A 267,665-nucleotide genomic window follows, 5' to 3' on the forward strand; every position below is an offset into this window, starting at 1 on the left:
TAAATAAAATATTGAATTTATAATGAAATAAAACAACGACGAAAGTTTATTAACATAACTTGATACATACGATTAGGTTCTATAAATAAAATGTTTGTTTCGGCGTTCTTTGCATACAATTCAACTCAACTTTGGTGTATTAAAGACGGATCGACACAAATTAATAAACCGAAAACATAGCTTTGAAAAACCTAAAAGGGTCTAAATAAAGATACCTAACGCATCATCATCATCTCAATAAACATGGTGCAGAGTTAAATATTGTTTTAAAGGAGAGCCAAAATAAATTCCACTATTTCTTAACATCGTTTCTTAACTATGTAATAAATTAAAAATAACTTATTTTACATACTTTAAAAACAAAGCAACTATACCGTTGTCTAAATAGAAATACAATCAAATAGAAAAAAAAGTTTTTAATTAACATTATTTTTCATAAATTAACAAATGAAACGTCCATTTTCACTTTTCTCAAACGTGACTTTTATAACTATGTTTAATTATTAACATAACTTCCTAACGCTCACGTATCTGAAGCCAACAGAAATTTATTTTAAAATAGATTCATTATATACTTATTAAAACATATTCCGTCTTGGAGTTACACACGACTCGAAACTTAAAAATGTGCTAAACCAAGATATATGTATATATCTTGAATAAAAAAGTAAAAAAAAACTTTAGTACATACGTATTATGAAGTATATCATATTTTAAACTCAAAACGATCACTAACTGTAATAAAACTGGCAACTCTATATATTTTTTAAATTATTTATGTGCTTCATAAGAATGCATACCAAGACTTCTCATAGTGACGCCCATTTCATTTTAATATTTTCTACAAAAACCATAACTAGCTGTAATAAAACTGATAACTCAATTTTTTTTTTTTTATTATTTATGTGCTTGACGCCAACATAAGAATGCATTAAAATCGTGATCTAAGACTTCGAACAGTCACTCCTGAATACCCGAGATTTGATTTTAATCAAAATGGACCACCCTCGAATTTCTAAGTACAATATAGTCCAGTAAACAAAAATTTGCCAGCCGAATAGAGAATCTAAATCTTTAAACAAATTATACTTATATTTAAAAATTAAAAAAAAAATCAAAAAGTGTAAATTCACACTAACTAGGTACTACTAACTCACACAAGTCTCTATGTTTTTATACCTGCAGATCATAAAAGGGAAAATAAATGTAAATTTAAAACTAGTAGGTACGTATTAGCTATTTTAAGAACAAAATCTTAAATGAGCACATTTCACGCGTATTAATAATATTATATTCTATAGTAATATCAAGACAAAAAGTATAAACTCAAAATCTGTAAAAACATTTAGTATTTCAAGCAGAATGTAATCGACAATAATAAGTGTACAACACACAAATCTATACAAATCAATAAAATTGGAGTGTCTGTTTGTAATATTACAGAAACCGCTTTTTATTAAATGCATAATTATGGATGTATATACGATACATATACCAAAGTAACATTTTTTACAATTTTTGTCTGTCTGTCTGTCTGTTTGTTCCGGCTAATCTTTGAAACGGCTACTTTCTCTCTCTTACTATTTTCTCTAACTTATATATCCCTCACAACTTCTGTTCGCCTCACCCGATCACACTTTTCGTAACGCTCTCATAACGCATTCACCAACTTACTCTCCAAGTCAAACGTGCGTAAAAAAGTTTTATTTCAAAATTATTTAAAAAGAAATTCAATATGAGCAGTTAATACGTTCTAAAATATAACTATACAATACAATTATTGAAATAAACATCGTGCAATATTGGTTCATACAATTAAATTGATACAGTCGTCTCGAACACTATCATTAAGGCGCCGTGTATGATACAATTAATGATTAAAACGATCGCTATCACGATCGTAAAATCTCACGTGCGAAACAGAAGGCGGTAGTTTTTGTAAGTACGTAAAAAAATTACAGAACAAAACACTGTATAGATAAATAAAAATCTAGAGAAGATAATGATAGAAAAATATACGTTTTGTACAAATCTGTTGCTAACCTTAAGAAAAGGTAGTCTCTCTAATGTTTTCTTTACTATTATATACATTATTGCATTAAAAAAACATATAAACACATAACATAATAATAAGGTTTATGGCAAGGGTGGACTTATCTCTGAAAGAGATTTCTTCCAGTCAACCCATTATTCTTTATGTTACCTCCAAAATCCTCTCATCTATATTTTGTGAACAGATGAGAAGTATTTTTTTTTTTTTGAAGGTAAGGTACTAGTTGTCAGTGGTAATTAAATTACAAGATTGTAAATTAAATATTATTTTTTTAGCAATTTTTTAAAATCTGTTTTTCAATGTTATAGTTCAGAAATCAACAAGGACATTAAAGATACTCTGATACGGTTAAAATGTTAAGGAATTGTTTGTATGCCTTTTTTTATTTCACTACTTTTAAATCATAATAAATAAAAAAATATTTTAATTAAAGTGATGGCGCAGCGGTCACTGAAGCTGGCTGTTGCGGCTGGCCGTACAGCTTTCATGACAATTTTTAAGCCACACCTATCGCAGTTTTACGCGGCCCAGGCTTTTGTATTTGTGATTGTATGCTTCCGAACTCCAGAAACAGTGTTTGAACAAAAACACGGAAAAGTGTTAAAAGCACTCACATAATTTAAATTAAAAAGAACCTATAAAATTATAGTGGCCACGTATTATGTTATGTATAAAGATTTAAAATATAAAATATTATATTTATATGTCACGATTACAGTTGGTATAATATTATAATTAGTACAATCATAAATAAATTGTATTAAATATGTACATACAATCTTCTAGGAAAAATATTAATACTATTTGTATGCGTGTGTGTAATAATTACACAACTGGGTTTGAGTAAAGACTATGTAATATTAATATGATTAATTCATAACAACAGCAAATAAACAACTTTTTTTTTTCTTTTTTTCAAAGAAGCTCTGTTTAAAATTACTTTTTAATAAGATGTCACGGAAGTGGTCACGTTTTGATGATTTATAATTTTGTTTTATTTTTTCAATAAAGGAAAGCCTTCATCGCTCAGACCTTATAATAATTTCGCGAGGTCACGAATTAGGTAATACGTACCACGCAGGCGACCGTAACAACTAATGAATAGCCTACAAAACGATGTAAATGAACCCGCAGTATCTAACATTTACTTCGTAGATCTAAAACCGCAATACGTGATATTTAGTAAATTAAAAAAGTAAACGTCACATTTAAAATAGACAAACCTCTTTCGTTGTTGGCTGAGTTTACGTCCAATGTAAAAAATAAATTAAAAAAGTAAACAATCACAGATTATGAAACACTATTGTATCGTCACGTTCGGCACAGTTCGCGATCGATCGCGTTTTCGTTTGACGTGCGCACGCGCAGGTCGTTCCGCACTGACTGAGTTGAACGCAGGCGACGGTGAATGTAGTGACCTTCCTACCTACAGAGCTTAGCTGCAATGTCTTTCCTTATAGATAAGTTAGAAACTTTGGTATATCACATAATTATACTAAAACCTTTGAGATATAACTGTTAAGTGCATTCGTTTAATTTTCTGTTAAAAGATCGCGTTAAATCGGGATCTTTCTACTATTAGATATCAACGCGCTCTCACAATCGAGAACATAAACAGCGTTGAGGTCTAATTCATAAGTTGCGATAAAGCTATAAGACCTATAACGGTATCTAACTAAAACTATTATAATTTTTCCTTTCCACGATCTAACTCTACTTCATTCGTCCCATGTTTCTATTCGCAACATGTGAAAGATGGGGTATAGCCATTCTCTTGACTATTCAGGAGTGCAGAACTCGCAAATGAATGTTGCTTCGGCATCATTATCATCCACTCCTGCGCAGCCATAATGTAACCATTTACCACAAGAAGAATAAGCAATCCAACCTTTCTTGGAGTCGAAATATAATCCTGTAGAATGTAGGCATGGAGTGTTTTCGGTTTCAACATCACTCTTTTCAGAAGACGACTGTCTAATACGTTTCTTTGAATTATATTTCTTTGTGACTTTAGTCTTGAAATAGGTTTTGTTTCTCTTCCTTTTCTGTTTTCGCTCCTTTTTTCTCTGTCTGATTTCCTTGTTTTGCTTTTTTAACTTTTCTGTCACATTTTTTTTAAATAAATTCTTCTAACTTAACTCTTAACAACTTCTGTTTATAGGGTGAAGAGGTTATGATAGTAGTTTTACCGCGTTTTTTCGTCACTTTTAATGTCTTCTTGGTCACTGGAAGAGGCAATAGTTGCTTTGGGCTGCCTAATGCACTAAATTAGGCCAATAAGAAAATCTAGGGCAAGGACTCAAATTTAAATATGTGTTAATTTCAGTTGTACTAGTTGTGACAACTGTTGAAGTAGCAGGATCTGTAACAACAACTGCACCGCTCGTTGCTGTTGTTGTAAGAGGTGCTGCCACAGGATCTACAGTTAAAAAAAAACCTGATTTCTATGTCTAGTAAATAATCCATCAAGCTCATCCTCTTCTTCTTTTTGCGAAAATACTGGTACCCAAAGGTACCTTTACATTATTTTATAGCCTTTTTTTCCTTTCATTCCAATGTAGTTTGTGGGACTAAGAAAATTTTTGCAGCCAACATATATCCCATTTCTCGCTTCAAAACAACTTCTATCGCCTTATTCAGTGCTTCCCTTGAACGTTTTCCTCTTCCTGAGTTTCTTTTATAAACATATATGACTTTTTTTAAATATAAACCATCCTAAAACAATATATAAAAAAATATAAATAATCAAAATCGTGTCAGGCAATATGGGGTATCAGATACCCCATCTTGCCCTTTGATTCGTTTCAGAATTAATATTCAAACAAAAAAAAAATTGAATAATGTTTTATAACAAAACAAGTTATTACCTGTTACTGCAATGTACTGTAGATAGGATTAACCGAGGTGCCGCTTAAAATTCACCAAATACAAGTTTCATGCACTACGAAACGTACATATAAGAAATTTTAATACGAACAAACGAAATCTACTTTTCGACGATAACTAAAACAAATGAATAGCCGCCATGTTAGTACTCGTGTAACTAAGAGCTGTCGTGGCGGCCAGTAGCGAGATGGCAGAGCGAATGAGATTGATCAATTTAAATCACCTGAAAGGCCTGATGCCCCGTCTTGCCCACCACCCCGTCTTGCCCGGTGTTCCCCTACGGATTTTCGAGAGTTTCCCTCGATTTCTTTAGGATCCCATCATCAGATCCTGGTTTCCTTATCATGGTACCAAACTAGGGATATCTATTTTCCAACAAAAAAAAGAATTATCGAAATCGATCCACAAACGACGGATTATCCCCGAACACACATTAAAAAAAAACATAATTATATATACGGTCGAATTGAGTAACCTCCTCCTTTTTTTGAAGTCGGTTAAAAAACAGATTTTTTTTTAAATACATCTAAAATGTAACAGTGTTATACACAGATTATTTTAGATTATCATATCCTAAACTAAGGTACATTTTGATTATTATGAAACAACTTTTTCGGATTTTATCATGGCTTATATAGTTTACGGGAGGACCTCCCGTGACAAGGTTGCTGTAAAGTATCCGAAACGTCAGGCATCTAAAAAACTTAATAAACTGCGATAAAATCCGTTATTTATTATAATGAATGAAATTCACGTAAAGATTAGAAAACAGTACATTTTAATGTTTTCCGTCAAGTAAAAAAAGACGTGTTTTTTATCTGTTATAATTGTGTTTGCTGGCAAACGAAAAAAACCGACTTCAACTACATCGATAAGTAATAATATAACGTAGGTAGACGAAAAAGTAATTAGTAAATACGCATTATCAAAGATTACTCCAAAAGTTGTGATCAGATCTCGATGAAATTTAAATGTAACCACATGATAAACATCGGCTTTCGATTAAATTAAAAATCATCAAAATCGGGACACCCGGTAATAGTAGTATACAGTACGGTCGAATTGAGTAACCTCCTCCTTTTTTGTAGGCGGTTAAAAATATCTTTGACTCAAAATGAGACAAAACATGACTTCGACTCCCGTTCAAAACAGGGTTTAAATTCGACCTCAGATAAAAATTGGCAATTGTTTGATAACAGAAGTAAAACTTTTTTTTTCGTAACAGAAACCAAATTAAAACATTCCTTGCTTATGATCCTTGCTTATGATCCTGATAAAAATGATGTATCCTGGTGCCAGCTTGTAATTACTTTCAAAGCACTTTACCTGTCCCGGTCGCCTATAAAGTTCAGACGAGATATCTACTACGCCTTAGCTTCTATAATTATTTCGCTCACTTTAAATAAAATTTATTACTCACAGCCTCAATAGCTTCGGCGTTTAAGAAATAAGTACATCATACACATATGTACTTTAAATATATTTCAAAATAAAAAAAAATATCCATACTAATATCATAAAGCTAAAAATGTTGTTTGTTTGTACGCGCTTTCCTCGGGAACTACGGTTTGAATTGAAAAATTATTATTTTGTCGAATAGCTTATTTACCTAGGAAGGATATAGGCTATATAATATTTTAGTAGGTACGTTTTTTCCTCAAATTAACGGTCGGTGCAGAATTACATTGATAAAGATGTGTGGACTTAGTGACGCAAAATTTTATTAATTTTATCCTTGCCGAATCATCTCTGTAGAATCTACATTCCAAATCGATGGTAGCTGTAACTCTACTTAAAAAAAATCACCTTAAAGTTTTAATTTTTAAAAAGACGATTCGATAGTGCTTTTGAAGCCTACTTGAATAAAGTTGTCTTTTTTTTAATTTTGATCTTGAATGCAGATGAATCCGCGGGGCACAGGTAGTATTTACATCTGTAAACAGCTGGCTTTATACATTAAGGAATATATATATTTTAAGTTATTATATGGTTCATTCCTTATGTGTACTATGATCTTACTTTCGCGCACTCTATCCGATTGTCCCTAGCGACGAACAAAATAATCCATTTTCGCAAACAGAACAAAAGATAGTTTAATTTACAGTATGAACTTCGTATAACTTTAGCTGTTCAGCCGACAAAGTATAGCGTTACTGCTGAGACAATAGAACTGAAAGATTTAAATGTTTGGTTGATAGAATTCTACAATGTAATAGTTTCTGTATATAATGTATATAATCCATCCGGAGAAATCTTGCTTTAAGGTATAAGAAATAAAATACGAAAATTAAATTAATTTGGCGCAGCAGAATATAATATTATTGATATTTTTTTAATGGATTTCGATAATGGAGATATGTAACTTGAAAGTTCTATTTTAACAATTAAGTACTGTTGAATTATTAAAGTTTCGAGTGTTAACTGTACTGATTTCACTCCATAAGCTATATTCAAAAGAAAACGATTATGCTATAAAACAAATACATATACATAACAGTGATGTACAAAATTTACATGCTACCTTTGCACGATGAGTTTACACGCTAGTCTCGATTCCGTGTAATTAGGAACAATTAATTTTAGGACAAGAAGTGTGTGCGTGTGTAAGTACTGTAAGTATATATAAATATGTATCAATTATGGCCTCTGTCTATTGTAATCTACAATTAGTATAATCGCAAATGAAATGTCATGTTATATATTTTTAAATTTAGTCATTTTTGCGTGATAGTGTAACGAATATCAATCTTAACAAATTTTCACATTTATTTTATTGTAATGTTTTGCAATCGTCTTCCCTGCAGGCCTAGCATGCACGCCACGACAAAATTTTGTCTACCTCTTTTCTCGTATTATCTCTCTATGTCTACAGTAGCTAACATGCGTGCACGCGATACTCTTCTCGTTACGTCAATAGAAGAGATAATCATTAAATTTTAGTGATCTGTGATATTTATCTCTACGGAAGCTAACATGATATCGTAATTTTGTCGAATTTTGTCGTTTTAGGAAGAGAAACTTCTCGTTTTCAATATTATCGACGAGAAAGACGATAAATAAAAAATAAATAAAACCGGGTGCCTATTTTTTGTATACCATGGCGTTTCCCTATTATAATTATATAATTTCGGTATACGAAGAGCGGGAAATGCGAAAAGTCGAGTGAAGTGTGCCATATAATGACACAAAAAACGTATTTGCGCCCTGTTGCTTCTTATTCTAAATAATAATAATAATAATAATAATACTTTATTTCAGACCAAAGTATAAGTCCATATTGGGTTAGTACAACAAGACAAGACAACATTCAGAATAAAAAACAAAACAAAATTATATTAAAAAAATCAATAAGTAAAAATAAAATTAAATAGAATAAAAGTAAAATCAATAATCAAAAAAAAAAAATACAAAAATTCAAAAAATTTTAAAAATTAAAAAAAAAAAATAAATAATAACAATGCGTGATAGAATTACAATTATCTTATGTGCGACAAGATATAAAGCACAACACGAGCATATTGTTTTACATATATAATTAAATTCATTTACTTACGCCGTTTTATTTTCCATATTAGATTTTTTAAATTAGATATACACTTTTTATCTTAGCCAAAAGGCCGAGAACATTGTTAAATAAAACATGTGTCACTCGTTTGAAATTATACAAACGTTGGCTCATCCCGGTTTGGCACGATTGGTCAATAACCTTGTAAATTCAACTTTACGACATAAGAAATAAGAATGATATTCAGTTGTGATTATGGTTGATAATGTTTCTCTACTCGACAAGGCGAAGTCTTCGGAAGAGAATTTTGTCTCTCGTAGTGCGCATGTTAGGGTAATCGAGAAAATACTCGATGTAGACATTGTCTCTCTATCTCGTCAAGAGATATCTCGTTGTATGCATGCTAGGCCGGCTGGTCTGGAATTCATTTCTAACCAGCTTCAAAAAAAGGAGTACTCAATTCGACTATATTTTTATGTGTAACCTCATTACTTTTTACTGGTCTACCGATTTTGATGATTTTTTTTTTAATCGAAAGCTGATGCTTGTCATAGGATCTCATTTAAATTTGATTGAGATCTGATGAGTGCTTTTTGAATTATCCCTAATAACACATAATTAATTTAATATTTTTTGACAAACTAAATTGTATTTCTTGTAGTAGTATAACTTTTAAGAGAACAATCTTTAACGAGAAAACAACTCAAAATAGTTTTTAACTACAAATTAAGACATTAAATTCAGGCGTAAATTGATATAATGACACATTTATTTATTTTTATGAATATTGTCACCTGCATTTTTTTGTGTAAATCTTAATTTGAAATTGAGGAAAAATTGAAAGTAGACTAAAATGTCAATGTAAAATTTTAAAACAAGATTTTTTTTTACACCGCCCAACAGATGTAGGTAAGTTACTAACGATTACAATAATTAGCATGGAGCATAGATGATAATTAGACAGGAATTGATAATTGCCAATTTAATTACAACATAATATATTTTTATAAATAAACAAATAAATTCCTCTCTAAGCGATGTTAATAATCCAATATTTCACCACTTATTATGTGTGTATGTCCAATCAAACAAAACACACATGTACAATCATAAACTATATACCAGCTTAAATTAATACGAAGAAGAGTTCCTGTTTTACTCCATGTAAACAAGTATAATTAATTATTTATTTAACACATGTAATTAACATATATAATTAATTGTACCTTTTTTAATTTTTGAAAATTACATTATGCTTTTATGCGTTTTGAAGGAAAACCATACAATTCAGTGTTGCCGTTTTAGCCATTTTGTGGCTAGATCTAGCGGATTTTCAATGGTTTTAGCCAAAAAACAATCCATTTTAGCCACCAAAATAAATCTAGCTACTTCTGGCTGCTTTTTAGATTGTTACTACATACATATTTTTATTACTATAAAAAGTCTACCGACTAATACATACCACCATACGGTACCAATACGACCAAACTAAAATACATTATAGTTAATTTTAGGCAGCACCAATAATGTCCGCATTATGGCAGGAGGATTCTCAAATGAATGTTTATCTTTAAAGTAATTTAGGTTCGATCGAATGAAAATGGACCGTATTGCTATTGCTGTTGAGCCTAGTTTGTTTTGCATAACGTCAATACTACTCATGTCAAAATGTCAAACGGAGCGCAATGTTGTTATTGTTTACGCATGCGCAATACGCATTTTTTTTTAAATTAAAGCGTGTGAAACTGCGGGGCACAGCTAGTATATTATAGTTAGTAATTCCAAGTAAAGTAAAGTCGTCGTAGTTTTTTTAGGTGTATTTCAAAACTAATTCAAGTTCCAATTAAGTATCAGCACAATTTAGCATTGTGCTCCACTGAGTCACATTATGCTCTGTAATTGGAAAACGCACACTTTAGCCACTTCTAGCGGAATTTCGAAAGTGATTTATTTACAAAACTGGCAACTTTTTTCTTTGATGTAGCTACAAACTAGATTGTCCTAACGGCAACACTGCCATACATAGTTATTGCATATAGAAACATTGCTAACACTGTCAATCAATGTCAATTTTATGTCTTTATCAGTAATTATAAACAAATTATATTTTCGGTTTAGTAGTATTTTTAAATGTAATATTTAAAATATCGACTAAGAAAGCGTAAACAAATATATCCACTGTTCAAAATGCACTCCCTCCGAAGTTTTTCTTCAAACATCAGTAAGTTAGTTAGGTTATATAAATAAAGTTCGAAGATCACAATATGAATTATAAATACAACTTTTATTTCAGGAAATAGATTTATAAAAAAGCTGTCGAGACAAAGTTTTTGTAAAGAGAGAGGGAGAGCCTTGTCTACTGTGGAAAATCCACCGGGCTTTGCGTCAAATACCCAATTTAGTATACCGAAATGTATCGTTGGCCAGCCAACTTGTTACACTCATCCGCATATGATAGCAGAGGGTCACTTAACATGTGGTATAACCCAACAGGAGTATAAGGAAAGGAGAGACACTTTGGTGAACAAATTGAATGCAGAACCCGATCACGCGCATAAATCTCATGTTGTAAGTTAATTTTATTGCACATAAAATTAGTAAAACCTGTTAGTCAAAAAAACTAGTAAGAACTTTATTCAAGAAACTTCGTTTTCTAAAAAGAGTGATGTGTTTGATCTTAAATAAAATAGACAATAATGTCAACTACAGGTTAAATAAATGGATTAGAAATTATAAACTAATAAGTCTTATAATTAAGACTCAAAACAAAAATAGAAAGAAAAGAAAGTTACTATGCCAGCAACATTTAAATTGTCATTAATTTACCTATTCATTTAATCTAAATTCTATCATTCTAAATAGAATGTGAAACAATAGCCTAAGAGAAAGTACCATTAACATAATTTTATTTATTATTCCTTCATCATTACAGCCTATACAGTCCACTGCTGGACATAGGCCTCCATAAGTTTACGCCAAAAATAACGTGAACTCATGTGTTTTGCCCATAGTCACCACGCTGGGCAGGCGGGTTGGTGACCGCAGTACTGGCTTTGTCGCACCGAAGACGCTGCTGCCCGTCTTCGGCCTGTGTATTTCAAAGTCATCAGTTGGATGGTTATCCCGCCACCGGTCGGCTTTTTAAATTCTAAGGTGGTATTGGAACTGTGTTATCCCTTAGTCGCCTCTTACGATACCCACGGGAAGAGAGGGGGTGGCTATATTCTTTAGTACCGTAGCCACACAGTACTAAAGGTATTATTCCTTACTTTAGCTTAATTAAATGAAAGTAAAAAATACAATATTGAATACAGATTCTGAAACAATATTCAGTATAATATAAGTTGGTTATTAGAGTTATTTCACATTAATTTCAGGTAATAATCCCAGCAGCGTGTAAACAGTACATGTCAGACAAGATTCCCTATGTCTTCCGCCAGAACTCTGACTTCTTTTATTTAACAGGATGCTTGGAGCCTTCTGCGATTCTGGTTATGGTCAAGTCAGGACTGGCAGATGATTACTCAGTAAGTTAGTTGACAGTTATATGTTCCTATTTATTTGCTGAATATCAAAATAATGCAAAAAATTAGTTAGTTCATTAATTTGTTGCATCATTAGAAAAAAAAAGTTTAAATTAATTTAAAAATAAAAATAACTAGAAACGAAAAAAATAAAACAAGAATAATTATTTTTATTAGGCATAATAATTTTATATATTGTTACAATAAATCTTACATTAAAATGAAGATTTTTTGTTTCTTTTTTTTTTATTAATAAAAATGTTTATAAATATACATTATATTTGATATGGCTACCCTTCTCTTGTGTGACGTTTTTGACTTTTTTCAGAGTATACTTTTTGTACATGAAAAAGATAGTCATGCAGAATTATGGGAGGGACCTCGTACAGGTTGTGCAGTTGCAGCATCATTATTTGCAGTTGATGAAGCTAGGCCTATAGACAATTTCAGCAATGACATTCTTAGGTGTGTTAAAGTAGCTCAAACATTAAATTTCTCAATCTAGCTATATTAACTGTCTCCCAATTTTACGGTAAAAAAAAAGATGATTATATTTTAAAAAGTTTTAATAGCAAGAAAATTTACTAAATTTTGTCAATTTAATTTCAAATTCAGGAAGAATTTATATAAAATTTTGAATAGGTATAAGAACAATATTGTAAAGAGTAACTGTGGAATTTCTTTTCGGTTCTTCTCTGCTGAATCTACATTCCGTATCGGTGGTAGATTCACTTTTAGCCTTTATTAAATTTTAATTAAAAATTTTAATATGCTAGATGACGATTCGTAGGTGCTTTTGAAGCCTACTTGAATTTTATTGTGATTTATAATATGTTGTATACCTTTAATTTTGACGAGGCGTTGGCGTAGCGGTCAATAGCACTGGCTGGCGGTCGCGGGTTCGATTCCCGCTCACGACAGACATTTGTATCGGCCATATAGATGTTTGTCATGGTCTGGACGTTGTGCTTGTGTATTGTGTGTGTTTCCGGACCCCCAAAACAGGAGAAAATCCTACTGGGGCCATTGAGTGTGAAGCATTTATTATTAATTATTATTACCCTGCTTATTACATTCATATGAAATATGCATCATTCAGACTCAGGCTTAATACCACTTTGTTTTATTTCATGTGTTTGTTTTCCTTTTTGATTAATTTTAAAAAAGTCAAATTTTGTTGTTATCTTTTTTTACTTAGCAGTACTTGATGACATATTCATTATGTACCAAACGTTTTATATTGCTGCAGTTTAGTTTATGTTACCTTAAATACAAGTATGGTTTTACAAAAACATTTGTCTGATCATGTGCTGGTTTTATAATGTTGAAAAATTGTTTATATTCCAGAATAATCTCATCATCAAAGCCAGCAGTAGTCTGGTATCAGAACGACAGTCCACCTAATCCTGAAATACACGAGACCATCCATTCCTCTATCAGTCAAAGTCATGTCTCAACAGATAACCCTCAAAGGTTCCTGCATCAAATGCGTGTAATAAAGTCTCCAGCTGAAATAGAACTGATGAAGGAGACATGCTATATTGGATCACAGATGGTCAATCTGGCGATGGCGTGCACAAAACCTGGTGGGTATGTTACTTTTTAAACAAAATTTATATATCCTATGTGTAAATAATCGTATGTGTAAAATCTGTTATGGATTAAATAATTTTGTTGTATATTTTCAACTTATCTGTATATTTTCAAAATCGTATTGCGTAATTCGAGTAAAATAATAGACATCATCAGCCTAGCCTTAAATATATTCTGTGGTAATTTGCTGTGTATTCATGAATCCATTTTTCATACTCCTATTATAAATGCAATAGTAGCGCTGTATGTCAAGACTATACGTTTAAATGTATGAATAATAACAGTGGCGTAGCGTGGTTGTCGGCCGCCCGGGGCGGAAGAAAATTTTGCCGCCCCCTTATGTAGGTATTTCAATTTAAAGTATACTAAAACTTACTTAGCTGATTGGCTACGACATATAGAATTTAGCCACCCCCTTTCATCCCGTGGGTGTCGTAAGAGGTGACTAAGGGATAGAAAAGTTCCAATAATAATAATAATAATGATAAAGCTTTATTTAATTCCATGCAAAATCATCAATCCTTATCTCAATTTGCCCAAATCAAAATTTCAATCAATTAAATAACAATACAAAATAATTAATAGTACTTATTAGATTTTATTAGATTAGTGATCATTATTAAGACATTTCTTGTAAAATAAATAAATTAATCTAATATATAAAATTCTCGTGTCGCGGTGTTTGTAGTTAAACTCCTCCGAAAGGCTAGACCGATTCTCATGAAGTTTTGTGTGCATATTGGGTAGGTCTGAGAATCGAACAACATCTATTTTTCATCCTCCTAAATGTTAACTGTAGTCCACCCCTAGTTTTTTTATTTTTTATTTTTTTATTTTTAGATGAATTATTTATATTTTTATTTTTTTTATGATACATCATTAAAAAATACATACAACCCTAAATTTTCAACCTTCTACGATCAACCCCTATATTTTATTTGTTAATTATAAACTTTATTTTTTTGGCAGGATTTTTATATTTATTTTGTCATGACTTAGAATAAAAAAAATTATATTACTCTTAATTTTCAACCTTTCTACGATCAAGCCCTATTTTTCCATCGCAATTTTTATTTTTTATTATTTTTAATAATTTCCTTTAATTGTGATTTTTTTCTCAATTCAATTTGATCTCCTGCCTTCGCCGGTCGATAACTATCAATCGATCAGTTATCCCCGCTAGAGGTCTACATTACGTTGTCACCTCACATCACGGGGATGACAATAAAGCCGGTCTCCTGTCTTACTCACTATACTGTTTTCGGCCATTGTTTTTTTTGGTTTTATTTGTGTACCGATCGTAGTAGTGACTGTTATACGTATTATTTTAATTTTTCTGTGCACTAAATAAAGCATACTTTCATTGTTTACAACGCTTTCGTTTATAAGTAAATCCCCGCACACTTATATTATAGTGGATAGTTTATTGGCAAAATAACGTTTGCCGGGTCAGCTAGTTAATAATATGAAATAGCAAAGTTCCAATACCACTGTGGAACTAGTGAAGCCGACCGATGGCGGTATAGCCATCCTACAGCTAGCTTTTTAAATACACAACCGAAGACGAGCAGCAGCGTCTTCGGTGCGACAAAGCTAGCCCTGCGGTCACTAACCCGCCTGCCCAGCGTAGTGACTATGGGCAAAAACCCTCATGAGTTCGCGGTAGAATTTTAGGCCCTCAGTTCTCGGTAGCCCTACTATTCCCGGCTACAGCAGCGGCCGCGGTAACGGTGGGGCGGAGGGTGCTGAGGATCACCGGGATACGGGAGGCTGCCACTCAAAACTACAGGTACTACGTACCGGCTACGTATAATGGAGGCATGTTACGGCTGGACCACAACCTTACCGAACTGGAAGTAAAATCGAGTCTTAAACTTAAACATAAGTGAAGTATACTGGGGTTGTCCGAAGTTTGAAGAGAGGGCGAAGACACGATGATCCTGGACTCCGGGCACTTGTTCTGCTTCCGTGAAGGTGATGGGCTTTCCCAAGGTGGCGTCGATTTTCTGGTCCACAAGACTCTCACTAACAACGTTGTGGAAGTCAGCAATGTGTCGAACCGGGTAGCGTACCTTGTACTTAAACTCACTGACAGGTACTCCCTAGAAGTGATACAGCTCTATGCGCCGACCTCAGCACAATCTGACAATGAACTCGAAGCCTTGTATGACGATATTACTAGGGCCATGCATGGGACTACTTCGGCATTCTACAACGTTGTTATGGAGACTTCAACGCTAAAGTGGGAATACAAGACCGCGACGAATCGAGGATCGGACCACACGGGTAGGGGCACAGGAATCGCAGGAGGCAGATGCTCGTCAACTACTACGAGTCAGAGGGGCTCTTCTTGATGAATTCAATTTTTTGAGAAGAAGCCCCAAAGGCGGTGTACCTACATGGCAAAGCCCTAACACTATGATGAGGAACGAGATAGATTCATCATAGCGGATAAAAGGCATATATTCAGAGATGTCTCCTTGGTTAATTAGTTTAACACTGGCAGTAACCACCGGCTATTGCGGAGCACTTTAAATATATACCTCCGAAAAGAGCGGGCCCGCTTAGTGAAATCTACTCTCCGACGTACGCTGCCCCAATTACTATGTGGCTCCGAGCAGTTTCAATGGGAACTTCAAAACCGATTCGATTCGCTGGAAACTACTGGCAACGTGGAAGAGATGACCGACAACGTGGTGAAGACGGTGTGTACACTAGGTCGTAGGCATTTTCCGCCGACGAAGTCAACAAAGCAGTCCAACTCTCTTCCGAAGCCTTGGATCTAATGTGGCGGAGGCGCGAGTTGCTCACTGCTCAAGCAGCTTTGCCAGAACAGAGGGCTCTTTCCAAGAAGATACGAAAACTTGTACGCCAAGACCTCCACTGCTCAAATACGAGAGAGATTGCTACTCTGATTGAGCAGAATAGGGATGACGTAGTTACGACTGAGCTACTTAAAGCCGCAGGGCGACCTGCCCTAAAAGTCTTGGCGAGACTCTTTCACGCCTTTCACCCACCGAGGTAACACGCCGGAGGTGTGGTCCAGTAGTGTGTTTGGTGCTGTTCTTTAAGAGAGGCGACAAGTCTCTGTCAAAGAATTACAGACCGATCTCACTTCTGAGCCACGTCTATAAGCTGTTTTCGAGTGTTGTTACGAATCGTCTCGCCAGAAGACTCGACGAATTCCAACTACCGGAACAGCGGGGTTTCGAAATGACTACAGCACTGTAGACCACATCCATACTGTTCGGTAGATTATACAAAAGACAGAAGAATATAATCAGCCGCTGTGTATGGCATTTGTAGACTACGAAAAAGTCTTCGACTATTGCTTCTCAAAATGGAAAAACAACTTTTGGATTAATTTTTAAAATAGCCTAGCAATTAACTTTTTTTTTGTATTAATAAGTGAATTTGATGTATTTTTTTTTTTATTATTTCACTTTATACGTAGCGAAGCACGTACCGAGCCGCTAGTATTTACTAATTGTTTTTATTATTTAAGTGTTGTTCAATTTTGCCGCCCCCTAAAAAGTGCCGCCCGGGGCGGGCCGCCCCCCCCGCCCCCACTACGCTACGCCACTGAATAATAAAGATGTAGGGTGCTGTGCCATGCTTATCCAAGGACCCTAAATATGGCGTTCTAAAATTAAATATATTCTTCTTTAAAGTAAATGTATTCTTCACTTTCATCTTATGTATTTATTTATTAATTTATCGTTACAATTGATTACTCACAAGTTTATAGAGCCTTGCCCCAGTAGAAAGTCATACAAAAAATAATATATATTTAATAAATATGAACCCTGCAGTAACGAATGACGTATGTCAGGTATATCGGAGCACGCAGTTAGCACAGCGCTGGAGTACGGGGCGCGCGCGGGGGGAGCCGAGCACGGGGCCTTCCCCCCCGTAGTGGCGGGGGGGGCGCGCGCCACGCACATCCACTACGTCAGCAACAACCAGCTGCTGGCCCGGGACGACCTGTTGCTGGTGGACGCTGGCTGCCAGGTGACGTCTACCAAGACACTACGAGTTCACTAAATATTGTAACTAAGGGCCTGTTTCATCGTCTGTGGATAATTTTTTTCCTGCAAATAAGTTACCAATATACTTTAACAGTAAGAGATGGAATAGGCCATTAGGAGGCCAATCTGTGAAACAGACCCTAAGTTAAGGTTGCTTGATAACGCTAGATACATTACTTAAGTTTGTAGTATATCTAAGGTTTTTACTTGATTAATGTCTTCGCAACCTTGTATGTGTATAATTCTATAACCTTGTGGTGAAATAAATATTTTCATGTAATTTCATTTCCAGCGCTGGCTCTACAATTCGGACATCTCGCGCACGTGGCCCGTGTCCGGGAAGTTTTCCAAACATCAGAGGATTTTGTACGAGCTAGTGCTTACTGTGCAGGTGAGTGTTCAAATTTTTCAATTGAACTGCTGAGCCCTTCCATTCAATTGTCCTAATAATGATTAATTGCTGCCCTAATCTATATTAACATGATTCCTGAGATTTTGTTTCCATGTATTATTTTATGAGACCTTTTTTCCAGAAACGTCTTATAGAAATACTGGGTGAATATCGCCCTCCTCTAGACCAGCTGTTCGACCACATGTGTCGTCTACTTGGCAATCACTTGCAGCAGGAAGGTATCCTACCTCGGAACATCGACACCAACGAACTGATAGGAGTAAGTTTGATGTATTATCACTAACACAATATTTGCAGATAAAAAAACCCTCAACTTCCGTTCGCCTCGCCCTATCACACTTTTCGTAACGCTCTCGTCACGCATTTACCAGCTTACTCCCTAAGTCAAGTGTGCGTAAAGAAGTTTTATTTCAAAAAGTGTGTGTATTAGTTCCAACACGAGACGAGGCTACCGAGATATTTAAAAATATATTCATCTCTTTCTCGCAAGAGACGTTACGCGTTAAAATGTCACTCTCGATATCTGCGTTGTTGGTTTACACGATTTAGTTCCTCATATTGTTTTGCAGATAATGGGCTCTAATATAGTTTCTAAAGGAGTAAACTGCATGTGCTTACAAAGTGAATAGACTGTGTAGTACAAAAACTACAAATTAGGCCTAAACACTATTGAGTTTTTTAATACTAGCTTTTATATTAATCTAAAGCTTTGAGGTGCAGAAAACTATAAATAACGACATCGTGCAGAATAGAAACTCAATATTTCATCTAAATAAAATAAAATAATGTAATTAATTTGATGGTTCAAATAACCCAAAATTTTAAATAATTTGGAGGTTGTAATTCAATTTTGGCCTATACTGTCTCAGAACAGGCTAAGCTATTGTACAAAATTGTAAACATTGGTATGCGACGATGACTTCATTAATTTTCTTGTGTGTAGCGTGTGTAACTAAAAAACTCTTGATAAGTAAAACTCTTTGAAAAAGAAAAAAAAAAACATTTAGCCAGTAATTGAAGTAAAGTATGTGTCTGTGCCGCCAGCGAGCCTACCGCCTGTGCCCGCACCACGTGGCGCACTACCTGGGCCTGGACGTGCACGACGCGCCGCTCGTGCGCCGCCGCGTGCCCGTCGCCCGCGGCATGGTGCTCACCGTCGAGCCAGGTCACTACTCTCTCTTAAATTATTAGATAACTAATTATTAATAAATATTTAATAACTATTAAATTAACGTGTGAAATGTGAAAATAACGTGTTGAAATGTGAAAATAACGTGTGAAATGTGAAAATAACGTGCAAATGTGAAAATAACTTGTGAAACCTGAGAAATTCTTCTTCTAATCTCAAAACTTTAACCATGGATATCTCCATAACCATGGGGTTCCAAAGTGTGGCAGTGGTACCGGGGGTAGCATTCCCCTCTCTCCTTCTCCTCTTTGCCTCAAAATCCCGAAATTCGATGGTTCTTAATCTAAAGCTTTACCAAGAGCTATGTTTCAATTTAATGTCGTCAATAAGGATATATTTATCAGGAAAGTAAATGACCTAAACGTAACCAAAATTTTCCAGGTATCTACATCAGACCAGATGACACTTCAGTTCCGCAGGAGTTCCGCGGAATGGGCATCAGAATAGAGGATGACGTGCTCATCACTGACGCAGACCCGCTCATACTCACAGCCGCCTGTGTCAAGGAGGTCGACGACATCGAAAATATAGTTGGCAAACAGAGCTTGTGATCGGTGTATAAGACTAGGGAGACCACACGGAACTAATTTGCGTCGGATACATTGTATTGCAACTGTCAATTGTGTCGGATTAGTAAGATACGTTGTCAATCATTTCAAAAACTTTTATTTCGATTCGATTATTATAGTAATCTGCTAATGAATCCTTAAAAATGATTGGATTCTTTAACTGTATCTGTCAATGATAGATGTTTAGTATTAAACCTTCCTAGCATTAAACCTTTTGACAGTTCCAATTTAACCGATCGCCTCAGGAATTAAAGAGTGAGAGCATATAGTTATAAAAATCTGATTTTATTTATTTAGTATTATAATCTTAGGGCTATTTGTTCCTAAACGTGAATTATGAACGCGCGAAATTCGTACTCTGGAGGTTTCACGCGAATGCTATCCTAGCTTTTGTGTTAATAGAAAGGTTATGAGTATAATAATGACGAAAAATAATTAAGTTAGACTGTGTAGACGGCGCCGTTAAAGCGACTTTGTCTGACCGATATAATATAGACACCATATCACATGAACGCTGCAAATAGTACACAGAGTATAAAACAGGGCAATTTTGACGTTTGACAATCAACTCGCGATTACGATGCAATCAATACATAGGCGAAATGGCTGTTTTCTCCTTATCCGCCTTATAAATCGGAAATTTTGGTTTGACAGGTTTCTAATAGTGATATTATTCACATTAAGCGACTTGTATTATATCTACCGTATCATGTAGCTGTTAAAATGTTATAAGACGGATGAAAATATTTGCTTAGCCCGTTGGCGCAATTTGTAGTGGCTCTGCTGGTCGTGGGTTTAAATCCCGCCTGAATCTGGGTGTATATTTATTTGTATGTATTTTATATGTATATTTGTCAAAAAATGTATGTAACTGTCGAAGTATAATATAATAATTTTTGTTTCTTTTTTCAATAATAATAATTCTAAATCGATCATAGTCATTCATAACGTCTAGTTATTTTTGCGGAGTCATCTACACGCAGCTTTACTAATAGATTGTTTTGTATTTTTATATATTTTCTTGTCGATAAACAAATTCACAAACTGCTACACTTGAACATTTTTTCTATGTTCCCAGTTGAAACTTTTTTTTTTTGTAAGTAGAACTAAATTAAGGATAAATGTATTATTAGCGTTCGTAAGATTTAAAATTACCCTTATTGTTTTTAATTGTAAAATAAACTTATTGATAATTTGAAATTTCCTACACACCCAAAGAAATGTTTTTGTTAAAAATATCTGTAATCATAAATAATAAATCTTATGTATTGCTGTACAAATATAGATTGTTAATCCGTGACGTATGTGAAATAAATGTTCAATATTAAAAATAAATCTATTTTAATTAGCCACCTTCCCTTTTATTATGATTATCGTGTTATTTACATACATTTATGTTAACCATTTAAAAAATTTGGAGTTATTGAAGGTCATTCAACAGTTCAGTTCAATAATAAAGCAAAACCCGTTCAGTGAACAAGAATAATTGATTTAATTATTACATAAATATTAGTACATGTTTATTTTCGACTAAAATCGTATTGGGATGAAAGGAAGTCAGAAAATGTATAAATGAAAGTCAAATAAAATTCCCTATTCATTTATTAATCATGTGTTCTATAAAATTAAACATCGGAATGTACATTGGAAATACTTTATATGCTAAAAATTATATAAAACTATTAATAAACAGGAAACATTTCAGATCTAATCCTATTCGATAAGGCACAATTCGAGAACTTAAAATAAATTTTTAAACAGACAAAATTCGATGTTCAATATTATTCTGTGTTGGAACAATAACTTTAATTATCATTTTGATAAAGTTTCTTCCGTGACTTTCAACTTAACTAATTCATTTTGTTAGGATTTTTTAACATTAATCTATTGTATATAGGTTTCACTACACAATATCGTTTATAGGTATTATTCGAGTTAGTTAAAATTGGAATGGCGCTTAACATGTTATTTTGATAATGTTTTAAAAAATGTATGAAGTATAAGAATAATTGATAGCCCACATTACAATAATGCGTAAAATTTCCTATATACTCAAGATAGAGTATCCGTCGTAACCAGCACGACTAAAACGAAACTCTTTTGCTATATTCAATCTAAAAATATAGAAATATAACATAAAGAAATATGTATAAAACTATTTGAAAATGTTTGAATCACAATTTTGATTAATCAAATTTCTTTGTTTTATGATATAATATTTACTAACTATTAGAAATAGGTTTTGAAATTTTTTTGGTCAATAACACTGATTTATGTATAAAAAAAGAATATTTCCTACACTTTGTACACTGTATACATGTGTTGGGTTGATGACGACCCACAGACTAGTACACGGGTGAGTCGTGACCATGGCAATAGTGAGTTATATCCTCTTTTACATAAATCATAGTGTTAAAAAGAGGTATTAAACCTCACAATTTTCACTATATTTATTTTGATATTGGTATTTATATAACAATATCGCATTTACGACTTATGTAATCTGCTATGTTAACCATCGAGAAAGTTAATATAAAGTAAAAAAGCCTCTAATATAATTTGAAATTTAAAACTTTCAACTGGCAACTCAGTTGGCAAGGTAAAGAAAAATAAAAAAAAAACAGAGTTGCACAATAGAAAATATAAATTAATAAGTTCATAAGTCAGTGATGCCTCTAATAAAGACACGCACAGACAAGTAAAAGTAATAGGAGTGAATATGGACATAGGCATCACTAATATGAACTTCATAAACCATCATTTTTAATACTCCATTATGTGATAGTAAAATAATATCTATTACAATTGAATATTGTACAAATAATAAACATACAAAACATATTGCAACAGGCAATAGACAAATTATAAAAATTTCATTTGAAAAGAATGTATGAGATAATCATTTTATATCATATTTAATGTTATTAAATAAATTCATTACAAAACATTTGTAATAAATTTATTTAATAACATTTTGAACCCTAAAGGCTAAAGATCGCAATACAATATGTTAGTCGTAGGTTTTGTTACAGAAAGTGATTTAATATTTATTACACAATTGGAAAATATACTAGTTCAATATTCGAGTATATCATTTATTATTTTGACAACTCTTTTTTTATACTATAACTAGGTCGGCAAACATGCGTACGGCACATTTGATGGTAAGCGATTACCGTAGCTTATAGACTTCTACAATACCAGAAGCATCGCAAGCGCGTTGCTGACCTTAGCCCCAATCTCGTCCAAGAGCTCTGGTCACCTTACTCACCACGGGAATACAACACTGCTCGAAAGCTGTGTTATTAAGCTGTGATCTTCTGTAAGGTCGAGGTACTACCCCAGTCGGGCTACTCCATATTTTGAGCAGGAATTTCTCTGCTGTGCCCTACCCCAGTTAGTCAAATCACAGTATTTATTATAATAAATCATTCAGCATATAACACAAGTATTTGTATACATTATTAAAGAACATGTTATACAAAAATCTGTACTTCCAGCTACACAAAATCACAAACAACCTATAAAATATAAGGTAAGACTCAAAAATTTCTTGTTCTAAAGTTCTCAATGACCCACTCAAACCAATCGTCCTTGTGCACAATGTACCAAACAACCGTAACGAAACTGCACTTTACTCCGTACGCAATAAGGCAAATTTATTTTAATATTTAACTTTTTCCACTGACAATAATGTATTTTTATTGACATTGTAAAATCTAAATTTTAGTTATTCTATTTTGAACTATTGTATACTTATGTCAATTTCCACATTTGTAATTATTTTCTTTATTTTGATATAATTAGATTTTTTTTGTATGACTTGTGTCTGGAGCAAAGTTCTGTAAGCTTGTATGGACAAATAATAAATAAATAACTAAATTTCACCAGTCGACGTCGTCGGGCAGGCCTCCGGGGTAGTCTCCGGTGAGACAGGCGGTGCAGTGGCCTCCCACCCCGTCGCTGGGCGCCACTTTCATGTTATAGTGAACTGCACTAACCAGACCCTCCACACTCAAGTATTCGAGACTGTCCGCGCCTGGAACAACGAGCAAAGTTAATTCTCTCAAGTGTTGGAGTGCCTTTGTGAGAGTTACAAGAGTTTTTAAGTATGGGATAAAAGGGGGGGAAAGAGAGGGAGTCTGTTACTTTATATCTATTGAAAGTATAGCGAAGTGGGGAAAAATTCGAGTGACGAATTAAAAAAAAAAAAAAAACAGTAAAATATTAAGACCTTAGTCATTACGATTGTATATAAGACGATGCTAATATTTGTCATTTTTTTTATTTTCCTATTTTCTAGTTAGTTGTTGATGTACAATAAAGTACTCATATTACTGTTTCATTAATTTGTTATATTTATTTGTTTTATGTACAGAAAGATATATTACTATCATTATATTGATGATTGAGACCCACCAACATGTTCAGCGAGCTTGAAGGAGTCCATCTTGTTAGCGATGAGCTCCTCACGAGTGGGGATGTTGATGCCCATGTAGCACGGATACTTGAGTGGCGGGGACGCTATCCTGATGTGGACCTGTACATAATAAACTTATACTTTAATAAAAAATGGATGACTATACAACCTACCAATCACTACGATATTCACACTATTCCTGATTCGGTGCAATGGCCACTTACTTTGTTGAGGAGAAAGTAGAGAATTTTTTTAGTTTGTCGGCTTTAAATTTTTTTTTTTTTTAGAATAGCTCATACATGGGTTCCATCAGTTAAGTTCAAATTTTATCAACAATAAATCTCACCTCCGCAGCCCCAGCATCTCTCAGCAACTTAATAATCGGCCCGATAGTGTTCCCCCGCACGATGGAGTCATCGATAAGCACTATCCTCTTCCCGCGTACGTTCTCGGAGAGCGCTCCGAACTTCTTGGCCACGCCTAGTTGCCTCAAGCGCGTCGACGGCTGGATGAACGTTCGGCCCACGTAGCGGTTCTTGCACAGCACCTCCATGAACGGTATACCTGACTGTCGGATGGACAACAGTGTTAATTAACATATTTTTATTTGTATGTTTGTTTATGTACATTTTAGCTTTCAAGTAAAAAACAAAGATGTTTATATAAGTGAGAGTGAAAATATATATATGACTTGATGATATGTTATCTAAAGTTGGTTCTCAGTTTGATAATATGAATATTATTAAAAAATATAAGTCGTTGTAATATGCTCAGTATATGCTGCCATACTTAGGTAAAAATAAGTAACCAGTTTTCACTGGTTTTGTAAAATTTTGACACCATTAAATTTCTTTTGTAATGACAACTATGTGTTTACACCGCGGTATCAACCGCTCTGGTGTAGTGGTGCCAGTAGTCACATAATACACACAAATATTTTTCTCCGAACCGAACAAAATAACCGAACAAAAACGGCTCTCCATTTATTAGTATAGATAGATGTAATCCACCAGTGGCAACTACATCCATACATAGCAATGAATGTAAATACAAAAAGGAACTTAAAACTAAATGCGCTGCCTTTTAAAGTGAATACAGCATGCATAATAATATCGAAGGCAAAATTAACAAAAATTCAATTCAACTGAAGCCAATGTATAATTTTTATATATAATTATTGTTAGTTTTACGTTGTTTACAAAACTAAATAAGTGATAAAAAATTATTATCCCTAAAAATGTAAGCTATAAATAAAGTAACATCAGATAGCAGCAAATAAACACGAAGTTATAAACATCAACCGAACAAAACACAAAACAAAAGATTTAGTGTTGATAGAGTATCACGTCGGCGTGTACGTGCGTGCGTGTGTGCGTGCGTGCGTGTGTGTGTGCGTGCGTGCGTGTGTGCGTGCGTGCGTATGTGCGTGTGTGCGTGCGTGCGTATGTGCGTGCGTGCGTGCGTGCGTGCGTGCGTGCGTGCGTGCGTGTGTGCGTGCATGCGTGCGTGCGAGTTGCGTGCGTGCGTGCATGCGTGCGTGCGTGCGTGCGTGTGTGTTTGCGTGCGTGTGTGCGTGCATGCGTGTGCGCGTACCTGGCGGGCGTACCCGTGCGCGGCGGCGGTGCCGGACTCGGGCACGGACGACACGATGTCGGCGTCCACGGGCGACTCGCGCGCCAGCATTCGGCCGCACTGCAGCCGCGCCGAGTACACCATCTGACCTGCGGGCGCACTGGCGTTACTATACGTTACGTGAAGCCGCTACTAGAAGAGGGCATCTAGAGGTTTAGAATAGAAAGATATTTTTGAAGTAAACCTTCTTTATGCACATTTATTAAAAAAAAAAAATTATATAGCATCCAGGGTGGATACAGGAGAAAAGCAAAAGAAACGAAATAAAACACATAGCATTTATAGGCATATACAAAAAGATAGATATAATTTTAGTTTTTAATTTTACAGAAGACAAAGAATCATCTGGTCTATATATTAATCATGCGAGAACAAGCAGCGAACACTGCACTGTACTATACAATCCTGATAAGAAAATATATGGTAGGGCACAGCAGGAATTTCCTGCTCAAAATATGGAGCAGCCCGACTGGGGAATTACAACAGTACATTTTACTTCGACCTTACAGAAGATCACAGCAAAATAATACTGTTTTCAAGCAGTATTGTGTTCCTGTTGGTGAGTAAGGTGACCAGAGCTCCTGGGGGGATTGGGGATTGGGTCGGCAACGCGCTTGCGATGTTTCTGATGTTGCAGGCGTCTATAAGCTACGGTAATCGCTTACCATCAGGTGAGCCGTACGTTTGTTTACCGACCTAGTGATATAAAAAAAAATATATATATATATATATATATACATATAACTGACCCTCAAAGATGCTGTCGGCTCTAGCGAAGTACACGTACTCGAAGATGCAGAAGGCCTGGTGCTTGCCGGCCGGCCGCTCCACCACGTCCACGGTGCGCACGCCGTGCCGCGACATCTCGATGATCTCGCCCGGCAGCACCTCGCGCACGTAGCGGGCGCCTGACACACACATTACACTCATTCTGCCGATAACATCCCACTGCTGGGCCCTCTTTCTCCATTTAGGAAAAGGATTGAGCCTAATCCACCACATTGCACCACTGCGGGCTGGGCTTTGTGACTACGTTATTATACGCTAATGCCAATTGCAGAATTAAGGTGAAGGCATTCTTAAAAGAGATTTCACACTTACACAAGTATAGATAAGAACCAAGTGCTAATTTTTAAAAGATATTCTTGAACATTTTTTGAGAAAGCAATAAAAATAGGACAAAAGTATAGAGTAATTAATATCTTGTAACATTGGGTCAGGTTGTAGGATTTCGTTACCGCCTGAACTTCGTTACTACGATTTTACTCTCTGTTCAATTGTTCCTCTGTTAATATTGGCAAAACATAAATTTCATTGAAAATAAGATATATTTGACACAAATGAGAAATATAAAGTTAAATTATTATTTTTGTGTCCGATTCGCACTTGGCCAACTTTTTCATGTGTCTTTTTTCCCTACAAGCGTTTAAAAACATATAAATTGCAAAGCTTTTATTCTCTATCTCCACTCATAAAACACGTAGCAATATTAATTACTTACATGACTGTATAATCCCACATGATAGCCAAAAAATTAAGTAAAATCATTACTATCCAAAACATTGGTACGACACAATTCATATATATGTAAATCAAGATGCAAAATTACAAATCTATTACAACTTTAACTTACGGCCTGTTTCACCTCAACTAGTAAACTGTAACATTTAATTCACAAATTTTGATTATTAAAAAATAATTGAGATATCAAGTGAAATTTAATTGTGAAATATATGTAATTAAAATCTTTAAACAGCAGAATGTCTTTACAATTTAGATAGCTTTATCTGGTGAAACTGGACCTAAGAATGAGAATACTGAATTACAAAATTAATCAAAATCTCAATACTTACCAATAGAAAGGAATCCACAGGATTCAGACGAAACAACCCAACCTTCAGCCTTGTCGTCCACTCCGTTCTTCGTACAACCATTCATGAGGACTGAAATAATGTTATTTTATAAAAAAAAATGACTTAAGGATACAGAATTTATAAGGAAAAGCCAAAAAAAGAATAAAATAATAAAATGCTTCAATAATTTTCATGCAAAGCGGTGTATTGTTACAGTTATTTTGGATAAATTTTAGATATACAATAACTATGAATGTAGCCCAGCGTGGTGACTATGGGCAAAACACATGAGTTCACGTTATTTTTGGCGTAAACTTGTGGAGGCCTATGTCCATCAGTGGACTGTATAGGCTGTAATGATGAACTATGAATGTAAAACATATTTTCAATCAAAATTTAAACCAAAATACATTTGTTAGTTATTGAATACGCCTGGCCATATTCAATAAGCGATTTTTTTTTTTTTATAATGTATTTCTTTTTCTTTGCGAATGCATGACTGTTACCCTATGTTAAAAGATGATATAGGTATTACATGCTATACCCCATATCCCCTATTTTGGGTAAAAAAAGATTGCATAATATGTATGTCTCACACATTATCATATCTAAATCAAAATTCAATGATGAATACAGATCTTAAAAATACTTAAATGCACCAAGAAAATCGACAAATTTTAGTGTATTTTTTTTTTTATTAGTAATAAATAATCATGCGGTTAAAATGGCAAAATGTTTCAACACTTGAAAGCTAAAATATCAAATCCACGCTTTAAACATCAGCAATTTTAGTAAACAAATGAAAAATGAAAATGAATGGATCATGCATTACCAGCCGCATGCTTCGATGAGGAAGATTTGTAGACATCTGTAAAAGTAGAATAAATGATAGAAAATTGTGTGAATATTATATGATGCCCAATATTAATTGCCAATTAACGTTATCCACAATTGGTGAAACGGGCCCTTTGTAATTTTCTAACGATTACTTTTTTTTCACTATGTGTATAACGCTATTTGACGAATGATGTTATCCAAGAGATAAAAGTTTTGATGTATTAGTATTTTATCATCGAATTCCACTGTACTTATGAGTTATTTCTATTTGCAAAAATGAACCTAAAAGCTGTCGTTATTTATAGAGGTGAAAGAGGTCCTAATCGCCTATTCTCTATCTCCTGCTGTTGAAATCTAATCGTAACTTACTTGTAGGATAAACTTTACCCACAACACGAAACACGAACACGAAAAAGAATGGAATTAATAAGTTCATATACGAGTTTGTTCTTTTCATGTTGTCTCTTTCGTAACACAAATATTGTATTTTTCGTTTGATGCCAATTTATATTACAACTAGCTGACTCAGTAAACGTTGTCTTGTCGCTAAACGCTATTTAAAAATAGGGGTTGATCGCAGTGTTGAAAATTTAGGTTTGTATGTATTTTTTAATGTTGTATCATAAATAAATAAAAAATAATTTATCTAAAAATGAAAAAAAAAATAGGGGTGGATTACCCTTAACATTTAGGGGGATGAAAAATAGATGTTGTTCGATTCTCAGACCTATCCAAAAATGTACACAAAATTTCATGAGAATCGGTCAAGCCGTTTCGGAGGAATTTAACTACAAACACCGCGACACGAGAATTTTTTATATTAGATTTTTTAGTATACAAAGTTTGATAATTTGTTAGCTTGTAAGGGATTTAATATGTTGATACCCGAATTTTTTTTTTCTTTACGTCGCGGTAACATTGTTATTTGTTACTAGATAATTGTATGTATGATGCATGCAGTAAGTTATTAAAAAAGGAAAAATTTAGTGAGTATTGTAATTGTGTTATTAGAATTTCTATTTAGGGTAATGACAGTTTGTGCGAATTGTGGGGGCTAGTAAGGGAATGACTATTTATAAGCAAATTGGTTTTAACACGTTAACTTTTAGTAAAAAGTATCATCTGCAGCATCAAAAAATATTTATTTTTTGTTTTCCTAGGATAATTTAAGTCAAGATCAAGAGTCAATATCGCCGTGCAAAAGGGGCTCCAACGTGTTTAATAAATTCGTGTAAAACTGAATTTACTACCTGATGACATACTTATACTTTATTCACCTCAGGGCTTTAATTACATTTAAAAAAAGCATTACCCTCTACGTTTTATTACGGTTAATAAAAATCCCTAAAACATATACTTAAATTATATAAATATAGATAATCAAAATAAAGTTACGTATTCAAGTTAACAAAAAAAAACCGTAAAAACGATTACAGTATCGCTGGCAGTATTAGTAAAAAATATAAGAAATACAATTAAGATAATAATACACACGTCATGATTAAATAACAATAACTCGCAAAGGTCAAGTTATAAAAAAACACGCCGGTTCAATAACATCGCCTCCGCAAGTACGTTTCCACATGTTTGCTTCGAATTATCTTCTCATCTTAACTAATAACAGCAATAAAAATACTTCAACTGACTAAGAAGCGGGAACTTATTTACAGTCTTTAATTTTTTAATTTAGAAATTTTGTATTTATACTGATTTATTTTTGTACTACCCACACATTAGGGAATTTTAAATATTTTTTTTTTATATCGATTCGATTTTTTATATAATATAAAAGAAATGTATTATATTTGGCCGTCAATTAATGTCGTCAATCAGTGGTGTTTTAGCAGGTTCCTGGGCGTTTCTTGGATATTTTCTTCGATTTAGAAATAGAGCATAATACACATGATATCTCATTACAGTATCACGTAATTTATGATTAATGGACGATTCCTTTTGGCAACTTTAAACGATTTTAATTTTTTTTTTTAGGTAAAAAAAAGTAATATTTGAATTTAAACTAAAATTAATATGAAACCAAAATATTTTTCGAACTATTTATCTAAAATTATTAACCTTTAAACATGTAGGTTTTGACCCAGAACAGCTTAATTTGTGTGACTATTCTAACTTGAATGATACCTACTTAAAATCATTTTCGGTGTTATAATTATACCAATTACTGAGCTGGCCACGAGTACCAAGGCAATGTGTTATAAAAATAATGTAATGAATTGTTAGTAAATAAAGAATATCCCAAAATACTTACAAGATGAACCCAACGGTAATATTTTGCCCAGACACAGCGGTCTGTTGCCGTATGGATCGCGCACGGCGTATATCTTATCTTTGAGCATTATTACTAGGGAATAACTTAGAGGAGCCAGTCTGGAAGAGATACATTCAATTATTAGTTATATTTCGTCATTTCACTCGCTTTGAGATAAGAAATTATGTCTTGGTCATTTCGAATAATAGAGCTTTCCATTGGAAATGGATTGATGATTTTTTTTTTTACAATACTACACAAATACGCATAATATTGTAAAGATTTTAAATCAATTTTGGTTGTAGTTACCTCTTATAATATGAGAATAGTTAAGGACCGGTCTCCGGACCGGAGTCTCAATCATACTATCTCTTATTTTAAAAAATCCAAAATAGAGATAGATTGATTATTAAGATTTACCATACTCTTATGGTCGATCCTAATTATTATCGACTGTGAGGCATTAAAAAATAAAATTGATCTTGTAAGGCGAAATACAGTAACAGGTATATTTGTAAGTTGTATAATTAAGAGCATATTTATAAGATGTATAATTGCCGTTGGCGCGTTGGCGCAGCGGTTACAGCCATGGATTGTACCTGTTGCGCTGGCGGTTGCGGGTTCGATCCCCGCACATGACAAACATTTTTATTGGCCATACAGGTGTTTGCCGTGGTCTCCTTGTGCACTCCTTGTGGGTCTCCCCACCGTGCCTCGGAGAGCACGTTAAGCTGTCGGTCCCGGTTGTTATCATGTACACCTGATAGCGATCGTTACTCATAGTAGGGAATATATCCGCCAACCCGCATTGGAGCAGCGTGATGGACTAAGCTCTGATCCTTCTCCTACATGGGGAAAGAGGCCTATGCCCAGTAGTGGAATATTACAGACTGAAACGTATAATTGCAAGATGTATAATTAAGAGTATTGTATAATTAGAAGGTTGTATAACGAAGTGACCTCATGAGATGGTTGATGCGCGCGGGCCAGTCGGGCCCGGCGGTCTCGCCCTCCGGCGGGTTGAGGCACAGCGCCTGCGTGATCAGCTCCGAGTCCGAGTGGGTGGACAGCCCCACGCCCCGGCCCAGCACCTGCGGACGGACGCTGCGTGACAATAGGCTCGTGTTGCGGGAAGCTTTGGAGTCTTTTTATTGAGGTCGGGCACAGCAGGAATTACCCTGCTCAAATCTGGAGCAGCCCGACTGGGGAAGTTCCTCGACCTTACAGAAGGGCATAGCTAAATACTACTCTCAAGTGTGTTCCTGTGATGGGTAAGGTGGTCGTGGTAAGTGTGGTCGGCAGCACGCTTGAGATGCTTTTGGTATTGTAAGCGTCTATAAGCTACGGTAATCGCTTACCATCATATGAGCCTTGCGCTTGTTTGCCGACCTAGTTTTATAAAAGATTCTATTTTATAGTATTCGCCAAGCAAATTTAGTGCAATAATATAAACATTTATTACGATAGAACTACGGAAAGATATAAAAGATCACAGTAACATGAAGATGTTTAACCGTAAAGTTAAGGAATTTGTACAATGTAACGAATTCTAACACTGGAGGCTATATTGCTAATTTGTTATTCGTTAACTGTAATTATCTAACTCTAAATTGACTTTTTGGATTGTTAAGAAAAGACGAAGACTTTTAAACATCTGAAGTAATTTATATAGGCTACACAAATGGTTATTATGTTTCAATATTTGCGTTTGTGTTTGTATCCAAACCTAAGATTCCCATTTTATTTGGGGATCTAGTGTTAAAAGACCTTATTTTAGATAAATTTGTGTGACAAACTCCTTACCATCTTTCGTAAACTGCTACAGTTAACGAGCTCGCCATTGTGTGCAACAGCCAGGGCTCCGTGCGCTGTATGAACCACGAAAGGTTGACAGTTCACCTCTTCTGACGCCGCTGATGTCGAATATCTAAACAAAATTATATTATTTGTATTACAATATTTTGGAATAATTTAAATAATATATTATAAATTGAACCCCAATAATTAGTTGGCCTTTGGCTAAGTTAAAGTGCAAAATTCTATTGTTATTTATTATGGAATTTAAATAAAACAGCGAAATTACGGAATAGCGCTCCATTTAGTTGGTTATATATATATATATATATATATATATATATACTAGCTGGTCCCGCGACTTCATCCGCGTGGAATTTAACAAAAAAGTTATTGTTCAGTTCGCAAAGTTATAAAATAAATAAATTTCTAAAATAAAAGTAGCCAAAGTTACTCTTTTTCATATCAGCTATCGGCCAATGAGTGCACCAGTTGATATTTCAAAATCCTAATTATATATGGCATATTATGATCTATCTGACATTTTTCAAAATAAGCGAAGTTTTTTTTTTAAGTATTTTGTGAGGTTCACTAAAAGGTGATCCCAAATTGAATTTAAGGACACTAAGACGGTCCTTACCTCGTGTGGCCAATCCCGAGGTTTCCCTTTAACTTCTTCATAGCTTCATCATTAAAAATATTATTGATAAGGCCCATGCCCTTGTGTGTGTTGAAGGTACGCGCGCTTTTGCCCTCCGATGTCACGATACCCGCTGACTCTTGACCTCTGAAGGGAAAAAAATGTATCATATATCCTTTGTTTAATAGTAGCACAAATTTATTGCTAAAATGATTGAGCAGAATACAAACATATTAATATAAAAGAGCCGATACGTGTCTTTCTAGATTGTTTTCATTTACGCATAATGTATTAATAGTAAAGAGCGTTATCAGGGATTTAAATAAATAGCGACAGGGCAACGAAAACAAATATATACTATAAAAAAATCTAATTTACTATTAAGCACAAGTCACGCATAAAAATCGCGGAAAACAACAGAGCCTGTGAATTTTAAGTGTCTTTAAAGAGAGGATAAGAGGTAAAGAGGACACTCTTTTTGATAAATATTTTCTAAATCCACTCAAATATCACTGAGACAATCGTAAGATACATAAAGATATAGTCTTGATATGTAAGACACGGGAAATATTTATTGAAACTAGTATTCGCCCATTGGTCAAAATTCGACCATAATTAATTTAAATTATAAGTTTGAACATTATTAAGGTTCTTTTGTCAAAGACTATACTTCTATAATAATAAACAAGATGATATACACATGTGTGTGTCAAATATATGGTTGTGTGTGTAGTGTTTTTTTTTTTCTACATTAATGTTTTTTTTTATGTTTAATTTTAAACAAATATTAGCATTCTGCACTCCTTCTCTATATAAACTATAAGTGTGCGAAGTTTCATACTCCTTTGTCGACTTTTATAAAAAGGGCTACAAAGTTTTTGCTTGTGATATAGGCTATATTTTATTGTTATTGAACAAAAAATTCAGTGTAAATAATAGTATATTAAATGAAGTCTTAAAACTTTACTATATATTTACATCACAAAAATAATTAACGCCCAACGAAGTGGGCACAAATCGACTACTATAATATATAGATACTTTAATGACACGAAGAAGAATAAGGGCGAACCGATATTTTCATCGATCTGGATTGAACCAGCAACAAAATAATCAAAAATCGTTAACAATATAGACATCCGTTTAGTGATAACACAAACAGTATCGAAGATAATTCCAAGCTCTTGACATAATAAATAAATAAATAAATAAATATTTACACAATACACACACGGTCGTCTGTTTCTAAAGTAAGCAACTTAATGCTTGTGTTAAAGGTAACAGCCGACTGGTATATAGCTACATATATTTTTTTTTCGATAAACATACTTATAAATAATACATATATAAATATATAAATAAATATTTATATTACACCCAGACTCGGGGTGGGAATCGAACCCACAACCCTCGGAGCAGAAAGCAGGGTCACTACAAACTGCGCCAACGGGCTAGTCAAAACTAAAAAAATAAAAAATATATATATATATTCCACTAAAATACTGCAAAAAATACTTTTAAATTTGACTTAAGACTTATCTGGTGAACTTCTAATTACCATATTTTTTTAAAAAATCGTTTTTTTTTCTGTTATACATCAACAACAAAATCAAAAGAACTTTATTCAAATAGGCTTCAAAAGCATCTACGAATAGTCATTTTACATAATATATTTTCTTTAATTGATAATTTTTGTTAAAGTAAAGCTACCACCAATTTCGAATGTAGATTCTGCAGAGAACAATCCGCAAAAAAACTCGGCAGTTACTCTTTTGAAAACAATACATAAACTGTGTTTTAGTACAAAATTAGTAATATCTTGACATACAGCGTCACTTATTTTAACAGGAAATAATACAAACAAAGAAATATCCAGTTTAGTGGAATCATTCGGAAGTTAGGGCCATACATATATTTTGGCAATTCATTTTTATTTATATAGAAAGATAGATTTACGAATTGGACCAAATGTACTTTTACGTAACTTTTGGTTAGTTTTCTTTTTCTAATGCTTGCGGGGACTCGGCTCTTAGGCAATCGACCGCAATACTGCGTTGCTTTGTTAGACTATCAAGTACCAATTATATTATACTCATTGCTTTAGTATCTACTGGTTCAATTACTGTTTGCTAAATAAGTTTAGTTATTTAGTTTTTAGCGAAGTCTATGTAAGATTAACTTCCAAGAAAAACTTTCAATCAATATATCACACGAAAAAATACTGTTTTCAAGCATTGTTGTGTTCCTGTGGTGAGTAAGGTGACCAGAACTCCTGGGAGGATTGGGTAAAGGGTCGGCGCTTGCGATGCTTCTGATGTTGCAAGCGTCTATAAGCTACGGTAATCGCTTATCATCACGTCGTCGCCGTACGTTTTGGCAGACCTAGTTGTATAAAAAAATATATGTAAGACGTATGAAACAATATAAAGAAAATAGTCATACCGATGCTGTAGTGCGACAAGTCCGAGGCATATAACCTGCGCTACGTCCACTTGGGTCGGCCATTCTCCTGTGCCGATCGCACCGAAAACGCCACATTCATGTGTTAAACCTGGAAGAAACAATTACAACAATTAAGTTTTTTATCGAGCAAGCGTAAAAAGATTATTTATACTGCCACTGATTCAGATTCCTACTCATTGTTCCTTTTTAAGAGATACAAAATAATACATTGTAGCTAAATTATATGTCCAGTCAAGTAAAAAAAAAAAAGGTTCGATGAGCCTGGTCAATTTGAGTGATTACATATATCGTGGTAACATAAACATATGGCAAGTGGCAACATAACATAATGTCGCTTCAATGAAAACCCGCGATAGCCTAGCTCAACTAAAAGCTTTTTTCAGCAAACCATCCTTCTAAAAACAATAGACAGACGACATATTTGTAAATAATTGTGTTTGCTCGCAAACGAAAAAAACCAACTTCAATTAAATAGACAAGTAATACAACGCACGTAGACGAAAAGTAAAGAAGTGAGAATCGAGTAAATGTGCGTTATCAAAGATTACTCAAAAATTAAGTAGTCATCAGATCTTGATTAAATTTAAATGGAGCTACATGACAGTCATCAACTTTCGATTAAAACAAAAGTTATACAGTAGAATATAATACAATGGTAGGTCGACGAAAAAATAGTCAAGTAAATACGCATTAGTAGATATAATTCAATAAGTATTTCTAAACTACGATCGCAATTAAATTTATTTGTGATCACCGGTAAAAAAATCACAATCAGCCAAAGTTAAAATTTTGAAAACATTTTGGGAGTTAATTATATTAACGGTTAATTATTTAGCACATACATATTTTGAAATATTATTAAAATTACCATATCGTTTATTTATCAAGTGATTATAGTTCTTATTTGTTTATTTGTTATAGTACATATGCAACATCGTAACAATTTTGTTATTTCTACAGAGAATAACATAATATAACAGATTACTTAAAAATAGCCCCCGTAACGCACTATATCAGAGATATCAAGCGTGTTTACAATAATACATAAACATTACACGAAAGTTTAAATCGAATTTATCGAAATGATGAAATACCGAGGGGTCATATGAAAGAAAAACACTAATAGTTTCAAGTGATAAGTGGGGCAATCTCGAGACACGATAACGACCATTTGTTTCCATCTCTATGTTATATTTAGCCGCTCGTTTGATAAGGGACATTGTGTTTGACACAGTTTTCGACGATTTTGGCTATCTGTTAAATGTCATCAAATCTTCGAAATGATTAAACATTTAAGTAAAAATAAAACGACACGATTGAGGACAATATTGGTGATTGGAACTTTTGGATAATCATTAGGAATTTTCTCGACTTGTCTTCTATAGATGAATTATATTTTAAAACATACCTGATTCTACTGCTCCCCGGCCGTACCTCTTGCTATGTATTTTGACTTCACTCTGTATTCTATCACACTCGCAGCTGTCACTCTGGCAATTGTTACTGTCCACGCTCAACCTCTCCGTGGACTCTGTGACTTCACCTCGTCCTTTTAGTTGACATGGCGATGGTCCTGCGGGACCGTCCATGTTTGTTCTGCATGAAAAAAAAATAGAATTCAAATTTTGCTAATAATATTTCCAACTAACTGATATATGTAAAGAAAACTGCTTTACGTGCTGCAGAAAAAAAATGTGAAAAAGACAGTAAAAAAAACTAGTACATGAACACTATATATACTAATGTTAGTAAGATGAAAAAATTGTTTATTTAAACGCGCCAATATCAGGAACTACTAGTTCAAATTGAAAAATTATTTTTATGTTATCATTTACCGAGAAAGGCTATGTCTATGACGAGAGAGGCTATATTTTTTCTCAAATTACCGCGCGTAAATCCCCGCACAGGCGGCACAGCTAGCAATTTATAACTGTACAACCCATTAACAATATTTAATTTCAAATCATTGTGACATTATAAAAATGCCGATGTGGTAACACAGGTCGTTAAATACATAATAATGCAAATATCATTAAAATTACTAATTACATATAAAATTACAAAATCTTACTTGTAGTTAAAGTTATTTTAAGCTATATAAAAATTACATGAACAGTACAGTTTTAAAATAAATATGTTCACATCTCTGTTCTATTGATTTTAAGCTTTCCACTACCAATATCCGCAGAAAGAAATTCAAAAGAAAATAAAACAATTAATAATTATATTTAGAATCTAAAAGCACTATTCTATGAAGTCCTTTATTAACACTTTTATTAACTTCAGGCAAAGAAGCTGTTAACAACAACCTTTCCACAAGATTATACTAAACACAAATGAACTACGAATCAAATATCAATTATATTAAAGTGATAAAATGGGGAACTTTTATTGCTGTCTTGTGACGTATAAAAATATAACCACAATAACGATGTGAATCGTTAGTTTGATTTTAACGAAACTAACGATGTAATTACGTTGCGAAGGTCATCAAAACATTACACGAAACTAGACCACATACAGCAGTCAAGTCTTTTGATTAGAGGTCGATTCTGGTTGATTTTTACGAAGTATATGTAATAATATCTCTAGATTATTCTAACAACATTTTGTTATTACTAAACAGTTCATATATTTACTTCCGACGATCATACTCATTACTTAAAATTAGTAGAGTATAATTCAATTTTTTTATACGACCGGGCTGACTAACAAACATAAGGCCCACCACGGTAAACGGTTACCGACCCTACTTCTGACCGTATCGGGAGCTCTGGCCACCTCACTCGCCACAAAAACACAACATTATTTAAGAGCAATATCATTTACCTTTGACCTTCTGTAAGTAAGGTTCAGGTATTTCCCAGTCTGCTTCTAAGGTCAGATTTTAAGCAAGATATTAACTGCTGTGCCCTACCACAATTAAACTACTAATAGGTACTTATTATAAAAAAGCAAAAGTTTGCGTGTTTGTTAATAGAGATAAATCTTTGAACCTACATCGATTTTGAAAATTCTTTCAGCAGTGGAAGGGTACATTATTCCTGAGTTAGGCCATATATTATTTCCGTCATAATTATGTACCAGCCAAAGAAATTACGTTTGTAAAACCAGTCGGAAGAAAGTATACTCAATTTGTAGCCTCACAAGCGAAGCATGCTTCCAGTAAAGTATTGAAAGTGAGCACTTTCTACAAGTTAAAAAAATATTTCGAGACCAATTAATCGACTCGTAGCTTTAAACAATGTGGTGTACGAAGATATGATTTACGAGTTTTTGATTTATTTTCCATTAATGACATAATAAAAATAATTTATTGATCGTTATAACTTTTATCGTGGTAATGTTTTGTATTTATTGTTACAAGAAAAATAAAATTAACAATCAAGCATACATTTTACTTATCTTAACGACTGTAATTGTACCAATACAGCCTACTTACTTCATACGCTGACGTCAACATAACATTTTGATATTAAGCTTAAGGGTCTGTTTCACCGGTTATATATAATAGGGATAACGCTATTTAACAGACGACGATATCCAACGAATAACAGTTATATTATTCTTATTATTATATATTATTCTTTTTCACCATCGAATTCCACTATATTTGTGAGAAGTTTCTACTCGCAATTGTAAATCTAAAAGTTATAGTTCTGAATAGAGGCAAAAGAGGTCCTAATGGCCTCTACCTCCTGCTGTTAAAGCCTAATCGTAACTATGTGCAGAATAACCCTTATCCAGAAAGGGTGAAATGAGGACTCTGTTTTAAAGTTGACTAATCGTAAGATAGTTAGAGTATTAATATAATTCATCATCAACATCATCATTTCAGCCTATTGCAGTCCACTGCTGGACATAGGCTTCCACAAGTTCGCGCCAAAAATGGCGGGTTGGAGACCGCAGGCTTTATAATATTATGGTATATTAAATAGACTATTTAATGTAATATTATATAATTTAATATTACATATATTTTTTTATGGTATAGATAATATAATTATCTATAATTATATATACACAAGTTAACAAAAATAAGCGCAACTGGAAGTGCCATATTTTATGTTTCATTATACTATAACAAAATTAATACTCCTATTTATTTTTTATTTATTTTACATTGAAAACGTATTAATTGTTTTGCTTTATTATATGTATATAATTTTAGTAAATTTTATTTAGTATATTTTTTTTATGTTATTATTATTATCCTTTTTACTTGCCAAATTCCATAACCCGTAGTTTAGTTTCAATTTAATTACCTTCATGTAGTTTAATTTTTTAATTAGATATTTTTATGAAATTTAAATAATTATCACCATTTATTTGTCATAACTAATATCGGATTAAATATAAACCATTGTGAATAATTACTAGACCTTGCTACAGTATTTACTACATCTACATAATTGCCAGACCCGCATTTTACCTACTTACTCTCTACCTAGATAACATTTATGTCCATATCTAGTGTTACCTATCTGTACCAGAGACTTGTAAATTATAAGAATGACTTAATTTATTTTATTTATAATTATTACATAGCTGATATTTACGTAAAATATTTTTTCATTTTCATTTTCTATTCATTAAAGGCAGTTATTAAAAAGTAAAAGCCATTAATTGACGTTTTTGGACGAAGATCACTTCTACCTAACAATATTTAGTAGAAATTAGATCATATTAACGTGAATTTTGGATGTTTAACTTTGAAATAGGTTTAAATATTAATAATAAGATATAATTATTATTATGTTTATTTGTTTACATTATTATGTTTGAAATATCTTCGGGAAAACAGATGAAATATTAATAAATTTTATTCAGGTAAGTGCACATTTTATTGATGTTACACTGCATGTATGATGTTTTAGGCCGGCAAAGCACCTGCAACTTCTCTTATGTTGCAGATGTCCATGGGCGACGGTAGCCGTTTAACATCAGATGGGTTCGTCTGCTCATTTGCCCCCATTCTTATTATAAATAAAAAAAAATCTTCTTTTGGTGCGTTAGGGAAAAATGATGGGAGTAGATATTTAGGATGCGCGCGCACGCCGCGCCGGCACAAAAAACCGACATCGACACCCTGAAGTTGGCTAGTCAACGAAGAACTTAGCAACGAAAGTTAGCTAGCCAATGAAGTATAACTTCTTACGTGCTTACATAAGTACACACACTTTATTTATTATTGTCAAACTAATTTTGTAAACACTTTGACCAAACGTTATGAATGAAAATACATAACAACTATTACGCATATATCGACATTAAAGCGAAGATGAAAGGATAAAGGAAAAATAATATATTTTCACAAAAACAAATACCATAACACATTGACTATTGACTCATATCTTACAAGCGATCATGACGAAATTTTTTTAACAATAATGTACATACTACTATCACTATACAATACATATACATTATATAACGCAATAACATACACCAGTCTGTGAAGTTCTTGCAATCCTCACATGTATATCGTGTACCGCAGGGGGTCAGTTATCTCATGACATTACGAGTATATTTCCACAACAGCATCAGTATAAACAAATAACGACGAAATGACGATAAACTCTAGATTCTACGGACGTAATGACATAAATATCTTTCGTTAAGTCATTTCATCCGCAGCAATTAAGTTCATCAATTGTCACGATAAAACTTGTATACAATTTGTTTTGTTATTATCTTATTGAGATGTTTACTTCAATTTGAAGAGTTAAACATAATGGAAAAATAGTAAGCAGGAAGTTATCTTTTAGTTTTATTCCAGTAGAGTTAATATCGTTCGAGAACACGTTAAGCCGTCAGTCCCGGTCGTTATCATAAATACCTGATAGCGATCGTTACTTACAGTGGAGCAGCGTGGTGGATTAAGCTCCAACCCTTCTCCTGCATGGGGCAAGAGGCCTATACCAGCAATGGGATATAACAGGATGAAGCGTAAACAGTTAAAAATAAGCGATTTTGAAACCTGTCAAAATATCGCCTTATACTTTATTTTTTAGAAATTCCTAACTAATCTCGCTTTGTGGCTACGGTAGTAAAGAATATAGCCAATCCCTCTCTTCCCGTGCGTGTCGTAAAAGGCGACTAAGGGATAACATAGTTCCACTACCACCTTGGCACTTAAAAAGCCGACCGATGGCGGGATAACCATCCAACTGCTGGCTTTGAAATACACAGGCCGAAGACGGGCAGCAGCGTCTTCGGTGCGGTAAATCCAGCCCTGCGGTCACCAACCCGCCTGCCTAGCGTGGTGACTATGGGCAATGAACTCATGTGATTTCACGCCATTTTTGGCGTGAATTTGTGGAGGCCTATGTCCAGCAATGGATTGTGATGGATCGGAGTTCCAAGGTGGTAGTGCAACTGTGTTATCTCTTAGTCGCCTCTTACGACACCCACGGGAAGAGATAGGGTGGCTATATTCTTCATTGCCGTAACCACACAGCATTTGATCAACAAATACTTAAATAAAATTTAAGTTTCTGTTATTAATAACACTCATATTTCTAATAAAACATGTTTTCAAAGAGTTTTATTGTTGTTTTCTGATTTTTCGTTCCAACTGATATCCGAAATGGCTAGAACTTGGATGCGACTTTTGTCGACAGATGTATCTTTAGTAGCTACTTTACTTAAATTTTGAATAATTTTAATAGTAAGCACCTTTCCACAAAAACTGTCTACTTATATGATTTTAGCAGGTAAAGATTTATGCAAAAAAAATACCCCCTCAACTACTGGAAAAATATTTTTGCCATTCAATGCAGTAAACGTCATTAAGCTTCATTGTACAGACCTATTGACACGCCACGGAATATAGGCCAATAACACAGACCAGGCTAACTGATAAACACCTTATTGTTGTTTACGTACGATCTAGCACAAATTGTTTTTCATATTGCCTCATTGCATCATGTGATCCGTTAAAATGTTTATAACAATCTCTAACTATCAGATGTTCATAAATATTATTCGTTAGAGATACTCGCTATCTACTTTCCGGTCCGAATCTAGGAGGAAGCGCTTTGGGCGGACGTTTTAGACAGAGGCTGTCAAATTCTTTATTAGCCTTTAGCTTAGCACTTTTTAAGCTTAGCATCAGTAAGACAAATTCAAAAGTTAGTAGCTAATGGTTTTTTTTGTGTCTGTAGGTTTTGGCTGTAACGGCCTTAATAGCGTCACCCAGGAGGAAAGTAGGGAGTACTCAACGGTCAGTAGACCGTGCTAAGTTCGTCTCCTGGCGAGATTGCATCTCGACTAATCGTGGCTTAAGAAGTAAATACATGTAATAAAAATGTAACGGATCGCTGTCTGTACATGGAAGATATATGAGAATAAATATTACTGGGACCTTTATGAACGCACCGCAACGAAAATAGCGCCCAAAACAATGATTATAAGAATTTTAATGTTTGTCTGTGCGTTTGTAAACGCTAATTCGAGAAACGGCTTACCCGATTTAGATGTGGTTTTAACTTATATATTATGGTAAGCTTCACTTAACATTTAGTGTTTGTTTTAGGTCAATCGGTTCATAAATAAGAAAGTTATGCCAATTTAAAGAATCACGTTGAACGTGTAAATACCCAAAACGTAGACGAAGTCGTGGGCACAGCTAGTCTATACTAATATTATAAAGCGGAAAGATTTGATTGTTTGTTAGCATTAAATAGACTCCAAAACTAGTGAATCGATTTGAAAAATTCTTTCACTGTTGGGAAGCTATATTATCTGCGGGTGACATAGACTATATTATATTTTCAAAAAAATTAGGGAAAAAATTATTTTAAAATTTTTGTTAAATACCTGTGCGAAGCCGGGGCGGGATGCTAGTAAGTAATAAATTTGAATGGTTCTTATTATTCCGGAGACAAAAATATAAACCATCAGATTTTTACTACAAATGTAAGCCATAACATTCTTTTTACAATTTATTAAGCATTGAAGAAAGCGGCTGCTACTATCAAGTTTCTTCGAATAAAAATTAAATTCGGAACTGTCGATTATCCAGATAACGTCAGAAAAAGTACGCATACTAGGTAATCTATTATTTTCTACAATTTTAGAACTCGTCGTCAAAAACTGGTGGAGATTAAAAAGCTCTAAACGCTGCGAGCCACATTCGAATATAACTCGAAAAAGCGTGACATATTCTAAAGGGTATTGATTACGGGACGAAAATCTATGACCAATGTGATCAAGCGTGGTATTTTCGAAGTACCCTCCTCCCTCCCCTGAACGGATTACGTAGTATGGGTACGTTCCCTAACACAGATACGGTCATCTGGACCGCCTACCGCAAGAAAATACCTCACATTGTTTGCCTTATGTAATTTTGTTGGGTATAGTGTGACATAAAGTAATATTAATCTTATTTTTGTCCACTTTCTCTTCCTGATTATTTACGTTTAACCGGATTTTTAACTACCCCGATGACTGGAGATAGCAATTATTCCAGTTTAAGGTGGTCTTTATGGAATTAACTTTATAGCAAACAAAAATAAATATATATATTTTGTTAAAATTTTCAAAATAAGATTCTTCCTTTAAACAAAATACTTGATAGCTAAGCAGTTAGTCAAACTTTACACGTTTGCTCAAGCGTTGATAGTAAAGGCTGTATTGTTTGAAATGTTTCTTCGTGTTTGATGAAAAAAAAAAAAATTTGTCCGCGAAAGTCTGACTCATCATTTTATAAAGGCTGAAAGTTTGTCAGCACATGTTCCCAACATACGTAGAAGCAATAGCCAAATATAAAGTTTGACTCATAGTGGCTTTGACACACACCAGGTGGCAAAGGCATGCAAAATGCCAACTAGCTTTCGTCATTTCATAAGGATAATTCTATTACTGAAAGGCAAAGTGTACTGGACGACGTCTGTTCTTTTAACCCAAACATATCTGCTTATATTAATTAATGTAAAAGGTTTACCACAGTAAAAAGCCGAAAAGATCCGTATTAATTTTAGTACAATGCCCTTTAAGAAATATCTTCTCCATTGACGAAGAGACAGTCCGACAGGTGCATCGAGTTGAGCGGTTCCACTTCAAACGGTAGTGGTTAAGAAAACTCCAAAATGGACCTTCGGACAGTATTTTCGTGATTTAAATAAATAGATCATAGTATTAGAAAAGAAGAGTAAAAATCCTTAAACGTCTAGTTAGGTCCTAAATGTATCTTATAAATCGGCTAGCGACCCGCCACGGCGCCAGATGCAATGCTAATACTATCAACAACCAAAGATACGTTAGAAACCTCTAAAATTATCAGTGTTCCTCTACCATATTATGCATGTATTATACATATAAACCTTCCACTTGAATCACTGTATCTATTTAAAAAAAAAAAACCGCATTAAAATCCGTTGTCTAGTTTTAAAGATCTAAGCATAATCGTACATACGTAGGGACAGACAGCGGGAAGGGACTTTGTTTTATACTATGTTAAAAAGAATGAATTTGCTTATTCTATATGTATTACGAGTATACTACGTGCAAATAATGATTTTATATCGACTAGTGTCAATTCGCAATCACCTAGGTGATTATTTAATATGTTGTAAAATATTACCAGTTTTAAATTTGCATATGATTTGTTACTGTGTAATACCTACTTTATTATATACTTGATTGAGATAGGTGTAGGTTGAATGACCTAAATTGAATGTCGCCTACGTTTGTGTTACGTTTAATCTAATTACGCTATTTTCACGCGAAAAATTTTAGATCCCGAGATATAAAGTGTATCGCAAGTAAGTTTGAATTCATTTTAACCGACTTCCAAAAAAGGAGGAGGTTCTCAATTCGACTGTATTTCTTTTTATGTATGTGACTTTAGAACTTTTGATTGGGTGGACAGATTTCGACAAAAAAATTTTTAATCGAAAGATGGTGTGTGTCATTTGGTCCCACTTAAATTTATTTGAGATCTAACAACTACTTTTCGAGTTAGATATATCTAATAATGCGTTTTTACTTGACGCTTTTTTCGTCGACCTACGTTGTATTATACCACATAACTTTATACTGGATGTACCGATTTTGATAATTCATTTTTTTTTTTTTTTGTTAGAAAGGAGATATCCCTTGTTTGGTACCATGATAAGGAAACCAGGATTTGATGGTGGGATCCCAGAGAAATCGAGACAAACTCTCGAAAATCCGCGAAAATTAAATTTAAATATTATATAAACAAATTTAATTGGCTAAAAGCACCGACACGGTAAGTCGGAGGTGCAGGTTTGATCCCCGCTGGAACGGTCGATTTTTGATATGATATTAAAAATGTTTGGAATTTCCTAATGTGTGGGTAACACAAAAATAAATCGTACGAATTATATAATATTTAATAAAAATAAGTAGGTTGTGAATACATTTTAATATCCTTAATGGAGTAATTTTTAGAATATGAAATGTTTTATACTTCAAATGGCTAATAAGTCGTAGGATCGAAGCATATATGAATATCAACAATCTGCGAAGTGTGAAATTTCTATGAAACCGAGGGGGTGGGGGAATTGCGGCAAGTTTTTATCTATAGTCAACCAAAACCATTTAAAATCATAGCTCCGATCATTACTTGAAATATTTTAAATACATATCTTATCTATTTTAATGATTCTAATGACTAAGTCACTTAAAATAATTTAACGATGTTACTAATTAATAGCACATTTATTTCAATTTAATGCTTGGAGTAGATTGAGTTGACTGTAAGAATAACGATGTGCTTTTGTCTAAGCTCTAAATGTAAATAAATAAATAATAAGCATCCTAATCACTAATTTAGAGGAGCAGGATAAAAGTTAATTTGGTCTAGTTTAGAATGTCCAGAAATAGATGAAGGAGCACAACCGCTTAAGTGCAAGAAGTATATCGCACGGCAACAATTTTACATAAGCAAGACGTTATAGTTAATGTCAAGAAAAAAAATCCGTTGTGGTGAAGCTCAGAAAAGACAAATTTTAGAATTTTAAGTTTACGTTAAAATTTATATTGGCTATACAAATTATAGATTTCTATGATAATCCCAAACTAATTTCAGTCTCTTTTATAATTTCTTTTTTGTTTATTTTATTTTATTTTTTTTTTTTTTTTGTATAATAAAAACAACATATTTGTTTTATAATTAATCAACAAAAACACCCCACACTACCACTAGGATCACAATACACGAGCAATTCCGCCCAGACCACGCCAAATGTACAATATGTGCCATTTGCGGGGATCCAACTCGCGGTCGCCAACCAAACAATCGTAAACCATGTGTGGCCGCTGCGCCAACGCCTCGTTAATGTTTCAAAAAAAATCTAAAAATTTGTATGTGTTTGTATAGTTAAAGAGACGACGCGACAAAGTGCAAAGGATGAAAATCGTAGGTGCGTTGCTAGGTAGGACCGACACTGGATCGGATCGAGAGGCATGGACAAGAAAAAAAATTTAAGATAAATATTAGCTATATTTTTACCGAAATTAAGAGATCCAAATTAAATCTTTTTACAAAATGCGAAATGATTGTTATTAACATTGCTATTATTTAACAAAAAAAAAAAAAAAACCTAAAAAGGGTAAGAAATAAAAGAGTAATGTGATATTTTTGTTACTACTGTATATTAAATTAGAGGTGGCAAACCAAATTAGAACACAATTTAGAAAACAGATTAATTGATTCACATCTGCTATGACATCTCAGCAAGTGAATATATAAAAACAACACATTTGTTATAGTAAAATTTAAATAATTTAACACTCCTTTCAGTTCACCATTTTAATGGAAACAACTTCCATAGCTCAATTAGGTTTAAACGAATTTCCTAATAAACAAAAACACTTGTTTTTTCTTTATCATAAAGTACTCTATTGCTATACCAGAAAGAAAATACCTAGCAGTGTAAAATCATTGCAGTACGCATATCCTATTTTTTTTTTTTTTTTTTTTTTTTTTGATATTGAAGCAATGGGTCTATTAGTGCATTTGTGTAGAAAAACCGTCTTGTTTTTAACTAACCATGTTTATAAAGCAGTAATGATTATCACAACTTAGCTACTAGTCTACTTTATTTATAACTTTTCTAATGGCTTGTAGGTTTTTGTTAAATAATAAATTTAAAAAAATGCTTATTGAATTAAAAATATTCAGAAATTGTAATGATTATTTAATCAAAGACAAGACAATGTCTGTCAGGTCAGAAACTATGTAATAATATGATCTTTAAAAAAATTATCTTAAAATGTAAGCCATAGATGTACTAACATGTCAAATAAGGTTAAAGATTAATTATCTTGTTACATTTTAATATAAAATAGACAATAAAAATCATTCTTAATTGGAATATGATACTGATAATTTAAATCGAGAAATAAAATAAATATTTATTCCTTACTAATAAAAAAATTAAAAAATTATTTTCAACACGCTAATATGAAATTTGAATCGATATAATGAAAGATAATAAATATTTTATACTGATTATTGTGTTGTGTATCCATTGCATAAAAAATGATATGTGTACATACTAAGCAATAACTTAGCTGTTTTAATTTTCAAATATTTCAAAAATAAATTATTAAACATCGAACAATAAAAGAAAAACAAAGACATTCTTATAATATTTTAAGATACTTCTAAAATCACTAAGTTGAGCTATGTCAAACAACACAACTAAAGCAGAATAGATATTACTCGGTTATAGATTATTTCTGTATGTACCATCAAGTTAAAAATTTATAGACACTAAAATTGTACTTAATTAACACTGGACATAAGTTTTTATGATGTATTTGATTTCAGCTTGTTATAAAAAAAAGAAGAGCTTTGTTGTGATCTGTGGCAAATGGTGTAGGTATTTTATATTTAGATAGGTACTATGTGTGTTATGGGCACTGTAATACTGTTAATTTACCCAAATAAAGAGAAAACGAATAGCATGATGAATATATTTAAATAGAAGTATCTTTTGTCTATATATTATTATACTTATCTAAAAATAATTTAAGAGTTTCCTTAAATTCCATTAGTTTATGAATGGGCAAATAGTTAATTATGTGATTAAGATACACTTCTCGTAAGTTCAGTAAGGTATTTATAATATGAATGTACATGTTATTTTATACTTAAAAAATTATATAATATACAATAAACTATTGAATAATTTTAAAGTCAAGAATGTTAACCAAGAATTTCAGTAAAAATAATAAATAATGACTGAAAGAGCGCTAAATTGTGGGATTATATTAATAAATAAACATATTATAAGATTTATTGAACAACGCCTCAAAAGATCATTCACAAATTAATTGGTGAGTCTGCGCAGAAAAACGACCATGTGGATTTTGTAGTCAATCAACGATAGCAAACCGTAACAATAAAATACCACGCCAATATTTCTAGAGTTTATCATATAACCAAGATATCCAATTTTGGAACCTAATTATTTACCTTTTATTACTCTAACCTGTATGTAACAGCTGACTTTTAAAAGGTATAAATATAGTAAAATTAAGATTCAACGTACCTTTGTGATAAAACTATACACAATTAGAACAAACTGAGTTATTATTAAAAAAAAACACCGATCTTGACGGAGCGTATTGGAGCGACAAGTATCAAGAAATAATTGAATGTCTATACATTATTTGAATTTGAATTAAAAGTAAACTGTGCGTGCGACTGAGCAAGCGATTTGAGCGACTGAAACAGACACATACATAGTGCGATCGGAATGCTTTAAGAGTTGTATAAATTTTATTTTATTTCTTTTTTCTAACATTTATCATTATTCATTATATCTAATTTGTCGTAATAGTATATTATGGGGTCGCTTATATTAGATGTATTAGTATAATTATTATATGTATTAATAACATCATTGTTATCACTTGTCATATCCCAATAATAGCTTACGATGTTATATCTATTTATTAGAATTAAAAAATACCTTATCTTAATTACTTATCTTACACTTTGTATTAATTTTATATAATTAAATTGGTCCTAGAAACTCGTTAGTTTAGCAATAAGGCCACTACTTGTACATCTATTTTTCTGTTAATATGTAAATTGTTTTTGGTGTAGTAGTAGTTTATAAGAAAGCGTATAAATAAGTAAATTAATTTATAATTTCTTTACACAATTGTACACAATTCAAATAAATTTTAATATAATCAAAGATCAAGACTTCGCGTACTCACTAAAATATCTTGTTATCAAAAGTGGTCAGACCTCAGCCGTCAAACTAACGCGTAGACAAGCACGTGGTGTTCTTTCTGATGCTGGACAAAACTTTATAAAAGGCACGGACTGTAAAACAGACCTGACGTGCATTCTGTCTTCAACCGGCAACCCGTTTTATAATCGACCCCCGCAAGTTAATTTGAGAAAAAAATGTCTGAACCAAAAGAAGGTAAGTTTTTTTTTGTGACATTGAACCAACTATATAATCCGAGCAAATTGTGGGGACAAATGTCTTTAGACTACCTGCAAATATCGGGTTATAGTTTGTATAGTATTTTTTTTTCGAACAAGATTTGTTTATGGCCTTGTAATAAATAAATATTATCTACTTAACACATTTGTTAAAGTCTATATAGGGATAGGAACTCATTCATGATGTAATTTTGTAGTATTGTTGTTGCTGGACCTTGATCTTAAAAATATATACTTCTATTCAAAGAAATGAAAGATACTTTTGAAAAAAAGTACGTTTAAAATTTCTAACTTCGAATGAGTAGTAGGTACATATCTATTAAAAAAAAATGTATCAATTATATAAGAAACAAGTGAAAATATATATACAACACTTTTTTAAATGAAATAAAAAAATATCGTATCAGTAATTTAACTGTGTGAATATTAAGTATTCAAACACACACAATACTAATTTACGAAGGGTTCTGTATTTCTAAACACCATTTAAATTTTAAAACGCCGATAAAATTTTTCATGGCTATATTACTAGCTTTTACTGTATCTTTAAAAATTGTTGGAAAAGTTTAATTATTGGAACGAAGTTTCTTACGGCCGGCTTGACATTTGGCTGGGCGACCGAACTGAAAAAAATCCGTTCTATAGTATCCGAAGGAACTTCGTTCCTACCTGGTGTCCCATGACACCATTTTTATTCTTTTTCTTCATATAATGTTTTCGAGATATCGCCCTGTAGCTGATGTACAGCCAAACATTAGAGTTGTAGTAATAAGTTAAGACCATAATTTCATGAAAACGAAAACTTTGTTTAAAATGCGGAACGAGTAATTTCAACTTAATTTTTCCGCATCTGTCCTTGACAATCATTAATGACCTTGACAATCATTTTGGTATAGTGGTGATAAATTATATCAACGATTGCGATCACGGGTTCGATTTCTTCTCACAACGAATATTTGTATTTGTGCAAATATTTTTTTATGTGTCTGTCTGTCCCTAATCCTTATGGGTCTTCCGTACATTATACAATTCGTTATGGTCGTTACATTTGTTACAAAAATTATGGGGGAATTCATAGTGGAACACCGTGGTGAATTAGCATACACCACTTTTCCTGTATATATGAGGAGGTCTTTGACGGTTAATGGGCACTCACAGTAAATGTAGACCTACATGCATATGATCTGATGACAAAAAATTTATCATTTAGCTCTTACAGTCGCGGGTTCAACTACAACTTATGACATTAATTACGTTAGGCTTAGAATGGTATGGTAAAAGTAGTTTTAAGGTTTAGGATACATAGGATATGTTTTTACAGCAATTTTGCCTCTTTTAATGCCTATAAGAAAGCAGAAACTTTGGCATTATAAGTTATCTTAAGTAAAGTTTTTGCCTTCTACAGTTGGTGGCTACAAGCTCGGTGACATTATAATTGAGGGTAAGACAAAAAAGGTTTATGACCTCCCAGAGGTTCCCGGTCACTGCTTGCTGCTCAACAAGGACAGGATCACAGCTGGCGATGGCGTCAAGGCTCACGATATGGAAGGCAAAGCCGCCATATCGAACCAAACTAACGCTAAAGTGTTCGAAATACTTAAGGCTACTGGTAAGTTATTACATATAGCATTTAGTACGTGTAACCTAGTCGACTAGTCGAGTAAAAAATGTCATTCAAATAAATAAAAAACACATTATGAAACATGATCAACTTATTGCTTACTTATTTGTTATAAAATATATACTAGAGGTTCCCCGCGGTTTTACCCATGATAATAAATAGTTACATCTATTCGGCTATTAAGGCCCGTATTTATAAATCACTCTCAAATTTGAGATCGATCTCAATAGCGATATTGAGATACTGTTCTAATTAATAGACCGAACTTAAATACTGCCTAGAGTTCAGCGTATCAACTGAGTGACGCGCATATTAATAAATCAAACTCAGCACTTAAGAGCGCACTCAAGATCTATCTTAAGAGTTCATTTCGTAAGTGTCGTAATTCCGATACTTGAGTTAGAGATTCGTGGTACGCTGTATTGTTTTTGTAAAATAAAATGGAGTTTGAGAATATTTTAAATGAAATTAATTACTACGACGAGCTAGATCACTATGATGATATCTTTTGGCCAAACTACTATCGCATACCAAAAACCTACATAAGAGACGTGGAAAATCCTTTCGAAATGGAACCCGTTCAGTTTCAAAAAAGGTATAGATTTTACCACGAATCCGTGTTCTATATCACGTCCTTAATCAAAAGTGATGAAATAATGTACAAGAGGGGCTTTCCAATTACCCCTGAAATAGCGGTCTTACTAACCATGAGATTTTACGCTACAGCATCATTTCAGGTAAGTTTATGTTATATTGTTTGGTAATTTTAATATTGACCGTGTCTCTCAACCGACAGCCTCAATTATAATAAGAAAGGTGTCAAAATTATTAGCCCAGCTACATAGACACTTCATCAAGTTCCCCAGAGGAGAAGAGGCTACAGTAAACAGGCAGCTCTTTAAGGAATTGGGAAGATGTGGGCGTTCTCCTGGACTACCAGGTATTCATGGAGCCATTGATTGCACTGATGTGAAAATTGTATTCACACCAGGATGCCAACGTTATGAAGTGTATAGAAACAGAAAATCAGAATTCTCCATCAATGTCCAGGCTGTAGTTGGACCTAGGACAGAGATTTTAGATATTGTGGCGAAATGGGCTGGCAGCATGCATGACTCCCGGATATTCCAAGTTTCATCACTTTTTATGAAATTTACTCTGGGCATATTAACCGGCAGACTTGTAGGTGATAATGGTTACCCTACATTACCATTTGTATTGACACTTATTAGGCCACCCCCAGAAGATGCACCATCAATAAGATATAATAGAGCACATATAAAAACGAGGAACATAGTTGAAAGAACCTTTGGCATTTGGAAACGCAGGTTTCCTTGATTATCAAGAGGTCTTGCAAACAATTTAACCAATGTATCACATATTATTGTTGCTTGTGCTGTGTTACATAATATGTCATTAATTTTAAATGATGTTATGGCTTTTCCTGATGAGGAATATCAAGAGCCACACGAAGGAGATAATGAAATACCAAGCACTAGTAAAGGTTTTCTACTCAGAAATACGTTGATAGAAAATTATTACCAATAAAAACTTAATTATTAAAAGAAAATATAATAAATTGTAAATGACAAAAACAGTTTAAAAAATCACAAATCAAATAATTAAGGATCAAAGCTACAATTAAAATCAAAATTAAATTAAAATCAAAAAATAAAATCAACTTAAGAAAAACATCACGAATATCATAACATACAACAAAGATACATTAAATTAACGCATTCATCACATGCAATTTAAATTTATTGAGAGAGAGATGAAAAATGTCAATATTTATAAACAAATTATTGTACTGGGCACAACTTCTGTTAATAAACGCGTTTTTATAAAATTTTGTTCTTGTAACTGGGATGTCAAATGTAATTTTATGTCTAGAATTTAAACGTGGACACTTAAAATTTAATCTTGAAACCAAATATGACGAGTCAATTTCTTGGTTCACATAGGATAGGTTTGACCGACATAGGTTTTATCATAACATTCAAATTTTCCGAAGAGATTGCTGTTATAGTCTTTAGGTACCTGTCGTGTATACGGTCGATTTTATAAATATGACACCGATGATTAACTGAGGTAGGGCACAGCAGGAATTTCCTGCTCAAAATATGGAGCAGCCCGACTGGGGTAGTACCTCGACCTTACAGAAGATCACAGCTAAATAATACTGTTTTCAAGCAGTATTGTGTTCCTGTTGGTGAGTAAGGTGACCAGAGCTCCTGGGGGGATTGGGGATTGGGTCGGCAACGCGCTTGCGATGCTTCTGGTGTTGCAGGCGTCTATAAGCTACGGTAATCGCTTACCATCAGGTGAGCCGTACGCTTGTTTGCCGACCTAGTGACATAAAAAAAAAAAACCCGTACTGAGGACTCCAAACAGTAGAAGCATACTCTAGAATAGGTCTAACAAAAAACATTTAGTAAAAATTGCACTTCATCATTACAGCCTATACAGTCCACTGCTGGACATAGGCCTCCACAAGTTTACGCCAAAAATAACGTGAACTCATGTGTTTTGCCCATAGTCACCACGCTGGGCAGGCGGGTTGGTGACCGCAGTACTGGCTTTGTCGCACCGAAGACGCTGCCCGTCTTCGGCCTGTGTATTTCAGAGCCAACAGTTGGATGGTTATCTCGCCATCGGTCGGCTTCTTAAGTTCCAAGGTGGTTGTGGAACCTTGTTATCCCTTAGCCGCCTCTTACGACACCCACGGGAAGAGAGGGGGTGGCTAAATTGTTTAGTGCCGTAGCCACACAGCACTTGTGCCAAGCAAATTTTAACTCTCACAAAATGATGCTCAGTGGACATCAAACTCGTCTTAGGGTCGTGTTTTATAGCGTATGTTAATTCAGTATATAATACATTTCCTATTCGTAATATACGGATACGAAAACAGTTTCAGAGTTTCTCGATTGTAAGCATGCGATCTAATCGCTCTGGTGTAGTGGTGCGAGTAGTCGCCTAAAACACCGGCGGTTAGCGGGTTCAGATCCCGCTCGAAATGAATATTCGTATTTGTACCTATAAATTTTCCTTTCCGGTTTGGATGTCTGTCCTTGTGGGTTGCCCCATCGTGCCATCGCCTCATTTTCTTAAACTCCGACAGCAATATACGAAACGTAACTCTCGGTTTCTATCTTCACTAACTTATATCCCCCTTTCAACTTCAAATTTAAAATAATTGTGTTTGCTCGCAAACGAAAAAAAACCGACTTCAATTACATCGACGAGTAATACAACGTAAATCGACGAAAAAATACTCAAGTAACTGCGCGTTATCAAAGATTACTCAAAAAGTAGTTATCAATGAAATTTATATGTGACCACATGACAAACATCAGCTTTCGATTAAATTAAAAATTATTAAAATCGGTACACCCAGTAAAAAGTTATTGCGGATTTTCAAGAAGTTCCCTCGATTTCTCTGGGATCCCATTATCAGATCCTGGTTTCCTTATCATGGTACTAAACTAAGGATATCTCCTTTCCAACAAACAAAGAATTATCAAAATCGGTACATCCAGTAGAAAGTTATGCGGTATAATACAACGTAGGTCGACGAAAAAATCGTCAAGTAAAAACGCATTATTAGATATAGCTCGAAAAGTAGTTGTTAGATCTCAAATAAATTTAAATGGGACCAATTGGCACACACCACCTTTCAATTAAAAGAAAATTTGTCGAAATCGCTCTACCCAGTCAAAAGTTCTGATGTAACATACATTAAAAAAAAATACAGTCGAATTGAGAACCTCCTCCTTTTTTGGAAGTCGGTTAATAAAAAATATTCAAAATTCAAAAATAAATCATTGCTAGTATACTATAGTTACTATAACATTGTATCTGGCAGCATTAAATCCGATTTATCATTACCTCATCATTTATTTTGCTACAGTTTGATTATTTGTGACTTCCATGACCTGCGAGATGAAAATAAAACGTCATGATATTTATAAAGTTATTATGAAATATTCGAGTGGTCTTACTTCATTTAAAAATACATATTAACAATCTATGAGTCAATAGTCGTGGTCACGATATGAAAACGATAATAACCTTTGTAATTGAAATTGTTCATTACCTATCTTATTTTTCATTGCAACCTATATGATAGGGTTGTACTATATTATGACACATAAAATTAATATTCCGGTTTAGATGATTTTTTAATTATAATAAAAGTATATAAGACTGTCTAAGCTTTATTGCATAGACCTAACTTTTTATACAACTATATTTATGAATAAAAAGAAATTAAGGCACCGATCAGAATTTAATATTATAACTTATTTTAAAATAGCCTAGTTGGAAAGAAATGTTTTTGAGTCCCTACAATAGGAATTTTTATGTTTCATAATATTAATTCTTTTTATAAATTCAATGGTATACGGACGGTATAGAGTTGATATACTGTATATACCTCATGAAAAGGCGTGTTAAGATTTGATCTTATTTTTAGGCATTAAAACTGCATTCGTGAAAATTGCATCACCTACGGCTTTCATCTCCAAGAAATGCGAAATGGTGCCCATCGAATGGGTCACCCGGCGTTTGGCGACTGGTTCCTTCTTAAAACGCAATACTGGCGTACCTGAGGGATACCGGTTCACTCCACCGAAGCAGGAGACATTCTTCAAGGATGATGCTAACCACGACCCTCAGTGGTCCGAGGAACAGATCCTCGCAGCCAAATTCAAAATTAACGGACTTCTTATCGGTGAGTTTTAATAAGACATCTTTTCAAGTGTAGTTATTTTATGTATACTGAGAAAAGTGGCAGATAGTGGTCCTATTAAAAATTGCTTTTATACTACAGTGATTTCTTTTTACTTAAACACTTTATTACTCGTAAAGAAATAGAGAAAGATACATGTCATTAAAATACAGGTATATAAAGGTGTGCTTATTCCTAGAAGAGATTCTTCTAACACCCCCGAAAAAAAGGTTATTTTATAGATATAAATTAAATACTTTTTCATCAGACTAGGGCATTTTAAATAAAAAAGAGTGCATTTGTAATGGCAAGATGTATAAATAATTAGTTAATCTCTGATTTTACAGAACAAGACGAAGTCGACTACATGCGCAAAGTCACAATATTGGTTTTCGAAATTTTAGAGAAGGCTTGGGCGTTAAGGGATTGTGCTCTTATTGATATGAAGATCGAATTCGGAGTGGACTCAGACGGTATGGTACCTTATTCAATAATTGATTACAGTTTTTTCCTGAAGTAGGTACTGAAACTAACTTTTTTTAAGGTAATATACTTTTGGCTGACGTCATTGACTCCGACTCTTGGAGGTTATGGCCATCTGGCGATAAGAGGCTGATGGTTGACAAACAGGTATGTTATTATAATATTATCTAGTTTTATCATAATTTATACGCAAATTAATCGCTATGCTACACAGATACATTTACGAACAGTTTGCGCAAATTGAATGTAATAATCTTTGTTTTTGGCTGACCTCCATCGGTTCATGATAACGATCAAAGTTCAGAACGTCGCATCTTATGAATAATTTGTATTAAATTCAAATAATTTTATTTATTTATATTTGAATTCAAAAATAATTCAAAAAATATATATATTGTTATCTATTAATATACAAGACCACCTTGACAGCAAAACATATAATTTTCGTTGGTGGAGTAAAATTTTAGTCAGTTATGTTTTTGCTGAGTGGCTACGTCAGAATAGATTACAGCCACCACCTCTCTTCCCGGGGGTGTCGTAAGAGGCGACTAAAGGATTTCAAAGTTCCAACACCAACTTGAAACTGTTGAAGTCGACGGATGGTGGAATAACCGTTCAACAGCTGGCTTATAAATATACATAGCGGAGACATTCAGCAGCGCCTTGTGCAGAGTGGTGCGAAAAGCCAGCCTTGCGGTCACCAACTGGCTTGCCCAGCGTGTTGATTTTGGGCATTATCTCCCATGATTTGAACGCATGCACTTCCGCCCTCAGTTCCGGACAGTCGAACTATTCCCGGCTACGCAGCGGTTACGGTGGGACGGAGGGTGCTAAGAATGACAAGGTTTAAAGGATTCGTAATGCTTGAAGACAAAAGTCTTCGAGCAATGCGTCCTTTCGGTTTTGACATACGGTGTTAAGACGTGGACAGTGACGAAAGGGCCTAGTCCACAAGTTCAAAGTCACTCAATGTGCAAAGGAACGGGATATGCTTTGGGTCTCTCTGAAAGATAGATTCAGAAATGAGACTATCCGCGAGAGAGAAAAAGTAACCGACATCGCTTGTAGAGTAAGCAAGTTGAAGTGACAGTGGGCTGGTCACCTCTGTCGCAAGACCTATGGCCGTTGGAGCAAATGTTTCCTGCAATGGAATCGCTTGTTGGCAAACGCAGTGTGGGACGCCCTCCGACCAACTAAACCTACATCCAGCAGCGGACTGCGATAGGGTAAAGCGAATCGATGTTTTTTCCTTTTTTTTCATGCCATTTTTTCTTTAAACATTCGCTTAAAAGTAGTGATGGTGTTAACGAATACGATTTTCTCTAGAAGATATTTTTGACTATAAAAATTTTGTTTGCTTTTATCCAATACAAGTAAAAAATATTAAGTTAAGTTTCTTTAGTATTGAAAGAAATTTTTAGATAATAATAATTATAAGTTAATTTTGAATTACGGATTGGAGGTTGGACGAAAACATTTTAAACGATTTTTATCCATTCTAATGAAAAAACTCTTTCGGATTTTATCGCGGTTCAAAAAAGTTGTTGGTTTATTATTAATTTTTATCCGATAAGTAACGATCAAATGTTGTAATTTTATTACAAAATATATTTTATTTTCTTTCAGGTGTACAGAAACTTGGCTAACGTCACAGCAGCTGACCTCGACACGGTAAAACGTAACTTCGCCTGGGTGAAGGACCAGCTTGACCATTTGAAACCAAATATTCACCACAAAGTTGTCATATTCATGGGATCTCCTGCTGATCAGGAACATTGCCAGAAGATCGCCAAAGGTAAGTCTGCGTCAACTTTTATGTTCAAAAAAGTAACTCAAATATTTAAATTTTAATTTTTTTTTCATCTGTTTAATATTACTAAAAACATTTCACAGGTATTATGTGATACACTAATTGACAAAAGAACGGTGATCTTGAAAAAAAAGATTGTTTATATATCAAATCAATCAAATAAAGTCAAATTAGCAACAATTTAAAAAAAAATGAAAACCATTATATATAATAAAACTAGTTGATAAAATGTGCGTGCCGATAAAACTTAAAAAGGAGTCCCGGCACGAATAAGGGATTTATATAGTGTGATAGACCTTTATCCCCCCCTCGAACAAGAAAGTTCCCGTTTTAACCTAAAGGGCGTGTGTTTAAAGATATAAGGGTTTTTCAACCCTTCAACTTGGAAATTAAGTGTAGTGGCGCCATCTGTTGTCGAGTATTTGAACTTCATTCAGAACAACGATTATTTGGGTTGTATTTCGAAAGGCGCTGCGAGCAATTGCAGCATGTGTAGTAATTGCGCGAAATTTAAAATTCCAATTTCAATAGTCTTAAATTAAATTTGTTACAATGATAAATTTATTAAATTTTGTGTATTTAAACAGCAGTAGCTAACTTATATTTTGGAGTTAAAGTGACATAATTTCAGTTATTCAAATTAGTTCTGAAAACATTTTAAAATTTAAGTTTATAAATTTCGCTCCTTTACTACGTATGCTACAGCTGCAGAACCTATTGTTACGGCGGACGATAATGTCGAGAACATTCTAGAAGGTGTGAGATAGAAAATATTCACAAACTTTCTCGAATATCCTAGAGCCTAGCTCTCTGAATGTATGAGAGCCCGGTGTCGCCCGCCAGAGTTAGTTCGATTTGAACAGCGAAACAAGCGATTTCGAATCGAAAAGTTGTAGTGACCCTGCTTTCTGTGCCGCGGGTTGCGGGTTCGAATCCCGCCTGAGTCTGGGTGTAATATAATATTTGTATTTATATATGTACTATTTCTATGTATATTTATCAAAAAATATATATATAGTTATAACAGTCGGCTGTTAACTGTAACACAAGCATTAAGTTGCTTACCATAGGAACAGACGACTGAGTGTGTATTTCATATGATATTTATTTATTTATTATTATTATTTATATATACACAATTATTTAAACAGCTGGTCGAGAACTTGGATTGGACGTCGATCTCCGCATTACTTCTGCCCACAAGGCAACGGAAGAAACTCTTCACATTATGCAGCAGTATGAAGACACGCACGGTGCTCTGGTCTTTATTGCGGTAGCTGGAAGATCGAATGGTTTGGGACCAGTACTGTCTGGTAACACTTCATACCCAGTCATCAACTGCCCACCACCTTCGGATAAACTTGTTCAGGTTAGAAAAATTATATTATAATACTACGAGTATATTGTGTTTATTGTCCGAACTATACAAGGGTTACTTAATAATAAGTGACGTAACTAGTTGTCAATGAGTTTTGTTGCAAAATTTGTTAGAAGAACTTCACAACTGTATTTAAAGTTCAAAATTGTAATTTTTCTAAACTCATTGACTACGTTCCACTTAAGACCGACTACTCCATCTACCACGACCACTGAAATTGCCGTTAACGTAAAGGTGCCCAAACGTAAAAACGCGACTGGCGTTGTAGGCGAATTTTATAGGTGGAACGCATATTTGAGCGCTGTGTGCGCTCAATATGGTGGCAAAATTTCATAAAATTTAATATTATAATTTTTTTTTATAATTAAATGTGTAATTTCAGGATATCTGGTCGTCCCTCTCTGTGCCGTCTGGTTTGGGTTGTGCAACAGTGATCTACCCCGACAGCGCAGCACTAATGGCCGCCCAGATTATTGGACTACAAGACTACCTTGTGTGGGCCCGCCTTAGAGTCAAACAACTGGACATGGCTACCGCCCTTAGAGCAGCTGACAAGAAATTACGAAACCTTAGCGCTTAAGATGATTGCAGTACCATTACCCTGTTATCTGTCTCGAAATATCTGTATTTTTATTACGAGACAAAAGGGGTTGCTAACTTTTTAATCTCTGAATTGTTACATTTTATAAAACTCAGTGTTACACAGAGAATTTCATCGAATATTTTGAATTAAATACTTTTGTATTCTTATATTCTAAATTTTATTCCATACATTTTTCTTCTATATATTACATACAATGAGTTGCTGATCATTATTTCGATATGTTTTGACGAGTCAGTCGTTACAGCGTATTTAGTAATAAAAGGGAATCTATAAAAAATATAAAAACATGCTTATAAATGAAGATTGCTTGGAAGAAGTCATTACATGCGATGATACGCCTTTTCACCCTAATATTAATTTTAACGTACGCAAAAACTCGTAATAAAGATAAATTTAACAAACAAAAGAAATAGAGATATCCCTTTAATGTTTTAAGCGATAACCAAAATTTCTGTCTGTTACAATACAATAAACTTTACTACATTGTTTAACATATTCCCTCCATACGTAACCATCAGCCATCTGAAAATAACCAGTTAGTAGGTAATTAGGTACTATTTTTACCCACATTTAGCAGCTGATATCTAAAAACTGACTTTCATCCTAAGCTAGCAAACGTATAGAAAATAAGAAAGATCTGGGATCTTAGACCATCTGAATTTCTTAACTAGATTAAATATGATGAATGAGGTATTAATATTTACTTGATACAATCGAAACTAAAGCACTTAAAAGAGTACATTTTTTATAAGTTATAATACAGTTACATAGATCGTGTCTTAAATATTGTAGTCAGTGGCTACCGACCAATTTTTTTTAAAAGTTCATTAAATAAAATCGGGTAAGGACTCGTGCATGTGCGCTAAATAATAAAAAATGAATGTACTGGGAATATGTGATTATGCACATTTCTTAAAAACTTTAAAGTCGGTCCTTTGATTGATTGAGCTTATTGTTAGTGAAGTCTGTTCTTACATTTGATTTTTATTATTTAACATTGAAGTCAGCAGGCAGCAACACTAAAAAAATGTCACTGTCACAAATCCTTCAAAAGGGTCGTGCTATAGTGAATTGTGGTAAATTAAGTGTAAGAATATCTAGAAATAACATTCACACACATAAAATGAGTGAGAAACCAGCAGAACATGCTAATATCAATGGATTTGAGAGTAAAACTCCTTTCCTGATCGGAGTCGCGGGTGGTACGGCTAGTGGCAAGGTTAGTGATCATACGCAATTTTATTGATTTTTACGTTGAATGCTCCTCAACTTCGCTATTACGCAACTTAGTACTGCAAAATGGTATAGGTTTATTCTATAAAATTGCTCAACGATCAATTTCACGTTTAATATTTTGATGATGGAGTTATGTTTCGAAGAATGTATATAACCTATCAATTTACCTATACAATACAATTGTGAGCAAAATCAACTTCCGTTCTTATTTATATTGTGAACTATATTAAGTTTTCAGAAAACGTTTTCATTACTGTCATCATCGTACCATAATTTCATTCTTTCTCAAAGATCACTGCAAAGATCAAAGTTTACATTCCTTAGACTGTTTTCGGTATATTGTTATTATTTTACAAGTTCTTTGAAATTTTTCTTCTAAAGTATACATCAATCTTAAATTTCAAATAAGCATAACTTAACTCATAATTCTAGTTACATGGAGTGGCTCAAAATATGCAGAAGTACTTAAGTGGGTAGCATGATTATTTACTTGGAAGCACTTATTAGTTTTACAACTTGTTCATTTTAACTTGTTATCTATATAGGATAAGAGCTAATTGCTAATTCCAAGTATACAGGATAAATAAAACTCCAAAATTGTAAAATTGAAGAATCTATACTAATATTATAAAGCTGAAGACTTTGTGTATTTGTTTGAACATGCTAATCTCTGGAACTACTGATCCGATATGAAAAATTCTTTGGAAGGCTATAGGCTATAGCTATAGGTCAAGGAAGGCTATAGCGTGATGATATATATATATAAGATCAGTAGGAGCGGAGCATCAATGATGAATGTTTCAAACTTGGGGGATTTTCTTCTAGTAACTATTCCATGTGGACAAATATGCAGGAGAAGCTAGTTTTTAAATATACTACCATTTTTCCTAATTTGTTATTTACATGTTTCTTTTTCTTTGTTGTAACCATTTTGATAATTTTAAAAATCCTTTATGTAAGATGTTGCATTTCAATTTAAAAATAGAATAATATTTCTTTTTGTAATTCTATAGAACATTGGGAGTATGAAAAAACTAATTCAATAAAGAATAAGTATTCATATACACTAGTAAACCAAACATAAGGACTACAAAGATTTTTCTTACTCTAAAATTCTAAATAATTCCAGTTCAGCTGAAAATGCATTATATCATTTTGCAAACGAGCTGATAAAAGCTCTTTAAACTTCAGGATCCATTTTCACCATAGTTACGAACCACCTCTAGGAAACTTAGTTAGTTAGTGTTGTGGGTTCAGTTTTCCACATTTAGACTCAAAGATGGTCCGTTATTCGTGAAAATAGGGCTGACTAGTTCAGCCAGCCCAGCTCCTTCCAGAAGCTCAGAAGCTTCCTGGGGGGGTTCACAGGCTTCTCGGAGCGTCCTTATTTCCCTAAGGATGGTTGCCCGGCGTGGTGCCACTCCCTCGCATTCCAGGATCAGGTGGGTGACTGTTTCTTCAGCAGCCAGACATCCCCTACAAAGACGACTGTCCGTTGCAGTCATAATAAATAGTTGGTGATTGAGTGCCATGTGGCCGGTAATCGTACCAACAACTATTCTGATGTCCAGACGGTTTAGACTGAGCAGTCGGCACGATAGATGCGGTGATACTTCCGTGAGTATCATTGTGGACTGTCTACAGCCGGTTTGGTTTGCCCAAAGGGCATTGTGAATTGCAGGTATACATTGCCTTACCCACGAGCGCAATTGTCCAAATGCTAGCGGCATTAAGATGGTTGGGCCAGTGACCTTTGTATTAAACCCGTCTTGCTAGTTCATCGGCGGCATCGTTTCCGTGTGATTCGCTATGTCCTTTTATCCACTGGAGGATTACCTCATTATGTGAGGCCAATACTTCCAGGGTTTGGTGATATTCATATATAAGACTAGAGTTGATCAAATTGCTCCCTAGTGCTTTAAGTACAGCGATGCTGTCCAACAGAATCCGGATGTTGCAATCCCTAATGCCTTTTGACAGGACGGCGGTGGCTGCGTGGGTTATCGCAACACACTCGCATTGGAAGATGGAGCTGTGTTGGCTCAGCGTTAGTGATAATTTGATATTAAGGTCTTGTGAGTACACTCCGGCACCAGTGCCAGACCCCATTTTGGTACCATCTGTATAGATGCGGACTTCACGTATGCCGGACTGGTCTCTTTTAATGCGTTTTTACTTGACAATTTTTGCTCTTACCTACGCTATATTACTTGTCGAAGTCGTTTTTCTTTTGTATTCATCTATTAATTTGATAGTAGTCGTGTATACTTAAAGCAGTTAATGAGAAACTATTTTTATATCTAGTCGACAGTATGCCAAAGAATAATGGAAAAACTGGGACAACAGCAGAAGGAACAGACAGAGAGACGAGTGGTATGCATCAGCCAGGACTCGTTCTACCGCACCCTGAAGCCGTCAGAGAGGCTGAGGGCCGAACGCGGACAATTTAACTTCGATCATCCAGATGCATTTGATGATAAAAAACTCCTATCAACGCTTAAAGATATCCTAGCTGGAAAGAAAGTTGAAGTACCTGAATATGACTACATTTCAAACTCTATTAGGTAGATCTTCTGCACTTTTATATATTAATAATTTTATCCATAAGCATCATTCTATTGATTCGTCTTCTTTGATCCTTATTAAACACTGAAGCTAAAATTAAGAAATTAAAACAGACCATGTATTAATTAATTTAAACCCATTATGTCATCAATGTTCTAAAATTATTAACTTTTGTAGTTTGAACTTACATTCGCCTTGCGTTATGAAGGACAATTCAAACCTGACAATTTTTTCGAATGTAATGCCAATCGTATCTGAGCAGAAACCTTAGTTTTTCTCTTAAAAGAATGCATATGCACTGTTATCAAAGGCTGCCTTTTCTAGCTGGGATTTCATTACCAAAACTAATTTGACGATGGAAGCATCCTATGGAAAAAAATCTCATAAACCTCATAAAGACATGGACAAATGCAGACCAAAGTCTCATACTATGTAATGAGAGACTATGAGATCTATGAGAATTTAGTTTAGATATGTCCATGTTTTATGAGTTTTTTTTCCATAGGACAATGCGTTCACGCAAGCCTCTTCTTTCAACAGTCATCGCTCACACACTATTTACCCGGCGGATGTGGTTCTCATAGAGGGCATCCTGGTGTTCTATTTCCCGGAAGTGAGGGACCTGTTCCACATGAAACTGTTTGTTGACACAGATTCCGATACCAGGCTGGCTAGACGAGGTAAGGGATGAGATGGAAACTAAGGTGAAAATTTTACCTGTGTGTTGTTATGATTGTGTCTGAATAATCAATACAATTTTGTGAGTAGTGTGGTATTATTCAACTTAAACGATTAACTTACTAATAATTGTTTCTTTTTAATTATAATTAGCAGATAGAAAAATATTAAGTTTTGGAAAAGATAGGTATCCTATTAACTTTCTTCAAATGTCCAGCATAATCCATAAGTCATAGTTATAATAAATAAATAAGTCCATAATTGCAGCATCTGTATATCCTTTAAATATTTTTACCATAAGCGTAGATCGAACCTGCAATCGATAGCGCAACAGGCAATGACGCCATCGAACTGATGACCGTGAGGCTGTTGCACCATCGACCAAATTTATAAATAGAACATTTAACTTTTCGATAAAATTTAACATTGTGTATTCCAGTTCCCCGTGACATCATGGAGCGCGGTCGTGACCTGGAACAAGTGCTCAACCAATACATGAATTTCGTCAAACCTGCGTTCGAAGAGTTTTGTCTGCCGGTGAGTACCTTTTATAAAAGTTCAAGCACGATTCACACTTGCAGACTATCCTTAGCACGACTTTATAGTTAACGAGATATTATTTTACAGTTTTTAACTGAGAACGTGTTTAAAAGGCTTTTTCCTTGTATAAGTTTTATTAATACTTTGTTTATTAGATTGTATAATCTATAATATAAAAATGAGTCGCTGAATGTGTTGCTAAGCGCAAAACTCGAGAACGGTTGGACCGATTTCGCTAATTCTTTTTTTAAAATATTTCTTGAAGTACGAGGATGGTTCTTACGGAGAGAAAAATTCTAAAAAAAAATTTAAATTTCCTGAAAAAGTCTAAAAACAACACTTTTCTATACTCCCATACAAAAGATTTGTGATAATACTTAAAAGTCAATTTGAACTTTAATACCATACGATAAAGTTTGTGTTAGGCGATACGAAGTTCGCCGGGTTAGCTAGTAGTATATATATGTATCGGTATTATCTCAAAAATTTTAAGCATTGTACAAGTTAACACATTAAGGGTGAATTGAAACAGCACTGTAAGAGGAGAAACAGTCAAGCTCTAGTTTCAGGATAGCATTTGATTTTCCAATAACTTAATTAGCTTGGTTGAATATTTTTATCAATATTTTTTCATATTATTTTCTCGTTTCCACAGACGAAGAAATTCGCTGATGTCATCATTCCTCGCGGTGCAGACAATTTTGGTAAGTTCTCAAGAATTTCATCCATTCATATTTTAGCCGTAAAAACAATAAATGGGTTCATATTACAAAATAACATACATAATTCATTTCCTTTGCATTTTAATCTATTACTAACTGATTTTAATCAACATAATAAAGTAATTTTTCAAAAAAAAGTATATTTTTGGTTTCTTATACTTTCCTAACACTTCCTAAAATAAACACGCTATACGTTAAGTAATTTTTTTTTTCATATAAAATTGAAGCAAGATAAGAACTTTGAATCCGTAAAAATGTATCATTTCTATGTATATTTATCAGAAAATAGTATAGTTATAACAGTCGGCTATTACCGTGTAACACAAGCATTAGGTTGCTTACCATAGGAACAGACAACCGTGTGTGTATGTTATATGATATTTATTTATTATTATTATTATTTATGTCTAGTCATTGTTTTTTTTTAAATATATTATCTGTCATTGTCATCGCCTATGACTGTTTTTTTATTATTATTTTTATCTGTCACTGATATTACGCCCATGAAAAGTGATATGACACAAAACGTGTACAGACAAATAAACAAGGTAAGTTTAATTAAAGGTCATAGCCACTGCAATAAGCGCGTCGTCGTTCTAAAACCAAACCCCTTCTTGCAGCGGCTATGCTCTTATGTAGCTGCTAATATAATTTCGACTTTATGTTTATTTAAATTAAAGTCGATTTTCCGTTGTTGCAGTGGCTATAGACCTTATCGTGCATCATATATGGGATATAATGTATAAGAAGCGTCCGGAAGTAAACGGGTGTAACGGTCACTTGGAGGTGGACGAAGGTAGCGGGAGGAGGTTGTCCGGCAGTTCGGAGGACACATTGAGTCGATAGCTTTGATAACGTTTCACATATCGACGGTAGAAGACGCAAACCTCTTACATTTTTCTTTTTTTTTTTTTTTTTAATGTATTAGACAGAAAATTTTAAACGGCAAAAACCAGTATTTATGTTGGGAAATTATTTAATATATTTAATGAAAAATGAAAAAAAAATGCCGCAAAACAACTGTAGTTAGATATGCCTGAATATTTGACATTAATCATTTTTATTGTGTATCCTGTTAAAAAATAAAATAACCACGTACAGGTTTGCTATCTTAGCCGTCGACATTACTTGAGTATGAAGGTATTTTATATATTGTTTCAATTTCTTTAAAACTATTGTATATATATATGTTATATACATTGTTAAGGTATTCTTTCTAAGTCTTCGCTTTGATCGTTGCTTGAGTGATCATTCAGGTAGATTTGTAAAATAAAAAAAAAAATATTTTAGTTGTACCCCAAATATACCTAGTAATAATTAAGTTTGTTTTAAAAATAATTTTTAAGGGAAAAATAAAGCATAATAATATCTTTAAAAAACTGCAATATCTTTAACTCTATAATTAGAATTTTATATCATAATGCAATTGAAATACTTTATACATGGCAACCCTGTTTTTTTATGAACTGCCAAATTTGATATTCGTTAGCTTAATAATTTAAAAAAAGAATATAACGTATATTATTCTCTTACGACCATTGACCAGTGACTTTTTCACTTATAATATTACTATATTTTGAATATAATTGAAGTTACTTATACTTATTGAATTATACTTTAATAAATAAATAAATAATAAATAAAATATACTTTATTATTACTTAATGAAAACAATGTGTAATAATGTAACATTATCATAATTTTTTTTTTGTATGAAATGATTGATCCATTTGATTCCTTGTAAAACCTGTAAAAAATATTAAATGTATACTAATACCGTTGCCTTACTATATTATAGTTATTTAATATAATAAGGTATCATAACACTATACATATACAGTAATACCTAGCTTTACGCGACCCCGTTATGCTCGGTTTCATTATAACGCGAGTTTAAAATTGATTTGGAGACTTCCTTTTGGTCGCGAGAATCCCCGCTTTCTCCGGATATCAATTGAGATTTAATTGAAGAATTGGTTATTCCCCGTCCTACGACTATGTTCTATGGAAATTCTCTCGTTTGTTTCGTTTCTTCCTTTATCTCGGCTGGCAGTCGTGTAATGTTGTATAATGTGTTAATGTTTGTTGAGGATCCATACATTATTTAACGCTACGTTAAAAATGCACCTATAAAAAAAGATGGTAAAGCGTGAGTTTCGAATTGAAGATGAAATTATTAAGAAGGATGGAAAACGGAAGCAAAGCAACAATTGTTGGCATAGATTTTGGACTCCAAAATCGACTGTGAGAACGATTTTTAAAAATCGAGAAAAAATTAAAGCTTCCAGCGAAAGTTCAACACCTATAAGTGCAATTAAACTTTCTCGTTCGAAATCCTTTGTACTAGAAAGAATGGAGAAGTTACTGTCACTCTGGATCGAAGATTATAATATGAATAGGTAGGTAGGTAGATATGCACAAAAGCAAAAGCTTTGTATGAGATCCTAGACATATGATGGTGAAGAAAGTTCACAGAGAAGGTGAAAGTGTTCTTGGAATTAACGTCACGAATTCCGCTTAACGCAATTTTTTTGCCGTACACATCCCTCGCGTAAAGCGGGGTATTACTGTACAAACTTTTTAGTTATGATTTTTCGTTTTTTCTTCGTTTTTACAAGGCGCAGCGAGTTTATAATCTAATCGGATTAAAAATAAATAAATAAATGAGTTATTATAATCGGACTGATAAACATTAAGGATTAAATTGTTTGAAAATGGAAAGAAAGTGTTTTATACTAGTAAAGAACGTGCGTGTGTATATATTACATGTGTGTGTCATTATAATAATGAAACTTTAATTTGAATGTGACATTGACGCGATAGTCGTCGTGCGAGAAGCACGTTTTCTTATTTCAAAAGAATACGCCAAATATATGTATCGATAGCAATATTCTTTGTATAACTAGATAAAAAATAATATTAGCTATATTTATGAAGATTTTGTGTTATTTTGAATTTTTAAAACAGACAACAAAAACAGGTTATTTATATTAATTATTAATAAAAATGCATTTTTTAGATGAAATCCCCAATCGATTGTATTATTTGACACGCACACAATAACAAAGCTAAAAAATGATTATTATAGCACATATGTACTAGGACTTAAATAGTTTTTAAAAAATTAAAAAAAAACACACTGTACATATTATTTGACGCACCTGAATGGTCTGACTCAAGCTGTGACAAAAATGTAAGGAGGTGTTCAAGTGTTACGAATTATGGAATAGAAGTATAATGTGCTTTTATATATGTTTACTTAACTTTGTTATTGTTCGGGGGAGGGTAGGTATTATAATATTACTAAATATGTAAAAACAGTTTATTCTCATTAAAACATTCATATTAAAATTGACTCATAGTCAACTTTGTTTTTTATCCTTATTAAGAGAACTATATTATTTTATTTTTTTCGTAATATTTGAACACCATTGCAGATTGCCCCATTTTATATAATCTGTTAAATTTTGTGATTAAGTGTTGTTATCATAAAAAATATTGGTATAAACTTTAGCACTATACAAATTAACATTCAATATTCCTATCAATAAGGACGCATTTAATTTTTTCGTTATGATTTTTTTATTTACGAGTATTTATGTCTAATATGTTGTAAAGAGTCTTGATGTCCAGTTATAAAAATTTAAGCTTTTTATGTAAATATTTGCTACTTACATATCTATCAATTGTTATAATCGGTATGATTTTGCACAAACGTTTCAACACAAAGTTACTCTGAATGCCAAGGGCGGCTTACCTTTAGTGCAGGGGCAGTTTACTTATAGGCACTCCACCGGAACGCCGAGTGTTAGGGGGAGAGTGGCAAGGACGCAAAGAATCAATTTATAAATATTAAAAAAAAAAACAGCCGATAGATTTTTGTTTAAAGAATAATTACATTTTTTGAGACACTAAGCACGTTTTCGGCTTACATTTTTTCGACGGTGTGCCACGGAATAAATTGCTCCGGCTAAATGGGCTAGAGCCGCCCCTGTTGAACGCTATTATAACGACGAAAATTAATTATCAAAACTTCACACACAAATACTTAATCAAAATGTACTAAAAACACTTTAAATATCATATACAATTATTGTATTTCATAACTGAAATTTCCATTATTTTATGTTCTCTCAATGTTCGGAGTTTATTTCACAATGTATTACTTATAGTCGTTAGGATGACATAAAAGTAATTATAAGGCTGAAACAATGCTTAGAGTAAGAAAAAGGTGTTCAGTATAATTGATAATGGAATAGTTCGTATTTCAATGATAAAACTTATCCTTATTAATATTATTTCTTGCTAGAAAAATGATTTTACAGAAATTGAACTTTTTTTAAGTATAATGAGAGGTCTATAAAATACGTCACACGGAATTTAACCGTTTTTGACACCTCTCTTCTCCTTTGTCATGCTGTCACACTTTCAGCGACACCCCTAACAAATATTACGTCACTAAAGCTGGAAGGCTAGCTGTCTCTACTAGAAATTAAATTTTGTAGTCATAGGAAAATTCGAGAACTAATTAATATATATGAATGAAATGAAAAAATAACGAAGTGCGAACGTGATGTTTCCTTAAACCCTCCCAGATATGACAATGGGTCTCCCCATTGTCATATCTCATCACGCTAAACAAAGCCCACCACTCCACCTTATCGCTAACGTATTTTATTGACGATCCCTTATGAATAATATGTGAATTTATAAATCTTAAAATATTATAATTTTTTTAAGAAATGATTCGCTTGAATTGTTTAAATGCATTTATATATCTCTCAAAGGATAGCACAAAGTCTGGGAGTGTTGTTCTAATGTTTGAAAAAGAGTTATTTTAAATTACGACCAAACTCAAAATAAGTATTATTAAACTGTCTAATAAGCTTCAATTTTTTTCTCTAATCTGTTTTTTTTTTTTGACGTCAATCCAAGAAGATTTGACTAACTTGATATTCCACAAAAAAAAATTTATTTTTGTTTTATGTTATTTATATATTGCATTTCTTATTAAGGCATTAAACTACAACCACAAGACTGTTTACAGTGTATACTTAACGTCCTCTAACATAATATTAATTATAAATTATCTAATGATATGTGTACTGTTTTCCATTTTTATTGTATAATTCTGTATTTATATAAATATAATAACCCATAGTATTGCCGATTAAAAAAAAACTATTAGCCAAATCAATGAGATCTCCATCCGAATTCCGATAAATATATGTGATAAAATGTAATAAAAAAAAAGTAAAACTATGTAAAAACTAAGTAAATGTATAGTTCTAAGCTAAAGTGTAATTTAGATTACTATTAACTTTATTAATAAGCTTTACGAATATAAACAAATTACATATTATACATATGAATATTTTTACAACTAATTTCCTAAATTTATTCAAAATAAACTGTAATGTAATAAAAAAAATTAAGGACAAAAAGTATGTTATTCCCTTTGTTTCTACTTATAAAAATAATTTTAAGACTTATAATGTACTAAACTCAAAAGTATTTTCAATTATGCGTAACTTAAGACTAATGTGACATTCTTTTGACATAATAAATTTAGTGACACTGCTAGCCAAAATCATAAATCATTAAATTGATGAATATTATTGTTTATTATATATGTACAAATTTAATTATTTAGTTTTGTTTTACTTAAAATGTATTTTCAATGCACTCGAATAAATTGTTTCAAACTTTTTAAGATAGATGATTTTAATTCATTTCATTAACCAAATACAAGTAATGACACATTGTTGTAATGAAATCTTTCTTGCATAAAGCACGTGTTTAAACATTCTGTAATACTAAAAGTACATGGAGATGGTCATTCAAATAAAGTCGAGTGTAATATCTTGCACAAATCTGCACGATTGTGTCTTCAAACTAATTTGCATGTTGTAATATTTTAGACTAAGATACAACTATAATAAGCCAATTTAAGCTAACAATATATAATAATAAAGTGTTTTGCAAACGATGACCATTTTATTATTTTTTTAACCTATACTAAAACATGAACTACGTGTTATAAAAAGTAGTTTAGTTGTTACAAAATAACTGAATGTCATAATAAAGCAGGTAATTTATATAAACTAGTAAAACAATTGAGAGTAAATTCGCTATTTTAAAATAGTAAATAACTTAAAATTATTTTTGAAAAATTTAGATTAGATTTTTATTATAAACTTGTTCTAATTCTTCGTAAAAAGCATTTGGTTAACTTTGTACAAAAAACAAAAATGTACGTGACCATTTTGTGAAATTACCTCCTGTACTATAAAAACAATCGTATGGCGTAAATTTAAAAGTTGCTCTATAATAATAGTTGTTATTTTTTCGTTGGCGTATTCTCATTTTATCAGGATTTGAACCTGTCGCTTTCGTGCTATGAACCACTCTACTCATAGTTGTGCCAACTCAATGTTCTCTATATCCTTCGAAAAGTGCATTGGCTTATTTCAATAAAAATTTATTTCTATTTTCCAGTTGCCATCGATTTAATCGTCCAACATATATCGGAGTATCTGAAGAAGAGTCCTACAGAGAAGCCGCCGCTACAGTTGCCGACTACGTCAGTGCCAAGCAGCCCTCAAAGGACGGGTAAGGCCGGACGCCCTCACTAAATTATTATTCGTTAGAGTGAAATCAATGAAGGCAAAGTGAGTGAAGAGACTGGTTTGTTTACTTTGTAATATTGTTTTCGATTATAACTAAAATCGTATTGTGTTTTAATAATCGGTAATTTATTTATTTTTGATTGGTCAATTAGTGATAGAAAAAATTTTGATATAAATAAAAACAAGTCTAAAATATTTCTTTTTATAATGTTTTGTTAAAGGGTTGCAAAATTTGGAACGTTTGTGCCTAAAGTAATCGTTCTAAAATGAGTGATTGTTTAGTTTCACTCTACTCAGCACACTCGAAACACTAAGGCTTTTTTTTGACAATATTCTCCCTCGGGCCCGAAGTCTTGCTATGTACCAATGTAAAAGGCGCTTAATATTAGGGCAGGATTTCTTAGAATTATTTATTACCTATTCTATAATAATTCTTACTAAATATTGCTATACAATGCTACAACACTAGAACAGTTGGCTTCTCTGTTAAATTAAATTTGTTTAAAGTGTAGCAATCATGTTTTGATCAAGCGCCACAAATTAACAGTAATTACATTTTTAAATAAATATCGATCGTAAGATTTGAAGAAGCCATCGCCATTTCCCCGAAATTCTCGTTATGGAAGTTTTATAGAACTTAAAATATAATCTTTATTATAATATCTTCATATAGTTATTTTAAATTACATTAAATACTTAATAAGATAAAAAAGAACTTTTATTTAAAATGCTTAGTAGGTATATATAGATTTTCTGGATTCAATTATAATTATGAAACCAATTTCGTCTAGTAACTAGTCAGTTTAAATTTGAAATGTGATTTTACTACTTATTATAAATTAAAGATACCTACACACATGTGATGTATAGTATTATCTAATACTGACATTTTTGAATGTTTAAAAATTAATTATATTCATATATTTTATTGTAAAATCCGCCTACAAAAAGTTAGTATATTTTTTTATCTTTTCAAATAAGCATAAAAAAAACTGAAAGTAATGTGCGACAAAACGAATTGTTTCAGTAATCTACCAATTTCGATGAGATAGATGTTGTTGTGATTATGTCATATCATGTCAGATTATTACAACAAGAGCAAAACGAATTATTTTGCGAATATAGGAACCGAACTTAAGTCGATTTATAAAATATAAAGATGTTAATAACCGGTCTATATAATATTATCTTATGTTAAGACTTTCAGTAATAGATCATAATTAGGCACCCATTAAAATGAACCAAGTTAATCATTGTTGGTACCTATGTGTATTTATGCTTGCTTTTTGTAGGCTAAACAGAACTAGATTGTTATTACACAAACATTTATTTTTTATTCTTTTTTCATATGAGTGTGGCAATTACAATTAATGATATTCGAGATTAGATTGATAGATATGTAATTTATAATAGTATATAAAGCATTTTAAATTTCCCTCGTTTTAACATATACAGTAGTACTTAGAACATAAGCGATATGTGGGACCGTTAATCGCATTAGTCGAATTCAGATTCGACACATAACAACGAAAACTCAACCAAATATCGCACAATCCCGAATTCGCGTAAATCAAGGTATTACTGTACGTATAGAAGATTGAAATTCTGATAATTTACGAATGAATACATGTTATTTTACATATAGATTATATCTCTTATTAGATTGTCACTAGTAGGTTACACAAGAATAATATGATTATATGAAACATAATTATATCAATGATCACATACCTACTAATATTCTTACTACAGAGTGAATTAAATTATATTTTTTTATCTTTATTGATATTTAAGAATTCTTTAGTTGATATTGTGTGTATATTAATTAAGAAACACTTACTTATAATCATAGACAGTGTATTCTTATATGTTTGAGAATTGTTAATTTACGTGAGCTTTTTTTATTATATACGCTGCGTTAAATATTGTGAATTGCAAAGTATAGGGTTGCCAACGTGACATACAAAACACTGTTTTTTTTTTTAAAGAAAATAAGAAAAATTTATTAGATTTCAAAAAGTTATTGTTTTATGCAAGAAACGTGTTTGCTTACAACGCTTAAACATATTTGTTACTTATTTTTATATAAGTAGATTGAATTTCTTTCACACTCGTAGTTGAAAAATTAAGTGAATATGTTTCAAATTGTAGGATTTATATAAATAAGTATTTTTTGGTTCTGTTAAATTCTTCAATATTATACAAAAATATGTAATTTCAAATATATACAAACAAGAGAACAAACAGTACGATACTACATATAACGGCTGGCAATTCTAAAAGCGTTCGAGGCTTTTTTAAGTTCTATAACTCGTAACGTCTTTTGAAGAAAAGCATCGAAGATGCTGTTTTGGAGCATCTTTTGAATCTGTAAAATTAGTAGCATATAAGATTTAACTAGGAAGTACCTAGCAGCAAGTTGTAAATGTTTAATACTCTGCACTTATGAAATTTATTTAAAAGAAGCTTGACGAACACATCTTCTAGTCTATAATATTATACGATACAATAATCATAATTAAGAAGATTGATCAAAGAACTTATTCATTGTTGCTAATTATAATTACATTGAAACAATTTTAAAATTTCATACAAATTAACCGTGACTGATAATGACTAGTCAGATGATTAATTTGTATTTAAATCGTATTTATTGGAAACGCTAACCAAAAATATGAAAGTATTGGAGCAAAGCAATTGGAGGCTGTTAAATTTGGTTGTTATATTAATTAATTAAGTGACGTATTTGAAGATACCGATCAATAGTTTTGTGTTATATTTATGTAATTTATTATAATATAAAATAGTAAATTTGTGGACTACTTGATTTGTTTGCGATTGCTTAAAATATTTGAATAAAAATAATTTAAAAAATTATATTTTGTTCGATTTAGAAAATTCTTTAAAATATTCATTTAAAAGTGTCAGTGTGTTTATTTTTTTCTGTTATTGTTATACAAAAAACAAAATCCACAGGCACTTTTATTTTAATCTCAAGCAGTTTGAAGAGCTAGGTACTATTATATTTAAAGTTAACTAAACAGTAGGTACTTAAAAAAAATATCTTTTATAAGACCAATCATCAATTACTGATAACGAGATTAATTAAACCCAGTTCCTATTAAAAAAAAAAACATCGAACACTCATTGTCAGACTTGTGTACGAAGTTCGAAATTGTGCAGTTCGTAACCAAAACGAAACGTTTCATGCATATAGGAACGGGGCTTTAAGTTTTGAAAATATAATTCAGTCAATTATTATTTTCGTACAAAATACGTACTTGGTAATAATGTCATAAGTTATATTATAAAAATCTGTGTATTGTTACTAATAATATATAAAAAAAAATCGAATATCATTCAATCGCTAACGCAGCTTATGACGCCTAATTCTTATGCCAAAGATTTGTTTTTAAATAGATACCTACGACGCTCATTTCGATACGCTACATTCGAAATTTAAAAAAATTCAAACGCGCCTAGGGATTTCATTTTGATTATATGTCCTTCGAAATCCAATATGACTGAGCCACGATAAAATAGGGCAAATTAGTATATTTTAAATGTGTCTAAAATGTACTTAAAAGTTAGATTGTTATAAATCTCACTTGATGTAGTTGAAAAAATATTAGGTAGGTATATTTCTGAAAGTTATATCTAACTAGGTACCTATATAAGTGTAGGATATGTAACTAAGATGCCGTCTACGTAATTATTTAAAATTGTATATTTATTTAATCAATAATGTTATAAACACAATATAATTGTTTTGTATGTTAAACGCTATATTTAAAACGCCGCATCCTTTCCGTAGTAATAGCTTGTTAATTAGTAAACACAAAATGTACAAAGATTATCATTAAATGTATTTTATTTTTGTTCTTTTTTTTCCTCTTTCTTATATTTATTGTTTGAACTAGTTTGAAGTAATAAATGTGTTGTCTGAAATGTTATTATAATTTGTAATGAATAAAACTATTATTTAAAATAAATTAATTATCAATAAGTCCCTGTAATTAGTTAACTTATTTTTGGGTTATTGACTGATACTTGAAACTAAGTACGACTACGTAAAATATTTAATTATATTGTTTCCTAATTTTTATGCGAATATCACTCATTATAATAAAACAACTTTTTTGGATTTTATCGTGGTTTATTAAGTTTTTTCGATGCCCGTCGTTTCGGATATTTTACAGCAACCATGGTCATGGGAGGACTGATATTTTATTATAATATTTTAATACCAAGATAACTCCAAAAATCGTATATTCTTGACTTTTTACAAACGAACATTTTATACCTTCCACTTTTACATTGCAAAACACTTATAACACTTATAGCCTATGTTCCTCTTCGAAATTTAATGTAATTTTATACTTAACAAAATTTTCAAAATGATCTAAGCAGTTTTGACATGAAATACGTTTATATTTTTATTTGTATAAAGTACTATAACAGCTAGTAAAATTCTCAATCGCTGCTACGAGCCTTTAAAAAAATATTGTTAACAAACACCGCTTACATAAGATAAAATACAATAATAAATGCTAAATTACAAAGCATTACATTATATTATAATACACAAAAATAAAAATCCCACTCAGTTTCATTGCCCCAACACTGATTTTCAGTGACCACCGTGTACACTCGTATAATAACACCAAGAAATACAAATAAACAGCAGGAAAGCAGGAACATAGCTGTCGATCTGTGTTTTGGGATTTGGAGCCTAAGTAAGGAAGCCCTTGTGACATGTTCATTGGTGTTATCATTTAACCAATGTAGCTTGCTACTACTAACTTGACTACTTACTAACTTGCTGTACGTAGCATAAAAAAAAACCATAGTTGTAAATAATTATCTTAATTATTAACCTACATAAATATATCGCAGGCTTCAGGACAGAGGGGCGTATAAGCAATACCCCTATTTTTCAGGAGACCAAAAAAACTTAATAACTTTTTTTTCAATGTATCTCTTTAGCTGAAAATTTACATGTGTCTATGAAAGTACTTCCATAAGAACGTGAAACGCTCATTTTTTTTGTAAGTATTTAAAAACTTGCAATATTGCACTTATTTCTATTTGGCTCGACAGTTTTAGGCAAACCGTAGGTCATTTTTTCTCAGAAAATGCTTTTATCGGATGGACGTATAATAGAAAACTTTTATATACAATGAAATATTTAAAAAAACATCTGAACTTAGCACAAGTATCGTAAAATGTCATTAATAAATATTTATTATTTCATTAAATGTAGTATTTCTACCATTTTTAAAGATTACACGTCCATCTGGCTTGTCAAAACTATAAAATTAGTTTTATTCTAAGACAGACGTAAAGACTATTTAGGGTTAATTTCGATGGTAGTTAAATAAAAGAAGACACAAAAATAGTTTAAAATATTATTATTATTATAAAAGGAATTTGTTTAACAAATCAACTTTTAAAAGCAATCAAAATCTTAGCATAATTATTTAAAATATTATTATTATAAAAGGAACTTGTTTAACAAATCAACTTTTAAAAGCAATCAAAATCTTAGCATAATTATTTAAAATACTATTATTATAAAAGGATCTTGTTTAAGAAATAAACATTTAAAAGCAATCAAAAACTTAGCATAATTAACACTCTAGTACTACAATGACAATTATTGTTTCTTTGGTCCTAATCAACATTCCAGAATTGCAATGATCTATGATAGTCTAAAAGTTTAGAACAGTATTAAACGTGAGTATTAAAGAAAATAAGTTTATCTAAATAGCATAAACTACTATAAAAAATCTATAAAGATAAAAAACACGAATGACGTAATTTCTAGGGTATTATAGCTTAGTTGCACTTAGTACTTTCCCTTTAATTGCTTGCAATGCTGTTATAATTTTGAGCAGGTACGAGCAAATGACCGATCTAAACCTAAATAAAAAAAGAGAGAAGTTCAAACATCTATAAAATGTACTTATTAATTCTTTTTCCCTGACCGACGTCTTAAATAGGAGGCTCGTGTTGCAGATAATTCCAATTCGTCATCATCTTGACGAGGCCTAATCTGAGGCAACGATTCTGATACAGACTGAACAGGTAGCTTTTCGTAGTAGAAGTGATGATTCTTGGGTATCGTCCCATCCTGACACATAGCCATCAGATCTCTATGTTTTATTTGTTTTAACAAAATTTGTCCAGGGTACAGTTTTGCAAGATGCGAATTACGTTCCGATCTTGTCACTCTCTCCTTTAACTTTATCTTTGAATTCTTCCCAGTAATCAAATTTGAAATAAAACGAATGGGGAATATCTTTATTTAATCGTAACCATCTTACGTTAGCCCATTGCAAAACAGTTCCATCAGTGGCTTTAATTGCATTTGGAATAATAGTACTTCGCAGTGATTTGAAATCCAAAAAATCTGTGTGTTCCATAACGTGAACATTATATGGTTTGTCTTTACGGGCTAGTCGTATGACATTTTGCCAGTCATCAGGGGTGTAGATTTTGGCATACTCAGAAGCTCGTTCAATTGTCGAGTGCATGTTGTCGCACTCCATGTAGGTGTGACCGGGTTCAAGGAATTTATAGTCAATGACTCTAATTTCATTTTCAGGTGATGTTATGATATAATTTAGCATAGCAACAAGCACAGAATTTCTATTCTGCCCTGGACAGCAGTCAGAAAATGATATTAGGTGATCGACGTTGGAGAGGTTTGAAATATAACTATAGAGACACGTTGATACTTCGTTCGATCCGCGATTGCCTTCATATTCCGGCCAAAAATAACAATAACCTTGTTTAGTCGCTGCATTATGAATTGTGAAATTCATGCAACTTATACTGGTAGGTGTACATATAGTGTAGGTACGACATTATATTGGTAGGTGATATAAAAATCGATAATCGTATTAAATCGTATATACGGACGTCTTTATGGTTCGATACACAATTCATCATTCGTGGTTACGACCACGGTACGACTTTCTGGCATGAAAATAATATCTGACTTCAGTTATAAGCCTAAAAGTATTTTATTAATATTTTCTAAAATAATTTACCTACAGTTAAGAAAAAAACAGAGGTGGTGTAGTGATAAACTTAGAAATGATTGACGTAATAAAAAAAAAACGCATTTTTTTTAATACGCCCCTCTGGCTTGAAACCCGCGATATATGTAGATCGCTACTCTAGCGATAAGACCGCCTTTGTACACTGTTTTTTTTTTTATTTGTAATGTTATTGTGTTGATCGTTGTTGTGTACAATAAAGAGTATCTATCTATCTATCTATCTATCTTAATATATATAAATCTCGTGTCACAATGTTTGTCCTCAATGGACTCCTAAACCACTTAACCGATTATAATAAAATTCGCACACCATGTGCAGTTCGATCCAACTTAAAAGATAGGCTATATTTTATTTTGATATATTATGTTATTATTATATTTCAGGAAAAAATAAGGTAATACGAAGTTCGCCAGGTCAGCTAGTGTATATATAGGTATATATATCTCTCACTGTCAGTTTTGGACTCACCATCGAATTAGAGAAAATAAGCTTTAGTTCGTCATTTGAAGCATGCAATGTTGAAATTAATACGCCTCAACGCTTGAAAATTAAAATGTAAATAAAAAAGGCATGGGCACTCAAGAGCCTATGGATGTTAAAATTAAAAAAAAAACCAATGTAGCTTGCTATATAAATATTGGGACACGCGATATTTAATTATTCCAAATAATAGAGGGACGAAATGAAGAAAACGTATCTCCTATTACGTCTGGCATGTTCCGCAGACGCGCCACGACGGGATCGCGAGGATGCTATAGCACTTTCGCAACCGTGCCAGCGCTTACCTTTGCGGCCCTCCGTGGTGCAGTGCACCTTCGAAGACCAGCCTTTTCTCCCATTACCTACAAGTTTGAACAACATCGGCAACTATATCGGCAGATCTACATACCTCGGGAAATAATAGTAGTACAATTATATAGATTAGCCCGTTGGCGCAGTTTGTAGTGACCCTGCTTTCTGCTCCGAGGGTTGTGGGTTCGATTCCCACCCCGAGTCTGGGTGTAATATAAATATTTATTTACATATGTATTATTTATAAGTATGTTCATCGAAAAAAAAAAAATATGTAGCTATATACCAGTTGGCTGTTACCTATAACACAAGCATTAAGTTGCTTACTTTAGGAACAGACGACCGTGTGTGAATGTTATATGATATTTGTTTATTATTATTATTATTATAGAACCTGAGCGACCGAACTCAGCTCGGTTGGAAGTAGAGAAAACGAGGGGAACGTGGGGAGTCCCACAAGGAAAGACAAACCTGAAAGAAATATTCGTACAAATACAGGTAGCTATACCCAGCGAGAATCGAACACGCAACCGTCGTGAGATAAGGAAATTATCCTGTCACTCAGTTTAACTCCTATCATTCTTCTTAACGCTCTCATCTCAACTACATTTATTCTGCTTTCATCTTTCTTGTGCCATACCCAACTTTTGCTTCCGTACATGAGTGTCGGAACCAACACCCCCTCATGCACAGCCAAACGAACCATGTTAGACACCCTCCGACTGCTCATAAAGGAGTGCCAAGCCCCATTCACCCTGTTTCCTGCATTCACTCTCACCGTTTAATCTGTTCATGGACAATTGTTTGACAGATTTAAAAGAGAATGAGTTGAATGAGAGAGTGGGTTGAAAATGAATGAGTTACTCGTCAAATGTCTTCTCTATGATGATGACCAAGTATTATTTTCGCCTTCGGCCGAGGAGTTGCAGGATATGGTAACTGCTATGAGTGGAGCTTTTGTAAGAAAGGGAATGAAGATGAATGTAAAGAAGACGGAAGTGATAGTGTTTGAAAGAGATGAGGTAGTGACAGACTGCAATATCGTGATTGGAGATGAACAAATTGAACAGGTGAAAGAGTTTGTGTATCTGGGTTCAAAGTTTACAACAGATGGAAAGTGTGAGAGTGATATTGAAAGAAGAGTGAATGCAGGAAACAGGGTAGAAAATACTACAGAAACTGAATTCACTAGATACGAAATATTTTTCATTTTCGTTATCGTCAAGTCCTAAATAATACGCATAAATTTGGGAAAGGATTAGTGTTATGAAAAAAAAAACAATACAGCTTGATCCGCATTTATTACAGTACACGTAATGATAATAATCGCAATAACTACAAAATGAAAATAAATCGTTGTTTCATTAAATACATTTCATCTCAATAAGTTACATTGCGATAGCACGCGTGCGTGCGGACTAGGGGGTACTTTGAACCGCGAGACGCGACTTACGACTAACACTGGAACAACTCAAACATTTATAATATAATAGTAATATTTAAAGCATACATCTTAGACAATTTCATGACAGTTTAGACATCATATATCATAAAAAGAAATAAATATTACTGTTTAAATAAACTTGCGTTGAAAAGGAACACAAAGTAGAGGGCTAATTTTTTGTCTCGTCGTCAGTGTAAGTCGTCGGACGGCTCTAAGTTTTATAAAATATATACAGAATAAATATATAGAGCTATCTACTGGCTACACATTTTCTTTATGTAAGACATTTTTCAAATGAAAATTAATTGAAATTTGTGTCACAAAATACATTTAAAAACTTTGATGCATGTTTATTTTATTTTTTTGCATTTAAGTGATTAATTACTAATTTAAAATTGGTAAAGAATAAGAATCGTTAGCCAGTAGATGCTGTATCTATATAAAAAATAAAACAATAAAATTCTGCAAAATTTTCAATTATTTTTAAAATGCTGTTACAACATTTTTCGTACGATTGTAATTAATTAAATATTTAACACATAATAACCACAAAAGAAACATAATATATAGATAATTTTCTCTCTTTGTTCACATCTTACTATAGAGAATTTAAAAAATTTTAGCAATGAATTATATCGCAAAAATAACCATTAAAATTGTGATAATAACAATTAATATTTATTTTAACTTCAAAACTGTCCTGACGAGAGCTAGAACTGTCAAATCTGAATGAAATTGACACTTGAAGAGTACCTATTTAAATCTTTTTATTAATAAATATTCGTTATTAAAAATAAATAAATACCATATAATCCATTTTTTTTTTAACTTTTCCAATTAATTTGTAGATTCTAATGGAATTAAAAACTAAGAATATTACGCGAAAAAACGGAAAATTCCAGAAAACTTGGAGCATATTTTGTTTCAGCTAATTTAAAATAAAATATCTATTCAAGTTAAGATAATAGTGAGACATCTTTGCCACTTACAGTTAGTTTAGCCATGCTTTTTGAGATATTAAATTGTAATAAATTAGAATGGCGTGTTCGAATTGACTAGTTGAAGTAAGACATTCAGACAAACATTCTAATCTACTACGAGATAATTATTCAAGAGGTTAAGCTAAGTGACATTGATAAGTCACTATTTTCTTACCACGGACAGATTACAAATACACATTTGGTAATCGTGTACGAACTAACGTCAGAACAAGCGGTCAATACATATTGTGCTATCCGTTAGGGAGTGAAATCATATAAAATTTTATGAAACGTCTATAAAATAAAACTGCGCTTAAATATTTCATCACTTATCAATATAATTACACGATATTTACATTGAAAAATTTTTTTTTTTTTTCTATAATAGGAATTATTCGCCACGGTCGGGACGAAGACGTCAGGGGATGGTGAAATACAACAATCATAAAAACTGAAGATTTTGTTGTTGATGATAAATAACTAGTACAAGTTGTGTCTCTAACATACGTATTTATTTTTCCTACCGGAACGCTTTCTTGGCTTAAAAATAATTATAACAATGACGGTTTTGATATTTAAAAGATGTTTTTAAATTCAGTTTATATTCATTATGATGATATAAAACTCAAATCAGGATAATTTTCAGTCATCATCAAATTAAATTATTTTAAAACAATTTTTTTTTCGGCTACTCTAGTTAGGATTGGGACCAGCGTAATTTCTTAAATAATGTTTTGTACAATGTAAATGTGTTGCCTACTATAAATATTAGTAGATGAAATTGTAAAAAAATGTTGTTTAATTTTTTATTTAATTAAAACTTTAATAGATAAATTGAATCATTTCAAAATAACAAACTACACGAATTAAAAAATCATAGAAATAACGTTAAACAATATTTACTGAATCCATATTTAAAAAAAAATATACAACCGACCGTGGCCGTTAAAACAAGCAAGGTTATCTACCAAAAGTTTTACAATCGTTATCACGTATAAAGCCCAATGTACCAAGTTTTGGTAAATACACAACAATTGTACCTAAAAAAAATCTCGCATCGATTATATTAATCGCAAACCTTAAATATAATATTTACACATTTCATATGACTTTCAACGTATTTGATGCTCTACTGCGCTATTTCTATTTCGAGTTTTAATGTAGAGAGGCATTAAATAAAACCACATGTAGCATAATATAAGTATAATGTAAACCTATCTTGTGCCTAAACTACTGCTTCTATTTGGCTGATTTCTCAATTCCTACAATCCTATCCTATTAGTTCACACTTTCCTTAAACATGTATATTTTTTATTGATACAGCATCATTATCAGCCAACCCGTAGTGGAGCAGCTTTGTAGATTAAGCTCCGATTTTTTCTTACATGGAGAACTCTTTCTCCAGAGGCCTATGCCCAGCAGTGCGATGTTACCGGCTGGATAGTATCGTATCGCATCAGCATCACCATCATTGATCAGACATCGGACATAAGTCTTTTTCTCCGTGTGGGAGAAGGATCGGAGCTTAACCCACTACACTGCTCCTTGCTGGCTTAGCCTACTCCTTAGCTTTACTTCTATAGAATTCCTTCTATAGAATTCCTTCTATAATTACGTAGATATTTATGTTTTAACAACGGGGGAGGGGGGGCATCTTTACGTGCTCTCCGCGGCACCGTGAAAAGTTCCGCAAGGACAGACACTGTGACCGGAAAAATTATTTTGTATAAATGCCGATAATCATCCCGAGTGGGTATCGAACAAAGGTTAGGAGCGTACAAAGCACACGCACCACAGCACCATCAGTGCGGTGTCTATACTTATATGTTAATGTTAATCAAATTTTTAATCATTGTTATTAAACATTTTTGAATATCATATCAAAAATTGACCGCTCCAGCGGGGTTCGAACCCGCGTCTCCGACTGACCGTGTCGGCGCTCTAGCCAATTAAGCTATGGAACGATGTACCCGCTAGATCGAAATTTTTGATATGATAATTTTTATATTCGGTTTAAGCGAACCGTGGTGCTATTGTTATTAGTTTTTATTCGTCTACTCAATTTCAAATACAGAACAGGGAGAAACTGCCCTAAGTAAGGACTGTTTTTTTTTTTTATAGCATGTAACATATAAATTGTATATATTACGCATGTGTGTTTTGATTTAACGCCTCTCGCTAGGATCCACTCTGCACCCTCAAGCTTAGCGTTTATATAGATGTACTTGAATAGAAAAATATATCAAAATAACTTAAAGTATAGCTATAGTGTATTGTCCGTGTCAGTTTACGCATTTCTATTTTTTACATCTAAAACACTACAACCGTTTCAGACTAACAGTAAATCTAGGTAATTAATCTTTTATAAGCCAGAATAAAACATCAACATTTACATAAATATATAACAAGCGCACAAAATTAATAGATTTACTTGATGATTGCTTGGATTGAAATGAATGAAAATAATCTAAAACTACCCACATTTTAGAAAGTTTGGAAATGTTATGAATTCATTCAATTATTAAGCGAAATATAACGTCTTGATAAATAATAAAAGAGATAATTAATTCATTTTATTTATCAGACATTTTTATTCATCAATGGCCTTCAAAAGTTCTTAAATAGTGGCGATGATTTCGTTAATGTCACGTAGAATAGAGAAGATACAAAGGAGAATTGATCGGTGCGTTCGAGATTAATAAAAGAAATCTTTATAATGTTAAAACGACAATAATTTTAAAAATATATGATTGATTTATATAAATGTTAATATTTCACTCGAATTAAATTATTGTTTAATATATTTTTCTATTCAAAACGTAAATTTAAAGTATACAAGTTTGTACAGTATCATCGCTCCTGTAACACTCGCCGACAGCTACGACTTGGTAACGAAAACAAAAAAAAAACAAGTTAACCAGCACTTATTGATAAATATACATTTTTCCATAATTTTAACTATTACAAGACATAATGATTCAGCGGTTGTCGACTTTATTTATCGACAGATCAATGTGTATACGAGATTAATTTCTTCTTATTATGCATTTTAATTATTTACAATTTAACACAAATTATTTAACCAATTTTTTTGTGCGATGGAGAAACATCAGGATATTGTTCGGAACGGTCGAGAATCTTAAATCCATTAAATTTTGAAGACCTTTTAAATAATGTTAATTTTAATATTACAATTATTGTTAGAAATTTATCACATGACATAGAATATTTATGTAATTTAGATTTTAGCGACAATCGCTAAGACATTTTGCCCAGACTTTCCTCACGTATAAGCTGTGTCATTAAAGAGTAAATTTAGAAGTATGAAAGACACTCACTCGCGTTGTATTATTAATCATATTTAAGTTGATAATTTGATAACAAAAAAAGACTAGGCATGTAAAAGTCATACTACATATCTAATACAATGTACTAATGTATCCAACTGCTAGCTTTGAAATTCACAGGCCGAAGAGGGGCAGCAGCGTCTTCGGTGCGACAAAGCCAGCCCTGCGGTCACCAACCCGCCTGCCCAGCGTGGTGACTATGGGCAACACAAATGAGTTCATGCCGTTTTTAACGCGATCTAGTGGAGGCCTACGTCCAGCAGTGGACTGCGATAGGCTGAAGTGATTTTTTCATACCTGAATAGCGTTTAGAACTCGCTCGTCATTTCTAATTCTACTCTTTAATTGCAAGACTTACACTTTAATAACACTTTAAAAATAGTCTTGGTGAGCAGTTACGGCGCGGCGGTGTTGATAACGTTGACAGTACTCGCGGTAGTGGTGGCGGTGGTACTGTGGGTGGTGGAGGTGGTGGGGATGGTGATCGCTAGTCGGCGGGTCGCGGTGGAGGGGCACGCGGTGGCAACGGAGACGCCGGCACGCTCCAACTCTCGCTGTTGCCCCACCTTAGAATTCATTGTGACAACAACGATGTATAATTTAATAATCGTGATTGTCTCATACTATGGATAGTACATTTTTAATTAATATATTATAAAAAAAATAGTAATATGTGCAACAGGGGAAAAACAGAATTTATTCAATTTTTTTTAGCAAGTTAGATTAATAACGATCTGCCATTTGTATACTGTATGATACACAATTAAATGCGGTAAAATCGGTACAGTAGTATAAGTATTTTTTTTTATCACCACGGTATTTTCTATCACCATCAAATCACAGACTTAAAATAAAGTCAGTACTTGAAAATGCAATGAGATCAAATTTAAACTTGAATGAAGAATACAGTAATTTTATTTAGCATTTAAATTTAGTAAATAAAGTAATTTCATAAGGATTCTTATTTTCAGAATCTACATTCCAAATTGGTGATAGTTTGACAATTTTAATTAGTAAAATGACGATTTTAATCTACTTTTAAAATCTTGAATAAAGAAGTTTTTTTTTTTTTAATTTAAATTCAAATTCGTTTTTTGATGGATGAAAAGTAAAATATTGAAAAGATAAATAGTATTAAATAGTAAGTAATATTGAATAGCAATAACTAACTTGTGGTGCGCGACGGCGGCGTGCAGCGGCTCGCGGCGCGCTGCAACGTGATGCCACTTGACGTACCCGCTGAGCCGGCGCTTCACCAGCCCCGCGAGCGAGTGCAGCCAGCCTACGTCACGCGACGCTGTACCGCCCGCTACCTCCCACTACCTCCCGCTACCGCCCGCTACCTTCCCCACGCACGCTGCCCACTCTCCGCTCGGGGCCTCTTTGGTTACTTTGTTACTTTCATTTATCTCTTTTTAAACATTAGGCTTTCGACTTTAATACGCTTTGATTTGTAATCGATAAAGTTCCGGTTATACTTAATTTTAAGAACGACATTACAGATTTCGATTTTGTTATTGTCAGTTATAAATTTAACAATAACAACCGACGCGAAAGGTGTTGTATCTTTGCATTACTAAATTTATTTTACTCATATTTTCTATACTACAGTTTTTGCCGAAAAAGAAAGACAAAATTGCAATTAATTTATAGATTTTTTTTTACATGACACAAAATTTAATTAACGAAAAACATTAGAACCAAAGAGCTCCCGCGCCGTACCAAATGCCTGGCTATAGTTACTGAGCGATGAGCGAAGCCATGATCCAGGTGACAATGATGGCAACAGATACCCACACCGCGCTATTACACTATCTCCTCAGATTGACTACTTCGACCCGTTTGTTTACTTCCACAAACTACTCTGGCAAAATTAGTTCACGTCAACGACAACAAAATTTGACAGAGCTTCTGTTAATAACAAATAATTGAAACAACGTCACAGATAAAAAAGTATTCTAACATAATATTCCTACTTCTACGACTGAGACTTGTTTTTGCTAAAACAACAAGTAAGTACATAAGTAAAAATCGTAATTTACTACAGAACTGCGACATTTAATTTAGTAAGTGAATGAATGAATGAATGATTATCAAAAAATGTAAACAAATGGGTCGAGTGACGTCATAGTTCCTGCGAGATGTAGTAAGCGCAACCCGAGCGTCCCTTACTTTACAATAGCGGCCGTTATTAGCTTGTGTTAAGGTCGTGTTTAGTGTGGCGAGGCATGTGATAGAGCGGATGGCAGGCGATGTGGGGCGTGACAGCGGCAAAGCACAGGAGATGGGGACACGAGTATTTGAATCTAAGACCGTGCACGGACTGAGTGCGAGTATTTTCTATTAATAAATAGTATAGGTGTGTACACATGAACAGACTATGCGTCCGCATGCACACTCCGCACGCGACTTTGACTCTACACGTATACACAATTCTACTCAATTCGTTTAAGCATCTAAATTTTGCTGTCGGTTCAAAATTAGAATTATGGAGACAGCACGACACTAAACAGAAAAAAAAAATGAAATACACTTATAAAATGAATTCTTTGAACTATAATTCTAAATTCAAATACTCATGCACCGCAACAATACAACAGTTTACACAGATAAATTTACAGTACATAGTCATCAGATAGCAGAAACGGTTTCGTCGTCGTAACGGACTGGCAACACTGTTTAAATAAACAGCCACAACAAGCCAGTCTCGCCAGTCAACTACGACGATCGGGGATATCATGGATAAGAACGATACACTTAGCATTAATTATCTTAAGCAGTGTTAGTTAGCTTACATTACTAGCTTCACGAGTTAAACCGTATATATCGACATATAGTGCCTCATGTAAAAATCTCAGCAGTCCACCAACCGTCGGTCGATACGAGTTAATATCAAACCATATTCTCAGTGTAATATGGCGTAAGCGTAACCGCGAAGCACTAAGCATTTCATGTGTATCCTAGACGTCCTATTAACATAAACACAATGGTAGGATACCGTGAAACAGAATGGTAATGAGTGATATGGCGAACTGATTGTATGGGAGACTAGTTTCTATGTACACTTAAATTATGATATGTATTAAATAAAATAAGTGTCGATATGAGTAGCTATATGAATGTCGTATATAAATAAAGTATAACATGGTATCACTATAAAAAAAAAACTAAAAAATACTGTTCGTAATACTTTTACATACTTTCCCGGTTCTAACCAGTTCAAACCAGATTTAAATTAAATTTTAACACATTTGAAGCAATCAACATTTGTTTAGATCAATTTACAAACTATACCTAGAGGATATCTACAAAATTTTAGATAATATTTTCAAGAGTGTACATATACCATTGGTACATACAATCATTTCCCATAAACAAAACGGCGTAGAGTGGCAAGCGCAGCATATCGTTATACCAATTACACAAGACTCTTATAGGCTGGCTGCCCTCCAAAACATATACACAAAACATGAAAAGAACATATAAACAAATTAAAAATATATAATTTGTTAAACTGTCCGACTTTGTGTATTTTTTGTGTAATTTCAAAATCGGTAAAAATATCCAGGAAAATGTATCGGTGCATTTGTCTCCTTAATGGCATTATTTTTTACCCAATATCAGCAGTAATTTAAAAAAAAAAAAAAAACAGAGATATTAAAATCTTTATATTTATGAAGGAACATAATTCATAGTACAAGAATTGCGAAACTGTGGTCTCCTATAATTTGTATTATTAATAATGTATTTTTATACATGTTTTCTCAGAGTCTCTGATCTATTATTATCGGAGATTTATAAAATGAACTAAATAATGGTCTTATATAATTTGTCTTAACAAAAAATTAAAGAACTAGGACTCTCAGAGTTAATTAGTGATTGACAAATTTGTTTGTCAAAAAATCAAAATAAATAATACTGACAAACATTAAGTAAGCAAGACTAATACTCTGATCTTTTTATACATGCTTGTTTATAAGTCGCAAAATGTTTCAGTCTTGAAGTCTAAGATCCCTACCAGACCTATAAGACCCTTGTCAGTCGTTGAAACTTAGCTCAAGCCTACTAAGATCTAGATAAAATATTGAATTGTATTATGTTTTTCATTGATAGTACTTGATATTATTATAAACGTGTTGAGATTTAAATTATGATACTTTCAGGATGGTCAATACAATCAATATGTCTTACTGACTATTAAGATGTTGTAAGACTTGTTCTGTGTCATATTAAATATACACATATTACAACATACACACACAGTAATCTGTTCCTAAAGTAAGCAACATAGTGCTTGTGTTATAGGTAACAGCCGACTGGTATATTGTTTTATAAAAAGTTTTATGACAAAATTAAAATAAAATGATATTCGAATGCTATGAAAAATGATCACGTTATAAATGTTTGTTTGAATGAGCATTGTACTTGATAGTGATTTGTCTTTAAATTTCTAATAGAAAAATTCTCATCTTTTTTATTATTGATAAAATTAAGGATGCCTAGTATCTGGAAAAAGTTATCGAATTTGGAATTTAATGAAGTAAAAATGTAAATATAAGTACTCATATACATAGGGAGATAATTCATTTTTATCAAAGTGCTATGCATTGCTTTTCCATCATCATATATCATGATATTCTAAGTGGCCTCTAGATTACTACATTGATTGAATTATGTTTATGAGCATCTACATATATATGAAACGAAATATTATTAGTATATATTGCTTATGATTTTGATAACTATATAAAAATATTTTGAAATGTTATTTTACATACGAAATCACTAATTTAATACCTTATATGACAGAATGAATGAATTTTTGATAGTTGAAATGTACGTTAGAAATGTGTGTATGTGTTAACTCACTAGTCTTCACTGCACCTGTATGTGTGAACAAAGGAAAAAAGTTTTTATAACTGTATATATACATAAAATACTTATTAATATTAAATATATATATTTATATACGATAGAAGACTTGTATATATAATATATAATATTTAATTGGTATATAAACATTATTTATAAATGTAATATATATTGTAAATACAAATTGATTAACTTTATTACAAAGTATTTGTTAAGTGTTCTATTATAATTATATTTCGATTTGTCAATTTTTCAAAAAAGTTATTCTAAGAACTTCATGTATTTTTTTTTTAACTGAATATAATTACACGGAGTCAATGTTAATTTATTGACATACACGACAGAATAACGAAACTGCTGACCGAGTAAACGTACGGACCGACTATGTTTTAGATATAATGCATATAAGCATTCGCTTTTACATTGCAGTGGAATTATTTCCAGTCGATATTTGGAATAGTATAGCTATGATATGTGCAGTGTACGCCACTCACCCTGGTCGTCGTGCAGCAGCTTGGCGGGCGGCGGCGCGTCGGCGCGGAACCCGTTGCGCAGCTCCGCGCGCGTCAGGCTCTGGCTGCGGCCCTCCGACAACCTGCCGGCCGCGCGCCTTGCACTCATACAGCTTTATAATTATATATTACACTAGCTGACACCGCAAACGTTTCTTTGCCATATATGTTAATAACCCGCTCAATCCCCCCCCCCCCCTTATAACTTAGGGGTATGAAAAATAGATGTTGACCGATTCTCAGACCTACCCGATATGCCCACAAAATTTTATTAAAATCGGTCGAGGCGTTTCGGAGGAGTTCAATGTTTAACACCATGACACGAGAATTTTATATATTAGAAGATTATTGTCTTGTGTTTACGCGAACGACGCATGACTATGGTTGCTGCTGTCAAGTATCCGAAATGTCGAGCATCTAAAAAATCTAATAAACCGCGATAAAATCTGAAAAATTTGTTTCATTATAATACATTACATCAGCTAAGGGAAGGTGTCCAGTCGAGACAATTTAAACAGTGTTACCGTTTGGTTGGTACTGTCAAAAATATTTTACATAGATACCACTTTTTAAATATACTATTACTTTCGTTTATAGTTTTCATTTTCATGACAATAAACTTAGAAAAACCTGCTAGCGCTTATGCATGCTTCAGTCTACATTTTAAGCAATAACCTTTGAACGTATTTAACCATTTTTATTATTCTTTCCAAAACTTACATCATCTCGTAGTAACACAAGACTACAACCAAGTTGTAGTTACCAAGTGAGTACTTAATACGAGTAAATAATTAGATATTAGGGGTTGTGGAGGTACAATGTCTACTTAGCGTCACGAAGTATAAAAAGAGGTTAATTATAATTAGGTATGCTATTTTTAATCACGGAATCATCTAACTGTATGGGATGAGGGCCTAGCTTTGGTGAAATAATAATTATTATGGGATCAAAAAGTGTGATGCAGCGTGACAAACGGAGAGGGGCGTCTGAAACGGTATTGAATGATGTTGAACGGTATGAACGGGTTGTAATGATCTTCTGTAAGGTCGAGGTACTACCCAAGACGGGCCGCTCCATATTTGAACATCCTGCCGTGCCCTACCTCACGTTCGGTGTATGTTCAATTCGGCGTTAAGTATTTTATAGACCACTTTTAAATTGTAAGTTAGTAGTAACGTGTAGTAACGTATAGTAATGTGTAGTAACGTATAGTAACGTGTAGTAAGTGTGTCACCTATCGTTACTGAGCAGTAGCGGCGAGGGCGGGTGCAGTCGGTCGTGCAGCGGCGGCGGCTCGAGCTCCGCGGTGCCGTTGGCTGGAACATTATTGTTAACATTACGTTATATACTCACAGCTACTAGCAACGCTTGAGATGTAGCTGAACGTTATTATTTAAGCAAAAATACAAGTAAACAAAGGGAGAATTACAGAAAGTTTCCTAATTTAATTTTGAAATTGACGTGTGTTTTACTATATTGCAAGAGACGGCTTGTTTTTCAGACATAAATTGAAAATACAATGTATTCAAATGCAGGTTTTCTATCGTATTAAATATAAACATTAAAGTCAGCGGTGTAGACACGTCATATACCCATTACGAACTACATTATTGTAGCACGATTGATGTAACTGTTATTTTTTTTATATGCCATATATACATATATGAAAAGGAGTAGCAGTCGAGATGACAGTTTAGCAAATAAAATTAAGTAGAAAAAAATAGTATGATCGTTCATAGTGGAAGCATTGGTGATCAGAGTAACAATAAACATTGATAAATTGTACCTTCGTGTGTGAGGAGATGCCTCGTGCGCGGCGGCGGCTCGGGCGAGCGGCCCGTGCTGTGCTCGCGGCTGAGGCTGGGAACATAACTTTATATTTTTATTATGTTCGAGATTTTATCTAAAAATCTATCTGTAAATGCTATAAAATGCTTGTTAGACTTTACAGTAATTAATATTGAATCGTTTGCAAATTAGTAGCTAGCTAGTTTGTAACTTTAATTATATTTCAATGCTGTTAAATAAATATTTTCAGTACTTACATATACATATATAAAATTTAAACTTATATGACAAACAAAAAAGGTTGTCAGCTAGTCTGATTTAAATTCTTCTTTTTTTAAAGATTACAATAACGTGTATTATAACATTTGTAAGCATAGACAAGCAAGGCACATAATTAAAGACTAAATGTAGACAAGGGTGAAATCAGGCAGTTCAACTTGTTTCAAGTGTGAAATATTTATTGACGACTCACCTTCTATGCCTCGGTGTTGAGTGCAAGTCCACTCTGGACTTCCTTTGTTGACTTTGGTGATAGAATCTTTGTAATACAATGGGGCTGGTGTTTCCGGAACTCTAAAAAAATAAAAGCGAATTGAGAACCTCCTCCTGTTCTTGATGTACATTAAAAAAGTAGATATCAGTTTGTAATGTTTAAATGTTTAGTTAATGCGTTATTTTTTTCAAGAAAAAGTTAAAAGTAACAAAGTTTATTTGATTTCATTGCATACTTTGGTACAAAAAATAAAATATACATTTTTTTAAATTTTAATTTTCTATAAAACAATTATATAAATATACTTATAAAAAGATTTTTTCCCAATCAATTTTGGTAGAATTATCTATAAAATTGACAAAAGCCCACCCTATAAATATCTGTACAAATAAATAAAATTGGGGTGTCTTTTTGTAATATTAAAATAACCGCTTTTTACTAAATGCATATGGACGTATACACGGTACATCCGAAATAACATTTTTTACAATTTTTGTCTTTCGGTTTGTTCCGGCTAATCTCTGAAACGGCTGGACCAATTTTGACGGGACTTTCACTGACAGATAGCGCTGATGTAATAAGTAAGTAACTAAGGCTACTTTTATCTTAGAAATTTATTTATTTTCTAACTCTGCGAACTGAATAATATTTTTTTTAATTCCCCGCGGCCGCAGTCGCACTGCTAGTGTATGATATATTTAAAGGTCGCCAGCTCGTACCGCGGGCGAGGCTCGCCAGCGCGAGTCCTGCGACACGCGGCGCGCGGGCGCTGGCGGCGGAGACGCGCACGCGTCGAGCGTCCTGGAACACAATTACAATCATCAAAAAACACGAAAATTTATAAAAATTTAATAGAGATTTTTCGGTACAGCCTACCAATAGAATTTATTTTTAAGGAACGAAAAGCAATACTTTTTAAAGCATAAATAATTTTACTAAACAAATATCATACCTGCGTCTCGGATAAGGGGAGTAGTTCGATAAGTCCGCTTCGAGGCTCGTAGGCTGCGAACTACTTCCTCCCGAGTTGGGTGGCGTCGCCCACCAAGCTCTAACAAAAAAAAAAAAAAAAATTACCACAAAAAATTTAAATGATTCGAAACGTATATTCCAAACATATGTCACGTGCCACAGACAGCGACACGTACCACGAACAGTCCACCAGTTCACAACAGATATATGGGCAGGGGGTGGCGGTTCACCTGGCGGGCGTGGGCGTGGCCTGGTCGGGCGTCCAGTGCGCGGCGGGGTGGCGCGCGGGCTGCGGCGTGCCGGGCGGCGCCACGGACAGCGACGCGTACCACGACCACTCCCCCACTTCACAACAGATATATGGACAGGGGGTGGCGGTTCACCTGGCGGGCGTGGGCGTGGCCTGGTCGGGCGTCCAGTGCGCGGCGGGGTGGCGCGCGGGCTGCGGCGTGCCGGGCGGCGCCACGGACAGCGACGCGTACCACGACCACTCCCCCACTTCACAACAGATATATGGGCAGGGGGTGGCGGTTCACCTGGCGGGCGTGGGCGTGGCCTGGTCGGGCGTCCAGTGCGCGGCGGGGTGGCGCGCGGGCTGCGGCGTGCCGGGCGGCGCCACGGACAGCGACGCGTACCACGACCACTCCCCCACTTCACAACAGATATATGGACAGGGGGTGGCGGTTCACCTGGCGGGCGTGGGCGTGGCCTGGTCGGGCGTCCAGTGCGCGGCGGGGTGGCGCGCGGGCTGCGGCGTGCCGGGCGGCGCCACGGACAGCGACGCGTACCACGCGCCCACCGACACCGAGCTGCGCGCCGACTTCACCACGAACGGGTGCTCCAGCAACTTCACGTACTTCGGCCGCTGTCGGTAGTTCTTGGTCAGACTGAAATGTACAGTAAAAAGAGTTTCGCCAAAAAGAAATTTCTATTATAAAATGATTTTCTAAAATCAAAGTCATATATTTTCAGTTTAGCTTTAGACGGACATACAATAAAGAAAATTATGGTAAAAATGTCAAAATATCACTATAGTGTGTGAAGAAAATGATGAAGAACTTACCATTGTGAAACAAAAGATTTGAACTCGGGAGTAAAATCACTGCCCTCAGGTAACTGTGGTGGGTCATCTGCTATTACCTGAGTAGTAAACAATACATATTATAATTATATTATATAACTAGCTGTGCCCGCGACTTCGTCCGCATGGAATTTAACAAAAAAGTTATTGTTCAATTTGCTGAGTTATAAAAAAAAATCTAAAATAAAAGTAGGCTAAGTTACTCCTTTGTTACATCTTTCAGACGGACAAAAATTGTAAAAAATGTTATTTTGGTATGTGTACCGTGTATACATCCAAATGCATATAGTAAAAACTGGTTATTTTAATGTTACAAACAAAGATGCCCCAATTTTATTTATTTGTATGGATAGAATAAAATAATTATGATCAATATTGACACCCTAAAATTATAGTAATTATTTATACATTTCTACTAATTGCAAAAATACCAATAGAAATTCTAAAAACAAGTAGTAGGAAGTTTACTTTTATTTTAAAAAATGTTAGATGTGAGATCAGTCTCAGGAATGGCAACAGTTTACAAAAAAATTGTGGATAAGATCTATTTTATAGTAAAAGATTGTCTGAATCAATGAAAATCTTATATTATTTAAATGTTTGTGTAATACAGAAAATATCAAATTCTTTTCTGACAAAAGTCTGACAGTATTTAATCTGACAATATATAATATATGCCACCCCTGATGTAAAGCCAATAAAGATAATAAAGTTATTTAGAGGCTGAAGAGCGCAGTACGTACCCTGGTGAGCACCTCGAAGTCGTTCTGGCAGTCGCGGTAGGGGAACACGCCGGTGGCGAGCTCCACCAGCGAGATGCCTAGCGACCAAACGTCTGCGCGGATATCGTAATCTGGCCGGCTCGGGTCTGGCGGGTCTATTCGCTCGGGCTGGGAGGGAATTTATTAAGAACTTTTAATTTTTTTATTTTATAACCAACTCGACAATCAAGCGTACGGATCAGCTGGTGGTAAGCAATTACCATAGCTTATAGACATCTGCAACACCAGAAGCATCGCAAGCGCCTTGTCGACCCTATGCTCAATTCCCACCAAGAGCTCTGGTCGCCTTACTCACCAACAAGAACACAACACTGCTTAAAAACAGTATTATTTAGCTGTATCATTCTATATATATATATATTTCGTCGTAACTATTGCTCAAATCTGTTATATATATATAACAGATTTGAGCAATAGTTACGACGTGACGAACATTAGATTAGATCATACTTATTGGTCAAAGACATTTGTAGAGTTACTCGTATTTCTGGACATCGACATAATCCTACTGTTTTGTCCTAGTTGAGGATGGTGTGCTTTTTACATATCAAATCAAAATGTTATTTCTCTAAGTAAAAGCTATTTTAAATTGTCATTACATTGGCGAAATCATCTGTGCTCATTTGGCACTATCGAAAGCCATTTTGTTATACAATGCCACCAATAGAACACTTGTACAAAGTGTAGATGTAGCTAAAATGCCAAAAAATACTTTGTGTGGTATAATTTTCTTTAAGAAGACAACCCGTTAATCTGGCAGGACACGCCAAGATTTGCGAATGTGAATATGGACAGTGGTTTAAGTAATGAAACTCACCGCCATGTAGGCCGCACAGCCCGCACTGCGCGTTTTGGCCTTGGAGTCGACGAGGCGACCGCTGATACCGAAGTCACACAGCTTGACGTTCCCGCGCTCGTCCAACAGGATGTTGCTCGGTTTCACGTCGCGGTGGATCACGCCGTGCGTGTCCTTCAGGTACGATAACGCATTCACCGTCTGAAACATTACCAATTTAACAGTGGTAGCGCTGAACTGTCTTAGTACTGTTTGCATTATATGATGTTTAGCAATAAAACAAACTACCATGACTGAACTTGCATTTTGCAAAAAAATTACAGGAAAAAGTACTCAATATCTTGAAAAGAAGAAGATAGTCTCATCAAAACGCAGTCTACGACATGATAGTGAACTTGTTCTATAATTACTCTAGTATCTCTGCAGGAATACCTCAGCAATTCAAAATTATTTGTGCTTCTGAAGATAAAAAGACAATGAAGTGATCAATTACAAGCCTAAAGAGAGAGCCATAGAGACAAATCCAATAATATCTTTGACGTAAACTGGATAATTTCAAGAATAAGCATCTCAATTAAAGATTACAAATTTTTTGTAACAGAACATACCGCCACAGTGACTTTTCCAAGTATTGCTTCAGGTATAGGTGCCCCTAGCCTCTTTAGTAGCTTGTCAAAGCATGATGCCATCAGCTCCATACAAATCCATACATCCGCGTCAGTAACAAAGCACCCGAGACACCGGACAATGTAGGGACAATCATGTGATCTCACTACCACGTCCAAATCCATTAAAATACGTTTTGTTTCTTCTGAATTACCCGAGCGACGCATTTGCTAAAACAGAAAATTACTTCTGTTATAAAAAATCAATAAAAAATATACATTGAAACATAGAACCTCCTTTTTTGTGAAGTGAAGAAAAATGTTTTACCACAGAAAAAAATACATTTCAGAAAACTTTTATTTAAAATATAGTAATTGTAATACCGGGTACCACAATGCTTTTCTACAGCAATTTCTTGGATACGTACATATATGATATAAAAAAGACTGAAAACTTCAATCATTTACATTTTTTTTAAATATTTTTATATAGCAATACCTTTACTGCAATTACAGCTCCTGATGACTTGTGCAACATCTTCACCACATGGCCGCAGGTACCACTGCCCAGTTCACCGAGTTGTTGGAGATCATCTATGTGAGATCTGTACTCAACACCATCCACGTTCAGTTTCCCACTCACCTATTAAATGAACATTATGAAAATGGGTACATTATTAGTATAGTAAAAAAGAAACCATTGAATATCTTTAAATATAATTATTTTCCTGTTAGAATTTATTTTTAATTTTAATTTATTTCAATTTATCAATGAATGAGCCACTTAATATTCTTTGGTAAGGTCTTTCGGGAAACCCACAAGGTCTAATTCACTTATCAAAAATAAAAAGTATTAAAATATTCATTTGATTGTAAGCACAGAAGTACTATCAATATTTTTGATGTGAAAGAAATGATTCACATTCAGCCTGTATCATCCCACAGCTGGGCACAGGCATCTTTCTCCATGACAGAGAAGAATTGGAGCTTAATCTACCATGCTGCTAAACTGCGGGTTGGCAGATATGTTCGCTACTGAGTGACCATCAATATAAAATATGTATGATAACAACCAGAATCCAATGACTTAACATGCTCTCCAAGGCATGGTGAGAAGACCCATAAGGACAGACATCCAAGCTGGAAAAATATATTTGTACAAATACACATATCCATGCCAAGTAGGAATCAAAGCTCAAATCTTGGTGTTTTAGGCTTCTACTCACACCATTGCACTAGAGAGGTTGTTAAAAAGAAATGATTAGACAAGCACAAATTTACAGTAATTTAGAATTACCTTGTAAACTTCCCGCATCCTATATTCAGTGTCCGTAGCTTGTGGAGATTTCGGTGGGAATGGTGGTATGTCTCTTGCGGAGAACATTGCTGCTGCAAAGAAAAATATATTTTCTTTACATAATGTAAATAATGAACATATTATTGATGCAATCTATATATTTTTTTAAATCTATAATTATAATGTAGAAGAAGAAAAAGAAGAAATATACTTTAGTGTGCATAAAAGTTATAGTACATAGGTATCTTAAAAAACATAAACTTACAAAATAATAACATGCACAAAGGCGGTCTTATCGTTAGGTAAGCGATTTCTTAAAGACAACGTTGGGGTAGAGGAGATTTTGAAACAAAAGAGAGTAGGGTCATCAAAAAGGCAAAACAAAGTGAATCCTACAATCTAATAATATAATAATTAATATAAATAAATAATAAACATAATAGTAAATAAATTAATAAATAAATACATTAGATTACATAGTTAAATGTAATGAATTAGTAGAATAATATAATAAAGTAAATATAATAAATACTAAGCAGTCTAATAATTAATTTTGTTTTGTCAGAATTTTTTATATTTATAGCATTGTTGCCAAAATACTCATTATTAGATTTGATTTATAAAAGATAAATATTGTGTTGACATAAGAAGTATCGGGTCATTAGACTGAGCAATATTTTTATTTAAATATTTGGTACAACAATTTTTTTTAAATGATCAGTACTGTAAATAAGCTGTTACTAATACAGTTTAGTGTTTATAGCACATATACTGAAGCTATGTTTTCTTCATACTGTGACATTAGTAAAATCATTTGAGGTAGGGCACAGCAGGAATTAGCCAGCTCAAAATCTGGAGCAGCGTGACTGGGGAAAGTACCTCAACCTTACAGAAGATCACAACTAAATAATACTGCAAGCAGTGTTGTGTTCCTATGGTGAGTAAGGTGACCAGAGCTTCTGGGGAGGGATCGGGGTTAGGGTCAGCAATGTGCTTGCGATGCTTCTTTTGTTGCAGCTATCTATAGGCTGTGGTAATCGCTTACCATTAAATGAGGTGTATGCTTGTTTGCCTGATCATTTAAAAAAATCTGTGCCATCTTAGACTTATTGAAAGCCAGTAATTTCCGCCGCTAATTAAATAATTAATTACGTAAACTGTTTCTTTGACATATACTATTTAGGTACATAAAAAATATTGAATTTATATTAAGATAGTTGTACTCATTTATTCCTTGAAGTTATGAGTTAATTTGTAATGTGATAGATAAATGACACAGATATTATAGGAACATTAAACAATTTAACTATTTCAGTTGTTACTTGCAATTTTTTAATGTTTAATTAATGTATGTACAATGTACATACATTAATAGATAAAGATATTGGTCATGTAAGCAATTTGTTCTGTGTATACGTAAGATTAAAAGTATATAATAGCATAATTAGAAGAGTTTCGGGCTGCTGTTACAGAATTATGTATAACCTTTTCATATGAGATTTGTAGAGAAAACTGAGAAAAACATTTTGTTTTGATACGACAAATGACAGTACCTACTGTTTAAGAATGTTTTCATTGAGTGTGAACTTTAATATTTTTGTTTATCATAACACTTACGAGGTCTTGGTCTTCTTGTACTTCCAGACTTGGAAGCCCCAAGTCCTCCTTGATTGTGGAGACCCTCTCTTCGACTACGCAATTCATTTTCGAAGCGTTCTTGCAAACCTTTTAATCTGCCTTCAATATTTGACATTATTATAACTAAAATTACACACTAGTCGCATCTAAACACTTATTTCTAAACATCTATTATAATTATTTACACAAAAATTAAAGTCAAAAAGCTGCAGTCCAAAGATTTCTTTTTTCCATCAAACTCTATCAGTCTAACTCTATCTTGCATTCAGTCTTTTATTATCTTCAAATAACAACAAAACCATTCATTCATTCGAAACTTCACTCGCTGATACAGAGAAAAGAATAGAATTCGGAAAATTTTAATCTTTTCTTAAAAAATTCAAATAGTTTATCTATATATTTTGTCATTTTCTTTCTTTGCTAAAGTATAAAATAACTCTTGAATGCTACAATAAAAAATATAGAATAATTAATAATGTTGCAATACTTTATTGCATTTTGAACTGTGACGTTTAGTAGTATTGTTCATGAACGAAATTACTTTTCATTCAACTTGATTTTTAATTCATATCGACTCTCGTTTTACCTTTTTGTTACCTTTTGCTAAGTATTCAATACCTACGTTATAGTGTGAATTATTTTACGCTAAAAGGCAACGAATGAAGCACTAAAATCTATAAATAAATTCGTCGTTTGAAAATTTTGATTGTGATGTAAAGTTAAAATTATAATCATAAAACAAAAGTTGTTAAGAATTATAAATAGCAATATTTTGTTGTGCTGCGATAAAATGAAAATATATTGTTTATAATAAAATGTTCTGGTGATAAGTGTCTAATCAAAAGCATGATGATGCAGTCGTCGTCCGAGGGTTGTATGGATATCGCGGAGCTGGCAAACCAGCTCCGTCGAGAAAAGATCTTTATAAACTCAGAGAGACAGCTGCTCCAAAATCTCAATGAGGAAATGGAAAAAACAGTTTTGGAGTTGCTCCAAGCTGCATGGATATGTTCACAGCAACGTCAAAATCTTACCAACTTGGTAACATCGAGATGTGAGGCTGAATCTGTTGCAGCTTGCCAGCGGGCAAGCCTTCTTGAAGGGACTACTTTCATAGATGCCCACAAAGTCTTAAAATACAAGGTATGTCTATTTAGTAATAATTAGTTCTATTAAAACACTACTACTGTAAACAAAACACTGATGATGTAAACAATAAATAATAATAATTTTATTTTAGCAAAAAAAAAAACACATTAAACATTATTATCATATCATATAAGAACAAAACCAAATTAGTGTAATAATAATTTAATACAGTAGAATAATTTAGCCTTAAATATTTTCATTTTCAATACTACTCGAATTCGTGTATCCACCCACTTTTGAGATATAGGATTTCATTATATGGCTTTGTTTACTTAATTTAACGTATGTGTGTGTTAATTTAAAATTCAAATACTGTAACATTGAGTAGACTTGTCTTCAGAGTTGCATTAATTATATTTATATGTATGTCATTATTATGATTGTTACTTATAGTAGGGAATATATCTGCCAACCCACAATGAAGCAGCGTGGTGAATTAGGCTCCGATCCTTCTCCTTCTCCTACATGGGGAAATAGGTTGATGCCCAGCAGGGATGTTACAGGCTGAAGCTTTATTTAATTCAATATTAAATTGTTAAATGTGTGTGTGTGTGTGTGTGTTAAAAGTAATATTAACAATTTTAATTATCAAACTGCTAATTGAAGAAATATTTGTTTGTGACACAGGAGGCACAAGCATTAGGTGAACTGCTAGGATGGCTCAGAGATACTCCGAACCTGATGGCATTGTGTCTTCTGCTTGGAGAAGACCACATGCCACCAAGTCTACCTTCCTCACTGGTAGCTGGACTGTACGGGAGCTGCCGTTCTCCAGCAGACAGAACTAGATTCTTGGCAGTGTTACGATCATTGATCAAACATCAAATGGCAACTTCGAGTGATCCAAGGAAGTAAGTTTGCATGTTAGATTAACATTATTCTTTTGCAGTTGCACCTCTGTATACATAAATCATATTTAATATTCTGTTAAACACGTTAATGAACTTTTGAAAGCAAATAATTTTTTTTATGGAACACTTTTTAAAATTTAATAATTACATTTAGTTATAAACCAATAGTATGTTATGGTACTTTCCAGAGTCATTGTGTTAGTTTTAATGCTTATCATATAACTAATCTGCAAAGTTATATTTTACGGAAACATAATATATGCTTATGGAGCAGTAATGTACATAATCAGTGGAGGAATTTTCAAAAATTTGTTAGTGATTTCATAGATTAGTAGTTAAGGCAGCTTGACCTCTTTATAATATTTATTATTAGGTATTAGTGCATACTATAGTACTTACTACAAATACAAGAAAGTTTACATTACATGTAAATAAAAATATTAATTAATTAATTAACGCTTCACACTCAAAGGCCTCCAGTAAGATCTCTTATATCGAGGGTTCAGAAACACACACATTGCACAAACGCCTAGACCACGACAAATGCTTATATGGCCAATACAAATGTTTGTCATGTGCGAGTATCGACCCCGCGACGGCAAGTGCAATAGCCAGTGCTATGACCGCTGACGTTAAGTGATGGCGGTAAATTTTTAAGATGCGCACAGACACCGTCACAAAGAATCGGCACACTTAAGTTAGCTAGTCAATGAAGAAGAAGTTAGCAATGTGAAGTTAGCTAGTCAATGAAGTATCTCATGTTAATTGTATGTGCATACATAAGTACACACACTTTTATTAATAATAATAATAATAATAACACATATATACAGGTTTTATACAACAGTGCAATTCTTTAACTTGTTCCTGTGACATGTTATGTAACTGTACAGGATGTGATAACAACTTTCCTCTATTCCTACAGTTATCAGATATGTCTTCCAGAGGAAATAGAAAATATCTATTACATAAGTATGTACTACTTATATAGTTATGTTATAATATTTTATAATCATAAACTTTGTCCTTTAAATTTTAATTTTAAATATGAAAGACACAACTTTGATGTAAGTTGTAATATTTTTTAAAAAAGAGACAAAATTAATATTATTCTTTAAAAATTTTCTTTATATTTGACCTTTTTGGCAAGGAATTAAATTGTTTTAATTTCACAGTGATTTATTGCAGAAGTAATTAATAAAATTGAGTTGGAGATAACTTTTTTTGGAAATTTACTCCCATAATATTTTACATGACGTAGACATAGAAACTAAAACATCAGTCAAAATGAAGGTAGCGACAGTTAATTTCATTACATAATGATGTCACACATTTTTTAAATTATTATACTTAACTAGCTATGCCCTGTCTGAAGGAAACCTCCTTCATCGGTAAATGAGCTATCTGACACAAAAAGAATTTTCCAATTGGAACCAGTAATTGCTGAGATTAGCGCGTTTAACAAACAAACAAACATTTTTTTTTCTGCTTTATAATATTAGTATACATTTCAAGGAAGTATGATGAGTCAGTGTTGTTTTAATCTGTATATGGATGGCACTTTACTGATCATCCTACTCAATGTGGAAAGGAATGTACCATAATACTATATATAATACTATATACATTTTTTTTTAATTATTCTTCAGAAAAAGAAGAAAGGTCTTTCTTTTTGGTTCGAATGTATTTTTTGTGTGAGTACTTCATAACTTTTTACTGGGTCTACCGATTTTGATGATTATTTTTTTAATCCAAAGCTTGTGCTTGTCTTGTCTCGTTTAAATTTGATCGAGATCTGACAATTACTTTAAACTTATCTTTAATAATGCGTATTCAATTATTTATTTATTTATTTTATTTTCTTATATATTTTCTCGATTTCTTACCTACATACCTTATATTACTCGTCGATGTATTCGATACCTCCAAATTGATATAAAACAAATTCCGTTTATCTTTGTTTACGACTGTCATTCAAGGTTAATCTTAACATGGACTGCAAAAGTAAGCATTTTCGACACATTTCACTATTTTTTTATTTTCATTGAAAGCGGCTGAGACTATGAGAAAGTTCAAGGTGTTGATTGTTTGACAGAACGCACGTATCAGAATTAGTTTAAAAATTTCGTTCTAGAGATTTTTCTTTGAAAGATGACCAACGTGGTCGACCTTGTGAAAATGATGCTGACAAAATGAAAACTATAATCGAATCGAAGATACGTATAAATGTGCGGGTGATTGCAAAACACCTAGAAATTAAACACAATACTTGAAAATGATATTAGACGACTCGGACTTGTTAAGAAGCTCGATATTTGGGTTCCGCACAGATTGAAAGAAATTCGCCGAGCACTGCGAATCAATATTTATGATACACATTTCAAACGTAATGCAATTGAACCTTTTAAAGACAAATTACGGCTGGTGATGATAAATGGATCGTCTACAATAGCCTTAATCGAAGATGATCATGGACCAAACGCGATGAACCAGCACAAACCATATCAAAAGCTCAACTGTAATTTCCAGACAACCAAATTTTCCGAAAAATGCAAATATTTTATGTTTTGTTATATTTCAGTTTGTAATTGAAACATCTTAATTAATTTCGGCTTAGACCGTCTTAAAAATAAATTTGAATAATTTTTCATTCTTAAAAATAACGACTTTTAATCCCCGACATACGACTACAAATGGGGAACAATAGTTGGCGACTCAACTCGACTCGGTACATCTCTAATAGGACTCGAACAGTAACAGTAAATGTTAAATCTAAATACATTGAAGTGTAAAGTATGAGGGCCTATTCTACCGGTTTTGAACAACGTTTATCCTGCACGTAAGTTACGAATAGACTTTAACAACAGGAGGAAAAATAGGCCATTAGCCTATTCGCCTCAATCTCAATGAAACTACAACTTCTAGATTCACAATTGAAAATAGAAACATGCCATAAATATAGTAGAAGTCAACGGTGAAAAACAATAATATATGATAAAGTTTTATGAACAACAAAAACTTCAAAAAAAGAGGTTTGACAATCATCTAGGTCTAGTAAAGATATTTGAGATCGTTTGAATTGCAATTACGTGCGAAAGAAAGTGAACAGTTGGCAGTAATAGCAGTCCTTAACAAATAATGTCAACATTCTACTACTAATAGTCTTTAGATAATATGAAACCTGTGATTTGACCCTATATATATATGACCTGATTACTATATAACAATACCTATTTTTTTATCAAAGCAGAATTAAAAAAGGAATCTGTATATTAGGTTGGGGAAACGAGATAGCTAATATGCAATAAACAAGGGCACAAAAGCATGGACAACGTAGTTAAAAAAAAAATTAAATAAATTTTATCATAAACATACTATTTATCACATACATAATACGAATATAGTATGTATGTTTATATTGTACATTTATTAAAGTGACTGTACGTACCTTGTTAATACATTTTTCAATAGCAGCATTGTGCAAGTGACAAGGTGACTTTATGATGTCACACCGTGAAACGATTTCACCTGTTCATCACCGAGTCTGACGTCAGCCGTTAATCTTCTCGAATATAAAGATCGGCAAAGTTTTATGTGACAGGTCTTTAATATATTTATAAGTGTCTACTTGCAATGTGACTTGCAATACTACTATTAAGATGTAGAATTTACCTTTAAATATTTTTCGAGCCTTTTTTTAAAATGATCAATTCGAAAATAAAACAAAAACATATTCTGTGTAATTTTTGGCCACGTTTTTTTTTTATTAATTTATTTTAGTTGGAAATGTGACTAGCCGCAAAAGAAAATGTCCCGTTTATGAACCTAGTGTAGTGTCAATAAGAGTAGCACAAAATTGTTTTAAGCGTTTTCAGTCAGGAAATTTTGATGTCAAAGATGCGGTTCGCTCTGGTCGCCCAGTTACGGATAAACGTAACGAGATTTTTGATAAAGTGTAGCTAGATCGACATTTGAGTAGTTACGATAAAGCTAAAAATCTGAAAATTGACCATAAACAGTTTTGGCCCATTTGAAAAAGGCTGGCTATACAAAAAAGCTAGATATATGGGTACCGCACGAACTCACTGAAAGAAATTTTATAGACCGTGTACTCATTTGTGATTTCCTCCTAAGACGTAATGATACCGAATCATTTTTGAAGATTGATTGATCACTAGTGACGAAAAGTGGATCGCCTGTGATAAGAATCATCATCATCATCATCATTTCAGCCAATCGCAGTCTACTGCTGGACATAGGCATAACATAACTAAGATCGTGCCAAAAATGGCGTGAACTCATGTGTTTTGCCCATAGTCACCACGCTGGGCAGGCGAGTTTTTGACCGAAAGACTGGCCTTTGTCACACCGAAGACGCTGCTGCCCGTCTTCGTCCTGTGTATTTCAATACCAGCAGTTGAATGGTTATCCCGCTATCGGTCTAACTTTTGAGTTCCAAGGTAGTAATGGAACCGTGTTATCCCTTAGTCGCCTCTTACGATACCCACGGGAAGAGAGAGAGGCTATATTCTTATTGCCGTAGCCACACAGCGTACGAATAGCGATAAAAATGTACGAAAGAAATCGTAGTCAAAGGTCAGTCAAGCTGCACAGACTATCGCGAAACCCAGATTGACATCCAATAATGTGATGTTGAGTGTATTTTAGGATTTAAAGGGCATCATTCAATATGAGCTTTTACCGCCGAGCAATGAGCCACCGTCATCGATTCGGATTTTTACAGTCAACAGCTGATAAGACTTAAGCAAGAAATTGAGAATAAGCGACCAGAATTGACTAACAGAAGTGGCGTGGTCATGACAACGCTCGACCATATACGTCTTTAGCCACTCAACAATAATTGAGAGAGTTTTATTTCGAAGTCTTAATGCACCCACCATACAGCTCCGATTTTGCACTCTCAGATTTCCATCTGTTTCGGTTAAGAGAGGACTGTCAAAACTATTTGTCGCGGTTTGTTAATACATACATAGAGACCACTTCTTTCCACTTGCTACGATCCTTGCATACTTCTTTCGCTTCGTCCACTTTCATTATTAGGGAATAATGAAAATGGTTTTTTAATGAGAAGTCCCAAATTTTCTACACCAACGGACCTGTCACTACCTACGAGAAGTTATCGAACAAAATGGTACATAAATATCATAATTAATTAATTTTGTGGAGTCTTTTCTTGAATTTCTATATAAAATACAAAGAAACATTTTCCCCGGTTTATTTTATATATTTATTGTATAACTAGCTGACCCGGCGAACTTTGTATCGCCTAACAGTCGATTCTTTAATTTTTTATTTTTTTAAGTTAATAAATCAACAATTACATTATGTCAAAAATTAAAAATTATAAAACTCACAAAATTCTTTTAATAATATACTCAATTGTTTTGCCTTCCCGGAACCTCTCCACTAACACAAACTTTATCGTATGGTATTAAAGTTCAAATTGACTTTTAAGTATTATCACAAATCTTTTGGGGAGTACAGAAAAGTGTTGTTTTTAGACTTTTTCAGGAAATTTAAATTTTTTTTTATTTTAGAATTTTTCTCTCCGTAAGAACCATCCTCGTACTTCAAGGAATATTTTAAAAAAAGAATTTGCGAAATCGGTCCAACCGTTCTCGAGTTTTGCGCTTAGCAACACATTCAGCGACTCATTTTTATATTATAGATATATTTTATATATATATTATTAATATTAAGATTCATCTTGCCGTTCGCGTCACATCTACCAATAGGTAAAAAATTAATACAGTTTATGTATACAAAATTAAGAAAAACGAATTGTTTGAAAACTTCATGAAGTTGACGAATTTATTTTTAAATTTGTTAGAGCTATCTTCTGAGCAATACTGTAAACTTCCCTTATACATTCCTAAGTTACTACATATAAAAATCCCAACTCAATATGATCAAATGGACTGCGATGCACGTATGTAATGATTATTTACAGGAAAAGGGAATTATCGTGTATCCTTTATAAAAAAAATATCACACGACAGTGCGACGAGCGTTAATAAAACGAAATTGATGTATCAAAACGAAAGTGTGACTTTCTCTCGGGAAGTAATTTATGAAAGTGCTGGCGGGTTTGTTAATATATGTCTTCATGTTAACGATGATGAATCAGCTGACTGCTCCAACTGAATGGCCATGAAATTTCCTTTTCTGCCAAGCTTACGTAATACTTTATTTCCTCAAAAATAAAATTCATACAATTATTCTCTTAGAAGTAATGAGTTTATTATGACATATAGCCTATAATAAAAGCGTCTTCAGATGAACCAGAAAGACCTGTGCATTAGGTGTCAGCGCTCTATCGTCACGCATAAACATAATAATGTAATTATCTTTGAGCATACAATACACATTCTAATAAAACGTGTCCTCTTTCAATAGCTTTACTTTGTTTTAAGACAACTTTGAGTTTTGTTTTCTGTTTTTATAATTAAATTGTTGTTTATGTGCCGCATAAAGATTAGATCTTTATGCGCTTGTGTATACTTTACGCTTTGTAAACCTTTTCACAATGAGGTACCTTCGGCCAAGAAAGTGGTGTACCACCCTAAGGTTGAATGCCGCTTGCAGATTCATAGGTGATAAAGATTAGTTTCGCTTGCAGATCGATCTGACAACTTCTAGTGCCGTCTTTATCTGATTATTGATAACCATATTATTTATACCTAATAGAGTTTAAAATGTCATGCATAATAATGACGTATGAATACTTATCAATTAGCTTTACGTCATTATTATATGTTTCTTTCAGTAATATATTTTAATAACGAACCTTGTTGTAATTTTCGATAACTAGGAAATTAAATCGAAACTGGTACACCACTCTCTTGGCCGACCGTACCTACTGCAAAAATGTGTGCAGTAAATTACGTTAAATTTTGACTAAAGAAACACTTAAAGTTAAAATAATAGTATTTTTACTTAAAAATATTTATTACTGACTTAATAAAGAACTAAAATTGAGTTTATTTTTTGTCAAATATTTATTTAGAATAAAGCTGCAAAGGTGCAGGGTACTCATGAAAATCATAACTTATTCTCATTAGTTATTTTATTATAGGTATATCGAAAAGTAATTAAAATGGTCTATGTAGGATATTATGCGTAGGGCAATTTAAGTATGGATAATAATCATTTCGACACCAACAATTTACTACGCCAACTCGAATTTTCGATAAGTTGTTTTTTTTTAATGCGAACTTGATAAAATGTGTTTTTATATGTAATAAAAAAATGTAAAATTGCAATGAATAAATTAACTATTAAAGATACACAAGATTGACTTATAAAATAAATTAACTATTAAAGATACACAAGATTGACTTATAAAATAAATTAACTATTAAAGATACACAATATTGACTTATAAAGATAGGTATCACGTTTTTCCCTTTTATAAGCATCTATTGTAAAGTTCACTTTTATGAGTTAGCTTAGTGTAAATTGCTGGTGTTGATTTAATAACAGCTAACGCGTACCCATGTGTTGTGTGCATATGAGTCGTAACGTCAACATAGGGCCCGCATTACTCCCGCGAAGGATCACAGTGGCCTACTTCAATGTTATGACGTGTATTGACCCGAAGTAATTTGGATGTTTTTTTTTTATTATTATATTATTATAATTATTTTTCATTAATATTCATATATTAAATAAAAATAAATAAAAACTAAAAAAAATCAATATTAAAATAGATATAAAGATAAGTAAGATTAAAAAATAATAGACATCGCTTCGGCTTTACATAATTGTAAAACAAAATATTATATACTAAACTTAACAAATTATAATAAAAAAATGATACAAATTATGGGCTAACCTCCTTGCTATAAATTTTTGTGACACATAATCAACTTACATATGTTTAGTAATCGTAATTATTATACCTACTAGCTAAAATTATTCATATCAAGTGTCTCCTATTTTTTAATTCAAATATGTTAATTATTTCAATTACATTTAATACAAGTACTTGTTGGCAGATTATTTCGCACAAGCAAGTGTGCGCTCTCATCTCTATACGCGGTGTTCCGGGACGGTCACTCCCCCGCTCGACAGTTCCTGGTGCAGGCGCTGCACGCGCCCGTGATGGCGGTCCTGCACGAGGACGAGTTCTTCCTCGATATCGATCCCGATAAGGCTATGGAGAGGTAAAATTTAGTGTTGAAATGAAACTGACCTTTTTTTCATTGCGTGCGATACCCAAGTGTTAAGGAAAGATCTTCAAGTGTTGGGGAAGTTTTGCAATTATTCCATCACGATATTCCACTGTGAATCTGCGGATATTTAACGGGGTCGCTAGGTTATATAAATGTATATAAATAAATATACGTATTTAACAGTATCTAAATAGACTTCTCAGTACGTGATGACATTATATCGTCATGGAAAAAAATGTAAGAACTGCCAAATTATAAAAAAATAATGAAGTTCGCACGTCACATTTCCTCAGATACCCTTCCCTTTCTCTTTGTTACATTTAGTCAGCGCGATAAACGCAGTTTTTCCAGTGTAAATCCCAATTTCGCGGGAATTCCAGGATAAAAAGTAACCCATATGTAGCTTCGCAACCTCCTCTATCTTCCAGTGAAAGTTCCGTAAAAATCGGCTCAGCCGTTCCGAAAATTAGCCCGAACCAACAGAAAGACAGAGAACATTTTTGTGTCAGACGTAAATTTATTTATTGAATTTATGTTTTTGTTTTCAGATTTTCGCTCCCGGACCGTCTCAAAAAATTCGGTCAATCGAACAGCAACGAATATAATGCAAAAGTAGCGCGTTACCGGAAATGGACGGTGCAGTCCCTATACAACCTAACAAGCAAATTTATCGCATCGCTCAAGGAGCACTGGGCGAACTTCCCGGCGACCATTGCGTGGATTGTACAGCAGATTGTGCACTTCCTGAAGCAGAATTCAAGGTAAGTAGAATATCTTTAAAAGTTGTTCAAAAGTTGTAATCGTTATTTGGGCTGTGTGTTTGAATATTAGTCAAACATTGAAAAAAGTTTAGAGCTAATTATTTTGAGATATATGTCGATTTCCGATAATCAGCATTGTTGCAAACACCACAGTTACATCTATGCGCGTCATCATAAAATATACCACTTTATTGGAGACCTACTACAATGCAGCGAACAACAAGCAAAAATTATATATTAATTTTGCTTTTAACCTGTACCCACGAAATTAATTAAAACTGATTTTCATATTGACAAAGGATTTGTCGTATTATATTCACAAAGTTTGGCTTAACAGATATGTTTGCTGAAGATAATATATATAGTTCGAATAACGAACTATTTTCAGGCATCGGTGTGGACGAAAAGTGGGATAATCGAGCAAAGAAACAGCATGGTAACAGCCGTGATAGTCATTTTAATGATTTTTACAAATTTATTTTCAAACTTGCGATGCGTCGTCGTCGCCATCTTGAACGAATTGTCTGACGATGTTACCAACCTCAGGTTATCGCAACAACTGCGTGTGTTGACTGCATGAATAACTGGCTTCATCATGTCAATATATGTGGTGTGTCCAGGACGACAGACCGCGAGATCCACTCGATCTGCACGGAGCTGGTGCTGAGCAACTTCATCTGCCCGGCGATCGTGAGCCCCGAGGCGCACGGCGTCATCGACGTGCCCGTGTCCTACATCGCGCGCTTCAACCTCATCCAGGTGGCGCAGATCGTGCAGATGCTCTGCCTGTCGCGTTACCAGGAGGTGGGCTACTTTGACCACACATCTACTTTCTCTAAATGGCTTTACCCGTGTATATTGCGGTCAAAATTTTGGAATACAATCAGCTCATTAACTTACTTTTTTTTCTTATATTCCAAAAGTTTTTATGGTAATATTGCAATCAAATGATTGGTTGTTCAACGAACTGACCTATTTTCTCTAAAGATTTTACAAGAAATCTGTGAGAGACAGCACTAGTGCTACCTATATTTTGACGTTTTTATTGACAGTAACATTAAACGTGCATTGTTGTATATATAAAATTAATAGAAGTCGATATACCTGGAACAAAATTTATATTATTTACAACTTTTTATTGTGATGTCACAACTGAAATATATTTATTGTATTTAAATGTGAAGATTTAATAAATAAAAAACGTAGCATCACGTAGTGCGTTTACCGTTCGTCAGGTGGAGCCAAAGGTGCGCGACCTGTACATGAAGTTTGAGCGGTCGTGCGTGTGGTCGCTGGTGGAGGGGGTAGCGGGCGAGGCGAGCGCGCCGGCCGCCGCCGAGCCCGCGCCGCCCGCCGCGCCGCGCACCGCCGCGCCGCCGCGCGCCGCCGCCGCGCTCTACACGCCGCACGACGCGCAGCTGCTGGTGAGTACTGCACAGCGCCACGGCCGTGCGTGTGTCGCTGGTGAGTACTGCACAGCGCCACGGCCGTGCGTGTGTCGCTGGTGAGTACTGCACAGCGCCACGGCCGTGCGTGTGTCGCTGGTGAGTACTGCACAGCGCCACGGCCGTGCGTGTGTCGCTGGTGAGTACTGCACAGCGCCACGGCCGTGCGTGTGTCGCTGGTGGAGGGCGTGGCGGGCGAGGCGAGCGCGCGGGCCGCCGCCGAGCCCGCGTACGCACGCGCACCCGCGCACATGTGCACGCGGTTATTTGTACGTAGATGTGTGTAAGTCGATGACGACCGCTCGAGTGTAATGGTGCGTATGCCGTATCGGCGGCGCTTAAAACCTACGGTCGCGGGTTCGAGTCCTGCTCGGAGTGGATATTTGTGTTCATACAAATATTTTTTCCGGTGTGGTTATTAGTCCTGATGAGTCCCCCCACCGTGCCTCGGAGAGCACGTTAAGCTGTCACCCCCTATTGTTATCATGTACACCTGATAACGATCGTTACTCATAGTAGACAATATATCCGCCAGCCCGCAGTAGCCTAGAGTCGTGGATAAAGTTATGATCCTTCTCCTACATGAGGAAAGGGGCCTATGCCCAGTAGTGGGACATTATAGGCATAAAAAAGCGTATGCAAAGTTAACACACACCCGTGATGATGATCACATATTTAAGTACACGTGCATCGTACTTTAGTGAACAAGCACATGGTCATAACTCTCCAACATAACTACAAACATGAGCAGGCTACTGTACAACAACAACAAGGTGAACAAGTAAGAAGAAGGATCAACCGTTGTTGCTGTCAGTTGCGGTAAACATAAAATAGTAAAACATAAGTGTTCCTGTCTTAATAAGCTTTAATTATAGTATTTTTAGTACATTATTGACTATGTTATTTCAGATAACATTCCTAAAAAGAATCTCATCTAAACTGAACAACAACACGCAGAATGGTAGTGATGAAATCGCTGGCAGTTCACAAAACAACGACGAATCCGAGTTCAGGTGAGGTATAGTTTTCACTTATTACAGGTAAAATGTTAAATGGACGAATGCAGCTTGCAAAATTGTCGAATCTTCTTTGCAGAATCTACATACGCTATTAATTTGTAAAATTGCGTTATTTAAATAGGCTTCAAAGGTGTAATCCTCGATTTTGATTTTATTAAATGACGTCCAGTGAGACTGGCGCGGCGGCGGGAGGCGCTCGGCTGGCGGCGCGACTGGCGGCCAGCGAGCCCAACTACCGCGCGAGGCTGCACGACTTGCTGAGGAAGATGCCCGACTTCTCTGCGCTCAGGTGAGTTGCTGAATGATGAACACAGCATATAATATGTCCAACGGGATCAACAATGTGCTGTTTGTAACCGCGTATCCATCAGCTCTGCAGTACTAAAGCTGGTATATGGTCAGAATTTCCTGAGTGCAGGTCAGAATTTGTAGGTATGGTTACCTAAACTTAACAGATTGGTTATCAAGAGCTATTTAACTTTATACATTGTAAAGCAGTTGTACAAATTAGAGCTAAAAATTTGATAGAATCGTCAGCTTATAATTCAATAGTATTTTAAACTTCCACCACTTGTGAATCGAAGACGCCTCCACGATCTTGTGTTTCTGCACAAGATGGTGAATAGTGTCATTGACAGTTCTTACTTATTAAATAAATTAAACTTTCATGCCCCTTCAAGAGCAGCAAGACCATCTTCATATACTCCATTAGTTGAAAAATTCACCCGGACTCGTCAGGGACGCCATTCGCCAATTAACAGGCTAATGATGAGTTATAATTCGCTTTACAAATCGAATTACAGAAAAAACATTGAAAAAAAGGTTAAACAACCCGATCCTAATGTTACTATTGACATTTTTTCGAGTAACTTATCAATATTTAAATATATAATAGCTGATGATTTTTTTTTTAATTACATGACATAATTCCTTAATGTTTTTTTTTTATTCTCTAATTATTATATGTCATTTTTTATTTATTTATGTAAATAGATTTTCAATTATCAATTTTAGATTGTACTATTTAGTTTCATAATAACTGCGATTTATTCATTAATGTTAATTTAATTTTACAATCAAATCATATTAAATTGTTTTTCATTTCAACTGTATGGTCAATTGATCGGGACTTTATTTTACTATGTTAGAATTGTTTTTTTAATGTATTTTGATTAATATCGTTTGTTGTAATAATCTTTATGTATACGTGCTTAAATTAATAGAATGCGTGTAACACCTATAATTAAGATAACGCTTACCTATTAAGATACTTTGTTTATGATTATATGTGTCTATTGTCAGTGTATATCTTGTTGGTGTTAAATAAATAAATAAATAGTACTGAATTTTAAGTGCATATTTAAAACTTATCTTGAACTCAGGTGTAAAAGATAACCTATACTTTTACGAGTTACTATTATTTAGAGTTGCTTTTTCTTAGATTGCTATAGATAATTTACCTTACCATAAAGTAATTAAATGTGTCTGAAGAATGATTTTCGACCAAGCGAAAAAGGAGTTCATTTTAATACTTTCTTCTTAATTTTTTAAAAATTCACATGCAATGTATCCACAAGATATCCTGCCCCCAGGTCGTCCCCAACAGACGGCAAGGACACGCAGCCGGAGAGCGGCCACGGCAAGCGCGGCATCCTCGGCAAGGTGGCCCGCGGCCGCGCGCCGCGCTCCGCGTCCGACGAGCGCCCGGAGCGGGACGAGCCCGAGGTGCTCGTCATCAAGCTGGCCGGCACCGAGGACCACGACTATGTTGGTGAGTGCCCACCCGCAGCCAGCCGCAGACCCGACTCGCTGGACAGTTTGATAACCCGACACCGACTGGTACCGATACACTTCCGCAAGCACCTGCGCCCGGGGTTCCCAGGGCGGATCGCTCGCAAGAACTTGTACTGTGTGGCTACGGTACTAAAGAATATGGCCACCCCCTCTCTTCCCGTGGGTGTCGTAAGAGGCGACTGAGGGATAACACGGTTCCGCTACCACCTTGGAACTTAAAAAGCCGACCGGTGGCGGGATAACCATCCAACTGCTGGCTTTGAAATACACAGGCCGAACACGGGCAACAGCGTCTTCGGTGCGACAAAGTCAGCCCTGCGGTCACCAACCCGCCTGCCCAGCGTGGTGACTATGGGCAACACACATGAGTTCACGCATTTTTGGCGTGAACTTGTGGAGGCCTATGTCCAGCAGTGGACTGTATAGGCTGTAATGATCGCTCGCAAGAAGTGACGACGTCGTCTACGACACCTTGGCTACCCACGTATGACTCTCATCACTATGACCCCTGCGGTCTCCTCGAAAGAATTATATTCTGCGCGGTGAGAGCGTCTGCGAAGACGATTACAGTCAACCATATACAAGTTGTCATAAGACACAAGAAGGTTATCCCGCAAAAAGCTAAAAAAAATCTTGATATTGGTGTCACAAATGGCGCACCAACGATACACAAAAGGCAAACTTATTTGATACTTATAAAATAGTATTAGAAGAGTGTAACTTATTTTGATTATATTTTTTATGGTCAGCCATAATCAACTGGTATATTTAATATCACCATGTGTAGGGCTGGAGCCGGAGTCCAAGGTTCTGGAGTACTACTACTGCGGCGAGGGCGAGACGGAGGATGGTGGCTCATTAGTTCCGCAAGGAGCCACCGCGCCCGTGCAGAAACGCACCAGGTATGTAACTTGAGCCTCACCTGGTCGATGGGGAGGGGGGAGTAAGTTGTGTCCTCCTTCACCTAGCGAAGTAGCGAGTAGTAAAGTATGCAAATATTTTTGTTATGGATTTCAATAGCGCTAGTTTTCATTTTTTACATTTTATATATATGTAAACTTAAGGCAAAATTCGTTTACATTTAATCTATACTTCCTTCACAACACATATCTGTTTATACTTTGATCTACTATATTCAAATCGTTTGGACTTTGGACCAATTCTTATGACACTAGCTAATATGTTTCAAGGATCACTTTATGATGCTGGAAGTCTAGGAAATAGGGCATAGCTATTTATAACGTGTACAAAGAGGTACAGGAGTGAACTTAAAGATTAATCCGCAGATTTTCGGTGTCGCACGACGAGGTGTCATTAGGAAACACATCAGACAATCTGGAGGCAGTCTCAGAAGCGGCCTCTAACCATAGCGTCACGTCCAGCTTGGAGCTGGAGACAGAGGACCAGAACGACAACCTCTCCGACATGGTAATGACTATTTTCACTGTTCTCTAATTTTCTTTTTGAATATTATTAGATCAAAATAATTACTGTTAAATGTCAATGTTTGAAATAATTACTGTCAAATTTTAAAGGTTTAAATAAATACTTTCAAATGTAGAACCTTACTTTCTCTTTGGTAGGGCAAAGAGCCAGAAATTGATTTATTTTTTAATCGTCATAATTATATCGCTCAATGACACGACATGCACTAGCCTTCAATTTAAAAAGTAACAACAAAATTATATAACACATAAAAAAAATGGGAACCTATTTTCGAAGTCTGTTAACACAAGAAGCGCCGCCATCCCATTTTTATTCCCTCTGCGGCTTTGACTGTCTCAAAATTTTTTTTTTTTTAGTTAGGTCTGTCAAACTTATTTAACTTTTACTTATTTATTGTATTTCATTATTTTTCAATGCTTTTAATTATAAAAGTAGAATATTTAAAGAAAAATAAAACGTTTTACCTAAAATCGGCTCTGGGCTATTTTTGTTCCATCGGTACTCGAACCAATACCGGACGTACAATAATTCCACCAGATAAATGTACAAGCATTTAGGTGACTGGGTCGTTACTCGTTCGTTCTCGTACTGGGTTGTTTGATATTACATGTAACAATTTCGTCACTTCGCTTATACTAGCACAGTATTATAAGTCTGAAAATACTAATATTGTGTGGTAATATTGTGGTCAATAGAGTAGTTGTAGAGCAATTCCTGTTCCGTAATGACTTCTAAAGAGAAATTATACAGTACGCTTATTCTAAAAACAGGTAATGTATCAAAACAGACAAGCCATAGATTATTCCTAAAGCTCTAGACTTGAATTGCTAATATTTCTACCTCTATAAGGGAAAAGTTACAAAGAATTTTAATAAAAACTATATTTCCCAGGTTTCAGCTAACGTAAGTGGTAGAGGTAGTCCGAACATATCGGGCAGGGAGACCCCCTCGTCGCAGGTTACCGACGGAGACACCGCGGGGGATGTCCCGCCGACACGGTAGTTACACATTTTTTTTATAAATAAAATAACAATAGTGAAATGGGCATGTATAATTGATCTATGTAAAAATACTGGCAAAATTGTGATAGTAAAATTATAGCGCATAATTATGGTTCATTAATAACGAAAAAATTTAGAAATACAAACACATGCTAGTAATTGATTTAAAATTATATAAAAGATATTTTTTTTTTGAATTCTTGTCTCACATAAAGTATTAGGTATTATGTGTCATCCAAACACAACTCACATTATACTTAAGAACTTTGAAATTTTTACAAAGTTACGAGTATACAATTACATTGACCAATTTCGTTTTTGTATGCGTTTTAAAAATTTGATGTAGAATGGTGTATATATTAGTACAGAGGTTCCCAAACTTATTTTGTCTACTTAGAGAATAAATTATTTTATAGTGCCCCTTTTGAGCAATCTTTTAATTAATATTAGTTGATGTCCACAAGTTGTGGTCGAGAGTCCTTATAGATTAAATGACAAATCGACCTCCAAACCTCTACATAACGCCAGCATTTTTTTTTTCTACACAGCGCACACAAGGGGGCGTTATCGCCCACTTTGGGAAAGGCTGTATTAGTAGAAGAGATAACATAAGGCATTCTACGACATTATTAATGACCGTTTAATGTATTGGCCCAGGATCCAGGCGAACGCACCAGCGAGTCAGGCCGCGAGCGCCGCGCAGGCGAAACTGCTCAAGCAGACGAGGAACGATATCGAGGATAAATTCTGTAAATTTGAAATTAAGGTGACCGCGACATCTTTATTAGTGTTGAATTAACTGTTTTATATTTTAATCTGTGCTGTGTGGCTACGGCACTAAAGAATTTAGCCACCCCCTCTCTTCCCGTGGGTGTCGTAAGAGGCGACTAAGGGATAACAAGGTTCCACAACCATCTTGGAACTTAAGAAGCCGACCGATGGCGGGATAACCATCCAACTGCTGGCTTTGAAATACACAGGCCGAAGACGGGCAGCAGCGTCTTTGGTGCGACAAAGCCAGTACTGCGGTCACCAACCCGCCTGCCCAGCGTGGTGACTATGGGCAAAACACATGAGTTCACGTTATTTTTGACGTAAACTTGTGGAGGCCTATGTCCAGCAGTGGACTGTATAGGCTGTAATGATGATTTTAATCTGTACGAATGTAATAAATCTAATATGTGATTGTTCGTTTACAAACGCCTTTAAGCTATAGAAAGTCATATGCGCACAGTGTGGCAACAATGAACGTAGAATACAATGCGCGGGACATCTCAAGATTGTATACTTTTAAAGTCTTGACTATTATATTGCCTAAATATCACATCAATGCATGGAGTTTGTTCTTATATAAAGAAGCCATTGCCGAGCACTTGTTTACAGTCTATTCATTAATTCTTCATTCAATCAGATTAGGAATATGACTGGATTTAGTTTCAAACTTTATAGTGAACCACTTGCCAATATATTATATCACATTTTTTTTTTTAAATATCATATCAAAAATCGACCGTTCCAGCGGGGATCGAACCTGCATCTCCTATCCTCGAAAAATGTTTAGAATGCCCCAATTTATGGGTAACACATAGATCAAGTAAAAAAAGGTAGATAACGCACCTAGAACAGAAAACTGAAGCCACTTTTTTAAAGATGTGTGAGTGAGTGAAGTGTTGACACCTTTTAAAAAAAGTCCCTAAAATTTTTATTAAACAATTAATTTAATATAGGTAAAATGTGTATGTGAAAATAAAAACCTGTTTATAGTTTTCAATAAATTTACTAAAAATAAAACAAAAAATCGGTAGAATAATAAAAAAATATATTCGTAAGATAATCGTATGAATGGACACTTCCTATCCCCTCTGTTTATCTCTTTTCAGTTTGCAGTCGGTTTTTTTTTAACTATTTTTCTTAAACCTAGAATCCTTTATGTTGTATAAGTTTTTTAAATTTTTGTCGCTTAGAACTCAGAGTCATCGTCATTGTTTGCATTTTATTAATATGATGTAGTCTTTATGTTCAAATATTTTTCAATCACTAATCGTATTAAATTGACTTTATGCGCATGGCCAGCATAATCGTGGTCATTTTCTCAGTCTTACAACCGCTACCCATTCACCTCTTATTAAAATATTCGTTGGAAACCTAAAACCATGAAATTTGATAGTAAAATATGGGTACCTAGTTTACTCAAAAATTGTAAAAAGTTAAAACATAAAACAAACGAGTTAATAATTCATAAATATATTTTGATTTTTTTATTTTCAATTTATGTAACATAAAATAACACGAGAAAAAAAAAAACAATAACTGTATCTACTTTTTACTTTATTATTTTTCTGATTGCGTACAATTTACTTACCCACATTTTGGGGTATTGAAAAAAAAGAACTACTGACAACACTCCCGTGGTACGTCATTTCGTGACATTGAAATTATAAGTTCCGAATAACCTCAATATTATTTTGGAATAACAATAAATTTAAAGTTTTATATGTACTTACGTGTGAAACGATATTCCTTCAGATTTTTTGTTTACTTTGGTATTGTTTTTGCACCATTTAATCACACAAGACGGCATTTTATAAGCAAAGTTACTGTATGAAGCCTCGTGACATACTAACGAAAATGAGCGTAGTTTGATGCATATGTGTGCGTGAGCGCGTGTATTTACTTGAAGGAGCCGAGTTTTGTGGCTTCACTAACAACAAAGGCCGCGCATTATCTACTTTTTTTTACTATATCTATGGGGTAACACAATAATAAATAATACGAATTATAGCACAATGTTTTATTGTTATAACTTCAACTTTATGGGTATAGAGTTTAAATTCAGTGGCATTTAATTTTTCTAGAAACTTCTGGAGGGCGACGAGACGATCAGCATAATGTCGGACACGTGGAGCACGGACGTGCTCGCGTCGGACTCGGAGACCATCGGCGACTCCTGCGACCACACGCAGGTCGCGGCCGGCCAGGGTGAGCCACTCGTCTGTGTCGTATACCACTGTAGCCACCAGTGGAGTGTTATATTGAAACAGTCATTAGCTTTAATTATGAGAGTTTATATTTTTGATTATTGATATGTATATTTTAAATACAACCAATGCAATTCTCGTCCAATAAAATATTAAATTATTAAAAGATCTAATGCCGTCTCGTTGTTAAATATTGTTATCTTACTGGGTTCTATTATGTAATTCGTCGAATCTTATTATATTTATCGTTGTTTTCTGAAAATAAAAGCACAAATATGTATGTTAATAATAATAATAAATAAACGCCTCACACTCGACTGCCTCACAGGGAATTACTCACGTGTCGGGAGTCCGAAAACACACAGTGCACAAGTACTTACGCCCAAATCACAGCAAACATATATATGGCTAATATAAATGTATGCCGTGTGCGTGGATCGAACCCGCGACCGCCAGCGCAACAGCCGTAATCCAATGTTGGGAAAGTTACGCTAACGCGACGTCTAGTCTTAATAGGACATTTTATATAATTGAGATTGATTAAATATTTGTAGGAGGTAACGTGAATAGCACAATCGCGCCGGACGTGTCGGAGACGGCCAGCGAGTCGGCGTGGAGCATGGACGTGCTCGCCTCCGACAGCGACCGGAACACTGAGGTGAGCGGGGCGGTCTCACTGAGACATGATCTAGTAATAGGAATGGTAGTTTAATATGCTTCTTTACTTGGCTTTGGCTAATGATTTTTTGTGTAAATACGTGGTACTATAATATTTGTCTCTTTGTTTATTCCACAATAATATTCAAAAGAGTGATTGTGTAACAAATTTAACATATGGCTATTTATACACTAAAGGTTGACGCTACGACGCATAGAAGTCGAATACGTACACTCGAAATAAAATTGTCCACTTTATAACAATAATATTACTGTTTTTTCTCAAACAAAAAAAGAAACCGATTTCAATTCACATTGATAAGTATATAATAGGACTACATGACAAGTTTCAAATGAAAAAACGATCATTAAAATTGGTACACCAATTAATATGTTAGTAAATAAGACACAAAAAAATAGGATTCGGTTGAAAATAGTAGTTAATTAGTGTAATAATTGTAGTGTACTTAATATGCACACTGTGCGTGCGCGTCCGCAGGTGGACACGGATGACTGCGTGTCGGTGGCGGCGCGCTCCGACACGTCGTGGCCGCGCCGCGCCTCGCAGCTCGACGAGCCGCGCCCCGTACGTACCGCCGGCCGACCCGGGCGTGCCCCGCTGGAGAGAGAGAGAGAGAGAGAGAGTGAGACCGCGAACCGACTGGCGGTGGTGCAGCGGGGCACGCTTGTTGGCCTCTAGTGGAGCTCACACGTTTATCGCGTAGTATCCTATCTCTGTAAAATTTTGAAAATATTGATACGCGGTACTGGAGACTGCCGTTACGATCTTTTACAATTTCAACGACGAAAAGTATGGAAGCCTTAAAGCATAATCGAGCATGATTATCCATTACGTGTTAAGTTTATTTATGTGTATTAGGAAGATCTACAGTTTTTATATGCGTTAGAAATAAATTTATGTTACATATACATATATGTGTACCAGATGAGCCTTCACATAAAACAATTCATAAATATCGAAGGAGGCTAATAATTTAGATTGCTTTAAGCTGTCTATGATAACCACCGGAATCGGCAGTTTGTATGCATGAAAGAAATAGTTAAAAAAAAAAATAAGTAATTGTATTTAGAAAGATTTTTTTCGAGTAAAATTATTTAAATTATTTCTAGAATGGCAATGCTAAGCGGCCAGAAGTTGGCAGCCCTCGGCACACATCACGATCAAATTTACCAAACAGGTAAAATAACAATAGTATAACTACCAGTAGTTACTACAACTACAATTATATATATATATATATATATATATATATATATATATATATATATATATATATATATATATATATATATACAGGGTGACTGGTGAATTACTATCAATATTTACAGAGGATACTCGGTACATGATTCTCATTCGAATTATGTAAAAAAAATAGGTACTTAATTTTTGACAAAATTCCCACACATTTCAATTTAAATAAATGAAATGTAGACACATTAATTTTCAGCCATAATGGCGGCGCGTGCGGCCTTGGCCTTGTACTGTGCCGCTTGCCGCCGCCCGCCGCAACCCCCGCCAATTCTAATTCCCCCCTAAATTCGATTAGTAGGTCACTAGGTCAGTTGGGCGAGCGCCGCCGTAAGGTTTGTACGCCGGAGTGCGTCCATCTTCCCGCGCGCGCGCCTAGAGATCGATCTTACGCGTATACCTAATATGTCTCGTGTGAATGTGACCTGTCATAAGTAATTAGGTATGGCTTATCAATACACAAATGCAGAGTACTTAAAAGTGACCCGTTCGTGTTATATCGTGTAAAAGACAATAAGTATGGTTCATTTATTACGTAAGACGATTTAGGGGGAGAGGGGGTCGATCAAGTCTTTAGTCTCCATAGTTCTTAGGTAAAATTACAAAAATGCGCAAAGTGAAAATACCTTGAAAAATCGCGGGCAACCGCGCGAGTGCCGACTAGTTGTCACTTGCTTTCGTAAACAACATTCGTTATTTCGTTGATAAATTTTAATATTGTAGTTGAATATGTAGTTTTTTATTATTTTTTTTTGTTAAGCCTCTGTACTGAAAATCTTATGTCGGTAAAGATAATAATTAAAACCAAAGTTTATTACTACCAAAAAATAAAAATTATTAGTACCTACCTAAAGTACAAATAAAAATAAACATTGAAAAAAACCAAACGTGTATTCATTTTTTCGTTTAGATTCTTACGTAATAAATTAATATTTATCAAATTATCAAGGGGAAGGGGTCGGCCTAATCTTATTTTGGTATTTTTGCCTGTCCTAAGCTAAAATTAAAGTATGAAGGGGGATTGGATCATACTGGTTTATCAAAAGTAGCCTGCTACCCTGTTAACACTTGGCGGTGTTTGGACGTAGGTAAACGACCGCGCGATAACTAAATGTACCTATACCTACACACCTGCTTTGTGACGACTGCGCAGCTAGGGCGTCCAGACGACGCGTAATTAGCGAGATAACTGTTGGTCAACTTTACTTAGAAGTTTATGAATATTTATTTTATATGTAATTTTTTTCGTCATATATGATCCTCAAATAACACGTCCTCAAATATTGATAGTAATTCACCAGTCACCCTGTATATATATATATATATATATATATATTCATTATATACAACACCTTTTTAATTATTTGAAATATTTGTACGAAGCGTGTTATTTATCTCACAGTGTCTAACGTAAAAAAATTCCATGACATAGATCTATCTATCATGTGTATATACTGCACACCAGTGTTGGGCAAATTTTAATTGCAACAACAATTAAAGATTAACAATTAATTAATTGGTAAATGTAACCACAACAATTAACAATTAATCAATTGTAATTGTGGAAAATTACAATTAACAATTATTTAATTGTTAACTGTAGTAGTAACCATTAACAATTAATTAATTATTAATTGTGCTTTACTACAATTAACAATTAATTAATTTTCAATTGTTTTGTGAATTTTAATTAAAACTAACAATTAAAAAATACTGCTGTATGCTGCTGTGGCTCCGGGTATTATATATATATACTAGCTGACCTGGCGAACTTTGTACCGCCTTCTTTATTTTTTTTTCTTAAATATAATAATTAATATATCAAAATAAAATATAGCCTATCTTTTAAGTTGGATCGAACTGCACATGGTGTGCGAATTTTATTATAATCGGTTAAGTGGTTTAGGAGTCCATTGAGGACAAACATTGTGACACGAGATTTATATATATTAAGATATATATTGTATGGTACAGTCTATGGTTGAGTGAGAGATGACATGTGAGGGAAGGTTATGAGGGAAACCAAACCCAATGAAAGTCGATCTAACACTAAATTTATTCAGATTATTTTGAGTATATATAGGCAGAAGTACAGACGTCATTTGACGTCAATCGTAGCAAACAAATATCAATTTCATTAGAAATCTGCATAAGAAAAATAACAATTTCGTAATAAATCAGCTAAATTAAAGAGGTTACTAATTAGCAAAACAATCATATTGCTCAATGTGCGTTGACCCGTACATCCTGCCGACTCAAAGAAGAAAGATAATTTTGATATTAAAATCTACAATAACAATAATAACAATACAATTAAAATTTAAGTACCTAGATTTAAATAACTTATATAATAATCATCACTGCACTACTCTTTAATTGGTATGTCCAGTCGAACGAATCGCGGTCGCGCGCTCGGGGGAGCAGGGGCCTCCTGGTCTTCGTTCTTATCTGCTGCAACTGGAACTGCGGTCGTGGAGACGTCTTTCACAGCACTGCTCTGTATAATTTTGTTTCTGCGATATCGCATGGTACCGTAGAGACATCCCGCAACAATGATAGACCCTAAGATTATATACAAGACAGAGTACTGATGTATATCGTGTATACTGAGTGATGCGTTTTCCTGCTCCTTGAGGTTAATGATCTGAGACTTCATCCGGCGCCACAAGTCTTCATGATCCTCGAGTGTGAACAGTTGGAAATCCGAAGTATTTATTATGGAATTTAATATTGAATAATCGGCTGGGATCGGTATGTTTTCTTGGACCTTAACTTGGCTCATGTAACTATTTTGAGTGAATATAGAGAAGGTGTCACCTTTTATTGTACAACCTTGACCGATTTGTAAAAGGCCATTCCCGGTCAGTGTTGTCAATACAACTCCAGTGTCAATGCAAAATATGCGCACTGTGCATTTCCCACAGCAGGAATAAAGCCACATGTTATTGTTATGTAACTTGACCCAGCTCACGCGACATGGTGCCTCCTTTGTTTTACATATTGTCTTAATAATTAAGTTCATCGCGTTTTTTCTTTCTGATGACGAAAGATAATTTTGTTGAAGTATTTGTTTACGTCGCAACCATTGTGTATAACGTGTGAGCCAGCCGATTATAGTGATTAAGCGCTCTATTGAGCTACATTCATTTAATAATTGCAATACTAAAGCATTTTTATAAGATAAGGCTGCGGTCACACTGGATGCTTTTATTTCTAAGCGTGGTGGTTGATATTTCGTGATGAATGGTCGATGTGAGTTTAAGATTCAACGCCCTTTTGATTGACTTATATGAATCTTCGTAGGCGTAAAACTCACTATCGTACTGGGTATCCGATCCTTGTAGGATATTATCTATTTGCAAGTGCAAAGCGTCTATTGAGTTCCAGCGCGATTGTATGTTGCGTAACTCGTCTTCCAGCTCCCATTTGTCTTGGATTTCATCTACTTTCAAGCGATTTATTTGTCGATGAAAAGCTCGGAAGTTAGTTCTTTGCAGTGACATCAATTCTGTTGCCTGACCTCGATCCGTCGTTGAGATCTTAGTGGCATTTGAACTTGTTGGCAATGTGAGTCTTGGCTGCAGCTTTGGTGTTGTAGGAATCGCAGGTGATTCCAGTGGTTTGCCAGCTCCTGGTGTCGGTGACACAGAAGTCTCCCTTGCTGGCGAAAATGACGCTACCTTGATGCGTACAGAATCAAAGTACTCTCTTGCCTGTACGTATTGATTTTCTTTAAAATAAGGATCAGTATCGTTATGGTAGAGCGACAACCGTTGGTCGTTACCTTGGAACTCAGCCCATAATTTGTCAAGGACGTCGAGTCGCTCGTCCAAGTATTTACGGGTCTTCCGGGATACGGAATCTTTGTTGAAGTTCCTCTCTATCCTTTTTATTGCTTCGACAATTTCTTGTTGTCGTTGCAGGATATTTTCCATATTTATTTATTTTTAATGCTGACGTTGATGTAAAATTGATAGGACCGTCTTCAGGGGTCCAGGCCAATCTCTCAGTGGATAGTGCGACCTTGTTTGCGCCTTCTCAATTTAACTGGTGGAACCCGCTTCTGGGAAGCCAGTCAACCGATTCGCAGTCACACAAATTCCACGTGAGCGTTGTGGCCACTGTATCTGGATTCTCCAAATGTCGATGGAAATCCGTAGAGTTTATAGTCTTGATTGACTGTTTTCTTAAGTGATTTCTCGAAGAAATATTTATTTATTTATTTTTCTCGAAGGATCAAAACGACTGTATGTATCCTCGAAGTAAGACTGTTGTCTTGTAGCTTGCAGGTTCAGAATGACTGCGCAGCTTGTCAGCAGTAAGGCTGTATTCTCAAAGGACCAAAAAACTGTATGGTCCTGTCTGTATGAGTGAGAGACGACATGTGAGGGAAGGTTACGAGGGAAACCAAACCCAATGAAAGTCGATCTAACACTCTATGAATCTTGTCAACAGCAAGGCTGCATTCTCTGTATGAATCCTCGAAGGACCAAAAAACTGTGTGGGACAGTCTATGGTTGAGTGAGAGATGACATGTGAGGGAAGGTTATGAGGGAAACCAAACCCAATGAAAGTCGATCTAACACTAAATTTATTCAGATTATTTTGAGTATATATAGGCAGAAGTACAGACGTCATTTGACGTCAATCGTAGCAAACAAATATCAATTTCATTAGAAATCTGCATAAGAAAAATAACAATTTCGTAATAAATCAGCTAAATTAAAGAGGTTACTAATTAGCAAAACAATCATATTGCTCAATGTGCGTTGACCCGTACATATATATATATATATATATATAATATATAATATATATACATATACATATATATATACATATACATATATATATATATATATACACATATATATATATACATAGATATGTATATATGTACTGTGTGGCTACGGTACTAAAGAATATAGCCACCCCCTCTCTTCCCGTGGGTGTCGTAAGAGGCGACTAAGGGATAACACAGTTCCGCTACCACCTTGGAACTTAAAAAGCTGACCGGTGGCGGGACAACCATCCAACTGCTGGCTTTGAAATACACAGGCCGAAGACGGGCAGCAGCGTCTTAGGTGCGACAAAGCCAGCCCTGCGGTCACCAGCCCGCATGCCCAGTGTGGTGGCTATAGACAAAACACATGAGTTCACGTTGTTTTTGGCGTGAACTTGTGGAGGCCTATGTCCAGCAGTGGGCTGTATAGGCTGTAATGTAATATATATATATATATATATATATATATATATATATATATATATATATATATATATATATATATATATATATATATATATATATATATATATAATAGTGTATATAGTGTATAGTATATGTATAGTATCGCGACTTACCGCTTAATTTTCCTAAATCTTTTACTAATTTATTTTTGATACATAAAGTTAATTGTTAGTTTCAATTGTTTCATAAAACAACTAAAAAAGTTAATTGCAATTATTTTAATTGTGAGTTACAATTGACATACGTTAATCAAATTAATTTAATTGCAAGGTGCAATTAAAAGTTTAATTGCAACTAATTTAATTGTAATTAATTTAATTGCAATTACTTTTTTAGTCAATTAACAAGATAATTGACAATTTAATTGATTAATGCCCAACACTGCTGCACACATACATATAAAGTACGTGTGTACACAGAAGCGGCGGGTACCAAAGTGCGACGGCGGCGCTTTGCCGCGGCGGCGAACTGGACTTACTGGCGCAACACGCGCAGTTCCCCATCGAGAATCGGAAGAGCATCCTCGTCAACGGGTACCCGGTGCGTGTGTGTGTTTGTGTGTGTGGGTGTGGTGCGTGCCTGTGTACGTGTTACGTGAGAGTGTGTGCGTATACGTGCGTACGTGCCATGTGTGAGCTTTTATTTTTTATTTAATATTGTAATTTATATATATTAACTACTTTAAAATCAAAGAAATTGTAACATAGCTTATATAAACAGTGCCTCAACTCTGAATATAATTTTTGTAAATGTGGGCTGCGTGTGTCAGGTGATGACGTGCTACGCGTCGGCCCCAGACAGTCCGAGCACAGCGGCCGCCGCGCTGTCCAACGACATATTCGACTATGTGCAACAGAACAGGTAAACTGTTAATCATTTCTACATATTATATTTTTTGTGATTGTTAATAATTAAAATTCAAAATTTTCCATTAAGATTAAGTTTTGTGTAGTTAATACTGACTATACTGTGATTTACGTGTAATATGGAATACTTACCATGTTTGTTCATTTTGACTTCCCGATATTTCGACATTATTGCTACCACAATGATCACGGGTCTAATGGCGAATTAAAAAATATAGTCAATATACTGTTTTACATATAAATCATAGACTTAAGTGTTTGTCATCAACCACTATGCAATTTCTTATAAGTTACCATTTATACGGCATATCTATTTAGTATTGCACTAAATCTAGAACACCAAAGCTACCATGCCATATCTACGACTTGCCATTGTTATGTTGTAATCATATCAGTTCCTTAAATGTTATTAAATTATATGTGTTAAAATTCTACAGGTCATTTTTCATGTGTTTTAATGTTTCCAGTACAAACACTCCGTCCGAGTCGACAGTGGAGGGGGCGGTGGCGGCCGAGGAGGGAGGCGAGGGCCCGAGCAGCATATCCGGCGCGGGCTCCGACGCGACCAGCCAGTGGGTCGACGACAGCTTCCTGCCAAAGTACATGCCATCCACGTCTAAAGCGTACGATGACAATGATATGGACAGGTAACGTGAAGGTTTTATATTTATTAAAAAAAAAAAAAAAAAAAATTAACTAAGAGGAAATTACGACTGGCATTACAATATTATATGTTTGACACTGTTACTACGCGTTATGCTTAAATCATTAAATCAACTAAATCAATTATTTTCTAAGCTAATTATAGGATAAATAGGACAGAATGTTTTAAGTATGCGAGAAATTAATGTATATAAAAATGACTAATACGTTTCAAACACGACTCATACAAGTATTATTCATTTCAACCTTCTGTCACATAATGTGGTCATTAGAGATTCCTTATATTCCAGGTCACTGAACTCAAGCGAGAGCTCGTTCAACGCACTGTCCGTGTCCCAGTATGAACGTCGCTTCGACAGCGGCGTGGAGACCGACCGGCCGGAGAACGAACCACGCTCCGCCATGTCCGACCTCATGACCCGGATGAGCTCCGCCACAATATCAACCTCTAACCTCGTCAACAACCTCACCTCGAGAATCGTCAAATCTGAGATCCGGACTAGTATAGTCAACATCAGTTCGTCTAGAATAGAGAAGAAGCGTGAAGCAAGCAACATATCTCTCAGTACGTTGTCAGTGAATAGTGTGGACACGTCGGTGTCGGACAAGAGTTCGAGTCAGGACGTGAACTCGGATAACGTGACCGAGAGGAGGATCAGCCCGCCGCCGGTCAAGACTGTGTCGACAGGGGCCATACCGAAGAGTATTAGTTTTGACGCCACAGCTGAGAAATCACAGCGGTGAGTTTTGTTGTACTTAAGAAGTTACTGTTACTTTTGAATAATTGTTCCGCTGATTAAACAAAAAAAAAAATCTGCAAAGTCACGCTGGATTAATATTTGATAATACGTGTTTCAGTATTTCTCTCATGACATGTATGTTTGATACCTTAAAACTGAGTGTTGTTAAACCTAAAATTTGACCTTTTTGTAATATTAACTAAACTAAAATCAATTTTTTTTTTGATAAACACTTCTGACTCGGTCTAACTGAACGGCCTCCACAGTAGACACAAATAACAGTAGATAGAGCAGTAGTATGGACATCCTGTCTCCAAGACACCCAGACATCAACAAACATCAGTATGGTATATAAAAACATATGTAACGACGATGCATTCGACCTGCATTAGCTAGTTCCGTGACAAATCACTATTCCGTCGTAAATAATTATTAATTTAATAAAAACTTTTGGTCCTCAGGAGGCGGATTGTGGGTGAAGACGGTCTCGTTGGTAACTTGGACGAGTTAAAGAATAACGTGAAACGCTCCGGTGGCAATCTTTTGCACAAAATCAAGATGTTCCGGCATAAGGGCAGATCGCATCACCAAGGTAAGATATTATTTGACAATATACAATGTATATTTAGTCCCATTAGTTACTTAGTTTTAATCATTTTGTGTTTATTTTGTCCGTGACGCCGCGTTGGCGGTTGGTTGGTGGTTGCGGGTTCGATCCCCGACGACGAGCTTAAATTGTCATATGTTGAGTTGCTGATTTAAACAATGAGTTTACCATCTATCTCTTAAGAACGATTAAAATATGGAATATATTTTTTTCAATATGTTCTGATTTTTACACAATATGGACCTTTGAAATGATATGTTGGTCTTTAACATCCCCAACATTATCCCTTCGTATAATGATTGAGTTTCAACATAGAAAACAGTGATTTGCGTGTACAAACTTAATTTAAACGGTACAATATACGTATAACACTCGTATATTACATATTTACAATCATGCTTTAGACATGAAGGTGTCAGAAGAGGAGGCGGCGGGCGAGGAGGGCGGTCGGGTGACGCGGGAGGGGGAGAGCTCGGAAGAGATCCTCGCCAAGTACCGGCGCGCTGCGGACTGCGCGCCGCGCCGCGCCGAGCGACACGACGCGCACGATGCGCAGGCGCAGGACTTGGAGAGGTGGCTGATAGAAAACTTTATTGCAATTTATTTTGTTGCATTCTGCGTGTCTTTTGTTCAACTCTGCCTTTTCCTAAAGAGTGTCCAAGGCGACACTGTTGTGTCTGTCTGACACTGTCTAAATCGTCTGCAATAGACGGACTAAGGTGATGTTTGTTGCACTCCCACTATATAACACTGAGTAATAAAAAGTAAAGCACAAATTATATACAAATTAAATCGTCGCCGCGTCGTATAAAAAATTATAGCAGTTTTAAATTATTATTTCACAATGCATTTACACAGACTTCAAAGAGACTAGTAGTAGTAATAGTGGTTGTGTATTCGATTCCTGCTCATCAAAAATGTTTATATAGATCATATAGATACAAGCAGTGATCTAAACGTTTTGCTTGTGTTCTTTGCATGGGTGTACCCACAGTGGGTTAAGGTGGGACGTCTGCCCCACCCTGACTCGAAGCTAATAATGTAAACTTTTCAGATTTTAACAAGGAATTTTTTTGTCAGATTTAGTCAAAACCTCTACAATCTATTATTGGAGTATCGTAAATAGGAAAGGTAAAAGTTGTAGTAAATAAAAATGTTTTTTGATTTTCTTCTACTTGGGTTGCACGTTTATTTGTTTTTAACCCATTTTTACAAAATTCTGGGCACGCCAATGGTTGTGTGTAATTTCCAATGATTTTTAGTTGGAACCGTTTAATGTCCAATATTTTATTCCTATCGTATCGCAGAAGCGAGGGTGTAGTGGACCTCAACGATCCCGAGGTGTTCAACAGTATGAAGCGACGCCTGCGCGTCGTGCTCTCCAGTACAGATTTTCATTCTGTTGAATATGTACCTAATGTAAGTTACAATTTAAGAAAAACAGTACTATTACATCCAATACAAATATTAATCGATACCATTATCACTGGTTATCTACACGATTATTATTGTTATTTATTTGATCTCTCATTATGGTTTGTCAAAAGCGAACTTTGGACGATTTAAATATAAATGACTCAGCAGGCAGACATTAATTACTTCTAATATAAGCATAAGTTTATGATCACTATCATCAGTATACAGCGCGTCCGTGTGCTTGCAGCGCTGCACGAGCGCGTCGCTGGTGGAGTGGGTGCGCGCGGGCGGCGGCGCCGAGGCGGCCGCGGCGGCGCGCGCGCTGTCGGCCGCGGGCGCGCGCGCCGGGCGCCTGGCAGCCGCCCTGCGCGCCGACCTCGCCGCGCGCCGCCCCTACGCCGCCTACCTCGCCTCCTGCCGCGCCGCGCTCGCGCACGCGCTGCACGACCTGCACAAGTACGCACACGCACACGCTCGCCGTCCTAAATTTGATTCATCATTTTTTTTTTTATCAACTTAGTCGACAAACAGGCGTCCGGCCCACCTGATGGTAAGCGATTACCGTAGCCTATAGATGCCTGTAACGTCAGAAGTATCGCAAGCGCGTTGCCGACCCTAACACCCCCCCCCCCCCCCCCCCCGATCTCCTTATTCACCACAGGAACACGACACTGCTTGAAATCAGTATTATTTAGCTATGATCTCCTGTCAAGTCGAGATTATTTCCCGGTTGGGCTGATTCAGATTTTGAGCAAGTTGTCTCCTGCTGTGTCCTACTTCACTTTCGGTCTCGTTTATTCCAAAGCTAGAAGTGTGTGTGTACTATTCGAAAAAGGGAACATAAATTTAATAAGAAAACCAATACAACAATAAACAATTCACAATAAACTTGTATAATAATATCCACATATGACGTCATGTTACACAGTTTATATGATGTAAAAGCTTGTTGCAAAATTTAGCTTTTAAATAAAATTAAATAACTGAATCTGATTATTATTATTACTAGCGACCCGTCCCGGCTTCGCACGGGTGCAATGTTGATGCTAAATATACTACAGAATGTCTTTATTTATAGTATAAAGCTAGCTTAAAGCATGGTTATTAACATAATAACAACATTCAAATATTTGTCGTTAGATTACACGATGTTAGAGAATGCATTGAAGAAATAAAGGTTCACTGCTCGTTCCCCGTAGATGATAGCGTGATAATATGTATCCTAAATGTTGACCTGACTTCTTAATAAAATTTGTGACAAATTTGAAGTAAATCCATGCAGTACTTTTTGAGTTTATCCCGGACATACATACAGACAAACAGACAAAAATTCTAAAAACTATATTTTTTGCTTCGGTGTCGATTGTAGATTACCCAAGTATTCTTTTAAAAAAATATTCAATGTACAGTTTTGACTTTCCTATCATTTTATTATATGTATAGATTATTTTTTACTTTTCATTTATTCATCTCAATCTTATAATTTCATTTGGCGTGATTGAAATATATTAAAACAGCCATGTGTGGTCGCAGTCAGATCAAGCTGGTGCGCTGGGAGTGGGCGAGCATGGCGCGCGCGGCGGCGGCGGCGCGCGTGCTGGAGCAGCTGGAGCGCGGGCCCGCGCTGCGCCGCCTCGCCGCGCACCACGCGCACACGCACGCTCTGCTCAACGGTACCACGCGCACGCACACACACACACACACACACACACACACAAACGAGCGCGCACGCGCGTGCTCACGCACGCACATACGCACATGCATTCGCGTACTTACACACGTACGCTCATGCATACATAGCCACATACACACATAGTGACATACACACATAGTCACATACACACACGCACACACACGCACACACACGCAACACACTAACACATACACGCACGCACAGACACACAAACACACAAAAGCACGCGCGCGCGCCCGCGCACACACACAAACAAACGTGAAACTTTGTACAAGTACAAGTTCACGTAACTAAATACACGTACACGTACACGTTACTACGCATCTACTATACATGTGCACGCATCTATATGCACGTGCACCCAACTGTGTGCACATGCACATACACGTGATCCAGACCATGTAAACTCAGTATTCCCCTGGCGCGCATTTCTATTAAATATATCGTTTTATATTCGTGTGCACATAAGACACTGTTTATAAATATATTTATACTAGCTGACCCGGCGAACTTCGTATCGCCTAACAGTCGATTCTTTAATTTTTTTTTTTAGAATTTTTCTCTCCGTAAGAACCATCCTCGTACTTCAAGGAATATATTAAAAAAAGAATTAGCGAAATCGGTCCAACCGTTCTCGAGTTTTGCGCTTAGCAACACATTCAGCGACTCATTTTTATATTATAGATAATATATTGTAATAATAAGAAGTAATTTTATTTTCTAATTTATTTTTTTAACTAACTAGGTGGCGAGCTAATGGACGAAAGAGCAACAAGACTGATGGCCAGCATAAGAGCGATCACCGCTGAAATTAAATCAGATCCTTCCTGGGAAGGTAAATTTTCATTGAATAGAATAGAAACAGACACTTTCATCACATTTCCACCCACGTACATTACGCAGCACGTAATGTTTTGTATACCTACACTCTCTAATATCCAAATCATTAATTATTAATATTTTTAATTTTAAGTATTAATCTTGAAATGACGGCATTTGAAAAAAAAAACTTTATTATTGTATGTATAATTGAATGTATTTCTAGGAGCAACTTCGACCATTCTCGAGAGTGCCGAAATAACGGTCGAACGAGCTGTGTTCTCTCGCCTGTACCTACATGTGCTCTTCCCCAACGGAGATGGAGATATTGCACGTGATCAGTTAGTATATTATCTATTATTATTTATTTGAATTATACTCAGCGGAGACATTGACTTACCTATTTTCTGTATCCAGATAGGAATAGAGCAACCACACAATAAAATACACAGTTTAAACACGTGTAACAGATAACATAATCTATATTAAAATCTAAATGTGACCAATAGAGTACAGATACGTAGTCCTCCAGTATCTTTTCTTTATATACTTTTAACACCAACGTATAGTTATTACAGGGAGTTAAGATGGTGTTATATGTAAATAATTTGATATGTTACTATATCTTTATAAAATGTATCAATCATCGTAACTCCTTACATAATACTAGAGTACATTTAGGTGATATCTTAAAAACTTGCATATTTTTTATATGATGAATGAATATACATATTGTATAAATATGATTATTGACTAGATCCCAGGATCTTTTACTGCGCATGTTTCTACATAAGCTAGCAGTGTTGGAAATTATCTATAAAAAAAACAGTCCTTGCTCCTTTCTTCCACTATCGAGTTGCAAATAAAGTATACGGTACAGTAAGCAACGTGTTTGTGCTGTAGGGTGCTCAGCGAGCACATCCGGCGGCTGGGCGCGAGCGCGAGCGCCGGCCGCGTGGGGCTGGCGCCGCGCCACGCCTGGGCCGCGCCCTTCGCGCACGCGCAGCTGCAGCTGCGGCACCTGCCCGCCTACCGCGCGCCCCGGGACAAGGTCAAGGGGCTTGGAAACACATAATACACACACACGACGTGATAATAATATAAAAAGAAATATCAATACTAAATATACATTTTTTTTTTTTTTCTAAATATATATTTGTGCTGTGTGGCTACGGCACTAAAGAATTTAGCCACCCCCTCTCTTCCCGTGGGTGTCGTAAGAGGCGACTAAGGGATAACAAGGTTCCACAACCACCTTGGAACTTAAGAAGCCGACCGATGGCGGGATAACCATCCAACTGCTGGCTTTGAAATACACAGGCCGAACACGGGCAGCAGCGTCTTCGGTGCGACAAAGCCAGTACTGCGGTCACCAACCCGCCTGCCCAGCGTGGTGACTATGGGCAAAACACATGAGTTCACGTTATTTTTGGCGTAAACTTGTGGAGGCCTATGTCCAGCAGTGGACTGTATAGGCTGTAATGATGAAATATATATTTGTTTTTTTTTTTTTTTTTTAAATAGCTGAAATAATTCAACTGTATTGTCACACTTAAATGGGTACACTGATGTAAAGTTTCTAACCTTGTGTAAATTCGCGACATCAACGAAAGCATAGACTAGCGCGAAGCACGTGCTCACCGCCCCGCCGGCCCGCAGGTGGCGTGCGTGCTGCGCGCGGTGCGCTCGCTGGCGGCGACGCTGGCGCTGTCGGACGGCGCGCCGCCCACCGCCGACGACCTCACGCCCGCGCTCGTGCTCGTCATCATCAAGGTGTGTAGTAGAAGAAACAACGATTTCAACAATAACGTTATGTCTAGTTTTATTTGATTTGTTTGATGAATAAACAGATTTTTTTTATTGTCCTAACATTTAAAGCAGTCTTCCAAATAAAATCACCCTCAAAAATCAACAGTAAATCGAACAGTATGCCAAAAGCCAACAAAAACATCGCTTAAAACATACCCGGGCGCACTAAAAGTGACCGTTCACCCAAACGCAGGTGAACCCGCCGTCGCTGCTGTCGACACTGGAGCTAGTGAACGCGCTGGGCGGCGCGGCGCTGACGGGCGAGGCGCTGTACTGGTGGACGCAGTTCTGCGCCGCCGTCGCCTACATCAAGACCATGGATTACCCCGCGCCGCCCCCGCAGCCGGACTCCTAGCCCGAGCGGGCGCTGGTGAGGACACCTTTATCACTTTGTACTCTATAAATCTACGCGCCTGATCTGACAGGACTGGTGAAGACGCATCTTTATCTCTGATCTCTAGAGCTGGAAGGTGCTGATAAGGACGCGATTTTCATCTCTATGTTCTATAGAACTAGGCGCCTTGCCCGAGAAGGCACTGATAAGAATGCACCTTCTGTCTACACTTCGTTAGTATTAGGAACTTAATTTGGTGACTCATGAATAATGTACATGCCTTTAATACTCTCTCGTGAGAGAAAAACCATGGTGAATAGTCATAATTAACATGTTAATTCTTTATGTATGGATAATGATTAAGTCATCGCAATTGAGGTAGGGCACAGCAAGAATTTCCTGCTCAAAATATGGAGCAGCCCGACCGGGGTAGTACCTCGACCTTACAGAAGACCACAGCAAAATAATACTGTTTTCAAGCAGTATTGTGTTCCTGTTGGTGAGTAAGGTGACCAGAGCTCCTGGGGGGATTGGGGATTGAGTCGGCAACGCGCTTGCGATGCTTCTGGTGTTGCAGGCGTCTATAAGCTACGGTAATCGCTTACCATCAGGTGAGCCGTACGCTTGTTTGCCGACCTAGTGACACAAAAAAAAAATTGATAACTTGTAATGGGTTTATTAATATTTGTATTTTATATTTTGCAGATGTCAGCGCGAATCATCGAAACGAAATTTTACCGCGGCATCACACGCGGCAACCGTAGAAATACAATTTAAATAAAATATTTATAGTAATAAAAATATTTAAAAATTCTAAGGATCATTCATACAACACGTTGCTTAACTGTTTCTAACGAAAATGTATATCCTAACCGAGTATAATTCGATAGTATTTATACGAAAACAAAGATCTTTTTATTTTAACATTGTTTCCAGTTAGTAAGAAAAAAAATTGTATAAAGCGTACATTGCTTCAATATATATTTGTTTGCCTTTATTACATTAAAAATTAAAAAAAAAATTAAGATATTTTTAAATACTTATTGATACGTTCAAATTAACTGTATATTTTTATTCACGAATTCAGTCGTTCTAAAATTTTTACATTCGAAGAATTACTGACCACAAAATGACCGAAATTTTAACAACAATAAATAATAATCTGTAACAAATAATTTATCAATTAATATATCATTTTACTTCTTGATTTTGTGTAAATATTCTTGAAATATTTCTAAGACAACAAACATAAATAATAAAGTCAAAGTAAGCTTTTCTGTATGATAGTAATTTATTGCAAATGTAATCGAAATACCGTCCGCAGTCGCGGATTAATCATTAAGTCAATAAATACTTCTATCTTTATAAGATAAAGTGCATTTGCCGAGCCGAAGTATTTTTAGATTACTTCAGTAATCGAAGAAATTACCAATATTACGATAATAAAGAAATCTTATGGTAAAACTATTGTAAAATATTTTTTGTATTTGTGTATTTTAAATCAACTAGACTAACGTTTTTTTACCGTAAACATAGTTTGGTTGATAATTCAACAACAAAAAGGCAGTTCTTATATTTTTGCGCAACGTTTGCCGTTTTGTAAGAAAAATAACCATTATTCTATGATCCATCAGTAGCAATTTCTAAATAAAAAATTTCAATATATTTTTTTAAATTTTATTCATCATATTTTTCGTTTATGTTCTTTCTTAAACAGTCGGAGTAACATTCCTCTAGTGTTAAATCCGTTCCGTTCCGTTAAATATTCCTCACGGTTAAAATATCGTTAAAAGTCACGGCCAAGGTTTTTTAATTTAGTTATGATTATTATAAGTATTAATTTTTTTATGAAATGTAAATAGCACAAAACGAAATATGTTAATGTTCTTTTTTGTGCCTATCATGTTTTATTATAAAGATCTACCTTTCTTTCTTTTCTGTTTGTACTTTTTTCATGTATTTTTTTTCAATTTTTCGTAAAAAAAATTTTTTTGTTTTGTTTAACGTCTATCAGGAATAGATACTTGAAAATTAAGATATGTCCATATTATATCTAGATCCGATAATCGCAGTATTTGTACCAAGTAAATATACGTGTTTCTTTGGTCAAGTATAAGCTTTATAGAGCCTACGCATTAACTTTTAATAGGCACATATTGCATATAAGAATCATATAATGTAATATATAAGAATATAGCCTAATTTACTAAAAAATCTCAAATGTCGATAGTGCGCGCGGTGGTCTGATATTAATATCTAAAATTCGTCTTAAAATTTAAGGCCTTCTAGACATCGTCTGTGACTCTAGGCGTGGCAGTCAAATACTCGGATGAAATTTTTTTTTTTTTTTTTGATAAATCTTGTAGTGACGGTTAAAATTATAGAATTCTGTTTTTGAGTTTTGTAAAATTTTACGGTGTACTTCCTTTACAATACGTACAAATGAAATACGTTGTAAAATAATAAACGTACTAGCTCGCTAACGGCCTCGTACTTAGTGGCCCCATATAATACGCTTTGTAGTCTTCAACGTTTTTAATAAAATTATATCTTGTACAACTAAATTTAACGTGTCAACTAAATTTTGTAAAAAGCTCAAAAATTAAAATATACTAATTAGAATTGTGTCTTTAAGACAATAATCGTAGAGTAAAGAATTAAATAATATCTCAAAATTATTTTATTACACTATAAACACAAAATTCATGGTAATTGATTGATTATGATATTGAGGATTATGTAAATATGATGATGAAAATTGATTAAAATTTTAATTAGACACGTAATGAGAATCCTTTACCAATTTCTTTATAATCTGTCTAAACAACGAAGTCTCACTGTATTACATTTAATTTTATAATAAAGCTTTGAAAAGTTAATAATCTTAAACAATGTGTTTGTACTATATTTTAGTAGCATGCTTTAGACGTAGACAAAGCGGCACTTGTTCCAGTCGCACTATGGATATTGATGCACTATTTAGTAGTAAATTAATATCCATATTTTTTTAAAAAACCTAAACAGTAGTTTCCCTTTCAAGATAAATATTGTATTAATCAAAAGAAACATAATTAGTAAACTAACAACGATTGTATTTAGAAATATGTGTACTCTTAATATATTTTTAATAATTATGTACTATTAGTGAGTTCGACAGAATAACAATTCATTTGCAAATATTTTACGGCTAGACATTAGAAACTGTGCCTTTACATTATAATGTTATGCTGCTGTGCTGCGATAACTACTGTCATTCCGCAAAAAAATTATTTTGAAAAAAAATTGGGAAATAAGAAAAAAAATTATCTAGTTAACCTAAAATTTTATTTTAACTTGAAACATAACCGTTAATACGAACTAAATCAAGATGAATTGTGTGATGAGTAATAAAGACAAACAACATACACGAAGGAGTGTGGTGTTTAAACAGTTTTTGAGTTTTTTTACCGATTAATGTAAAAAATGTTGTATTTAGTTTGACTAGCCCGTTGGCGTAGTTTGTAGTGGGCCTACTCTCTGATCCGCGAGGTGCGAGTTCGATTCCCGCCTCAGTATTTATGTATTTATCATTTCTATGTATATTTATAAAAAAATATATATTTAGCTATTTCAGTCGTCTGTTACCTATAGTGATTAAGTTGCTTACCAAAGGAACAGACGACCTGTATGTTATAAGATTTAAAAAAAGTTAGTCAATTTATTCGTAAAAATTCAATAATCTAGCAACATTATACATTTAAATGTAACGGTATGTACAACATATTTATTAACTATTTATCTTGCCTAGATAATTAGAGAGCAAATTGTATAGCTAACGTATTTTTAAAGGTTATATGTAATCACTAATCAGAGCATTGAAATATTTTAGCAATAAATAAAAGAAATAAATAATAAAACTAATTTTATTGGTTTTTCCTGTAAGGCGATCTATATTAATGCAGAATCAGATAAATATAATTGTTTGCTGGCAAACGAAAAAACCGACTTCAATTACATCGACAAGTAATACAACGTATTTATTATTACAGCCTATACAGTCCACTGCTGGACATAGGCCTCCACAAGTTTACGCCAAAAATAACGTGAACTCATGTGTTTTGCCCATAGTCACCACGCTGGGCAGGCGGGTTGGTGACCGCAGGGCTAGCTTTGTCGCACCGAAGACGCTGCTGCCCGTCTTCGGCCTGTGTGTTTCAAAGTCAGCAGTTGGATGGTTATCCCGCCACCGGTCGGCTTTTTAAGTTCCAAGGTGGTAGCGGAACTGTGTTATCCCTTAGTCGCCTCTTACGACACCCACGGGAAGAGAGGGGGTGGCCATTTAGTACCGTAGCCACACAGTACACCTTAGCCACAGAGTACACCGTAGCCACAGAGTACACCGTAGCCACAGAGTACACCGTAGCCACAGAGTACACCGTAGCCACAGAGTACACCGTAGCCACAGAGTACACCGTAGCCACAGAGTACACCGTAGCCACAGAGTACACCGTAGCCACAGAGTACACCGTAGCCACAGAGTACACCGTAGCCACAGAGTACACCGTAGCCACAGAGTACACCGTAGCCACAGAGTACACCGTAGCCACAGAGTACACCGTAGCCACAGAGTACACCGTAGCCACAGAGTACACCGTAGCCACAGAGTACACCGTAGCCACAGAGTACACCGTAGCCACAGAGTACACCGTAGCCACAGAGTACACCGTAGCCACAGAGTACACCGTAGCCACAGAGTACACCGTAGCCACAGAGTGCACCGTAGCCACAGAGTGCACCGTAGCCACAGAGTGCACCGTAGCCACAGAGTGCACCGTAGCCACAGAGTGCACCGTAGCCACAGAGTGCACCGTAGCCACAGAGTGCACCGTAGCCACAGAGTGCACCGTAGCCACAGAGTGCACCGTAGCCACAGAGTGCACCGTAGCCACAGAGTGCACCGTAGCCACAGAGTGCACCGTAGCCACAGAGTGCACCGTAGCCACAGAGTGCACCGTAGCCACAGAGTGCACCGTAGCCACAGAGTGCACCGTAGCCACAGAGTGCACCGTAGCCACAGAGTGCACCGTAGCCACAGAGTGCACCGTAGCCACAGAGTGCACCGTAGCCACAGAGTGCACCGTAGCCACAGAGTGCACCGTAGCCACAGAGTGCACCGTAGCCACAGAGTGCACCGTAGCCACAGAGTGCACCGTAGCCACAGAGTGCACCGTAGCCACAGAGTACACCGTAGCCACAGAGTACACCGTAGCCACAGAGTACACCGTAGCCACAGAGTACACCGTAGCCACAGAGTACACCGTAGCCACAGAGTACACCGTAGCCACAGAGTACACCGTAGCCACAGAGTACACCGTAGCCACAGAGTACACCGTAGCCACAGAGTACACCGTAGCCACACAGTACATACAACGTAGGTAGACGAAAAAATAGTCAAGTAAATACGCATTATCAAAGATTACTCCAAATGTTGTAATCAGGTTTCGATGAAATTTTAATGTGACCACATGATAAACATCGGCTTTCGATTAAATTAAAAATCATCAAAATCGGTACACCCAGTTAAAAATTGTGCGGATTTTAAAGGGTTTTCCTAGATTTCTCTGGGATCTCATCATCAGATCCTGGTTTCCTTATCATGGTACCACACCTGATATTTCTTTTCCAACAAAAAAAGAATTATCAAAATCGGTTCATAAGCGACGAAGTTATCCGCGAACATACATAAAAATAGAAAAATATATATACGGTCGAATTATTGAGTAACCTCCTCCTTTTTTCAAGTCGGTTAAAACAAGTTTCTATCCAGGTCAGTCATCAACGTAGTGAAACTGTTATTAGAACTACTACTAGCGATATAGCGGTAAACGTTGTATTTACTGTATGTAGTGCATGGAAGTAGTGTGCGCGCGCTTTCCACATTCAGTACGAGCTTGTCCATTAACACGTTCAATGCCACTACGATTTTCATGATGTCTTCGCGGATGCCGCATACATTTCACGTTGGACTCGCCAAGCGAGTCGCCGGCACTGCAATATAATTTGAATGGACTCATCACGCGAGTTCACTGGCATTAAGTAAGGGTAAAATTGATCTTTTGTATTGTAGCCGGCTTAGTCTCCGTAACGTTTGTATCGGAAGTACAAAGTGTTTGAGGACTATTAAGTGTGTTTTAACTTAAAAACATGGCAAAAAACTCAAAGGATAAAAAAGAAGGAAAGTTTGTTTCGTAATTTAGGCAGTGGTTCTCAACTTTTTATTATATACTTTATTGCACTTAAGAACAGAATATACAGAAAATTACATATATAGTTGATGGCAACTTTTTATACAGTAGTTAATTTTAAGGTTATATTTTTTACTAATAATATTTCTGAAACAATTCTTTCTGAGCACTTATGGGATGAACTAAAGAAAAGAGTAAGGGCAAGAAACGCACCGCCGACAGGTCTAAGAGAGTTCCAAACCGCAATCAAGGAAGAATGGGACAGCATACCGCAAGTGTTTGTAAAAAAATATATTTCTACAATGAAAAATCGAATGGAAGCGGTTGTTCAGGCTGGGGGGGGGGGGGCAATACCTCGTATTAACAAATCATTGTCTTCGAAAAAATATATTTTTTTAACCTTTTATACCTGCTCAGTCTTACAAACCGAACTACCCGAACGAGTGGATTTGGGTAATTCTATTATTTTGTTGCTATTGTAATGATTTCGAAGGTCAAAGCTACACATAATGGGTTTTTAGAAAGCTAACAATGTGTACTTTAATTTAATTCCAGTTGTATTTGCAAACAACATTAAATTAAAAAAATATTTGCGGTCAAAATTAAAATGTAGGAGCTGTGCGATTTCTTTGCTCTCGAGTGTATTTCACTCACTCACATTTCATATCATGAAATTAAAAAAAACATATGTTAGTAAAAAAAATCTTTTAATTTTCTTCTAAACGAAACTTGTCTTAACAATAACAAACACGAAAAAAAGAATTATCCAATTTGATATTAGATTTACAGTGAACGCCACATCAACCCACTAAAACCATATGTGTTAATAAAACCGTAATTTATCTGTAATTTAGATGTTTGTGATGCTTTCATTCTGTTTTAGGTTCATATTATAAGTATTATCCAAGCTATTAATTTGACGACGTTAAAGTTTGAGAATCTGCGCCATTGAACTCGCCTAGCGAGTTCATGGCATTGCAGAATATTTTTTTTTCTTTCAAATGTAAAAATGTTCTTTACATCCAGGCCACCATGTAAATGTTTAAATAATATCATATTAAGTCTACAATGTAATTTTGAACAGAATATACAGAAGCGTTTTGAAAATATTACCGAAAAACACTGAACTCGCCACGCGAGTCACCGGCACTGGAATAAAATTAACGTAAACACGCAGGGCGAGTCGGTGGCACTGAACGTGTTAAATGACGGTGTTTTAGCAATTTTTAGAACCCCTACCCCTCTTGGTTGTATTAGATATCCCCATATCTAAAAAATCACGTGTATTTTTTGTACAAAATTAAAAACTTAAGAATATTATTTTTAAATACAGGTATAAATCTGATTAAATTATGGAACATTTAGTATGGTGACTCAAAATTCTACAGGCATCAACAAGGTTCAGTGTTTGTTGGTTTAAAAATCGTGCGTTTAACGAAAGAATTACGTGAAATCAAAAATGCCATTTGACATTTTTCCGACCCCCTTTGAGCCTCACGTGAATGGACGAAATCTTAAGTATTTGGAATATCTGCAGAATTTGATATTACAATTATAAAATTATTTTTTAGGCTCAATTTTTGTCATTTTCCGTTTAATTTGATATATATAACGTGACGGTTAATTTAGGTTTCGCCCATCTTAGAGTCAAAATAACATCTTATTACTCTATGTGCTAACACCAAACATTTTATGGAAGGCCCCAGGCTCCCGAATATTTGCGAAAAAAATGCAAGTTTTCAGGCCAATAGATGCAAAGTATACTATTTAGAATTTGTTGGAGTCCGCGAATCACGCAAACACTACTGAATAAAATTGATGCTGTTTTGTATTGCTATAGATCAAGTTTATGGTGTTTTATCAACTACAGACGTAAGGCAGCTAGTAGTTGATAAAAGTAGCAGTGGTGGAGCAATGATGTAAGCAGATGGAACCGCAACGAGATTTGTAAAAGCCCATTTAAAAAAAATATTGAAATTCTTGTCTCCCATACGATATTTTTATCAGTGGTTTATGTAACACAGTAGAAACATTCGATATTTAATTTAAAGTATTTTGTCAGTGTTACAAAAATTGTTTATGATAATTTGACCCCTACTGAAAAACATTCTCACATGTTTGTGTCTAATAGTCTCTCATTAACTTTGATAAGAATAAAAAAAAATATTATTATTTTTTTTTCTATATTTATTAAATAGGTTAATTAATGACTCTTATACATACACAGGTTTGGTTTAAATAAAAAACAGTTTTGGGTATACACTAGTGTGTAATAGGTTTTTCCATTATTAAAATGTAACTTATGAGCAACACCACTTCCCAGCAGCACTGAAACAAAAAAAAAATAGCTTAATATTTATATTGACTGGTGAATTATACAGTAAATATGGATTTTGCAATCAGAAATAGTTTGAAGTCACGGCTATCAGAAGTAGCAAATATATTGATATTAACATCATTTACTCTGCTGGGTAGTTGCTTTTTACATTTATCCTACTTTATAAATTTGTAACAAAAATTGTATATGATACAAATATTTAAATGTAGAAAATACTAAATTGAAAGCCAAAAATGAACATCACATTAATGACTGAAAAAGATGCATTTTTAAAAAAAAATTGAAACACTGGACTACCATAAAATCAACTCTAATATTTTATAAATGTACAACCCCACTAGAGCGGTCAATTTTTGATATGATATTCAAAAAATGTTTAAACGAACACAAATATGCTACATCAAAATTTAGACTTCTAAAAATTGTTTCTTCATTTTGAATGAATTAAGACCTTTCATTATTTAAGTATCTCGCCATTTAATTTTTACGATTTTATTTTTGTGTTACTCACACATTAGGAAATTCTAAACATTTTTTTAAATATCATATCAAAAATTGACCGTTCGAAACGGATATTAAAAAAAAAATATATATATTTAGCCATTTTTTCAAATAAATAAATATAATTAATTACCTTATCACAATGAAGAAGACAATAAGAAGTAGATCTATGATCTAGGTCTCTCCTTCTTTTCTTTGTACAGCGCTAGGAGTGATACGTTGGCCACTTTCACCACCTGTAACAAACAATGAATTGAATATTGTAGATGACAATTCCACTGTCAGTAAAACATTCTTATCACAAGTTAGAATCACAAAAATTGATGGGCTATCATCAAATAAAAGCTTTCTGACGTTGAGTATTTTGTTAGTAAAAATATTCCAAGTTTCTCACACATGTAACTGTTTGGTACTTCTGTAAACTAGTTGATATGAACTAAATGGTTGTATTGGATTATTAGAGAATAATAAAAACTAAGCGACAGATATTTAATATCAATAAAAGTTATATTTTTAGTAAATAATCCAAGCTTATTGTTTACAATGTTTCCCACAAATTATCTTATCTCGAATACTATAAATAGCTTGATAAACAAAAGTTAATACTATACACTTTGGTTGTGAATACTAACCTTAAACCTTACTCCGGGAATATCACCGACGGCATGACCCTTACGACCGAATCCAGCCACTAGCACTTCGTCGTTTTCCTCGATGTGGTTCAAACAACCGTCACGAGGTACGAACGCCGTCACTTTCTTGCCGTTTTTAATGAGCTGAACACGCACACACTTGCGGATAGCGGAGTTAGGTTGCTTAGCTTCTACACCACTGCAAAACAAAAAACCGGTCAAGAAACTGTCATCTTAAAAACATCGAAAATTATAGAATATATCAATTGAGGTTATACAAATATATTAATGTTGTACGGACGCACGCATCGTGTAAACAAAACACGTTCACGTGTTAAACGAAGTAACGGTATACACACGGCATACGGTAAAAAACACCATGCTTACTCCCCCATGTGAAGTTCATTGACCCACATATAGCGACGAGCTCGCAGCGATTAATCGATGAGACGCGACGCAGCCGCTCGCAGTATTATCCTGTGATTGTAGTTCAAACACATTCACAGGTATAATACCGCGGACGGACACGCTACGTGCCAGATCCCCGAAGACTCCGTCGACAAACTTTCTTGCATGTACTCACGCACTGTTTGCTTATACACTTCGTTAGCATTTTTCACACTGAGTCGACTACTTTCTTAACAACTCATATAAATAACACTATGTATCATGCACAGAGCGAGAGAAAATAAAACGTACTTACACTTTCTCCAGGACAATGCCCTTGGCGTGAGATGCACCACCGAAAGGATTAGCCTTCCATCTCGTGCCCATGTGAGCTTTCTTGTAATCTTTGTCTGCCCATCGCTGCTCACGGCGATGGTTCACGTGCTTACGCGCCGTGCGTATACCACGGGGCTTACCTGAAATTTTAAATTGCCGGTTATAACTAATGTTTACACGGAACACCGAAATTGATACAGTACTCTATTTATGCGATGTTATGGATAGCAAATGCTTTATTGTACCTCATAAACATCGTAACGTAAGCGGGATGAAATGAGATTTATTTATACACCACGAGAAAAACATGTCTGCGCCATTGCAGACACCTAAGCATGCATATATAACACCGAAATCTTAATTTTCCCAAAGGCATGTCTGTATTTTAGCACTTTCACACATCTAGGAATACTTAAATATATTTCGGGTTATTACTTATTACAATGAAGCACATAAACTTAAATTATTTGGCGCAAAACGACTCCTTACCCATTCGGATAAGCACGACACCTATCAGCTACGGATGAGGAAAGAAATAATATCTAGCCAACTAATGCCTCCAAATCAACAATATAGCCAACCTCACGAAAAATAACTAATGTTGCCAGTTTCAGTTCAAATCATAGATCGCAAAGACGAACCCACCACCAGACCCAGAGTTTATCAATAATACTAAAACGGGGTTAATAGGAATAGCGACATCAATAGGGACGTAATCGGGAATGAAATTCGAAAATGATTTTTATTAAATTACAACCTTCGTATAACGAACTAAACTGGGAAAAATTTGGCATAAATATAAATGGATGTTACTTAAATCACTTGAGATTTGCCGACGACATAGTCCTTCTATCAGAAAGTACAAATCAATTGCAAGTAATGATAAACACTCTAAACGAAAAAAGTCGTAAAGTAGGCTTAATAATCAACATAACAAAAACTAACATCATGACGAACCATACTAAAAGACCTATATACCTTGAAAATTCACCTTTAACATAATTATGTCGATGCCTACATCTATCTGGGAAAGCAAGTCTCATTCAACCAAAAAAATCACGAACTGGAAGTGGAGAGAAGAATCAACATCACGTGGAAGAAGTTCTGGAGTCTCAAAGAAATACTCAAAAGCGATATGACGATACGGATGAAAACTAAAGTCATGAACACCTGCCTACTCCCCTCATTAACATATGCTTGCCAAACTTGGAAATTCACCAGAAAAACAAAAAATAAAATTACATCCTGCCAAAGGAGTATGGAGAGAAGCATTTTGAAAATTAGAAAAATTCAAAAGATCCGCCACACTGATATAAGACAAAAAACTAGAGCCATAGGCGCTCTCAGCTATTCAAAAAAGCTTAAATGGCGATGGGCTGGACATGTTGCGAGACTTAGCGATAATCGCTGGACTAAAAAGACAACAACATGGGTAGGTCCACAAGGACAGAGGAAAAGAGGAAGACCATATGCACGCTGGGTAGATGACATCATAAAAGTAGCAGGTACTCAATGGTTGCGAACGGCAGAGAATAGAGAGTACTGGTCATCTCTGGAGGAGGCCTTTACCTTTCATTGAGAGGGTTCTTGCCAAGAAAATTACTACTATTTAAATGAAATACTATGATGCAATAAACTAAAACAATACATACTAATATTTTGAACTGTGTGGCTACGGTACTAAAGAATTTAGCCACCCCCTCTCTTCCCGTGGGTGTCGTAAGAGGAGACTAAGGGATATCACAGTTTCACTACCACCTTGGAACTTAAAAAGCCGACCGGTGGCGGGATAACCATCCAACTGCTGACTTTGAAATACACAGGCCGAAGACAGGCAGCAGCGTCTTCGGTGCGACAAAGCCAGTACTGCGGTCACCAACCCGCCTGCCCAGCGTGGTGACTATGGGCAAAACACATGAGTTCACGTTATTTTTGGCGTAAACTTGTGGAGGCCTATGTCCAGCAGTGGACTGTATAGGCTGCAATGATGAATGATAATATTTTTATTCTAAATTTACTATTTATTTAACCATATAAATTTGTGTTTAGGTACTTAACGGATATTTTCTTATTTCTTATTGTTTACTTTTTTTACTATTATTTTTTTTTACTTTTTTAAAAACGTTTTTTGTATTTGTGAATAATTTTGCATGCACATTGGTATTAAGATTGTTATATGAAAAAAGCAAGAAATAAAAGGCTTTTTATTTTTTTATTTTATTTTATTATTTACAACCTTCGTAATTGATGTGACTAATTTTAATGTGTAACAGAATATCTCATCTTGATTTTAGTATCGTCAAAGCAATGCGATATTTAGTAAAATTGATATAATGAACGTAATCGTTTGCGGTCACAAGAAGCGTTTCATTGTAATTGATTATATTTAGTGATGTGTCATTGTAATTTGTAATATTTTAAAACATAAATGCTTGACGTCTTGAAGAAAAAGAAACAGAATGTTATTCTGCCTTCGTTGCACAGTACACACAGCGATTTTCACGCCTCTAGCTAAACTTAGGTAACTCATGAGTGAATGATACAAATGAAACACATTTTCAAGTGAGCTAGTCTCTCATCAGCTCACTTACGTTTCAAATATATCTCCAGCTGACTACGTTTATGATTCATTTTCGAGGTACTGACGTACTGAACGAGAGTAAACGAGACTGAGTTAGTGAGCCACTCGATCGGACATGGCGCTTATCACGCGAGAGAGAGAGAGAGAGATATAGTTCGCTATGGCTCTGTATTTTTTCCAGTCGAGTATTTCACAAGGTCATATACTCAATCGTCTTGCTTTGATCAAGTGAAAAAGTATTTTTTGTTGACAACATTAGGTTGCATTTTGGTTGCATTATAAAATTATTTCACTGAGCTAAATGAGCTGAAGAGCTAAATAAGTGATATATATCCTAAGATCAAAATATGATATATATCTCTCTTTTCTTTTCAGTGATATAAACTTCGCAAGGTTACCTTTGGCGACTGTAAATCAGTAAGCCGACATATCCCGGCCCTAACGCACTAGCGATTAGTCGCAGGAGCGGCTAGACCGCCATTTTGTTGATACGCACTGGCAGTTCAGTTTGCGGTGTGCCGCCAAAAAATATATACGTTTGACGCGCAGCCATGAATTTCGACACAGAAATTTATTGTTGAAATTCAACAAAGAAAAGCCATTTGAAATAGTGAAGGAGCCGTATAAAAATAGAGACTTAAAACGGAAACAATGGGAAGAATTAGTCGATATTTTTGGGAAAGAGGAGATGCCATTTTATTTTTCTTTCGTTTTACTTGATTTCGGTAGTAAAAATAGATAACACAAGCTACTTCGATAGCGTCCATTTCGCATTAATGAAGCCAACAAGTTTTCGAGCGATCCAACCGCTCTAAGCAGTTTCATCGCGGTTAGCCGCCGTAGCGGTTAACCGCTATAGCAACCACTTCAGGTGGCTGAACACTCAAACGAACCGCCTAGGCGGCTAACCGCTAGTGCTTAAGGGCCCTTAGTTTCCTACTACTGTAGTTGCAAGACCTGTGTATAAGACCGTGATTACTAGTCTATGCTGAGGCTGTCAACCTGACATGATTCTGTGTTCTGACAGCATTTAACCGCTATTTGCACTATTAGTGTTATTGTAATGTCAACAATTAGCAATATTCATTTTTAAAAGTAGAAGTTGATATATTTATCATCTCGAAGCTATTTTTTATTCGAACGTTAACAAAACAGGCCAAAATGAACACTGGAAGAAAGGACGGCGGGCCCGGATATGTTGGTATACAGTTCTGTCAAGAGTGCAACAACATGCTTTACCCGCGAGAAGACAAAAACAACAAAGTTCTTATGTACGCTTGCAGAAATTGTGATTATAAACAATTAGCCGATTCAAACTGCGTTTATGTAAACAAAATTATGCACGAAGTAGACGAATTAACTCATATAAATCCTGACGTAGTCAGCGACCCCACTTTACCCCGCACGAAGGATCACATGTGCCCGAAATGCAACCACAGGGAAGCGGTATTCTTCCAGGGTCAAACGAGACGTGCTGAAGAGGAAATGAGACTCTACTACGTATGTACTAGCTGTAAACACAGGTGGACTGAGTGAGTCTTGCTGCTGTTCGTGGGACTTGATCAGAAGAATAAGAACCATATTGAATGTATCGGGAGACGGTGTTTATTCATTTTTCCTACTAAGGTATTAATTAGTATGGTTTAATTCCTTGATTATTATTAACTTCACTGTTGTAATATAATAACATATAAAATTGGGAATATTTCTAAAAGGAATGATAAAATAAACAATCAAAATAGATTTCATGGTTTTATTTAACAAAAATATTGCCAAGCCACGTATCTAAGTATAACGGTTAACAATTCACAGCCATTTATTAATTAATAATAAGATTGAACATCACTACAAACAACAAATTTCTCTCTGGTTTCATATGTCTATATAACAACCATGTTCTACTTATAGCTTACCTTTAATGGCATGTTTTTAATTTTAAGAAGCAAACTTAGACCAAAAAATTACAGTTTTTCATTTTTTTACTTATTTTAGCTTATGGGCAAAAATGTTACAACGTTAATATTAAATTAAATAATTATTTATGTGGCTACAAATGCTCCTCATATTCAATTAAACTGCATGATCAATGAAATCAAAAAAAAGTAATGATTATCAGAATATAATCTGAAAAAACAATACTTATATGAATGTTATTTAGATTTTTTTAAATATATTATTTAAGGATCATTAGACTTTCCCTGAGATTTAAAACTCTTTTTTAAGGGACTCCTAGTCACAAAGAAAACTAGAACAAATATGGTAAACTTAGACAGGCAACAGCCAAATCAACTTGAGTGTATTAAATAATAGTTAATTAATATGGATTAATATTATATTTTGTATCTATTAATAGCATCTTTTACAATTTAATTTTTAAGTAGTACAAAGCAACCAAACTTGTAGAGTACATAACCTATTTATTTGGCAAAAAAAAATTGTGGGAAAATAACCACATGCCATTTAAGTAAACTTTACAATATACAACACTTAAATTTACTAAGTTCTAGATCAATTATTATACCACTCAAATTATTAATGAATTAAAAATGTTTTCACCTTAAAACTAAAGCATTTACTAAATGTATTGAAAATACACTCATACAACAATAATTAAGGATTTTATTTGTAAGATAACTGAATTGTATTGAATCATAAAATTGTTTTTTATGTATTTATTGTATGTTTATCATTGTATATATTATTTTTTACAAATTTTAGTTAACGGTTTAATTAAATAACCTGGATATGTTATTTTAGAACCAGTAATAGTTTATTTATGTATTTTAAAGTAAAATTTACAATTAAAAACAGAATACAATAACAAAAATAGTCCATTAAAATTAAAATAATATTTCATTTTGAAATTCAACGAGTTGTTATCATATTGCCGACTATATCAATTCACAAGAAAGAATCCAATGTGAAAGCTTTCATATTATATTATACAATAAATCACAAAAAAAAACTATATTTTTCTTGTTATAACAATCATAACAATATAATCCGTGAAAAATTCAAGTGTTACGTCAACAAGATATAGGCTAAAATGATGTGGCAGGCGGACGGATACACAAACCAAGACCAGAATGTTAGTTAAAGAGATAGGCATTTTTCACATCTAGAGAATTATTTAATTTAAGAATCTGCAGTTATTATTTTCAAATTATTTACACTCATTAGGGTGCATCCATTAATTACGTGAGCTATTTTTCGATCAGTTTAGACCCCTCCTCCCCTTAAGTGAGACTGACGCTGAATATAATAGAGATTGACTGGAAATAATAAACTGTTCAAACTGTTCTGTTGTTAAACTAAAGTTAATTTACTTAAATAAAATTCAAATCAAAAACTAAATTATTTTAATAACCATGATGTTTATTTTAGCGGGCTAAACGAACACTCAAAATATTTTTAATATCTGTAATATTTTATATTTTTTTGAAGTTGATGTGAGATTTTTCATTATCACCTCGGTTTAAATAAGATTTGGTAAGATTTCATTGGACCCCCCCCCCCCCGTTCTGAGCTCACGTAATTAATGGATCTCCCCTTAGTAGGCATATTGACTGTAGGTATTTTGACTAGCCCGTTGGCGCAGTTTGTAGTGACCCTGCTTTCTGCTCCGAGGGTTGTGGGTTCGATTCCCACCCCGAGTCTGGGTGTAATATAAATATTTATTTATATATTTATATATGTATTATTTATAAGTTTGTTATTCGAAAAAAAAAAAAAATATGTAGCTATATACCAGTCGGCTGTTACCTATAACACAAGCATTAAGTTGCTTACTTTAGGAACAGACGACCGTGTGTGTATTGTGTAAATATTTATTTATTTATTTATTATATTATTTCGGTGAGTATAAGACATAAATAGGTAGTAATGTTAATTTGAGCAACTAAATTACAAACTTATATTTGTTGTTTCTCTTTATATAACTTGAATAAACAATTCACCCATCACAAATAAATTTTGTTCATTTAGCGCTGGTCATTTATACTGAATATAAAAATAAAGTTACATTTAGTAATTTGAATAGAAGAACAATGATGTAATATGTATTTAAAACAACTAGTCTTAATACTATCGTTAATTAAGCAACAATTTCTATATCTAGTCATTTTCGATGTTTAACAACGGGGTCAGCTACATACCTATGTAAGTATACTAGTTTTGTTAATCTACTTATTAATAATTAAGACCTGGTATGTAACCTTTATAACTTTAAACTTTACTTGAAATCTGAGCGGGGTTTATTAAGCATATTATGAAGAGATTTAATATATATAATATAAGATGATGCAATGTATTTAAATCGTTACCTACTGTTGTTTTTAGGTACAACTACATACAACATTTTCATTCGCTCTTCTAGAATACAGCCCTAATATTATTCATTTAAGGTCAACCATATCTTAGATTAATAAATAAAAGGTTTTTGTTTATTAATCTGAGCTGTATACATACGTAATTTTTTGAGGAGAAAAATAACAAATTTTTGAAGTTATATTCGCGCATTATCAATTATAATTGAAGACACGGGTTGCTAAAAACTTAGAACAGATTTACCTATGGAAAATAAATGATTTTAAACAATATGTCATAAAGTTCAGTATAAAGCTTATTTAATATTACTGGTAATTATGTTTGCTCACAACCGATAAAAAAAACGACTTCAGTTAGATACATCGACAAGTAACAACGTAAGTAGACCAAGAAATAGTTAAGTAAATACACGTTATCAAAGATTACTCAAAAAGTAGACATCAGATCTCATTTAAATGGGATAAAATTTAAATGGGACCACAGGACAAGCATCAGCTTTCGATTAAAACGAAATCATCAAATTCGGTACATCCAGTGAAAAGTTATACGGTATAATACAACGTAGGTCGACGAAAAAATAGTCAAGTAAAATCGCATTATTAGATAAAACTCAAAAAGCAGCTACTTGTTAGATCTCAGTCAAATTTAAATGGGACCAAATGACACGCTCCACCTTTCAATTTAAAAAAAAAATCATCGAAATCGGTCCACCGAGTCAAAAGTTCTAAGACACTAAACATAAAAAATCAAATCTCAAAAAATCAATCGAATTGAGAACCTTCTTTTTTGGACGTTGGTTTAAAAGTAACAAATGTACGGGAACACTACTATAACAATAGAGGAAGACGGGGTTACACTCGAAAGAGAACTGTTTATACAATCATGACATTTAAAAAAATTATTTTTACTAATTATCGAAACTGACCCTAAACCATCTAATTGAGCTAATATTTAATAATATACCTCGATACACTTATCATTTTCTAAGCCTTTATACTTTAAAACTTTATATTACTTAACTATTCATATAAAAAAAGCTCACAGTTATGCCTTAACTAGCGACTACAATGGCGTGAAAAGCTTAAAATGTCTGAAATTTGTAAACGAACTGGAGATGTATCGACTATTTATTAGTTATAGTTAAAACTTACACTTTTAAATCATTTTAAAACGAGTAAAATAATAACCGTACAAGCCGATACACACAAAATAACATTGTATATCGAGTGTTCGCAACCATTGTGATCGATACATAGTAAAAGGAATCATCCTATTACTATATAAATCCTACACACAGTGGCGGCTTTAGCCCCGGTGCAATTGCAATACCGAAGCTCCCGAAAAAGAAAGCAGACGACAAAAGCACGTATCGATAATTCGATAAATCCATTGATTTTAGATTTTGTACCTTTGCATGCAACTCTCGACGCCCCCTAACAGGCGGTGCTCCCGGTTGCACCCCTTACACTATACGTAAAGCCGCCCTTGCCATACAAACATGGTAGAAACATCGAAATGATTATCGTAGTGCCTTATTAATTAAAAAACGTACGTATTAATATTTAATATGGAAGAAATGGTAAATGGCAGGATCTATACATCAATAATATTATAAATGTGCGTACAAGATTGTTTATAGGCATGCTTAAATTTTATCGAATATAAGCTCAGGCAAAACAACCATTATTACTAACAACAAGTACTTACTACTCGAACTACTGCAGAGACTGCTATGTCGACGTTACCACCTTTCTATAAAAGTGTACATCGTACCTTATATAAGTTTATCAAAAGTCTCTCTTTTTACCATGTATAAAAGAGCTTCGGATGACTTTGTCATCATAAGTATAGATACGAGTATTATATTAGACTGCCGCGCCAAGATGTTTAAGGCTGTATTTCATCGTTTTATTTAGGTCGTGTGTAATATTTGTAGACCGATTTGGAAGAATAATTTCATCGGCTATTTTTTTTTTTAATTCATTACCGTGACTTTTGTATATTGTGATGATACCGTGATATACCGTGATATTTGTATTATCTTTGGTTTTACTTAACGTAGATGTTTGTGCTTAAAACTGTTGAGTTTTTGTTTTTATTTCGGATTCTTTAATTCAATATGTAGTTAGAAAATCAGTGTAATGAACCTAATTAACTATTATTATTGGGAATTTTTTTCCAAAAATAAATCAAATTCAAAACAAATTTTGAAATCCATTATCAAACAAGTATCATGAGAATATCACCGCTCGAACCACACTAAATTATAATATATGTAAACTATTTTTTCATGTCTAAATTTACTATTGACTTGTAATCTGCTCGGATGTTGTTTTACTTCCTAAACGTGGCATCGATTTTGAGCCGTCTGCCACGTATGGAAAATTGTCGTCAGTGTTCTGGCTGAGGGATGTCCGGGAAGTTGTCAGGCAGCGGTGGCAGCACGTTAGTCTCGAACTGTCCAGACAGGTTTCCTGGAGGAGAGTAATTGGCTACGACTATCACCTTACCTGCACGAGATCTAGCTTTACCAACTCCGAAGAACCTTGTCGCCACCCAGACCATTTGTGTGAAGTGACCTGAAATAAATATCATAAGAATCTCTCAGATTAATAAACAAACAACCTTTTGTTTACCAATCTGAGAAGAATCTATAAAACATTTTTCATTCATATTCAGTATTATTATGTAAAATAAAATTACCGGGGGTTCCCTTCACAATATAACTATGCAGGTGATGCAGTGTCATGTTGTGATGTGCTAAATATAATTACTGATACATTTGAATCATATTTGACTAGGTAGTATTTGTTCATAGGTATAAGTATAGATTCACTTATAACTTCCAAGACTAACAGGGCACGTTATAAGCTGCATACTTACTTTTTGATCGGACCGTATTAAATAACATACAATGACGAGAAACATGAGACCGGCCATCTTTACGAAGTAGTTTTTATAATTGACATTTACCTGCGTTAACATTGGCGTGAAGAACATCTGACTCTTTGAAAAAGTTGTATTGACGGACTGCTGCGTACCAGTACGAAGACACTTCTTGGCCTGAAAAAATAAACAGTCGAAATTAAACCTTAATGTATTAAACTATTATTTTCATTGGTAACCTTATTTTTAAAATATTGAACGAATTTATTCCAAACATTAATTGTAATAGAAATAAAAAAATATACCTTAGATGTTTGAAAACCAAATTAGGCTGTAAAATTTCTCACCAGTCACGTCAGGCTGGATGTCGCTGACGGGTCGCTGGTACAGATTCTGTCCGACATCGCGATCGTTTCTGTAGCGGAATTTGTTGGTGTGTGCCAAATGGTTGGCCCAAGCTTGGGCGTAGTCGCACAGCTGCAATCATTTTATTTCATTATATGAAAACGTTAAAGTTCAAAAATAAAATATTTGTTAATTCTATTTAGATACGTCTTTTTACTCTATATTTATTCAAAAAATACTTGTGTAAGAATCATATTTTTTGTTAAAGAACTTTAAGTACGTAGTTATCCGAATTTAATATTAAAATGTTTTCTATACTCAATAGGTGTCTTGACTTTGCTATATACAATGCCTTTTTTAAGTAAAGACAATTTAGGAAGAGCATTATTACCTCAGGTGCCATATAAAGTTGAGGGGCACCGTGCCTTTGTCTGTACACATTATGCCAACACAGGCATTCGGTAATGAAATCACTGTCCTGCCAAGCGGTGCGCACCTCGCTCCATTGGACTACCATGCTCACCGGCTTGGATTGTAGCACCTGCAATAAACATACATTTACAGACATACAGATTTCAAAATAAAAAATGGTTTCAAAAATAACTTCGTTTAACTGTATTTATATCTATCTATAATATATATAAACGCGAAAGGTCATTCATCACGAAATCTCCGAAACTATAACACCTACAAACTTGAAATTTGGTAGGTAAGCTCCTTATAGGACGTAGACATCCGCTAAGAACGGATTTTACGAAACTCAACCCCTAAGGGGGTAAAATGGGGGTTGGAAGTTTGTATGAGAGTCCCATGTTTTTGACGTAAGAGACTTGAAATTTAAAATGTAAGCTCTATAGATAGATGGTGAAAAGGTGTCCAAATAATGTATCTTTAGAAATCAACCCCTTTTTGGGTTAAAACGGGGGATAGTAGGTCGGCTCACTGACCACGAAATCTCCGAAACTATAACAGTTACAAACTTGAAATTTGGCAGAAAGGCTCCTTATAGGGCGTAGACATCTGCTAAGAACGAATTTTGCAAAATTCGACCCTAAAGGGGGTAAAAAGGGGGTTGGAAGTTTGTATGAAAGTCCCATGTTTTTGAAGTAAGAGACTTGAAATTTAAAATATATACCTTATAGATGATGAGAAGGTGTTCAAATAATGAATCTTTAGAAATCAGCTCCCTTTTGGGGTTAAAACGGGGGATGGTAGGTTTACTCACTCATCACGAAATCCCCGAAACTATAACAGTTACAAACTTGAAATTTGGCAGAAAGGCTCCTTATAGGGCGTAGACATCTGCTAAGAACGAATTTTACAAAATTCGACCCCTAAGGTGATAAAACGGGGGTTCGAAGTTTGTATGAAAGTCCTATGTTTTTGAAGTAAGAGACTTGAAATTTAAAATGTATGCTCTATAGATGTTGAGAAGGTGTTCAAATAATGTATCTTTAGAAATCAACTCCCTTTTGGGGTTAAAATGGGGTATGGTAGGTTGACTCACTCATCACGAAATCTCTGAAACTATAACAGCTACAAACTTGAAATTTTGCAGATAGGTTCCTTATAGGGCGTAAACATCCGCCGAGAACGGATTTTACGAAACTCGATCCACAAGGGGATAAAACGGGGGTTGGAGGTTTATATGAAAGTCATATGTTTTTGAAGTAAGAAACTTGAAATTTAAAATGTATGCTCTATAGATGGTGAGGAGGTGTCCAAATAATGCATCGTAATATATATATATATATATATATATATATAAGAGAAAGGTCACTGATTCACTCATTACGAGAACTCAAAAAATCGCTGGATGGCCATCCATCCAGGATGGACAAAGATGAAATTTAGCAGGGAGGTAGATTATAGTTAGTAGACATCCACTCAGAGCGGATTTTGCGGTATTCCACCTCTAAGGTGGTTTTATTGGGGTTGATAGTTTGTATGAAACATATACAACAGCTAAAAGTTCGGTCGATTGGTTATTTATACTGCAGCCGGAAAATAAAACTAAAAATGTGGTGTATAGAGAGGTTTTATAAAAACAACTATTAAATTGTGCCTGTTTATAAGTTACTCAATGTGATAAGCAATTCAAGTGACTGAAATAAAAAATAAATTGCGTTAAACATCTTAATAGAATCGCATATCTTCATAACCACGCGGACGTAGTCGCGGGCAATAGTTAGTGTATTATGAAACTAAGTCCCCAAAAGTGTATGTGATCGATTCCCTCAAAATCTACTGAACGGATTTTCATGCGGTTTCACCAATAGAGAGAGGGCTTCAAAAGGAAGGTTTACGGAATGGCTAAGCCGATTTTGATGAGAGTTTCACTGGAAGTTTACCGGAATAACTTTGTGACACACTGATTTCAACGCGGGCGAAGCCGCGGGCACAGCTAGTATATTATATATATTACGAAATATCTACGTTGTAATATTTAAAACATATTTTGACATTATATGGCGAATATAGCCTAATTAAAATTGACGACGCGACGGGTTGACCCGCTATGCACAGAATCTGGCCTAATGCGGTAGCGGTCACAGTCCTCACCCGTGACTAATGGTTGTAAATATAAGATTTAGATGTATAGGACTAAGGAATTTAATAAAGATTTAATTTCATAAAAAATTGCAATCTTCGTTCTGAATAATAATAATTCAAACAATCACATTGAAACTTTTAATCTTTATATCTTGATTTACTTACCATTAGGTAGGTAGGTACTATCTAAGTACACTTCACATAACAAAAATATACTGGACTGTCATAAAAATCTAGTTTAAGAATAAAAACTAGTTTAAAAATTTAAAATGAATAAAATTGATTACACAAATTGGATAAGATAATGCGTAAACGTATAATATTAAAACTTAAATAAACTGATAAAAATATCTCAGCCTTTTTGAAATGGATATTTTTTTTACATTGGTAGGCATTTTATATCATTTAATGAAAAATCCATCAAATTCCGAATTTGAATGGGATCACAGAAATCAATCACTCACTTAGCGTCATATTGCGAAACCATGATCGATCGCAGAGATACATTGGATAATACTTACAGAATTACTGTTTCCTTAACGACAAAGAGTTTCAAAAGATGGTTTCCTAAGTAATGTACGTATTATACTTATTTACAACTATGCATTTTATTAAAATATAGCTGTGGCCGCAACTTCATCCGCGTAGAATATCAAAAAAATGTTGTGCAGTTTGCAGAGTTACAAAATAAATAAATTTCTATAATAAAAGTAGCCAGTGAAAGTCCCTTCAAAATCGGTCCAGCCGTTTCAGCGATTAGCCGGAACAAACAGACAGACAGACAGACATAAAGACAAAAATTGAAAAAAATGTTATTTTGGTATATGTACCGTGTATAAATCCATATGCATTTAGTAAAAAGCAGTTATTTTAATATTACAAACAGACACTCCAATTTTATTTATTTGTATAGAGAATAAGAAATGAAAAGGCGACATTTATTGTAAACCAACTTGTGTTCATCAATATTTTGAATAGTCTTGTTAACTAGGATGACTGGTTTTAGACACATAAAAATATTTTACTAGCGAATATAAATTGAAGCAATAAAATGCAATGGCGTGGCGTGTACTGATTGATTATAGGTAGATAGACGTCACGTGGAAGAAGTAGCATCAGAAATGCCCAATTTCCAAGATCTAGTCAATCACAAGTCTCGTATTCCGTCTATCTAATATTTACTATCTTTGAAGGTAGTTACAGCGTCCTCTCGGTCACACTTAAGATGGTCCCAAAAATGCACTTTTAAATTTGGGACTTATGTCCTATGTGGCAGCTATGGCATTATGATTTCTTTTTATATGCATAGCCGTGAACGAAGGCCATAAACCCACGCCTGGCTACGTCCCTCTTAAAATGTTTATCACTATTTCATTGGCTTCACCGTAAAGTATTACAAAAAATATACATAATTACACATATATATCAACAGGGCTGAAATTTGAAGCGTCGGCGACGAATTCGCCAACGCACGAGACAATCTGCCAATTTATTATTCAGCGTACTTTCATCGGACCGTGGACAATGTGAAACTCTGTTCATTATTTATTAGCACGAACTAAATAATATATTTTTATTCTGTGACGCAGGTTAACTCAGTGGTCACAGCTACTGGCTGTTTTGCTATCGCTAGATTTGGTCAACGCTCATGATAAATGTTTGTACAGTTCATAAAAATGTGTGACGTGATCTGGAGGTTTTACTTGTTTATTTTTTCAAGTTCTAAACTGTATTTCATCGAACTAAGCGTTGTTATAAGTAAGACATTTATTTTATCATTATACTTAAAATGAAACTTTATGGAATTGAAGTGAGGCTTATGTTCTAAGGAACGTAGTACTAGTTCATTTATGCGTCTATATGTCTGTCATATAACAAATATGTATTATGTTTTGTTATTGATCACTAGAATATATTTAAGAAATAGCTGGACTTTTTCTCAAAAAACAGAAATTTTCCTTTAGTTCCTATTTTGACTTTTTAGTTCTCTTTTTTATATTTTACGTAACTGATTAGCTCCATTATTCCAAAGCCTAGTTATAGTACCAATTTTCTACAATAAAAAATAATTTTGTATGGTGAACTTTTTAAAAAAATTCAGAACAAATTAAAATATTCTATTCAGGGACATCAATTAGTACCTATTCAGTCTAGAAATTGTTCGTGGTATTTTATTTAAGATCACGGTCGAGAACCGCAAGTCCTCCTTAAGTTTAAGTTCTGCTTATTCTAAAGGCTTTATATAATAAAGTTACCTACGAGAACTCAACGTGCCGACATTGTTATCCATAAAATTATACTAACAAGCTGGTGTTTCGTCATAGGACTTTCGTGCAATGAAATTATAATAGGTAATGCTGTTAAGTTTTTTTTTTTGTGTATAGCTGTATCTGGACCGCTTATCAAGTAGAAAGTACTGAATGAAACTTTTTACAATTTAAGTCACTTCTACAAAGTAGACCTCCGAAGACTTATATATATCTCGAATAATAGTATACTTAAAGGGAGTTATCTCAAATAATTAGAACATTATACGAAGTTTTGCTCCACTTAATTGCTGTAACTTGTCTGTGATGTAACAAAGTTAAATCGAGTCATTTTAAAGTTACGACTTTAAATCAATAAAGACGCAAGTGAACCGTGTAGATTGGAACCGCGCCAAATTTTACGCTATAATACTTCGTCGTTTCATTTCTCAAATATATGAGTATTCCTAAAAATACGAGAGGCTAGTACCATACGGCAGAAATATTTAATAAAAGTTCGTATATTACGTAAAAAAAAAAAACAAATTTAGTTTTCAATAGAACAAAAATTTTCTATTGCGCGGCAATAGTTTTTTCACCTAGTGAAACGTTTCGCTTCGCTGATCTACAGCCATTGTCGGATAGTTTTCCTTCCCGCTTTTAAGGCTGTTTCCCTGACATGAGACGGAGCAAGTGTGTCAACGCAGGTTGCGTCCCACAAAAGCGCCCGTCCCCTTTCCCAGGGAACCAACGTCAATCCAAAAATAACTATATTTTGCATATACCGAAATACAATAAATGAAGAAAAAATGTTTCATTAATAAAATACTGCCATTGTTTCATTACATAATACGAGCGACACTGATTTGCGTGCGGGGAGCGCGTATCCGATAAATAATCGTAATGAACGCAAAGCCGTGGACTATCAACCCGGAGCACCGAAAGCCATTTGCATTTAAAGTACTATTTTTTGGAACAGTTATGCAAATTTTATTCGATTTATCGACTCAAATGATTAAATTTTCATTGAATACAATAGTCTATTAACCAACATGCATTATATTTTAAACTTTATTTAAAATATTAGAAGTTAGTATGGTTTTACCAGACAGTTGTAGTGGGATCTAAATTATTGTTACGTGTTAGGGTTCGAAGGATTTGGAGAGAAAGACCTGCTGACTCTTTTCAAGACTTTATTCACAAGCACTAGGTCCAACACAAAGCACTAGGTTCAATCACTAAGCACTAACGATGTCCTAAGTCGTAGCCACTGTCGTAGGTTTCACTGGTACCACTCTTGATCACTAGTTTTCACTCTTGAAGTCGCCTCGAAGATCGCTCCAACTGAACTGTACTCGCTCGCCTCGCTGCGGCTATTTATATCGGCCGAGACGAGGCCCAGACCATTCTGGAAAGTTCGCGCATGTACCCGGTTTTCGAGACTATACTTCTATATAGTTCCACAGTTGTTCCTCTAACGCCATCTAGTATTAAGTAGAGAGTTTCATGCGGTCTCTGTCTTTGCGTGGTTTCAATGGTTGCCGCTAGATGGCGCTAGTTTCTTTGTGTGTCCTTAACACTACTCCCCTCTTAGAGATGCTCGTCCCGAGCATCGTTGTTACTGCCATGGTAACGCGCCAGACGGTCTATCTGTACCACTTTGAACGTCCCTCTTGGTTGCTTTTGAATCCTGTAAGTCACATCATTCAGTCGGGTAACCACTTTGTATGGACCGTCCCACTTGGTCTGCAACTTTGGAGATTTCCCTTTCCGGCGGGTTGGATTATGCAGACACACCAGTGACCCTTCCTCGAAGCCGCTCGTGTTCGATTTCCGGTCGTATCTGGTTTTCATGCTCTCGCTTGACTGTAACCCATTTGCCCGAACCAAGGCGTGTATATAGTGCAATTTTTCCCTTAAATCGCTGACATAGTCTTGTACGGTATTTGGTCGCTCCGGTACCCCTCCAGTCAATAGGTCTACTGGTATTCGTAATTCTCTACCGTAATTGACATACGCCGGGGTAGCTTTTATGCTCTCATGCTCGGCGGTTCGGTACGACAGAAGGAAGAGCGGTATATACTTGTCCCAATCTTTTTGTTTGTCGTCTACCAATTTCGCCAAATGCCTCTCAAGGGTCTGGTTAAATCTGTCAACCATTCCATCAGACTGTGGATGGTACACAGTGGTCCTCGTCTTATGCATGCCCAAAATTCTACACACTTCCTGGAATACTTGCGATCCGAAGTTCCTGCCCTGATCGGAATGGATTTCTAGAGGCACGCCAAAGCGACATATCACTTCTTCGACTAACTTAGAAGCGACTGTTGTAGCTTCTTGGTTTGGTATGGCGAACACTTCGGGCCATTTGGTGAAGTAGTCCATGACGACCATAAAATACTTGTTTACCGATTCCGTTACAGGAAATGGCCCCGCTACGTCAACTGCAATTCGTTCCCACGGTGCACCGACGTTATACAACCGCAGATTCCCACGGCTCCTGGTCTGTGGTCCTTTTACAGCAGCGCAAGTAGTACATTTGCGGCACCAATCCTGTACATCATCTCGACAATGCAACCAGTAGAATCGTTCTCGCACTTTTGTTAACGTCCTCTTGACACCTAGATGACCTCCCGATACGCCATCATGTATTTCACGGAGAACATCTGGTACTCTCGTTCTTGGGACAATTATCTGAAGGTGGAACTCTCTGCCGTTAGTCTTCTCCCATTTCCGGTAGAGTATTCCGTTTTGAAGTATCAGACTGTCCCATTGAGCCCAGTACGCCTTAGTGGCAGTGCCAGTGGGTGCAACCTCACTCCAAATTGGTTTTACGTCACCCCGTTTCTTCAATGTGATGATGTGCCGAAGGTCGTCATCTCTTTCTTGAGCTTCCCTCATAGCATCATTCTCCCAGATACCCAAAGGACTTGTTCTTGTTAGCTTTAATGTTACTTCCTTAGATTCCTGTTTAACACAATGTTTGCAGACTTCCGAACACTGCCTTCGTGAGAGTGCGTCGGCATTCCCATGCAACTTTCCGCTACTTTTCGTCTTCAAGTCATACTCCTGATCCCGGGCAGGAGGCGAAGCCCTTTGCTTCTTCAGCTCCTCTATTTGTTCCTCGATCCTTTTCATCCTTGCTATCTGGGTCTTCTTTTGCGGACAGTTGAGCTGAAGATGGCCCCTCTCGCCGCACTTGTAGCACATGACTCCAGAACTTTTCATCGTAGGAGCCTTAACTACCTTGACTTCCTCAGAGACCTCGCGGATCTATAGGTCTGCCGTATGTCATGGCGAACAGCCTCGACCTCCAAAGCATGCGCCAATGCTTCCTTTAACGAGGTATGGTGACGAAGCCTCACTGCAGCTCTGACCTCCAGGTCTTTGATTCCGTCGACAAATGCTTGAACAATATTCGTGTCTACCATCTTGGTGTCTGCTCCTGGGTGCGCCTTCCTGACGAGTTTCTCAATTTCCAACGCCCATTGTTGTAGTCCTTCTCCTGAGTGTTGGACTCTGTCACGTAGTTGGGCACGGAACACGTGCTCCAGGTGTCGCTCCCCGTATCGGGATTCAAGTGCCTCCATCAAGTCTTGGAACCCGTTTCCTGTATGTGGCAGTGCTTCCAGAACCGACAAAGCTTGCCCTCTGAGCGCAACAGTAAGAGCGGTCAGGCATTGCTCTTCCGTCCATCCGTTGGCAGTAGCAACAGTCTGGAATTGTCGACGATAAGCGTTCCACGAAGTAGTGCCGTCGTAGAGAGGCACTTTCACTCTTGGTCCTTGCGCCACTCCGGTACTTCCACTAGACATCGCGACTCCCGTGGTTTCAAGGCGCACTACTTTCTTTTGTAGTTCAGTGAGGACGGTTTTCACATTTTCCACATCTAATCCTAACCTGGTAACTCGTTCTTCCACTACGTCGACATCTTTTCGAAGCTTAGTCACCGCGTCACTAACATCTTTTACAGCCCCAAGCGTTTTTTCTTGGACCTCTTTTTGTTGCTCTTGTAATTCTTGCAAAGCACCACGAATTTCAGCCTTTTGTTGCTCTTGTGATTCTTGCAAAGCACGAATTTCAGCCTTTTGCTGCTCTTGTGATTCTTGCAAAGCACAACGAATTTCAGCCCTTTGCTGCTCTTGTGATTCTTGCAATTTGAAACTTGTTTGTTCAATTAATTTAATTAAACTTCCTAATTGAAGAGCCACTTGAGGGTCTGTAGAAGCTACGGTGTCGGTGGTGGGCATGGTAAGGTGGACGGGTCCGGTGGGCGGGGCCTGATACAAAGTGGGTGGGGCCTGAGCCCGAGTGGGCGGGACATGTGCCCGAGTGGGCGGAGCCTGACTCTGAGTGAGCGGGGTCTGGTGGGCGTGGTCAGTGGGCGGGGCATGATAGGCGTGGTCAGTGGGCGGGGCTTGGTCCACGGTGGGCGGGGCTTGGTCCCCAGTAGGTGTGGCCTCCGCAGCTCGTTGCGCCCTTGTCCTGACGCCCTTGACGTCCTTAAAGTCTTCTCTCGGAGTCAATGGCATCTCCAAATCCCACTTCTGACACCAGTTGTTACGTGTTAGGGTACGAAGGATTTGGAGAGAAAGACCTGCTGACTCTTTTCAAGACTTTATTCACAAGCACTAGGTCCAACACAAAGCACTAGATTCAATCACTAAGCACTAACGATGTCCTAAGTCGTAGCCACTGTCGTAGGTTTCACTGGTACCACTCTTGATCACTAGTTTTCACTCTTGAAGTCGCCTCGAAGATCGCTCCAACTGAACTGTACTCGCTCGCCTCGCTGCGGCTATTTATATCGGCCGAGACGAGGCCCAGACCATTCTGGAAAGTTCGCGCATGTACCCGGTTTTCGAGACTATACTTCTATATAGTTCCACAGTTGTTCCTCTAACGCCATCTAGTATTGAGTAGAGAGTTTCATGCGGTCTCTGTCTTTGCGTGGTTTCAATGGTTGCCGCTAGATGGCGCTAGTTTATTTGTGTGTCCTTAACATTATAAATGACCATTAGTACATATTAATTCCCATTAGTAACAAATTTTTAAACTCTGCAACCTAAACGTTCTCGTAGATTGTTCTGTTACTTTACTAGAATTAATATGGTACATTAACCTGAATTTTTATAAAACATATATATATAATAGACATAGATCTATCGTTTTAACTGTGCTGCTATAAACTGAGTCTGTTGTTGCTTCTTGTTTCCCTAGCACTGCTTACTCCAACAAAGTAATCTAATAACAAAGTCGAACTGATCTTAAGTTTTAACCCGCAATAAAGAACGCTAGACACATTACAAAAAAAAATTGTTTATTCAAGAAGGATTCAAAAGCTATTTTGAATAGTTATCAAACATAATTTGATTCATTGATTGAGCCGGTAAACTCCGCAGTTACACTTTAAAACGAATCATTAATTATATTTAATCATATGTTAACCGAAAATCAGGACCAATAAAACAGCCCATCTTCGTCATTTATATATTCTTAAAACGACTATCAATTCTTTTCTGTACATAATGCGTCTTTTAAGATCAATAGAATGAAACTACCACAATATTCATTTGTATACCGCGAAAGCCTAGGAACGCACACTACATTGCTTTAGAATCTCTATTTTTAGGTTTAAGGCCGTTGTTAAGGCTATGAAAATTTTAATTAACGAGCGGTTTCGAAATAGACTCTTAACACAACTGCACTGTACGTTCTAAAATTGAAGACAATTGTGAAGCGACATAAAAGGTTCTTTTAATGGATTAAACAACGTTATTCGAAACTTGCGTCAAGTCTTCCTCTATAGGTATAAGAAAATCTGTTGCTCCAGGTACTCGAGAACGACCGGACCTATTGTAATAATTTTTCATTTAAGTTTTCTAATACAGATAAAGTTCTTATGTAATGAAAATTGAACTTCATGAGTTTGGACAATGGGTAAGGCACACGAGACATCGTCTGTCGATTCAGCTAGTGAACTAACTTATTTTATTCAAGTATGTTATTTAGTGAACTTTTGAATAATAATGCTACAATAACTAATAGTTGGTAATTTCATTAAAATGCGATTGCAAGAAACAGTAACTTTTTGAAATTTGTCAGTGAGCAACACTTTAAGAATTATAAATTTGATTAGATATTGGCATCTTTTACAGCAAAACCATAATATAAGAAGTTACTTTAGTAATTTTTTTAGTAAATTAATAAACTTTTAATTGGCAACTAGAAAAGTCCGTAGTATAGCAAAATTAGTGTTTACCGCGACTACCTTCACTAAAACAATTCTTTTAGAAGAAAGTCAAGAGCTCCAAGAATAGATAGTTATATAGAGCTTGAATCCCTTTATTAAGCAATATGAATTTTTCCCGTTTCTGGCATTTCACAAAAGTAATATTCCATAGGACATGATATTGTGATGAACTAAGAGAGTCGAAATTTATACTCATTAAGACTGATTTAATTAAATATTGCAATATTATTTCAATACATTACAAAATGTACAAGAGATTGACATTTTTAAGGTTTATGGAAAATAATACAAACATCTTGAAAAATATTTTTATACGGTTTTCACGGAGTTTTTACTACTTAATTTGCATTGCTATTCAATTAATTATGAAACAACGTCGTGACTTGCAAACAATTAACTTAAACATTTAGTCAACCTTTTATAATGTTACTAGCTGACCCGGCAAACGTTGTTTTGCCAATAAACTATCTACTATAAGTGTGCGGGGATTTACTTATAATCGAAAGCATTGTAGACAATGAAAGTATGCTTTATTTAGTGCACAGAAAAATTAAAATAATACGTATAACAGTGACTGCTACGATCGATACACAAATAAAACTAAAAAAATGGCCGAAAACGATATAGTGAGACAGGAGACCGGCGTCATTCTCATCCCTACTCCTTGATGTTTGCTGGATGAGAAGTGACAACGGTAGACATCTAGCGGGGATAACCGATCGATTGATCGCTAGTTATCGACCGGCGAAGGTAGGAGATCAAATTAAATTGAGAAAAAAATCATATTAAAAGAAATTATTAAAAATAATAAAAAATAAAAATTGCGATGGAAAAATAGGGGTTGATCGTAGAGAGGTGGAAAATTAAGAGTAATAGGATAAATAATTATTTTATTCTAAGTCATGACAAAATAAAAATAAAAATCTTGTCAAAAAAATTAAAGTTTATAATTAACAAATAAAATATAGGGGTTGATGGTAGATGGATGAAAAATTTAGAGATGTATGTATTTTTTAACGTTGTATCATAAAAAAATAAAAAATAAATAATTTATCTAAAAATCAAAAAAAAAAATAAGGGATGGACTACCCTTAACATTTAGAGGGATGAAAAATAGATGTTGTTCGATTCTCAGACCTACCTAATATGCACACAAAATTTCATGAGAATCGGTCTAGCCGTTTCGGAGCAGTTTAACTAATAACACCGCGACACAAGCATTTTATATATTAGATAACGAGCGCTCTGGTCTGGTGGTGTGTGTACCACGTACGCGTCTAACAACCGACGATTTGCGGGTGCGATTCCCGCACGGGATAAATATTTGTATTTATATAAATATTTTTTTCCGGTTTGGATGTCTGTCCTTGTGGGTCTCCCCACTACACCTTGGAGGGCACGTTAAGCTGTCGGCCCAGGTTGTTTCATATATACGTATGCATCGCGCTGACTTTCTAGTCAAATAATAAATAAAAAATGCCAAAGGACTCGTATGTCCTTTGAACTGGAAACATTCAAGTAACGCGTTTTATGATACAAGGTGTCTAAAGGGTCGATCACGGTCATAAAGCATACATGCTTTAGTCTTTACGATAGGAATACATGAGCGTAAAAGGTGAAGAATCAACTATCAAGACAATTAAATCGTCTTGAGTTTAAAATAATCAAAGATGAAATATTTTCCGAATTTTTTTGATTTATTACTGATCCTGATACTAAATTGGCATGCCATTTCATTTTTCAGCTAGATAAACCAAATAAATATGATGAAAAATTACAACAAATACAGGTTTACATAATTTTATTGGAGTATCAATATTTTGAATACAACTGAAGTAGGACACAATAGCAATATATTGTTTAAAATCAGGAGCAGCCCGATTGGAGAAGTATCTCGACCTTACAGAAGATCACAGCTAAATAATACAGCTACAAGCAGTGTTGTGTTTCTGTGCCGAGTATGGTGAACAGAGCTCATGAGGGGGACCGGGGGTAGGGTCAGCAAAGCGCTTGCGATGCTTCTGGTGTTGCAGGCGTCTACGGATATCGCTTACCACCAGATGAGCCCTAAGCTTGTTTGCCGACCTAGTTGTATAAAAAAACACATGCATCGAGTGCATTTTTCAGTTTCTGAGTTGTCGATGTGTATAATTTATATGACCAATATAAAATTAACAAACATTAGACACAGATTCAGATTTCTTCTTTCTATCTCTCTAAACGTTAATATTAAAAATTAAATAGAAATAAGCATCATTGTTGCTTATTTATTTTATTTTTTATTTGGTGTAAATTTTTTTTTATATAGTATGATTATTATTATCATAAAAAAGTTGTAATACCTGGCCTTGCTTCAAAATTGTAGGTAACATTTTGAAAACAACTCTAATAAATAGTAACGCAAAGCTCTCTGTGTAGTATATACGCATATGTAAAGAAAAATTTACCCTTAATTCTACTCGGGATGTTAAAAATAATCATAGGACATATTGAAGCTTCCTTTCGTTCTTTTCTCAGCGAAACGAAATTGAAATTGAACAGAGATTTACAGCAAGTATTCTTGCGAATAAAGGACGCTGAAATATTTTATATGATATTAATTAAATGTTAAAATAAATGACCCGATGTAATTCATACCACCATATTTTATTTTTGTGGCTATATCGATTTTTCTTTTTATCTGTTGTACAAAACATGTCCTGATAATTTCGAAGAAACAAAGATCTTTCCGATTTGGTGCAGTCGTTCGAAAGTTATTAAAATCATTTTATATATAATATATATATTGCGTATATTGCTTATAATTTGCGTTTCAAATGTAATCGTAGATGAGAATAAAAAAATGGGACTATTTTCTGGGCACAACAACATAGTAGTGTAACATAGTGTGCAAAATCGTTTCAAACTTTTGTGTTGATAACATTAAAAAAATTCGACAGAAATGGAGATCTCTGACGACCCCTTTTTGTTAGTCTTCATCTTGTGTTTTTTTTCAGAATCACAAGTATAAGTCTATTAAAATTCGTTAGTTTATTTGGCATAAAACGTAAAAATATTTTATCTCAGCCACCGCAATGCGGTTAGAGCCGGAGATAGTAAAAATATTTATGTTCACAGTTGCGAAATTGAAGATACCAACTCTCGAACTCTTATCTGTCTCTTAAACTGGTTAAAATGTATTTCAAAACAGGAAAATTTTCTCAAAACTTCAAAATTGTAAAACGCTCCACGCGCGTGAACAGCGCCGGGTAGACTTGTTAACCTGCGAACACCATCAATTTATTTTCATCTACATCATCATTCATGATTCCTGAGTCCCTTTTTTGCCTTTATTATGCTATAATTCTTTTATGCAACTAGGACGGCAAAAAAGCATACGGGTGGTAAGCGATTACCGTAGCCTATAGACCCCTACAACACCAGAAGTATCGCAAGCGCGTTGATAATTTTTCCGTCAATCCTCCCCAACAGATCTGGTCACCTTACTTATCACAGGAACACAACACTGCTTGAAAGCAGTATCGTTTGTCTGTGATCTTCTGTGAGGTCGAGGTACTCGTACTTCCCCAGTCATTCCGCTCTTAATTTTGAGCAGGATATTTAATTAAAATTAAATATATTTATTCATTTATTAAAGTAACCTTTAATATTATATACCGTATTTTCATTTTGGTTTATGTGCGTAAGAGTTTATTACGATATACCTACGGCTTCAAACAATGTCGCAACATCTACGTTTCCGCTACGAACATGCTACGAGTTTCGTAGACCAACGTAGCATTTACTGAAAATAATTAAAAGTTCTTTTACCCTACATTTCTTACACATATTTCAAAAGAAACTAAAAGTTTTGTTTTAAAAAAGACATCTTATTCAAGAAAAGTCTTAAGTTCACAAACTTACTCGTACAAGTTACGTTTTATATTTCGATACTCCATGACGTTACAAAAGAAAAAACTTATCACACTAAGACGGAAGAGTGTAGCTACAAAGGTTGTCACTATTATCTTTATTTTTCAATGAATCTCAGAATAGAACCAAACGTCAAAGAAACCTAGTTCTCAATATGAAAAGCTCCACAAAGATTCTCTTTTAAAAGATAGAAATAACATTTCTTTGAAATATTTCTTTACTCTTCAAATAACAGAACGCCGTCTATATTTTATCTTTTGTATCTACTTCCACTTTATTTACCTATATTTCCATAGACAATTCTATTTATAGAAGAGCCGTTTTTTCTTGTCTATATTTTACGTGCTTTCAATGAAAAGTTTTTTTTTCTCAAAATGTATGTACGAGTTTCGCAGCGTTAAATTACTGATTTATATTTTTAATCTAGATAACAGCTATAGCGTAGTAAAATAACTAGCTTTTTTTATCGCGCTGTTGGTACATTATATTAGTTAATATTTGTAAACTAAAACTAAATGTAATACTAAAAATAATTGTATTGGTTAGAAATGTATAGTATTTTATGTGTGTAGATTAAAACAAAAGCTTACATTTAAAGACAAACAAATAATACTTAATTTGTTTTATATTTATTTATTTTTTTCTTTATTTATTTTAGCATATTATATATAAGCTGGAAAATTTAATGATTTTTGTATAATAAACAAGCGTCTATATTAAATAATCTTTCTGGAATGCATTTAAATCAAATTTTTAGACAGATTATAGATATTTAAAGATAAATATGATTCTCATCAAAATCTTAAATAAAAGTTTCTTTAGCACGTGTCAGAGGAAAGATATTATATATGTAGGTATATTAATATTTTTTTTCCAATCAAAGCATCATCAACTGATCAATCAAATCAACAACTTGAACCAACAGACAATGCGTGCACATTATTCGTAAGCTAATGAAAAGGTGTTTTTGAAGAGATAACTTGAATAGTCTGAAACTGTTCTATTCCTCGGTACATAACAGCAGCAACTATAAAATATAACCACATTTTGCAGATACACTTTAAAAGGGCAAAACCATTAAGCGTTATTAATATGCTGTTCTACCCTTAGATTAATATATAATAATTATATTATAATTACCGTAAAAGAGGCTGATAGTATTATATACTAAGCTAGGTCCACGATGTCGCTCTTGTTGATTTGGGTTTGTTATAGGTACTAAATTAATGATGCAATTTCGCAGTGGCGTAGCTAGGTAACCAAAGGCCCTGAGGCAAAATATAAGCGAGGGCCCCAACTAAACTACGTGGTCCAAATTCGACATACTCCAGATTTGTCGTAATATAGTTGACTGCGTAGTAAAATTAAAAATCAAATAGAAATTTTACCTATTTTAATTAACAAAATAATAACTATTTTATGAAAATAAAAGAAAATATCTCCTGTAACTGTTCAAAACAGTACAGGACAGTCCTGTAACAGACACACAGACAGAGGAGGTACGTTAGTATGGTCCCATCGATCCCATCCCATCATCCCTTTGGGTTCTGAATCCTAATTAGAGCAATTATGTATATATATATATATATATATATATATATATATATATATAAATAAAAGACACGTGCTGTGTATCTGACACGTGCTAAAGAAACTTTTTATTATATATATATATATATATATATATATATATATATATATATATATATATATAATATGTACATATATATCACCTCCCTGATTTTTAGCTGGCTTTAATTTAAATTTCATCGAGGTCATCGTTATAAAAGATCTAGCATGTTCACAACATAGCATGTTCTCTGTCAGAAGTCTTAGACCTGTAGAGTTGATAAAACTATCGACATAATTATGGTTCTCGTAAACAGTATTTATGATTTATAAAATTGTTAAATTAATAAGTTAAAATAAATGTAACCAATACTCTATTATCACTTCAGCTTATAGCAGTCCTCTGCTGAACATTGGTGTCCCAAAGTTCGCGCCAAACATCCCGGTTTTCCGCAATCTAGCGACCACCGGCAATCTTTATATAATCAATACTCTATTAGCAAAATATTTATTAGTAAGTAACATAATGAAAACTTTAAAACTTTGTTTCAAATATATCATCATATAGCTCTATTCGGAGGCTGAACTTAAGATAAAAAATGGGTACATATTAAGGGATCGGACACGTTAAGGCTGCGAGCGCCTTATCCGTGTGGGGTCAAGGGCGTGCCCTATTTCCGGAACCTTCAGCAATAAAGGACCTTGTTGCTTAGGGCGACGCTATTCTCATTATGTCATAAGTGTAAATTGTTACTGACAACTTCCTTGATCGCAGTTCTTTTTCTGTAACGTTTATAAATATTAATATTCTGCTTTGTCCTTTAGAATTGACATTTCTTGCGATAAAATCTTACTCCGTCCGACGAAAGCAGGTTAAGGTTGAGAAGAAAAGAAAAGCCGAGTCAGCTAATGCATCGTATTTTTAATCGACTTCAAAAAAAGGAGGAGGTTACTCAATTCCACCGTAATATATATATATATTTTTTAATGTAAGTTCGGGGATAACTCCGTCGTTTATGAACTGATTTTGATATATTTTTTTGTTGGAAAGTAGATATCCCTTGTTTGGTACCACGATAAGGAAACCAGGATCTGATGATGGGATCTCAGAGAAATCGAGAGAAACTCTCGAAAATCCGCATAACTTTTTACTGGGTGTACCGATTTTGATGATTTTTAATTTAATCGAAAGCCGATGTTTATCATGTGGTCAAATTTAAATTTCATCGAGATCTGATTATAACTTTTGGAGTAATTTTTGATAATGCGTATTTACTTGACTATTTTTTCATCTACCTATGTTGTATTACTTGTCGATATAATTGAAGTCGGTTTTTCTTCGTTTCCTTGCAAACACAATTATATAATCTTCTAATTGTTTTTATCTACATACTAGCGACCCACCCCGGCTTCGCACGGGTGCAATGCTGATACCAAATATACTACAGAATGTCTTTATTTATAGTATGAAGCTAGCTTATAGCATGGTTATTAACATAATAACAACAACATTCAAATATTTGTCGTTAGAATACACGTTGTTACAGAATGCGTTGAAGAAATAAAGGTTCACTGGTCGTTCCCCGTAGGTGATAGCATAATAATATGTATCCTATATGTTGACCCGACTTCTTAATAATATTTGCGCCAAATTTGAAGTAAATCCATGCAGTACTTGTTGAGTTTATCCCAGACATACATACAGACAAACAGACAAAAATTCTAAAAACTATATTTTTGGCTTCGGTATCGATTGTAGATCACACCCCAAGAATTCTTTAAAAAAAATATTCAATAATACAGTTTTGACTTTCCTACTATAAATATAATGGCGGCCGCTATGGTCTAGTGGCGCCTAACTGTCTACACGCAGACAATTGCGGGTTTTTGGTATTTTCGGTCTAGGTGTCTGTTCTTGTGGATCTCCCCACCGTGTCTCGGAGAGCACATTAAGCTGGCGGTCCCAGTTGCTATCGTAGACACCTGATAGCAATCGGTACTCATAGTAGGGAATTTATCCACAAACCGCAGTGGAGCAGCGTAGTGAATTAGGCTCCAATCCTTCCCCTCCTACATGGAGAAAAAGGCCCAGCAGTGAGATATTACAGAGAAAACCAATTTATTCTCATAAAATGAATGCCTTAGTGCAAATGCATCTCTATTATGTTCTAGATTACGACCAAAAAAATTCACAAACTAAGTCCTTTTCCAAAATTTATACACGTACATTGTAATACTCCATAGTATAGCTTTGGTTCTGAGTGGTAACACAGAATAATCAATATTTATTAAGAGATGGTTGTATTATTCTTCCAATTCCTAATTTATTCTAATTCATACAAATTAACTGTACATTTGACGGTGCCCAGTGGAATTATAACCTTGTGTTCGTGTCTTTTAGGTTCCAAAAACACTTATATTAATACTATAGAGATACCACGATAAAGTCTTATTATCTGTAGGCCACTATACGTACTTTGCCAGGACTTAGATAGAACCTTTGAGAAAGTGTGGGCGATGTAGGCATATGCTACTAAAATAAGTTATATTTTTTAAAAAATAATTGTAATTTATAAAGGTTAATGTTGTAAATGTTGTAATGTCTATTGACAATTCGACTAGCCCGTTGGCGCAGTTTGTAGTGACCCTGCTTTCTGCTCCGGGGATTGTGGGTTCGATTCCCACTTTGGGTCTGGGTGCTATATATATTTATTTATATATTTATATATGTATTATTTATAAGAATGTTTATCGAAAAAAAAAGTATGTAGCTATACCAGTCGACTGTTACCTATAACACAAGCATTAAGTTGCTTACTTTAGGAACAGACGACCGTGTGTGTGTTGTGAAGATATTTATTATTATATTATTATTTAAAAAAATTCTAATAGTCAATATTAATTTAAATGCATGAACCGAAGTGGCTCAGCTGAACAAACCCGATAGTCTCAATGATCATTGTATAATAAATACTATTCATAAATTTAAAATTGTGAGATTAATTAAATTACACCTTTTAAAGTTTTAAATTTTGTCGTCAGGCACCACGTCGTGTTAAGTGCATTGCATGTATTCGAAATCACGCGACAAGAATAACTAAGGTCCCTTTCTTTATCCGCTCTCCTTTTTATTTGTAGTAAAACCCAACAATCGTAATATACTATATACAATTATACATATTAAATTCTACGATAAATATAAAAATTCACTAAAAAAATACTTGTATTGGAAACGAATAATAAATATTTTTATTTGCAGTGGCAAAGAAGAAAGAAGGTAATTGGTAATGCAAAAGTGGAATAATGATTTAATTTATAAATTGTAGAACGGATTATAAGTTATATTTTCTCTAACGTCGTACACATGAATGATTAATTAATCTGCATTTAATATAAATTCGATGTTTATACAGAACTTAAAATCTCTCGTAAAATTTAAATAAACAAATTATAAATTCAAAAAACTTAACTGGCAAGCTTCACATGCGAAGTTCTAATGGGTCAAGGATTTGGTTTTCCAGAATATTCTACGTTTGAAAGTGCAATTGTATTTTATTAAAAACTTACGAAAACAAAATGAGTAGTTATTGATTCAACGACAACTTGCGATAAATGTTTTTTTAAACGTACATGACTATGGAATAGTGAATGAATATGTATTATGCAGCACGTTAAGAGAATATACATGATTTACTTTTTATAGTATAGTTAATTTTTTTTGTAAAATTGGCATTTTTTTACTAAACATATATCACTTCAGCCTTTCTCATTCCACTGCTGGACATATAGACCTCCGCAAGTTCGCACCAAAAATGGCGTGAACTCATGTGTGTTGGCCATAGTCACCACGCTGGGCAGACGGGTTGGTTACCGCAGGGCTTTTGCAGGGACTTTGTCGCTTTAACTTAACCCAAATTGGAACTAAAAAAAAACATTATTTATAAAATATAAGAGCTGTTTCATATCCGTAAATGTCAACTAATATGCCAAGTATCAACACTAGGTGTCAATATTTCAAGTTTAGGTACCTATAACATGACAACGCATAGTTACTAAACTATCACAAAGTCTAAAGAAATAAAAGGACGTTTAAAATGTAGGTACTGGCGGGCTGTCGTCATGAAAATGGAACTTTGCAACTTGTAAATGCCAGTTACTTGAAAAGGAAATTATCGTATTTATAATTTACTCTATAAAACATCTAAAGAAAAGTGTGATATTTAATGCAAAATTGTACATAGTATATTATTTATACTTAAATACACAAGCATTGAAAGTACGCTTGTCGTGTTGTCTCTGCTTTCTTTTCTTGTGAGATTTGCTAACATTAGCAATTTCTTCCAGACTCTTAAGGATGGCAATTTGATATTTTTAGCTTACCTAACTTCTCCGCAAACAGGCTAACCTTTTGTCACTTCCCGAAACAAACAAGTATAAACAAATTCTTTATATCTCTCGTATATAATGAAAATGATTATTAAGTAAATACCCTTTGCAGAAGTTTCGGCCTATTGTCGAGCTGTTCGGGTTCGCTGTCATCTTTGGAAGACTCGTTGCTATTTCTCCAAGGTTTCCTGAAATAAACTTGGAATTTAGTATATTTATAATCATCAAAAGAAACGGAAATATACACACATATTAATAATATATTTTTTTTAAGTATACGAAATAAAGTAAAATTTTCTTTGTTATATAGGTTTATAAAATCTTGATTTATACAAACGATAAACTAATCCTAAGCCCGTCAAACAATATGGCGCATATTTTTTATTATAACAGCTAAAAATTTATTTGTTAACAAAACATTAAACACGTTTTAAGCAAGTTATGGCACGTTTTAACACAATGTTAAAATAATAACCATTTGTCGTACACAAAGCAGAAAGTTGCATGCGTGCTAAATTATCAGGGCCGGAAAACGGAAATGGAACATTTGGTTACCCCTTATGACCTCTAAAAGGGGACGGTGTGCGTGTTTATAGGTTAAGGCTTTAATAGGAGTAAACATCAGTTTCTTAGCACGCGATGTTTTATAATTATCGTCATCATTACACCTTACATTACATCATATACACTAGTACCTATCAAGTCAAACCTTCGAACATCATATACACTAGTACCTATCAAGTCAAACATTCACATTTCGACTGAATTTTTATGCGTACGTCTTACGTCATAATTTTTACCAGGTGTACCGATTTTGATGATTCTTTTTATATTCGAAAGCTAGTGCTTTTATCATCATCGTCATGTGCCATTTAAGACTAAACGATTTTTGAGTTATTTATACTTAGTTTTTTAATTTGCATGTAGTAATTTACACGATACTAAAACACAAACAAACAATTATATCTATAGTTTTTGTATGTTTGCCTGTCTTTCTATTTGTCCGGCCCAATCTTCGGAACGACAGAACCGATTTTAATAGGAATCCCACAAGAAAATAGGGGAGGCTGTGGAGCAACATGTGTTTTTATCCCGGAATTTACGTAAAATCGGAATTACATGGGAAAACAGTGTTTACCGCGCCCGAATAGCAACCGCCCAGATAAATATGAAATAACCAAACATTGTCCATTAAATCTATAATTCTATACTAATAACTACTATATAATACTAACTAATAACCATAACGATGAAAAGTTTATTTATTTGTTTAAGTGCGCTAATCTCAAGAACTACCCATTACTGGCCTAAATTGAAAATTTCTACTTTTTTCGGTTATTTTTTTCCGCAATTATCGTGGGTGAAACCGCGAGGCGCGAGGCACAGCTAATCTCTAATAAAGCGTACGTAGTTGACTTCGCTTACATTAATGATGTTCTCATTTCATTACTTGCCGGTTAAAGTGAACAAATTAAACTGTTTACGATGATTTGGAAGAGCCATGTTATATACATTTTCTTCTTGAACTCGGTTTTATCTTGGAAATTATTTCATAATACATATTTTATTGGTGTAAAAATAACACATTTATGGAGATAAGTAGATAACGTACTACTAAGGTACCAAAAACTTGTATTCGATTTATCTTGTCCTTGATCAGAAAGGATTTTCCTTTGAGGGGTAATTTGCACGTGTCGAAATTGGTGACATGTGCGTGAACTTGAAACATGAGAATACGCTAGCACTCTTACAATTTTAGCGTTCAATTTCGACACGTCTCAGATCAATTTACGTTTGCGATTACGACTCATCTTCTATAAAGCATATTGTATTTTTGTAACTTAAAATTACAATAGATTTGTAAATTTGTAAAAAAAAAACATTAAAATCCACTTGGTTCTATGGTAACTGTGGTAGGTAATAAATGTTATTAAATGAAAATGACTATGTGTGTGTCCACCTATTCAAAGATCGAAGTTAATGTAATCAATATATTAATCACAAATAATTGTTAATAATTTTAAATTATTCTAGTACCTATACTTTCTGCCTGTGACTTTGCCCGCGTGGATAATCAATTTTTGCTGTTCTGTTTCCTCCCGTTAAAATATAGGTTACGTGAGTGATTTACATACACTCCGTGGCAACTAGCATTCTAGTTCTGAAAGAATTAGATCGATAGTTTTTGTTTTAAAAAAATTGACACATTAACCAAAAACTAAACCTCCTTGAAATGCTAGAAAATGATACTATTCAATTTGAGTACGTTAATGTCTGTGTTTAATTGCTGGACAAAGTTCCATACACATACTTTCAGGAGGTTCCAACTCCTCATAACTACGAAAACGCCTTAAAATTACTTTTAACAAAGGTAGGCATTTTATTAACGACATTCAGCGCTTACAACGTGACAAATTTTAATGAGGAATGAACACGTATATCCGAACGCATATACTACACTTTTTTACTACTTCTTCGCGTTCATAAAGCTAATAATTTCACTAAACAAGGCAGCTATTATCAAGATTTAATTAAATATTTAATTAATTAATTAATTGATCAATCTAATCTTTCTTCGGAGAACACATAAAAACGTAATTTAAACGAAATATTGGCTTTTAGGAAAACGAAAACGTTCCCCTATAAAAGTCGTTAGTAGCGTACAAAACTAATTACGAATTTAGTCAAATCAACTTTTGATGGTTTTAGGATTGTGTAAATTTTGGGTTTTCATAGTTTTGGTTCATTTGGGCTTTGTAAGTAAAATTCATAGAGTTATATAATTATTGTTTAATCAACTTAGGTGTCGGAAACTATTTCAAAAATTATTATTAAATTATTATTATTATTATTTATTAAAAATATATCGAAAATTCAAAATGTCACGTCCTTAAAAAATCCACACGTGCTATGAAATCGTTATCTGCTACATATAAATTTTATTGAAGTGACCGTCTGCGATTTTAGAATAACTGTTTTTTTAAGTACATAGAGCTATTTAAAGTAGGTACTAAAACACAAATAAACAATTTTAAAAAGTCTTTCTGTCTTTCTGTTTGTCAGGGCTAATCTCAAAAACGACTGAACCGATTTTTATGGAATATTCGTTAAAGGGTAGAGGAGATTGTGGATCTATTTTTTATTTCAGCTATAGGCTATTTTTAATCCTGAAATTCCTGCGGAATGCGGATTTATGCAGGAAAAGCCACATATTCACCGCGCGCAAGTACCGCCCAGATATGTAGATATGAATAACCTGACATTTTTCTATGTATACCTACACCTACATTTTCTATTATTATTTACCAATTTATTAAAATCTAATAAAAAGATAAAGGAGGTCACATGGCATTAAAATAATTAAAATTTTTAATTTTTGACGTCTTTTTCATTTTTACAGTCATACTTATTACAAATCTGCTAAAGTTATAAGATTTAAAAAAAGTAAAAACTAACCGCAACTGCAACTTTATAATCCTTTTACGATCTTTATATGACTGCGTTAAGTCACATTTCAAATTTTAAATATTATTGACACACTCATCAATATACGAGCTACGTCTCTTGGAACTGGATTATTAAATTCTGCAACATTTTTATTACTAGGTTTTATTACTATTCTGATATTAGTTTAAAAAATCTAAACACAAATGTAGAGTAAAGATATTTTATAAGACTTTAACCTTTTTAAATTTAAAGTTTTTTGAAGCTGCTGCCTTTTGCTGAAGGTTCTTACGAAATGATAAATTAAGAAAATTACGCAGAAAATTGGAAAGTTCCAGAATACTTAACGATTATTTAAACTTCACGCGTTTCAGAGTTCAGAAGGCGGGATAACATCTGTCGAGTCGACTAATTTTAATTTTTAACCGACTTCCAAAAAAGGAGGTGGTTCTCAATTCGACTGTATTTTTTTTTATGTATGTTACGTCAGAACTTTTGACCGGGTAGACCGATTTCGAGAAATTTTGTTTTAATCGAAAGGTGGTGTGTGCTAATTGTTCCCATTTAAATTTATTTGAGATCTAACAACTACTTTTCGAGTTATATCTAATAATGCGTTTTTACTTGACGCTTTTTTCGTCGACCTACTTTGTATTATACCGCATAACTTTCTACTGGATATACCGATTTTGATAATTCTTTTTTTGTTGGAAAGGGGATATCCCTAGTTTGGTACCGTGATAAGGAAACCAGGATCTGATGATGGGATCCCAGAGAAATCGAGGAAAACTCTCGACAATCCGTAATAACTTTTTACTGGGTGTACCGATTTTGATAATTTTTAATTTGATCGAAAGCTGATGTTTATCATGTGGTCACATATAAATTTGATCGAGATCTGATAACTACTTTTTGAGTAATCTTTGATAACGCGTAGTTGCTTGACTATTTTTTCGTCGATCTACGTTGTATTACTTGTTGATGTAATTGAAGTCGGTTTTTTTTTTCGTTTGCAAGCAAACACAATTATATTAATATTATGACGACGTATTATTACAGTGTTCACAGTAAAAATCCTCCAATGGTCATGGGTTCGATCTCGTGCTAGGTCTAGGCCGTTTTGTGTTTGTGTTGTTGACTTTCCGAAACAGGTATCTTGTCTTATTGAAGCTATTTAACTTAAACGTTTTATCAGTAAACTACCACGAATAGAAAAATTAAACATAGAAAATAGAGTTTGATTGTAAAAAGGAAAATATATCATGAACTTTTACTTGTCGGATACTGTCGTACGTTGGATAATTTTAATAACAGAAAATGATAAGTAAAGCCCGTTACATAGCGAGTTGAGTGAGTTTGAACTTGTGAACTAGTCTCTTCGTCAGTGTCCACTTCTCGGCACCGTATGCAATAGAATAGGCGGAACGCATCGCTCGAAAGACATTTGTCTTCAAGCATTGCGGAATCTAATTGAAGACTCGGTGAAGGCTGCCAAACGCCGCTCAGCCCAACCGAATCCCCCTATCGACTTCCTTCTCAAACTTTTTGCGGCTTAGTTGAATTGAATGGTTTTAGGTAGACATAATGAACAACTTTGAGAAGCGTACCATCAACTGATACTGGTCTTAGTATGACTTGTTTATTGAACATAACCCAAGATATCTATATATTAATATATATAACTATATATATATTAACTAGCTGTGCCCGCGACTTTGTCCGCGTGGAATTTAACAAAAAAATTATTGTTCAGTTTGCAGAGTTATAAAATAAATTAATTTCTAAATCTAAAAGCCCCTAGTAGTAACTTTCTAAAAAGTAGCCTAGCCTAAGTTACTTCTTACTATATCAGCTATCTTCTAGTTAAAGTTCCGTCAAAATCAATCCAGCCGTTTCAGAGATTAGCCGGAACAAACAGAAAGACAGACAGACAGACAAACATTGTAAAAAAAAATATTTTGGTATGTGTACCGTGTATACATCCATATGCATATACTAAAAAGCGGTTATTTTAATAGTACAAACAGACACTCCAATTTTATTTATTTCTGTAGATATAGATGTATTAATTGCTATAGTAATGATTCTTTTGACTTTATGTATATAGTCTTCGCATATTTTAGAGAAAGCTGCCTAAGCGTTTTCTATCCTATCCCCAATCCCCTCGGGAATTCTTGTCACCTTACTCACCAACAGGAACACAATACTATTTGAAAACAGTATTATTTAGCTGTGGTCTTGTGTAAGGTTAAGGTACTACCCCAGTCGGGCTGCTCCATATTTTGGGCAGGAAATTTCCTGTTAGGCTCTCAGTTACGTTGTTACAGTCTTAATAAATTAAATCATCATAATTATTATTAATAATTACCTGTCATGGCGTAAAAGTGCAGGAGCGACCTTTTTCTTCAAATTCGCAAGCGCGGTGAGTTCTTCGCGCTTCCGAGACGGTGGCGGCGCCCCACATAGTGTCAGCAGCGGCGTAGGCGCCGGCTGCGACGAGCGGAGTATACTGGAAGATAAAATATAATTCTGAACTGTCCCTCATTTGTAAACAAAAAAGGTTGATTACGTTTGGTTATTGGCAAACTTTTTATGAGAAGCTTAATTAAAAACACTAACCATCTCGGGAGACGTCTTGTGTTAATTTCGAATTTTTAATTTAATTCAGTCACATTTTCATCTGTATGGATATAATTTATTTATGAAAAAGAAACGTGAGAGCTTATCTATTGATTAGAAATAAATATGCAAGTTCTGACGTTTTTGGTAAGTCCACCCGTAAGTAAGTGAAAGACCCTATCGTTTTGCGGAGATCTATCATTTTAAAGTAAAATAAAAAAGAGGTATAGATTAACGACCCGCCCCGGCTTCGCACGGTTGCAATGCTGATACTAAATATAAAATAAATATTTACAATGTAAGCGCAAAAAAATGTGTTCATTTACGACATCACATTAGAAACCTCTAAAACTATCAGTGTTTCTCTACTATATTATACATGTATACCATTTCTCTGGAATCACTCTACTTACTAAAGAAAACCACATCAGATTCCGTTGCGTAGTTTTAAAGATCTAAGCACACAGACAGCGAGAATCAACTTTTTTATACTATGTAGTGATATATTTTTACACATTTTACTTATGTAGAGCTCACAAAAGAGTTCTGACATTATAATACAATAAATAAAAAAACAAGAGTCGTCATATTTTGCGATATTTGTCGGTAATTCGGTAGTCGGTACTAATTGACCTTTACCAGCAAATTTAGTTCGATATAGCTTAGAGAGTACTCGTAGTTTGCTACGAAGCATTTCAAGGGCTCGCCGAAACAGTCCCTAACTGATTTGACTGAAAATGCATATAACATGTACATTTATTAATTTTTATTAGATTTCTTTTTTATGGCTTATAGTAACAGCTTATAATTTTTTTATTTCTGTATTAATTGTGATTAAAAAAACAACAGAAGTCACAAGTATAATAGTACCAACTTATTTTAATAAAAAAAAATATTTATTTAAACTCATAAATTTTCATAGGTATAGCGTAGGTCAGTATAATGTAGCAGTGTTTTCCGTAATATGATAATTTCAACATACCCAGAATACGAAAAACAAAAAAACACTAATACTGAATACAAAAATCACTGTTAAACTTGATAAAATCTATAGTCTAGTCAACAAGTTCAAAACGTGTTAAATAGAGAAAATTAATCTCAGATAAATCTCTTAAAAATATTAGCCATAGCTCATTCGATCTGGAATGGGACGTCTAGAAAAATGGGTCGGAAAGATTTTCTAGCACGTAAAAAACAACAAAAGCTATAAAAAAATTAAGTTGCGAAAAAAAATCTTTTTGGTAATAACTCCAAAACTTATTAAAATTTAAGGGATTTTAATAAAATGAAATTTTTAATAAAAAAGTCCAAACTCTTAGAGTTCCATTTCTATTATTTATAATTTAAATTTAACGCGGGGTACATCTCACAAAAAAATTTTTTTGACTATTAAATATTATATATCATTATCAAAAATATGATATAATGAATATGATATTAAATATTAATTTAAAAATATGGCTTATTCTATACAGTTAAATGAATAAATTACCGTTTAAAAAAGTGTTTGTCCTTTTTCTATAATTAATAATTGTTTAAGATTTTTTAATGAATTGCCTTTAATTTTTTGTTAAAGTCTAGAAGCTCAGAAGTACATGAGTTTTAATAATTTTTTTAAATATCTAAATAATAACCAAAACTTTTGAAACTTTCAAATGACTATTATTAGATACTATTAAAGTATATAAAAAACATTATTACTACAAAAAAAATTATATTAACTATTTTAAATATGGCGTTGAAGTCAGTCTCCTTAAAAAAACCTAAGCGACGCGCGATAATTTAGCTCTTCTATGGGTCTGAAATAAAAGAACAAAACGAATTTTTAATTGTTATAAATAAACTTATCGCAGGACTAAAAATACAATTATTTCGTTTTTTAAATAAATGGCGCGTTGTTGACATTTGTAGTTCCAAAATTTCTATTTTTTTAATCACGTTTTGCATGTAAAAAAATAATATTCAACGCAAAAAAATTATTTTCGTCTTTGAAACGAATCGACTGAGTATAGTTTTTCTTTTTTGCCGCGCGCACGGCGGAAAAAAGTAGTTTTGAGATAAACGCGTTCAAAATTTTAGTCAAGGAAGTTCTCAAGAAAATTAGATTTGAATTTACTTACGCTTAATCACATATTCCAGCACCATAATAGTATATGGGGATATAGTATATATAGTCCTTTCAAGCCCTGCAATTTCTTCAGTTTTTTCAGCTCTCAAAACTAAAATATTTTTTAATACAACGCAGATTGATTTGTTAATAATTTTTGCAAGTTTTTGCGTGCTAGAAAATCCTACCGACCCATTTTTCTAGACTTCATTCCGGATCGAATGTCTCATACTTTTAGGAGCTTTATCTCTATTTGCTTGCTTCTCGTCATTAATAAGTACATTTACACAGCACTATACCACCAATATTTAATATTATTTTAATTCTATAACAGATGTTATAGAATTAATTATTTCTTTAATAAAAATAACTTCCAACTCTTTGAAAAACGTAATACTTGACAATATCATAAAATAAATTTTGTAGTTGAAATTTTAACGGAGAAACTTATTGAATTTTATTCTAATAATTGTTGGAAAAACCTTGATAAACAATAAAGGTAGCTTAAACTAACTCTTCATAAGTATATTAGATATTTACTCACGCGACGTGAAACATTTTGAAAGAGGAAATTTTTCTTTTTTAATAATTTAAATACGTTATGTTAATAATGTTTCTCATTTATACCATGAAATAGTTAAGATCTTCAAATTTAACTTTTACAAGACCAATAAAAATATTTTTGGAAACGATCCGTCAGAGCTTAAAAGATAACAAAGAGCTTTTAATTAAACGTCAAAAAATTCTTAGTCAATATTTATAGATAAATGTAAATGATAATTAATTTTCTACTTTTTACTGCATTCAATTATAAAAGCGAAAAAGATAGCTTTTGCAAAACATTGATTGAAAGCCAACGTACCGTTTTGAAGCCGGTGTACGCTTTGACAGAAGCGTATAGTCGTACAGGTTCGAACTGGAGGGATTATTGCTGAAAACGGGCGCGGGCGGGTAGTAAGCTTCATCTTCCCTGTAATTATTGTTTACTAGCATCGATTTCAGGGGCAGTAGTTCGACATTGTCGTCGGCACGTCTACCGCGGGGCGCCGTCATAGCGCGGAGGACATGGTGCGCGCCCGGCTGCTTGCAGCCTACTACGGTTCTGATAGATGCGGCCTTGAAAATGCTGCATAGCGCCGGGCATGAGATGAAATTACGTTAATGAAAACAAGAAACACCTAATTTCGTGTAAAACTGTGTTTTTCTATCTAATTAAAAACCCTCGAAAATGCTATGTAATGATTTTGAGCTATTTAAAAGGAAATGTTTTCAAGTTTATAAATTTCTACTTTCAAATTATTATATAATTTTTTATGTATTACATGCGATATAAATGCCCAAAAATATATATATATATATAAATATTAATTATTATTATTTTTTTTAATTACTACAGTATTTATTTGCACCAAAAATAGGGTAGCAAACATCAGCCATATACGAATTAGAATAAGGAAAATTTTGTAATAAGCTTTCAATCGCTGTTTTCGTATCACTTTTTTGTAAATTGCAGGTATTTTTACGGGACGCGAGTCAAAAGGCATCGTACATGCGCAGTACGATTTAAGATTCCTCTCAGCAACTGTGACTCTCAGTCAGTGCCACGGCCTGACTCGGCTGATCACGCCCTGGGATACGTCAAATCCACCGACTACCGACACCGATAATGTCCTAACATTAAGCTTAACTTTAACTTAAATATATAAAAGGCAGAGTTCTTTAAGTAACAAACTTTATAACATTAATTGTTTGCTTGTTTTTCTCTGTGGACTGTGACCATATGCATACTTTCGTACCAATATTAAAAAAACAGTTTTAATATTACGTTTAAAATGTAAATTTATTTATTATTTAGGAAATATAAGACATTTATCAATAAGTAAATAATAAGAACATAATTTAAATAATAAATTCACTGAAGACGATGTTACTAATTTTTTTTTTCTAAAATGTTTACGCGAATTTCACTCATTATAATGAAACAACTTTTTCGAGGACTGTTTTCCCGTGACCATGGTTGCTGTAAAGTATCCGAAACGTCGGACATGTAAAAAACCTATAAAACCGCGATGAAATCCGAAAAGTTGTTTTATTATAATATTTTACTAAATATTATAGCTGAAAAGTTAATTTGTTTATTTAAACGTGCTAATCTCGGGAACTGACGGTTCGAATTGAAAAATTATTTTTATGTTGAATAGTACCTTTACCGAGGAGGACTATCTAACATCACGCTATAATCGATAGGTGAGCATTTACAAGAAATATTAAGAAGACGTTCGTTACGTACGCTGCATAAACGGTTGAACCAAACCAAAAACTATGTATGATGGAATTGATCGCCATCAAAAGTTAAAAAAAATAGTCTGCGACAGCATATCTCTTAAGATTAACTCATTATAACCTTTTTTATGGTGATCAAGTTTGTTCTAAAAAATGCACTATTTACGAAGGCTTTACAGACATGGTATAGATCCTTGTCCAAAAAAAAAATACGCAAGCACGTATTATATCACAAGTATTTATTTTGAACAAAATTGTCCTTCACATCATTTGATTTGAATGAATATTTTAGAAGATATCATAACTTTAAAATAACTCTGCAGCGAATTAATGACCACAAATAGTTAAATTATATTACATTAGTATTAGGCCAGGTATATGAATCCGTACGAATGAAAAATACTACATTTACAAGGCAGTTTTAATATCGTTTCATAATTTTATATATCGTTATATATAATAATTTTATATATCGTTTTTACGTATAATTTAGAAAATAATGTAAAATCAAATAAAACGACGTCGCGTCGCGCTGCGCTTGTAAGTCGCACTAGTTGCAGATATCCCACTACTGGGCATAGGCCTCTTTCCCCATGTAGGAGAAGGATCAGAGCTTAATCTACCACGCTGCTCCAAAGCGGGTTGGCGGATATACTCCCTACTATGAGTAACGATCGCTATCAGGTGTACATGATAACAACCGGGACCGACGGCTTAACGTGCTCTCCGAGGCACGGTGGAGAGAGCTACTAGGACTGCACAAACACCCTGACCACGGCAAACACCTGTATGACCAATACAAATGTTTGTCATGTGCGGGGATCGAACCCGCATCAGCCGACGCAACAGGTACAATCCATAGCTGTAACCGTTGCGCCAAGGCGGCGTCAGTTGCAGAGTAACTGTAAAAAATATTTTAGTACCTTTTTCCTAAAATTAACGCGGGTGAAACCGCAGAGCATGGCTTGTGTTACTATAGAGGTATTCATATTATCACAATTCGAGAATAGTCAAATTTATTAAGTAATCGATTTGCATACATAAAACAACGAACATTAGGTACCTGAGATTCTTCCATTATAGCCTCGTTTGACACATCCTTTTGAGTGTCATTTTAAAAGAAAAATATCTAATTTTACGTTATACTTTTAGATCAATATTTTAGGTTGTCTGGAACAAATGGCTAATTAGCCATAGGTTCGCCCATTTTACTTGGGACGTAAACAAACGAATTTCATGATTAATATCATACATAATTTTTTCAGACCTCGTTCTTCCTTATCGTGGTTGTTCACATTTCGAAGACCTAGTGTGACGTCACATATTTTGCACACCAGTTTCGAGATAATTTTTATTTCCGTTTTAACTTATGTCAATTCGCCTACAAACAATTCAAACTTAATATTTTAAGTTAATTGTTAATAGGTATGTAATTAATCAAAATATAATTTTTTAATACTTACAATTAGATATATTATATTTAGTTGCGTAGCGCTCTACACAATGGTACGTAGAGACAAACGTTGTAGCGTTACACGTAGCACTTTTATGTACCCGTTGTTCTGCTATGATTGGTTTCCCATAAACGAGCGTGTTTTAAGTTTCCAGACTAGAGACTGCTTGCCATCCTGATTGACTTAATTCTAGAATGTTTCACTGATTCCTTCTATATTTTATTTGTTTTAGCGTTACGAAAAGTGTGATTGGGCAAGGCGAAGGGAAGTTGAGAGGGAGATGTAAGTTAGTGAAGATGTGAAGATAGAAAGAGTTACGTTTTGTATATTACTGTAGGGGCAAGAGAGAGAGGTGCGAGCACACATTTTCTTTTTCTCTTACTTATAATTTGAATTAATAATATATACATAGGTTTAAAGAATATTTATTTTCTCATTGAAAACACACAGTCACTTACATGAGAAACTATCAACATATTATGTGGGTAAAAATACAAAAATTGTCCAGCAGTTCACAGATACATTACGATTTGTTTTACACTTTAACTACAACGAATTTCTATCACCAAAACATTTTACATACCAAAATTAGACCATTCCTCAACTTATATGCATTATTATCTATCCATTACCTATTACCTATCTTGCATTCAAAATAAGTAGTGCAGAGGCGCGCGCGCGGAGCGCGCGGCCGGCAAAGTACTCTTACTAAGACGGTACTGTCATAGTCGTCGGTCGCACAGGTCGGGACGCAAATAAAACTTCACTTTATTTAAAATGAATGCAAGACATGTTTTTTAAGTCCATTCTTAAATATATTTAATGATTTGCAGTTTTTTAATGCGTCTGGTAATTTATTATATAATTGCGCTCCTTCAAAACCCAAGGTCCTTTGTCCGTATTTAGTTCTAGTTTTTGAAATTAGAAAATTTTTTTTAGGTCTTCGTTGAGTATATTTTGGTAATTCATTGTTTAGTGTAAATTTTATTTTTGAATCAATTTTTTTATGTATTATTTTATAAATAAGTAATAGTGTATGAAAGTGGTATAATTGATTAATATTCATAATTTTCGTTTCCTTATAAATTTTTTCCGTATTAGTTCTATAGTTATAATTAAATAATGTTTTTATAATTTTGTTTTGTAAGGTTTGTAGTTCATTTAATTTTGTTTTTGATGCTGTTCCCCATAATTCGATAAGGTATGTCAAATGTGATTTAACGTATGAGTTATATAGCATGAACTTAACTTTGCGGGGAAAACAACCAATATTATGTCGAATGGCACCGAGAAACGAGGTAAGTTTAGTCTTGATGTAGTTTATTTGAGAAATCCACATTAGATTGTGGTCAATTCTTAAGCCGAGATATTTTTCTTCTTTTTTTTCTATTAAAACTTTACCATCAATAGTTAATTTTTTATAGTTTCCAATTTTTTTATTTTTTGGCTTAAAAATACAGTAGGAGGTTTTGGATACATTTATCGTGAGTAAGTTATAACGAAACCAATCAAAAACAATGTTTAAATCCTCCTGCGCCTGTGTCGCAATCGCGTCCATGGAGTCCCCAAAGTAAAATAGACAATTGTCGTCGGCATAAAGTGTTAATTTACCGTGTAGCTTAATTTTGGAAATATTGTTGATGTAAACCAGAAACATTAGCGGTCCTAGGATTGACCCCTGTGGTACACCACATGTAATGGGTTGCGGGTCACTTTGAATATCGTTAATCTTTGTCACCTGATACCTATCACTAAGGTAAGATTTCAACATCTGAAGAGCTGTATCAGTTATGCCGATGCTTTCAAACTTGTTAAGTAACAATTTATGACTGACGGTGTCAAAGGCTTTTTGTAGGTCGATAAAGACTCCTAAAGCAATTTTTTTGCTATCTAAATTAGTTTTTATGTCAGTGATTAAATCTAAAGTTGCTGCCAAGGTGTTTGAGCGCGGTCTAAATCCGTATTGACAATCGGTAAAGAAATTTATAGAAGAGAAATATTCGTCTAACCGTATAAAGATAATTTTTTCGAGAATTTTTGAAATAACCGGCAGCACAGATATTGGACGATAATTGCTCGGGTCATTTAAAGCCCCAGCCTTGTGAATTGGGCTAACTTTTGCAAGTTTCAGAGAAGCAGGAAAATTACCCTGACAGAGGAGTGTATTAAAACAATTACTTAGGTTTTGAGCCACTAGACTACTAATGCATTTGATATGTTTGGTGCTAATGCCGTCTATACCAGAGCTAGTGTTACTGTCAAGGTTATTAATAATTTTTATGACTTCTTTTTTCGTGCATGGTGAAAATTTGTTTAGCTTTTTATCTGAATTGTGAGATGGCGTCGAATAAATTGAGCTTTTATGAAATTGTGTTGGTATCTCGTTTGCTAGTTTAAGACCAATTGAGGAAAAATAATCATTAAATATTTGACATACCATTGTCGGATCTGTTAAATACATACATACTTACCTACATACATACAGATGGAACTAAAGAAGTTTTACTTCAGTCATGAGGTCTAAAGCACACTCGTTTTTCTTTTAATTATTGATCTGTCATACACATATGTATAGCCAATTTATTATCTATATATTGTTTTCTAATGTTTTAATTTCACTCATTATCATGAAACAACTTTTTTGGATTTTATCGCGGTTTATTGGTTTTTTTTACATTCCCGACGTTTCGGATACTTTACAGCAACCATGGAGTCCCGTGTTTCACTATCATCTATATACAAATAATAGCAAAAAAGTGTAAAGGTTGAATTGTTTTTTATTTTATTTACCGAATACAAAACAGAAGGAAGTTCTCAATCGAAGGCACAATGATACCTAGACACATAATTTTTAATGTACCGATTTTGATGATTCTTTTTTAATTCGAAAGCTTGTGCTTTCGTGTAGTCCCACTAAGTTTTAATCGAGATCTGATGAGTAGTTTTTGAGCTAGCCCTAAGAATTCGTGAATAAACAACAATATAGTGTATTGTGTAGGTACCTGCTACTGAATATTTTTTGTACAAATACACATTATTTTCTTGCAAATACCAAGGTGGTAAGAAAATGCAAGCAGAATTAAGTTTGTTTTTAGTAAACTTTTGAACTTTTAAGTAAATGTATTCTACAATACCAGCTAAAAAATGTTTTAAGCAAATCTACTATACGAGTTGTATATTACGCGCTTGCCGACTCGCTTATTAGTTATGGTCTGCTTATATACGGCCGAACCTTTGTAACTTACGTAAAAGATGTTAAAGATCTCCAAATAAGACTGATAAAGTTCCTAGTTAATAAAAATATTAAAAGGCAGTGTAATAAAGATTATGATAAATTGTTTCCCATCTGTAAAATAATACCAGTAGATAAGAAAGTAGATTATTTAATAGGCTTACAGTATTATTACAAAGATACATATAAAATTAATGTTAAAAATAAGTACAACACCCGTAGGGCTAGAGAAAATAAATTAATTAAACCAAAGATACATAATTACTATGGGGCAAGAACATCTCGATATCTGGTTCCTAAAGTATTTAATAAAATAGATTTTTTAAGACAAGATTTGGGAATTATTATTGGCTCACTTAAGAAAAAACTTAAACAATATATTTTGGAAAATTAAAAAAAAATGTTAAAAAACCTGTCATTGTATAAAAAAAAATATTTCATTTTTCAAAAAATTTTTTTCATTATTTTATGTTTTAAGCATAGTTTGTAGTTGGATTAAGTTAAGAGAATGTCATATTTTGCCTATTTACAATGTCGTTATGTGTTAATTAGGAGCGTGTCTCGCCATCAAACAGCAAAGTTTGGCGAGGACTATCAAGCTGTAAGACCATTGTAATTATTTTTGAAATAAAATAAATTAAAAAAAAAAAAAACTCGAAATTAATAAGTAATAAATAGAATTAAAAACCGCACAGAAATTTACAAATCAGACGAACTTATGGCTGATTTTTAATTAATTTATTGGAATCCACACTACAGATGTGAAAAAAATAATTGTGTTTGTTATCGAACAAAAAAATATTACTAAAATTTACATTAACAAGAAATGAAATAAAAACATAATCAACTTAGGCCATCGATAAACTTATTAAGGATAACTTTAAAAGTTATACACGACAAGTACTAGCTTTCAAATAACAAAATAATCATCGAAATCCCGGTACGACCGGTAAAATGTTTCATAACCTTTTTATTATTATTTCGTCTCCAAGTAGTGTATAATGGTACACACGCAAGTGTTTTATTTATAAACAATATAAAGGTTTAAGCCTCGGTAAATCTTCTTGCGATTGCAAAACATCGTTCCTCTGCTTGATAGCCTTGATAGACTATTTCAAGGTCATATAAATATGTAAAACAGTATCCAAATTACACACTTGGATATCTCCTAAGGTGCAAATATGAAGAATTCATATCCAACGATAACGATTTTTGTCCACCTATGCAGTGGCGTAGCGTGGTTGTCGGCCGCCCGGTGCGGAAGACTATTTGGCCGCCCGGTGCGGAAGACTATTTGGCCGCCCTCTTATTTAGTATTTTTTTTAAGTAGATTATATATATATATATATATACTAGCCGACCCGTGCTCACTTCCTTGGGCGTTAATTATTATCTTTATGATGCAATTATGTTGTGTTTCAATTTCGTCGACGTCTGCTACGTAGGGAGCCGACCGCGCGAATGAAATTTTCGCCAAAACCAATAATCATTATTTATCATTGTACAGGTTAAATCGGACATCTATACAAATAAAAAAAAAGTTGGAATATGTGTTTGTAATATTCAAATAACCGCTTTTTAACTGACTTCAAAAAAAGGAGGAGGTTACTCAATTCGACCGTATATATTTTTTTATGTATGTTCGGGGATAGCTCCGTCGTTTATGAACCGATTTTGCTAATTCTTTTTTTTTTTTTGTTGGAAAGAAGATATCTCTTGTTTGGTACCATAATAAGGAAACCAGGATCTGATGATGGGATCCCGGAGAAATCGAGGGAAACTCTCGAAAATCCGCATTACTTTTTACTGGGTATACCGATTTTAATGATTTTTAATTTACGATTTTAATGATTTTTAGTTTACATGTGGTCACATTTGAATTTTATCGAGATCTGATCACAAATTTTGGAGTAATCTTTGATAATGCGTATTTCCTTGACTATTTTTTCGTCTACCTACGTTGTATGACTTGTCGATATAACTGAAGTCGGTTTTTCTTCGTTTGCCTGCAAATATTATTAAATGCATATGAATGGATACAATATACGGTACACATACCAAAATAACATTTTTTACAATTTTCGTCTGTCTGTCTGTTTGTTCCGGCTAATCTCTGAAACGGCTGGACCGATTTTGAGGGACTGTCAGCTGATGTAATAAGGAGTAACTTAGATATTTATTTAATTTCATAACTGCGAACTGAACAAAATCTTTTTTTTAATTACATGCGGATGAAATCGCGAGCACAGCTAGCTTTAAATAAAAAAATTCTCCTCGGACGCATAGGCCAATCGAGTGAAAGAGAGATAGATGCGGCGCAAGCGTACAATGAGCATAACGCTAAAATGAGTCATCTTTTTTCGTGCATGCCGCCGGCATTCATCGATTTATTAGACGTTGTCACATCAAAAAATATTTTAGGTGATATACCGGCTTTTTAGACGGCGCGTCTATGCTGTAACGACCTCGCGGAGCACTATTTTCAGAGTTAGTAAAAAATAAATAATAAAGTGAGTTCCGGGAGGCGAAATTTTTTTATTGGAAATTTTCTTCTCTAAGAAAGCGTAACACAATTAAGGATACGAGACGATATGAAATGGACAACTGACGATCCATCAATAAAATTGTCTTCGAATTGTCAAACTTTTTCAAAGAATCGCGTACATCTTTGGACCTTAAAGGAACTTCCCCGTATGTGAAATAAACAATATTCAACTTAATATGTATATAGGATGTAAGTGACAAGTATTTTTTAACTTCGCCAGTAGACTCATAACACTATTCTGAGTTTCAGAGAGTCACAAAATTTCCAAATATTTCAATTTTTTGGTAGGTTTATTTTTGGCTTGCCGCTTTTTTACGTGGTTCCAAAGTCAACAACGATATTTGTGTGGCTAGAATAAGTGCAATAGAAATAGTTATTAACCACAGAATACGATTCTAGATGAATAAGAGCGATTTTTCACTCACCGGAGAGGTATAAAAAACCTCCAGATCTATTTCTCTATGGTTTTGCGATAAAAAAATCTTGTTGTCTGATACTAAGAATAATGGTCCGAATTAATGGTTCCAATTAAAGGATAGCTGTCCCTTACATCTTGTATGTAATAGAAGTCATTCTCGCTGATTATTAGACATTAACGTGTAATTTTCACAAGTAAAAACGTTGCCAGTCGCTACAAAATATCATTCAAAAAAAAAGGGATTCCCCGCCTTCACCACAATATAAGTAATTAAAAATTCAGTGCTCCTTTCAATCGGTTCGAATTTGTAGTTGCGATAAAAATAATGCAACAAAACATGGTTCAAATATTTACAAAATATTTTTATTATTTAAGTATTGTTAAATTTTGCCGCCCCTAAAAAGTGCCGCCCGGGGCGGGCCGCCCCTACCCACACAACGCTACGCCACTGCACCTATGACTGAGATAAGATTCACATCACTAAGTAAATAATAAACAATATGATAATAGTAATGTGGACTAGCTTGGGAGAGTAGTAAACTATGTTTAGCTTAGTTAGTTAGTTGTAGGCTCGATTTTCCGCATTTAGACTCAAAGCTGGTCCGTTATGCGTGAAACTATGATCAGCTTTGACGAATGCTTCTAATAAATCCATAGAATAAAGTTTTTTCGTATTCTTTTACCACGTGTGACATAACTAAGAAACACTAATGACTAAAAAACCAAGTCTAATTTTTTTTTTATTAATTTTACTTTAACTATTAACTTTTGACATAACGAAGTCTATCCTGGCCGTAACAAAGTTCATTTATTTTTATTATTTCTATTGACGTTGTTTTAGTTATCCTAGTAGGTCTCCATTTCGATATCCCGCCCGGTTCGATTCCAAACCATTCCAGTCTCGGTTAGATTTTATGATGTACATAAATATTGAATATATTTATGTAACAGGTGTATTTATATTAATTTAATATAAGTACACTATAAATTTTCATAGCTTTTTATAAATCTCTTACTACATTACTTTCTAATAATTATATCAACATTGACGGTCACTAGAATGATTGAAATACCGCCGCAATGGATTATCTTTATGAGATCATGTCTTCTGGGACAAATTTTACCTAGCGACAATTTTGAAGTCAGTTTCAATCATTCAAATTCGTATATCTTTTTAGTAAAATTAAGTGAACTAGTCACTAATTTAATAATAAGTTAAATAATATATATCAGGTTATTTATCATTTAAAACAATTTTATTGATCGAAATGCAAATTTTTTTAGGCAACACTACCGTTTAGATAATCTGTAATATTCTACAATATAATAAATGATGTCAGGCTGTATGGATTATAGTCCTTTGCCTTTCCCTATTGGGGATAAATTTTAAAACAACATAAATGATGTCAGAAAGCGCGGGAACTTTGAAGTGAAAAGGCGGTCTTTTTTTTTTCAAAAATATTTTATTTATTTTATAATTTATTCACTGGAGTTTTTTATAAATAAATACTTATAAATTAATCAAGAGATGGGGAGAAGTAAGAAAAGGAAAAAGAAGGAGGAAGATAACGCTGAGGACGACTCGTTGAGCTCCGACTCCGAGTCCATAAAATCTGTTGAGCTAACAGACGCCGAAAGGTATGCCCCGTTTCGGGTAGCCGATTACGTGCGGCACTACCCTGAGAACGGGGGTAATTTTGACTATATTGTATTCCTGGAGAGTACAGAGGCTGACAAGCCAATCGGAACAAGAGACATGATGACACTCGCTAATAGCATAAAAAAATATAATAAAGGCGTGAAACAACTAAAACGCATTAATAAAAGTAAAGTTGGAGTTATCTTTGATAGACCTGCTTTTGCTAACGCGGTCTTAGGCAACAAAAAATATCTTGATGGGTACAAACTTAAAGCTTCCCTTCCGGCTGCCGCTACAGAGGTCACTGGGGTAATTTCTCATGTGCCTATAGAATTATCCAATAAAGAAATATATTCAGCTCTAACTAGCACGAAAAATATTATATCTATACGTAGATTTATGCGACGTGTAAGAGAAAATGGAGAAATAAAATTAATCCCCACAAAAACAATTTCTATAACCTTTTCCTGTCCCAATTTACCAGATAGTGTGGACCTCAACAGCTGGCGGTTCGAAGTACGGCAGTACATCCCGCCAGTAAAGCAGTGTCTAAAGTGTTTAAGATATGGTCATATTGCAAAATTCTGTAAAAATTCACAAAGATGCAGCATTTGTGGCGAAGGTCACAATTTTAAAGATTGTCAGACTCCTTATACTGCAGCCAGTTGCTGTCACTGCTCTGGCAATCACATTGCCATATCCCCTGCATGCCCTGTTAAAAAAGAAAAAATCCAGCTTAACAGAGATAAATTTCAGAAAAAAAGCTTTGTTGATGTTTTAAACAGCTCTCACTTTCCATCATTAAACAAAACTGATCAGTTCTTATCTCTTTTAAATTCCGAAATAATACTCAAATCTATTACAGAAGCTTTAGTAAAACTTATAACACTAAACAAAAATAATGAAATACCTATCTCTTCCCAAAATATTAAAAATGTCCTGCAAGATACATTAAAAAAGGTTACTAATAAATAATTTGTACTATATGGATACTTTAAATATTGTGCAATGGAATGCTCAGAGTATTCTACACAATCAACATATTTTTAATTATTTCCTTTTGGACAAAAATATTCACATTGCGTTAATTTGTGAGACTTGGTTAAAGCCTTGTCAAAAATTTAAGATACGTCATTACAATGTAATTCGTCTTGATTCAGGAAACACCCACAATGGCGTAGCCATATTAATACATAGCTCTATTTCTTATTCTAAAATTGATACTTTTTATGATGACTCCATTCAAAATGTTGTTGTTCGTATAAAATACTCTAGCAACAAAGAACTTACTATCATAAGCTTTTACAGTCCAACTAATTGCAATCCCGCTTTTTCTAAATCTAAACTAGACAGGTTAATTAAAAGTTTACCAGAACCAATCTTCCTAGCAGGAGATTTTAATGGCCTAAACTCAGCCTGGGGCTGTTCTACTTCTAATTGTCGAGGCAAAGACATTCTAGAGTCTATCAATAACAATAATTTGGTTATACTTAATGACGGAAGTATGACCACTGTTGGTTCGCACATATGGAGACAGAATGCTCTTGACTTAACCATAGTATCACCTTCATTGGCTCTAGAGTGTGACTGGTCAGTACATGACGATCCCTTAGGCAGCTACCACTTTCCTGTAATCACAAAAATTTTACTTAATAACAATCATTACAATGCCACTCCTATTCCCAATAGTAGCTCACTACCCTGCTTCCCTAACCTGAACAACGTTGATTGGAACATTTATAATTTAAATGTCCAACTATTGCTCACTGAATTTTCTCTTGATACACAAGACCCCCTTCATAACTACACAAAATTTACAGATATTTTACACTCAGCACTGTGGAAATCATCTTCTATTTCTAAGCACTCTTTGGTTAATACAGCTTTATCTTCATGCTCTCCTTCTAACTTAAATAAAAAAAAAAAACTTCTTCCTTGGTGGAATTTCAATTGCACCAAAGCCGTATTAAATAGCAAAAACGCTTATTTGACTTTTAAATCTGATCCCACTGAGGCTAATTACATTAATTTTAAAAGACTACAAGCCACCAAAAAATATATTATCAGAAATGAGAGAAGAAACAGTTGGATAAAACTTTGTGAACAATTTAACAGATCGACTCCTATATCAGTCATTTGGACGTATATGCGAAAATTTAACAAAAGCTATTCTCCACCTTCCCATAACAACTCTGACTATTCTTGGATCTTTGATTTTCTCAAAAAATATACTCCAGATACTGTAGAGCCAGCCTTTAATCTTAATTCTTTCTGCCATATTCTTCCTAATCAAAATTTTATTATAAAATCTTTTACCATTGTCGAATTAAATTCTGCTATTTCATCCAGAAAAGACTCTACACCTGGCCTTGACTACATTTCATATAAAATGCTTAAACACCTGTCTTCTCAATCTAAACTAATTTTATTAAATATCCTGAATCTTCTTTGGGAGCATAATCTTATTCCTATGGATTGGAAGGTTGATTGTTTAGTACCTATCTTAAAACCCAACAAGGACAAGTTTAACTTTGATTCATATAGACCTATAGCATTGACTTCTTGCATGGGAAAAATATTTGAACAACTTTTAAAACAAAGATTGGAACATTTCATAGAGTCTAATCATATTTTACCTTCTAATCAGTTTGGTTTTAGAAGAGGCAGGTCTTCAAGGGAGAGCATTGCTCACTTACATCTTGATATTTATAATGCTATACAATCAAAGCAAGCTCTCGCTGGAGTTTTCTTCGATGTAGTTGGAGCCTTTAATAATGTTAACCATCATATTCTATCCACGGAATTAGCTGCGATTGGTTTACCTGTAAAAGTTATACAATGGATTTTTAATTTTTTGCACAGTAGGAAGGTATTTGTTAAGTATAATAATAGACTTATTGGTCCAAGGCTTTCTCATAAAGGTACATGTCAAGGTAGCATTTTGAGTCCATTGATTTTCACACTTTATATACATAGATTAAACTTAATTCTAGGCTCTCATATATACAATTTACAGTTTGCTGATGATTTGGTAGTCTATTGTTCTAGTAATAATATAACTACCCTAAATCTTAAGTTAAACGAAGCTTTAGTTAAATTAAATTCTTATTTTAATTATCTTGCATTGGACATTAGCTTTGAAAAGTCTAAAGTCATAGTTTTTAATAAAGTAGGGTCTGAAAGAATTAAAATAAACTATAATAATATATCTCTTCTTATCACAAATGAAGTTAAATTTTTAGGTGTTATATTCATGAATAACTTATCATGGAACAAATATGTAGACCACATAGTTGATAGAGCTCTTAAGGCTCTTAATATTTTAAAGTCTCTTGCAAAAACATATTGGGGTTCTGATCCAAAAATCCTTCTTACCCTATATAAATCTCTTGTACGCAGTCATTTTGAATATGGATTTCTATGTTTTTCTGCTAATGACAAGTTGGTTAACAAATTAAATATTATTCAAAATCACAGCCTGAGACTTATCACTGGCGCCATGAAAACAACCCCAATTAATTCGTTACAGGTCGAGTGCAACATTTCCCCTTTACACCTTAGATTTAAATATTTGAAATACTGTTTTTTGCTAAAACTGTTTTCCATTAGTAATCATCCTCTAATTAAAAAGCTTAATTACTTACATAGTAAATATCCTGTAAATGCTCCATTAACTTCTAATAACCCATTTATTCTCTTCGAATATTCATTCATGTTAAATCTAAATAACCAACACAAAATACACAGTTCTAGCAATTGGATGTGTTACGAAAAGGAGTTTGACTGTCTTATTAATCAAATCGATATTATTATTGACCATAAGCTAAAAGAGCGCCAGGAAGTTTACAACCTCATAGCACAATACTCTGATAAGTTCAAACAAGTTTACACAGATGGATCAAAAAATGATATAAATGTTTCCATGGCCTATTATGTACCTCATCTGAAGTTTGGCCAAGGCGTCAGATTGAAAAAGGAGATATCAATATTTACAGCTGAAGCTCTAGCAATTACTGCTGCCCTAGAATTCATTAAAAAACAAACTAATCAATATTGGCTGATCATTACTGACAGTATGAGCGTTCTAAAGGCTTTAGATAATTATCAATTCAGTGCTAATACAAACTTCATCATTTTAGAAATAAGACATCTCCTTTATCAACTATCCAGAAGAAACTACAACATCAAATTATTGTGGACACCTTCACATATAGGAGTAAGGGGAAATGAACATGTGGACTTTCTGGCACGTTCAATTGTTGACAGTGACAGCGGCAGCCCTGTTGATGAGAATGTTGCCGTACCATACACTGATCTATTAGTTGCTATTAAATCAAAAATCCTATCTGATTGGCGTGATCTTTGGCGACAAACCTTGTTAAGAAAAGGATCTTGGTATGCTCAGATAAATCAAGATATTGGAAAAAGTCCTTGGTTTACTAAATCGCATCAACATAGAAGCAGAAAATATTATACAATACTATGCCGCTTGAGATTTGGACATTGCAGATTTAATGCACATTTGAATCGTATGCGTATCATCTCATCGCCCGTTTGCCCACATTGCACCAACAACTCTACACAGTCTTTAGATCACATATTTTTTGAATGCTCCGCTTTTAATCTGGAACGCCTCTTATTTATAGCCAACTTGTTATCAACTTCTGGACCAAAAAATGTCCCGCGCAATACACAAGATTTATTGACTAATTTGGATAACTATACTAGTATATTTGAATTTATTTGCAATACTATCAATGATATTTGAAACAGGATCAGGACCTTCATTCATCGGATGTGAAATTTTATTTTGATATTTCAGGCTTCGGCCTATTACAGACTTGGTTTCGACCTCGCCTATCACTTATAGACAAAGAAGAGTAGACGAAAATATGAAATTTCAGACTTGGTTTCGGCCTTACTCTACCATCGAATCAGAAGAACAATAAAGTTACTTCAGACTTGGCTCCGGCCTTTTGATATATCAGAACGAAACTTACAAATTCAGACTAGGCTGTATGGATTATAGTCCTTTGCCTTTCCCTATTGGGGATAAATTTTAAAACAACAACAACATAAATGATGTCATATTTGAAGTTATTTTTGTGGACTGGACAGCAGATAGGTATTTAAAGTAATCGATACTTTGGAAATGCGTTAAACAGCAACAAAGAATTACAAACGCAGTAATTTGCTACACATCTATTTAAGTTACGTTTATTTTTGTGGAGACGCAACACTCAAGTAGTAAGTAGTTTACATTTACAGCTTTTTCCTCATAGTTTTTTTTGGAATAAAACAATTATAAATTAATATTATAGTAACAAATAATTTTCATTGATTTAACATTTGATTATTGCTTATTTATTCGTACGTCATGAATTACTTCTAGGATTTCTTTCTTCATTATTTTTTGAATTTTTTCGTCAGTACGAGAAAGGCAAGCTTTAAAATATAATTATAATAATGTTTAATATAAATAAAATTGATAAGCTTGGTATAATTATGTTTAGGGTCAGTATCACCATTTGGTGTGATAACAAATTGGATTGTTATTCTAAAACGACTCATTTGTAACTTTTTTAAAATGATAAATTTTATAATGAAATTATAATTTATTATAGTTTTTACAATGATTACTTACATAACCATACCGATTTTAATGTTTAAGCAAATGGTACTTTTACATTTTTCTCAATGTAAAGATTTTATAAGATGATTCTTTTTTACTAACCGAGCTTATTCTCTTTCAGGCTTTTCAAAAATGATGTTCGAAGAAGACGAGTTCCATGACATAAATGAAAGCGATAATGAAGAGGTTGACAACCCGCAAGATCAAGATGATTCAGATGAAGCTACTCCAGCTGAGGTATTATAATTATTTTAATCAGTTTTTCAATGCTTCGAAAGCTATACATGTAAATAATAAATAACAACTTAATAATATAATTAAAGTTATTATGTTATCTTTAGTTCCAGTTTCAACATAATGCAGTGTCAGCGCTCAACCTGTGTCAAACCAATGAAGCAAAAGAGCTTGTTATATTTAACTTACATTACAATTTGCAAAACAGCGATCAGTATGACATAGGTGGAACATATACTAAGGAAAATCCAGATCTGTGGTTCTTTTATACAACTTCCATGGGTCCTAAAGTTCGTTTATTAAATGTTTTTGTTTGTCAACGCAACAAAGGTACATACAAGATCAGCATTAGTGACATTCCATTTACAATTCAAACAAGCACATTGACACAACCAAAAAATTCGTCTCCATCAAATAATTCTGATATAAATTTGTCCATTGACAAATTTAAAACAAAAATATTCCAGTCCTCTGAAACTGATAAGTGTCATTATATTACAACATATTGCTTCAAATTAGATGATGACGAAAATATAAAAAATAAAAATGTTCACATACCCATACAGATAGAACGTGACCCAAAATGTCCAGTTGATTCTGATGTTTTGAAGAAAATAAAAAAAAATCATTGCCTAACTGGTATTTTTAAAAGAAATGAAAATACAGATTTCATATTAGAGTCTAGCACAGGAAAAAAGTACAATGTTCACAGAATTGTATTAGCAGCACAAAGCAGTGCTATAAAGGAAATTATTAGGAATTCAATGACCAGTACAGCAGTTTTTGACATAAATGATGAAGAAATGGATGTTCTACTTGAATTCTTGTACACGGGTAAAGTAAAATCTGTTTTTGATGAAAACTGTTTTAAGCTTATAGATATAGCTTACAGATTTAAACTTGAAAAACTTATAACATTATTACAATTATCAATAGTTAATAATATTAACATTAAAAATGCTGTGGAGATAGCTGTTCTCACAGAAAGATACAAGTTAGAAAGTATACAGAAAGTTGTTTTTGAATTCATTAAAAAGAATCCAGAGGTACTTGAAACTGAAGGTTGGATTAATTTAAATGATGTGGCTTTAACAAAAAAGCTGTTTAAAAAGATATATGTCGGAAATGTACAACAATAAACATGAATGATTAGTGTTTAGGATTTTTTTTTTAGTTTTAAGAGAAATGTTTTTATAAACTGTTTATTTTTAATTTAAAAGCCAAATCATTTTTTTCTTCATAATATATACAGATAATTAAAATAACATTTGGTTAAGTATCTCTTGTAGTTTTATTGAATATTCTTGGGCTTGTTTCATCAGTTACAGATAACGCTATTTGATGGATGACAATATCCAACAGATAAAAAGTTTTTGATGTATTATTCTTTTTCATCATCGAGTTTCGCTGTGTTTTTGAGATATTTCTGCTTGCAAATTTGAACGTTAATCTTATAGTTTATTAATTGAGGTGAAACAGATTCTATTACCCTATTCCACCTTTTACTGTTAAAGTCTAATCGTAACTTAGCCACAGAATAAAATTTATTCACAACTGGTGAAAGGGGACATCCATTAATTACGTAACTCAGAATGGGGGGAGGGTTCCATTTAAATCTCACCAAATTTCATTTTAATCGAAGATCATCGTAAATCTTACCTCAACCTCAAAAAATATAAAATATTGCAAATATTGAAAAAAAAAATAAAATTTTGAGTGTTCATTTTGCCCACTAAAATAAATCTCATGGCTATTAAAATCATTTCGTTTTTGCTTTGAATTTTATTTAATTTAAATAAATTAACGAAAGTATACCTGAACCGGCTTATTATTTTTCTGAATAATAAAAATAAATTTAGTTTAAAATATTTTAAGCGCCAATATCGTAACGGGTGGGGGGGGGACTAAACTGATTAATTGGTCAATTATCTTATTAATTGGTCAAGTATCGTATTCAATTATCTTGTTACTTGACTAAAAAAGTGCAATTAAATTAGTCGCAATTAAACTTTTAATTGCACCTTCCCTATGGAAAACATCTCATAAAACATGGACAAATGCAGACCAAATTTTCATACAGGGTTATGACAGTCTATGAGATCTGATAGATTCATAATATTCTTATAACAAGCAATTAACTTTTTTAGTTGTTTTATGAAATAATTCAAACTAACAATTAACTTTATGTATCAAAACTAAATTAGTAAAAGATTTAGGAAAATTAAGCGGTCAGTCGCAGACGAATAAAAAAGTGGTCAAAGGCTGTAAGTATAGCTTAATTTTTGCAACCCGTTGATCAAGGCATATGGAGTGAGCGTTGAGAAGAGATTTGAAAAAATGTTTGACGTCAAAAAACGGCGGGAAATTTCCACCACTCCTGAAGCGGAAAATGCGGCTATTGCGGTATTATCTTATCCCTTATTATTATCTTATTATATAGATTAAAAAATAAATGATTGACTTGTTTTGAGCCCAAGGATCGTACTAAGCTTCTAAAACTTTTCAAGATCTGCATTTCCAAATAAATGAGGGACAATTTAGTAGCAACAACAAAATGTACCTAAGAAAACATTTTTTTTTTTCAATTTTGACTGTGACTCAGACTGAGATATTTTAATCTCAGATAAAAACGGATGCTTCTCCGATGCACCAATGACTAAAGCAGAGTTTTTTACTTATTTTAGTGGAGACAACATTGGTTTCAGACTGTTTCATCATTTGAGCCTAATAGAATTTAACACCAAACCATGTACATGCTTCCCAATAGATTTTTTGTTAAAATTATTTATTAGGTTGATGATTTTTTACATAATTAGGTTCAATAACAGAAATTTAAAATACAGTACATCTAGAAACCGAAAATATTTATCCGTTGCCCACTTATAGGTGATGTGGAAATTAACTATTTTATTCATTAATTACATTATATTATATAAAACATAGTAAACTCTATTAGAATTTGCCTCTATGAGATGAATCTTTGTATTCGTCGCTATGAAGAACTCCAATAAATTACTAAATAATAATATTATATTTTAATTAAATTATAAGAAAAACTGTGACAACCCTACGTGTAGCGGAGTACAACATGCGATGCCGGCTTTTCGCCAAACATCAAAGGCGACGGCCCACTGTTATTTTTGGTACACTGTGCTAATATTAAACGAGAAAAAGATTGTTTGTTTGCTTATACGCGCTAATCTCTGGAACTTCTGGTTCGAATTGAACAAGTATAGTTGTGTTGGACAGCCCATTCACCAAGAAATATCATCATCAAGAATCCGGCGTCTTCCAAAGGGCTCCCCTTCTTCCTTTGCGGCCGATGTAAGAACCGGCTGATATAGCTAAATATTTTTTTAATAAATATACATCGAAATAATACATATATAAATACAAATATATACCCAGACTCAGGCGGGAATCGAGCCCACAACCCGCGGAGTAGAAAGCAGGGCCATTACAAATTGCGCCAACGGGAGAGTAAGTAATGGATTTGGACAAATTATTATTGACAGTCCGAGTAGACGACGGAAGCACTATACCTATTCCATTGCAGCGCGGAGTACGACAATGGGGTGTCATATCCGTGAAACTGTTGACCGCTGCAGTGGAAGACGTGTTGCTGACGTGACTGAAACTGAAGACGTGTGGCGACGTGTACTGATGGAATTGCAAAGGCTAGTTATAAACATCAAAGGCGAACGTCTCACACACCTCCAATTAGCTGATGATATAATAATCCCGGTGGAGTCCCTAGAAGAACTCAGCACTAGGTATCCTTTATAGCGGCTCACAATGGGTGGGTCTTAAGATATGAACGTGGACAAGACAATGCCTAATGTCCATGTCACACCCATAACCGTCGTTGTTGACAGCGCTACTCTCAAAGTTGTCGACGAGTACATCTACCCGGGACACCTGATCCTTATGGGTGAGTCCAACTTCGAGAGAGCGATAGTTCATAGATTCCAACTCGGTTGGTCAGCGTCCGGGAAATCACAAAGTACCTTCTCGACTTCTCGTCCAGTATACCTCAGTGCCTGAAGTCAAAAGTGTTTGAGAAGTGTGTGGTACCAGCAGAAGCGACTCGTGATATTTTTTTGGTAGGGGTTTACAAAAAAATAAACGAACGACTAGAGCTTACCATTTGTTTTATTTGTACAAAAAATCCAATCCGTCCATGCAGATACACCACCACCACTGCTAGTGCTAGCTTCAAACACCAGACATGGAAAACAAAATAGTTAATTGCTTTCTTCATATTCACACAATCAATGTGTATTGAAATATGTTCAGTGTATTTTCACGCTTTTTAATAAAATATACACTTTATTGTTCCATTTTTTTACATAAAATGTCGCGCATAAGCTATTCTTTAACACTTTTCTCAAATGGAGGTTGCGTCTTAGCCAAAGAAGCACAGGCCGCCCTCCAACCAGGTGGACTGACGACCTAAAGAAGATAGCGAGAAGTCGCTTGATTAAGAGGACCAGGACCGGAATTAGGGGAATTTCAATCAGACTAGTAAACAACTGTTTTCACATTTTACTTTTAAAAAAATTGTCTATTTTATTTAGAAAGTAATTAGGGGCCAAGGGGCCTCCACCGCTTTGTTGCCCCGAGGCCTCCGGAACTCTAAATCCGGCCCTGCAGAGGACCACATATAAAGGCGAACATTTGAGGAGGTCTACGTCCAACAGTGACTTAAAAAAGCTAATGGATACATGGATGGATGTTTTTTTTTATAAAATTTCTAATTGGCGTGATTTACAAATGCCTAAGTTTCATTTGGTAAATTATTTTTCAAATTTTAATACCAATAAAATCGTATATACTCACGTTTATTTCTCATCATAATAAATTTGAACTTATTTTTTACAATAGTTTTGTTATGCATACAGCTGGTACCTTATTAAAAATAACCAATGACAAAAATTCAGAACGCGTGTTTACTTTCGCGTACGTTAACCATAGACAAGACACACCTACACTCACAACAAATTAAAATTTCTCCCTCATCCCGAGGTAGGTATCGTCCCGTCAAGCGTGGCTAATCAAGGCACCAAAAGGTGAGGTTTCAAATGATTGAATCGTCATTTATTCCGTACTTTTGGCACTTTAAAACGTGTATTTTTTAGATATTTTTGTTTTATATCTAAATTGTGTTTGCAATGACGTGAAAATCTGTGTTATAAAGCCTAAAAATATTGAAATGCCAATAATTTTAACCAGGCTGTGTTGACTATCATTCGATGTGTAATTTATAGCCGATTTATTAAGAAAGTGACTGTTTTCTTTTAATTGTCCAGGAAAATGAGCAGCTCGGAGGAGGTCTCATGGATTTCATGGTTCTGCGGCCTACGGGGCAATGAATTCTTCTGTGAAGTGGGTAGCACACTGTTTGTATTACTTTTTATTATGGTGATTCGATATATTGATCCGATTTATGTTTTCAGGTGGACGAGGACTACATAAACGATAAGTTTAACTTGACTGGACTCAACGAACAAGTGCCACACTACAGACAGGCTTTGGACATGATTTTAGATTTGGAACCTGGTAAATACCTTTTAACATTAGGTTATGTTATAAACTCATTATATATAAGCTGGCATTGCAGCATTGACTCAATTTATTTCTTTCTAAGTACTTATTGAAATGTTATTTAGACAATTCTACCCACCATTTGCTTATTGAAAATAAAAATTAAATTAGTAGTGTATCTCAACTACTTTTTCATTTTGAAGATATTTAACAAAATTATGTGTGACAACATTAAATAAACAAAAACAATATTATACTATAGACATTTGTAACGTTATCATTTCCCATAAGACTAATAATTGTTTAATTTTTTTCAGATGACGACCTAGATGAAAATCCAAACCAATCAGACTTAGTAGAGCAGGCCTCTGAGATACTGTATGGTTTAATACACGCAAGATATATTTTAACCAACCGGTAAAGAATTCAAATGTTATACAATAATTATATTTTATTATATTCTCCTGAGGTTAAACTCAAGTAGGGCATGGCAGGAATTATCCTACTCAAAATCTGGAGCAGTCTGATCTGGAGAAGTACCTCGACCTTACAGAAGATCACAGCTAAATAGTACTGCTTTGAAGCCATGTTGTAGTCCTGTGTAGGGTGACTAGAGCTTCTGGGGGGATTGGGGGTAGGGGATGTGATGCCTCTGGTAGTGCAGGGGTCTATAAACTATAAGTAATTGCTTACCATTAGGTGAGCCGTATGCGTGTTTGCTGATCTAGTTGTATGAAAAAGAATTATAAATGTCTATTTATCTAAAAAATGTATTACTATTGTATACTATAATGTATTGCCCCTGCTGTTTCCAACACAAGCATAAATCAGTCAAGTCAGTCATAATCAGTCTCAATCAGTGTATGATGGGTATGTATTATATTATACTCATTCTATACTTACAGTTTTTTAAAAAAGAAAACTAACTAACTGATTGATAATATAATCATATATTATACTATGTTGGTATGATAGCAGAATGTACTTGTCTATATTGCTATATAATTCTTTCAAAATTTGAAATTATTATTATTAATTACAAGCAAATCTATCAAAGCCTCAATTCATTTTTAACCTAGATAACTCAATTCGACTGTGTATATATATATATATATATATTGTTATGTATGTTTGGGGATAACTTTGTCGTTTATGAACCAATTTTGATAATTTGTTTTTTGTTGGAAAGGAGATATCCCAATGTGGTACCATGATAAGGAAACCAGAATCTGATGATGGAATTCTAGACAAATCGAGGGAAACCCTCGAAAATCGTAGTGACAACTAGTGCGTTTGTTAATTTTTTTCGTCTACTTACGTTGTATTACTTGGCGATGTGATTGAAGTCGGTTTTTTTTTTCATTTGCTAACAAACACAATTATTACTAAACAGAAAACAATTTCTATTTGTTTCAGAGGAATTGGTCAAATGTTAGAAAAATTCCAACAGGGTGATTTTGGTCATTGTCCACGTGTGTACTGCGAGAACCAGACCATGTTGCCTATTGGTATGTCAATGATACTTATAAGAATTGTTACTTCAAAACAAAAATGAGATGTATATCAATATAAAAAAAATTAGTTGTCTGTAAAGTTATTTTACAGACAATAGTTTAACGTGACAATGTCATAACAAACCATCTCCTTGGATATCATAGGCCAATCGAGTGGAAAAGAGATAGATGCGGCGCAAGTGTACAATGAGCGTAATGGAACAATGATTCATCCATTTTCGTACATGCAGACGGTGTTCATCGATTTATTAGACGTTGTCATGTCAAAAATTATATTTCACTATATACAAGGAAGAAATGGTACATTTTATTAATATGGGTAGAAAATTCCCGAAAATATCGAGATTCTTTGATATACATTTGTATAATCTTATCATTCATTCTATTGAGTCATGCGTTGTATCCAAAATATCCTTTAAATATCATAAAATTATATTTTGTAGATAATTTAGGTGTAGATATTTTTACAAGGAAAAAGATGTGATTTGATCCTATGGTCGTTTTGAACAGAAACAAGTAATCCGCCAATTTATATAAGTATGTTACTGTCTCAGAAATCTTATATTGATGACAGAGATAGCTTAAAAATCGCTTCTGTACATTCACCAATATATTTAAAAAAAAAATTGAAGTACATATATTATTGCTTTAAGTTATTTTTCTGTATATAATAGTTATAGAATTGGGATTTTTAATGATTCACAATAAAACACTTAAATTTACTATTACTTTAATTACATTACAGCCTATGCAGTCCACTGCTGGACATAGGCCTCCACAAGTTTACGCCAAAAATAACGTGAACTCGTGTGTTTTGCCCATAGTCACCACGCTGGGCAGGCGGGTTGGTGACCGCAGTACTGGCTTTGTCGCACCAAAGACGCTGCTGCCCGTCTTCGGCCTGTGTATTTCAAAGCCAGCAGTTGGATGGTTATCCCGCCATCGGTCGGCTTCTTAAGTTCCAAGATGGTTGTGGAACCTTGTTATCCCTTAGTTACCTCTTATTAGTTTAATTGTCTTAGTGATTTTTTAATGTTTTTAAAATATTTGGTATATCTTTCTTAGGTTTATCAGATGTCCCAGGCGAGGCGATGGTAAAGCTATACTGTCCTCGGTGTATGGACGTCTACACCCCAAAATCCTCACGACACCACCACACCGACGGTGCCTTCTTTGGCACTGGATTCCCACATATGCTGTTTATGGTGCACCCGGAATACCGACCCAAACGCCCAGCATCACAGTTTGTGCCTCGGTATGTGCAGTTTTGATATTTATTCTACAAAATTAATTTCAATTATACTATTATTTTATGATGCCAAAAATAATTTCAAAATACTTAAAATCACCTGACATTTTCATTTCATTTAGGTTACAAATTCTGTTTTGATATTGTTACATTGTTGACTAGTCAAAAAGTCTCAATCTGGATCAAATGCATATTTTAAACTTCTAATTATTCTAAAGCTCAAGGACATTATTTTACAATACAATAGAAACACACTTTATTGTACACTAACATAGGAAATTTTTACATTGAAAGGAAAACATAAACATGTACAAAAGGCAGTGTGGTATTTTAGTGTATTTAATAAACAACATTTTACAATAAATCTAACTAATCTAAATTTGTTTACAGGCTTTATGGATTTAAGATCCATCCCCTCGCTTACCAGATTCAGCAACAGGCAGCAGCAAACTTCAAAGCACCCCTGCGGACTCTCTCGTACAACAACGGTAAACGTTAGGGCCGCGCCCCACAGCGCCCCTGCGCTTCCCTTTGATACAGATTTCTCCTATGCTGTGCAGGCAAAGCAGACGACTCATGACCTACAGAGGAAAAGCGTTAAGTTCTGCTAGCAAAAGTTTCATCCATATCATTGAAACTGTACCTGGCTCATTATAGTAATGTTTTACCTGTCATAAATGTTATGCTTTATGTAAGTAAAGCTGTTGTTTGACTGATTTAACCAATTCAATGGTTCCTGTGTTATATACTCTTGCACTTTTCTGTGTGATAATGGCTAGGAGAATCTGTATCAAAAACCATTTTTACAAAAGGACAATGAAATGTGGGAAAATGTTGCTTTATACAAAAGTGATACTTATCAGAATGTTATCATCGTTCAAAAGTTTTCATGTAACGTCTCGTTAAACACTGGGAAATGGAAAATGCATTATACTCTGTTCTTACAGACTCCATTGTCCATGGCTAACATGTAGAGTTCACTCCAGATAGCTACATAGTTTATATGTGACTACATATACTATGCAGTTCACGGTTCATTTGCTCTACCATCACCTAGATTAGTGTTAAAGTATGTGTTTGTAATCGGTTAATTTAATGGTGTATCTGTTAGATTATGCAATGGTAATATCCACTGAGCCGATAGTAAAAAAAATCATATATTTATAAATTTTCAAATATGATAGGGTTAAATAAGTTTTTATTTTTATATCCATTTAAATTTCGTAACTTAGGTCGTTTAAAAATTTAGCGCGTTTAATTCGTAAAAGTTTTTGGTTATTGTATGGATTACCAGTAATTATAAATAAATATTATGACAACTGTTGGCCTTTTTCTTGCTTTTCCTGCATGTTAACCACTCGACTTCCTCTCGCTAAAGCTATAAGAAGCTATAGAATACGTTTTGAGCACCCTAGTTTAAATTACCTTTTAAAAATATTGACAACATTGTGTAAGGAAAACCTAAAAATGTATACCTAGATGTCATCCTAACCTTAGTTGTAGTAGATTGCTAATTTTGTTTGGTTATTGAAACATGTAAATAAAATACCCATGTAGATTTGTGTGTATTGAGTTTATAAACTGCCCCATAGTAAAGCCCATAACTCTCTGAAATTATTACTTAATTGTAAAAATAACTAATTCTTGTAGTAATTAGCCAATTTAATCTATTTAGTTGAGAAAATGTAATTATTCTATCATCATTCATAATTTCAGTCCATCACTGTCCACCGCTGGCTGGACACAGGCCTACAAAAGTTCGCACCAAAAATTGGCGTGAACTCATGTGTGTTGCCCAGCGTGATGACTAGGGCGGGTTGGTGGGCTGGGCACCACTGCAGGGCTGGCTTTGTCGCGCCGAAGACGCTGCTGCCGTCTTCGGCCTATGTATTTCAAAGCCGGATGGTTATCCTACCATCGTTTGGCTTTATAAGTTCCAAGGTAGTAGTGGAACTGTGTTATCCCTTAGTCGCCTCTTGCGACACCCACGGAAAGGGGGGGCGGGCGGTAGGTGTCTTATATTCTTACTGTAGCCACACAGTTATTCTATAGCCAACATGTTACCATTATTCTATAGCAAATAAAAATGTTCCCATTTAATTGTCCATAGATAAAATAAAAATGTAATCAGCTGGATTCATTACTATTTTGAAAGTTTGGAAATGGTTTTTAAATTAATATTTGTTTGCTGCAGAAATGAAGACGACGAGTAACATTCCAAAATGATTGTAAGCCCACCGAAGTGCTGCATCCCTCATGCTGACAAATGGGAAGGATAGTGGTGCTTTTAGACAAATAAACAATGCAAAACAAATATTTACTAACAATTTAATTAAAAAGTTGTTTTAAATTCAAATAAAGTTTATTTATAAGGTTTCTGAATCACATTTATGTATTTCATACACTACTTAATTTGAATTTTTACACAAAGCTACCTTATCAAGGCAGATAACAAACATAAAATTTATGGTAAGACAAAAAAATTATTTGACAACAAAAATTATACTTACGAAGTAGATACAAGAAACTGACACAATTCTTTAAGTAATTCAACATTGTTAAGCTCATTGAACATATCATTGTAGAGAGCTGTTTTATTAGATTTTATGAACATTAAGACTTTTAATTTTAATTCCTCACAGTTATGTAAATCAGCAATGGCCAGTGTTTCAATACAGTTATCATCAGTCAGTCGACCGGACAGAACATGTTCAGACAATTCCTTTAAGCCTGTGAGGTTATACCTGTCACTCAAAGTCAAAAGGTTTAAAAAGTTAGCATTTTCAATGTCTTCTATTGTGCCTGTGTAAATAAACTCCAAAATATATTGAAGGTCCTCTTTACCTATATCAATCAATTTCAAGTAGCTATTCTGACTTTCTGCGGTGTTTTCTTTGAGCATTGCTTTGAATACCTCGCTGCTTGCACCTAAGAGCATCTTGTGAACCTCAAACTTACTGCCATCTGCAGATTCTATGACAAAATCAGACCCTATTGGATCAGTTAGAAGGGACTTAAAATCATAATCCATGGTTACTTCATTAACTGCTTCACTGTTCCCATTGCTACCAAATGATATTGGTATGTACAATTTCATATCCATTAAAACCTCCACATCAAGTGAAGAAAAACTATAAGTTGTAATGTAATTTTGAGATAATTCACTCCGGTTGCTAAACTTATAGGACTTTAGTGTTGAAGAAAGAAAAGCCTTCTTTTGTTTCTTTTTAATGGTTAAATCACTGCTACCGCTGACAGATATATCAAAAGAGCCCTCCGGACGATTATTTACATAAAGATGTAATAGATGTATGTCTGAAACAATTTCTGTTTGATATATAAACCAGTAGTCTGCGAGGTTATCGATATAGGTGCCACCGATATCATGTAGATTCGGTCGATGTAATTTCTGATAAATATTATCAAGACATAGCCATTTCGCATTGGACGTCTGACACACCCTATGTCCAAACACTACATCAGCATCCTGAAATATTAAAACATGTTAAAACTAATATAAATCAGAGCAATTATTTGCTAACCGTAACGTCCCAACAATAAAGAAGATTACATACCGGTAGATCTAAATCTTTCATTTTGTTATAGTAATTATTCAAATCAGCTTTAAGAATTAAACACAATAATATGTAACTAAAACTACGTCATCAGATTCAATATCACTTGTTGTTGTTTTTGGAATTTTCAGCTAGATGAGTCATTAATTAAACTACTCTTATGAAATAATAAGTAATTAATAATTATTGTTATTCAAGAGAAGACCAAAGAGTCAGTGTGACCAGATTTAATTTAACGAATCTACTGCTTGTGGAGTTTAAAAACTACTAAATTCTACCAATAGAGAACGAGAAAATAGTAAAAATCTATTACAATTTTTCGCCATTGTGTTACAACGAAGAAGCATAATATTGTTCTCTTGATTATAACGATAAAACAAAAATAAAGAAATCACCATAAATCAATTAAAGCTAAATCAATGTTTATTACGTAAAATTACAATCTACAGAAATATGGGTATTTTTAAATTGTGATCAAGCTATGTTCTTCTTCTTTATGTTGGGTAACTAGTCGTGGGTCGTAACGTCTTTTATGTGTAATCGGTTATACGTAGTTTCGTGGATACGCGTAACTAGTTTCGAAACTGCTTATTTTTCGAAACTAGTTATTTTTGTATACAGTATCAGTACGAGACGGCGACGTTATATTACTTTTGTTTGTATTATGGTTATGAAGTAGTTATATGTTATAAATTGTAACATATACGAATGCCGTTACGTACGTTAATATTGATGGATAGTATAATTAAATTAACTTCCCTTCATATTTTATCCAGGCTTACGACTGGCTGCAAAACACGTTATTTAAATTACTTTTTGATTTTTGTATAGTCATAATAATCGATGCAGGCGTATTTAGAAGTTCATTTGATTTTTTATGTACAGTTTTTAATTATTTTTCGAAATACATACATATAATTAAAAATACAACAAAAAACCCATACTATTTTAGTATATACTTCAACACGAGACAATAACATTAATCGTTAATAATTAATCACTCGTCAACTGTCTTAACTTAATGCTAAATAGGTAGTAAATTCGAAAATATTTAAAAAGAAACACGACCGAAATTAAAATTTCTTTAAAAAAACTGTGCGTATTAAAATAAACTTAAGCTCATAGTCAATTGCGTACAAAATCCCATGAGCATATTCGAAAACAAAGATGCATCTATAGTACTTATAGCCATCTCTTTTTATCCTACGCGTAAGCGTATCTGCGTATTGTAATGATTAATATTAGTAACCTCAAACCTGTTACGTTATTAGGCAAAACGCTTATGCGCCGGTCGTTGTGTCAAGTTTTTGATAAAACTGCGTATGCAAAAAACTGCGTACGTAAAATAATCGTTACATTCGTATCGGCGAAACTACGTATATGGTTATTAGCTTCGTAACTAGTTACTGAAACCGATTACGTTAAATAACGCCCACCGCTATGGGTAACATTGTCATACAGCTGTTTTGAGTCCACTAATTTGATTTGAAAGCCTATTTCTTAGCATCTTTAACCTATTCTACTTTTTATTGAAATTTTGTGTTTCACTCGGAATTGGTAACTGCGGAAGGCTCCTAGATTCCAAGGACAATAATATTCACTCCTTAGTACCTATGAAATACAGTTTATTTTGGCTTGTTGATACAGATAAAGACAGAACCAAATAGAATATTGAGAGATGATGAGATCACATCATCATCATCATCATTTCAGCCTATTGCAGTCCACTGCTGGTAGGGTTGCCAACTGTTGAAAGGACCAACCCGGGAGACTTTGGGGAAAGAAAAACTTAATTAATTTTTAAATTTATATTTATTTTGCTTTCTAGCAGCATCTAATATTTTACGGTTTTTCATTACAAAATCGTAAAAGTTTTTACATGTAAAATCGAAGTTTGTGAGTACTTGTAATTCTGCTTTTATTAAAGAAATACTCATTCGGTTTCTTTCCGAAGAAACAAACGTGCGCACATTTGATAAGCCGCGGCGAGCGGTGTCTGTCTCTGTCACACCGAGGCGCACGCGGCGTGCGTGACAGAGACGACACCGCCGAATCGTCAACGCCGACGGCGCGACGGTGAGACGAACAGGTTTATACATGCAGCGGCTATGGTGTTGTGTGTGTGTGTGTGATTGCAAAGCACGCAAAGAGAGCGAGTAGTGACGTGCGAGCGAAGGATGTGTATAATTTTTAGAAAAACCGGAAAAATTATTGTTCCCCGGGAGGTCGGGAGATTAACTATTATTTCCGGAGTCTCCCGGGCGATCCGGGAGGGTTGGGAACCCTAACTGCTGGACATAGGCCTCCACAAATTCGCGTCAAAAATGCGTGAACTCATGTGTGCTGCCCATAGTCACCACGATGGGCAGGGGGGTTGGTGACTGCAGGGCTGGCTTTGTCGCACCGAAGACGCTGGTGTTCTTGGATCCCCCATTTCATAACCACAAATTAATCATCTTTTACTGTCTTGTCCACTTTTCAACCACTCCCGTTTCCTGGAGTCACTGATTGAGTATAAAATTCCTTTTCCTACATCTAAAAATTGTTTATTGTCTTCTAGAAAGTATAATATATATATAATTGTATTGAATTATATATTTCTTAATAATATAGACATTTAATATATTGTATATGTTTTTTATTTTCCTTTTCATCATAAAATATATTATTTTGTTTCTTCTATCCTGTTCTGAATCCTGTCATAAATTCCTCTCAAGTTTTGACCATTTTCTTTAATTCCTGCTCGTCATTAGCAATGCACTAACGTGCAGTCCATTAATAAAAAAAAAAACAGTCGACTATTTATTTTGACATTGACAACATAATTTTATTTGTCCCGGATGGATATAATTTGTGTTTAGAACTTTTCTTTTCCCTTTATATTTATTAATTTTGCAGATTTTTTCACCGATGGTATGACAATTATTGAGGCTCTAGGCCTCTTTAAAAATGGTTCTAAACGCCGCCGTGCAAATGTTAAGGTTGGTTTTGATATTACAACAACATAATTATTTCTTGTACGTTATCACACATTTGCAGCTATGAAACTTATATTTCGAAATAAATCAAATTTCATCGTTTTAAATCAAATTACAGTGAAGTTTTAAATAGGATATAAAAATAGTTCATACAAATGTATATTATGATCATTAACTCACTGGAATATATTGTTTTTAAAATGTTTGTGAGTTTATTCTTTTAAATTGCAACAGAAAGCTTAAAACAAATCTCATATTATGCATATTTTTATTCTATGAGATGGGCGGTATGCTTATTTCTGGGATCTTTTTTAGTAACAATATCAAAAAATTTCAAAAAATTATAATCTACGATTAGTAATACAGTATACACTAAGATATGAGTTTGTGTAATTGTATTGTTATAGTGTTTGGTGTTAAGGTGTTTCTTTTGTATGACTGTATAGCACACATCCAATGCTTTTTTATTATATTATGTGTCTTATAATATCAACTGCTCTGGTGTAGTAGTGCGAGTAGTCACCTTAAACACCGATGGTTGCGGGTTCGATTCCCGCTCGGGATGGATATTTGTATTTGTACAAATATTTATTTCCAGTTTGGATGTCTGTCCTTGTGGGGCTCCACTCCGTGCCTCGGAAAGCACGCTAAGTCGTTGGTCCCTGTTTTTATCATAAATACCTGATAGCAATCGTTACTCATTGTAAGGAGAATATCTGCCAACCTGCAGTAGAGCAGCGTAGTGGATTAAGCTCCAATTCTTCTCCTACATGGAGAAAGACATATCCAAAAGACATACCCAAAAGTGGAATTCTACTGGCTGAATGCTTATTATAATATCATGTAAGGAAATGGTATATAATGTAGATTTTAAACAATTACTCATCTATATTAATGTTGTAAAACTGAAAAATTGTTTGTTTGTTTAAATGCAATAGAGTCGGGAACTATTGGTTTGAATTGTAAAATTATTTTTGTGTTACATAGCCCATTTACCAAGCAATGCTATAGGCTATAACTTCCTAAAATAAATACGGATGAAACCAGGGGAAACAGCTAGTTAAAAATAAAATGAATAAATACTATAGTAAGAAATAATTGAAATTCAATATAATTTTACTTATACTATAATATATCTTGGGGAGGCATTGTCCAGCATTGGACTGCGATAGGCTGAAATGATGATGATGATAATATATCAATACCTTTTGTTTAGTACTTTTATATTAATAATGAATTTGTATTTGCATACAGTTTTAATTATTTTTCCAGAGAGGCAGAGGAGTTGAAACAAAAAATTTTAAAATTTAACAGTGGTACCTCACTGCTGCAGGACAAAACTCTCTGGGCCATGCAGCAACAACTGCAGAAGGTTGATATTACTGCTTTTCTATTCCTTTTATAATTTTTCTTGCTTATATTGAATACCTTTCAGTGATAATACATTTAAGGAAGTTTCATCAACTTTTGATGAATACTTTTAACACAGTTTGATCAAGCTATAAAGATACACTGTGACCACAAAAATATATTATAAATAATGATTATTGTTAATTAAGAATTTGAAGTGACCCAAATGATGAAGTGATCCCTTCAAAAGTGGTAGATTAATTTATAAATTTCATTCTCACAATTTTTTAAATTTCTAACTGAATATCAACAGTTATTAACCAAAACCAAATAGTAAAGGAAACCATGTTTAAGTTTGAGAAATACTGGAAGTATGTACATCAAGGTACTAAAGTGGTTTTAGTTCAAACCATATTTTACTGGAAAACTTTTGCCTCTCTATGAAAAAAAAAAAACAGTAAAATGTTTTGTAAATATGTGGCAATATTGTTTAATATATTTCATATATATTATATTAGGTATATCAAAAAGTTCTGGAACTGGACCTAGATTATGCCCTCGAGAAGAAAGTAGAACAAGATCTGTGGAATGTTGGTTTTAAACAGCAAATTGAAGCCTTACAGGCCATCTCAAAAGATAGAAAGGTACAATATCATTAATTCTAAATTATTATTAGTTGTAAAATTATTTATTGTATTTGAATATTTTTGAAGTGTTCAATTTTAATACTTAATGCCCAATGGTAACAGTCTTCTTGCTGATTCCTCTCAGCTGAATCTACATTCCAAAGTAGAGAGGAGTCATATTAATCCTTATATATAAAATTCTCATGTCACAATTTTAGTTACCATAGTCCTCAGAAACGGCTGGACTGATTTTTATGAAATTTTGTGTGCATCTCGAGTAGGTCTGAGAATCGGCAGAACATCTAATTTTTATAACACTATTTATATTTATAACAATAAATAATAAAATTATATATATACGTATGTATGTATGTGTTTGTGTATGTATATGTTTATGTATATTTGTATTTATGTATATATGTATGTATGTATGTATGTATTTTTGTATGTGTTTATGTGTGTATGTATGTATGTAAATAAGTAAATATATTCAAACGTTTATGTCTCAATTTGTACACCTACACTGACACAATACCATCTCCTCTGCCCCTAGGTTGCCTGAAAGAGATCGCTTTTTAGCGATAAGGCCGCCCTTTGTGCCTGATGATACTCTGTTTAAGTCCATAATATGTATTATTTCTGTTTTGGTGTACAATAAAGTGTATTGTTATGTTATGTTATGTTATTATGTATATTCACCAAAATATTCATTGTTTTGAAATAAATAGAAATAATCGCATTGTAAACACGAGAAGTTGATAAAGATGTGTGGACTTGGTGATGTTGTATTTTATGCAACATGTATCTAACAACAACAACAACAACACAGTTTATTAACTTTTTTAGACTTAGACACTCGCGGTTTTTAAACATAGTCTATTTTTAAGTATAAACGAGTACATACCACGATATAGTTTTTTGACGATTTTTGTCGATATTTCGGATATATAGAGACTCAGTCTCGTCGTGACCACGGCCCATGTAACTGGTCCGAAATATCGACAAAAATCGTCAAAAAACTATATCGTGGTTTGTACCCGTTTATACTTAAAAATAGACAACACAGTTTATATATTATTTTTCAAAAGAGTATCTGCGGAGTTTCTTGCCGATTCTTCTCTGCAGAATCTACATTCCGAACCGGTGGTAGCTTTACTTCTACAAATATAATAATTGATTTTTAAAGTTTTAATTTGTAAAATGACGATTCGAAAGTGCTCTTGGAGCCTATTTGAATAAAGCTGGTTTTGATTTTACCCCTAACTTATAAGGGGGGGGGGGGATTAAGGGGGTTAATAACAACGTTTGCAGGGTCAGCTAGTTTAGTAAATATAGTTGTGAACGCGACTTTGTTCGTGTGGAATTAAAAAAAAATTTGTTCAGTTTGCAGAGTTACAAAATAAATAAAATTCTAAAATAAAAATAGCCTAAGGTACTCCTTATTACATCAGCTATCTGACAGTGAAAGTTTCGTCAAAATCGGTCCAGCCGTTCCAGAGATTAGTTGGAACAAACATCAGACAAAAATGATAAAAAATGTTATTTTGGTATATGTACCGTGTCAGTTAAAAGCAGTTATTTTAATATTACAAACAGAAACTCCAATTTTATTTATTTGTGTAGATAAAATGTCAATTCAGAAGTTCTTTTGAAGCCTATGTGAATACATTTTTGATTAATAATAATTAATTTGTTAAAAAGTAATAAATAGTTATTTTGTAATATGACAGAAGTGCTTTTAAAACATTCTTGACTTTATAGAACATTTTGCTTATAGCAAAATAAGGTTACATAAGTTACGAAAATCTTTACTACTTAAGTTACTAAAAGTAACTAAGCTCGGACCAGATGTAATTGAAAAATTGATTCTATTATGTGACAGAATGCACTCAAGAATGAAGCTCAAGCCATGCTATCATGGGTGCTACAAGCGGCGGCGGGATTTTACCTCTGCTTATTACACCAGATCTGTACCACATTCAAGTTAGATCTTCCATTTAGGTAAGGATCTTTGGTATTCGTTTTTTAATATCCCAATTGCTATTAAGCATACTTATTATTTTGATACTCTTTGATGTGTCGTTTTTAGTGAGCAATCTGCTCCTACACTAAGACTCTGTGTAATTTTATAGGAGTTTTTGTTGCTTGTCACTGAGTGCTAGTTTTTACTTTCTATGGGAGTATTTCAAATTGGCTTAGTAGCATCAGAGTTTATTGACAGATTTAATTTAATTTGTCAGTCATAAGAGAAATGGCGATTAAAAGAAAATGTTAAAGTATCATGAATCATTAGCTCATTCACTTTTAATGATTTAAAATAAAAACAAGACTAAACCATACGATGTAAAACCTTTTTCTTTCATAGGAAAAAGAACAAGTACTAAAAACATGTTATTTGTTGCCAGACGGCGCGCTTCCCTATTGGGTGCGGTAGAAGGGTGGGAGGCCAGTGGCGCGGTGGTAGCCGGTGCAGGTGGTCCAGCGGCACGATACGCATGTCAACATTGCCTAGTACACCTTGGAGACCTAGCCCGCTATCGTCAGCAGCTGCGTGTGGCTCACACCTTCTACAGACACGCGCTCGCAGTGTCTGTACACTCGGGACAGCCATACAACCAGGTATATTCTTACTTTTAAGTAAACAAAGTCATACCATATGTACCGTCCAGCATCCAGCCACTCATACATACCACTGCCGCTTGACTATAACACAATTTAGTTGCACAATTTTTTAGTATATCGACTCAGTTGACGCATTATGATCATACAGTGCATTTGTGTGCTTATTACTAGCTTTCCGGCATTTCTGGTAAAACGTAGGCCCCACGTCTGAGTACAGACCTTGAGGATATTCCTCACTACCCAGGCTTTTCTCACGGGGGCAAGTTGGCATACGTCGCCTCCGGATCACTTTATTTTAGGTGTAATGGCCCAGGGTCTTAAGACCTTTGAAGGCTTACGATGTTTCTGGTGTTGCGGGCATCTACCGCTTACCATCAGGTAAGCCGTAAGCTTTTCTGGTGATCTAGTTGTATAAAAAAAAAAGCCTACATGTGTCGTACAATGTCGTTGATCCGGTTCCAGCTGGCGCTGGTGTCGTGGCGGCGCGGGCGGCGGCTGGCGGCGGTGTACTGGCACGTGCGCTCGCTGCTCGTGCGCGCGCCCTTCCCCCCCGCGCCCACCAACCTGTCGCGCACCCTGGCCGCCGCTGCCAGGTTAGTCACCTCCACTCTGCTCCTGCTCGCCTGGTACCTCTTAAAGATCTCTCCATGCTCATTCACTGAGTGTATTTAGATTAGTATCAAACTGAAAATGAGGTAGTTTATTGTTTCTTCTTGTATATAAAAAATTATTTATTTGGAAGTTCACACATAAGAAAAAGAACATACTTTATCTTATTTTCCTTTTCATTACAAATATGTATTTGTCAGAATGTGGTAGATCTCTCTCGCTCAATGTCTCTGAGTACTCGGTCTAGTGTGGGCTTCAGTGGTCAATGTTGGCACAAGTAAACACAATTTATATCCTGGCTAATATTTATCCCCGTGGCTCCAATGCGGGTTGGCGGATATGTACATGATAACAATCGGGACCGACGACTTAACGTGCTCTCCGAGGCTCGATAGATTTGTGTCGGTGAGGAGACCCACAAGGGCTGCACAAACACCCAGACCACGGCAAACATCTGTATGGCCAATACTAATTTTTATCGTAAGCGGGGATCGAACGCGCAACCGTCAGCGCAACAGCTACAAATCAGAACCGAATTTAATGTTAACATACAAATTTGTCAATAAAGCTTGTAAAATACCATTGTTGTATGTAAATCAATACAATAAAATTCCGATTCAGTCGTGACGTGAGAGAGGCGCCGCTGCCGGTGCTGCCGGGGCTGGGGGCGGCGCCGGGGGCGGGGCAAGCTCCGCCCTCCGCACCCGAGCGCCTGGACGCGCACTCGTACGTCAACGAGCTCGTGCGCGCCGTGCACTACCTGCACAGCGTCGAACAGTAAGTTTACTGTAGCCGTTTTCATATAGTGAAAAAAGCTTGTGAGTCACTAAAACACAATATATATCATCGTACCGCATCATTGTCATATTAAAATTAAGCCCCAAACGAAATCACTGTGCAAAAATTTGTATGACTCTTAACACTGTTTCCAATTATTTTTCCATTCTAAATTCTATGTTCTGGTGGATAAACATTATATAAGAAAATATATTTGAGAAACGTCCAACGATATGTTCTTTTTACAGGTTAGAGACAGCTGCAGAGCTGGTGAAGACACTGAGCACTTCGCTATCACCGCTCATAGCTGCAGATAGTTTTGACTCTATGACGCTTGTAAAGGTAATGGTAGAATAGGATAAAAAAACAGTTGGCCACCTTATCTAGCATTTCGAAACATCAATTTAATAAATTAAAAAAGAAAGTCTACAGTCTCTACAGGAGTAAGTCTGCTTCTATCTTTGTAATGCTATTCCCCAAAGCATTCATGCATTCCATAACGTGACCAAGAGTTGAGAAAACTGCATAAATAGGTTTATTAAAATATTCCGATAATAGTAGTGTACCTTTGATGGCGTGTTTAAAGTATTCTTAGTTATCAAAATCCATATATTTGTATAATATAAAATCACAAAAATAGTCAACTCAACATTTGAAGTTTCAGTCGAAACCAAGTCTAAAACAAAATAGTCTAAATATAAGAAAAATGTAGTGAAATTGCTATATAAATATTAGCAGTTTTTAAAATAAATACAACTTGTGACAGATGGCGTGTGTGCTGATATGGCTAGTGCAGTCGTCCACTGAAGATTTCGCAGTGGAGCTGAGTGCGCTCAGCGAAGGCGAGGCCACAGCGGCGAAACTTGCCGCTTCTCTCTCGGAGGCGGTTCTGCTGGCGCTGCTGTTGCCGGCGTACACCGCCGATGAGCCGCCGCAGAAGGCTCTACCAGCTGGTACGTTCGCTAGACTAACTTTAGCCCTTTATTTACGTGGGGAAAATCCTTCATATATACCCTCCAGCGCGGGGGCGCCAGAGGATTATGTCAGACTTCTACTGACTAAAAAAACCACCACGTGTGAGCAGTGCTCCGCTTGGGTGGGGCGAGATGGGGTCGCGCTAGCATTCGCCACCTCGCCCGGTACAACAGCGCGGGTAGGCCCGGACAAAGCCTCCGGGCCCCGGCACAATGGTGGGGTGGCCTTACTCACAACAAGGCCACCCCTCAGACGTGTGGGGTCGTGCTGTCCGGCCGGTCGAAGTCCCCCGACTATGGGCTGGTGACCCCACTAGTACGAGGGGGGAAGAGGTGGGCAAACCGTCTCTTCCTTGCCCCCATACGGCTGCGCCGGAGTGGGTTAGCGGAGACGTCATTCTCCCTGGCCCGCTCCGCGATCTCCTTCTGCGTCATTACCGCTTCGCAGAAGGAGACCGCCGCCTGCCACGATCTCTCACTGTCGAGCATGGCTTTTACGACGCTCGGCAGCGAGAGATCCCGTCCGAGGACCGCCGAAACCACGCACACCTCCAGCGTGTGGAGCGCCGTATCCTCTGGAGATTAACTTTAGCCCTAACCTAGTTTTGTAGGACTTGACAAGGAATTTAGATGGTCCACGCCTTGGTTTAAAGGATGGAGGATGCATAGTATATATGATATATAAGAGATAGTATAGTGTATTTGATAAACTAATTTCGAAATTGTTTTTTTTTTAATTTATATAAAAAAAGTTTACAATGTAGTGGTGTTATTTATCATCATTACAGCCTATACAGTCCACTGCTGGACATAGGCCTCCACAAGTTTACGCCAAAAATAACGTGAACTCATGTGTTTTGCCCATAGTCACCACGCTGGGCAGGCGGGTTGGTGACCGCAGTATACTGGCTTTGTCGCACTGAAGACGCTGCTGCCCGTCTTCGGCCTGTGTATTTCAAAGCCAGCAGTTTGATGGTTATCCCGCCATCGGTCGGCTTCTTAAGTTCCAAGGTGGTTGTGGAACCTTGTTATCCCTTAGTCGCCTCTTACGACACCTACGGGAAGAGAGGGGGTGGCTAAATTCTTTAGTGCCGTAGCCACACAGCACATTGGTGTTATTTATATTATTTCTCTTTAACATTTTTCGTAAACCGATTTTTGAATGAACAATCGTGTCCCGTGCGCGCAGTGAAGGTGTGGCTGCAGTGGGCGAGCGCGCACGCGGCGGCGGCGCGGCCGTGGGGCGGCGCGCTGTGGGCCGCGCTCGCGCACGTGTGCGGCCAACTGGCGCCGCGCGCGCTCGCCTGCGACACCTGTGAGTAGCGCGCGGGCACATACACACACGTCGTCTGTTCCTAATCTAAATTGACACTTGTGTTATAGCTAACTGACTGATATAGCTAAATGTTATTTTTAGATAAATATACATAGAAGTAACGCCTATATTTATAACTATAAATATTACATCCAGACTCTGGCGGGAATCGAACCCGCAATCCTCAGAGCAGAAAGTAAGGACCTCTAGATATACTACCACTAGCGTATTACGTGGAGCTGTCCGAAATGAGCCAAGCTTGCGCACGTGTGCGGCCTGCTGGCGCCACGTATATACATATACGTACGTGGCTGTGTTTACACGCGACAGTATCTTCAGTTTAACATTAAATAAATTTTAAAATACATTTTATTTTTAAAGAAGTTGATCATTTGATTCAAATTATGTTACTGTAGACGACTCAGTGCCTTTGCCCGAAGACGAGGAGTTGAATGGCTTTCTACCTTTAGAAGAAAGTTTCAAGGACCTTAAATTCAACAACAACTGGGACTCGTCTAGCGTACCGGACTCGGATCCTAGTGATGATGAAACGGGGTAAGTATTGTCAGATGTTGCAATGAATTTGTAATAATTAAATTCTAGAATACTTGATAGTAAAAGTTAACGAAGTGTGCGTGATTAGTGTTGCTGACGAGTTATAAACGCGTGCAGGTGTGGGTCGTCGAGCCCGTTCGTGTGCGAGCCGGAGCGCGAGGCGGGCGCGCGCGCCCGGCGCCTGCTGCGGCTGGCGGAGCGCCTCGCGCGCCTGCACCCCGCCCGCCTCGCCGCCCACGCGTGAGTACGCCTCAGCCTGTAGTGGCCCACTGCTGGGCATAGGCCTCTTCCCCATGTAGGAGAAGGATCAGAGCTTAATCCACGACGCTGCTCCAATGCGGGTTGGCGGATATATTCCCTACTATGAGTAACGATCGCTATCAGGTGTTCATGATAACAACCGGGACCGAAGGCTCAACGTGCTCTCCGAGGTACGGTGGGGAAACCCACAAGCACTGCACAAACACCCAGACCACGGCAAACACCTGTATGGCCAATACAAATGCCGCGCGTGAGTGCCGCGCCCCTATTGATTGTCTGCTTGTGTATTGGAACAACAAGGTTATACATGTGCGTGTCGCTGACAGCTCTGAGGACGGGACGTTGCGCGTGGAGGCGGTGGGTCGCGGTGCGGCGGCGCCGGAGGTTCCGGCGGCGCTGCTGGAGCTGGCGCGCGCGCGCTCGCCGCCCGCCCCGCCTCCGCCGCCCCCGCCCCTCATCATCTCTGAGGCTGACTTCCGGGAGAAGGGTGAGTACGCTTTATAAACTTTGTAGGGGAACGTGCTTGATCACAATAATGATAATAATCTTATAGTAATAAAATGTAAAAAGCCCTTTTAATTTAGATAAATGGTTAGCACATTAATAAATCGCTCGTGATTTTGTTGTGTACTAATACATTCGTTTTTTATGGTTTGTTCAAAATATTATAGCTGAATTATTTTATTAAATTGCAAATTCTATATTATGTAAATTTTGCAGTCCGCGAAAAGCGCGTCGGTATCCTGAAGCCTCAGGGCTCGCTGGAGCGCGCGCGCGAGGAGAGGGCGCTCGCCACCGCGCAGGACGAGCCGGTAACTGTACTGATATGTTTTATCTGTTTGTATTCAAATAGTTTGTGCTAAGATGACCGTCCAAAATACGAGTAATTGTCGTCATTTTGCAGGAAGTTGAAAGTACCGACGAGAGTAGTAAGAGCGAGGATAAGAAGGAGGCTCGCAAGCCCCGAGTCAACATCGCTATGGCGGCCATCATGAGAAAGCAGGAGGAGACTAACAAGCAGGTTAGAAATACATTTAGCTATTTTAGAAGTGTTGTTTAAATTATTTATATTTAAAAATTTATTCTCACTGATTTATTTTTTTATTTTTACAGTGTATTCTATTCAAGTTTCTTTTGTTTAAGGTTAAATTTATAACACCGCCACCAACACCGGATTCACTTGGCGAAGCGAGTGATAACGCAATCAAGGATGATAAACCGAAAATGATTCAACCGAAGCCAGTCAAGTCTCTCGCTAATTTACCAGTTGGAAGGAAAACGGGTGGTATTCTGTCGTTAAAAGATAAGTCTGCCGGATATCCACATTTACAGAATGCAGAACCGGAGCCTAAAAAGACTGAAAAAGAAGAAAAAAAAGAAAGTAAAACCACTCCACATAACAGTTCAAACTCCCAAAACTTTCAACCAAAGAGAGAGCAATCTTCTAATACTTGGCAAAACCAGCCAGTTCAGAACTATAATGAAGGTCCTAGGGTGTCACTTCAGAAAAACTACGGCATCCAAAATACTGGTCTCAGTTATAATCCGAACTATCAAGCACCGGTTGTTAACAACCAAGGAATAAGACTCCCTGTAGTCAATCCAAAAGAAATTGACGTTAGAACGGCCGCACTCCAAAAGCAGAATTCAAGACAAGAACTCTTCCAAGATGGTCACAAATTTGGCAACCAAGGATACCAAATGTCGGGTGGTAAAAAGAACTTCTTAAACGATTTACCTCCCAGATTCGCCAACCAGTATCGTTACTGGCAAACTGCTCAAGAGAATCAATATAATGATAACAAATTTAGAGACGATAGTCCAAAAAATACCTCACCGTTGAACGCTCAAGCTCCGCGGCAAAATTGGCCAGCCCAGCCAAATGAAAATTTCCAACAGCCAATGTCGTGGTGGAAACCAGAAAATCACCCCAACTTCAATCCTCAGAATTTTGCCAGTCCATCTATGAATATGCCAAACTTTTATTCTCCTTTACCGTCGAATATGTCCAATCCATACACAAACATACCTTATAACCAAATGCAAGGTCAAAACCTGAACCAAAATATGCCAAACGTTGGGCAAAACTTAGGCCAGAACATACAGACTAAGCCTGAAAACTTGTCACCTAACTTCCTTCAATCGGCAATCGGTCAACCTCAAATACAAACTCTTCAAAATTTGGTTACGTCTCCGACCTTTAACTCGACTATGAATAATTTTGGTCCATACAACGCGCCGGTGAGCTACGATTCCTCGATGTATCCTCAGTTTAATAAGCTCGGATACCAGCCCCTACAGATGAACATGATGGACAAGCAAAATTTTCAAGGGCAAGGAAGTAAGGAGTTAGAAGTGGGACTTAACTTCGGCAACAACGTGTTAGACGTGCAACAGAGAACCGTTAATTACACCGAGCCCTACAGCAATGAAGGTGCTGCCATGAAAAGCTTAGACGAGGCCGGAGTGAGTAAAATCGATGTGTTACATTTATTTACGAAGTCGAATAATATTTTAGAAGTGAAAATACATAGAATTAAAAATGAAATTTTAGCATAAAATAGCTATTACAAATAGAACGTGGCGTAAAATCGTTGTGGTCCACAGGCGGCGGCAGCGACGAGCACGTACTCGCTGTTCAGCGGCGCGCCCGACGCCGCCTGGCCGCCGCGCCGCGCGCAGGTACCGCGAGCACCTGGCCCTGTTTAGTGCGGCCTAACATTGTGAAAATATAAAATTCAATCATTACAGCCTATACAGTCCACTGCTGGACATAGGCCTCCACAAGTTTACGCCAAAAATAACGTGAACTCATGTGTTTTGCCCATAGTCACCACGCTGGGCAGGCGGGTTGGTGACCGCAGGGCTGGCTTCGTCGCACCGAAGACGCTGCTGCCCGTCTTCGGCCTGTGTATTTCAAAGCCAGCAGTTGGATGGTTATCCCGCCATCGGTCGACTTCTTAAGTTCCAAAGTCGTTGTGGAACCTTGTTATCCCTTAGTCGCCTCTTACGACACCCACGGGAAGAGAGGGGGTGGCTAAATTCTTTAGTGCCGTAGCCACACAGTAAAATATAAAATTATCTTGTTTTTTTTCCGCAGTATTACTCTATAATTTTATGGCCTATCAGTGATACCATACTCCGATTCCAATTCTTAAAAATCTATAGGGGAATCGTAAATTCGTAAATGTTTATTACAAAGTTTAACTTGCCGAGTTATTTTGGTTATTTTAAATTATTGCTGTATATCGATTAAGCAATTAGTGGATTAAATTGAGGCTTTGAAAAACGCGTAATTCAAATAGATACTATTTATCAAATTTTTGGGGATCGTAATCGTAATTCGTATTGACTAAGCGCTTCTGTTGATTGTCATTTCTTGTGAATTTAATTTCTAACAATGGCTGGGAACAGCAAAAAAAATTTCAATTAACCGAAATTCACAACCATGCAGCCACTGATAAGCTATTGTAATGTTTATCATTGATTGTAAATGTGATTTCACTGCTTCCAAGCATGTGGATTTGTTTTTTAAATTGTGCCCGAGTAAGGCTTATAACGTCTTTTTTTTTCGAGAAACAATTATTACTACACTAATAATAAAAAAATATAAGAATAACACTGACCAATCGCGTTTCCACATAAAATTAATACATTTGACAACTTGAAATAAACAAAACGGAAAGTAAAAACAATGTTTGTACGTGTCGCAGTCTCTGTGGTCGGGGCCGGGCCCGTCCCCGCTGGAGCGCCTGTTGGAGCAACAGAAGCAGATGAAGCAGCCGCCCGCTCCTCACTGACAGCGACGACCGCATTCCGTCTGAACTTTCTTTTACATTGAAATGTTCGAATAATGCCAGGAGAACTTGAGTACATACATACATATATACATAACCGCTAATGCCATTAAAGTTTTCAGAAGATTAATCGTTACATATTCAATAATAAATCTTTATAAATTTGGTGTTGCTGTCGGTTTGGCAGTTTTTACCGCGTCGTGTTTAATAAGCAATAATTTAAACATTAAATTCTATTTTTTTTACATACATAGTCCTTTTTGAGTTGTTATTAGTAAACTTGTGATATGTAGAATATAAGAATTACACGTTTTATGTTTAGACCTATTTCACTTGAAAACTAAAAATTTATTTTATTCAAATAAATTTTCACAGCACGTCATTAATTACTGTTGACCACTCTGGTTCTCATGGCTTGAAATTTTTGATTTCCTACTAATATGATTACGCTTTGAATTATGATACGAAGTATAAACGCTAATTGTACGTTATATATATCGTTTACGTGAAAATCAATATTAATACAATAATGACGAAATAATGCAAACTTATGATTCGATATGATTCATTAAAAGACACCAGTAATGTAAGGTCTGCAGCGAGAGTTATATCACAATAATATTTTAGACTTGTCTTTTGTCGTTGGTCTTTTATAAATGTTTTTTATAAAAAAAATTAGGACACTAAGCCTGACCGCGCACGGTTTTAGTGAAGAGTGGAATTGTCATTTTAATAGAAAGTAGTCGTTTGGGAATGTTTCATAATATTGTCCAGTAAATATTGATCAAATTTCAATTTGCTCAAGTTGTTCGCTTTTAACTTAAATTTAGACCAAAAATTATTTTAATTTTATAGTTTGTATTTTAAAGTTTCATACAAAATTTTCATTATCGAAACATGTAAATTCAAACCTTGAGTTATTTGATCACATTTACTAGTGGCTAAATGACGTGTACCAATATGTGCTAAGTGGAAATCATTATAACCATTGTGGGTGGGATATTTTGTAATAAAGTTATTTTTGTTATAATATTTGTTATTTTTATTCAAAACCTCTTAGTGATGAAAAGATATATCAATGAAACATGTTACAGAGTCAATAATTTATATTTAATTTTCATCATTATAATCTAAACAAATTAAAATACATTCTAATTTTATAAAAAAAGCGTATTAATCTAATCCCATCAAAAACATTTTTACAATATCGCTAATAATAATAATTATTTTTATATTATGTATTACAGGCATAAAACTAAGATAAACAGTGTAAATTAGCTATTTTCAAATGTATTATATAAAACAGATTGTGAGCAATTTGTTAAGAAATAAAAATAAGTTAGCACGGACCATAGCACTAATAAAAGATGTTATTATATACTTCATTAAAATGTACATTTTTCCGTAATTCAATGCAGTTCACAAGCGTATTTTACATAGGTGTGGTGTTTAATAACTTATTGTTAATAATAACCCACTTCATATTTGCAACAACCTCAGTCGATCCACCTTTTTAACACAATATGCAATAACAAGTTTTCAAGTCGATTACATGGATATAACTATAATTTGTGACATCATTATGACCATTGTATAGATTTGAACACTATTTGCTTTTGCTCACAATAGATATTATTATAACATGATTCAATAATAATTTGTCGAAGTGGAGCGGTGTTATTGAATGGCGTAGTCATTATAACTAAAACTCCTTAAATGAAGAAAAAAAATATACATAATTTTAATAAATAAAATTAAACGCATTTTGTTAAAAAGTTACCGCAAGCTGTAATTTAAAAGGTTTACCAATAACAAAAATTTACTTTTTATAGACACCTGAACAATAGGGAAATCTTCACTCCTTAAATCGAACCTAATTATTAAAATTTTATTCTTTAATATATTATTTTTAATCATAATAATAAAAATTAGAAAGTATTTTCTAAAAGGATATGTAAAAAATTGACTTATCAAAATGATAAAAGTAAATCGGGTAGTAAATCACAACCCTTATTTTAGTAATTATGGCAATGAAACATTACATAGTATAAGTTTTATAAATTTTCGTATTAAAGTACCGCGACATACTTATTGAAGAAAGAATGGCGAGACATAGACAAGACTAGACCGAATTCTACTGATAAAGAGTATCATCAATTTATTACAATTTTGGTAACCTGCTAAACTTGTACTATTTTTCACTGATCTCTATTGAGATACACACTTAACGCAGTAAGAGTATAAACATGGCTCATCGTCAGTGTATAATTTCTTTTTTTATATTTGGCACTGTATAAATTCATACTACGTCAATTATTCTAAAAATAAAAACTTAAACATTGTTTCTGGCATGTTATTAGTTACATAACTAAACATGCATTAAAATCATCTCATTCAAATTAAGAACTAAAAATTAACTATAACATTTAAAGTGTAATAAGAAAGAAACAAATTATTTCAACAACATTCCTGTAAAGTGTTTAAGCTCGAGAAGAATCTCTCAATTTGAGGCAAACTACAAGCAGATTACTGTTGTCAAAATACAAATGTATTATAAACTAACTGTGTACTAACAAAGTGTGGCGTGTTGAATTTTTTTTTTGTGACTTAAAACTTTTAATTACACGACAATTTAAAAATTCGAATAATTTAAGGAGAAGATAAAAGTATGCAGTGCTTGTTCTTATAGCATGCCGAGTGCACGAACATGTAGTGACATTATTTTATATAGTCGCTTCAGTCTGTAATATCCCACTACTGGGCATATGCCTCTTTCCTCATGTAGGAGAAGGATCAGAGCTTAATCCACCACGCTGCTCCAATGCGGGTTGGCGGATATTTTCCCTAATATGAGTAACGATCGCTATCAGGTGAACATGATAACAACCGGAACCGATGGCTTAACGTGCTTTCCGAGGCACGGTGGGGAGACCCACTAGGACTGCACAAACACCCAGACCACGGCAAACACCTGTATGGCCAATACAAATGTTTGTCATGTGCGGGGATCGAACCCGCAACCGCCAGCGCAACAGGCACAATCCATGGCTGTGATCGTTGCGCCAACGCGGCGTCGTATTTTATACCTTTACATTCATTTAATATTTACATATTTTATTAAAGTTTGCGATTTAATCTTATAAATATTAACCTTGAGGTGATATTGACACAATATTTGTTTAATGCACATTATTTTTGAAACAAAATGTCATCAGTGTGCTTTATAGTGATTATATTGGGGCCGTGTATGGTAGGATTTTTATTTATTTTAATTATTATTAAGAGATTTATTGATATTTGATATAATACTTTGACTATTATTGCACTGTTATTTAATACACTTTCGGATTGTTTAACTTGTTACGTTAAAGTACCTATTTTATATATATATATATATATATATATATATATATATATATATATATATATATATATATATATATATATATTTTAAATTATTTAACCTTGCTCTGGTACTATGTATAAAGCCAGTATTCTAAACGAAATAAAAATTTTATTTGTCTGATCAGTCAATTGAATAATTTATTTTAAAATTTCCAAATTATTTCCATAATTCATTCAAGTCCGTATGCAATGACTTACACCTTGATCCCTTCTTAACAATTATATCAGTCTTAGTCACCACGCGGCGTCGAATCAAGGCCTCGCTACATTCTCCCTGTTCACACTTTGAAACCTTATTATGATATTTAATGAAGGCCTTTATGAAAAGTAAGTAAATAAATATTATGTCAAAATTACAAAAAAAAAAAAAAAAAAAAAAACTGTAGAATAAGGTGTAAATATTATTTTTATTCAGCCACGTTTATCGATCGTTTAGCTCAATAATCTAAGATAATTTCGAATAAAATTTTATAACTCATTATCAATTACAATTCAAACGTGAAACGAATTGTAGATTGAATTTCGAAGCAATTTAAGTTAGTTTAGTTAGATCTTGACCCTACCTATCTATTGCTTAAATAGATATTGATAACTGTTTCGTTTTTATGATTTATACATAAATTTTCCTGCAAGGCATAAACAGTGCATATTGTTATATATTACAGATATATTTTGTCTTAATTTATTACTAATATTATATAAATACTTTATTTGTATTACGCATGCAGTTTTCGTTATCCGGGGTGTATAGAGATCACGTCTGCCGCTCGACTGTGAAGTTGTAAGAGTAGTCGCGGTCGAGGTCGAAGCGAGAGCGTTGCTTGATCACCGGCAACTGCGTCTGAAAATTGTTTACAATAAGTATAGAAATTTATCTTAGCGTATATACTTCTTATTAGTACGTATTTTAATTTTAAAATTATCATAACATAGTCATGGTTTTGATATTACATGGTCATTTGAATTAACAAAATATTGAAAAATAAAAATGATAATTTGGACCTTTTTATTTAACATTTATCGAAACTGCCTTTAAATAATATTCCACAAATACACGAAAACCATCAACAATGAAATATATCATTTTCTATTTCAGAAGGCTTATTTTTTTTAATACAATAAACATTTAATATGTACTGTGTGGCTACGGTACTAAAGAATATAGCCACCCCCTCTCTTCCCGTGGATGTCGTAAGAGGCGACAAAGGGATAACACAGTTCCGCTACCACCTTGGAACTTAAAAAGCCGACCGGTGGCGGGATAACCATCCAACTGCTGGCTTTTAAATACACAGGCCGAAGACGGGCAGCAGCGTCTTCGGTGCGACAAAGCCAGTACTGCGATCACCAACCCGCTTGCCCAGCGTGGTGACTATGGGCAAAACACATGAGTTCACGTTATTTTTGGCGTAAACTTGTGGAGGCCTATGTCCAGCAGTGAACTTTATAGGCTGTAATGATGAAACATTTAATATAATTATTATGTAATATTGTCGTCTCGCAAATTAGTTACAAATAAAGAAAGTCACCAGCGCATCACTGGGCAGGCCCCTCAGCTTGGAGTTGAGCAGGAAGGGCACGCCCTCCATGCCGCAGTAGCCGCCCAGCGTCTGGTAGTTGGCGAGCTTGGGCAGCGGCGCGGGGCCCTTCCGGCGGGGCGTGGGGGACGCGGGGCGCGGGCTGCCCGGGGCGCCCGGGGGGGCCAGGGCGCCCGGGGGGCCCGGGGGCGCCGGGGACTTGCTCGGCGGCCGGGGCGCAGGCCGAGACGGCTTCAAATTATACGCGGGGCTCAGCGCCTCGTAGTCATGCTCCGACGTGAACTCCTCGATCTTCGGGTAACTCGACGGAGATTTGAGGTTCAGATTGTTCAGCTCGGCTACGAGGGGCGATAACTTCGGCGGTCGATCCGGTACTGGCCTCAATCTGGAAAAATAATGCGCCGGTTATATTAAGAAGAGGATTCTGCAGATTATGATATTATGTTAACATTTTGATGTAACTCAAACGAATGAACACACATTCCTGGCTTAGGATTTAACTAGGATACCACCACCAAAAGACTTGTATAGGTATTAGACAGCTTCTCTAAGAAAACTATTGCCAAAAAAAATTTTTATATTCAAACTCAAGCAATACAAAAAATGCAATGTTTTTTACAACATAGAATGGTCTTTTTTTTTTAAGGTCGAATAAGAAAAGAAAAGCAAAAACATGATTGAATTGTAGATCATAATTATGTTTGATTGTTTATGGTTCGATGAAGCGTTTTTTCTTTCATATGTAATGTAATCATACTATCACTACAAGACATACATGCATGTTTTAAAACCAAACTAATATCAATATGCGATACCCCAAACAGCTGTCCAACCGCTTTTTGAATCGTTTGATAAGCGTTATTGACAATGAACTGAAAAATTATAATGCATATTACTTAATTGAATTATTTAAAGTTGACATTATTTAATAAAGAATAACAAGTACATAAGTTCTTTAAACATTTGAAACACTTCAATATAATACTTAAAATAATTGTGTTTGCTCGCAAACGAAAAAAAAAGCCAACTGCTATTAATTACATCGACAAGCAATACAACGTAGGTCGACGAAAAATAGTCACGTAAATACGCGTTATTACATATAACTCCTAAAAGTACTTCAGACCTCAACAAAATTTAAATTTTAATGGGTGGCGTTCCCATGACACGCACCCCCTTTCGGTTAAAAAATACAATCGAATTTAGAACCTTCTACTTTTTTGGAAGACATTTGAAAAAAAAATTGTAGTTAAATAACTCACATTTACAATATTTTTTTTTTTTGTGTAAGTATTTCTTCTCTATATTTTTATAGTAAATCGTAAAAGCTTTTGTAGATCCCGAAAATTCTAGAAATAATTGTGTTTGCAGGCAAACGAAGAAAAACCGACTTCAATTACATCGACAAGTAATACAACGTAAGTAGACGAAAAAAATTAACAAAGACACTATGTAGTCATCACTACGATTTTCGAGAATTTCCTTCGACTTCTCTGGGATTCCATCATCAGATCCTGGTTTCCTTATCATGGTACCAAACTAGGGATATCTCCTTTCTAACAAAAAAAGAATTATCAAAATCGGTTCATAAACGACGGAGTTATCCCCGAACATACATAAAAAAATATATATGCGGTCGAATTCAGTAACCTCCTCCTTTTTTTGAAGTCGGTAAAAAAATAATGTGTGCCCCTTGCAAGGAGTTTCAACCAAGTGCAGAAAGGACAAGGAGTCTTTACAGAGTTTAACAAACAGGGAATGAAAGTTTGTACGGAGGCGACCTTATATACAATTTAATATTTAGTTAATATCTTTGAATAAACATCAATCATAATTCTCTTATGTTGGCACTTAAGCTCAATTTCGTGAAGTTGTGATAAACGTACTTGTTAAGATAGATATTCTGAGACATTTTCATTTGACCATCCGCAGTACAGCGCGGTTAGTCAAGCATACATTCGCAATATCACAAACAGAAGATTTCATTTACTATATATTATTCTTATTATCATTTACTATTTGCACACCAAAACAAATGGAAATGGATTTCCAATTCACCAAATCGCTTCATCGACAGGCGGTCTTATTGCTAACACGGCGATAAACTTAAGAGTCAACGGTAAACTTTTAGACAGAGGACTAATAATTGTGTTTGCTCGCAAACGAAAAAAACAGACTTCTATTACATCGACGAGTAATACAACGTAGATCGACGAAAAACTAGTCAAGTAACTACGCGTTATCAAAGCTTACTCAAAAATGATGTGACCACATGACAAACATCAGCTTTCGATTAAATTAAAAATTATTAAAATCGGTACACCCAGTAAAAAGTTATGCGGTATAATACAACGTAGGTCGACGAAAAAAGCGTCAAGGAAAAACGCATTATTAGATATAACTTGAAAAGTAGTTGTTAGATCTCAAATAAATTTAAATGGGACCAATTGACACACCACACACAACCACCTTTCGATTAAAAAAAATTGTCGAAATCGGTCCACACGGTCAAAAGTTCTGATGTAACATACAAAAAAAAAATACAGTCGAATTGAGAACCTCCTCCTTTTTTGGAAGTCGGTTAAAAAAACGAGCGTGCTTCAAACCACATGACTGAAGTAAAATTTCTTTAGCTCCATCTAACTTATATCTCCCTTTCAACTTCCATTCGCCACGGCCAATCACACTTTTCGCATTCACCAGTGTGATTGAATAAACAACAATAAATTGTATATAAACATTTCTTTTTTTTTTATGGCAACTGTACAGGAAAGTCAGTGCCAGAGTCAAAAATGTCATTACTCTATGGATTAGACCACAGAGTATAGTAATACTTATGATTAGACTTAATAAAGTTATCGAAGAAGTAAGTGCGTTTCTTTTTTAGCTGCGACTGAAACAAATTCAATTTTGCCTCAATTGATTAAAATACAGCGGCGATCGTATTCTCACCATCGCGCAACCACAACCGTCTCCAAGTCAAGCGTGCATAAAGAAGTTTTACTTCAAAAGTGTGTTTTGTGATATTTTGCTCACCTTCTGGCCGCCTCGGGCGTGAGGTTGGTGACCACGTTCTCGTAGTCGTTGGGCTGGTGCGTGGGCGACGTGTCCGCGCTACCGCCGCTCACCTTGTAGCAAACCACCTTGCCGTTGATCTCACTAGAGAACATTATACACAATGAGTCAATTGAAAACCAAAATGATCAGTCCTCAGTCAGTGTTCGTCTGATCAAGTACAGTTCAATCGTTCGCTTACGACTACCCCCGAAACAAAAATAAAAATGGTCAAATGTATAAAATGTACGAAAACTATTACAAAGAAACTACCTGGATTGCAGTGTGGCAAATGTAATAAGTGGTTACATGCGTTATGTGCCGGTCTTACTCCTAATCAATTGATCACCTTAAACTCCACCGAGGCTATTGACTGGAAGTGTAGAACTTGCGCGGAAGGTACTAAATCCAGACGTCTGTCATGTATCATGCCTGATCTCGAGGATGAAGGTGACGATAATACCGACCCAGAGTTTCTTATCCCAGACAACAATATAACGCAGCAAATATTACGGGAAATAAGAAATGAAATCAAGGGCATTGTTCAGTTTGAATTGCAACGTTCGCTTAAGTACTACTCTGACAAGATAGACGACTATGAGGAGCGCATGAAATTATATGAAACCAGGATCAAAACGGTCGAAAATCAATATGGTGATTTGAAAAATAATCTCAAAAACATGTCCTTAAAATATGACGTCCTTGAGGGGAAGTGCAACCAATTAGAGCAAGCACAACTATCCCAACAGCTGGAAGTCTGCGGAGTCAAGGAAGCGGAACGGGAAGATACGATGGAAATAATAAAGAGAGTGGCATCTAAAATTAACACTGACATCTCCGACGTCATCAAAGCATATAGGAAGAGGGTACCAGCCCACAAGCGTACTGAATCGAAAAGGATTGAATCACCACCCAACCCCATTACTGTTATTCTGAGGAACGGTGTGCGTAGTGCTTGGCTGGAAGCGAGTAAAAAGGTAAAATTCTCAGCTCGTGATATAGGGACGGAAGGTGAACAAAATCTATATCTACGCGAGTCTTTAACACCGGCCACTGCATATCTCCTTTGGAAGACAAAAGAAGAACTAAAGGTACGTCATGGCTTTAAATATGTATGGTGCAAGAATGGAACTGTCCTAGCGAGGAAATCCGAAAATGAGAAAATAATTTCTTTTCACTCTTTACAACAGCTGGATGTGCTTACTCGTAAACTAGAACAATTAAATTAAATTATTTATATTTTAATATTTGTACTATTAATATGTATTTCCTTTTGTTTAAAAAAAAATGGATGACTTAAATTGTGACTCGAAAGAATTAACTTGTATTAACTTTAACGATTTTACAAATCAATTACCGAATTACGGCAAACCGCTATTGTTATTTCATGTAAATATAAGATCTACCCTCAAAAACTTTGCTGAACTCGAATACATATTATTAAATTCCGATAAAACCATTCATTTGTTGATATTAACTGAAGCTAATATAAAAGAAGACTGCGTTAATATGTACGAACTCCCAGACTACTCAATGTACTACGAACTTCGGCAATACAGGAAAGGTGGAGGTTTATTATTTTATGTTCACAATTCATTATCCTTCATTAGACATAGTGCTTCCTGTAAATACTTCGAATGTATTACTGGGGAGTTAATTCTAGACTTTAGTTATAAATTAGGAGTTTGTGCAGTCTATAGACCACCGGATTATAGTAAAGAAGGATTTATTAATGAACTTTTATCCCTTGTCTCAAAATATAACCCAAAAAATAATTATGTTATTATTGGCGATATAAACTTAGACATTAAAAAATATAGCCCTATTACAAATCTTTACTTAAACTCCCTATCCGAATTAGGCTTTTACTCGGGTATAAATCAATATACACGAATAGAAAAACGCACGGACATAATTTGTAAATCTTGTGTTGATCATGTTTTTATTAGAAATGTCACTAATTGTGAAATATATACCGGCGTTGTAAAAATCGTTCTAGCCGATCACTGCATAACTTGTTGTGCGATCTTCGACGCGCGGCTCGGTACCGATGATTCACGCCTGCCTCAGCTGTTTACGAGAATAAATAATAACAATCTGCGAAGCAGGTTGTGCAGTGTTGACTGGAGCAAACCGCTTAGTTATAGTGACCCTAACGATATTTATAATTTTATTTACAAAGAATTTAGGAATGCATATGAAATGAGTAAATATTGTGTAGAATATAAAAGCAAAAGAAACACTTGTAAATGGGCAAACAAAAAGTTAAAGTATATGTGTAAAAAACGGGACGAACTTTATAATATTTGGCGTGCGGATGAAAATAATACTGTAAAGAGATTATTATATAATTCGTATAGAAATAAAACAAACAAGTATACTCAGTTCATAAAAAATCGTAAAATTAAGAATGATATTTGTAAAAACTTTAAAAATCAACGAGAAATTTGGAAAATAGTTAATGATCTTACCGGAAAAATTGTTAAATGTATTGATGATGTAATTATTAAACATTTTAAGCAGGATCCGCTTAGTCTATCTAATAATTTTGCGACCGAATTTAACAATAATGTGAAAAGTATATGTATTGATTGTAATTTGAAAATGTTAAACTCAAACTCGTATGAAATAATACCAGAAACTTCAATCAGACTACAGCGAGCACGTGAAAAGGATGTTAAACGTATAATTTTGCTTATAAGTGACAGAAAAAGTCCAGGTTATGACGGAATTAGGGCAAGCGATATAAAATATACCTCCTCACATCTAGTACCAGTCATTACTCACCTCATAAACCAATGTATAGCTACATCAATTTACCCGGATATTTTGAAAATTGGCGTAATTCGGCCAATTTATAAGAAGGGAAAGCGTGACGATTATAATAATTACCGTCCCATCACTATTTTGTCATGTGTAGATAAAATTATAGAAAGGTACCTAGGGGATAAAATAAATAAATATTTAGCTCAACATTCAATCATTAATAATAAACAATATGGTTTTCAAAAAAATAAAAGCACCACCGAACTACTAAGAAAATTTACTAATGAAGTTAATACGCATTTGGACAAAAAACTTCACGTGCTCGTTCTGCTCGTAGATTTTAGCAAAGCCTTTGATGTATTAAATTACAATATCTTATTCGATAAACTTTCGCGGGGTGGTATACAGGGTCCTTTACTGAAACTATTAAAAAATTATCATCATAACAGAAAAACCACAGTAAGCTTATCTAAACAATGGAGTAACTTAATACCAACCACACGGGGCACAGCACAGGGCTCAATTATTGGCCCCACTGAGTACTTGTTATACGTAAACGACATGGTTAATATAATAAAGGAGGGCACTGTATACCAGTTCGCGGACGACACGTGTTTAGTGGTAGCTCAAAAAACAGTTAAACATGCCCAGGAAAAATTACAACATAATTTTAATCAATTATGTAAATGGGCACACGATGTGGGTCTGATAATAAACGCACATAAAACGAAGATGATACACATTCACTCGTCACACAACCAGACAGACATCAGACCTACCATCGTGGCTCACAGCCACTCTTGTTTGCACTCCTCATGCAGTCTAAATTGTTCGTGTGAAAATATTGAACAAGTGAAAACACATATGTACATAGGCTTAATAATCGATGACAGATTTACTTGGGGCCCGCATATAGATCACGTGTGCACAAAATTAAGATCCTTATTAAGCAAACTAAGTATACTCAAAGCCAAATTACCATACCAGACACTGCGGCTCCTATACGTGGCCTTGGCTGACTCGGTTATCGATTACGGTGTCAGTAGTTACGGTAGATCCTGCAGATCAAACTTGGAAAATATTTACAATTTACAGTTAAGATTATTAAAAACAATTGTACCTAAACGCATACTTAATAATTATAAGAACAACTATAGTCAGCTCTTTCGTCATTGTAATGTTATGAATATATATGATAAAGTTAAATTTTCTGTTCTAACCCAAATTAATAATACAACCTTGTTAAATGAAAAACTAAGACCTATAGGCTTACGTAAACTTGATTCAAACCTTAAATATCACCTACCAAAAACTAACAATAAGTATGGAAAGAGAACTGACGACTACTTAATACCCGAATATATTAACGAACTGCCCAGAGAACTGCAAGAAATGTATAAGAGTACCACGAAAACCAAATCACGTTTAAAAAAATATTTTTTACAAAAATAAACTGAATTAACTGAGTGACTCCCTGTACCCAGATAAACCCGCGAGGTTTTCGTGGTACTTAAATTTCAAATTAAAATGTATTTGTTATGTATTGGCCAATAAATTGAAAAAAAAAAAAAAAAAAAAAAATAAACCACGATCAATAATTACTTCATTCAACCACGCTCGCATGACACGTTTAAATGATCATTTTACAAACTAAAATTTTATGCGGTTTTCAATAAACTAATTAAAGTTTTTAATAATAGATTAAAAACTATAATTAGTAATAGTTAATAATAGATTATATATATATATATATAATCTATCTATATATTAAATAAATAAATAAATATCATATAACATACACACACGGTCGTCTGTGTTCCTACGGTAAGCAACCTAATGCTTGTGTTACACGCTAACAGCCGACTGTTATAACTATACTATTTTATGATAAATATACATAGAAATAATACATATATAAATATATAAATACAAATATTACACCCAGACTCACACGGGAATCGAACCCGCAACCAGCGGAACAGAAAGCAGGGCCACTACAAACTGCGCCAACGGGCTACTAATTATACTAATTTTATTTAATATGAAGACCTGAACGAAACTCCACAGTTACTCTAAGAAAAAAAGGCAACTATTGTAAATTCAGTCACGTCTTGTGTCACATACAGTGCCACTTAATCCACACATTTCTATCATTAATGTAATCTTGAACCGAATAATATGCTTGACCTATGAAAAATTTCAAATTTTTCCCACAACTGGACTTGGTCAGCAATAGTTGTGTGTTTAGTGGTTCATTTTAAGCCAGAATGTGAGTTATACAAACTGTTAATTTCATAGTTACATACGCTTCAGCCTTTAATATCCCACTACTGGGCGTAGGCCTCTTTCCTCATGTAGGAGAAGGATCAGAGCTGCCACCACGCTGCTCCAATGCGGGTTGGCGGATTATATTCCCTAATATGAGTAACGATCGCTATCAGGTGTACATGACAACAACCGGGACCGACGGCTTAACGTGCTCTCCGAGGCACGGTGGGGAGACCCACAAGGACTGCACAAACACCCAGACCACGGCAAACACCTGTATGGACAATACAAATGTTTGTCACGTGCGGGGATCGAACCCGCAACCGCCAGCGCAACAGGTACAATCCATGGCTGTAACCTTTGCGCCAACGCGTCGTCATAGTTACATAACTAAGCGAATTACAAGCTAGGTTTATTTGGGAACCGTAAAATCAAAAACCTTTTTTAACTGTAGAATTAAGCGATTATTGACGTTGAAAACACCACTTGTAAACATTATTTAGTAATCTAGGCTAAAACTTTCTATATGGCATTAGTTTATTAGAAAAGTTCCTAAGGAGCACTTAATATCAAGTATCACTAACGTTCGATTTTATTAGACTCTGCACGAGACCTCAGAGCGTCTTCAAATTAAGTAGCTCTTGAGAATGAGAGCTTTAGTAATTTTACCAATCTACATTGAGAGAGATTAGATAAAATATATTAGTGATCGGCGGATTCACTGCTCTACGTAATCAAAATGTATTAAAATAACATAAACATTTTTAAGTCTTATGTACCTAAGTGTTGCCATTATCATAATTTTTGATGCAAATATCGTAAAAAATCTTAAGTTTAGAAACAACAGACATCTTTTCTTTAAATACCGGACTACCACTCGCAACTACTCTAAAATTGGTGACATCATTCATTGTGCGGTAGTGGCAATGTAACATCAGATGCTACGGTCCTTTAAGTTGTTTTTGTTAGTGTGTGTATCAGCTCTGACACGCGACTATTTTACTCCTTGTGAAGTATTACCATGATATTTATAAACCATTCATCGCTTTTTAGCAAGGCTCACTCTCAGGCAGACGGGATCTGTCCAGAGAGAGTCACTCTCAGGGCTACAGTAGGTAACGGCTCAGATGTCACTCATACGTCGTTTTTTTTTAATACCACGGACGTTTTACTGTTTCTCAAAGGAGGAAAGTCCAAATAGTCGTGGGGTGGGAGGGAGTGGGAATAGTAGCACAGAGCGCTTACCCGGCGAGCAAGAACCCCTGAGGAGCGCTCCGCATCTTGGAGCAGACGATGACGTCGGTGACGAGCGCGGAGGCGGCGGGCGCCAGGCGCGACACGTGCGTGCACAGGCGCCGCTTGCCCGCGCGCCCCGCCACGCTGTAGCCCGCCGGGATCGCCTCGCGCTCGCCCAGCACCAGCACGCCATCCATCACGTAGCCCGGCACGCCTACACGGAACATATCGTCCCATCATTTATCACACCAAAATACCAAAGAAAAGCTAAGCCAAGAGCTAGAGAGCAACAAAGGCATATTTTTGTCCTACAACCATAGATCAAGTAAAAAATATAGATAACGCACTTAGAACAAAAAAGTGAAGCCACTTTTTTAAATATGTGTGAGTGAGTGAAGTGTTGACACTTTTTAAAAAAAGTCCCTGAAAATTTTATTAAAAGGGATTAAACACAATTAATTTAATATGGGTATAATGGGTATGCGAAAATAAAAATCTGTTTATAGTTTTAAATATATTTACTCCTTTTTTCGCTTCAAATTGTTAAATAAATCTATTGCAGCCATGTTTTGATTTAATGAATTATATAAATCTGTGTCAATGAAAATTGTGTTTTTAAGTAATTGATGATTTCTCTGAAGGGCAAGTTCCTGTTTTAAAGACGTCTAACTCTTTAATTAAAAAAAATTAAATCATTACAGCAGTAATGATTTAATTTTTTTTTTAATAAAGTTCCTGTTTTTTTAACTTTTCTCTTAGTTTATTTTTTCTAGGTGTATCAAAGATTGAATCTTGGTTAACGACTGATTTTAGACTCATCCGGTAGGTCCTAGAACAAAAAGTACAACATTAAAATACGTAGTAGTAAGTAGTAGTATGTACATGATGGAATTCTGTGAAGTCCACGTTTTGTACCATACATGTCAGCTTTATCAAAATGGTTTGAACGAATCACACTAGATGAGGATGACTGTCGTTGTAGTTCATTTCGGCTCAGTCGTACAGCAGCTACCTGAGGCAGGGCATAGCAGGAATTTCCTGCTCAAAATATGGAGCAGCCCGACTGGGGTAGTACCTCGACCTTACAGAAGATCACAGCTAAATAATACTGTTTTCAAGCAGTATTGTGTTCCTGTTGGTGAGTAAGGTGAGCTCCTGGGGGATTGGGGATTGGGTCGGCAACGCGCTTGCGATGCTTCTGGTGTTGCAGGCGTCTATAAGCTACGGTAATCTCTTACCATCAGGTTAGCCGTACGCTTGTTTTGCCGACCTAGTGATATATAAAAATAAAAAAACCTATTCTTCTATTAAAATATTCGTTGGAAACCTAAAATCATGATATTTAGTAGTAAAATATAAGTAGTTAATTCACAAACAAACAGACAAAAACGAGTTAAAAATTCATATTTAGCTTGACTTCAATTTAGGTAAAACATAAAATCACACGATTAAAAAAAAACACAATAATGATGTCCACTTTCTACTTAATTATTTTTCTATGATTGCCTACAATTTACTTACCCACCTTTTGGGCTAATGGAAACAAGAATTACTGGTAACACTCCCTCGGTACGTCATTTCGGGACATGGAAATTATAAGTTCCGAATAACCTCAATATTATTTTGGAATAACAAAAAATATAAAGTTTTGTATATACTTACGTGTGAAACGATATTTCTTCAGACTTTTTGTTCACTTTGGTATTGTTTTTGCACCATTTAATTACAAAAGAACGGCATTTTGTAGGCAAAGTTACTGTACGAGGCCCCGTGAGATACTGACGAAAATGAGCGTAGTTTGATGCATATGTGTGCGTGAGCGCGTGTGTTTACTTGAAGGAGCCGAGTTTTGTGGCTTCAGTAACAACAAAGGCCGCGCATTATCTACCTTTTTTTACTTGATCTGAGCCTACAACAAATAAACACAAATAAACGTCGATAAAACAAGGACCTCAAATAAATTTTAATTAAATACGATTCGTCGGGAAAAATGATCCACAATATAAAGAAATATACTACCTAGCTACGCCAAAGTAGAAAATCTTAAATCTTCCTGTACAGTTAATCCAGCAAGGCTTGTTTGCGTTTTGACATTCTTGAAATAATAAATTTAATACTTAAAATTCTAAAGAATATAAAAAAGATTTTATCAGTAGCAATTAAAGTAAAATTAAAGTTTTTACGTAGGTACAGACTAAAAACACCGCCTTTTATAAAATTAAACAAAAATGGCGCTTCTTTCTTTTCAAATATACCTCTTCTGAATTAGGGACACGATATAAACACATATTCTTCCTTTTTATGCAGAAGAATAAAGCGATTCTATCGAATTTAAGGTATATATCGTGTCAAAGAACTCTTACTTAGAATCTTCGAAACCATCTTCAAAAACTTTGAACTACCTATTTCAATATTTACTATTTATGTAAGAACATAATTATATTTTGGATTAAACCGAAGATCACACAGGTACCGAACAGCCAGCAGGCAGCACGTGACGCGTTGTTTATTATAAACGAAGTGTCAGATGTTTGTGTGCATTGTGCTTACGCCCGGATACCAACTGGATATTTGATACATCGATTTACGTAGAAATCATCCATTTACAAAACGATTACCTTTGCCACGAATTGCATTGAATTGCATTCTACAAAATCTCGCATTGTTACGTTTTAATGACTCTCTAGTATCAACGTTAAATACCTACTGTTGTAGCTTACAACTACTCGTCCCACCCAGTTTCGATTGCATTTATGTCTCTAGCGCTCTCCAAGAAAAAGGTTTTTTGCAAAAATAGTTTTTAATATCATATCAATATATCGGTTTTAAATACCCGACAAACTATCACTTTTTCCGTCGTATAATATAAATGTAAACACTAGATAGATAGACAAACTATAGTTAATAGAATACGTGCCTAATTTCTTACAATATATTTTCGATAAAAGGTCCTGAAAAGGAACGTTTAACTTGCGATCATTTTTATGTACTTAAATAGGTATGATTCAGTGTTGAATTATCTAAAGCTTATTTGCATGACAAATTTTTCTAGAGAATTTTCTAATTAAGACTGACTGTAAATATTTACGTCTGAATACTGATAAATGCGTAGCTCTCATCGTGAAGTTGTTATATTATAAACTATATGACCCCACAGCCACAGTTGGTGTCTTGTGTCTTGAAAAATGTCAAGCGCATCAAATCAACGCCAACGTTGTTTTCCGAAATTTTCCAATTTCTATAAAGTATTAAACTTTATAAAAATGATAAGCCAATTCGTCCAGCTGTTCTCGATTTGGGGCTAAACAAAACATTCAGATATTTTTTTTATATAGACGAGATAAATTAATATAAATCGGATACAAAAATATAATATCTTGATATTAGAATTAACACATTATAGTACGATACGAACTAACTGTGCCCCACGGTTGCACTCGCGATAATTTAAGGAAACAACGTATTAAAATATTATATTTCTAATTATAGCGTTCCTCGGTAAACGGACTAAGCAACACAAAAATAATTAGAGATTACGATTAGCGCATTCAATCAAATAAACAAACTCTTCAGCTTGAGATAACTTCCCAACATCCTCTTTCATCTGCCTTCGTTAAGTAATAACAATATAACCGCTTTGTAACATTGTAAATATGCGAAGCGTTGTGTGTCAAAGTAACTACTATTTGAGATACAGGTTTTACAACATTAGATTAACGTAGCGACCTTTAGGGCAATAGACTGTACATATTGTATAATATTCTCGAGAACATGATATTATTAACGATATCTAAGATTCCTTTGTTTGAAATATTTAATATGAAATGCCTAATATACAATTTTCAAAACATATTAAAAGTATTGCTGGCTTTAGCTTTAACGAAATACTTTGAGACTAACTTTAAATTAGTGGTTTAATATCTATAAAATTTATATATATCTAATAAAATTGCCGTGTGGTGTCGGCCGAGTAGAATAGCACCACCCCCTTTCTTTCCGTGGGGGTCGTAAAAGACGACCGAGGGAAAAACCTGGCTCAAAATCACCAGGGTTCTGGAGAAGGAAAACTTCATTTGAAACCCGGAATGGGGTCTCCGTCAAGCATTCGTGGCATACCTCTAAAATGCGAAGGACTCCTGCATCCGAACTGGCTCCACACGTATCGATTCGTCGTTCCTGTGGGACTACCCAGAAAGGTCGAGAGGGTGGCGCAGAGCTTAGGCAACTCTGCGTTTTCCTGAAGTGTGTCCTAAGCGACACAGTGTCTGTCTAACACTGTCTAAATCGTCTGCAATAGACGGACTAAGGCCAATGATGATGATGATGAATATTTATAAAAGGTTCCAAATCTCTTACAAAATTATAATAAGCGATATATTTTCCTAACAGTCATTATTTTTGAAGTCAAACTTTCTTACGCACGCTTGACTTGGGAGTAAGCTGGTGCGATTCCTCCCACTCGCCACAGGGATAATAGAGAACTCACAGTTCCCGTGGGTGTTCTATAGACGAAGGCTGGCCCGCACATGGCAGGTCAATACGGTAGCATACGAAAGCGATCCCGTGGCGCCCCGCTCTGACGATGAGGGCACCGCTGAGTTTTAGTGGGGGTGTAAGCTGGTAAATGACTGACGAGAGAGTTACAAAAAGTGTGATTGGGCGAGGCAAACGGAATTTGAGAAGGAGATATAAGTTAGTGAAGATAGAAAGAGAGAGAGAGTTACGTTTCGTAAGTTTTACTTCAGTCGTGTGGTCTAAAGCACACTCGTTTTTTTTTCCTATTAAATTTCAGGCCTTTTTTTTATAAGAAGTATAAACAGAAAATAGAGGTAAACCTTCTAGAAAGCGGTAACAACAATCAAAAGAACAAACCATCTACTTCTTTATCAACACAAAATTGATTACACTGACGACGGCTAACTATCTCTATATCTCGAGTGACGCAGTCATAAGTCGGTTTAGTACAGTTATACCGTGAGATAGAAAATTGCAAATAAAACATTTTATCGCCTCTAGTTACGGAACCCTAAACCCACGAACATACTGACCATGCTGATGGAAGCTTCCCAGCCGACCACCTATCACAAGTTCCCCGTATTAGCCTTTCAATGCCCCATTGTTTTAATTTCTAACTATTAATTGTAATATTATTTTGATCACTCTTTAGTCCCACTTCGACTAAAGCAGTCTTTAGTTATAAGATAATTATTGTATCACTTAATAGTAATAACTAATTAACATTTATACGGTTTTTTTAACCTCCAGATTACAGCAAACGAAATCCCCTTGTAAATAATATACTGATTAACTATTATTTATAAATATTTGCCAATAACCGGTGTTAAACACGAAAATTTAATTAATTCTATAACAATAATTTATGTTTTTTATTTTGATAAATTGAGAGATTATAGTCCAAACGCATTTTTTACTCCTGGGTTACCCAAACATTGTCTTGACGAGACGGTTCTTAGATACAGCGGTAAGACTGTCTTTGTACATTTTACTTTGACTGTACTATTTTTGTTTTTGTTATTTTAATGCTGTATTAAGACTTCTATTATTATTATTATAAGTTCTATTATTATTATTATAATCGATATTCAAACGAGAGCATGTTGATTGAGACAAGGCTGTTTTACAAATAAAAACTAAGAAACTTTTTTCTATAAGGAATAACTTCAGTAACGTTAACGTAAGAAATAAGAAAAACAATAGTAAGGAAATAGAATAACAGATCCAAAAAGAAATTCCATGTTTCATTATTATGGAAGTCTAAGTAGTGAGCGCTGAATATAGTTCGTAACTTAACGGTTAATCTTATAGAGAAAACAAAGAATCGTCATAAAAAAATAAGGTCAATTTAAGCGGCCGTGTTAACATCGAGTCATTCAACCTTAAGCTCCTTAATGAAAGTCCCCGACTTTTATTGCGTCATTCACTTTCATTATTAACGGCACTATTAGCGAGAGCAGTTCAAAGACCATACAAACTCTACACAATACAAATTGTTACACGATCGACTTTGTAAAGAAGACGTATGTAGGAACATTGATATTTTTTAACGCTAGTTTTGTTATTTCTTTCTATAATACGACGAATAATAACCATAATATTATAGGTATATAATCTTAACTGTTTCTCGCATCATTGAAGGTTCAAACTACATAACTGGTTGCGGTAATGTGTACGCAAGTCAAGTCGTAAAACCAATCTAAACACTTAATCGATAAACTTCAACAAATAACAATTATTACTAGTAATTAGTTTTACGCAAGCACCGCATCACGCAAAAACCTAATGATAATGTTGTAATATTGTTTTTTTTAAATCAATTATCTGAAATATAATTTTATATTGTACAATGTAAAAAGATAAAGTATCTCTTACAAACGTAAAATACCCATATGTCAAAATCAAATCAAAATCAAAAATTACTTCATTCAAGCAGGCTTCAAAAGCACTTTTGGTTTTGAGTTATCATTCTACAAATTAAAATTATGTTTGTTTTAAAGGAAACAAAGTTGGAATGTGGGTTCCACGGAGAATAAATCAGCAAGGAACTCAGCAGCACAACTGTTTAAAAATATATAAAACATACACATACAGACTAATATATATAAGAGATATATATAAGAGATTCCGTATATATATATATATATATATATATATATATATATATATATATATATATATCTATATATATATTTCTCATGTTCGTAGATAACTTAGTCATTTATGAACCGATTTTGATAATTATTTTTTCATTGGAAAGGAGATATCTAAGAGTAGTACCATGATAAGGAAACCAGGATCTGATGATGGAATCCTAGAGAAATCGAGGAGAACCCTCGAAAATCATAGTGACGACTAGTGCGTTTGTTAATTTTTTTCTTCAACTTAGGTTGTATTACTTGTCTATGTAATTGAAGTCGGTTTTTTTTCGTTTGCGAGCAAACACAATTATAATATAATGCCCAACGCTAAATAGAAACTTATGTGAAAAAAACAAATATTAAGTTTCAGAGGGTGCAATTTACCCTTCGTGAAATAGATACTTATTTGACATTTTCGCACGGTGGAAACGATATACATAATTTCATTTATTTTCTTACATTCTATATAAAAAAAAAACTTTAAAGCAAAGTTTTTTAAGCTGTCACCGTCACTATTAATGATGGGCGCTTGCAACCTGAGGTAGGTTGGTAGGTCCTGTGACTATGGTATTTGCGACGGATATCAAATCAATCGGAAATCTCTGGAGTATATACCGTGGAAGTACAAAGCATGAAAAACGTAACAACTATTATTTTACTGTAAAATATTGTTCGTGTTTTCTTAATAGTCGTCGTTTGGGCGAAAAAAAAAATCTATTCGATACAATTAAAAGCTATTAAATAAAAATTTCTACGTCTAAATCTTTATCCAAGAGGTCTACTAACTTCTGACCAGTGTTCTGAATCAAACTCACAAAACCATATTGTAATGTAGGTACCTACAACAAGCGTGCAGAATCAATTGAAATAATTAATTTTTATTGTTAACTAAAACAAGTAATGAACATTTTAATAGTACCTACTAACGTTTTTTCCTGATTTATACGATTATTAAAACCTTGTTTTTGATAACAAAAACATTAAACCTACATTTTATAATATTATAGAACGAATAAGCGATTTTACGTGTAATTTATGGAAAATTTTCATATTCTCAGAGGTAGACTATATTGTGGCGAGTATCTTAATTAGTATTCTCTATCCAAGTAGTTATATTAGTTACTAGCTGTGCGATGTCGCCCGCGTGGCATTTAACAAAAAAGTTATTGTTCAGTTCGCAGACTTACTAAAAATATATAAATTTCTAAAATAAATGCATACTAAGTTACTCCTATTACATCAGCTATCTGCCAGTGAAAGTCCCGTCAAAAACGGTCCAGCCGTTTCAGAGATTAGTCGGAACAGACAGACAAAAATTGTAAAAAATGTTATTTTGGTATATGTAACTTGTATACAGCATTCATTTGCGATTAGTAAAAAACGGTAATTTTAATATTACAAACAGACACTCTAATTTTGTTTATTTGTATAGATGTATAGATATAGATATCGAAGCAGACGTTAGTAGCTTCGTTAATTAAATGACTTAATTTTATTAGTCTATCTTGACGACGAAAAACATCTTAAAATTACAGTAGAGAATTTTACATTACCTACTACACACACACACACACACTGTGGCTGGTTAGTCTGGATTGTTTTTGATTGGTTGATACTAATTAGTGATCAAAACTTAAAATATTCTGTCTGTTTGTTTGTTTGTTTAATATCAATAATTTATATTCATTATTGTTAGGGTATTGTGGGGTATCCATACATACACAAAGAAAACTTTTTATATCATAGTAATAACCAAACCTCAAAAGTCAAGCTGTGTGGCTACGGCACTAAAGAATTTAGCCACCCCCTCTCTTCCCGTGGGTGTCGTAAGAGACGACTAAGGGATAACAAGGTTCCACAACCACCTTGGAACTTAAGAAGCCGACCGATGGCGGGATAACCATCCAACTGCTGGCTTTGAAATACACAGGCCGATGACGGGCAGCAGCGTCTTCGGTGCGACAAAGCCAGGACTGCGGTCACCAACCCGCCTGCCCAGCGTGGTGACTATGGGCAAAACACATGAGTTTACGTTATTTTTGGCGTAAACTTGTGGAGGCCTATGTCCAGCAGTGGACTGTATAGGCTGTAATGATGAAAAGTCAAGCGCGAGTTAAGAACTTTTACTTCAAAAACATAAATTTTTATTACATTCGACTTCTCCTTAACTATATCTAATAATGACAGACGCACTCTAGAGGACGTGATTAGGATGACGGAAATTATTTTCACTCGTGAGGGTCGAGTCTCTCGTGTTCCCACTGGTCGCGCGATAACGGCCACTAAACTCTATTTCATTACTAGCTGATAGACGCCACTTCACCTGCGTTGCTTATTAAATTAGCGTACAAAACAAAAACTGCTCTTCAATTTTAGTAGAATTGTTGTTTCAAATTTTATTTAAGACCTCCAAAATCATCCAAGTTATAAAAATAGCATTCATAGGTATACCTACAGCAGATTCTGTTTGCTGTGGTAACAAGTATTCAGCTAGGAAAACATTAAATATAATAATAAAAATATTTTTATTATTATATCATAGCTTTTATAATATTTATGCACTCGTATAGACAATCACGAGAGACATCATGTTTTCATAACTTTAAAAAAGTATTAAAAAAATTAATTTTTTATAAATTTTAAATTAAATTTTTATTTACGTAGATAAAAAATACAATTGTCGAGACGACATAGTCAAATAAATATATAAACAAGTGAATCCTCAGTGGGAAAATACATAGATATAAATATCATATATTACAATCAGAATGCTTACACAGAAAATAGGATTATTCTTAAATGAAACCATATTTTGGTAGTCAGTCATTTTTCTAAGTCTTCTAAGTAAAAATTATTATGTACGTAGTTTTGAAAGAGTAATAATACAATTATGAATATTTCCTGATTGAAAATATATCCATAACAAAAAGCCCACTTTTGTTATATAAATACATCATAATTCGGCACATATACTCGTAATTACACTATTTTTAAAAATATTAAATTCATGGTTTATCCTTATTATATTTATTAATTATCGTTTAATAATTTCAGTGCCAATTAACTTATACCAGTTATTTATTTATTTTTTTATGGAGACGTAGACGTTCTAATAACCAGTGCTTTTAACGGAGCGAGAAATAGAGGGCGCTACAGAGTCGTTCGACTCGCGTTCGAGAGCGGATATTGAAATTAAGAGACTCGGGTCTAGTCTAGATCTTAATGTAGCCAATAATTGAAAAGTAAATAATAGAAATATAGAACACCAATATATCAGCAAATTTATACTAACATTATTAAGCTGAAGAGTTTGTTTGTTTGAACGCGCTAATCTCAGGAACTACTGGTCCTATTTGAAAAATTCTTTCAGTGTTAGATAGCCCTTTTATCGAGGAAGGCTATAGGCTATATATAATCCCGCTAAGACCAAATGAAGCGGAGCAACAATGAAGAAAGTTTTCTAAATCGTTTTTTTTTTTCTTTTGAGAGCTTCCTTTGCGTGCGTTGCAGTTTCGCAAAAATCATGTATGACAGAATTTTTCCTATTCCACGCGGACGAGGCCGTGGGCAGAAGCTAGTGTATCATATATATATATATATATATATATACAATATGAAAAACAATATGTCTCGTATATATATATATATATATATATATATATACGAGACATATTGTTTTGTACTTTTTTGATTCCACCAATTTGTTCACATCTAATATGTACCTATCTTAAACTGCCTCAACGTTATTATAATTATAAGACTTACAATATAACGGAATACGAGTAGGAGCGAAGTTGTTAACAATTGATGAGCCAGGAGGAAAAAGGGGTCAAGTCATTTTAATCAAAATTTTCAGGTGAGCCATTTTAATGTTTAATGTTAATATCAAACTCCAATAATTCAACCACACAATAAATCACTCTTATCATTCAAGTGGCATATTATTTTAATTATTCTGAATTTTGGTTACTGTTTTTTGTTAAAAAGATTATTATTTCCAACGAAAGGATGAAAACGTAATTTTTTATGTGAATACATAGGTTTATAAATAACAATCAATCAAAAACTCATTTTTCAAATAATCTCTAGCCCTTTAATTAGCTATGAACTAAAAAAATATTGGCAAGACGATTCTAAGCAATATTTGAAATTTAAAATATATTTAAAATAATTAATTATTGACGTAAGTATCTTCAGTGATTCGCAATAAAATAACCTAACCTTTCTATGAAAAACTTATCTAATGGGATGTTTCAGTTGCGGAATCTCGAAAACTTAGGTCTAATAAAATTATAGTAAAGACTATTGAATTATTTCGTTTACTAATCTAAGTAAATTTTTTTTATAAGATCAAGATAATCAAAGATAATACGAAGACGAAACTTCAAGTGTTTCATCGTCAATATCAAATTAATGCTTGTCATCAACGGATATGAGGACTCCAATCAAGATTTCCCGCGAGCTTATTGATCGTAGGCACGATCTTTGTGCACTTGTTACTTGGCCTTAGAGACCGAGCAACGCAAAATGTGAGCGCCAATTCAAATTGAAACACCAATGACTACAATGCTGAGAATGGCCTTAACCCTTTTAATCATTTAATTCTAAGAAACGTTACAGAGAGTACTATTCATAAAACTCGTAAAATTTATATTTGATAATCTTAAAAGTCTGAGAACTGACCGTTGCATATATTGTCTTCACTTGTTACTTTAGTTGCAATGATTTAAAAAAAAAGCGATTCTTTCGTAAGTTTTCTGACTAAATCAATCTGTATAGTGTCTATGAAGAACGTGTGGTTTTCACTGTTAAACAAGTAACTAGCAAAATATAGGTCGACGACAGATATAAAGTTACTTCATTGGTCTTTAATGTACTGTGTGTACGCGTGTTTTGTATTCTAAAAGTAACATACTAAATATAATACTTCATACGAACTATTTCGTATTATTATTTGTCATATATTAAGGATTAAAAAGAAAAATTCCATTAAGTCAATTTTATACATGGAATAGGAATCGTAAAAAATCAATAGGTATACCGAATTCGAAGACATGACAAAAAACTGTCTTAAAAAAATCAAAAGTTTTAAAATTTTTAAATTATTATTATACTACTGGTCGCCCAGTTGTCGAAATACGACCATAATTAATTTAAATTATAAGTTTGAACATTAAACAAAAGAGTATATAATTATGTGTGTTGTGTTAAATACATTGTAGTGTGTGTAATGTTCCTTTTGTATTTTTTATGCATAATTTAAAAAATATTAGCATTCTGCACTACTTCTCTATATAAGTGTACGAATTTTCATACTCCTCCGTCTGCGCAATTTTTATAAAAAGGGCTACAAAGTTTTTGCTTCACGTATAATATATAGGAGATTATATTTGTAACATGACTTGTAACAAGACAACGTGTTAGCTCAATGGTCACAGCGCTAGATTTTGGCTGTTGCGCTGGCAGTTACGGGTTTGATCCCCTCACATACATTTGTATTGCCATACAGATGTTTGTTGTGGTCTGGGTGTGTTCCGGATCCCCGACACAGGAATATCCTAGCAGGGGTTGCGCGTGAGGCGTACTATTTCTTTATTTAACATACCTTCCGATTTCGACAAGCAAATGTAGTGGCTGGGCTTCTTGCCGAAGAGGCCAGACTGGCGCAGCAGGCCTGCGTCAGCGTCCTCATCGTACGTGCGGCTCACCGGCCAGTAGCCGGCCGGGCACTTGGCCACGCTGTCCACTATCTGCAGCGACAGAAGCGGCCTTTCATCGGGCAGGGCGCCCCCGAGAGCTGACAGCACCTTCGACATCCTCACTCACATCATAACGCTAACATTTTCACTAATATCACATTTCACTTTTAATATTTTATTGTGGTAACGACTTTACTAGTCTGTAGCACCGTATCAAAATAGCTTTAACTCTAAATTGATATCTACTATAAAATGAGTATCATTAACAATGTTGTTCCTCAGTAAACTTAATCAGACTAATCTGTTTAAGCTCGCCCCGGTGTAAGTTTCACCGTCTCAAATATCTTTTGTGCAGTTTGGAAGCATCTGTAACAAAAAAAAAAAAGTAAATGATAATCTTACAACGTTACATAGAATTTCTATTTTATTTCATTCTTGATTCTTGAACAACTTTCATTAAAAATCACGCTACTTTCTCTCAATCATGAATTAACATTTAGGTACCTTTTACCAACTTTTAACAATTAAACATTTAAGTAAAGCCGGTATACACAATATTAAATAAATTAGACTTCCGCCGAGAATTACAAAATTTTAGAATGTAATTTTTATTTTGTCCCGGGTTTTATAGATACATATATTTAACGTTAGTAGAATATGGATTAAGTCTGTTGTCATCGAGATACTCGTACTATAATTGTCGCTCGTAGGTATAGGTAACGTATTTTATAACCCGCACTGGAGCAGCGTGGTGGATTAAGCTCTGATCCTTCTCCTACATAGGGAAAGAGGCCTATGCCCAGCAGTGGGATGTTAAAGGCTCAAGTGATTTTATATAGATAAATGACAATATATAATTTAAACATATCACAAAACAAATTGAAAATACTACCTCATAAACAAATTACCCTTATGTTCTTTTTAAAAATTATTCAATCCTATTGCGATTTAAAAGACTCTAATTAGGTTAATAGATTTTTTTCCTCAGTGTTGTTAGAGCGAGTTAGTAACAAAGAGGAGATAAATGACATTGTTGAAATAACCACACGAGTAAAAATAACAAAGACTAACAGTTAAGTGTTGGCTTTTTATAATACATTTGTTGACATATTATATTTATATCAAATCAAACTGCGAGTCAGTGTTTCATAAGATAGCCTATAGCAAAAATAATAGCCTATAGCCTTCTTCAGTAAATGTGCTATCTAAATGTTTAGCTTTATAATATTAGTATAGATACATTTTCCACAAGATCTATGAAGCAGATAGTTAACATTGGTTATCTACAGCAGACCAGAATTATACTCTACACATTTTATTTTATACACAGTATGTTGTTACTTCAAAGGAATTTTTTTTTTATTAATTATATTTACACCGACGAGTAATACAACGTAGTCAGCATAGTAGTCGAAATAATAATCATCAATTAAATTCACATTTTTAAGGATATTTTAAAAAGTACTCGTCAGATCAAATTAAGATGCAGTCACTGCCAGCTTTCGATAATAAAAAAAAAACAATTATCAAAATTGGTACACCCAGTAAAAACTTCTGAAGTAACAAACACACAATAAAAAAAGACAAAGACGAAATAAGAACCTCCTTCTTTTTGTAGTCTATTAAAAAGAAACACGCCTACACATCTACCGTCCAATCTATTTAAAAAACTCCTCAACAATTTCGAACCAGCCATTGTGTTAGTATAGCTTTTTGTAACATTTTTGGTTGTTCTCTTTTACACTTAGGGGCTGATTCCCTAATGGATATAGGGAGACAATAAATTATGAAAAGGTGTGCCACTGTCCTTTCTAGCTACCGTCAAAACCACATAATTAAAGCTAAATATAAAAACTACAGTTACGTAATACGCCTACTAAAAACTCTTTTCAGACCAAATAGCAATAACTAGACGACATTTAATCGACGTAAAACACATCATTCAACTTCATTTACCTCTGCACCCATGCATTCCGATCCTATTCCAAAGAATTACCACGAAAGTAATAGTATTGAATTATAAAATTACATTTATCAAAAACGTGTTGTAGGTACGTTTTTTAACCGACTTCAAAAAAAGGAGGAGGTTACTCGATTTGACCTATATTTTTTATGTATGTTCGGGGATAACTTCGTCGTTTATGAACCGATTTTGATAATTCTTTTTTTGTTGGAAAGGAGATATCAATTTTTCAAGGAGGTTTTCAATTCGATTGTATTTTTTGAAGTATGTTACCTCCGAACGTTTTACTGGGTGCACCGATTTTGATTATACTTTTTTTAATCGAAAGATTTGCGCATTTGACGAGTACATTTTGAGTCATCTCTAAAATGCGTGTTTGAAAAAATGCAAATATATAATTTTAAATTATAATTTTTATACTACTTATGAAACAGGAAACCGTAAGAAATGTTAACATTGCATATTTTGTGAGTGTTTACAAATATGTTTAACTGCACCATATTAGTGATAGAAAAGAGTGAGTACCTAATTTAATATTGTTTACCCTATAGCCCTATTTGTACATAATTAAAATGGGTATTTTTTTTTTCATTTTCATTATACCAATATTTTCTAATAAATACTAAATTCATCAGAAATTTTTTCCTATGAGATAATCTGTAGGCCATGAATCATAATATTCAAGATAATTTTATTCTTATAAATAAATGATAAATATAAACCCATAATAATTTGATGAATCATCAGCACTCAACCGAAAAACCGGTCAACATTGAATTTCCAACAATATTTCATAACAAACTATTTTAGAAATTTACCTTTCTTTAGTATACTGTTATAAATACAGTTAAGGGTTTCCTTAGGTGGAAATCTTACATACATATTTCAAATTTAAAATACTATTATCCTAAGTTTAAAGTCTAATATCTTTCATTGTGTATGGTTTAATAAACAAATTTTCTAATATAACTCATATTTCGGTTACTGTTTGTGATGAATTATGATATTTATATTTATAAGTATATTATAAGTTCATACAAGCCAACTGACCCAATTAACTTTTATATTTTTCATTCATTCATTTGGATTAACGGCTTTCAGATGTCCAAAACTTAAACATCTAATTAATATGGATGGCTCATCCTAATTAATAAGAAAGTTTTAATGGCTTTAAATAGTACCAAAAGAGCGCAGAGGACTTTGCCACCTAAAACCACCAAATCTAATGATTTTTCTTATTCTTTAGTAGCCAGCACTGTATACAATTTTTTTTTGATGCGCGGGGGTACCCATTTATGGGTGTTATCCAGGATGCCCGGGTAGGCAGTCCTAGACGGTATGTCGGTGTCAGCACTTGGGGGTGCAATACCGACTAAACCCGTGCGGGATCCTTCAGCCGCTTTAATCCGATGGTCCAGGATCTGCAGGCAAAAGGATCCCTCCAGCGACAGGCTGGCCTCGGCGAAAAGGCCAGACTTCTCCTCCGTGGGGAATGTCTGGCTCATTACTGTATACAATGCATTACTGTATACAATGCAATACTATATGGCAATATAATACAATGTGTACAAAACATACTCATACAAAAGAAAAAAGAATTTATATTGATTAGTTCTTTATATGATTCTTTATTGTGATGAATTGCTTATTGGAATTAACAATTTTGTAGTCATTTATTTAAAAATTAATTGAAAAGAATTGATTATGTATGATAGTATGATTAAAACAAAAATTACAAAATTACAATAAAAAACAAACTTCGAGAGTCCATAAATTTTTTTATCTACATTTGTTACACATTTGTTAATTTTACAAATTTCATTGCAGCTAAAGATTAAAAATTTACAATTGCAATCAAAAAATTTTGTACCAGTTGATAAATGAATGAGGTCTGAGATAAAAAAAAAATATACAGCAATATTCAGGAGCTCCTCTCTTAAGTTAGCCGTAAAGCAATTTGGTCAGAGTATACAGTTACTTGTGAGTTAAAACATACATGCTAATTACTGAACCTACTTTTCAAAGGTGCATGTATAACTGTTAGTTATCTCTATGAGTCAGATGAATAAAACCATTGTTCTTGATAACAAAAGAGGCTGCATAAATATACTTACAAAACCCAAATGCATACGTTTTTTAACTACATAGGTATACTTGATATTAGTAAAAACTGCTTTAGGGCTTGAGCGAAAATATGGTACAAGATATAGTATGTTACAGATGTCTGATTTTTAATATATATATAATATATCTTTTAATATATATGTATATCAATGTATTTTTAAAATGTTTCTCCGATAAAGTCTAAACAGCTGAAAGCGTATTATTTAATATCTTAGTTACGGCACTGATGACCGATTTGGCAAAATTCCATGTATTACTACACGAATTATGCGGCGTGCAGTCTCTGTTACAGCTACAATTCAATAGACCCAATTGGTGATCTCCTACGATTTATGAAGAACAATGACCCCGCCATTCACAATAACCATTGAAATAAATGATAAACTCACCGTAGTCATGACATCACGAACAATAACAACACTCAACACTTCCAATTTCTAGACCTATACATTTCAAGTAACTGTTCTTAATTTTTCATTTAAAATTTTGTGTTTAATCAACAGTAAACTCTTCATGGAAACTCCTTTGTCATATAAATTTTCAGGTCAACACAATTGTTTTAGTTAATTTGTCAATTTTCTTAAATCAATGAAATTTTGACAACACACTCTTTGAATGAAAGAAAAGTATGTAGAAAACTACATAAGAATACAGAGTGTTCACGATAGCAAGATAAAGAGAACCATTCATTTTCGTAAAGAACGAAACAACGAAACTGACTCAAAGATTCAAACTTGAATGATATTAAAACGTTTACGGTTTACTACTTTACTTTGCGTTGTACCAAAGTGTTGTCACATCAAAAATTTTCTATCAAGAGTAATAAAAAGAATGGTTGCATTGCATTTACTAATACAGAGGATTTCTGCTTTACACTGCAAAATATATCTAAACATTGACATTAACATCACGGTTTTATATACAGGTCAGAAAACTAAGTTCAATTTCAATGGTGAGAGATTAGTATGATAATGTCATAACTTGTCTTTCGCGTTGACGCTACTGTACGTCACTGCCTACATATCATTGGTCACCATGCGGTCGCCGGTTGAGTGACGCTTCATTGTGATTGGGTATATTGAGTGACGTTTCATTGTAATTGATTATATTTTAAAACATAAATGCGTGACGTAGAAGACCATCGATCGTCATGCCACTAGCGGTTGTAAACCATTAAGTCAAAGAGTATACATACAGCCAACGTACCCTCACCATTGTAGTTACCGGACCTGTGTATAAGACCGTGGTTCAGGTCGCATTCAACCAACACTAACAACAAAATGAAAAGAAATTTACTCTCTGCCTATGATTTTTATACCATTCCCATTGGCCAATTATTTGAAGAAACAATTAACATTAAATAGCGTCTAAATTAATTAACATGATTTTATTAGTATTTTTATTATATATTATGAATTTCGTTACAGTGATTCAATTGTTACTTCGATAAAATGTCTGCTAAGAGTAAATATATTCAGTTCGGCTGCTTAATGGTTTCATTTGATTACGTCAATAATACATTAAAGTGCGGTGCGCAGTGCACACTGCGCACGCCGATTGAATGACGCTGCATTGTAATTAGTTATATTTTAAAGCATAAATGCGTTACGTGTGAAAGAGACGATGCTATTCTCTTCGTTGCACAGCACACCCATCGATTGTCATGCCTCTGGCGGCCGTAAACCATTAAGCCGACGTACCCTCACTACTGTAGTTGAACGACCTGTGTATAAGACCGTGGAAAGCACTTTGTCAAACACTATATTATACATAGTCGCTATTTGTGTAATTGAAAAGCAATCAACGTAAACATCCACAGGAAAAATGAATCTATATGTTGCAGTAAATTATAATAAATCTTTGTGACGCGTTACATAGGGGGTGGAAGGGTGCACTAGGATAAATTATAGGAATCTTTCCTACGGTTTCCTACTAATTATTTATACAATGTCATTGCTAAAACGTTTCAATTGTATTGGTTTTTGATGAAAAATCGTTAACCATTTATTTAGTACGACACCGAACCTGATAAAAATAATAACTATGTATATTTAAGCTGTGTGGCTACGGCAATAAGGAATATAACCACCCCCTCTCTTCCCAAGGGTGTCGTAAGAGGCGACTAAGGGATAACACACTTCCACCACCACCTTGGAACTTAAAAAGCCGACCAATGGTGGAATAACCATCCAACTGCTGGCTTTGAAATACAAGCTAAAACAAGCAACAAAGCTAGCCCTGCAGTCACCAACCCGCCTGCCCAGCGTGGTGACTATAGGTAACACACATGAGTTCACGCCATTTTTGGCGCGATCTTGTAGACGCCTATGTCCAGCAGTGAACTGCGATAGGCAGAAGTGAATGTATATTTATCTTTTTACTACTAATACTAATTGACTGATGACATATTCCTAATAGCAGAATTGTCCACTCAAATTCAATAGTATATGTTCCTAGTCATCAACCAGTGTCTAGAAACATCCTCTGAAATTCTTGTCACAATTTATTATTGAGACAAAATTGCGTCTGTAAGTCTGTAAGCTTTTTTTAGCGATTATTATTATTCGCTAAATGTTAAAATAAAAAAATCACGTAAACAAGGGTGGATATCTAATGTAATAATTGTGTTTGCAGTAGTCGTGGGTCGTAACGTCTTTTATGTGTAATCGGTTATACGTAGTTTCGTGGATACGCGTAACTAGTTTCGAAACTGCTTATTTTTCGTAACTAGTTATTTTTGTATACAGTATCAGTACGGGACGGCGACGTTATAGACTTTTGTTTGTATTATGGTTATGAAGTAGTTATATGTTATAACTTGTAACATATACGAATGCCGTTACGTACGTTAATATTGATGGATAGTATAATTAAATTAACTTCCCTTCATATTTTATCCAGGCTTACGACTGGCTGCAAAACATATTATTTAAATTACTTTTTGATTTTTGTATAGACATAATAATCGATGCAGGCGTATTTAGAAGTTCATTTGATTTTATGTACAGTTTTTAATTATTTTTCGAAATACATACATACATACATATAATTAAAAATACAACAAAAAACCCATACTATTTTAGTATATACTTCAATATGAGACAATAACATTAATCGTTAATAATTAATCACTCGTCAACTGTCCTAATGCTATAAATAGTAAATTCGAAAATATTTAAAAAGAAACACGACCGAAATTAAAATTTCTTTAAAAAAACTGTGCGTATTAAAATAAACTTAAGCTCATAGTCAAATGCGTACAAAATCCCATGAGCATAATCGAAAACAAAGATGCATCTATAGTACTTATAGCCATCTCTTTTTATCCTACGCGTAAGCGTATCTGCGTATTGTAATGATTAATATTAGTAACCTGTTACGTTATTAGGCAAAACGCTTATGCGCCGGTCGTTGTGTCAAGTTTTTGATAAAACTGCGTACGCAAAAAAACTGCGTACGTAAAATAATCGTTACATTCGTATCGGCGAAACTACGTATATGGTTATTCGCTTCGTAACTAGTTACTGAAACCGATTACGTTAAATAACGCCCACCGCTAGTTTGCAGGCAAACGAAGAAAAACCGCCTTCAATTATATCGACAAGTAATACAACGTAGGTAAACAAAAAAATTGTCGAGTATATACGCATTTCAAAGATTACTCCAAAAGTTGTAATCAGATCTCGATGAAATTTAAATGTTAGTCGGTACAGCCAGTAAAAAGTTATGCGGCTTTTTGAGAGTTTCCCTCGATTTCTCTCAGATCCCATCGTCAGATCCTGGTTTCCTTATCATGGTACCA

The 267,665-nt window shown here is 34.5% G+C and overlaps 14 protein-coding genes and 1 long non-coding RNA gene across 15 annotated transcripts; 8 read left to right on the forward strand and 7 right to left on the reverse strand.

Moving 5' to 3' along the window:
- The first annotated feature begins 10,631 nt into the window (after window positions 1-10,631).
- On the forward strand, window positions 10,632-19,741 carry LOC123662438 (xaa-Pro aminopeptidase 3-like). The gene is made up of 10 exons (XM_045597283.1): window positions 10,632-10,665; window positions 10,738-11,012; window positions 11,822-11,971; window positions 12,297-12,433; window positions 13,316-13,554; window positions 17,394-17,572; window positions 17,882-17,980; window positions 18,123-18,260; window positions 19,046-19,166; window positions 19,572-19,741. The coding sequence occupies exons 1-10, from the start codon at window positions 10,632-10,634 to the stop codon at window positions 19,739-19,741; spliced, it is 1,542 nt and encodes a 513-aa protein (XP_045453239.1).
- Window positions 19,742-23,444: 3,703 nt separating this feature from the next.
- Window positions 23,445-49,292, reverse strand: LOC123666247 (amidophosphoribosyltransferase-like). The gene is made up of 14 exons (XM_045600425.1): window positions 49,194-49,292; window positions 37,073-37,260; window positions 35,644-35,752; window positions 33,202-33,348; window positions 32,571-32,694; window positions 31,728-31,858; window positions 30,768-30,886; window positions 28,497-28,532; window positions 27,665-27,754; window positions 26,561-26,719; window positions 25,773-25,900; window positions 24,526-24,747; window positions 24,179-24,299; window positions 23,445-23,798 (listed from the first exon to the last, which is right to left on the reverse strand). Exons 2-14 carry the CDS (start codon window positions 37,251-37,253, stop codon window positions 23,644-23,646), a joined length of 1,722 nt encoding a protein of 573 aa, XP_045456381.1. The 5' UTR covers window positions 37,254-37,260; window positions 49,194-49,292; the 3' UTR covers window positions 23,445-23,643.
- A 755-nt stretch (window positions 49,293-50,047) lies between these two features.
- Window positions 50,048-60,875, forward strand: LOC123661138 (multifunctional protein ADE2). Its single transcript, XM_045596135.1, has 8 exons — window positions 50,048-50,081; window positions 51,510-51,713; window positions 56,200-56,457; window positions 56,802-56,927; window positions 56,999-57,084; window positions 58,564-58,732; window positions 59,899-60,116; window positions 60,508-60,875. The coding sequence occupies exons 1-8, from the start codon at window positions 50,063-50,065 to the stop codon at window positions 60,703-60,705; spliced, it is 1,278 nt and encodes a 425-aa protein (XP_045452091.1). The 5' UTR covers window positions 50,048-50,062; the 3' UTR covers window positions 60,706-60,875.
- Window positions 60,876-61,753: 878 nt separating this feature from the next.
- LOC123666258 (uridine-cytidine kinase) lies at window positions 61,754-67,851 on the forward strand. The gene is made up of 6 exons (XM_045600433.1): window positions 61,754-61,948; window positions 64,270-64,529; window positions 65,071-65,210; window positions 65,648-65,745; window positions 66,404-66,452; window positions 67,171-67,851. The coding sequence occupies exons 1-6, from the start codon at window positions 61,757-61,759 to the stop codon at window positions 67,314-67,316; spliced, it is 885 nt and encodes a 294-aa protein (XP_045456389.1). The 5' UTR covers window positions 61,754-61,756; the 3' UTR covers window positions 67,317-67,851.
- Window positions 67,852-87,054: 19,203 nt separating this feature from the next.
- Window positions 87,055-101,680, reverse strand: LOC123661149 (dual specificity mitogen-activated protein kinase kinase 7-like). The gene is made up of 16 exons (XM_045596144.1): window positions 101,539-101,680; window positions 99,928-100,019; window positions 99,130-99,273; window positions 98,634-98,861; window positions 98,047-98,226; window positions 97,191-97,337; window positions 96,430-96,506; window positions 96,056-96,253; window positions 95,347-95,445; window positions 95,114-95,195; window positions 94,374-94,474; window positions 93,900-93,973; window positions 93,348-93,429; window positions 92,096-92,217; window positions 87,900-88,011; window positions 87,055-87,295 (listed from the first exon to the last, which is right to left on the reverse strand). Exons 1-16 carry the CDS (start codon window positions 101,678-101,680, stop codon window positions 87,217-87,219), a joined length of 1,959 nt encoding a protein of 652 aa, XP_045452100.1. The 3' UTR covers window positions 87,055-87,216.
- Window positions 101,681-102,061: 381 nt separating this feature from the next.
- LOC123666270 (receptor-mediated endocytosis protein 6 homolog) lies at window positions 102,062-139,230 on the forward strand. Its single transcript, XM_045600440.1, has 32 exons — window positions 102,062-102,708; window positions 103,342-103,565; window positions 111,584-111,751; window positions 112,309-112,521; window positions 113,142-113,325; window positions 113,757-113,945; window positions 114,876-114,979; window positions 115,155-115,268; window positions 116,563-116,756; window positions 117,567-117,681; window positions 118,066-118,207; window positions 119,117-119,223; window positions 119,884-119,992; window positions 122,082-122,205; window positions 122,759-122,862; window positions 123,361-123,456; window positions 123,993-124,060; window positions 129,799-129,919; window positions 130,149-130,240; window positions 130,713-130,892; window positions 131,199-131,648; window positions 132,110-132,240; window positions 132,660-132,831; window positions 133,566-133,674; window positions 133,919-134,127; window positions 135,205-135,344; window positions 136,110-136,199; window positions 136,410-136,524; window positions 137,087-137,234; window positions 137,843-137,956; window positions 138,186-138,362; window positions 139,032-139,230. The coding sequence occupies exons 1-31, from the start codon at window positions 102,412-102,414 to the stop codon at window positions 138,345-138,347; spliced, it is 4,785 nt and encodes a 1,594-aa protein (XP_045456396.1). The 5' UTR covers window positions 102,062-102,411; the 3' UTR covers window positions 138,348-138,362; window positions 139,032-139,230.
- Window positions 139,231-146,799: 7,569 nt separating this feature from the next.
- Window positions 146,800-149,342, reverse strand: LOC123666281 (40S ribosomal protein S23). Its single transcript, XM_045600448.1, has 5 exons — window positions 149,234-149,342; window positions 148,725-148,884; window positions 148,022-148,220; window positions 147,523-147,625; window positions 146,800-146,878 (listed from the first exon to the last, which is right to left on the reverse strand). Exons 1-4 carry the CDS (start codon window positions 149,235-149,237, stop codon window positions 147,557-147,559), a joined length of 432 nt encoding a protein of 143 aa, XP_045456404.1. The 5' UTR covers window positions 149,238-149,342; the 3' UTR covers window positions 146,800-146,878; window positions 147,523-147,556.
- A 2,960-nt stretch (window positions 149,343-152,302) lies between these two features.
- On the forward strand, window positions 152,303-153,068 carry LOC123661160 (DNA-directed RNA polymerase II subunit RPB9). Its single transcript, XM_045596151.1, has one exon. It carries the CDS (start codon window positions 152,487-152,489, stop codon window positions 152,859-152,861), a length of 375 nt encoding a protein of 124 aa, XP_045452107.1. The 5' UTR covers window positions 152,303-152,486; the 3' UTR covers window positions 152,862-153,068.
- Window positions 153,069-157,653: 4,585 nt separating this feature from the next.
- On the reverse strand, window positions 157,654-189,042 carry LOC123661171. The gene is made up of 8 exons (XM_045596161.1): window positions 188,834-189,042; window positions 185,614-185,754; window positions 183,085-183,093; window positions 179,905-179,977; window positions 159,274-159,423; window positions 158,885-159,014; window positions 158,625-158,714; window positions 157,654-158,230 (listed from the first exon to the last, which is right to left on the reverse strand). Exons 1-8 carry the CDS (start codon window positions 189,022-189,024, stop codon window positions 158,043-158,045), a joined length of 972 nt encoding a protein of 323 aa, XP_045452117.1. The 5' UTR covers window positions 189,025-189,042; the 3' UTR covers window positions 157,654-158,042.
- A 15,586-nt stretch (window positions 189,043-204,628) lies between these two features.
- Window positions 204,629-206,563, forward strand: LOC123661182. The gene is made up of 3 exons (XM_045596171.1): window positions 204,629-204,789; window positions 205,296-205,411; window positions 205,516-206,563. The coding sequence occupies exons 2-3, from the start codon at window positions 205,307-205,309 to the stop codon at window positions 206,545-206,547; spliced, it is 1,137 nt and encodes a 378-aa protein (XP_045452127.1). The 5' UTR covers window positions 204,629-204,789; window positions 205,296-205,306; the 3' UTR covers window positions 206,548-206,563.
- A 3,817-nt stretch (window positions 206,564-210,380) lies between these two features.
- On the forward strand, window positions 210,381-216,089 carry LOC123666307 (casein kinase II subunit beta). The gene is made up of 8 exons (XM_045600456.1): window positions 210,381-210,477; window positions 210,718-210,793; window positions 210,865-210,967; window positions 211,270-211,369; window positions 212,369-212,460; window positions 213,532-213,721; window positions 214,106-214,203; window positions 215,910-216,089. The coding sequence occupies exons 2-8, from the start codon at window positions 210,722-210,724 to the stop codon at window positions 215,939-215,941; spliced, it is 687 nt and encodes a 228-aa protein (XP_045456412.1). The 5' UTR covers window positions 210,381-210,477; window positions 210,718-210,721; the 3' UTR covers window positions 215,942-216,089.
- LOC123666323 lies at window positions 213,469-214,633 on the reverse strand. The gene is made up of 2 exons (XR_006745224.1): window positions 214,140-214,633; window positions 213,469-213,745 (listed from the first exon to the last, which is right to left on the reverse strand). It is a non-coding gene; the product is annotated as an uncharacterized LOC123666323 (long non-coding RNA).
- LOC123666293 (protein roadkill-like) lies at window positions 216,059-217,501 on the reverse strand. Its single transcript, XM_045600455.1, has 2 exons — window positions 217,291-217,501; window positions 216,059-217,202 (listed from the first exon to the last, which is right to left on the reverse strand). The coding sequence occupies exons 1-2, from the start codon at window positions 217,309-217,311 to the stop codon at window positions 216,222-216,224; spliced, it is 1,002 nt and encodes a 333-aa protein (XP_045456411.1). The 5' UTR covers window positions 217,312-217,501; the 3' UTR covers window positions 216,059-216,221.
- Window positions 217,502-220,088: 2,587 nt separating this feature from the next.
- LOC123662446 lies at window positions 220,089-234,184 on the forward strand. The gene is made up of 18 exons (XM_045597291.1): window positions 220,089-220,271; window positions 221,541-221,640; window positions 222,137-222,262; window positions 224,127-224,245; window positions 224,650-224,863; window positions 225,329-225,459; window positions 226,097-226,252; window positions 226,501-226,594; window positions 227,019-227,205; window positions 228,416-228,541; window positions 228,958-229,096; window positions 229,214-229,336; window positions 229,684-229,844; window positions 230,078-230,169; window positions 230,262-230,378; window positions 230,501-231,838; window positions 231,965-232,039; window positions 233,071-234,184. Exons 1-18 carry the CDS (start codon window positions 220,240-220,242, stop codon window positions 233,155-233,157), a joined length of 3,417 nt encoding a protein of 1,138 aa, XP_045453247.1. The 5' UTR covers window positions 220,089-220,239; the 3' UTR covers window positions 233,158-234,184.
- A 2,487-nt stretch (window positions 234,185-236,671) lies between these two features.
- LOC123666334 (SWR1-complex protein 5) lies at window positions 236,672-264,600 on the reverse strand. Its single transcript, XM_045600457.1, has 6 exons — window positions 264,253-264,600; window positions 259,683-260,142; window positions 247,431-247,635; window positions 241,134-241,256; window positions 238,089-238,482; window positions 236,672-237,400 (listed from the first exon to the last, which is right to left on the reverse strand). The coding sequence occupies exons 2-6, from the start codon at window positions 259,891-259,893 to the stop codon at window positions 237,314-237,316; spliced, it is 1,020 nt and encodes a 339-aa protein (XP_045456413.1). The 5' UTR covers window positions 259,894-260,142; window positions 264,253-264,600; the 3' UTR covers window positions 236,672-237,313.
- Window positions 264,601-267,665: the final 3,065 nt, after the last annotated feature.

The sequence above is a fragment of the Melitaea cinxia genome, chromosome 2 (genome assembly GCF_905220565.1).
Source record: "Melitaea cinxia chromosome 2, ilMelCinx1.1, whole genome shotgun sequence".
In the NCBI taxonomy this organism is placed as follows: domain Eukaryota; kingdom Metazoa; phylum Arthropoda; class Insecta; order Lepidoptera; family Nymphalidae; genus Melitaea; species Melitaea cinxia.

Bases quoted from the DNA above. Each gene is read 5' to 3' on its own strand.
- LOC123662438 (XM_045597283.1), top strand. From the start codon at position 10,632: ATGCACTCCCTCCGAAGTTTTTCTTCAAACATCA. The intron at 17,573-17,881 runs GTGACGTCTACC...TTTCATTTCCAG, and splicing joins TGGTGGACGCTGGCTGCCAG to CGCTGGCTCTACAATTCGGA. The intron at 19,167-19,571 runs GTCACTACTCTC...AAAATTTTCCAG, and splicing joins GGTGCTCACCGTCGAGCCAG to GTATCTACATCAGACCAGAT.
- LOC123666247 (XM_045600425.1), bottom strand. From the start codon at position 37,253: ATGGACGGTCCCGCAGGACCATCGCCATGTCAACTAAAAGGACGAGGT. The intron at 32,695-33,201 runs GTAAGGACCGTC...AATTTTGTTTAG, and splicing joins CTCGGGATTGGCCACACGAG to ATATTCGACATCAGCGGCGT. The intron at 31,859-32,570 runs GTAAGGAGTTTG...GTCCGTCCGCAG, and splicing joins GTAGCAGTTTACGAAAGATG to GTGCTGGGCCGGGGCGTGGG.
- LOC123661138 (XM_045596135.1), top strand. The intron at 51,714-56,199 runs GTAAGTTATTAC...TCTTATTTTTAG, and splicing joins CGAAATACTTAAGGCTACTG to GCATTAAAACTGCATTCGTG. The intron at 58,733-59,898 runs GTAAGTCTGCGT...TTATTTAAACAG, and splicing joins TTGCCAGAAGATCGCCAAAG to CTGGTCGAGAACTTGGATTG.
- LOC123666258 (XM_045600433.1), top strand. From the start codon at position 61,757: ATGTCACTGTCACAAATCCTTCAAAAGGGTCGTGCTATAGTGAATTGT. The intron at 61,949-64,269 runs GTTAGTGATCAT...TTTTATATCTAG, and splicing joins GTGGTACGGCTAGTGGCAAG to TCGACAGTATGCCAAAGAAT. The intron at 65,746-66,403 runs GTGAGTACCTTT...TCGTTTCCACAG, and splicing joins TCGAAGAGTTTTGTCTGCCG to ACGAAGAAATTCGCTGATGT.
- LOC123661149 (XM_045596144.1), bottom strand. From the start codon at position 101,680: ATGTCAAATATTGAAGGCAGATTAAAAGGTTTGCAAGAACGCTTCGAA. The intron at 97,338-98,046 runs GTGAGTTTCATT...ATTCCCTCCCAG, and splicing joins GCTGTGCGGCCTACATGGCG to CCCGAGCGAATAGACCCGCC. The intron at 87,296-87,899 runs GTTAGTTATTGC...ATGAATTCTAAG, and splicing joins GCCGCCGTCGCGCACCACAA to GTGGGGCAACAGCGAGAGTT.
- LOC123666270 (XM_045600440.1), top strand. From the start codon at position 102,412: ATGATGATGCAGTCGTCGTCCGAGGGTTGTATGGATATCGCGGAGCTG. The intron at 132,832-133,565 runs GCTGATAGAAAA...GTATCGCAGAAG, and splicing joins GCGCAGGACTTGGAGAGGTG to CGAGGGTGTAGTGGACCTCA. The intron at 133,675-133,918 runs GTAAGTTACAAT...GTGTGCTTGCAG, and splicing joins CTGTTGAATATGTACCTAAT to CGCTGCACGAGCGCGTCGCT.
- LOC123666281 (XM_045600448.1), bottom strand. The intron at 148,221-148,724 runs GTAAGTACGTTT...TTTGTTTTGCAG, and splicing joins GGCATTGTCCTGGAGAAAGT to TGGTGTAGAAGCTAAGCAAC. The intron at 147,626-148,021 runs GTTAGTATTCAC...TGTTTGTTACAG, and splicing joins TTCCCGGAGTAAGGTTTAAG to GTGGTGAAAGTGGCCAACGT.
- LOC123661160 (XM_045596151.1), top strand. From the start codon at position 152,487: ATGAACACTGGAAGAAAGGACGGCGGGCCCGGATATGTTGGTATACAG.
- LOC123661171 (XM_045596161.1), bottom strand. From the start codon at position 189,024: ATGACGGCGCCCCGCGGTAGACGTGCCGACGACAATGTCGAACTACTG. The intron at 185,755-188,833 runs GTACGTTGGCTT...TTTATCTTCCAG, and splicing joins CGTACACCGGCTTCAAAACG to TATACTCCGCTCGTCGCAGC. The intron at 158,715-158,884 runs GTGAGAAATTTT...TTATTTTTTCAG, and splicing joins CATCCAGCCTGACGTGACTG to GCCAAGAAGTGTCTTCGTAC.
- LOC123661182 (XM_045596171.1), top strand. From the start codon at position 205,307: ATGATGTTCGAAGAAGACGAGTTCCATGACATAAATGAAAGCGATAAT. The intron at 205,412-205,515 runs GTATTATAATTA...TGTTATCTTTAG, and splicing joins ATGAAGCTACTCCAGCTGAG to TTCCAGTTTCAACATAATGC.
- LOC123666307 (XM_045600456.1), top strand. From the start codon at position 210,722: ATGAGCAGCTCGGAGGAGGTCTCATGGATTTCATGGTTCTGCGGCCTA. The intron at 213,722-214,105 runs GTATGTGCAGTT...ATTTGTTTACAG, and splicing joins GCATCACAGTTTGTGCCTCG to GCTTTATGGATTTAAGATCC. The intron at 214,204-215,909 runs GTAAACGTTAGG...TGTTTGCTGCAG, and splicing joins GACTCTCTCGTACAACAACG to AAATGAAGACGACGAGTAAC.
- LOC123666293 (XM_045600455.1), bottom strand. From the start codon at position 217,311: ATGAAAGATTTAGATCTACCG. The intron at 217,203-217,290 runs GTATGTAATCTT...TTAATATTTCAG, and splicing joins TGAAAGATTTAGATCTACCG to GATGCTGATGTAGTGTTTGG.
- LOC123662446 (XM_045597291.1), top strand. From the start codon at position 220,240: ATGGTTCTAAACGCCGCCGTGCAAATGTTAAG. The intron at 222,263-224,126 runs GTACAATATCAT...ATTATGTGACAG, and splicing joins CCATCTCAAAAGATAGAAAG to AATGCACTCAAGAATGAAGC. The intron at 229,337-229,683 runs GTGAGTACGCCT...TGTCGCTGACAG, and splicing joins GCCCGCCTCGCCGCCCACGC to CTCTGAGGACGGGACGTTGC.
- LOC123666334 (XM_045600457.1), bottom strand. From the start codon at position 259,893: ATGTCGAAGGTGCTGTCAGCTCTCGGGGGCGCCCTGCCCGATGAAAGG. The intron at 241,257-247,430 runs GTAAGCGCTCTG...AATGTTCTCTAG, and splicing joins CAGGGGTTCTTGCTCGCCGG to TGAGATCAACGGCAAGGTGG. The intron at 238,483-241,133 runs GTGAGCAAAATA...TTATTTTTCCAG, and splicing joins ACGCCCGAGGCGGCCAGAAG to ATTGAGGCCAGTACCGGATC.